Raw genomic sequence first — 241,544 nt, 5'->3', positions numbered from 1 at the left:
GCCTAGGTTCGGTCCTGGCTCTGCTCTCCATTCCAGCTTCTGATTACTGTACACCCGGGGAGGCAGCAGCTGGTGGCTCAAGTAGCTGCATCGTTGATGCCCAGATCAAGCCCGCAGCTCCTGGACGATTGTGGGCATTTGGAGAGTGAACCAGTAGATGGAAGATCTCCATGGTCTGACTCTTTCTGTGTCTTTCAAATAAGTAAGTGAATAAACAAATTTCTTAAAAAAAAAGAATCTTGAATTTATCAATGGCACTTTATCAGTGTGAATTTATCAATGATATATCCTTAGAAACACGAGACACCTATAAAAGAGTGAGGAAAAAGATAATTATGCATGATCTACAAGGACCTATAAAATACATTAAGTATAGAATGACTACATAGTGTTCCTTTTATGTAAAATATGTGATAGTATAGCAAACAAGAATGTATATGTATATATATATATATAATGTGCATATATATATATATTTATTTGAAAGGCAGAGGATGAGACAGAGTAAGAGATCTTCCATCTACTGGTTCATTCCCCAGTAGAAGTGCCTGCAAACAGCCAAGGCTGGGCCAGGGTCTCCCATTTGGCTGGCAGGAACCCAGGTATTTGAGCCATCATCCACTGCCTTCCCACGTGCATTAGCAGGAAGCTGCATTGGAAGCAGAGCAGCCAAGAATCACACTGTCACTCTGATAGGGATTCTCCGTGGCTTAACTTCCTGCACCACAATGCTGACTCAAGAACATATATTTATCTTTGCTTGAAGTTGCTTAAGAAAACTCTGGAGAAGTGCAAAGGCAATAATGTTCCTCTTGATGGCGAATAGGGTGTAAGACTTCATTCTATACCATTTTATGCTTTTTTTGAAAAAAAGATTTATTTGTTTATTTGAAAGTCAGAGTTACACAGAGAGAAGGAGAGGCAGAGAGAGAGAGAGAGAGAGAGAGAGAGAGAGAGATGTCTTCCATCTGCTGGTTCACTTCCCAGATGGCCACAATGGCTGGAGCTGTGCCAGTCCAAAGCCAGGAGCCAGGATCTTCTGGGTCTCCCACATGGGTGCAGGTGTCCAAGGACTTGGGCCATCTTCTACTGCTTTCCCAGGCCATAGCAGAGAGTTGGATTGGGAGTTGAGTAGCTGGAAGATGAACCGGCACCCGTATGGAATGCCAGCACTGCAGGAGGGGGCTTTACCCTCTATGCCACAGCGCTGGCTCCATGCTACTTCTTCAACTGCATAAACATATATGTCTTACCTCTGAGATTGTTGATTGCATCTGACCCAACCCCACCCCATAGCCATTTTTCTTTTCTTCCTTTTATAAGTAGGACCCTCCTGCAAATTTTAGAAGGGCAGATTGGTGCCATGTGAGATTACAAATGCCTAGCCTCACTTGTAGCTAAGTGCATTCCTGTGACTGAGTTTTGCCAATGAAATGTGAACATAGGTATATGCTATGCCCACATCACTTCCTTCAAATAAATTTCTTTCCTGCTGGCACTGTGGTGTAAGAGGCTAATCCTCTGCCTACAGTACCTGCATCCCACACGGGTGCCATTTCAAGTCCCGGCTGCTCCACTTCCAATCCGGCTCCCTGATAATTCACCTGGAAAGCAGCAGAAGACGGCCCAAGTGCTTGAGCCCCTGCACCCATGTGGGAGACCCAGAAGAACCTGCCTCTCAAATCAATCAATCAACCTTAAAAAACAAAAAACAAAAATCAAAAAAAAAAAAAACCTGCTTTCCTTTCACTTCTTCCTTTGTACTGTCCTGCAGACTGGAACATGGATGCAGTGTTGGTAACCCGGTGTTGGTTGGAGTAGATGAGGCTACAATTAGAAGTTGTTAATGGAACAGGAAGGAGTATGGACTCCTGAATGGCCTGCAGGCCCACAGTAGCCAGGCCTCTCTGGGCCACTTACCAACCTCTGACTACTCATGAAAGACAAATTCATACCTATTTTGGAGAGGGGGGTCAATGAGTTTTAAGTTATCTCTCTTATTGCAACTTATTCTATACCCAAAAAAATGCACCAACTACAAACTTTGCCTAACGTGATGTTTGCAGTGTGGGAACGTGAACCTACGTGCCTGACTCCCAAGCCCAGGCTGCTGACTGCTGAGGAACCAAGAGGCAGCATTGCAATGGCTGATTCTGTGATGGTCCTAAGGGGGCGTAATGATGCACACAGCACAACTCGTGGAAACTCATCCCACCAACCAAGAGCTTCCACTTCTGCTGGTCCAGGTGGGATGAACTAAAACAAAAGAAACACAAAACACAGAGCTGCTGACTTTTGAGATCCAGGGTTGGGAAGGGAGAATTGGGCGCAAAGCAAATCGAGCCTTGAAAAATTAACAAAATATCAACACAATGTGATAGATATTGGGTGATGAGATAGCAAGGAACTTATGATTATAGTAAGTAAAGGAAGTTTCACCCTGGAAGGAACAAGTCTGTAAGACGAGGGAGGAGAGGAATCTCACGTATCCAAGTTATTCCTCTGGTGGGATGTGATGATAGCAGATGAGAGACTGGAGAATAGGCTAAGACAAAAGGTGAAGAGGAAGAAGTGACATTGCTGTCATAACAGAGGTGTGGATGATGGTCTTCTAATTCACTGGCCATATCTAGTATTCAAAGGGGCTTCAACTACTCAGTTTTCTAGCTTCACAAAAAGGAGTAACAGTGGGCACCACAATGACTGGCCACAGAGAAAGGAATGATCTGAGTGACGCCAGGGCTGCGGGAACTGACCCATCTCCAGGCTGGCTGCCAAGGAGTGTCCAGTAGGCCAAGTCGTCCCCCCCAGGGAGCGTGTCCCTACCCAAGATGTTCCCCACTGGGACTGGATTTCAGGAGGGCCAGCACAGACAGTAGCACAAACCTGCAAGAATTTGTATTTCCCTCTAAGCTTAGATTTTTTTTTTTTTGCCTTTAAAAAGAATACCAAGACATTTCTTTATTTATTTATTTGAGGGGTAGAGTTACAGAGAGAAAGATCTTCCATTTTCTGGTTTACTCCCCAAATGGCTGCAATGGCTAGAGCTAAGCTATCTTAAGTCAGGAGCCAGGAGCTTCTTCCAGGTCCCCACATGGGTGCAGGGGCCCAAGCACTTGGGCCATCTTCTGCTTTCCCAGGCCATAGCAGAGATACAAATTGGAAGAGGAGCAGCTGGGACTCGACTGGCACCCATATGGGATGCCAGTGCCTCCAGTGCCACAGGTGGAGGCTTAACGTACTACAACACAGTGCTAGCCCCTACCAAGAAATTTTTAAACTTTGGTTTTTGTTTCCAAGTAAGAGCTGCTACAAGAAAGGATGAAAGCCACATGCTGATATGATGCTATCGGACATGACAATGAAAAGGTAAAACTCAACTTTCTCTCAAAGAGAATGCTTTCATGAAAAAAGGTGGAATAAGCATGATCAAAAGCCTACTGAAAGCCAGTGTTATAAGCAAGCAGCCACTTGTAAAGGATTAAACTTCTCAGGCTTGAATGGAGAATTATAAAACTACAGTACTCAGGCAGTGAAGATCAATGAAACAGAAACGTTCAGAAAGGGACAAGCCCATCCATGATAAATTGATCTAAAAAATATTTACTTATTTCACAAAGTTACGGGGGAAGAAAGAGAGAAATCTTCTATCTGCTGATTCACTCTCCAGATGTCCACTATGGCCATGGCTGGGCCAGGCTGGAGCCAGGAGCCAGGGTCTCTGGAATGGGTGGCAGGGGCCCAAGCACTTGGGTGATCTGCTGCTGCTTTTCCCAGGCAGTTAGCAGGGTGCTGGATCAAAAATGGAGCAGCTGGGACACAAACTGGTGATTATATGGGATGCTGGCATCACAGGTGGTGGCTTTACCTACTACATCACAGTGCCAGCCCCAGTTGATTTTTTTTAAAGATTTATTTATTGGGGCCAGCACTGTGGTGTAGCGGGTAAAGCCTCCTCCTCCAGTACTGGCATCCCATATGGGCACCAGTTCAAGCCCTGGCTGCTCCACTTCTGATCCAGCTCCCTGCTATGGCCTGGGAAAGCAGTAGAAGATGGCTCAAGTCCTTGGGCCCCTGCACCCACATGGGAAACCCAGAGGAAGCTCCTGGATTTAGATCAGCACAGCTCCAGCTATTGTGGCCAACTGGGGAATGAACTAGAGGATAGAAGACCTCTCCCTCCCTCTCTCTGCCTCTCCTCTCTCTGTGTAACTCTGCCTTTCAAATAAATAAAATAAATCTTTTAAAAATAATTTATGTATTCATTCATTCATTCTTCTGGGTCTTCCACATTGGTTCAGGGGCCCAAGCATTTGGGTCATCCTCTACTGTTCTCCTAGGCCATAGCAGAGAGCTGGATCAGAAGAGGAGCAGCCAGGACACTATACCAGTGCCATAGGCAGAGGTCCAGCCTACTGTGCCACAGTACTGGCCCTGATCAATTGATTTTTGACAAAGGTACCAAGGCAATTCAGTAGAGAAAGAATTTCCACATATGATGCTAGAAGAATTTTACATGCCAAAAAACAAACAAAAAAACCTCCAACCATTACTTCACACTATATACAAAAATTAATTTGTAGATTAAATTTGAAAATTAAAATATACAAGGCCAGTGCTGTGGCACAGCAGGTTAAGCCTCTGTTTGCGGCACCAGGATACTATATGGGTGCCAGTTTGAGTTCTGGCTGCTCCACTTCCAATCCAGCTCCCTGCTAATGCACCTGGGACAGCAGCAGAAGATGGGCCAAGTGCTTGGCCCCCTGCATCTGCAGGGCACACATGGAAGAACTTCCTGACTCCTGGTTTTGGATCTGCTCAGCTCCGGTCATTGGGGCCATTTGGGGAGTGAACCAGTGAATGTCAGATCTCTTAGTCTTGTCTCTCCCTCTCTCTGTAACTCTGCCTTTTGAAGAAAATAAATAAATCTTTTAAAAAAAAATTTATTTGACAGGTAGAGTTATAGGCAGTGAGAGAGAGACAGAGAGAAAGGTCTTCCTTCCATTGGTTCACCCCCCAAATGGCCACTACAGCTGGTGCTCCACCGATCCAAAGCCAGGAACCAGGTGCTTCCTCCTGCTCTCCCATGTGGGTGCAGGGACCCAACTACTTGGATCATCCTCCACTGTCCTCCCAGGCCACAGTGGAAAGCTGGACTGGAAGAGGAGCAACCAGGACTAGAACCCAGCGCTCATATGGGATGCCAGTGCCACAAGCAGAGGATTAACCAAGTGAGCCACGGCGCTGCCCCCCCCAAAATAAATAAATCTTTTAAAAATATAATTAAAACTACTAAATCTCTAGAACATAAATAGCTTTGCAGAAAACGAGTAATGAGAGAGAGTGAGAGTGAGAGCGAGAGCTTCTCACCTGCTGGTTCACTCCTTAAATGCCTGGGATACCAAATGCAATCCAGGTCTCCCATTTGGGCAGCAGCCCAATCACTGGAGCCATTAATGTTGCATATCGGGACCCGCATTAGTGGGAAGCTGGGTATTGAACCCAGACACTCTGGCACAGAGTGTGGGCATCTTAAACACCAGGCCAAACACCCGCCCCTAGCATAAACTTCTTAGATGTGACACCAAAAGCACAATTCATTTTGAAAAATCAATAACTTATACTGCATCATATAAATAGTTGTTCTTTTTAAGTAAATGAGATGACAAGACTTTAAGAAAATACTCGTAAAGGACATATCTGTTAGAGAACTTGCATCCACCATCCACAAATTCCCAAAATTAATAAGAAAATCAATTAAAAAAATGGCAAAAGATCTACCACCACAGATGGCAAATAACAAATGACAAGATGCTGAATATCATTAAAGCAATGCAAAGGGAAGCCGAAACAAGGTGCCACTGTTCACCTACTGGACTAAAACTTCAAAAACTGAATATGCCTATTGTTGGTGGAGAGCCACAGAATATTAATACACTTAAGGATGTGTCTCAGCACCTCTGAAAGAAACCTACCTCTCAGTTCTTGCCTGCTTCCTCCTCAGCCCTGGGCAACTGCCAGACTGCTTGTCCCTGTAGTTCTGCCTACTCCAGGTGGAAGATGGATGTAGCCGTGCCATCTGCCAGTACTCACCTCATTCTTATGGGCAAATAACATGCATATACCACATCTTACCTGTTCATCAGTTGATGGGCACCGGGGTTGTTTCTACCTTTCCTCTATTGTGATTGTTATGAACATTCCTGTACAAGTTTACGGGTAAACGTTTTCCTTTCTCTTGCCTCCTGTGTCATATTGTAACGAGGTTTACCTATTCCAGACAGTGACAAACTGTTTTCCAAAGTAACTGCAACATTTTACATTCTCAGCAGCAGTACGTAGGGGTTCTGGTCTTCACATCTCACCAACATTTGTTCGTCTGCTTTAGCTATTATACTTATATATATAATAATTCCCCCATTTAATAGGTTTCATTTCACTTTCTTCTGAGTGTTCTTTGAAGCAGTTTTAAATTTTGATGCAAATCAATCCGTCAATTTTTTTCTTTTGCTGTGCATGCTTTTGGTGTCATATTAAAAATCCTGGGACTGGTGTTGTGGCGTAGAAGGTTAAGCCTCTGTGATGCCAGCATCCCATGCAGGTGCCCTTTCAGGACCTGGTTGCTCTACTTCCGGTCCAGCTCCCTGCTGATATGCCTCAAAAAGCAGAGGAAGATGGTCCAAGTGCTTGGGCCCCTGCCCCTACGAGGGAGACCTGGAGGAAACCTTGGGCTCTTGGCTTCAGTCTGGCCCAGCCCAGGCCATTGGGACCAAACCAGTGGATAGAAGACCTGTATCTGTTGCTCCCCCATTTGCGGAGGAACAACACAGGACCCTGCGCTGTTCTTTTGTCTGCTCGGCCCTTCCCGGGTTTGCTGCTGATCCCTCACTCGTGGAGGAACGACGCCGTCCCGGGTTAGCTGCCGACCCCTCCACCTCTGTGGAAGGGCGGTTCCCCCTGCCACTTTCCCCGCTTCCACAGGGGAGCGGCACACTGCCGGCCGGCTCTCTGGGGGCTGCTCAGGTGTTCCTTCAGATGTTCCCGGTGCATGCCGTCTCTCTCCTCCTTTATAGTCCTCTTCCACCAATCCCAACTCTGCTGCCCACATGCCGAGCACGCTGCTCTCCTCCAATCAGGAGCAGGATCAGCTCCTGCAGCTTATCAAATTGGTGAGAAGCAGCTGCGTAAAAGTTTACTCCTCCCCAGCGCAATATTGTGGGAGAGCAGATGCATAGAATAAGTCTTAATTCCAGTAACTTAGTCTAGTCTCAGTTGCTCCCCACATCTATCTCTCCCTCTCTCTGTAGCTCTTTCAAATAATATACATATATTTAAAAAATAATATATATTTATATATATAAATATATTATTTTATATAAAATATATTTATATATAATATACATATTAAAATAATACATATTTAAAAATAGAATCCACTGCCAAATCCAAGGTCATGATTTACCTGTTTTCTTTTCTAAAAATTCATTTATTTATTTGAAAGAATTACAGAGAGAGAGGAGAGAAAGAAAGAGACAGAGAGGGACCTCCCATCCATGGGTTCACTTCCCAAATGCCTGCAACTGCCCCTGGATGGAGCCAGAGGAGAGCCCCAGTGTGGGTGGCAGTGACCCAACCCTCTGGGCCACCACCTGCCCCCTTTCAGGATGTACATTAGCAGAAAGCTAGAATTGGGAGCAGAGCCGAGACTTGAACCTATGCTCTCTGATATAGGCTATGGGCGTCCCCAGCAGTATCTTCACTGCTAATGCCAAACAGCTGCCTTTGAATTCACCATCTCAGTGATGGCCTTGACACTGCTGTAAAATCCGTTGACCACGAATGCTTAGACTTTTTTCTAGAACCTTTTCTTCTATTCCATATCTACATATCTGTGTCAGTACCGCACTGTTTTATCACTTTTGCTTCATACTTAAAGTTGAAATCCGGAAGCGTGAGTCTTCACTTTTGGCTAATCTGGGTTCCTGAATTTCCATATGAATTTTGGAATCAGATCAGCAATTTCTCCCAAGCAGCCAGTTGGGATTCTGACAGGGGTTGTGTTGAATATCTTATCAGCTTGGAGAATGCGGCCATCTTCACAATACTGAGTTTTCTAATTCATGGACGGGAGATATTTTCCACTGATTTGGATTTTTAAAAACTTTCAGCAGTGTCTTTAGAGTTTTGTACTTCTTTTGTAAATTTATTCCTAAACATTTTCTTTCTCTTAATGTGTTAAAAAATGAAATTGTTAGAAGTATCATTATATTCTTAGAACTGTATCTATGAACTACATGAAATCTGTTCTCTTTATATTAAAAAATGAAATTGTTGGGTCCATCACTGTGGCACAGCAGGTTAGGCTCCTGGCCCAGCACTGGCTGTTGTAGCTATTTGGTGAGTGGACCAGAGGATGGAAGATTTGTCTCTCCTTCATTCTCTATATCCGTCTTTCAAGTTCTTTTTAAAAAATGAAATGGTTGGGATCAGCATTGTGGCACAGCAGGTTAAGCCACAGCCTGGGATGCCAGCATCTCATATGGACTCTGGTTCAAGTCCTGGCTGCTCCACTTCTAATCCAGCTCCCTGCTAATGGGCCTGGGTAAGCAGTGGAAGATGGCTTAAGTACTTGGGCCCCTACACCCATGTGCTTTAAAATCTCATTATTCAAACATGAATCTATAGGGTTTAGCTTACTGATTAGAGATGTTTTAGCATCTGTCTCTCAGCAAACTGAACTGGTCAACAGTCAGACCAGCACCCCTGCCTTTACATTCCTAGTCCCCAGCAGAGCTCAGCATATGCTTAAGAAGGTAATCAAATCCTTTGTGACCATATCAGGGGAAAAAACTCCTTTTTTAAAAAAAATTATTTATTTGGAAGGCTGAGTGGCACAGTGACAAAGAGGGAGAGGGAGACAGAGAGGTATCTTCTCTCCCCTAGTTCACTCCCCAAATGGCTGCAAGAGCCAGGGCTGGGCAGGCAGAAGTCAGGAACTCTATCCAGATACCCCACTTGGGTGGTAGGGACCTAAGTACTTTGGCCATCTTCCGCTGCCATCTCTGAACAGCAGCAGGGAGCCGGATCCAAGGTAGAGCAGCTGAGACTGCAACAGGCACTCTGATAAGGGACGCCAGCATAGGTGGCAGTTTAACATGCTGCATCACAACACCAGCCCCAAGAAAGTCATTTAAAAACATTTATTTTTATTTGAAAGACAGAGTTACAGGGGAAGGGGGATAAATAGAGATTTTCCACCTGCTGGTTCACTCTCCAAATGGCCAGATGTTTGGGGCCGGGCCAGACTGAAGCCAGGAGCCAGAAGCTTCCTCTGCACATGGGTGCAGGGACCCAAGGACTTGAACCATTTTCTGCTGCTTTCCCATGTGCATTAGCAGGGAGCTGGATTGCAAGTGGAGCAGCCAGGGCTGGAACTGGTGGCCATATGGGATGCCTGTATTGCAGGTGGTGGCTGAATCCGTTATGCCACAATGCTCGCCCCAAGAAGGTAATTTTTAAAACAGATTTTAAAAATCATAAAATTGAAGGATGAAAGGTTAAGTAACTTGTCCAAGGTCACACAGCGATGAAGTAATAAAGCTAGGATTTTGAACCTAGGTGGTCTCTGGCTGTAGAATGATATTTTATTAAATAAGTATATTATGTCTACCTCCCCCTTCAAAAGGAGGGTAGGGTGGGAATTTGAGGCTTTGCTCCTCGTCTAAAAAGATTGAGCAGAGGCCTCTTAGACTGTTAGTTACTTCCTCCTAACAGCGTTCCCTTAAATAAGTGAGGTGCTGGAATAAGTGATCAGTTTTTGCGCTTAGAATGAATTCATCTGCCCACCAGAGTAGGGAGTTCTGTCTCATAATCAGCTGAGTTTACAGCAACAGCAAGCACCAACGAATTGTGCAAGTACAAAGAAGCAAGTCGTGCAGACAGGGCACCTTAACAGGATGCCAGAACCCTGCCATTTCCACCGCGCGCAGCTCTTGGGCTTACCTGGGCCCTCCTGTCTGTGGCCAGGCTGCTGTGCTGGCCAAAACCGGATGTCTACAACCCAGGGCTGCAGATCAAAGTATTCCTGCCTTCAACACTTAGGAAGCGCCTACTGTATGCTTGGCATAACATGGTAACCGCTATCCTCCAAGGACTTGAAACTGATCAAAACCGAAGCGGTGTGCGCTCAGCAAGTCTGAGTCCGCTCCACACACAGCAGGTTCCAAGTCAGTGCCCCCGGCCTTTCTCTCATTCGCTCCGCTTTCAGGGTGGCCTCCAGCCCCCAACATACCTGAGCAGCTCCAGAATCAAGGCCCCCAGAAACATGGGCGTCTCAAGTCTCAGGTCAGACTCTGAGGCGCCCCAGGGCAGACAGGCCGTTTGTCTGCGCTTTAATTCAATAAGCCTCGTTCTGCCAAAGGGCGCAATCCCGCGGTCTTATCACGGCCGGTGCAGTAGCGTCGCCGTCCTCAGTCGCCCGGTCATCGCAGGCCTCTCTCGCCGCCATCCGACACACCTGGCCGCCCAGCCGGGGCCCGGCGCCACGCCTACCCGCACGCACCGGGACCCCGCCATTCCGCCTGGCCCCCACACCCGCCAGAAACATGCTTCCCCACGGCATTGTTCCCAGTCCCTGGCGCCCCAGGTCGCACCCTCTCCAGTCGCCCGCCCGGCGCACACGCCTCGGGGTCACCGGGTCCATCTCCAGCGGCCGAACAGAGTCCACTGAGCCCCCGCGTGCGACCCCGGCCCCTGCTCTGTAGAGCAGCCGGGGCGTTTTCCATTTGCCCAAGCACACGGTGGCTGGGGCGTCCCAGCAGCAGGCTAGCGCAGCCTCTTCCTCTCCGCCGTGGTCCCCTACCCGGCCGCACGCTCCAGCGACAGCCTCCAGCTGCCACCTTTCGGGCTCGCTGCGGAAGGCACGACCGGTGCAGGCGCACTCCTTCCTCGTGGCGGCCGGCCCAGGCCCACCTTGGCCGCCCACCGCCCTCCCGGGTGGCGCGCAGCCTCTGCCACGCTGGGGCCTCGGCTCGTCCGCGGCCAACTTTACTCCAGCTATGGTCCCTGCGCCCCTCTTCCCCGGCCCGCGGCCGCGGTAGCCGCCCGCCTCGAAAAGGCGCGTGGCGAGACCGGGCGCTGGAACCTCCGCGCCCAGGCCCTTGCTCGGACTCCAGCACATGGTGGAACCGGACGGGGAGCAGACAGCGCGCACGTTGGGGCATAACCTTGGTGGCACCGGAGAGGGCCGCTTGGCAGTGGGCCACCAATGCCGAGGAGGGCGAGCCTCGCGCCGGGGGCGCTCTGACGGCGGCGGGGAGCCCGCTCAACACTTGCCTTCTCGCGGCATGCACGCTCACACCCCTTCCTGCGGAAGCAAATGGTCCCTTCCAGGCGGGTGGCCATGTTGCTCCAATAAAGCGGGAGGGGCGGTGGCGTGGGGGGAGCAGATGCCGCGGGCTGCGAGCGGGAGCCGGGCGCCAGCAGAGCGCAGCCGCGAGCGAGGCGCGGGGGAGGCGAGCCGGAGCCCTAGCTCTGGCAGCCGCCAGTGTCGGCGGAGAGCACCCGGGCGCAGCCGGAGCCGGAGCGCTAGCAGCAGCCAGCGTCGGTGGAGCGCACCCGGGCGCAGCCGCAGCCGCAGCCGCGATGGCCGTGGCCGTGGGGAGACCGTCTGTGAGTGCTGGGCCCTCGCTTCCCTCGCTCGCCGCCGGGGTGGTCTGGGCTTTGGGGCGGGTGCCGGGGAGGCCAGCGGGGCGCCGGGCGGGGGCTTGTGGGTGTGTGCGTGGATTTGGGCGCGCGTCTGGGGCTGAGCGGAGAGCGAGGACCCCAGACGCTCAGTCGCCGCGTGATGCAACAGTGCATCGTCTCGTCGCGCCCCTATTCCCGGGACGCGGGAGAAAAGGAACCCCTCGCCTATGCGCCCTCTTCGAAGAGGGCGCCTTAGCCTTGGCGTTTCCCAGCGACCCCCCTCTCCCCGCGCACGCCGTGGCCCTCGTGACGGTCGGGAAAGGCGCCGGGTGCGGGGGCTTCCTCCCGGCTCCCCCGCGCCCCGGGGCGATCGGGGCGTGGGGATGGCGCGCCGGGGCGCAGCGTGTCACACGGCTGTGGCAGCGGGTCAAGGGGTGGGGTTTCCGTGGTGGTTTCCCTCGTGCATTGTGAGATCCCGGACACCCTCAGGCACCCAGCCGGGCGACCGGGCCCTGCCCAGGCTGCGGACAAAGCCGTCGCCAGACGCACAAAGTTTTCCAGAGGCTGCCTTGGGGTGGTGGTGGTTGGGAGGGAGGGAGGGAAGTATTGGAAGGCCGGAGAGGAAGAGGAAGGGAGGGCGGGTGCGTGGAGAAGCGGTGCCCCCCGCAGGCGCGGGGAGCGGGGTGGGTGTCCCTGCCCAGGGCGTGGAGGCCGGGGCGCCGGTGGAGGGCGCGCCTCTGGGGCGCAGGCTTCCGCACGCGCGGCGGGAGAGGAGCGGGACTCGGAGGCTGCGGCTTCGCGCCGGCTCCACATCCCGGGCGAAGCGCGGAGGAAGGGGCGGCGGCGGCCTTTCCTTTATATTGGAAGGAGCTGAGCGGGATGGGAAAGGCGGAGTCCTCCATCTCTTTCCCCTTCTCTTTGTCGTAGCTCAAAGTCCGCTTCTGCCCCGCCGGCTCCGGGGGCGAGGTCCCTCCAGCCCTGCTGCCGCCTCTTTGCTCATCTGGGTCCCGCCGCTCTGTGGCTGCAGGTGGCGGCTTCGGAGATCTTGTAGCCCACGGACGAGAAAGTCTCACCGAGACCTGGGGGGCTCGGAAACCGCAGAGAAGCTAGGTGGTGCGCCCAAGCCCCTCCGCAGACGCTCGCACCTCGGGCGCCCCGGCCTGCGGCCGGGCGGGAAGTTGGCGGAGCACCCCCCGCGCGTGTTGTGGCTCGGCGTGGCGGTTCGGCGGCCGCGGTGCTTTCTACGACGGTTTTCCCCGCTGAGGGCGTGTGCAGGGGTCATATCGAAGTGTGGCTCAGTCTTTGAGGCCCTCTAAAGTCCACTATTTATTGAAAGACTTTTAAGAATCCTAGTTTCCTTTTGCACACAAATTGTGCTCCTGATAATTAGCGGTCGTACGTCGTCACCACGGGAGTTGGCGTGGTCTCCGGGCTAATTCTTTCATTTTTCTGGTGAGGAAATTGAGGTCCTTGGAGGTTAAGTTTGCCTGGTTAAATGACTCCTCCCCCTCCCCCCAGTACACATCGCCAGGGTTCGATTCAGAGAACTAAAACAACATTTGCTTTAGATAAACTGGCGAGGGGGTAGGAAAGCATTGTTGTGTGGGGGTGGTTTTTTCGGGAACGCCTATTGCTGGTGCATTCTTGAGGGGTGGGGGCGGTGGAGGAAATAATTTGCTGCACATATTCTATAAATTAGTTAGTTCGTATGTGCCGGCTCAATGGAAACGGTATGTGGATTGCAGATTTCCTTGTGTGGCCAGAATCGGATTCAACACTCGGTCTGCTAACCATATGTGAGCTTAATCCCACAGAATTCTTGTGTGGGACCTCTTTCTTTCAAATAATAGGGGAGATTTTTAAAAGTATGTGTGTACAGAGGAGGTAACTTTCTGCATATTTCCTGTTGTCACTGGAATTAAGATTAAATTACTTGGCAATTTAAAACCAGAAGTGCCCTCCCCCCACTACCCTATATGCGTGGTCAAGATTTGACTACAATGTCAAAGTCTGCTAATACACTTTAGAAACCTTGTGATCACATTTTCAGGGAACTGCTGAACTGTTACACTTCATTCATTGGGTTACTGTTTGAAACATTTTTTCTTTAGATTTTATTTGCAAGACAGAGAGGGAGATGAGGAGAGGGCCCAGTAGCTGGTTCCCTCCCCAAATGCTTGCAACAGCAGTGATTGGGCTGTGCTGAAGCCAGGAGCAGGAGCCCACCATCATCTAGGTCTCCCCTCTGGGTGGCAGGATCCCAGCTACTCCAGCCTTCGTTGCTGTCTCCCTGGGTCTGAATTAGCAGGAAGGTGGAGTCAGGAGTCTGAGTTGGGAGTCAGACCCCGGCCCTCTCATTTGGGGTGTGGGCATCTTAACTGCCAGGCCAGATGCCCTCCTGGCTTACTATGTGCTCTGTGCCTCAAAACAACCCCGGCCAACGCAGAGGCTGATTTCTCCAGACCCAGCAAGTTTAGTGTGGCAATTCTCTGCCCCTCCAGTTCCCTGTTCACAGAAGAAAGGAAGAGAGCGGGAGGGAAAGGAATCCCCTAAAGTCAATTTATGTGTTAATGGAATTGTCTTAGTTCCTCCACGAGAATTAATTAGATCTTTTAAAAAGTTGCCTGAGAAAACCTGAGCATGTCTCCTGTCCCTATGAATGGCTTCTGCCATCCAGACCGAAGAAAATTCAATCTGGCTGCTTTGGCCTCCATTGTAGACATTCTTGAATTGGAACATGAGTGTGGTGTCCCGGGTAAATATGACACTTTAGTTGGCAAACATGCTTATATGCAGATGATGAAATTTCGATCTTATGACGCGGGTATATTCAGTTGCGATCATTTGAATCTGAAGGCTAAATTTAGGTGTTTGTCAGGGCGTCTGTTGCTGCTTGTGAGCAGAAAGCCTCAGCTTGGAGTGGTGGTGTGTGTTTCAGCTCGAATCTCCAGCGCTCGCATCTGCAGTTCCCGTGGGCGTTGGGCGTGGCCCTGTGATGCCCCTGAAGCACACCTGCTGTTCCCAGAGTGTAACTCTTGGCTAGTAAGGGGCAGCTCTTTATTTTAAATAGAATGTGGTAATTTACCTGGCTCTTTATGTAGCTGATCTGCCCTCTTAAGATGTGCTGCTATCAGGTTATAGATTCTAGGAGTTCAGAAGAACTTCCCAGGGCATTTGGTTCAACTTCCTCCTGAGTGCAGACATTTCTTACTTTATCCCTAACAGAAGTCACGTGTGTACACTTTTCCAGTGGTGACGATTTCCCTATGATATCCTTTAGGCAGGCTGTCTGATTGCTCTGTTATCTGTTGAACCTAAAGAAATGGAAACCCATGCTTGCCATTTGCTCATTTAACTCCATTTGTTGAGCACTTGTGTCAGGTGCTGCTCCAGGTGTCAGGGGTTCAGCAGAAGACGAGCGAGGAATTCTTTCCTTACCTGGAGCTTTTATTTCTGAAAGGTTTAGTGCCCATGTGTGTAGTACAGTGACAAGCCTCAGTGGCCTCTAAGCTCTTCAGCGGGAAGGGAATTAGGTGCCTATTGCTAAGTCAACAGTTATGACTCAGGTAAAGGGTCTGTCTGGGGCTCATTGTGCACAGCTCAACCCTTGGGGGGGAAAGGGACAAGGAAATAGTATTTTCCCTTGTTATGGAACTGCCATTCCTATGATTTCAGGATGTGGTCCCAGATGGAGGGCTCTGGCTGGTGTTCTTGGAGAAAAATTAATGAAGCTGGGGTGTGTGGGGGGGGGGGAGCGGTCCTTGGAGAACCATCTAAATGACAAAGACACTGCCAAGCCAGGGCGTGGCTTTTAAAAATAGGAACACTTTTGTCCGCGCTGTCCCTTGTACACATATGGGGTCTACTACTTAACAAATACTAAGGGATGCAAGAAGTGTTCAAGATGCATTACTTTATTTCTTAAATTGTCTTCTTTAAAAAGTATCTGTTACAATGAAAAAGCAGACCCGAGGAACCGATTAAAAGAATGACACTACCTGTGTCCCGCTGCTCTGATGTAACAGGGTTTAGCTTCCTAGTGCATTTTCCTCACCTTTTTGAGGTTTACTACAGCAGGCGTCATCCACATTGTGTACACTGCAATGTAGGAGCCAATGTGTGTGCCTGGAGGGGGGCCCTGTCTCAGCACTGGAACACTCTTACAATGGGGGAAACAGACGCTTAATCTCCGGGCATGGGCTGCGCTGTGTCTGGGTCCCCACAAAGGAACGAGGGATTGAGTGGCTGCTGTCCTGTCATTTGGATGGCCTGCTTTGATTGATTTTCTAAAGACCGAGCATTTCTACCCACTGACAATGCCACACTGATGATGGGCCTTGGGTTTAGACTTGGAGCAGGCTCCATGTAGTTTTCTGAGCCTGTTTTTCCTCTTTAGAGAGGACCTTGCAATTGGTGGCAGGGAGAGGCTGCTTTTGGATTTTATCTGTCTTTCAGAGCCTCAGTGGGGATCAGCAAAACTGAACCATTATTTAAACAAAGACCCAGCAGTTCTAAATCCCCTACCCTTTTTCCCAAGGAGACCTACTTTGCACTATAATTGATGCCGCCTTCCTTTTTAAAAATCAGTCCAGATTAACCGAAAACTCCCAACTGAACAGTACCCACAGCCCAGCAGTGCAGCTGCTGCTGAACATATAAACAGTACACAGCCTCCGTACTAGAGGAGATAGGCTTCCACAGAACATTCACTGGGCGATTGGAAATAAAATTTGCATCATTGCAGGCCTGGCTTGAGGGGGAAGGCAGCAGTCTGTTCCCGTGCAGGACTAAAGCCAAAGCTCTCCAGCACTTTTTTAAGAATAAAAGGATTGGTGGCCGTAGGTGTAGCACATTGGCAAGTGACACAGGAAGTTCAGTTGTGTGGACACATGCTGTCTACCTGCTGAACTATGACCCTGGGGATGGAGTGGGATGCCTTGAGAAAAGGAACAGGCTAAGGAGGAGAGGTGGGAGGGAGACATGCCCAGAAAAGAATGCCTGTAGTACCTGATATGGGGATTTTGTTCCTGCTTTTTAAGAATTTATTTTCGGTTGGCGCCGCAGCTTACTAGGCTAATCCTCCACCTGCAGTGCCAGCACCCCCGGTTCTAGTCCCAGCCAGATTCTGTCCCGGTTGCTCCTCTTCCAGTCCAGCTCTCTGCTGTGGCCCAGGAGTGCAGTGGAGGATGGCCCAAGTGCTTGGGCCCTGCACCCACATGGAGACAGGAGAAGCACCTGGCTTCGGATTGGCGCAGTACGCCGGCCATAGCAGCCATTTGGTGGGTGAACCAACAGAAGAAAGACCTTTCTCTCTCTCTCTCTCTCTCTCACTCTCACTGTCTACTCTGTCAAAAAAAAAAAATATTTTCAGGGCCAGCATTGTGGCACAGCAGGTTTGGCTGCCATGCACGACACCTGCATCTGATATGAGCACCACTTCAGGCTGCCCCATTTCCAATCCACCTGGGAAAGCAGTGGAAGATGGCCCATGTCCTGGGCTCCTGCCATCCAGACAGAGTTCCTGGAAGATCTGTCTTTCCCTCTCTTTCTCTGTAACTGTCTTTCAAATAAATAAAAGGAACTCATTTTCACACACACACACACACACACACCCCTTCAATCTGGTGGTTTACTCGTCAAATGCCCACAACAGCCAGGTTAGGGCCAGGCCAGAAGGGAGCCCAGACAGAGCTCTGTCTCCCACATGGGTGAGAGGAGCCCAAGTCCTTAAGCCATCATCCACTGGCCCCCAGGATGCAATCAGCAGGAAGCTGGCTCTGAAGTAGAGTAGCTGGGACTTGAGCCAGGTACTCCAATATGGGATTGTGTGTCCCAAGGGGCATCTTAACCACTGCTCCAAACACCTGCCCCCTTTTCTTCACTTTTGCTTTTTGCCAAAAAAATTAAAATGCCCATAACATAAAATTTGTATTATTTTTTTAAGAGCTGTGTGTGTTTTTTTAAGATTTTATTTATTTATTTGAGAGGTAGAGTTACAGGCAGAGGGAGAGACAGAGAGAAAGGTCTTGCTTCTGCTGATTCACTACCCAAATGGCCGCAATGGACAGAACTACGTCAGTCCGAAGCCAGGAGCCAGGTGCTTCCTCCTGGTCTCCCATGCGGTTGCAGGGGTCAAAGCACTTGGGCCATCCTCCACTGAGCTCTCATGCCACAGCAGAGAGCTGGACTGGAAGAGGAGCAACCAGGACAGAACCGGCGCCCATATAGGATGCCAGTGAGCAGGTAGAGGATTAACCTACTGCGTCATGGTGCCGACCCCCTATTCTTATTTTTTTTTATAACTAAGTAGCATTCCTTTGAGAAAAGTTTTTTTTTTTCCTTTTCCAGTTTCCCTCTTATAAAAGTAGAATCACAGTAATATAGCTAGGTTGGAAATTGAAAAACAAAATAGCCCTCAGCATACTTAGGCATCTGTAATCTTTGTTAGCGCTGTCAGACCTCAGTGGCATCGCATTCCCGTGAGCCTTCTACGCAGCTGCTGAGGTTATGATGGTGAGCAATTGAGGCAGGCCCCAGTGCCCCCAGGAATTTTCGCTGAAGAATAAGTAAGCAGTGGGCCTGAGGCAGGGACTTGGCGGTGGCAGAGTGCCCCAAGTCACAGGTGTGGAGCTTCCGCAGTGAGAGTGAGCCCTGGAAGGAAACCCAATGCAGCTGGGACAGGGGCATTCAGAGGTGGGTGTATGGGGAGGATGGAGTGGGGGTGGGAGCCCCTGAAACAGGCAATGCATTCTTTAAAGATGGTGTTTAGCACGCAGCCCTTTAGACACTTCCTATCCTGTCCACCCTTGGGCCCCAGCTTTGGGTAGCTGGGATTCTTGGCGTTGGTGCCTGTAGGGTGCTAATCCCTGAGGTTCCTTGTAGCAGAGGTGAGATGAGCATGAATCAGGGCCCTGGTTCCTTCAGGGCAGAAGAAATGAAGACTGAGGGAGGGGACATGGAGGAAGCAGGGTCCAGTGACCGCCTGTGACAGCCACAGCTCTTCTTCTGTCAGTCTTACTCATTGAGTCCTAACTCGGGATACAGAACTGAAACTTATTGCTTTCTTAGACACTCAGCAGCTGAGTCCTAAAGGGGGCAGGTGGGAGTGGGTGGGAGGATCCATCCCACCTGGGACTTCAAATAGCAGTCAGAGTTTCCAAAAAGGAAATTAAAAAAACACCAACCCCATGAATCCTCTGTGAATAGGAGCAAAGTCCGTTAAAAGCCATGGTTCCTCTTTATTTATTTATTTTAAAATATAGAGATTTATTTTATTTATTTGGAAAGCAGAGAGACAGATCTTCATCCACTAGTTTACTCCCCAAATGGCTGCAATGGCCAGGGCTGGGCCAGACCGAAGTCAGGAGCCAGGAGCTCCATCCAGGTCTCCCATGTGGTTGGCCCAAGCACTCGTGTCATCTCCCCCTGCTTTCCCAGGCGTATTAGCAGGGAGCTGGGTCAGAAGCGGAGCAGCTGGAACTCCACCTGCTGCTCTGAGGGTGGGTTGCTGATGTCATCTAATACAGGCTTGACCTGCTACAGCACAACACCGGCCCCAGAGGCAGGTGGCTTTTGAGATTTCATGCCATTGTCATTCTTTTCTTTTTGTGTGTACTGTTTTCATCCCAGTACCAAGTTTGAGAAGCTCATTAAGGGTGCCCATTAAACTTGTTCAGGCCTAACTGTTGGGGGAGAGAACAGGCTTGCCCCCAGGCTTCAGTCTAGATTCCCACAGAGGTGGGGAACACGCAGCCCGTGGGCCACAGAAGGCCCACAGGATCACTTGGTCTGGCCTGCCAAGGCAACCACAGGCAGGAAATACACCTGTAGCCAGCTGATTTTTAAGTTGACAATTTTCTGTGACCTGTGAATGATGCTATAAATATCCAAATGGCCCTTGGCAGATGAAAGGGCTCCCCACCCCTGGAGGAAGCCACACTTCTTTGGCATCTTGATTTCAAAACACACTCCATTCAATATCACTGAGAAAATGATCTCGCTGTATCCTCACAAGATACCTGGGAAGCAATATAGGCAGGAAACTGAGGCCCAGGTAAACTTCACCAACCTAACCTATGGCAGCTGTTAGTGGGGTGACTGTGGACCCACAGGCACACCCAGTGGTGTGGGGGTGACAGATTGGCGCCAAGTGCGGGTCACTTGGGGTTCATATTTTTGAAGGGGGATTCTTGTCTCTTCCATCCTCTGGGGTATTTTCTGGGCCCCTGGCAGAGGGACATTGCCTGTCTGGTGGCAGAGGACAGAGAGCTGTGCAGGACCTGGAGCTAACTCCTCAATCTCTTTGATGGGTTACTTTTTTTTTTTTTTTTTTTTTTGGACAGGCAGAGTGGACAGTGAGAGAGACAGAGAGAAAGGTCTTCCTTTGCCATTGGTTCACCCTCCAATGGCCGCCGCGGCCGGCTCACCGTGCTGATCCGATGGCAGGAGCCAGGTACTTATCCTGGTCTCCCATGGGGTGCAGGGCCCAAGCACTTGGGCCATCCTCCACTGCACTCCCTGGCCACAGCAGAGAGCTGGCCTGGAAGAGGGGCAACCGGGACAGAATCCAGCGCCCCGACCGGGACTAGAACCTGGTGTGCTGGCGCTGCAAGGTGGAGGATTAGCCTAGTGAGCCGCGGCGCCGGCCGATGGGTTACTTTGACACAGCTTTGTTGACTCAAGCACATGGACTGAATTCAGCAGAATAGGGGTGGGTGGGCCCTCTGTGTGTCACTCAACCTAGCCTGAGACCCATGGGGCCAGGTTGTGAGTCCTGACAGGACCCACAGCATCCCAGGTGGGAATCCACTGTGAAGCCTTTATTGTTTTTAAACAATTGGCTTTGCCTATAATGGCCTGCCTGCCTTTCTTTCTCTCTAAGATTTATTTATTTATTTGAAAGTCACAGTTACACAGAGAGAGGAGAAGCAGAAAGAGAGAGAGAGAGGTCTTTCATCCATATGGTTCACTTCCCAATTGGTCACAAAGGCTGGAGCTGTGCTGATCCAAAGCCAGGGAGCCAGGAGCTTCTTCCGGGTCTCCCACTTGGGTGCAGGGTACCAAGCACTTGGGCCATCTTCCACTACTTTCCCAGGCCATAGCAGAAAGCTGGATGGGAAGAGGAGCAGCCAAGTCCCAAACCGGCGCTCATATGGGATGCCGGCGCTTCAGGTCAGAGCGTTAACCCGTTGTGCCACAGCGCCGGCCCCTATAATGATTTTTCTCACCATTTGTCCTACTTTGATTCCAGCAGTATATGCTAAATGGTGTGTGTGTGTGTGTGTGTGTGTGTGAGAGAGAGAGAGAGAGAGAGAGAGAGAGAAGCAGCCAGAATGAAGGCATGTGATCGCTTCCACTGTCCACTCCTGATGAGTTTCCGGTGGCCTCATCGCCAAGGGAGGAGTGGCGGTGACCTTCTGAGCTGCTCCGTGCTGGCCCCAGCTGTGGGACTGCGCTCTCTGGGAAATGGTTCTGAGGCTCTTCTCCAGCCAGCTGCCTGACAGCACTGTCCCCCTTGGGACGCCTCCAGATCCGACCTTTCCCAGCCGCTCCGTTCCTACATGCAGACGTCTCAGATTGCACATGTCTCCCCTCGCTGTGTGCTCTCTACTGAGAGGCAATTCTGGGTCGCATTTTGGTCAAGTATGTAGGCTCCGGAGCCAGCCTGCCTGGGTCCCCGGGGCATCAGCTGTGCCGTCTACCAAGCTTTGTGACCCTAGGCAAGGCAGGCACTTACTTCATCTGTGCAGTGATAAGTGACCCTCCCTGGAAGATCCTTAGATAAATCCAGAACTAACATTTGCACACCCCACGTGTAGGACACTGGCCCTCAGTGAGAGTGAGTGATCCCGGGAAAGTGAGCACTTTACACCAGTCCTCCCCTCCCCCCAGTAGGATCCGGCATGTGGGCATGTGCCGGTCGGAGCTTGTCTGTGAGGCGGGGGTCCAGTGCCTCCTCCGTGATGCCACCACGTGCCGATTCATGCACTGGTGACTGTCTCTAAATTCCTGCAGCATTGACTGCCTTCTGTATTTCTGTGTGTCGCAGGGCTTGGGGCCCCTGTCCCTGTTCTTTTAAGTTGTCTTTATTAAATACAGAAGAATTATCTAATATAGTTGTGATCATATAAAAAGTCAGATCTCATTGCCGTAAGCAGTATGTTCTGCTGTCCACGGCGCCACCCTTGCATTCTTGGTCTGTTTTGCGGGAGTCATGGGAGGGGCTGTGTTCTGTCCCCTACTGTCTAGCATTGACTGGATGAGTGGACGTTTATCCTTCGGCTCAGTTGGCTAAGGCTTGGATTAGATAAGACTGGCGCCAGCCCCACAACCTCTCCGTCCACCTTTCTATTCCAGCCACTGCTGGCCAAACCACAGGCTGGTGTAGAGCTCAAAGCTTTCCTTTGTGCCCCAAACTTCTCTGCTGCAAGCGCTTAGGTTCTGCTGAGCTCTTCTGACCTGAGTCAGCATCCCATGGGACGACCTTAGCTTGATGGGCTATGGAAGCTGGTGGGCAGGTGCTTCTTCCTTGTCATTATGCTGGATGATTCTGAGGACTGGTCTCTGGTTTCTCAGAGGGTCCCTGGAGACCCCAGTCTCAGCCTGCCAGGTGATTAGCTCTGTCATCTTCCCCTGTTTCACTCTTCCCAATCTCCCTGTCCTGGTCCCCTGCATCACGTTTGTAAACAACTGCCTGCCTGCAGACTCTTAGCAAATCATTGCATTTTGGGGAAACTTAAATGAAAGCACTTTGTTTTCTGGTTCAAGGCTCTACTTTTGCCTTATACAAATAAGGGAGTAGGAGTGTTAACTTTTGTAACATGCCACCTTACTCTTCGATGTTTTTAAAAAGTGCTGAGAACCAACTGTACTTTTACTAGGTTTTCACTGCTGTTTTTTGGAGGGCAGACTTTAAACTTTGTTTAAAAAAAAAAAGCTACACTTAATCTCACCTAAACTTTCTACCATTTTCATTTCTGCTTCCTTGGAATGGAACTCTTACTCAGGATGGAAATGCTTGCTTTTAAGTATGTAGTGTCAAATCTGTTTTGTCATTTGTTTAGTTTACCATTTCAAGCCAGTTGCATTTTTATATTCTAGAAACAGGATACGGGGGCTGGTACTCTGGCACAGTAGGTTAAGCCTCTGCCTGGGGTGCTGGCTCCCCAAAAGGGCACTGATTTGAGTCTAGGCTGCTCTAGTTCTGATCCAGCTCTCTGTTAATGGCCTGGGAAAGCAGTGGAAGATGGCCCAAGTGTGTGGGTCTCTGCACCCATGTGGGAGACTGGAAGAAGCCACCCATGTGGGAGACCTGAAAGAAGCTCCTGGTTCCTGGCTTCAGATCAGCCCATCTCTGGCCATTGCTTTTATTCAGGGGGTGAACCAGTAGATGAAGGACCTCCCTCTCTGCCTGTAACTCTGCCTCTCAAATAAAAAAAAAAATTTATATATATTTTAAAAAATATTAAAGAATGAATGTGGCTTAGCAGGTAAAGCCACCACCTGCAGTGCCGGCATCCCATATGGGCTCTGGTTTGAGTCCCAGCTGCTCCACTTGCTATCCAGCTCTCTGCTGTGGTCTGGGAAAGCAGCAGAAGATGGCCAAGTGCTTGGGCCCCTGCACCCATGTGGGAGACCCAGAGGAAGCTCTTGGCTCCTGGCTTCTGATTGGCCCAGCTCTGGCCATTGCGGCCATCTGGGGAGTGAACCAGCAGATGGAAGACCTTTCTCTCTCTCTGCCTCCACCTCTCTGTAACTCTGTCTTTCAAATAAATTAATGAATCTTAAAAAAAAAAAAATGAATGAATGGAGAGAAATCCAGTTTTGATACATCAACTATGAGCTTGAACCAAAAGTTAGCACTGTTTGGAAAAAAAAAGTCAAATTTTTGGGCTTAGACCGCCTATGTAAGTTGGAAAAATGAGTTAATAATTCCTGAAGCAGCCTTAACTAATACTGAGTGATTCTGAGGATCTGGATAAATGTAAGTGTGCACCTGTGGCATAGTTGTTCAGCTCATCACTGCACTTCCTGTGGTCCCGGCCCAGAAGTGGTTTCTGAGAACGTAACAGAGACCTTTGGAGATTCCATAAATGAAGTTCATTCGTTCTCAGGTTGTGCTCTCAATCTTTGGGGTGTTAGGTCTGATTCCTTTGTGTGAGTGGGCAGTGTAAGATCCGTACCTTGGCCTACTATTGATCTATTACTTGCCTCTTTTCAAAGCCTCTTACAACCCTTGGTCAACCTCCAGTCCCTCCCCACCTAGGGAATGTTGGGTGCTCTGGAGTGGGAGCACCGTTTTATCTCTTGTAGCCTCTAGAGAGGTCTGTTAGATGTTGGCAACCAAAGTTGCCCAATTCAGAAGCTAATATTTCAAAGCATTTTAAGAATTTAAGACAAGATATAAGAGAAGGTCTCAGCCATTGTAATGACTAGTAGTTAATTTGCTGCCACTGCTGGCTTTTAGGCTGTGTGGAAGAGAACCTGGGCCTATTGGATTTTGTAACCCAGTCAAAGCCGGGGTGAGGAGGACTCTCATGGAATGGAGTTTGAAACGGCATGTGGGAAGTTGGGGGTGCTGCTAAAGATTCTTAAATCTCTTGAAGAAACTTCTCTTTCTTGAAGAACTTGTGCCTTCATTTCTCAGTGACTTTTCCTATTTCCTGTTTATTCAGTTAACAAACATTGGCCCCCGCTGATACTGTGAACAAGTGAAAGTATCCCAGCCGTATTCCGGTTCTCTCTCCCCTGAACCTAAGTCTGTCTTTGGCAAACAGCTTTCCCCATTACCCAGGGGGATCGTAGGATAAGGTGTGAATTCAGAGGTGAGACTTGCTTGTCATTCCTAACCTTTGTCTCAACGCTCATTCATGCTCTTGCATCGTCAGCCAAGCTCATGTCCCAGGAACTTCGGGCTTTCCCACTCTGTGCTCCTGTTGTTGGAAGTTCTGCAGCCCAGCTTCGGGGCGGGGGAGGGGCTGAGGCGTCTATGATGGGAGGGTCTTGGCAGGCTCCTCTCCCCACTATTTCGCCCTCCTTTTTCTTTTTACATAACAAATGCAGAGAACAGGCCTTAGCAGTCAGAAAGGGTGGGTCATCTTGTCTACCTTCTCTTCCCTTTTTAATGTGAGAGCCTTCTTGAAAGGTTACCTCCAGCTTGCTTGCTTTCCTCCGAGGCTCCATTAGAAATTCATGCTTTTGGTTTAAGGCATGGATGAAAAGGGCACATCAAAGGGAACCAGGAAGTTTTATCACAGCTGGAGGGGCTGTTGTCAGTCTCTGCCAGATCATTATGTCCTTTCCCACTACAAACCTTCTGGCTTCCTACATATGCCATGTGCTTTTTTTTTAAGTATTTATTTTGAAAGTCAGAATTCCAGAGAGGGAGGGACAGACAGATCTTCCATCTGCTGGTTCACTCCATAGATGGCTGCAACAGCCAGCTCTCAGCCAAGCCACAGCTGGGAGCCAGGAGCCTCATCTGGGACTCCCATGGTGTAACAGGGACCCCTCAAGCACTCCATCCTCTGCTGCTTTTTCCAGGCCACCCGCAGGGAGCAGGATCAGAGGTGGAGCAGCCCAGACACCAGCTGAAACCTACACCGGATGCCTGCATTGCAGGCAGCAGCCCCTCGCTGTGTGCTTTTGACTAGGACCCAGTGTTCTGTGGGGCACACGCATGTCTTTGCGCCCACCAATGGTGTTGTATGCTTACGGATCAGTTGTTTTCAAACCTGCTTATGCCAGTTGTAAAAATGATAATTGCATGATTTGTTTCCATGTTCTGTAAATCAATGAAATAGAAGTGTGAAAGTCGAGTTGCTTCTAAATTAGATGCATTGGAAAGATTGGTAAAGGTGCGACTGTTGCTAAAATAAAACTGTGAATTCTGTTTGGTTAAGATAATTGTAAAAAGTTATAAAAAAGTGTAAGGCCCTAAAAAGAGTCTGCACTCAGATTGTGTTGGTGGAAGCCCTTTTAATCTCGGGCTTCCCTTTAAGGTACACACTGGAGGTCATGCTAGATGTCGATGGGTTTCTGCTGAAAGATAGCCTTACTGTGATTACTGTGAGCCATTAGGAGGACGGAGCCTTGGCCTTTGTCTAAAGATTGATGGCTGAATGTATGGCCAGATGTTTTAAAGTGAAATCGAATGTTTAGACTGTATCTGTTATTTATAGATGTATGTATTTTTATTTGAAAGGCAGAATGATGTTAGGAGAGACAGATCTTCCATCCTCTAGTGAACTTCCGTTCCCTCCCCAAATGCTTTCTTTTTTCTTTTTTCTTTTTTTTTTAAATATTTATTTTTACTTGAAAGGCAGAATTACAGAGAGAGAAACAGAGGGAGAGACAGACAGATCTTTCATGCTCTGGTTCACTCCCCAGTTGGCTGTAATCCCATATGGGATGCTGGCTTTACCTGCTATGGCACAATGCTGTGTCCTCTCCCCTCCCCCAAATGCTTTCAGTAACTAGGGCTGGGCCAGACCAAAGCCAACAGCCTGCAGCTCCATCCTGGTCTCCCATGTACTGGAGCCATCACCTGCTGCCCTCCAGGATTGACGTTAGCAGGAAGCTGGATTGGAAGCAGAGTAGCCAGTCTTCAAGAACCACATACTCTGATACTGGAAGTGGGCATCCTAGGCAGAGTCTTAAAAGGGCTGGGGAACATTACCTGTTCCTATATATCTAATTTTTTAAAAAATCCCCGTAATTAAATGATGTTTAAGGTAAGTTGCCTGGGGCCTGGCATTGTGGCACAACAGGTTAAGTTGCCACTTAGGATGCTGGTACCCCATGTCAGAGTGCCGGTTCAAGTCTACTTCCTCAGCTCTCTGCTAAGGTGCTCGGGCAAGCAACTTAAGATGGCCTAAGTATTTGGGACCTGCCACCCACGTGGGAAACCAGGATGGAGTTTCTGACTCCTGGCTTTGATAGACCCAGTCCCAGTCATTGCAGCTGTTTGGGGCTTGAACGAAAAGTGGTTAAACAAGTGGATAGACAATTTCTTGATTTCTTTCTCTTTCTTTCCTTCTCTCTGTGTAATTCTGCCTTTCAAATAAATAAATAAATAAATAATTTTTGTCCAATCCTTGATCTTTATAGCTTTAGATAATGGGATCTGAAATGAACAAAACTGCCATCCCTCCCAATTTCTGCATCCACAAACCTGTATGCTAGCACGCACGCCCTCTGGCTGTAGGTTGCTCTGCATGTGGAGCTATCCCTTTGTGAGTAAATGTGGAAAAAAGGGTTCAGAGTTACCAGTTTGTCCTGGGTTGAGATGTAGTTGTCTCATTTAATTTCTTCTATATCCCTGGTGTAGATGGTTGCCTGGTGTTTTGTTTGTATCTCATTAATATAACATTAGGAACATGATTTTATTTGTTTCTGCTATCAGATTTAGAAAAAGGACACCAGAAAATTATCTGTTGAGTTATTGTTCAGTTAGTCTAGAAAGAAGGGAGCTATGATTCTGGAAACAAAACAACCTCATTTTGGAAAGGCAAAGCTGTTTAGTGATCCTTTACATTCTTTGAGATACGTGCAGGAGATAATGAATAACAGATTCAAGATGCATGCAATCTGGGAAGGAGAAACTGTATCTCATTCTATGTAGATGAGGACTGGGACTCGAGTCTTAATAGTAGTCAGCCTTGCAATCATTCGAGTAACTCTGCTGTTTGACCCAAATAGTACATTTCTGCTGTCAGTGGCCAATCTCAGCATCAGCAATTTTTAAAATTCTTAATCCCAACCATGAGAAAGCTGTTAAGAAAGCAAATGGAAAGTTGTTTTTCTCTTCCAAAATAAAGGGAGTGGGAGGAAAAATTTTAGCAAATTGGAAGTTGAAATGTGTGACTTCTCCCTTTCTCAAACTAAAACTGGATTTGTTTTCAGGGTGGGGTTTTTTTTGAGGGGTTAAACATACCTCTGGAATGTCACTGCTAATTTGTATGCTGGCTTTGCCACAAAACTCATTGCACACAACGTAGTAGCTTCCTGATTGAAGTTGTGCAGTTTGACATATTTTTCCCGTGATTAGATGTTGGTGGGCAAAAGTGGATCTTCAGGGAACTTCTGTGAAGTTGTTCGTTAGATATTATGCTTGTCACAACACCTTCTGACCCTTGTTGGTGGCTCAGGACTCAGACTTGCCCAAGGTGAGCTGTGATGACCTCTGGGCCGAGTCTTGTCACTGGTTACCACCTCTGTGCTGGAGATGGTACTCTTCAGCGCAGAGCAGCGCTGGCTGCCCGGTAGAACTTTGCATGAGGGCGGGACATGGTCCACTATTGGCATTGTGATAGCCACTGATTATCTACGACTGGTCCAGTTGTGGACCTGCAATTTTTATTTTTTTAGTTAATTTACATCTAAACAGCCACATGTGGCCTACTGGCTACCATATTGTCTGGCATAGCTTTGAGAGTGCAGTCAAAAAACATTTGTACTCCATTTTTTCTCTTTTGTTTTTTGAAACACTTTTTTTATTAGTGAAAATCCCAAACATGTACAAGAGTCAACAGAATGGTATAAGGAACTCTTCCATTCCATCACCCAGCCAGTTAGCATTTCATGGTCAATCTTATGTTACCTATTTCCCGTCTTCTCTGACTTCTTCCTCACATTTTGAAGTAAGTTTCAGGCACAGTGGGGTCTCATTTTTTTTTTTTTTTTTTAAAGAGCTCTGCTGGTGGCCTGGAGAGAGGAGGGGAATGAATGGCATCAAAGAGAGGTACTGTGGCCTGTGTTGTGGCACAGTGGGTTAAGCCACCATTTGTGATGCTGGCATCGTGAGTCCCAGCTGCTCCACTTCTGATCCAGCTCCCCGCTAATGCACCTGGGAGGGAGCTGATGATGGCCAAAGAACTTGGGTCCCTGCCACCCACAGGGAAGACCCAGATGGAGTTCCTGGCTCCTGGCTTCTGCCTGCCCAGCCCAGGCTGTTGTAGGCATTTGGGGGGTGAACCAGCAGATGGAAGTGCTCAAACTCTATCCCATTCTCTTTCTCTCTGTCTCCATTCGCCCTCCCTTTTTTTTTTTTTTTTTTAAATTTTTAATTTATTTGAGAGGTAGAGTTACAGACAGAGACAGAGAGACTGAGAAAGATCTTCCATCTGCTAGTTCACTCCCTAAATGGCCACAGTGGCCGGAGCTGGGCCAATCTGAAGCCAGGGACCACAGACTTTTTCCGGGTCTTCCACGTAGACGCAGGGGCCCAAGTGCTTGGGCCATCTCCCACTGCTTTCCCAGGCCATCAGTAGGGAGCTGAATCAGAAGTGGAGCAGCCTGGACAAGAGAACCGGTACCTGTATGGGATGCTGGCTCACTATGCCACAGTGCTGACACCCCTCCCCTTCATTTAAAGTAAATAAATAAATACATTTTTTTTTTTAAAGAAAAGATAATCAGTAACCTTCAAATGTATCTGTGTTTAGAAAAGGGAAAAGATGAATTATGGATAGTAAAAATTACTATTTGACCAAGATAGGTCATGAGTATATGGATGTGTGATGGTCCCTGTGCTCGAACTCTTTTATCGTCATCATCGTAAAAAGCCAAGTTTGAACTCAGATGGAACAGTCCCTGTGCCAGGCATTGCTTGCTTACCTGTGCTTATACCGAACTCTGGCTTCATGCATAATTTAGAACACTTAAACATTGTCCATATGCAACATTTATCGCTGAGGGCCAGCAGTGCTGTAGCATCCTGGGAGCTTTAAGAGGTGGAGAAGCTGCTTAGGATCATTTTTAGCCCAACTCCCTCAGGAAGCTGAGCTCCAGAAAGAAGCAGCTTGATTTGAACTTGCAGCCGGGGGTCCCAGTGCCAATGTCAGTAGCACCCTAGCGAGACCCACTGACTCAGTGAGTTAGAACTTGCAGGGCTAAGTCACTCCTCCGTGGCATTTAAAGCAGCGACTTCTCTTGACCTCCTTGACAGCAGGTGTTATGCCTACGTCTCCTTGCGATATGTTTGGTGCTCTCGCTGGAGAGAAATGTTTTTGTCATTAGCAATATAAAGGAGTCGTTTAGGAAATTTTGTTTGTGGGGCTGAGAATGTATACCCAGTACTGGTGGAGGTTATTATAGGAAATGCCTGTTTGTTTTCTTTATTTCTGTTTGTAAAAGGAACGCTTGTAACAAGCACATCGTAATCACATGGACACATTGAAGGAAAGCATGCGTGCATCACTGATACTTAAATGTGCATTTTTTCCCCTCACAGCATAAAGCAAGATTTGTTGCTGTGCTTTTATGGTGGAATTTTGGAGCTAATAATGATTTTCTTCCTTAACGATAGAGTGCAGATTTTGTATATTCTAAATTTGGAGCCCTATACTTAGGACCTCGGGATTTAAGGGGAATGCGTTTCTGATGATAAAAGGATCTTATGTCATCAGAAATGCACCCAGGCCTTGGCTCAGCTGTCCTGTTGATGGATCAAAGAGAACCTGCTTTGGAAGAGGAGCTCTATTGAAATTTTCAGGGACATTCTGCACAAATGCAAGCCCTCGGCTGCAGAAGGGTGCTTTCTTTCCTGTGGCTGCACCTCCAGTGCAGACTGCCCTTCATGTGCCTTTCACCCTTGTTAACTGCACGCCTGGGCCCCAGGGAAGGTTGGTGTGTAACCTCATCTGTGCTGCAGTGTAGCCTAGTCTGCTTTATCCCTTGGTTAGTGGAGACCGTGAAGAGACGAGTGACCCGCTATAAATGATGGCACTTCAGGAGAGCTCACGGAGGGATGGGTGTCTGGTTTGGTGGTCAAGACCCTAGTTGGGAGGCCTGAGTCCCACTTCATCGTATCTGGGTTTGAGTCCCACCACTGGCTCCTGCCTTCAGCTTCCTGCTAATGCAGACAGAGGCGATAGCTGAAGCAGCTGAGTTCTTGCCACCCAGGAGGGGAGACCTGGCTTGAATTCCCAGGTTCCAGCTGCTACCCTGGCCTAATCCCCGCCCCAACATCAACCCCAGTCCTGAGGGCATTTGGGGAGTTAACTAGCAGATGGGAACTCTGTCTCTGTCTCTTTCTTCTATCTCACTGCCTCTCAAATAAATAAATTAGAAAGAAATTTTAGGTATGTGGTAAATAGAATTAAAAGTTGTTTATTCTGGTGCAAGAAAAATTTGAAATCTGCATATGAGGAGACCTCAAAGTTGATGAAAATTGCATATTATGATACAACTATGCATGGATTTCAAATTTGTTTGCATTAAGATAAACTTAACTTTTAATTCTGTTTTCCATGAACTTTTTAAAGTCCTGTGTATATTAATGTTACCACATTAACGCCATAAAGTTCTATGCATTTTTACACCAAACACAACCATGAAATGAGCCTTCTTATCTCTAGTTGATGAAAGTTTACTACATGAGGGGCTAAGAACAGAATTTGGGGAGATGTTTTGTCACATCACTTGTGCTGTCTTTTTCATTCAGGGCAGAGGCAAGAAACAAGTAAGACTTCTAAAATGACCATGACCTGGTTAGGCAAATATAATAGCTATTTTCAGCAAAGAGAGCACAATTTAGTAGGAATAGCAGGTTTTTTAAAATGTAGTAAGTTTTAGATTTTGTTCTCTTTTTTAAAATTTGTTTGTAAAGCATAGTTGCAGACAGGAGAGTCAGAGAGAGATTGATCTTCCATCTGCTGGGTCATGCCTCAAATTGCTGTATCAGTCATTGTGGCCCTGGAGCCAGGGACTTAGGAACTTCACCCAGGTCCATGTAGGCAAAGGCACCCAAGCACCTCCCATGGCTTTCCCAGGCTCATTAGCAGGGAGCAGGATTGGAAGTGGGAGAGCCTGGACTTGAACTGGCACGCATAAGGGATGTTGGCGCTGAAGATGGCGGCTTAACTTGCTATGCCACAATGCTGGCCCCCAAGTTTTAGATTTTGAAATGCTTTCATAATAAACCAAATTTCAGCATCTTTTTAAAGCAGATCTGTTTATTTGAAAGATAGAATTACAGATAGAGGAAGAGAGAGAGAGAAATCTTCCATCTGCTGGTTCACTCTCCAAATGGCCCGCGATAGCGAGGGCTGGGCCAGACTGGAGTCAGGAGCTTCATCCAGGTCTCCCACATGGGTGGGAGACACCCAAGCACTTGGCCCCATCCTCCACTGCTTTCCCTGGCACATTAGCAGGGAGAGTCAGCAAAGAGAAGTCGTGGGGTTCTGTTCTCGGGCAAGAAAGCACTCAGGCATGAGACAGAGAGCAGGTAACATGGGGACAGGACATCTGTCAGAACAGAAGGGACAAGAGGGCCCAGTCACTTGGACTAGGGGAAAGCAAGGTCACATGGCTAAATGGAACGAATACACCTGGCGGGCCAGGCAGGTGGCTCAGCGGGAGAGAGAGAGCTGAGTGCATAGTCTTGTTTCAACTGGTTTTTAAGGGAGTCTTTCCACTGTCTCTTTACTCCCTCCCCCTTCTCCAGGACTAAGGGTTTGCTGAGTGTAAACTGGGAGATTCCTTCCCAAGCTTGTTATCAACAGGGGGAGTCTTGCTGGTGCCTGGACAAGGGGCTTCTCTAGGGTGCCTGCCTTGGAGGAAGGATGCAATGGTTTTGCAAGGGTTTATTGCTCAGTATTACCTGGCCAGGTAACCCATTTGGGGCTGAGGAGAGAGCTTCCCATGGGGGAAGGGCTGTGCCCACCTGGAAGGTTATCAGGGTCTGGGCGGGGCTTTGAAGTGTAGCTGCTGGGCTGCTTCCAAAGTGGGCTTCTGCAGATGCCCATTCCCTCAGACCCCTCTCACACACAGCCTAACTTCTAACTCCTACCTTACAGGAGCTGGATTGGAAGTGGAGCAGCCGGGATGGATGCTGGCATCGCAGGTGGTGGGGTAACCTATTGTGCCACAGTGCCGGCCCCCCAATTTCAATCTCACAAAAAACACATCTTGAAAAAGAAAATTAAAAGCTCATATGCTCTAGATCTCAGCTCCTGCTTGTACTTTATTATAGTTAGAAACAGGCTTACCTTGATGCAGCCTTCGTGTCAACAAGAAGCAGAAATTTGCCTTATGGATTTTCTTTAAAATAGGCAGTGATCAATGCTTCTTCAGTTTTGATAGCCTTCAGTTGGATTCTGCATTGCATCATTGATGGGCATGGTAAGAGAAAGAATAAGAAACATGTATTGCCTTTGACTGAGGTATGCATTAGTATTTAGCTTACTGTCTTGAGGGAGAGAAAGTACCCAAAAGGACAGCTCTCAGATTTAGTGACACTGCCACAGCTGGGTGAAAGCACCTACCACCTCTTGGCACTGGCTGGAGAAATGGGGCCTGCTAGTGCCAGTTTTCCAGAGAAGATGGACATTAGAATATGAGATGTGGGGTTGGTGCTGTGGTGTAGTGGGTTAAGCCTCTGTTTGTGGCACCAGCATCCCATTAGGGCGCCGGTTCTAGTCCTGGCTGCTCCACTTCTGATTCAGCCCTCCGCTATGGCCCAGGAAGGCAGTGGAGGATGGCCCACATGCTTGGGCCCCTGCACCTGCATGGGAGACCCAGAAGAAGCTCCTCATTCCTGGATCCTTGCTTTGGATAGACTGAGCTCCAGCTGTTGCGGCCATTTGGGGAGTGAATCCACAGATGGAAGACCTTTCTCTCTGTCTCCCTCTCTCTGTCTATAACTCTGCTCTCAAATAAATAAATAAAATGTTCGGGGAAAAAAAAATGAGGTGTGATTTCCCCATTGGAAAATTTAAACAACATCAAATCAGACATTTAAAAAAATATGTGGGTCACATCAACATGTTTATGGGCTGAATCTGCCAGTTTGTAGTTGATTTCCAATAGAAACAATTCATTTGTTTTAGTTGTATTTGAAGAGAGAAGTCATCAAAAAAATTTCATGTGTCTTTTAGAGTGTTTCAACACTTGAACAAATAAAGCTTTTTTTTTTTTTTTGCATGTGAAAGATATGTTTGCTTTTAAATTGGAAGTGACGCAAGCGCTGGAACTGTGGTGTGTAGGGCTTGCTAGAGAACAGCATCAGAACTTTTTGATTGTTTACTTAAAAGGATCCCTGCAAACAGGCGTGGGGCATTGGAGACGAACTTGGGAGTTGTGGAACCACAGCTGGTGTCGTGTGTGCAGCATGAGGCAGACCTGGAGCAGAGAGAGCAGGAGGGATTTCTTGAATGTATGGTGGGCGTGCCAAGGTGTCTCTGGAGAAACATGGGCTATGTGGCTGGGGCTGGAGTGTATACTTTTGGATGGGGTCCATGACAGTTAATGGGGATTTAATGGATGTTCCCACAGGCTGTGAAGTTCCCCATCAGTTTAGCAGCAGATTGATAGGAAAAGCAAGTGAATTTACGTGGAATAAGTTCTGTTACCAAATTTTTTTTAAAAGATTTTATTTATGAGGTAGAGATACAGAAAGTGAGAGGGAGAGGGAGAGACAGAGAAAAAGGTCTTCCATTCGTTGGTTCACTCCCCAAATGGCCGCAATGACCAGAGCTGTGCCAATCTGAAGCCAGGAGCCAGGTGCTTCTTCCGGGTCACCCATACGGGTGCAGGGGCCCAAGGACTTGGGCCATCTACTATTGCTTTCCTAGGCCACAGCAGAGAGCTGGATTGGAAGTAGAGAAGCTGGGACTAGAACCGGCGCTCATATGGGATGCCTGCACCGCAGGCGGGGAATTAACCTGCGTCACAGCACTGGCCCCCTGTTACCAAATTTTTAATACATTCTTGGTGCTAGAGCCAGGTGGGAGTTTAGAGGTCATTTAATCCAGGAATTTTAGGGGAACCTGAGATGCGGGAATTAAGCTGAGGCATAAAAATCTTTTTGTTAACCTTTAATCTGGTACTCTTTTCCTGCCTACAAAACATTGTATCTTCCAGGAACTACTCAGGACGATTAGAGAGCTTGGAGAAATAAACAAAAAAAGGCAGTAAACATTATTTTATAAACCTCTTCCTAGGAGGTTGATTTAGTCTGTCTCCTAGAACATTCTCACTGAGATGGTTTCTGTTGGCTTTGTGTGGGTTTTGATGCCCGTCTTTCCATAGCCTACTCTTTCATGATGTTTTAAGAAGCAGAAAACCGGTCGACAATAGAAGAAAAGCGGCAAAGTTGTCCTTACTTCTGCAGAATTTTCTAGTTGAATCACCTGGAAGAGTTGATATGTAGCCATTTTTGAACTATCAAAATGGTAGTTTCTTGTAATTCCAGGAAGTAACTTGAGCTAAAGAGCAGGAAGGAGTAACTTTGCAAAACTTTATTTTTATTTTATTTGAAAGGCAGACAGAGACGGAGAACTCTCATCTGTTGATTCACTCCCCAAATGGCTTGTAACAGCCAAAGCTGGGCGAGGCCAAAGCCAGGAGCCCAGAACTCCACCGTGGTCTCCCATAAGGGTGGCAGGGGCCCAAGGACTTGAACCATTACCACCTGCTGCCTCCCAGGGTGCACATTAGCAGGAAGCTGAGTGGGAAGTGGAGTGGCCAGGACTTGAGGCAGGCACTCCAAAATGGAATGCCGGTGTCCCTAGCGGCAACGTATCTAACTTAACCCTGCCCCAAATCCCCACCCTGGAGCCCTGCTCTGAAAGACACCTTGGGTGCGGAGGAAGCTCCCTGGTAGCTCAGCCTGCTCAGCTTATCCTACTCAAATGCTGCTATCCTGGAGCGTATTTATGGAGCAATGTAGACTTGGAAGCCACGGTTCCGTGTGCACATGTGGAGCCATCGTCCCTCCGCGTGCTGTGTTTGGCTTAGGAAGCCTCCCTGGCCTTGAAGAACAGCCTCCCTGGCCAGAGGCCGATGCTGGATTGTTCCTCGTGTGCCAGGGCCAACAGAAGCAAGCAAGCTGGAAATGGAAGCACTTTTCATGCGCAGCGTGGGCCAAGAGCACCGTAGCTTGTATGCAGTTACTGATATTACAGCTTGAGGATCCGGGACTCCTGGATTCTTTGCCTTGTTTTCGTAATCGGATCCTTCTAATTCTGATGGGACAAAACCCACAGAAAACAGTGTCACAAACTCTAGATGTTCTGCCAGTTTCCTAAATCAAATCCTCTGAATTCTGTACTTGGACAAACTGGCTTTTGTAAAAGAAGTGGCATTTAGCATTTTGGAGACCACAAAAAAAAGAAAAAAAATCAGTGTAAGAGAAGAGACATTTGAGCTTAACTTTGGAAGTTCCAGAAGAATTTGACAAGATGCTGTGACCTCAATCATACATACCTCAGGCTTCTAACCAAGTAAAATTAATCTTCAAATTCAGGCTTCCAGGGAACTTGGTAAATATATGTGCAAGCACATTTTTCTCTTAAGAAGTTAGAAAAAGGGAAACCCACCCCAAATCCAATCAATAGTAGAAATCCAAGCTGTGCCTGCGTCACAGCTCATACAGACGAGAGTGTGACACAGCGGAATACACACGACCACAGTCCCATTGCAGACATCGACTGGGAAGTGGGACTTCACTGTGATAAACTTGAGGGCTGCTAGGAACTCCTGCCTGGCATCTCCAGGCCCTTTCTGGCCACCCTTTCAAAATTCACATGCTTTTCTCCACTTGCTTAAAAAGCATTTTCTAGTCCTTTCATGCAAGTGGTCGAGCTAAAGAGCCCTTTTATTGGAATGAAAGTTTTCCCAAAGGAAAAGGGTATTGGAGAGACTGAATCTATTTTTCCCTTCTCCATTTATCTCTGTAGAAATGTCCTTGCCAGGGCCCGCACTGGTACCGTGGCATTGTGGGTAAAGCCACCACATGCAGTGCCAGCATCCTGTATGGGTGCTGGTTTGAGTCCCAGCTGCTCCACTTCCGATCCAGCTCTCTGCTATGGCCTGGGAGAGCAGTGGAAGATGGCTGAAGTCTTTGAGCCCTTGCACCCACGTGGGAGACCTGGAAGAAAGCTCTAGGCTCCTGGCTTCCGATCCACATGGTTCCGGCTGTTGCAGCCATTTGGGGGAGTGAACCAGCAGATGGAAGACTCATCTGCCTCTCTATGTAACTCTGCCTTTCCAGTAAATCTTAACAAAAAAAGAAATGCCATTCCTTCCTCTGTTCCCTTTGGGATAAAGGCTCAGGTCTCCAGGGAAGTGCGCTCGCCTTGCTGGGACTGACGGCTTCTTCCCCATAAGCCCTGCTAGGCCTTTGCAGGGCGCTGTGTGTGTCCCCTTCTCTCCCAGCCCCCTGCCTCCGCACATCACCTGGTGCCTTTCCTTTGGCTTCTCCACACCTTCCACAGCTGTCATCCTTCCAGTCTCTCCAGGCTTCCCTGTTCCCCTTCCCCAGGCAGAATTAGGGCTAGTGTTCTGAATTCCTGGTTATTTTAAGGTCCTGTGATCGGGACTGACTCCGTGGCACAGTAGGTTAATCCTCTGCTTGTGGCACCGGCTGCCCCTCTTCCAGTCCAGCTCTGCTGTGGCCTGGGAAGGCAGTGGAGGATGGCCCAAGTGCTTGGGTCCCTGCACCTGCATGAGAGACCAGGAGGAGGCACCTGGCTCCTGGCTTCGGATCGGCACAGCTCTGGTTATTTGGGGAGTGAACCAGTGGAAAGAAGAGCTTTCTGTCTGTCTCTCCCTCTCACTGTCTGTAACTCTACTTCTCAAATAAATAAAACCTTAAAGAGCTCCTGTGATGAGCAGATACCTGATTGTACCCTAGTAGTCTTCCCGCTTTACTTGTCTAGGAGTTTTCCGGAAACACTTCAGGTGTAATAGTGCAGGGGCAGAGAAGAACTTGAAGAGTAAGAGCGACTGTGCTGTAGCATCCTAGCAGGAGGAGGCTACAGAACAAAGGGGCCAGCAGTCTGCAGCGTTTCTCCAGGAGTTCTCCGGCACCAGCATGTAGTGGTGGTGCACTTGGCAGCAGGGAGCTTTGGAGGGCTGACCCGTGAATGCCTGCGTTGGATCTGAGTTCAGTGGAAACAATTCACCTGTTTTAGTCTCCGCTCAAGTTTTCTCAACCCCGGGGTGGCTCAGACCATACCAATCGGGGATGACAGAGTAAATATAATTTATTCCTATTAGAAAATATTGCAATACTGGGTAAGGCAGTCTTGGTAAATGGTGATCTCTGTCTTATTTTAATTAATTATTTTTTGCAACCACTCCTGTCTGCTGATTTACTCCCCAAATGTAACTGCATCACCTGATGTTGGGCTATGCTGAGGCTGGGGGCTGGGAACTCCACCCAGGTCTCACTCCTAGGTGCCAGGGATCCAAGCACCTGACACTTCGCTTGCTGCCTCTTAAGGTGCACATGGGCAGGAAACTGGAGTCAGTGTGGAGCTGAGACTCGAACTCATATATTCCGGAATGGGGTGTGACGTCCCCACTGATGTCTTAACTGCAAGGCCAAACGGGGCACCCTAGGTTGTTGTCTTTGATGCTGTCTTCAGGGCCTTCCCTTGTTTCCCCCAAATAATTAAAGTTACATGGATAGCAATGACCCCTGAAACTATTTTGTGTTTTCACTTTCATTACTTATTACCATCCACAGAACTGCCCACCACGTGCTTGGTACAAATTCCAGAAATAAAGTGACAGGTGGCCCTTGATGGATGTCTTTGTGCTCTGCAAAGTGGGGCTGCGGGGTTCATGGGAAGAATTGGTATTTGCATTTTAAAAGTTGATGTTATCTACCTACCTAAAGCATACAGAAGTCCATGTAAGTCAGTATAGTACAGCTACACGTACGGAAGTACATTGAAGTAACCATACTTAAATGTCTAACAGACTTGACAATTGAATTCATAGACAGGAACATTTTAAATATTGTCGACTATGGAATTGTTTAGTGTGGGTAAAACTGCTTTCAGTTGAAAGTAAAACAAATCCGTGTTAGAGATAATCATCCCCATTTTACGATTAAAAATCAAGAGGCTTAGAAGAAATTTGCCAGACAAAAAGTAGCAGAGCTGGAATTTTTGCTTCTGACTGGATCCCAGCCAACGCTTATCACATTGTTCCATGCTGCTTTATTTTTTATATTAATTACAGCCTATCAAGCCTATCACTGAAGATACTGATATGTAAATACTAAATTTAAGACTAGCACATGGACTTCATGCAGATCAGCCTGAGATGTACATTGGTGCAAGCAAGCATTATTCTTTGCACATTGTTCTGGAACACAGTATTGAGGTGGTTGTTTTAGCTAAGTACTTACGTATATTCAGAGAGCAGAGAGACAGAGATAGAGCAAGAGGGATCTTCCATCTTTTGGTTCATCCCCCAGATAACCCACAACAGCCCAGGCTGGGGTAGGCTGCAGCCAGGAGCCTGGAACTCGATTTGGGTCTCCCATATGAATGACAGGCACCCAGCTACTTGACCATCTGCTACTTCCCAGGATGGGCATTAGCAGGTAGGTGGAATTGAAGCAGAACTGGGGCTTGAACCCAGCACTCCAGTATGGGATGGGAGCATCCTCAGTGGGCATCTTAACGGCTGTGCCAGTGCTTGCTCTGATCTTTGAATCTTATTGAGGTATAGCACACCTGTATGAATATGCTAAGATGCTTATAAGCCTTTTGCAAGGGTAGCAGTCCCTTGGGAAAGTGGAAAACTGTAAGAAGTGGACACAACTTAGCTCATTCTAAAGGCAGCTCGGTATGGGCCAGTGGAGATCTAGGTAGGAAATTTCCAGAAGCTCCTTGGCCTACAGTGTGGTTACTTCCTCATAAGCTTGCGGTGAATGGACACTGACATAACCTGAACATGCTTTTATGACCCCTAACCCACTGTCCATCCTCGCTCAGCCGGACAGCACACTGTGGAGTGTCAGTTGCTGTGGTGCTGACCGAGAGCTGTGCTTGCTCCGCTGCCCAGCATGGAAAGACAGATCCCTACTGCCCTACTGCTGGCCTGGGCCAAGCTCAGAATTCAAAGCCTGGTTGCCTTTGAATGTGAGTTATAAAGTCCAAAAACTGTAAGTCAGGGCATTTTTAAGTTGCTGACCTGTAGTTTTCAGAATGCTTCTGTCCCATCCAGCTCCTTGTGGTCTTTTAAGAAACCAACTTTTAAAAATATGGGAATGGAAATTACTTTTCTAGAATCATTATGAAGTAATGATACAATAAGCTCTAGGTGGTTTGGATCCCTAACTACTATGATTTGGTTATCGGCCATTTATATTGATTTCTCTGTGGGTAACCTGTGCACATCCTGGACTTTCTGGTCGGGCTATTTCTCTTGTTGTCATTTGTCCTTATTTATATGTGTAGATTTCACCTCCCTGTCACCATGTAGTTCTTGGTCTCTTGTTGCATGGAAGGCTCAGTGGTTCCAATCTTTCCTCTCTTGCTTGTACTTTTGATGTTTTGTTTCAAAAATCTAGTTCACTCTTTATTGAAGCTCATTTAATTAGATTTAAGTATTGCTGTCTTTTGCTCAGTGGCTGCGAGGGGACAAGAATGTGGGCACTGTTAAGGAACAGAGTTCATTCATCTCGTGGGAGATGTCCTGAGCCAGTAAATTAGAAGCCACTCAAAGAGGAGGCAGAAAGGGAAGAACGTGGAACGCAGGGCCTGAAAAGGAGAGAGCTCAAAGAGGCAGCCTTACAAACCCGGGGCAGGCACTTCATGCTCTGATTTCAGAAACCCTTACGAGATAATTAACAAGGAACTTGTAATTAGCAGTTGAGTACAAGCTGGGCTAGATGGGAGACAAGCAGGGGAGCCCTGGAGTTAGCCATGGGGTCTTTTACTGAGAGTGCTGGCATTTGCTCTTTGGAGGGAGAGATCCCATCTTCACACTCCTCAGTTGGGCTGTCTCTTGGTTTATAGATGGAGATAAAGTTCTCTTACTAATCAGTCATAGTGAGCACTCACTCTCTGGTGGCTGCATGCCTAAGCACTTCATAGGCAGAATCTCATTTAGCACAGTTCTAGTGCCATTACTGTGCTCAAAAAGGCTAAGAACTTGCCCAAAGTCTCAGATAGCTGGTCAGTAAATGGTACTGGATTTGAGCTTCCCAAATGTGATTGTTACTCATTTTTAAAAAGAAAAGGTGTATGCTGGGGGTGGAGGGAGCAGGCGTTGGGGCTGGAAGTTAAGGCACCTGTTAAGACACTCCTTGGGCCGGCACTGTGGCATAGCGGGTAAAGCCGCCGCCTGCAGTACCGGCATCCCATATGGGTGCCAGTTCAAGTCCCAGCCGCTCCACTTCCGATCCAGCTCTTTGCTATGGCCTGGGAAAGCAGAAGATGGCCCAAATCCTTGGGCCCCTGCACCCATGTAGGAGACCCAGAAGAAGCTCCTGCTTCGGATCAGTGCAGCTCTGGCTGTTGTGGCCGATTAGGGAGTGAACCAGCGGATGGAAGACATCCCTCTCTCTGCCTCTTCTCTCTCTGTGTAACTGACTCTCAAAATCAATCAATCAATCAATCTTTTTTTATTTTATTTTTTTTAACTTTTATTTAATGAATATAAATTTCCAAAGTACGGCTTATGGATTACAATGGCTTTCCCCCCATAACATCTCTCCCACCCGCATCCCTCCCCTTTCCCACTCCCTCTCCCCTTCCATTCACATGAGGATTCATTTTTGATTCTCTTTATATACAGAAGATCAGTTTAGCATACATTAAGTAAAGATTTCAACAGTTAGCTCCCACACAAACATAAAGTGAAAAATAATAGATGATTTTTTAAATGATGATGAAATCAGATCAGACCTATTGTCATGTTTAATCCCAGTGAGAGTCAAGTTGGGTATTAATAATTTCTTCTTTTTTTTTTTTTTTACAGAAGATCAATTTAGTATACATTAAGTAAAGATTTCAACAGTTTGCACCCCCATAGAAACACAAAGCGAAATATACTGTTTGAGTACTCATTATAGCATTAAGTCTCAATGTACAGCACATTAAGGACAGAGATCCTACATGAGGAGTAAGTGCACAGTGACTCCTGTTGTTGACTTTACAAATTGACACTCCTGTTTATGGCATCAGTAATCTCCCTATGCACCAGTCATGAGTTTCCAAGGCTATGGAAGCCTTTTGAGTTCACCGACTCTTATCTTGTTTAGACAAGGTCATAGTCAAAGTGGAGGTTCTCTCCTCCCTTCAGAGAAAGGTACCTCCTTCTTTGAAGACCTGTTCTTTCCACTGGGATCTCACTCACAGAGATCTTTTGCCAGAGTGTCTTGGCTTTCCATGCCTGAAATACTCTCATGGGCTTTTCAGCCAGATCGGAATGCCTTTAGGGCTGATTCTGAGGCCAGAGTGCTGTTTAGGACATCCGCCATTCTATGAGTCTGCTGAGTGTCTCACTTCCCATGTTGGATCACTCTCCCCTTTATTTATTCTATCGGTTAGTGTTAGCAGGTACTAGACTTGTTTATGTGCTCCCTTTGACTCTTAGTCCTTTCATTATGATCAATTGTGAACTGAAATTGATCACTTGGACTGGTGAGATGGCATTGGTACATGCCACCTTGATGGGATTAAATTGGAGTCCCCTGGTATGTTTTTTTTAAAAAAAAGATACTCCTATCCAATATCACAGCGACTGGGTTCAAGTCCTGGCAGTGCGCTCTGCTCCTGATTCCAGCTTCCTGCTAATGAGCATTCTGGAAGGCAGCAGGTGAAAGGTCAAGTCCTTGGGTCCCAGATGGAGTTCTGAGCCCTGACTTTGGCCTGGCATGGTCCTGGCCACTGAGCATTTGGGGAGTGAATCAGTGGATGGGGACTACTTTGTATCTCTCTTTCTGCCTCTCAAATTTGAATTAAAATTTTTTAAAGTGAATGTGCAGGTTCTGAGTACTGACTGAGACAATGTGTGAAGGCACCAAGTGATTGAAGGCCGTGATTGAAGTCATGTTTGAAATCTGCCCTTAAAATATCCGCTGGCATGCCCTTGAACCACTTCATTGCCCACTGTGGAAGTGAGATGTCTTTGCAAGACTTTGCCAGGTGAATACCTGGAAGAAAAAAAAAGCCCAGTGCCCTCTATGGCCCCTGCTGTTGTACATGGGCTTTGGTCCCTCCTGCCTGAGTGACAGGTGGGTTCAGGTCTCCTCCCACACTCCAGCGCAGCTCTCTAGCACCCTGCCCCAGTCAGGTCTTGGGTAAACCTAAGTGTGAGTATTGCAAGGGAATGGATGTGGCTTGTCTGTCTGTCTCTCTCTCTCTCTCTCACACACACACACACACTGAGCAGCCCCACAAGGCATGCATGGTAGCAGCAGCTCTGTTCTGATGCTCAGAGGAGGGGTGTCTGCCCAGTGTTCTCCCATCAGTGGTTCCATTCTGCACACAACTTGGCATGGACTTAGAACATCTGTAAATGGAACCATCTGCTTTGGTGAAAACTCTTCCATGGGGTCTTGTGTGGCATGCACCAAGCCAAGAGACAGAAATGAACATTTGTTTGCATGGAAGAATTGCGAGGTGAATCACTGGCATAATTACATGGTGTTAAAGCGGGTTACAGTCTGGGCTGTGCATACTTGCTCTGAGACCTTGGATACATTCTTTGGATCTCTGGGACTTAACTGTCCACACGGGTGCTGTGAAGGTGATAATATCTATCTTCCAGGCTTGGGACGATGTCAGTTTCAGTGCATATAAGGCACTTGTCCAATTCCTGGCTTATAACTAGTACCTTAGGAACCTTAGCTAGTTTTACAGATTTTAAAGCAGTTAAGTCTGGTGGTCTTGGTACTATTTCAATATACTTCATAGGCATCTTTATGTGCTTAGCTCTGTTTTTGGAGTGTGTATGTTTTAAGATTTATTTATTTATTTGAAAGGCTAAGTGACAGGGAGGGAGGGTAAGAGGGAAGAAGAGAGAAAGAGAGAATGCTTCAATCTGCTGCTTTACTCCCTGAATGGCTGCAATAGCTGGTTCTGGAGCAGGCTGAAGCCAGGAGCTTCCCATGTGGGTAGCAGGGTCCCAAGTACTTGAGCCATCCTCTGCCGCCTTCCCAGGCGCATCAGCAGGAAGCTGGATTAGAAGCAGAGCCGCAGGGACTTGAACTGACACTCCGATATGGGATGCCAGCATTGCAAACGGTGGCTTACCTCACCGTGCCACAGCCCCAGTTTCGGTGTTTTGATACTGCTTTCACCTCCCTGTGTACATCAAAGCATTTTGTCTCTAGAGAAGCTGAGCCCAGAATACTGCTTCTGGCTTTGAGTTTGTCCTTTGTAACCAACTGTTTCATCACTCAGCTGTTGACCCTTCCTTTAAGCCTGAGGACTTGGGTCTTCTCCCCTCCGCTATTCCTGTTTCTAAGTTTTGCCCCTGGCAGCAGATACTTGGATTGAATCCTCTGGGGATGACCTATGTTGATTTCCCCTTCCCCTCGGGCCCTCTCTGTTCTGGGGGTGGTGCTGGGCTCTGACGCTGTGACTGCGCAGAGGTCAGTAAGTACCCCCGAGCCTTGATTCTGCCAACGCCTGTAGCAGAGGCTGTTGAGGCAGGGTGGATGGCAGTCAGGGTTTTGTTGCTTGGGGTTTCATAGAGTGTCGAAGCAGGGAGGAGTTGCAAAGAGATGATCTCATCCAGCTCTGTTATTTCACAGAGAAAGAAGTCACAGCCCTGGAGGGTAAGTGACCTGCTCAGGGCCCGTGGACTCAAACTGCAGCCAAATCCCCTGGCTTCTGCATACACTGCAAGCCCAAGGACAGCAGAGCTCAGAGGTTCTAGTTAGAGTTGTTTGTGGTGCTTTCCCATTGTCCGGTGGAGAAAACCAAAACCCTCCTTCCATTCACTGAGTCTGTGATTTGGACCCTGAACAGTGGTTGATTTACGATGAAAACAATCTCAGAGTTTTGGAGCCGGGCCGCAGATGGAAGGAATCAAGTTTCGCTTCGATCCTTGACGCAGTTTGATATTTATGGTGAGCCACATTTTGTTTAAAAAAAAAAAAAAAAAAATCCTTGTAGAAGGCTTATGTGACCCAGCTCTGGTTACCGTGAGTACCGCTTGTGTGCACCCCCAGCCTGTGGACTAGCAAACAACTAATGGCTTACAGACAGCACAGGACACTGCTGGAGAACCCTCTGCCATCCTCGGGGGTTTACTCTGTCGACATTTTTGGTTACTCTTATACCTTATTCTAAAACAAGGTACTTCCCTAGGCATTCACGTGACTTTCTGTTTAACTTCAGTCCTCTTCTGTGAAGTTTTTTTTTTTTTTTTAAGATGTTTAAAAATTTATTTGAAAGAGTTACAGAGAGAGGTAGAGACAGAGAGGTCTTCCATCTGCTGGTTCACTCGCCAGATGGCCGCAATAGCCGGAGTTAGGCCAATCCGAAGCCAGGAGCTTGCTCTGGGTCTCCCACATGCATGCAGGAGCTTGAGGACTTGGACTATCTTCTACTGCTTTCCCAAGCCATAGCAGAGAGCTGGATCAGAAGTGGAGCAGCCGGGACTCGAACCGGCGCCCATATGGGATGCTGGTGCTTCAGGCCAGGGTGTTAATCCACTGTGCCACAGTGCCAGCCCCTATTGTGAAGTTTTAAAGATACTTACTTATTAGTTTCTTTAAACAATAACAAACTTATTGCATGTTAACATAAATAATATTTTATGCAAAATATATTTTTCAGATAAAAAACTTATGAGATGCATTGTTTTAGACTTTTGCAAACTGCTTTACCATCTGACTGGAAGACAGCTGGGTCGTCAGACCTACTGTTCATTCACTCAGATGGGATCCAGTGTTTTGGTTGAAGTGCAGGGAGAAGATGCAGCCTCATGTGGATTTGTGGTTGGCAAAGGGGGATCCCGGATAGCCTGGGAAGCTTTGGGGAGCCAGGGGATCTTTGGAGAGCATTTTGAGAACCAGTTCTTTAACCCTGCTAGCTTTGTGTCCCCACTGGGTCTGTTCTCAGAAGGAGCCCCAGGTTGCCAGATAGGTGACCTGGAGGAGGAAGCCATTATTCAAAGTGAGGAGTTTAGGGGACTGTGTCCTGACAGTGGTGTCCACCGTAACACTGTGGAGGAAAACAGCGAAATGATCTGATGCTGGCGTGAAGAGAGAAGGATGCCACCACGTATGATAGCCTGTGGCTTTGGGCTTTGGGTAAACCCTTGGGCTAAGTGCCTGTTCCATGTTAGGGATATGTTATAGGGGTTATACAGGTTACGTGAGTGCCTACTCACATTTAAGGAGAGGTGTTTGTTTGTTTGTTTGTTTGTTTCTTAAAGATTTGTTTATTTTTTGAGAGTCAGAGTTACAGAGAGAGAGAGAGAGAGAGAACTTCATGCACTGGTTCATTGTCCAGATGGCCGCAGTAGCCAGGCCGAAGCCGGGAGCCTCATCCAGGTCTCAACTGTGGATTCACGGCCCCAGACATGCCCGTGTGAGCCAACGCTGGTGTCGCAGATGGCAGCTTTACTTGGTACACCACAGCACTGGCCCTGAGAGCTCTTTTTTAATACTTGGGGAAACAATGAATACATTTTTTTTCCTCCTTTACTATTATGAATTTGTTTTTGTTGGCTTGGATCTTTTGGATTTAAAAGCAAAATGGCCATTTGATAATGGATTACCCATTACAGCTACGTTGTACTTCCTGTGCTTGTGTTAACACAGGGTCTAAGGCTTGTGATCCTACATCATAGAATGCATAAAACAACCTTAGAGACTCAAGTGCAAACATGGGGCCGTGTGACCTCACTTGGTGTGGGGTGTGGGGTGTCTGGTGACAGGGCTTTCCCATGGTCTGCTCCTGTGTCACACTGATCCTGTGTGGTTGTTTTGCCGTCAGATAGAAGGCTGGCTTTGTGGTCTCAAGTTGTGCTTCTTAGAAAGGGTAACTCACTATTTGATTTGCATTTGGGTTATCCTGCCTGTCCCATCTGTCCGTCCATCTTCTCCTATGGCTTCAGTAGTTTGTACTTTAGTTTTGATGACCAAATACTTCTGGTAAGGTTTTATTTTTTGGGTTTTTGCAAGGCCTAATTCCCATTCTAATATAGTAGACCCCAGCAACCTTTTGTCTTCTACCCCATAAGGAATGATAGAATCCCATAATTTAAGAACCAGAGATTGTTTATGTAACCTTCCTCCATGACCCTTTGCCTCCCATCTGTCTTACAGATGATGAAAGGAAAGGCCAGAGAACTGGGAGTCTGTGTCATATAAAGCAGACCCTCGCTAAAGTAGGACTGCCAGGCCTGAAGGATTTTTAGTTATGGAATGTAACGATTAATGTAGGGGTGTGTGTCTGTGTGTGTGTGTGTGTGCGCACGCTCTTATTTGCTTTAAGGTCGATAAGGCCAGCTACACAACAGAATATGGAATGAGCAGAGAGAGAAGAGAGTAACATTCTCCAGAGTGTATTTGTGTGAGAGATACTTAGACTGAAGGAAGAGACTCCTTTCATCCTATGGCAACTCTGAATTTCTGTTAGAGGGGGATTTGGTGTGGATTCTGAGTGGAGTGGGAGTATGTGACTTTCAGTTTATTGAAGTTGGATTTGAGAACGCTTTGCCATTTGTTGCACCTCTAGGCAAGGGACCACCTCAGTAGATGCCACTGGACTACGGTTTACAAGGGCCTGAGTAAACTGTAATTAGCTCGTGGGTTGTTAGGAAATCGGCAAAGCAGGTGTTTCTATGGGCGCCCCAGTGGCTGGTGGTTTGAAAATTTGTTCCAAATTGCCAGCTGTAGAGAGGTACTTGTAAAGGACTGGGAGAGTTTTGAAATGCCTTCCCACCCGGGAGTGCACGAAACTCTTTCATGGCACGAGTGAGATTGCTCTGAGTTGACTTACGAATCATGTATGTTAGTTTTTCCAGGAGCAAAAATATTACTAATTTTTTTAAAGCTTTATGTTTTAATATGAGGGGGCCTTCCAAAAGTTCCAAGAAAATGTGTATTAGGAAAAAGCTTCGTAGGCATCAAAAGTTTTTGCAGCAAAACAAATTGGCTTTCAATTCCATTTTTCTCCCAGCTTTCTGAAGTCCATGCTCAGGGGCCCAGAAGTGAATCGCGGTGTCCCATCAGCGAGCCAATAGAAGTTTACTTATTTTTCTCCAGTTCAAACTGAGAAACCTGAGTAATGAGCTTTTTTTCCCCCTCCTCTCTAGGTAGGATGAGGGGAGGAATCTGGGGATGTCCTCTCATCCCCAAAGGTGCATGCATCAATTGGGGGCGTAATTAAGTTAAGGAAATGACCCAGCAGCCCCTGGCACCCAGGAGGTGGGTAGAGGCGCGGACAGGACGCCCCCTTCTGCAGCCCTCCTGCTGAAAGCTGGGTTTGCTGACACCACCGCGTGCACTTTGGCTTCTCAGTGGCCGGGGAGGAGCCAAGGAGGACGCAGGAGTGGAATTTCTGGTGCACGCGCCATGTGGTTTTAATCAGTTGGGACTGCTAACTGCATCCTGTCTTTCTTCTGTTTTCTTAGCATCCTCCATGCAACGGTTGGTTGACCTCCCCACCCCCCCCACCCCCCCCACCCCCGCCACCCCCAGCCACCAGTTCTTACAGCTTTGCTACAGAAGAAGAAGAAAGGAGGCTTGATCATCTTTGCTCACGGATGAGACAGAGAAAGGGAGATTTGCCGTAGGTCGTCCAGCCTTCATCTGTGATCTTCAGGTTTTACAAGATCTTCCCCTAGAATGTAAGAAATACAAGAAGTCCGTTCTCCCAGTTTGGCCTGGAGGTCTCGGAGTCTTCCCTCATCTTCCTTCTTGCTCCCTGCTGCCCTTAGCTTCCATATTACTTTCCTTATGAACTCTGACTTGGTGGCAAAGGGCCCATGTTGGGTGACAGAGCTGCCTCTCCCAGCTCTGACTTCTGTATGGAAGTCACCTGGGTGGGGATCACATAAGTCACCCCCTGGTTTATGTCAAGTTGACCCCAAGTCAACTTTGTAGGTGCCAGGCCTTTCTAACGCAAGGGCAAGGACTTTGGAGGCAGACTGCTTGGCATTGGATTCTGGTCCTGCCATACGCTGGCTGTCTGACCCCAAGCTCCTGGCTCTCTTACACAACTGTAAAACAGGGTAGCAATGGTGCAGACCTCAGAGCAGTGAGGCCCCTGTCCAGTGCCCCCAGACAGGGCCTAGCAAGTGCATATGAAATCAGAACTTCATAAATGTTAACTTTGACTTCAGTGAGGCGGTCATTTCCTGACCACAAGCACCCCTGCAGTGTGTGTCTCCTAACTACCACATCTCCCCACCACAGGGGCAGGGGGCCGGTCACATGTTGGGAAGGGTTCTGTACTGAAGCCTGTGGTTGGAACATTGACGTCGCTCTGTTCCCCATTGTCTTAGGGTCCTCTTCACCCTCGCTTCCCCCATCAAACCAAGCAGTGGTCTCCCCCTCTGCACCCTGGCTTCCTGGTGTTTCTCTCTGGTCAGTCTTTTATGTTTTAATATAAATGTACAGCACTGGCTATGGGTGACTCCTGCGTAAGCCAAGTTCAAAGTTGTACAGGTGGGAAAGATAGGATTCCTGTCCTTAAGAAACTGTCATTCTGGGTGCCTGACACATGAGAAAACCAGGTACATCCCCAGGTGGAGATGTAATGAATGACCCAATACCGTTCACGTTTGTAGAAGGAGCTAAGGGACCAGGGGAAGCTTACCGAGGAAGCTTGCACTGTGTCTGCAGTCCTGAGGGTGGGATTGAGGATGGAAGTGCTCTCTGCAGAGATGGATGCACTTTTGAAAATAACCAATTGTCCGGTTTAAGCTGTGAGTAGAAGCTGGTAAAACTGGCTTGAAGGACAGCTCAGCCATTTGAGCTTTGGTTTCCACCTGTAAAATGGGTCCAACAATACCCACTTCCCATGGTTATGAAGACTAAACAGGAAGAGTTCTTAGACAGCCAGAGTGTGGAGCTTGGCAAATGAGCACCCCGTGCACTATTATTTTCCTGCTAATTGTGCTGGAAGGTGGAACGTCTTGAAGCGTTTAGAGGTGGATCAATCCTGGAGGCCTTGGGCTCTCTTGTTCCTGTTTGACAAGCCATTCTCAAGTACTGTGGTCTTGACACAAATGTTCAGAAATGTTTTTCAGCCAGTTGACCAAGGGAAATGTTCAACATCATCTTTTTGTTCCTTTGGCCCAGGAAGCCATGGAGCTCGTTTTTTGTTTCTCTTCTGTATTTTAACCTCATTTCTATGTGTACTTTAGGCAATTTGGAACTGATACTTCTGAAAGACACAGATCTACTTTGCACCCCAGCCCCAGAATTTGAGGTGAAATTAGCACTTTTTTTTTAAAGGGATTTATTTATTTATTTGAAAGGCAGAGTTTACAGAGAGAGGGAGAGACAGAGATCTTCCATCTGCTGGTTCACTCCCCAAATGGCCACAACAGCCAGAGCTGGGCCAGACCAAAGCCAGGAGCTTCTTCTGGGTCTCGCATGTGGAGGCAGGGGCCCAAGCACTTGGGCCATCTTCTGCTCTTTCCCAGGTACATAAGCAGGGAGTTGGATCAGAAGTGGAGCAATCAGCTCTCTAACTGGCGCGCGTGTGGGATGCCAGCGTCGCAGGTGGCCACTTTACCTGCTATGCCACAACGCCCGCCCTGGCTCTACATTAATTAGGGCTCTGCTCTTCCTGCACTGATGAAGCTTCACTAATCTCTCATCCAACAAAGCTTGCCTCCGGGGTGTGTGTGTGTGTGTGTGTGTGTGCGTGCGCACGTATGTGACCTCTGGCTGTCACACTGTTTTCTGAATCATTAATATCTGACTACAGAGTAGGGAGCTGGACTGAGAACTCCAGGGGTAGCTGCCAAGCCTTATTTCCTTGCATTGGTGGTTGTGGCTGCCATTGAGTTAAACCCACTCCTGGTAACAACTAACCCGAGTGTGGACATTTGGTGCAATTGTGGCCATGGGGGTTTAACTCTGTGTAGCCATGATTACAGTAGGATGTATGGTTTGATCCTGTCCATGTCGGGGGAGAGATTTGAGGCTTGGCTGCTTCTCACATTCAGATGGTCAATGTAGTTCTTGCATTTGCCAGTGTGATTATCACTTATTTCCCTATGCCTGCCTTTCATTTTCACCACTTGAATAATCATTATTCTAATGAACCATTAGGCTTTGGGAGAGTTTCCTGGCAGCTCCTTGGATTACTGCCCAAAACTTTTGCTAATTCTGGTCTTTCTTTGACCCTGGTCTCATTTAACTGTCTCAGTTTCTCCTTCCTACAGAACGTCTAAACTACAGCAAGGATCTCCTGCCAAGCTCTAATCATTCAAGGTTTGATTTCAGCTTAGTGCTTCCCTGTAATCATGCTATCAAAGACTGTCAGAAACATATTCCCATTCACATATCCCATAACTCTTAATCCATTAATGTAGGAGTATTGGGGTGGAACTGGACCCATCTCAGTGAGAAGTGTGGTCTGCTGACCCAATGCCTCTTGTGCAGTGTGGTAACAACAAAAAATACCCCCCAATCTTTGCTTTTGTACTTATTTTATGCACATACCCTTGAGAGCTGATGGGACCTCATAGCAGATTGTTATAAACAACAGAACGTTCCCAGTGTGCTGGGGTCTTACTAGATTATTCGGGCATATCACCATGATAATGATAATGAAAATGCCTCTTTAAGAGACTTTTTGAGGACAATGGAGGGGGGTGGAGGGACTGTGGGAACATTCTTGGGAGCCCGCAGCATGTGAAAAGGAGGTTTGTTTTGCATTAGCTGATCAAGACAAGAATGCCAGCATCTAAAACCATCCATCAATAGGAAAACTCTGAGAGGGAAGAAAACTGTAATCTAACCTCCTGGGTCTGCTTTCCTAAGCATACCAAGGGTGTGTGAGAAAGCTCCTCAACCAACTTTCTCTTACAGCTGGATAGATGCTTCCACGACGTGACGCACGCGCAAGGCAGAATGTTGCCTGCAATGGGAGTATTTATTTTTTAGGTGCTAATTTTTTTTTTTTTTTTGAGGAGAATAGTGTAAGGAAGAAATAAGAAAGCATTTGAGCATTTGCTTATTTAGAATTACAGCAATTGTAGCTATAACTAATGGAATCAGTCTATTAGGTTTTTTGCAAGATTGGCACCTTTTTTTTTTTTCCTTCAGTGCTCTGAAGGAAGTTTCCATCAGAGAGCTTACCGTTTGTTTGGTTGCTCAGGCTGGTTGTCTGGGTTAAAACCTTGCAAGAAGGCAGTTCTATACTTAAGACCCTTTGGTGTTCTGGTCTGCGAGGAAGGTGTGCTCCTAAGTGCCGTCCCCAGCTGGTAGGAAGCAGAAAAGTCTTACAGAGCGTGGCTGCGTAGTGGTCATTTCTAGATCTCTCCCCTCATGCAACACTGAAAACCCAGTGGCAGATCCCTAGGGACATCAGTGTTGGTTCAGGCACTGCTTGTATGTGTATATGTGTCTTCATAATATTGTATTTTAAGGTGTGTTTCCAGGACACTGAAATATGAACTTGTTTTTAAAGACTTGTATCCTCTACTCTTAATTCTTCAGACTTTCCAGTTCATTTATTTCCTTTCCTGCTGCTTTCTTTGCCAGATTCCACTTTGTCTTGCATCTCTGTTCCTTTTCTGCATCTGTTTAAATCCTTTTCCTTCCTCACATGACCCAGATCGCACCTGACCTTCTCCTTGCTCTGGTCTGTGTGAATTCCTATTGTCTAACCAATGCCGTAAGCCTTGTTTGATTCATCATCAAACGTTTCCAAGTCATCATCTGTTTTATCTCAGTGACTTAATGCTTTGCCTTTGTAGCATTCTTGTTATATGCTTGGCACCTAGATATTTGCAAAATTTACTTTTTTTTTTTTGACAAGCAGAGTTAGACAGCGTGAGAGAGAGACAGAGAGAAAGGTCTTTCTTTTCCGTTGGTTCACCCCCCAATTGACCGCTGCGGCCAGCTCACTGTGGCCAATGCATCGCGCTGATCTGAAACCTGGAGCCAGGTGCTTCTCCTGGTCTCCCATGCGGGTGCAGGGCCCAAGCACTTGGGCCATCCTCCACTGCCCTCCCAGGCCACAGCAGAGAGCTGGCCTGGAAGAGGAGCAACTGGGACAGAATCTGGCACCCCGACCGGGACTAGAACCCAGGGTGCCGGTGCCACAGGCGGAGGATTAGCCAAGTGAGCCGTGGTGCCGGCCAAAGTTTACTTTTGTTTTTAGAGTCTCTCCAAAGGCAAAGCTAGTGGCTGACTGCTCTTACCCAATCCAGCATAAAAGGGGGTAGAAATGCCTTAGTAACCCGAGAGAGACCTGGTTTACTATGCTTTTAGTGACTGGTCATTTTTCTCCTGGAGACTGAGTTGTGTTTTGTTCTGAGATGGGATATGTTCTTCCACCCTGAAGTGACACGGGGAATAGGGATGTTATAACGATGCCTACTCAGGTAAGACCCATAGCGTGTGCACTCTGTGGGAGCCTACGACATGAGGTGGTTACTAGCACGACAGGTCCTGTTATGGCCCACTGGACTTTGAGAAAGGGAGAATCAGGTGGTTCCTTAAAGGGACTGGACTCTTTTGAAGAAAGTTCGAAGTGTGAGAGAAAACAGATTTCCTGCTGGTGACTCTGAAGAGGGAGGTGGCAGAGAGGCTAGGAGCTGTCATGGATCCCCCGGAGCTGAGCACAGCCTCTGACAGCCAGCAAGGAGAGGGGGCCCTCCGTCCCTCAGCGAGCGGCAAGGAGCCGAATGTGCCAACAGTTTGAGTGAGCTTGGATGTGGATTCCCCTGGACAGCACCCTGACTCCAGCCTTCATGCTGCACTCAGACTTGTGACCTGTGAGACTGAGTGCTAACGAATGGGTGTTGTTTCAGGCCACTAAGCTGTGATAATTTACTCCATGGTAACAGGGACTGACAGGCCCCATATTTATGTGAACCACCCCTGTTCCATCCCAGTGGATTCATCTAGGCCTGTGATTAAGACCCAGTGGAACTCTTAGAAAGGCTGGTGAATTTTGGCCATAGTTGTTCAGAGTAAGGTCATATGTTAACCTATTTTTTTTTCTTTCTTTCATTCTTCCAGAGAGAGAATCTTTCATTACTCCCCAAGAGGCTGCAATGGCTGGGGGCAGGCCAGGCCAAAGCCCAAAGGAAAGAACTCCATTTGGTCTCCCACATGGATGGCAAGGGTCCACATACTTGGGCCATTTCCTGCTGCTTTCCCAGGTGTATAACAGGGGCTGGATTGGAAGTGGTGCAGCCAGGACTCCAAACTGACCTCACTCTGAAATGTGATGTCAGCCGCTGCGCCACCCACAACTTCTGCCTCGTTTATTTTCTGCGTGTTTTATCATGGCTGTGGACATTTTTGGTATTATTCCCTTCACGTCCAGGTTCTGGGAATGTATGGCTGCCCCCAGACAAGTTCTACGTCAGCCTGGCTTAGCAGCTGCCACCGAGGGATGCGGCCCTGTGCTTTTTGTTTGTGGCTGCCTTGAATTTCAGTTCTGTCTTGGTGTCTTGGACCATTCCATGGCCAGTACTGTGCCCAAAATCCCCTTCCTTTTCACACAGGGCTGAAACAAATGATGTCTTTCAAAAGGGAAGTGGCTGATGCCTATCTGGTGTTAGAAATGGTAGCCTGGGGAGGAAGTGGCCCATCCATATTTCGTTATTTGCTGATGGAGGCATTCAGTAGAAGTATAGGAGGCAGGCCCCAGCCCTTTTTGAGCAGGAAGCTCTGAGGAACGGTGTGTGAATATGAAGGGAAGAATGGCTCCTAAAGTGCAGAGAAAAGACGCCCTAGAGGCCGATGTGGTTCTCCTGTTCTTGTCTCAGACGTGGCGGCCGCGACACAGGACCGGACACAGGACCCGGATGAACCCCCATGAGAGAGTTGTGGCTTTTCCCTCTGCACGAGAGGTGCTTTGTCTTCAGAGGACTCGGGCGGGTTGCACCCCCTGGAAAGCCAGAGGGTCTGAAGCGATTTGTGGCTTCGCCCCGTGCGCCCCCATGTCTTTGCTCCGTTGGCGGCCTCAGTGGCTGCCAGGCGAGGCCGCCCCCTCCTGGGGCATGGCGGGCGCCAGCGGTGCCGGTGCTGGGACAGCTGCGGCATCTGTTTCTCATCGGCGGGGCGGGGCGGGGCCTTCCTAAATACTTCGCGCCTAGTTGTCGCATGGCTTCCCTCCCGGCCCCCCCCCCCCCCCCCCCCCCCCCCCCCCGGCTTCCTCCGGCATCCCTGGAATGCACACGTGGACCTTGTCATTCCCAAACAGGAGACTTTGTGCGGGTCAGCACTTTGTCGCTTCGCGGGGCTGCTGCAGGCATTCGTCACTTGGACCCAACACGGCGGTCTGTGGAACCTTGGGAAAATGTCTTTTGTTGGCGTTCATTTTTGGCATTCAGGGAGATTTAACCTCTGAAGAGCTTATGCCGACTAAATGAACTGTCTGAAAGGGCTCCTGCTTTGCACGGGTTCTGGGGTGTCACAGCTGGCGGGCACTTGCTGATGGGCTCTTGGAGGAATGACCCACTCTGGCCAAGCGGGGCTGGCAGCAGAATCCGGGCTCCGCGGACCTCATGACCTCGCTTCTGGGACCGGCTTTTCAGCGGCAGTCTTCCTCACTGGGAAATGGGGAATGGAGCCGGATGGGATGAAGGAGAAAGTGGCTCCAGACAGGCAGCGAGGTCTGCAGGAGATGTGGCCCTTGCTGTCGCCAGGAAGGGAGGACATAGGGTGTACAGGCACGCAGGGGGCACGAGGCTGGGGGGCCTGGTCTTCTTGGGCCTCTTAGGTTGAGTCTCATCAGCAAACCCATTTTGAACTTTTAATCCATGACAGTTTGCCTTTTTTTTTTTTTCTTTAAATGATTTTGTTTGAAAGGCAGAGAGATGGAGAGAAACAGAGGTCTTCCATCTGCTGGTTCACTCCCTGAATTCCCATGTCAGCTGCAGCTGGGCCAGGAGCCAGGAGCCCAGCCCAGTTCTCCCATGTGTGTGGCAGGGGTGCAAGCATTCAAGCCATCACCTGCTGTGTCTCACCAACCTGCGCACCAGAAGGATGTTGGACTTGGGAGCGGAACTAGGACTTGAACCCAGGCACTGAGATACGGGCTGTGGGTGGCCCATGTGGCATCTTGGCCTCTACACCAAATACCCATCCGCTGATTTGAATTCATGTCTGCGCAGTGTCCTGTGTGTACTGAAAGAAGGCTGGGCCGCTGCCCCACAATGTCCCTCCCCCCCCAACCCCATGGAGGAGTGGGTTCTCTCCGCCTTGTTGCCGTCAACCTGGCCCTGTGCATTAGGAAAACCAGACAGGTAGCCACAGTACCTGTGCTCTTCTCTGCGGATGAGAAGTTTGGGGAATGTGACTGTGAAACACGACACTGGATACAAATTGGGGTGATGTCCAGTGAGGGTGTGGGGTGAGGAAGCAGGAACGCCCATGTCACCCATTTCCTGGATGCGGATGCCAGTCGGTAGACTGGCTGTAGTTATGCCAAGAGGACGGGGTGGGAGAGACTCAGTCCAAAAGGCTGAGGTCAGTAGTGATTAAATGTGAGAGGTATCGCATCTGGGCACAGGGGAGAGAAGCTTTCCTGGTTCCTTCAAGGAGTCGTCACTGTCCAATTCGGAGGCTAGGGAAGCAGCCGAGATGATTCCTCCCCGGCCTCTTCTCTCTCGCAAGAAGGTGGAGATGTAGCTTGTGCAGATCTCATCAGACGTGTGCAGCAGGTGGAATTCTGGCAAATGCTGTTGCTGTTTGGATTGAGAAAATTGCAGGAAGGGTTTGGATTGCGAATGGGGGGGGGCGGGGGGCGGGTAGGATGAGTTCCACTGCGGAGCTGTTGGCTTAGAGGTGCCTGAACCCCAGACAGGCATGTAAGGAGCCCAGGAACAGGGTGTGGGCTGTGGGTCATGACTGGGCAGCTGTGAGCCTGTGGTTGGTCGGTCATTAAGGTCATGGGCAAGGAAGAACTGACCCCTGTAACGTGTGTAAAATTATCTGGGGATACAGACTTCTGTGAATTGATTCTTGCAGCTGTTCTGTGATGTTGACAGGACTGAGGCTGAGCTGTTAGGTGACTTAGCCAAGGTCACACAGTGGAACAACGGCAGCAGTGCCCGTGGGCTGGCTTCAAGTGTCCCTCATCTTGAACGTCTCTGCTCACTCCTCACCTGCAGTGTGGCTTGGCTCTGCTGTTAGAACAGTCAGTCGCTCACATTTTTGTTTATCATCCACATGTTAGGCACAGTGAAAACTGCAGGCTTCCCTCCTGACAAAAGGTTGGGGCCAGTGATGTGGCACAGCAGGTTAAGCCACCACCTGCAATGCGGGCATCCATTTGAGAGTACCTGTTTCAGTCCCGACTGTTCCACTTTCAATCCAGCTCCTTGCTTCTGCACCCGGGAAGAACAGTGGAAGACTGGGTCTCTGCCACCCACATGGGAGACTCAGATAGAGCTCCAGTCTCCTGGCTTCAGCCTGGCCCAGCCCTGGCTGTTACAGGCATTTGGGGGAGTGAACCAATAGATAGAAGATCTCTCTCTGTCTCTGTGTGTCCCTCTGTGTCACTCTGCCTTTCAAAAAAAATTTAATATTTTATTATTTATCATTGTTTTAACCTTCCCTCATTTTCTATTACAAAAGTGCAGGAGGGAGGAGGGTGGTGCTCGGCCTGGAGGTGATGACACCACTTGGGTACCTGCATCCTCTATCAGACTGCTCGTGCTCACCTCCCAGCTTTGCTCGATTGTGGCTGCCTGCTCACGTGCACCTGGGAGGGCAGCAGGTGATGGCTCCGTGGTTGAGTCTTTGCCATCCACATGGGAGGTCTGCACTGAGTTCCCAGCTCAAGGCTTTGGTCCGGCTCAGCCTTGGCTGTTGCAGGCATTTGTGGGTGTGAGCCGGAGGGTAGAAGGATCTCTCTCTTTCTGTGTGTCTGTGTGTCTGTCTCCTTCACTATCTACCTTTCAAACAAATTAGATAAATAACATTTAAAATACAAGGATTTTTTTCCTTTGTAAAATTTAGATGTTACAGAAATGCAGCAATTAGAAAGTACATTTTTTCCTGTAATTCCACCGTCCCCTACACAGAATGATTTTCTGCAAGGATCTGGCAGAAGTTTTCTCCACTGGGGTCTCTTGGAGGGAGTTACTTACAGAGGGCGTTGGCATCAGAGCAGCCACTCAGTGGGGATCAGGTGCCTTTGTGGTGACTTGGTGGGGTTTTCCAGGGTGGTTCCCAGGGTTTGGCATTCAGAGCTGATTTTGCCCCGCTTTGTGACCTGGGGACTTGCCCCTGGGTGCTTTTTTTTTTTTTTTAAATTTATTTTATTTTATTTGAAAGACAGTTACAGAGAGAGGTAGAGACAAAGAGGTCTTCCATCTGCTGGTTCACTCCCCAGATGGCTGCAATGGCCAGAGCTGCGCCGATCCAAAGCCAGGAGTCAGGAGCTTCCTCCTGGTCTCCCACATGGGTGCAGGGGCCCAAGGGCTTGGACCATCTTCCACTGTTATCCCAGGCCATAGCAGAGAGCTGGATCGGAAGAGGAACAGCCGGGACTAGAACTGGCACCCATATGGGATGCTGGTGCTTCAGGCCAGGGCTTTAACCCACTGCGCCACAGCACTGCCCCCCCTTCCTGCCCCTGGGTGCTGCTTCTCAGCCCCAGATTTTAGCTGGCTGCATTGGGAAGCTGTTCTTCCTTCACTCATGCTAGCATGTGGTCTTCCTCCCATTTCTCTCTTCTCCCTGGCTCTCTCTGTCCTGGAGCTTGTGTGAGACAGCTTCCCCGGGGCTTTTCTTGGCACTGGCCTTGGGAGTTCATGGTATGGATGACAGTGTAGCCAGTGCTGCTGAATCACCCTTAAGGAATGCAGTCCCTCTTGGTAGTGAGATGCTTCAGATGCTGTGCGTGATGAAAGCTGGCCCAGCAATTCCTGGCCTCGAAAGCATCCGCTGCAGCCCCACAGCTGTGGCTGGGTAGATAACTTTCCCTCTCCAGGGTTTGTCCCCTTCGACATGGGAACTGAAGGCATTTCCCACCTTCCCACCGACCTTCTTTCCCTTAAGAGAGTCTGAAACCAGGTTAGTACTCTAGACTGGATTTAGGTAAGATGCGTTCATAGAAAGGATCCATCAGACTCTCGGGTAAAATTTGTTGGACAGCTTGAGGCCAGTGTTTCTCCCGATGCCAGGATGTGGCTGTGGTTGGTCAAGGATTTCATATGAGGGGTGGCACGTTCTCCTTGCCTCTCTTCAGCTGGATGGCACCTGCGCTCCCCAGACAGGACCTCAAAGCCAGACTCTACCCAGGGTGAGGAAGGGATCGGGACCTCTTTTGTCCAAGGGGGCATCTTCTTACTGATAAGAGAGCAGAGGGAATTTACAATTCTCCGGACTTCTGCTGTCCATGTTTCCATTGCAACTCTGTTTAAAAAAATTTTTTTTTTAATTTACTTTATTTGAAAGGCAGAGTTAGAGTAGGAGAGAGAGAGAGAGTGAGAGAGAGAGAGAGAGAGAGAGAGAGAGAGAGAGAGATCTTCCATCTATCCGCTGGTTGGTTTGCTCCTCAGATGGCTGCTACAGCCAGCGCTGGGCCAGCCAAAGCCAGGAGCCAGGAGCTTCCTCAAGGTTCTCTCACATAGGTGCAAGGGCCCAACCATTTGGGCCATCTTCCACTGTTTTCCCAGGCTGCTCGCCTGGGGAGTGGATCAGAGGTGGAGAGCTGAAACCTGAACCTGCCACCCATACAGGATGCTGGCATTACAGGTGGTGGCCACTACGCCACAGCGCTGGGCTCAAAACTTCAGGCTCTATCATGGAATCAGGCATTGATGATCAGAAAAACTCTGAATGGGAGCCATCTGCTAAATTAGAGCCTAACAATGCTGTAGACTAACACATGTTATTCTGTGCTGTGGGCTGGCCGATTCACTGGAAGTCTGAGCAGTCAGCTGCATGAGTTACACGGTTGCCCAGCATCCTGTACATTGGCTAGCTCAGGACTGACACCTGTGTGCCCCCCCACACCACCTGCTCTGTTAGTTAGGGATGCCTTCTCCATAGTCATATCCGTAGCATTTGGACCACAGTCGAGCACCTGGTGTACTCAGCAAACATTGCTGAATGAATGAAAGCATAGCTAAAGATGGACTTTTCTTCCTGAAGACGGATGACTTATGCAGAAGAAATTCCTAGGTTTTGCTTTGAGGATACAGATCTACTTTTCAAAAATCTTGTGATGGACTGTGGATAAAGTTGAAGGGTGAAAAATTGCTTTGAAGCAAGGCAGTTGTAAAGGGTGGGTACATGACTTAACTAAATCATAATAATTATCATTGTTAAACCAGCAAGGACGAAAGGTTCAGGTGGGAAATGCATCCCGATTTCCACTGAGTGATGACAGATAGAAATTCCCTTTCTTGGATCGTTAAAAATTGAGCCTGTCTGCTGAGAGAATTGATGCTGCTCAAATGTTTCGCTCGGTGTGTGGCTGTCCTTGGGCAAAATGACAGAATTGGATTTATGTCCCCAGATTTCCAAACTCCACCAACCTTAGAATTAGCCTTAAAAACCAGAGAGTTTGCTTAGAGGTCATTTGGCTCAGTCTCCTTTTACAGATGAGGAGACCTAAACTCAGGGATTAAGTGACTTGGATCAATATAGTTTATTCTCCATTAACTGAGGACTTGAGGAAAAAAGTCATCAGCATTTCTTGTAAACAAACACCTCCGACTCCCTAGCTGAATGCTTCAAGTAACTTCTCTCTCTAAAAAATTAAATTTTAAAGGGAGCGCTCGTCTAAGCTTAAATTGTAATATCTGGTTTTAAAGGCAAAATGCAGTCTTAACCTTCAAACGGAAACATACCTAGTTTGTTTTAATTAAACAACACATCACCTTGGTTACTGCTCTCTGGCTTCTGCCTGCTGATAAGGATCAGAGGCTGGAGGCTACCTAACCACATCTGCCCGCACTCTGCTTTGGGTGTGCTGAATGGACTCCATTGGGGCACATCCAGCTTTGAAACGTCAAGGGGACTCAGCCCTGGACTAAAACAGAAGCCAAAGTGAGTCTGGGGAATGGAGTGGCTTCCAGCTGTTCACCGCAGATGCTGTAAAAGGGGATGCAATTCTGTGGCTTTCCCTCCAGCCTTTTTTTTTTTTTTTTTTTTTTTTGAAAGCAAGAGGAGGGGGGAGAGGAAGAGGAAGAGACAGAAATTTCCCGTCTGCTTGTTCACACTCTGAGTGCCTGTAAAATCCCAGAACTCCATCCTGAGCTTGAGCCGTCACCGCTGCCTCCCAGGGTGCGTATTAGCAGGAAGCTGGAATCAGAAGTGGACTGAAGCCAGGCGCTCTGATGGGCTGTGGGTGTCCCAAGCAGTGTCTTACCGCTGCACCAAATGCCTTCCCTTTCTCCAGCTGTGTGAACAAGGATCCTACCTAGGAGTGGATGGTCTTTAGGCTTTCTGTCTTGCACTTTCTATTGACCCCGTTCTTCCCTTGTGACTTTATTTTGTCGTTCAGTCCTGAGCTTTGTTGGTCAGCAGCTTCTCCTGGGATACCAGGCAGCAACCCCAGAACTCTCAATTCATTTCAGCTTTTAAAATTATAATGGTCTCCTCCTCCCACCTAATTTAATGGCAAGGAAACCCAGATTTCCTGTGGACCTGTTGCATGCTCGGCCCCCTCATATAGGCAGTTTCTTTGCTTCCTCCTGGCTTCTGTGCCAAGGGCTCCATTTTTACTGAGGACGGAACAGAGACCAAAGCCAGAAGGAAGCAGAGCTGGGCTTGAAGCCCACATCTGCCTGCCTCCATGCCGATCACCGTCCTTCTCTGCTTAAGCAGGATGTGGAACCCTGGCGCATATCTTACGGCAGCACTCAGTTATCTTAATAGTGAAGTCAGCTGAGCACCTTTGAGAATCCTCGTCAGTTAGGAGCTTCGGTGGATGCACACACAGTAGAGCAACCCTTTGGCCAAAGCATGCAAAAGGCTTCTGGAAGCTGGCTTGTGTTCCACTGGTAGCCTTTGGTGAGCTTCAGTCTTCCTCAAAGTTGCACTTGAATTTCTGTAGCCAAAAGCACTTTCTGGCCCTATGTCTTTCTGTAGTTACAGCCATGATGTTCACCAATTTATCCTTAAATAATTAGATCCAAGAGGAGGTGCTCTAAGTAGAGAAGGAGATGGCTACGCTCAAGGCTGGGTTTTCATTTGATACTGCAGCGTTTAGTTCAGCTGTAACCCCTTCAGGTGGCAGTGGGCGGGGCAGCAAGCCCGCACCAGATGGATTCGCAAATGCAGAGCCTCCTCAGTGAAGGTATTACAGTCACTCCCGTAGTGGCTTCAGGCTGGCACTTTCAGGAACGGTTAGAACTAAGCCGTATATTATGGGCTTCATGTGTCACAGCTGCAAAAACCAAAGCCTGGCCTTGGCTTTGCCAGGACCGCTGAAGATATCCTCAGAGCTACTCTGCCAAGTCTTAGGATTGCCAAAGAATTATGGTTTTAGAGAATATTTTTGTTCTATTTTAATGTATTGGGTTAATAGGTAGGAAAAGAGTGCGATATTGGAGATAAAATTCAGAGAGTCAGTTCCAGATGTGATACTGGTAACGATTTGAGAATACATACAGTTCCTTGGGACAGGACCTGTGAGTACAAGAGGAAAAGCCCTGCAGTGTCTGGGCTGCCCTGGCACTCCTTAGATGGCTGTGAGATAGCAGTGACTAAGTGCGACAAGTCCGGCCTCTGACTTCCTGTGTTTGAATTTGAGCTCCTCAACCCCACCAGCTGTGTGACCTTACACATTACTAAACTCTGCCCCCCCACCCCCGTTTCCTCATCTGTAAGTTGAGGTTGGGTAACAGTAGCAACACCCTCATAGAATTGTTAAGAGAACTCGGTTCATTCCCGTTGTCGGCCTCTTTGAGACATGGTGAAGAGTCAACAAACATTAGCTGTTATAGTCGGGATTTGGGGGTGCCACATAGCTTAAGCCGCCCTTGTTCAAGCAAGATTTTCTGTCCTTGGTGAGAGTAGTGTTTGCCGAAGTTACGCCTGAGATTTCATACTAAGGATGATGATGGAGTTGAAATTTCAGTGAGATCCGGAAGGTTGGGATGTGGAGGTGTAGGTATGAACGAGGCCCTCCAGGTGGAGGAAGCACGGTGTGTACAACACTGATGGAGGGAAACCCGACTTTGTCCCAGAAATAGCAATTCTGTGTGAGGGGGCCCCCTGGGGGAGAGGTGGGAGATTGAGGGGGAATGGACACCAGAGTCAGCCCAAGGGAGGCCCAGAGATGGCAAGTGAAGGGGTGGGGCTGGGAGCCTTTGAGGGTGAGATCAAGTCATTGGGCACCAGTGGGAGGCTGTTGAACCAGTAGGAATAGAGATGGAAAGGATGTGGCATTGGGAACACCTGGGACTCGATGGATGGCCAGAGAGGGACACAGCATTGACAGAAATCGGGAATCGTGGGGAAGGGTGAGTCTGGGGTAGAGGCGTGCGGTTTCAGTTTCAGAACCACCAGGTTGAAATACAGATAGGAAAACCTCTGTGATAGAAGTCAGAATGGAATCCAGGGCAGGAGTTTTGTATTGGCGGTAAAACGAGGCTGTGACACTGCTCGGGACTTGAGGATTGGCAGTTCCGAAAGACGAGACCTCTAGGTGCAAAAGAGAAGCCCAGACTCCTTAGCTAAGGCAAGAAGCACTGTCCAGTGCTGGGGTGTGGGGATTCGGGTCCGCTGCGGCGGGAGTCCCAGGTACGGTGCTCAGAGCTGCCGGGTGTGTGTCCTCCAGTGCTGTCCAGTTTCACAGGCTGTTCACGAACCAAAGCAGGAAATTCCTCCTCTCCCTCCCCCATCCCACACGGGTGGCCAGTGGCTCTCAGGATTCCTTTGATCCTGGGCTGAGAATTAGGCTCAAATGATGAAGTTTAAAAGCTGTGTTATGGAATTTATATGTATTATATATTACAAGTTAGAGACAGGGACTCTAAAGCCAGAGCTTTAAATTAAAAAAAAAAAATTTCAGCCGAAACAGTTTTATAACCCTTCATTTTGTATGTGGTTTTCAATGGGTATAAAAATACTTGGTGGGTATGTGGGTGGTTTCTGATGTTTTGGAAAACGGTGAGAATATGAGAGGCTGAGCTTTGGGTTCTGGGATGAGAGCTATAATTGCTAACCGAGTCTTTCCCAGGGTTGGCTCAGGTTGGATATCTGATATCTAGAAACCCAATAAGCCAGAGACTACAGTCATCCCCACTTCCCCCGCAAAGTCTGGGGGCAGAGCAGAGGGAGTGCGGGAGGATGGCCCTTCCCAGCCTCATCTCCTTCCATGCGGTCACTCCCTGTATCAGTCGACGATGCAGTAGCAGGAAGCCTGGGCTGGTGGCTTCTCCTAGTCTCTCCGAAGCAGCCACCGCACAGCTGCATGGGAAGAATCTAAATATAACCCAGGACTCGCCGAGATCCTCTACCCCCAGCCTTGGCGGATGTGGTAAGCACCCTAAAAATACCTGCTGTCTGAACCTTTGGGGTACCTAAAGGGGAAGGGGCAGGTTCTCGCTTGTGGCGGGGAGGCTTGTCCAGCTCCCAGGACGGCCGCCCATCCACTCTTGGGCAGGTGGTTGACTATGTTGTCCTGCTCTCCAGCCTCATGTTCACTGTTGGCAGGTTTCAAGGGAGCTATTCATAGATGCGACATCTGTTCTCTGTCCCATTGACCTCAGACCTGCAGCTGCCACCACCGTGTTCGGGCAGGGTTGACGGTTTTGAGTTGCACTTCACAGAATCAGAATTTGAGAGCTGGTGTGGCCGTTAGACATTCTATTGTTTGCAAAGCCATTAAAGTCACTTTATTTATGGAATTGCATTTCTGCGCCTATGTTGTAACCATAGAAATTTAAAAATGGGATCTCAGTCCTTGATTATTTTAAATAAAAATTGTAATGATATAATATAAAAATAGGACGATAATGAAAACCAGTCTTTTTAAAACACTGAGTGCAAAGGCTTTTCTTTTTTGCTTAAAAACAAAAAACAAAAACAACAGAGCTTTGCGGCTCCTTTCGTCACTTGGGCCCCAGTACTGGGACCGTGAAGTTCATCGGCAACCCAGCCAGGACACCAGGGGTCTCATCCCCAGGGAGGCGCAGTATCTAGTGTCTGGGGTTGCAGACCACCAGCATGGGGTCTCAGCTGAAGGACCCTGGATGAGCTCATGTTTCCTGGGAAAGAAGGATTTCACAGAGCGCCTCCAGCCCCTGTGGGGACAGTTAGCACTGCCTGTGTGACAGCATCAGTCGTCCCGCTTTTGAAATGCACGATAACCCCCTTACGCTGGTCTCCATCAGGGCACCCTGACAGGCTCTGGTGAGCGAAAAACCTGTGCCAGGAGCTGAGAATGGAAAACAGGAAAGTCAGGGAACCAGCTGCTGTGTTGAGGAGTTGCTTTGTGGTGGTCACCATGTTGCCACTATTGTAACAAGTGTGTATCCTCCACTGTGAGCTTCTCAAAACCTCTTTGTGTATCTGGAAGAAATGATGTATGTGTGGATGGATGGATGGATGGACGGATGGATGGATATTGCCTGGGTTAAAGGCAAACTGGAAGTTTTTGTTGAATGATGGGAGCAATCAAAATAGTTGGCGTTTTTTCTTCGATGTCAGTGAGTGTGTATGTGAAATAGCATATGTGAAATACCTAGAAGCTCAAACCTCCCTGGACCAGGACACTGGTAACAAGGAATGAAATCCCCTGGGAGGTGGTCTGCACTGGGGGACTCTGATTTTGTGGTGGGGGTGTGGCTTTGGAGTCATTCTATGCCCTCAGTTGAGTAGCAACCGAGGAGGGTGTGGGTCCCAGGAGAATGTCACGGGGGGGGGGGGGGGGGGGGAGGCGTTCCTAGTCGGGGACAGCAGGGGCCGGGATTCATGGCCTCTCAGTTGTTCCTCCTCTTCAATTCCAGAATGAAGAACTTCGGAACTTGTCCCTTTCTGGCCATGTTGGATTCGACAGTCTCCCTGATCAGCTGGTCAACAAGTCTACGTCGCAAGGCTTCTGTTTCAACATCCTGTGTGTCGGTGAGTGACCGTGCCCTGTGGCCAGCGGCACCCTGGCCATGGCACCCTGCGGGCAGGTGGCAGGGCTCTGAGGAGGGAATCATACTTGCAGCCTCTCTCTCCACCAGGAGGGCCAGGTGATACTACGTGCACGATCACAGGGAGTAAGAGCTGTGTTTCATTGGGGCGAATGCTTTGTAAGTTCTGTAGTTTTACTGAAATATTTTTAGTTCTGTCCCATAGATGAGCAACTGGCCAGTTTATTACTGATATTCAAACACTGTAATTTGGGGTGGAGAGAGGGACATAGACCCTAACCTGGCGACAGGAAGTTGAAAGCAAGAAGTTGAGTGTCTGTCGAAAGAACATTCAGAGCTCTTCGGCGGGAATGCTCCCAGGGCCTCTGAAGGGTTCTATTTTTTAAATGCTTATTTTTATTTATTTTCATCTACTTGAAAGGTGGGGCGGGAGGGTGAGATGGAGAGAGCTTCCATTCGCAGTTTCACTCCCCCAAATGCCTGCACCAGCTAGGGTTGGGCCAGGCTGAAGCCGGGAGCCAGGAGCTCCACCTGGATTTCCCGAGCACGGGAGCCATCCTCTGCCGCGTCCTAGGATGCATTGGCATCCTAGGGTGCATTGGCATGAAGCAGGACCAGAAGCAGAGTAGCTGGGACTGGAACCTGCGTTCTGATACGGGATGTGGCTGTTCCAGGTGGCGGGTTAACTTGCTGCTCCACTGAAGGTTTTTATAGATACACTCCCTACAACAAGTAAAATCTAAAACTATTCTAAGTACTTTAATAAACTCATAGTGTTTAAAGCATGTACTCTTTAGGGGGCAAAAGACCATCTAAAATTCTGTTTTGTATTTGAAATAAATTTATTATCTCAATTATTAAACTAAGGCAGAATCTACAGTTAACTTTAGCTTATTCGTGGTAGACACATGGAAAAAGCCAGAGATGGGATGCCTTGCTTCCCTGTGTATCGTACTCCTATCCCTTAAATGTTAGGCTTTGGCCTTGGTATGTTTTCTTTCAGTCTGTGGTAGACATAGTGTTTAAGACGAGGAAGATAAAAGAGAGGGAAAAACACAAGCGAAATGAACCTCCTGGTCATTTGGAGGGAAAAGGTGCTGGTGCAGATCCTGGCCCTGCCCTTGCCCTCGCCCTCGCTTGGCACCTAAATGTGGCAGGGAGGGGGTGCAGGCCGCCTTCTCCACAGAGAGTTGCAGAAATGTGTTTCCAGCACACTTAAGACTGTCTCCCACCCCCAGCCCACGCTCAAATGTAGCAGGAACTGTGTGTGTAATTAGGATCTGCTGGCTCCAGGGGTTCAAGGACAATGACCCTTCTAATTTTTTTTTTTTTTTAAAGAAAAAGATTTGTTTATTTATTTGAACGCAGAGTTACAGACAGGCAGAGGCAGAGAGAGAGAGAGAGAGGTCTCCAATCCACTGATTCATTCCCCAGTGGCTGCAGGGGCCAGAGCTGGACCAGACCAAAGCCAGGAGCCAAGAGCTTCTTTCTGGTTTCCCATGTGGGTGCAGGGGCCATTGCATTTGGGGCATCTTCTACTGCTTTCCCAGGCACGGTAGCAGGGAGCTAGATTAGAAGTGGAGCAGCCAGGACTTGTACCAGTACCCATATGGGGTGTCGGTAGAGCAGGCAGTGGCTTAACCTGCCGTGCCACATTGCCGGTGCCAACAGTGGCCCTTCTGAGACATGGCTTTGAGACAGACCAAAGAGGCCCCCGTAGGTAGCCACGGTGGTCAGCATTTCCTGTAAGCTTCACAGAATGTCTCAGATGAACTTCCTTGAGAACTTAGAAAAGATAGATATGTGTTCATTTTGAAAATCAGCACTTGCTTCTTGGTTCATTGTGGAGAAAGGGGTTCTTTTTTCCTATAAAGAGAATTTGTCCAGGAATATGTGGCACATCCCTCCCACGTGGGGTGTCCATTAGCAGAGGCGGCTGGCACACTCTGCCCACTTGCTGGCTGGCGAGAGTCACAAGCATTGGACAAGAGAGGGCTGGGAGAGAAGCAAGCCCAGAGTGGCCACCCCCCTGCTGTCCCCGTGTCCCCACGGGAAGCCTTGTAAGCTTCAGCAGGGGGCCTTCTGCACCGCAGAGCGGCATGGATGACTTGTCTTTTCTCTTGCTGTACACGCTCCTTGCAGAGCAAGGCTGCATAGCAACTTGTTGGCAGTTTGTTGGTTTTCTTGTTGAGAAATGTGCTCCGTTGTAATCTTCTGCTGATTGCTATTCTGGCTTCTCCATGCCTCCCAAGCCCTGAGTCCAAAATTGGTTTCCAGAATTTATCCGAGTGGCAGGTGTTTGGCATGGCCATTGGGATGCTGCTTGGGGCACCTGTATCCCTGGGTTCAAGTCCAGGTTCTTCCCCCAATTCCAGCTTCCTGCTAGTGCACACCCTGGAGGGCTCCGAGTGATGATTCAAATACTTGGGCCCTTTCTGCTCATGTTGGAGACCTTGATTGAGTTTCTGGCTCACAACTTCTGCCTGGCCCAACCCCAGCTGTTGCTGGCATTTGAGGAGTGAGCTAGCAGATGGAAGAACTCTATCGCTGTCTTTGTCTCTCTACACTTAGAGAGATGCCTGCGTACTTCCCGAGTCCTGAGTCCTGTGTCCTGGCTCCCACACAGTGGGAGAGAGCCTTCCAGTGGGAGTTACACTTGCAGGAAGGGCTCAGCCAGGTCCGTGGTGCGCAGCAGAGTGTGTTGGCCCCGTGACTGATCTTGTGCTGTCTGCAGTTCCTCCATGAGCCACGTTGATGCTGCCCTGTGAGGTCTGCAAAGCAGTCACTATTCTCTCTGTCCTGGCTGGGTGGTGGCCCCTGTGGTTCTTAGATGTTTATTCTGGCTGCATTCTCAAACATGCTTACAATTAGTTCTCCAAATAGCTAACATAACATGTGGTGTTAAAATTATAAAATCCCCTCCTTTCACCTCCCCTCAGAGGTGTACACTGTATGGATCCAAACCCTCCCTCAGTATTTCAGAATGAGGAACTTATTTGGGTGGGGAGCTACAAGTGGAAGCCTGCGGGCGGGGGACAAAGGGCTGCAAGCCCTTTGGAAATCTCCAGGGGAGAGGCCTTTCCTCTCTCGAGGCTGCCTGCACCCCTCGGCTTCTTCCATCTTGAAGGCTGGCCACATTGCATCTTTTTTTTTTTTTTAAGACTTATTTATTTTTTTGAAAGTCAGAGTTGCAGAGACAGAGAAGGAGAGGCAGAGTGGGGGGGAGGTTTTCCATCCGCTAGTTCACTCCCCATTTGGCTGCAGCAGCTGGAGCTGCACTGATCAGGAGCTTCTTCCAGGTCTCCCACATGGGTGCAGGGGCCCAAGCACTTGGGCTATCTTCCACCGCTTTCCCAGGCCACAGCAGAGAGCTGGATTGGAAGTGGAGCAGCCAGGACTTGAACCAGAGCCCATGTGGGGATGCCGGCACTGCAGGTAGCAGCTTTACCTGCTGCTCCACAGTGCCGGCCCCCACATTGCATCTTTCAGATTGTCCTTGCATTGGGGAATTTTCCATAGACATTTGCAGAAATTCAGTTCATTTGCAAATAAAACTGTCTCCCACCTCCTTGAATACGTCTTACAAAGCTAACCCAAGTGTGTGATTAAGAGTAGCTGGCTCTGGGGGTTCACAGACTGCTGGTCAGGGCTCTGTCCCTGGTTCTGGATCCTGCTTGCTTCTGCTTGGTGTCCGTTTGGGATTTCTCCTCTTAGCAGCAGTCAGGCCTCCAGAGGTATGGCCAGCAGAAAGAACAGGAAGACAAGTCTCGCTGAACAGTCATGGGGATTCTCTGGTTAACCAGGACTGGGGCACGTGCCCAGATTAGGTACGGGAGAGATAGATGCTGGACAGATAAAAACAGGTCTCTTTATTACAGAGATGGTATGTTTTTGTTTCATTTTTATGTAAATGAGATTATGCCATTCATTTTATTTTTTTTAATTCCACAATAAGTCCCTGATGTCCTTTTGCTATGGTTTGGGTATTTGTCCCTGCAAACTCGAAATGTAGTTTCCAAAGTCTTGTGTTAGTGGCACTCAGAAGGTGGAAACGTAATCCAATTATGTTGTGGGTGAGGGAGAGTGGTTTTGGGAAGTGATTGAATTGATTAGCGTGCTGGGATAGGGCTGGTGATTGAGTCCTGTGGCTTTATCAGAGGCCACAGCCACAGACAAACTTGGTCTCTTGCCTTGTGATACTTTGTGCCACCTTGGTCTCTGCCAGCCAGAAGGGCACCACCAAACGTGACACTTGGGCCTCACACCTCTAGGGCCGTGAGCCAGAATAACCTTTGCTTTATAAAGTTCTCGCCTCGGCTGTTTCATTATAGTAACAGAAAGTGAGCACCTTCCTTGCTCGTGTACCTCACTACCCAGCTTCTTTTCACTAATGCTTTGGATTGCTTTGGTTAGACCCAACACTAGATCTTTGGGAGATAAGTGTCAGCATTAAATATTAAGTTATTGTTGGAGGGCAGAACACATCACATCATATCCCTTTACCCACGTGTATTTTACAGTGAACTATCTGAACAAGAAAACAGTTCTCACGGTCACTCAGTGGTCCATCTGGATTCATAGTAAGAGCCTATGACAGGTGTTCCAGCTGATCAAAAAATTTAGACAGCCAGGAAGCAGCAGGCCTCATATTTACCTAAGAGTGTCCTGGTTATTTCTTTCCTACTTGCCATTCTATTATTCAAAAACATTTTTTACATAGAATGCACAGATGTGATACTTATCAATTTATTTTCATGCGAAAAAATGGAAAGGAAACTGAGGATTTAAAAATAAAGTTCTGATTCCAGGGAGGAAACTTTGTTTTAATCAGATCTTAGAACTGCCCTTTTGTTTTATGCCAGGAGCCTGCAGATTAAGCAGAGGACATAAATCAGTAGAAACTGGTCAGGTGTGAGCTGCCTCCTGTTTCAGAGATACTGAATGACATGCTGTTGGGGAAGCCCCCTGAGTCCTGGGAGTGACTGGAATCCAGGGAGTGAGTGTGTTCATACCTAACCCGGATGAGAACTCTGACGAGATCAAGGACAGCACGCCCAGGAGCTCACAGTCCCCACTGTCCATCTTGGTCACAACACCTACAATCACTCCCCAGACTACATTATTTTAAAAGCTAAGCTAGAGCAACAGAGAGGGAGAAGGAGAGGTGGGTGGGAGAGATCTTCCATCTACTGGTTCATTCCCAGTTGGAGCTGGACCAGGCCAAAACCCAGAGCCTGGAACTCCATCTGGGCAAGGACCCAAATACTTGAGCCGTCCTCTGCTGCCTCCCAGGGTGTGTTAGCAGGAAGCTGGATGGGAAGCAGAAACAGTGGGACTCAAGCCAGGCACTAGGATATGGGATGTGGGTGTTCCAGGCAGCAGCTTAACTTACTGAGCCACGCAGCACCTACCTCTGTAGACTGCACTTCAATGTACAGAAATCCTGTTAGGTTTTACCAGCGCTGCATTTTCCCAGGGAATCTAAATTAGATCTAAATCAGTATTCAGCCTTTTTTTTTTTCCCCACAAATTTGAATTCATTTGAATTCTTGCTCATTTTCCAACCGATAGTAATGGATGAGAAGCCAGCAGCAGTGACCCAGCTGTGTGTGTGTCAATTCTCGGTGAGCGCACAGAGACACGTGACGTGCTGTAGCCTCCCTGCTTTCTGAAGAGCCACCAGTTTGATAGAGGCAAAGTCAGTTAATATGTCATGAAAATAGAAGCTCTTTTAAAAGGGCAGTTCAATTTTTTTTTTTTTTTTTTTTTGACAAGCAGAGTTAGAGAGACAGAGAGAAAGGTCTTCCTTCAGTTGGTTCACCCCCCAAATGGCCACTACGGCTGGCACAGCACACTGATCTGAAGCCAGGAGCCAGGTGCTTCTCCTGGTCTCCCATGGGGTGCAGGGCCCAAGGACTTGGGCCATCCTCCACTGCACTCCCGGGCCACAGCAGAGAGCTGGACTGCAAGAGGAGCATCCGGGACAGAATCCGGTGCCCCGACCGGGACTAGAACCTGGGGTGCCTGCGCCGCAGGTGGAGGATTAGCCTAGTGAGCCACAGCGCCGGCCTGGACAGTTCAATCTTAATTGTTTTGAGAGGAGAGAGGAGTAGAAATCAGACAAGTTGCACGTGTCAAGGTATGGCCAAGGCTATCATGTCAACATGAATTGTGAAATTTTATAATCCCATCCCATCCTGTTTTTCCAGTAAGAGATACATGAAGCAGCTTCTCTAGTAAAATGATGGAAGATAAAATTGGCCCCAGAATATAAAGGCTGGAACTCCAAGCCTGAGCACAGGCCTAGTTTCTGAGGCAGGCTTGGTGATCAGAGCATGGAGGGGATTTACCGACCTGTGTATCATTCATGAACAGATACTTAAGGAGCATGTATGAGTAGTGGGTGTGAAAAAGTGAAAAATTTAGCACGATAGGTTGGTAGAATCTAAGAGTAAAGACACAGGGGTTGCTGTAAATGAAGCACCGTTGTACCTGGGGTTTTACTTTCTCCCGTGGGTTTTCAGAACACACACAGTGGATGTGGGAATGGTCTCAGTTCTGGGTGTCCAGTAGTGCAGTTGATTCCTACAGTGCTGTTCCGCCATGCCCCTCCTGCAGGCATGGCATTAGGTCGAAACATGGCTCAGCAGAGGTGACCTTAGGAGTAGTAGCAAGAACGCGGCATAGGTACGGAGCGCTCTGACGATCTGGCTCCATCCAGCAATGACGTCTCGGGTACTCGGAGGAGGCAGGCAGATCCTGATACACAGTTACTTCCCCAAGTCTGTGGTCATGACCGTTAATAAAGGAGCTTGAGTTACTGACCAGCTGTGATTCATCCACGGTTACCTTTGAATAATAGCGTCCTTTGGCCTTTCCCCCGTCGTGTTCTCTTTAGAGCTTGGATGAGCGGAACCTGAGAACAGAATGGACGAGGTAGAATTACTTTCCCCTGTGTGGTGGGTGTCGCGTTTGCCAGCTTTGCCAGGAGCAGCAGCCTTAGCTAGTGTATCAAGAATGAATCTCTAATTACTCCAACAACTGAATGTTCAGGCAGATGAATTTACAATCAAATCAGCAACAAACACTGAAAAATCCACCCAAGTGGCCAATCCCAGTCTGATTGTCACCAAGATCATCCTTCTTTTCTGTTAGCTTTTAATAACTGTCTCCTCTGTGCCGGGTACTCCGCCAGGCAGCTTTGAGATGCTTTAATGTCAGTCATTGATTTTTCTGAAAATATTGTCTCGGTGGTTTGGTTTGAATTGGACCCCGTGTCTGGTAGGCTTTCAGTTACTCAGTGAGAGAGACACACCTGTTTACTCTCCTGGGCCTTCAAAAGCCTCGCCAGGCCCCGTTTTTAGGGGTTAGAGAGAAGCCTCACAAGCTAATGTGCTGGAAGACACCGCTGGTCCTGTAATTCTTTTGATTCCAGAAGCTGTCATTTTTCGCTGAACTGCTTTTGGTGAATCACCCTGCTGCTAGCATTACTGTGTCTAATTACGGCTCTTAAAAGCACTGAGCATAGCCATGGAAAGCAAAGCACTTTGAAATCCAGAGAAACAGTGGTTCTTTTCAACCCATTGATTGACCCCGTGCTCTAAGTAGGGGCTGGAATGCTAATTGTGCATAATTTCCACCTTAATGTAAATGATAATTAAAATTACCAGGCCTTTAAAAAAAAGGATGGTATTCCTGATTCACATGTGCTTAAGCCGTTTGGAACGTTGTAAAAGGAGATGGTAATTTCAGTGCAGTCCCCGTAACCTAGAATCCTTGCCTCGTAAACTGGACTTGATTGCTGTTCTTAGGGAAAAAGAGGAAAGGTAAGTAGGGCACTTTCTACTTGATAGGGCCTTTGACGTGCTGGAGAGACTTGCAGGAGGTAGTTCCAGCGTTGCTCCTTTGTGCATGTCCTAAAAACAGGTAAATCCTGAGAAGTTGGCTGCCTTGGAGAAGCGACTCAAGAATTGACTTGCCCATCTAAGTATCTGAAGGGTCAGAATCCTGTTAGATCCTGGTATCCGTGACCTGGCTGTGCTGTGCTCAGTTAATTTGTTAAGCCATGACTCTGAGTGTGAGCTTGTTAAGTTCTCCTGCGTTAGGGAACAAGGACTGGTTTATGTTCCTTTTACTGATGTGTTTTCAGGAAAGTAAGGGAGTGTTCAGCAAGTAAGCACAGTCTGAACTTGTACAAAGCCAGACTCAGAGAGATCTGGAACGACGTGAGATTTTGCAGAAGTTCAGACAGTGTCACTTGTCTGTTCTCATTCATCATTTCATCCCACACTTGAGCTTTTGTCACACAGTAAGTCCTCAAGTCCTACTTTAATGAATGAATGATACTTCACTCTGTTGGGTCTATCTGCTCTCTTTTCCTATATTCCTGATGTTTTATCGACAACATGACTTCGGTTTACTACAGCCGTTGTTTTGTGGTACCTGCTAATCTGCCCCTCTCTGTGTATCTGTTCTATTTTATGCCATCATGTATTGTGAGTGTGTATTTCTCATTCAAACCCTCCAGTAGAGAAGCTCTGATTGGAGAGGTGGTTCCATATGAGCACTATCTCCTGGTTAAATGATCAGGTCTCCCTGGTTAATTTTGGGTCAGGGCAGCCATCCCACTCCTTGGAATTTACCCAAAGGAATTTAAATTGGCAAACAAAAACGAGGTCTGCACCCTAATGTTTATTGCAGCTCAATTCACAATAGCTAAGACCTGGAACCAACCTAAATGCCCATCAACGATAGACTGGATAAAGAAATTATGGGATATGTACTCTTTAGAATACTATACCGCAGTAAGAAACAACGAAATCCAGTCATTTGCAACAAAATGGAGGAATCTGGAACACATCATGCTGAGTGAAATAAGCCAGTCCCAAAGGGACAAATACCATATGTTCTCCCTGATCAGTGACGACTGACTGAACACCAAGAGGGAAACCTGTTGGAGTGAGGTGGACACTATGGGAAACGGTGGCTTGATCAGCATAGCCCTGACTGTTAATGAACAACTTAATACATTATCCCTCTTAGTAGTTTTTTTATCTGTTCTACTTAATATGACTGGTTTAGTTCTGTAATTGATGCACAGTTATTCTTAAGTGTTGAAAATTAACTGAAATGTGATCCCTGTTGAACATGGGAGTGGGAATGGGAGAGGGAAGAGATGTATAATTTGGGACATGCTCAGGCTGACTTGCCCCAAGTGGTGGAGTTGGAAGCATACCAGGGGATTCCAATTCAATCCCATCGAGGTGGCATGTACCAATGCCATCTCACTGTTCCAGGTGATCAATTTCAGTTCACAGTTGGTCATGGTGGAGGGACTGGGAGTCAAAGGGAGCACATAGACAAGTCTAGTACCTGCTAACGCTAACTGATGGAGTAAATAAAGGGGAGAGTGATCCAACATGGGAAGTGAGATACCCAGCAGACTCATAGAATGGCAGATGTCCTAAATAGCACTCTGGCCTCAGAATCAGCCCTAAAGGCATTCGGATCTGGCTGAAAAGCCCAAGGGAGTATTTCAGGCATGGAAAGCCAAGACACTCTGGCAAAAGATCTCTGCAAGTGAGATCCCAGTGGAAAGAACAGGTCATCAAAGAAGGAGGTACCTTTCTCTGAAGGGAGGAGAGAACCTCCACTTTGACTATGACCTTGTCTAAACAAGATAAGAGTCGGAGAACTCAGAGGGCTTCCATAGCCTTGGAAACTCATGACTGGAGCATAGGGAGATTACTGATGCCATAGACAGGAGTGTCAATTTGTAAAGTCAACAACAGGAGTCACTGTGCACTTGCTCCTCATGTAGGATCTCTATCCTTAATGTGCTGTACATTGAGATTTAATGCTATAACGAGTACTCAAACAATATATTTCACTTTGTGTTTCTATGGGGGTGCAAACTGTTGAAATCCTTACTTAATGCATACTAAACTGATCCTCTGTAAAAAAAAAAAAAAAAAAAAAAAGAAATTATCAATTCCCAACTTGACTCTCACTGGGATTAAACATGACAATAGGTCTGCTCTGATTTCATCATCATTTTAAAAAAAATCATCTATTATTTTTCACTTTATGTTTCTGTGTGGGAGCAAACTGTTGAAATCCATACTTAATGTATACTAAGCTGATCTTCTGTATATTAAGATAATCGAAAATGAATCTTGATGTGAATGGAAGGGGAGAGGGAGTGGGAAAGGGGAGGGTTGTGGGTGGGAAGGACGGTATGGGGGGAAGCCATTGTAATCCATAAGTCGTACTTTGGAAATTTATATTCATTAAATAAAAGTTAAAAACAACAACAACAAAAATTTTGGGTCAGGGGCCTAGCCCTGGCCTGCTTATCTGTGGTCAGGTAGCAAGGACCCAGTGCAGCAAGTGGGATCTTGCTCAGACGAGGCCTGTGGTTACGGCAGGCACTTAGTCGATACATAAGTAATAGTAAGTCAGAGTCTGGTTAGTATTCCACCGTCTTCCCCACCAGATTCTGAGCTATGGGGGATGCCATGTCAGGCTGGTTCATTGTTGTATTCCCAGAACTTGGCAAAGAGCTTGGTACCTAGTGGGCAAGTGAATGAAGACTGATGAAGGAGGAAATTCTATGATGTTAGATGTATCAGGGACACAGTGGGAAAAGTGAGAGTGAGGTCAATGCACTCGAACAACTTTTAACCTAATGTGGTTCACGATAGTTAGTAGCAAGCCACATCGGTTGCTATCCAGAGAAAGCTCAAATCCAGAAAAATTCCATGCTGCTTCACTGTTGCATTGTGTGGGAAAGCAGTGAGTCCAGTGGCACACAGCATCCAACAAGGGAAGACTTGCCCAAGGCTACAAATCCCAGAGCAGAGTGTCTCATGGAATGTCACCATTCCAGACATCATAGCAGCCCTCCAGAAGAGGCAATGTTCTAAGCAGAAATCAGAATTGGGATTTGTTGAAATGGCTGCTGTAGAGGGGGATTTCAAAAAGTTCACGGAAAATGGTACTAAATAGGGGCTGGTGCTGTGCAGTGAATTAAACCTCCACTTGTGGCGCCGGCATCCCATATGAGCGCCGGTTCAAGTCCTGACTGCCCGTCTCATCCCGCTGCCTTCTCATGTGCAGAAGATGGCCAAGTGCTCGGGCCCCTGCTACCCATGGGGGAGACCCGGGTGGCGCTCTGGGCTTCAGCTGTTGCACCATCTGGAGAGTGAAGCAGTAGTTAGATGATCTCTCTCTATGGCTCACCCTTTCTCTCTGTAACTCTGCCTTTCAATGAAAAAATTAGAATAAAAAGAAATGTATGACTACTCCTTACTATAAGGAAAAAGAAAGTAGGATTAAATAGTAAGCTTATTTTGATGCAGAAACTTTTAAAATCCATTCATAATATTCTGATGGTATGCATTTTCCGTGAATCTTTGAATATCTATTGCATATCGGCAGCTTAAATATTTATTTATTTACATTTTATGAGACAGGGAGCCCCCATCTACTGGGCCCTCCTCAAATGCCCACAATGAGGGGGCCGTGGGGGACAAGAGCCTGGGACCTGGGAACTCAGTGCAGGGCTCTCATGTGGGTGGCAGAGACCCAGCTGCTAAGCCACTCCCTGTCGCCTCCCAGGGTCTGCTTTAGCAGGAAGCTAGAATTGGAGGCCAGAGCAAGGAATTGAACTCAGGGACCATGATGTGGACCACAAGCATCTTAGCCACTAGGCCAACCAAATGCCTGCCCTCTGTCACAAATCAGGCTAGAAACCTAATCGAGAATTTTCCTTATGAAAAAACAGATGTTCCTGTGGCTGATGGTTCTTGATTCCTGCTTCCCCTTCTTCATCATGGACTCAGGCACCACCACCAGTGATAAGATTGGGTTCTTTCACATTGCCAGCTGTCTTTGACTCACTATGAGAATTAGAGATAAGGGACAGGAATTTAGCCTATGGATTAAGACCCCCCGCATCCCACTTTGGAGTACCTGGGTTCAAATCCCATCCCTGGCCTGGCTCCAGCTTCAGGAATCTACCCACTTGGGAGACCTGTGTCTAGTTCCTGGTTCCTGGCTTTGCCCCTAAACCAGTCCTAGTTGTTGCTGGCATTTGGGGAGTGAGCCAACAGATGGGAGCTCTCTATTGTTCTCCTCCTGTCTCTCTGCCTTTCAGTAAGTAAATAAATAGAGTTTCAAAGTAGGAGAATTATAACTAAGAGCAGGGCCAGCGTTGTGGCAGAGTGGGTAAAGCTGCCGCTGGGACACTGGCATCCCATGCAGGCATCAGTTCAAGATCTTACTCCTTGCTAATGGCCTGGGAAAGCAAACAAAGATAGCCCAAGTCCTTGGAGCCCTGTGCTCATGTGGGAGAACTGGAAGAAGCTCCTGGCTCCTGGCTTTGGTCGGGCTCAGCCCTAGCCATTGTGGCCGTTTGGAGAGTGAGCCAGTGGAAGGAAAATCTCGCTCTCTCTCTCTGTCTCTCCCTCTCTCTCTAAACTCTGCCTTTCAAGTAAATAAAATAGTCTTTAACAAAAATAAAAGGATGGGAATTGGCACTGTGGTGTTGCGGGTAAAGATGCTGCCTATAGTGCCTGCCTCTCATATGGGCACTGGTTCAAGTCCTGGCTGCTGCACTTCTACTCCAGCTCTCTGTTATGGTCTGGGAAAGCAGTGGAAGATGGCCCAAGTCCTTGGGCCCCTGCACCCGCTTGGGAGACCTGGAAGAAGCTCCTGGATCCTAGCTTCAGATAGGCCCAACTCTGGTCGTTGCCATCATTTGGTGGAGTGAAGCAGCGCAAGGAAGACCTTTCTCTCTCACTCGGCCTCTCTGTAACTCTGCCTTTCAAACAAACAAATAAATAAATCTTAAAAAAAAAAAAAAAGAAAAGAATTCTGCTTGGTCTTATTTTGAAGGCTGAGCTGGCATTCGTCACATCTCTTTTGTTTAGGTCTCCTCATCATTTGATGGGTGTGGTGATTCGAGGTGCCAGGCCCTCTGCTGGGCACATCCAAGGATCTCCATAAATACTGATTGACTTGAATTATTGGTGTAAACTAGTAAGGTCACAGCATCAGTGAGTTTCTGTGTCACAGACATTACTTTCAGACTGGGAAAACTGTCCAACAAATGTTTGCCATCTTGACTCCAGCTAAACAGGAACAGAAAAATAAAGACAATGCAAAGGGATGCCACACAGATGCATAACTACAACTGGAAAATTGCAGAGCAAACAAACTGCCCGTTATAGTGAAGTCCTGTTTCTGCATTGGGTGAAAGTGAGTGTTAGAATAATACAAACTTGGATTAGGACGCTGGCTCTTCACTTTGTAGTGTTGTCTGCTTATAAGTCATCTCCAAGCCTTACAGTCCCATCTGTAAAATGGAGGAAATAAAAGTACTTATTTTGTGGAGGTAGTAGTCTTCAGATGAGATTATTATACATAGGGCCTGGCACAAAGTCAGTACTCCATAACATTGGTTGTAACAGTTGTGTTGGTCGGCTTTTCATCACTACACTAACAAGTACCTGAGAGAAGCTGCTTATAAAGGGAGATTCACTTCAGCTCATGGTTTTGGAGGTTCACAGTCTGAGATCGGCAACCCCATTGATCTGGACCCCATTAATGAGGGCTGGGGGTGGGGAAGGAGTGCAGAGAAAAGGATCACGGGAAGCCGGGAGACAGGGAGACACAGGCTGTGTGCTGGTCCTCCACCACCATGTGGTCCCTCCTTGTAAAGCCGTGATGATTTGAACACAGCTGCTCCACCCTGACAACGTAAGTCAATCCAATTGCTGTTCGAGGCCCCACCTTCAGGTCTTGTCATTGGATTAAGTTCCATCCTTGGTCCATTAATGTAAGACTCTTGGAATCAAGCCCTCAACACATGGGATTTGGGGGCACACCCAAACTGTTATCCAAACCATCCATAACAGTTGGCGTGAATGTACCAGGTCACTTAATATAAGTGAGATTGGTTTTTTTTTTCTTAAGTAACAGAAATTCCACAGTGTAGTTTTTTTGTTTTGTTTTTTAACCTTAAGAAACAGTTTTACATGTTGACATCTAGGAGAGAGAGTTATAGTTTCTCCCTGTAATATTCAAACTGATCACAGGCAAGCCTACAGGTACTGTTTTCTATTCAGAGGTGGGAAAAGCATCCTGATCTGTAAGTTCAAGATCTGTCCTGCCCAGTAGTCTGGAATTCCTCAGGCAGGTGTGCCATGGCCCCACTGAGGTCTTATTACCTCTTTGCGAGGGAGATTTCTCATGCTAGGGCTTCTTTCGTAAACTTGTTTTGTAAGTTTGTTTGTGAATTGAATTCATGTCCTAGAGATATTAATGCATCTTCTCGTTTATGCAGGGGAGACGGGCATTGGCAAATCCACGTTAATGGACACCTTGTTCAACACCAAATTTGAGAGTGACCCAGCTACTCACAATGAACCGGGTGTCCGGTTGAAAGCCAGAAGTTATGAGCTTCAGGAAAGCAATGTCCGGCTGAAGTTAACCATTGTTGACACCGTGGGATTTGGAGATCAGATAAATAAAGATGACAGGTGTGTTGTTGGGTTTTGTGGGAATACGCATGCTAAGTGGATGAGGAGATGGCAGGCTCTGTCCCAAGTACATTCATAGGCTGAATGTTTTTGGTGTTCTAATTATGTGGATGTTACATAAAAGATGAAATTCATGTCCTCTGAGGATGCTCTTTATTGAGGTCAGAATCAGATGACAAAACTGAATTTTTTATTTATTATTTATTTATTTGAAAGGCAGAATTACAGAGAAAGAGGATGGGGGCAGAGGAGGTAGAGATCTTTCATCTACTGATTCACTCCCCAAATGGCTGCAATAGCTGGGGCTGCTCCAGGTCGAAGCCAGGAGCCTGGAATTTCATGCGGGTCTCGCATGTGGGTGGTAGGGTACCAAGCATTAGGGCCATTGTCTGCTGCTTTCCCAGGCGTATTTGTGGGGAACTGGATAGGAAGTGGAGCCATTGCTCTTATGGGATGTCGGTGTTGCAGGCTGTGGCTTAACCTGCTGCGCCGTGACACCAGCCCCCATAATTGAATTCTTTATAAGCAGAAAATGAAGGGAATGAACTAGAATAAGTCAGCTTATGACATTTTTTCCAGGAAGGTCATGGAACCAGGTTTGGGAATTTTCCCACCAGGAAAAGCAAGCCAAAGAAATATCCAGCCATTCCAGAGAACCGCTTTAGCAGAAATTCCCACCACTCACCACCTTGTATTGCTTGGCACCCATGACATTGGGGATGGGGATCTAAAACCAGTATCAGATAAGTCCCCTTGCCCTGCATGTGGCCTGTGCCTGGGGGCTCACTCCCTGCCTCCAGGCCTTGTTTGGCTGTTCCTGCTCCTGCTCGGCACAATTTAAACAGCATGCAGAATGCTAGCTGCAAGAGAGTCAGGGAGACGAGGTTTGGGGTCATTTCACCTCTGCCTAAAGGAGTTGAGAATGGGCACCTGCCACACTCCCAGTCCCCCAGGCCAGTTGGACTGTTAGACTCAATCCCCACATTTATACAGATTTGATTGAGAACTGGGAGTTGATGTGATTTTGTACAAGAAGCCACAGCCTTGGAATTAGGAGACACACATTGCAGTTTGACTTCTGCCACGGACTGACTGGAATCTTGGCAATGTGTTCCCGGGAATTATCTCAGGTTGTCTTCCAGTGTGGTGCTCTATATAGTCCTCCTCTTATGTGGAGGCCTATAACAAAGAGCATTGTGGAAGTTTAAGACTTGAGAGGGATGTGGTAATAACAGAGCTTATTCTGTAGTTTGATGGCTTTTGGCAAAAGTGTTATCAGCCCCTAAAACCTCCAAGAAAGTATTTTTATAAGCAACCTTGTAAAAATCTTAGATAACATAGGATTTTTTTTTTAACTTGTTCATTTGAAAGGGAAGAGAGAGGTCTTCCACCTATTGGTTCACTCCCCAAGTGCTTACAGCAACTGGGAGTGGACCAGACCAAAGCCAGGAGCTGGGAACTCAATCCAGTCTCCCACATGGGTGGCAGGGACCCATGTGCACCTCCTAGGGTGCACATTAGTGGACAGCTGGAATCAGTAGCAGAGGCTGGACTCGAACCAGCCATTCTGATACTGGCTTCCCGCATGGTGTCTTAACCACTAGACCAAATGGCCATTGCACACAGGATTTTAGTATTTGTGGCAGTCGGACAGCCTGAGGCCCGTGGGAGTCCCTTGTCACGTGCTGGAAACCCCCTGTAGCTGCTCAGAGCTGGGCAGTACTTGGGGAACAGAGTCACTGGTTGCCTCTGAACATAGGTTGGGGTTTCAGTCCATCCTGATGAGAAGTTCAGCTGAGTTGCATGGCTTAAACTTTCTAAGCGGAAAGGACTTGTTAAGCTAATTAGGTAATATATACAACAAAATCTGTGTATACATGGGGAAAGGATGTGTTTAGCCTACTTAGGAATGAGTTATTTTCTAAAAATGTTGGTCCAGTGGTTTGTGTATAGATAGAGCTGCCGACTATCAGTGAGTCCTTGTGTATTCTTCCATTTGCACTGGTTCGCATAAGCTGTAAGGTATAATTACATAGTGAGTGTTTGTTTTCACAAAGCACACACACGTCCCATTTTGGGATCTTTGCTGTGAGCTGTTGTTCACCCTTTATCTACAGGAAGCTGTAAATCCTTAAAATGGCCTGATGGACAGTCCCTGTGTTAGCTTCAGTCCCACAGTTTTTTTCTCATGCTTTCTCAAGACTACTCATCTTACTAATTCTCGACCTTGACTACAAATGTTTTGTGACTCTTAAATATTACATTCATTCTCAAAAGAAGTTTGCAAAAGTTAAAAGTTGTCCCAAGGCCAAAGATGATTCTAGAAGGAAGTTTCTGGAGACATTTTTGAGCAGTGACGAGACATTGTGGGAATAAACCCCCTAGGGTGACTGAAACATAGACATAAACAGCAAATCTGTAAGCTATGGCATGTTTGCTTGAGGCTCAGAAACTTCATTAGTATTGGGATTTTCCCCCAAAATTGTATATCATAGCCATGTGTTCTGTAAAGAGGGATTCAAAGTATTTTTTATCTGGAAATGTGTATAATAAATGAGTACGCGTGTATAGATAAATTCTCACAATCCCCTCTGCAAATGTGAAACACCATAGTAATCACAGAGACATATCTCATTCCTCGTGTGGCTGCGGGCTGAGCTCTGGTCTGTAGAGCACTTTAATTGCTCGTCAATCGACATTGTCCCCTGGTAACAGGAGCAATTGTGAGATACAGTGAGAAAGACTTATTTTGCATCTGGCCCACATGGACTGTCTATACATTGTGTTGGGGCAGGGGACAGCGAAGCCCAGCCCTGCAGCTGAATAGTTGCTCTTAATTTATGCCCTCAATGCCAAGGAATGGTAGAGCGGTTACAGGCTTCAGGCTGTTCCCAATGCCAAGTGAAATAAATGAGGAGAAAAACGCTGGCGACAAGAGAAAGGGCACAGGTGCGCTGGGAGAGCTCGGAGAGCCAGGGGCTTCCGGGCACTGCACGGTCGCAGAGCACGCTCAGAACGAGGCTGGTCTCCATCTCTGAGAGCCGCCCGTTGCTCCCTGCAGTGGGAGAATGTCAGGCGTGTGCATTCCCCGATCGGAAGACGGCAACTGGCCTTTTTCAGATCCCTTCCCCCAGGAATGAGAGCCATCCTCTGCCCAGAGCCCTGCTGCCGGGTGCCAAGTGTACTTCCAGCCCAGAGCCATTGCTTTGGTGCTGCCGTTAAATAATTTTGCCACTTCCTCCAACTAGGACATCCCTTGAGGCCGGGTGGGTTTTCGCTCCCCAGCCCTGAGCAGCAGTAGTTGGTACGATGTTGAGCCTTTTATTTGTAGCTGGAGTCCTCTTTAAGAAATTATCTGAGTCATTTGGGTCAAATAATAGTTTCCAAGGAGATTTAAAAGAGAGGAAGTGTGATATTAACCTAACCTAGATACCATTTTTTTTTTTTTTTTGCTCTAAAATTTCTTGACAGCTGTTGCATAACCTCTTTGACTGACATTTAAAGCTCCGCTACCCTGTGCCTCCAAAGGCATAGTTGACACTGTTGATTGTAAACCCAAATGACTGGTTTAAAAATAGTTCCCTGGACAGGCTGGGCCTCCATGGAGAAATTGGAAGTGGGCTGTGCATTTTTGCGTGGGTATGTAAGTCCATGGGAAGGGATGTGTTGCTTCTCTAAAGCCATGGTTATTTTTACCTACTTTGGGGATTAGGCAAGCTTTTCTGCCATAGATGCAAGCCTTCAAGAATGTCCCAGTTTGTTTATCCAGGCGTGGGCCATGTCAGCATTCCCGCATAGGGTCCGCCTCAGAGCAGGCTGGCTAGAAGTGGGCAGGAAGGAGAGAGCTGGTGGCGCTTCCTGTTATGCTTCATGGCCTGTTTAACTCTTTGTGGTTTCAGGGTTTCCTTGTTTGGGCTGCGTAGAGTCCTCTAGGGAAGGGCATCTTCTCTCCAGCTGAAGAGAGAATAACCCGTCTGCCCTACGTGGGGAGATGGGAGGCGGGCCGTACAGGGCGCGTCACTGGTGGTCAGGATAGTCGGCCCAGACAGAGCAGAGATGTCGTGATCCACTGAGAACACTCTCAGACTCGCCGAATTTTCATCAGAGCCTCGGAGCAGCACTGAAAGGGACGGTCAGGCCTTCACATCCTACGGCTTGGTCACACTAGCTGGCGGAAGTGGTCGAGGAGGAAGGAAAATTGCGTTTGGCAAGCAGAGATAAGATAGGAGGAAAACAGATGGAAGTGTTTGCTCGACCTAGAAGTGAAGTCGGCCCCAGAGTGACAGCAATGGCCATTTTGCAAGAACCATCAGGGGAACTGGGATGGGTAGAAAATGTTGTATAAAATAGCTTTTTCTGGGGGCCAGCATTGTGGCATAGCAGATGAAATTGCCTCCTGCAATGTGGGCATCCCATATGGGTGCCGGTTCTTGTCCCAGCTGCTCCACTTCCCATCCAGCTCCCTGCCAATGTGCCTGGAAAAGCAGTGGAGGGTGGCCCAAGTGTTTGGGCTCCTGCCACCCACGTGGGCAACCTGGATGAAGCTCCTGGCTTCAGCCTAGCTCAGCCCTGCCCATTGTGGCCATCTGGGGAGTGAACCAGTGGATGGAAGATCTCTCTCTCCCTCTCTCTGTAACTCTTACTTTCAAATACATGAATAAATCTTTAAAAACATATCTTTTTCTATCCGTTTTAGGATCAGTCTCACTTATTGCCTTTTTGTGGTAGGAGGTATGTGAAGGGGTGAACGGTGCAGAACGAGGACGCTAGCATGCTTTATAAATAAGTTCTGTGCGGGGCTGGCACTGTGGCACAGCTGGTCATGCTGCTATCTGCAGTGCTGGCATCCCTTGTGGGTGCTGATTTGAGTCCTGACTACTCCACTTCCAATCTAGCTCTCTACTAATGTGCCTAGGAAAGCAGTGGAAGAGGGACCAGCTCCGTGGGTCCCTGCACCCATGTGGGAGGCCTGGAAGAGGCTTCTGGCTCCTGGCTTCAGTCTGGCCCAGCCCCTGCTTTTGCAGCCATTTGGGGAATGAACCAGCAGATGGAAGATCACTCTTTCTCTGTTTCTCCTCTTTACATCTGAAACTCTGTCTTTCAATAAATTTTTAAAAAGAAAGAATTCTGTGCAAGTGTCAGGATCAGGCTCCTCCCTTTTGTCTGTTGGATGCAGCTGAAGTCCAGGGTGAGAACTGGCCACACAGAATGTGAACGGGTCTCCTTTAGGAACGAAAATGACCAAAAGGCAAAACTGGGATGCAGCTTCCTTGTCTTTCTGACCCTGAATGTAGATAAAAAGAAATCGATAAGAGTGCAAGGAAAGAGCAGAGCGTTTATTTCAAGGTGATGGAGAGGAGTACTGACCTGGTAGCGGGCTTGTTTCTCCCCAAAAGAACCTTCTGCTGGCATAGTTATGTCTTGGACATGCGGAATGGTGGTTTGGGTAAATAGTCCTCCAGGAATCCATTTCTTTTATATATTGACAGTGGTATAGACAGTAAAAGGGGCGGGACTTCACAGTTCACCGTGTGTGCAAGTAGGGGAGCGGGAGGTCCCCACATTGAATCCCAGGTTTTTAACTTGGCTGTGGCTGTGGATGGTGGCACCGTTTGCTGTGCTAAGGAATTTAGGGCAAGCATGGGCTTGGGGGCAGGGCAAAGAGTTGGCTTTGGGATGTGCTCAGTTAGAAGAGCAATTGGAAATGGCTGAGACGCAGTGGGTGGGTGTGTCTGAAGCCTGTGACTCGTCATCCATCGATGGTGGGTGAAGTCAGGAACACACGTGGCTTTCCAGGGAGACCCTGTAGTGTGCAAAGAAGGGAGCTACCAAGGCTGGCCCCAGGCTGCCCAATGGGGGCGGGCAGAAGGAGGGCTGAAGTCAGCAAGAGGAGAACCCAGCCTAAAGAGCATTCCTCGTTGGAAAAGGGGAGATGTTGAGTCTTCCCCGGTCTTGGGAGGATCAGAATGAAAACCAGAGGAAGAGGGAAATGAATGGAAAGCAAAAGCACACGTGGACACTGGGGAGGGGAGGCGGCGCTCAGAGCTCAAGATCAGACGCTGTGGAGGCAGGCGGGAGCCGTTGGCTGTGAGCTGCTTTCTCTGCCCTGGGCCCAGGGGGCTAGGGAAGGGCCCTTGTCCGCAGACCTCGGTGTCCGGAGCTTGGAGGACCCGTCCCACGCTGACATGGGTGGACCTGGTCCCCGTGGCCTGGCCACTTCCCCATAGGGCACAGTGAGTCATGAGCAGAACGCTTACCACGGAGCTGGGCAAGCAGCAAGTTGCCTTTTTGGTATCTTTCTAAAAACTCAGATTAACCTTGTTTATAGAATCTTACTTATTATAATTATGAAATAGGTGTCTTTTTCTGAGCCAGCCCTTTCCATAAAGACGTATTTCTAAGAGTTTGTAGAAAATGGCATTAAAAGCTGAGTTTGTGGGTACAAAGGTATTTTTGGAATGGGTGCACGTGAGGGGTCTTGGAGAAGTTCATGGAAGATGTGAATTCTTGAAAACTGCATGGCCTGGGCGGCGCCACGGCTCACTAGGCTAATCCTCTGCCTTGCGGCGCCGGCACACCGGGTTCTAGTCCCGGTCGGGGCACCGGATTCTGTCCCAGTTGCCTCTCTTCCAGGCCAGCTCTCAGCTGTGGCCAGGGAGTACAGTGGAGGATGGCCGAAGTGCTTGGGCCCTGCACCCCATGGGAGACCAGGAGAAGTACCTGGCTTCTGCCATCAGATCAGCGCGGTACGCCAGCCGCAGCGCGTTGGCCACGGCGGCCATTGGAGGGTGAACCAACGGCAAAGGAAGACCTTTCTCTGTCTCTTTCTCTCTCTCACTGTCCACTCTGCCTGTCCAAAAAAAAAAAAAAAAAAAACCCTGCATGGCTTTTGCTTTTCTTTTGGCATCACTGTAAACTTTTAACTTTGCTTTTTCATGAAGTTTTTAAGTAGCCCTGTGTATTCCTTAGCTCATTTGTTTCTAATGGAGCTGTTTTGTCCCTGATTTACATACAAGGACATTGAGACCCACAGAGAGTTTGTGACTTGCTCAGAGCTTGTATGTATGTAGGAAGTTGGACAGCTGGGTTCTGACCTTTTTTTTTTTTTCTTAAAGATACATTTTACTTATTTGGAAAGCAGAGTTACAGAGAGAGATGGGGCGAGTCAGAGAAATCTTCCATCTACTGGGCCAGGCTGAAGCCAGGAGCTTCTTATGGGTCTCCCATGTGGCTGGCAGGGGCCCAAGCACTTGGGCCACCTTCTACTATTTCCCCAGGCACATTAGGGAGCTGGATCGGAAGTGGAGCGGCTGAGGCTCGAACCAGCACCCATATGAGATGCCAGCGCTGCTTAATTTGCTATGCCACAGCTCCGGCTTCTGGGTTTTGGACTTAAATCTGAATCTGTGTTGCTAATCCACATTTTATGGAACTATTCCAAAGTAATAGTTGTTGTCATTGTTGAGTAATATTATTTTATTTGAAAGGCAGAGTGACAGAGGGAGAGGGAGAAGCAGACTCAGAAAGAGAGGAAAAGGGATCCTCCCATCAGCTGGTTCACTCTCAAAGCAGCCGCACCAAAGCCAGCAGCCAGGAGCCACATCTGGGCTTTCCACTAGTGTGGCTGAGCGCTCAGCACTTGGGGCCATCTTCCACTGCCTTCCCAGCCTGTTAGCAGGGAGCTGGATTAGAAGCAAGCAACCTGGACTGGAACTGGTGCTCATGGGATGCTGATGTCACAGGCTGTAGCTTAAAACCCAGCTTCACAACGCTGGCACCAACATGCCTGCATTTTAAAATTGAAAAACAGAGCAGTCTTCTCAGGGTTGGCATCATGGCACAGCAGGTTAAGCTGGCATCCCTTATAGGCAACATTTCAAGTCCCTGCTATTACACTTCCCATCCAGCTCGCTGCTGATGGGCTGGGAAAGTAGTTGAGGATGCCCGAGGTTCTTGGGCCTCTGCTTATCCTTTTCACTAGAATTTTACCTGCCATGATCCTAGACTTCATTATTCCTGAAGCACAGTCTAACTTTAAAAAAAAAAAAATCAAAATAAAACAAAATACCTCCAGGGAGCCAGTGCTGTGGCTTAGCAGGTAAACCTACTTCCTGCAATGATGGTATCCCATTTGGGCACCCACTCAAGTCCAGGCTGCTTCACTTCCGATCCAGCTCTCTGCTGTGGCCTGGGAAAGCAGTAGAAAATGGCCCAAGTACATGGGCCCCTGCACCCATGTGGGAGACCCGGAAGAAGCTCCTGGCTTCAGTCTGGCCTAGCCCTGGCAGTTGCAGCAATTTGGGGAGTGAACCAAAGAATGGAACATTCTCTCTCTCTCCCTGTAACTCTGCCTTTCAAATAAGTAAAATAAATGTTTCTTTAAATTGAACTAGTGGATTATGATAAGATTTACCAAAAAAAAATGTTTAAGATTTATTTATTCGAAAGGCAGAGTGACAGAGAGAAAGAGGCAGAGAGGGAGAAAGAGAAATCTTCCATCTACTGGTTCTCTCGCTGAATATCCACAACAGCCAGGGCTGAGCCAGACCCAAGTCAGGGGCAAGGAACTTCCTCCTGGTCTCCCTCATGGGTGCAGGCACCCAAGCACCTCGGGCTGTCTTCCTCCGCCTTCCCAGGAGGTTGCAGGGAACTGGATCAAACAGAGCAGCTAAGACCCTAACCAGTGCTCTGACACGGGATGCTGACGTCACAAGTGGTGGAAGCCCACCAAACGCTGGCTGCGACCTTTTAGTTTTGGGCATGGATTGTGTTCATTGTTTACCTTTGAGGTTTTTGTTTGTTTTTCTTTGGATATCTACTTTCACTCTTGTCATAAAACAGTCATAGTTCACTTTGGAAGATTTCAGTGTGATTTATGAGTCTTGGATTTGTGTGTCGAAAAAAAGGTTTCCTTAAAGTTTAAATCATTCCTCAGAAAGGGAGTGGCTTTGTGGAGAATAATAACCTTGGCCTTCCTCATGGACTGGCAGTCCTCTGTGCTGCTAAAACGAACTTCCCAAGTAGTTCCCTCAACCTGGAGGAGTTCCTGGGTTCCTCGCAGTGATCTGACAGGTGGATTGTTCACTGGAGAACGTGTGGTTTGTTTCATATGTATCCCCAGGAGGCTGCTAGTGCTTGTGTGGCCACTGAATGGCTTCATACATAATTATCCAAAGCAGATTTGAATTATGGATTGGGTGATGGGCAGAGAGTTACTAAGTTTATCTTTATTTTTAAAATTTTTTAAAAGAGTTATTTATTGATTTGAAAGTCAGAATTACATAGAGGAGAGGCAGAGAGAGAAGGAGAGAGAGAGAGGTCTTCCATCCGCTGGTTCATTCCCCAATTGGCCGCAACAGCCGGAGCTGCGCCAATCTGAAGCCAGGAGCAAGGAGCTTCTTCTGGGTCTCCCACATGGGTGCAGGAGCCCAAGGACTTGGGCCATCTTCTGCTGTTCTCCCAGGCCATAGCAAAGGGCTGGATCGGAAGTGGAGCAGCCAGGACACGAACCCAGGCACTTGGACCACCTTCAGCTGCTTTCCCAAGCTTATCAGCAGGGAGCTAGATTGGAAGTGGAGCAGCCAGGCCTCGAACCAGGGCCCATATGGGATGCCGGCACTGCAGGCAGTGGCTTTACCCACTATGCCACAGCGCTGGCCCCTCAGTTTACCTTTAAATCATAAAATTTTGGGGGCCAGTTCTGTGGTACAGCAGTTGAAGCTGCCGCCTGTAGCACCTGTATCCCATCTGGGCTCTGGTTCGAGTCCTGGCTGCTCCACTTCCAATCCAGCTCCCTGTTGATGAGCTTGGGAAAGCAGCAGAGATGATCCAAGTGCCTGGGCCACAGCCACTCACATAGGAGACCCAGATGAAGTTCCAGGGTCCTGGCTTCAGCTTGGCTCAGCCCTGGCCATTGCAATCATTTAGGGAGTGAACTGGTGGATGGAAGATTGGTCTCCCTGCCTCTCCCTCTCTCTGTAACTCTGCCTTTCAAATACATAAATAAATGATTTTTCTTCTTGTTGTTGTTTTGTTCTGTTTTTAAATCTTAAGATTTTTGCGTTGGAAGGAATTTGAAAATCTGAGTGCTGGCCTTTGGGTTTCCAGATGGAATCATAGATTTGCACAGGCCTAGGGGAGCACGGAGCCGTTTGGTTTTGTGTGCCCATGCCAGTCGGCAGGGGAGGCTGGGTTTTGAGGCTCAGTTTTGGCCCAGTTGGAAGCAATGCCTCGCTCCTTAGCAGTGTGTGCCACAGGTGGGCCCTGGGGACGTGGCACTGCGCTGCAGCTCCTGTCATCTCCACTGTGCAGTGTTAGCCTGAGAGCCCCTGGGGAGCAGGCTGCTCCAGCCAGGCAAGCAGAGCTTGGGGCTTGGGGGCCCCTCCTGTGGTTGTGTTCTGTTGGGACAGGGAGGGAGTGGGAGAGACGAATGGGGAGCGAGCCTGGTGAGTCAGTGCGGGGTCGGGAGGCTTCCGGTGCTCAGGTAAGGAACTTAGCCTCCAGCTCTTCTGGGAGAGGGGTACAGTGATGGCAGTTGCTGCAGGACTGTCCACACCGAACCACGGGGAGGGTTAAGGCCGCCAACGCCTGGTCTGAAAACATGTTTTCCAAACGCTCTTCCACGCTCCAGCTATAAGCCGATCGTGGAGTACATCGATGCCCAGTTCGAGGCCTACCTGCAGGAGGAGTTGAAGATTAAGCGTTCTCTCTTCAACTACCACGACACCCGGATCCACGCCTGCCTCTACTTCATCGCCCCCACTGGACACTCACTGAAGTCCCTGGACCTGGTGACCATGAAAAAGCTGGACAGTAAGGTACTTGCTGTACTCCCTTTGAGCTCACCTTTGTCCCAAGGCCCCAATTCTTCTCTTTCCCTGTCATTTGTATTTTCTGGATTGCAAATCCATAGGGCTTGGCGGTGTGAGAAAGATGCTTCCAAACCTCTCCTGGCTGTGAGGCCAAAATAAAAGTACCAGACAAGTGAAAGCACATGGCGTGCTACAAAATATTTTTAGTTCTTAAATGGGAAGTTGGAATATAATTTCAAGATTTATGTTTGTTTTCTTTAAAAAAAAAAAAAAACTTTGCTTAAATCTCTCTTTAAAGAGTTTTTAAATAGGGTTTGGCTTTAATTAAAAGGTTTGGATGAAACAAAAGTGTTTTTTTTTTTAATATATTTATTTATTTGAAAAGCAGAGTGATAGATTCTTCCAGCTGCTGATTCACTCCGCAAATGCCTACAGCAGCCTGGGCTGGAGCCCGGAATTCCATCTGGGTCTCCCACACGGATAGCAGGGGCCCAAGCACATTTGCTGCCTTCCCAGGAGTATTAGCAGGGAGCTGGGTCAGAAGTGGAGCAGCCAGGACACAAACCAGCAGTCTGAAATGGGATGCTGGTGTTGTGTGCAGCCGCTTAGCCCAAGAGTGCTTTTTGTTTTGGCTTTTGCTTTGTTTTGCTTTTTGGCCTATTGTGATATGGGTGGTCCACATCAGATTTTAAAACGGAACCACACATGGGTGTCCAGAAGCAGTAAAGCCTGCGTTTCACTCTGACTCCTCGGCTCGACACATTCGTAACTTCTTTTCCCCCAACATTTGAAGGAAGGGATTGACAAGTTTGAAGTCTGATGGCCTGCGTTATGGTTAATTTGATTTTCCATTTTGAAACAGACATGACAACACATGGTAACAAGAACGCCCCCTAGCGGTGGTGTTTTCTCCTAGATCCTAACCCCTTTTTGTCTTAAATGGAAAGTGTCAGGTGGGTAATGAAACCCTTTTATGTTTTAAAGATTTTGTTTATTTATTTGAAAGGCAGTTACAGAGAGGAGAGACAGAGAGATTTTCCACTTGCTGGTTCAATCCCCAGATGACCACAATGGCTGGAGCTCAGCTCATCCAAAGCCAGAAGCCAGGAGCTTCTTCGGGTCTCCCATGGGGGAGCAGGGCCCCAGGACTTGGGCCATTTTCTGCTGCTTCCCCAGGCCATAGCAAGATTGGAAGAGGAGCAGCCAGGACACGAACCAGCAGCGGTATGGGATTTTGGCGCTGCAGGTGGAGGCTTGGCCCACTTCGCCACAGCGCCGTGAAGCCTGGTGGGCACCCTTGTTGGGTGTTAGATTTCTGTCTAATCAACACCATTCAGGGGCACAGAACCATGAGAGAAGGCTCAGAAGATCTGCCTGTCCCCAGAGCCGCTGTCTGAGCCAGGCTGCAGCCGAGCCTGGTGGCTGGGGCTTCCAGCATGCACAGACACAGCGACCTACAGAAAAATGTCCTGATGGCCTCAGAGGGTCGCTGCTGCCACAGCCCCCACGCAGGATCTGCAGAAACCCTTCTTCGGCCCACTTGCTGCCACTGCACTCTGGCCCCTGGGAACTGGGCTGGGTCCTGGGCCATGAGGGCAGCTTCCCCCGCAATCATGTCCTGCAGTGCAGGGACCTGTCCCCGTGCCTGGAGCCTGCGTGCTCCACACATGTTCTCAAGGAATTTGAGGGAGGGGGGCTTCCTAGCTCAGGGCCCCGGATGTAGACCAAGCCAGGCTTCAGCCCAGCCAGAGGGTTCTGTGTCGTGGAGTTGACTGGACAGAACACGCACAAGGAATGAAAGCCCACACACAAGCTGGGTTGATCTTGCAAAGCACTGATGTGCCACTGCCCAGGAGAGCCAGGAAGCGTGTGGAGATGCCTCATCCAAGTTGTATTCAGGGCTGGGGAACCTTTTCTTCTGCCAAGGGCTACTTGTATATTTATAACACCAATCGCGGACCATAACAGAATTACCGGTTTAGAAATCAGCCTGCTAGAGATGTGTTGAGCTTCGAGTCTCTCCTGTGGTCGCCTTGGCAAGGTCACAGCAAATGACCTCACGGGGCCACATGTCCCCCACTCCCGAGTTATAAGTGGAGGGGAGATCATTTAACGAACAGCTGGCAAGCTGCTGCCAATGAGGAATATGGTTTTGCAATCCAGATCGCGTGGATTCTCTGTCATCTTGTCTCTATTGGTGCCGATTGAATACTGCATGTGTACACAGAAAGCCAGTGAGAGCCACAGGGGAGGGTTTTGTCCCCCAGGTCCTGACCCCAGTGCTCCCTTCCAGGCAGATGTTCGTCCTGGTCTGCCCGCTGCTGGAGGAAGCCCAGGCACCTGGAGGTGTTGGGTTGGGAGCTGGGTGGGAGTGAACAGCATCTTCTACCAGCACCCATCTTGTTCCGCTTGCTCAGGGCTCTCTGGTTTGGCCCTTGGGATCAGGGGAGAAGTGAAGGAATGCAGAGTTGACCCCGAAACCTCCCTGACCTCCATTCCCCGGCTGGGACGGCTCTCACCTGAGCTGGGTGGCGATCGCTGTCCTAGGTATCAGATCTGCAGCACCTAGAGAAACCTGGTCAGAATGTAGGGCTGGGGGTGGTGGGACGGGAGAACGTCCCACCGTGGGGCTTGGTGCTTGTGCTATGTAGGGTGTCTGTCCTTGGCTCATTCTGGCCATTCTGCCGTCCGTGCACGCCCCGAGCTCTGCCCCGTTCTGTGTAACCGCGGCTCGGGAAGTGAGCCTTGCCTTTGGCACCAGGCCTTGTTCTGGCACAAAGGTGCAGTTTGATAGAAGGCGCTTTTCAAAGGAAGCAGTGGGTGGGATTTTGAAAAACTTCAAAAGCAGGTGAGCGCACTTGTGCTCGGCTGATACTTCTGTTCTCTCTCCCAGCAATGTTCAAGTCCTCAGAGGAGGGAGAGGGCTGACAGGCCCCAGTGCCCCCGCCGACACATGCTTTGTCACTGCACTGTCACAGCGAGCAGAAGTCAGGCACCCAGAGTCGCGGGGAGGGGTCTGGCAGGAGTGGTTGGTTGTTCAAAGAATGGGCTCCTTTGTTAGTGCCGTGTGTCATAGAATAATAACACTTCCTTTCCTGTGTGCACAAGCATGAGGTGGCACCGGAGAGATTACAAGTGTGCTTTCAGTTCTGTGAGGATGGGAGGAAGGGAGAGCGCTCGGAGATGGGACAGTCCTGTCTGTGTGTTGCATTTTACTCACTGTCTAGTGGATGTCTTTTTCTTTTACTGTTGGAACTGTGTCAGGATGGACATGTTTGTTTTTCAGGTTAACATCATTCCGATCATTGCGAAAGCTGACACCATTGCCAAGAACGAGTTGCACAAATTCAAGAGCAAGATCATGAGTGAACTAGTGAGCAACGGGGTCCAGATATACCAGTTCCCCACGGATGAGGAGACGGTGGCGGAGATCAACGCGACCATGAGCGTAAGGCCCGAGCCAGGCAGGCCCGAGGTTTCCCTGAAAGCTTTCCCTAGCGGCGCCATCAGAGTGGCGTGAGCCCTGGGCCAGACTTCAGTCCTCATCCGTCTCTGCCAGTGTTGAAAGCCACCTAGCCAGCCCATGCCTCAGTTTCCCTGTCTGTCAAATGGGAGACTTGGACAAGACGATCTAAAATTTCCTTCCCAGGGCAGGCCCAGTGGTCTAGATACTCCTCAGTGTCTGGGTTCAACTCCCGCTCTGAACTCCAGCCTCCTGCTTGTGCAGCCCCGGGGAGGCAGTGGTGGTGGCTCCAGGTGCCAGCTTCAGCCCGGCCCTGCCCCATCTGCTGGGCAGTTGAGGACTGAACCAGCGAATGGAAGAGCTCTCTCACTTTTTTTTTTTTTTTTTTTTTTTTAAGATTTATTTATTTGAGAGGCACAGAGAGAGAGAGAAAGAGAGAGAGAGAGGTCTTCCATGTGCTGGTTCACTCCCCAGATGGCCACAACAGCTGGAGCTGGGCTGATCTGAAGCCAGGAGCTTCCGCCAGGTCTCCCACACAGGTGCAGGGGCCCAAGGACTTGGGCCATCTTCCACTGCTTTCCCAGGCCATAGCAGAGAGCTGGATCGGAAGAGAAGCAGCCAGGACTCAAACTGGTGTCCATATGGGATGCCGGCACTGCAGGCGGCGGCCTTACCAGCTCTGCCACACCGCCGGCCCCCGTCTCACTCTTGATCTCTCTGCTTATATATATACCGAAAAGCCTGTCCCCTGCACTCTGGCAGTGATGGTGTCTATGACTGTCCCCGTGGGGCCAACCCAGCACCGTTTCTTTCCCACAAAGCAGCTCGGGGGAAGCAGACCTCAGTGGCTTCTCCCGCCCACCCGCCTCACTTCCACGCACGCTGCTGATTGGTCCTGGCTTTCCCTGCGCCCTGTCTTCCCACCCTTTTCTGACTCACTGGGTAAACTCGCAGTTGAGGGTTCGGGGTTCGATTCCCACATCACAGACAGGAGCTAGGCAGGTGGCAAATGAGTATAAAGCTGCCGTGAGGCTGAGATGTCCTGGTGATGCCATCCCTGCCAGTGACACTGGGTGGCTCCCAGCGCTCCTTTGTGTGAGTCCTGGCCACGGCTCCCCCGACCCCAGTGAGCTCCCTACACTTCCCCCTGTCATGGCGGCGTTCTCTGCACATAGCAGATGCCCTGGGACGCCTGTTGGAACCGGGATGGGAAAGGGTCCTCAGGCAGCCGGAGAGCAGGCTCTTCCCGGGAGACGGGTATGGGAGGCACGGGAGGAAGGTTGCCCTAAGGAGGCTGGCTGGCCTGATTCAGAAGAACGCAAACTAGTGGGCAGAAGGGCGGTGTGTGCGACGTCTACACTGATCTCCCGGATCCTTGTGGTGGAGCCACAGCTCACGGAGGTCATTGGGACTGCAGGTTCTGAGATGCTGTGGAGGCTGGACGATCTGTCAGACCTTGTCCACCTCTGGACTTCTCGTGGGATCTGTCAGATCCTGTCCACCTCTGGACTTCCCGTGGGATCTGTCAGACCTTGTCCGCCTCTGGGTTTCTCATGGGGATCTGTCAGATCCTGTCCACCTCTGGACTTCTCGTGGGATCTGTCAGATCCTGTCCACCTCTGGACTTCTCATGGGATCTGTCAGACCTTGTCCACCTCTGGGCTTCTCATGGGGATCTGTCAGATCCTGTCCACCTCTGGACTTCTCATGGGATCTGTCAGATCCTGTCCACCTCTGGGCTTCTCGTGGGATCTGTCAGACCTTGTCCACCTCTGGGCTTCTCATGGGGATCTGTCAGATCCTGTCCACCTCTGGGCTTCTCATGGGGATCTGTCAGATCCTGTCCACCTCTGGACTTCTCGTGGGATCTGTCAGACCTTGTCCACCTCTGGACTTCTCATGGGATCTGTCAGACCTTGTCCACCTCTGGACTCCTCATGGGATCTGTCAGGTCCTGTCCACCTCTGGACTTCTCGTGGGGATCTGCCAGATCCTGTCCACCTCTGGACTTCTTATGGGATCTGTCAGACCTTGTCCACCTCTGGACTTCTCATGGGATCTGTCAGACCTTGTCCACCTCTGGACTCCTCATGGGATCTGTCAGGTCCTGTCCACCTCTGGACTTCTCGTGGGGATCTGTCAGATCCTGTCCACCTCTGGACTTCTCGTGGGGATCTACCAGATCCTGTCCACCTCTGGACTTCTTATGGGATCTGTCAGACCTTGTCCACCTCTGGACTTCCCATGGGATCTGTCAGATCCTGTCCACCTCTGGACTTCTCGTGGGATCTGTCAGACCTTGTCCACCTCTGGACTTCTCACGGGGATCTGTCAGATCCTGTCCACCTCTGGACTTCTCGTGGGATCTGTCAGACCTTGTCCACCTCTGGACTTCTCATGGGATCTGTCAGACCTTGTCCACCTCTGGACTCCTCATGGGATCTGTCAGGTCCTGTCCACCTCTGGACTTCTTGTGGGATCTGCCAGATCCTGTCTACCTCTGGACTCCTCACGGGGATCGGGATCTTCATAACGACATGGGCACCTGGGAATCCTAACGGTGATGGGGCTTGTAGCGCTGCTCAAGGCTTTTTTTTTTTTTTTTTTTTTTTTTTTTTTATCTTTTATTTAATGAATATAAATTTCCAAAGTACGTCTCATGGGTTACAATGGCTTTCCCCCCCATACCGTCCCTCCCACCCACCACCCTCCCCTTTCCCACTCCCTCCCCCCTTCCATTCACATCAAGATTCATTTTCGATTATCTTAGTATACAGAAGATCAGCTTAGTATACCTTAAGTAAGGATTTCAACAGTTTGTTCCCACACAGAAACATAAAGTGAAAAATAATAGATGATTTTTTTTTAAATGATGATGAAATCAGATCAGACCTATTGTCATGTTTAATCCCAGTGGGAGTCAAGTTGGGAATTGATAGTTTCTTTTTTTTTTTTTTTTTTTTTTTAACAGAAGATCAGTTTAGTGTACATTAAGTAAAGATTTCAATCGTTTGCACCCCCATAGAAACACAAAGTGAAATATACTGTTTGAGTACTCGTTATAGCATTAAGCCTCAGTGTACAGCACATTAAGGACAGAGATCCTACATGAGGAGTAAGTGCACAGTGACTCCTGTTGTTGACTTTACAAATTGACACTCCTGTCTATGGCATCAGTAATCTCCCTATGCTGCTCAAGGCTTTGTGTACAATCCTCACAACAGTCCCATGACTAGATACTGCTGTTATTTATTTATTTATTTATTTGAAAGGCAGAGAGAGAAATCCTCCGGTGGTCCATTCCTCAAATGGCCGCAATGCTTAGGGCTGGGCCCAGCCAAAGCCAGGAGCCCACAACTCTGTCCAGATGTCCCGCACGGATAGCAGGGGTCCAGGCTACTTTCCTAGGCACATCAGAAGGGAGCTGGACCAGAAGTGGAGTGGTCGGGACTCGAACTGCTGCTCTGATAGGGGATGCTGGCATCACTCAAAGGTGGCAGCCTAACCTGTTGTACCACACCCCTATCCCCGGCACAAGGAAACTGCAGCTCACCACCTACAGTTGCACACCGGTGGGCGTGGAGGGAAGGTCTGAACCCAGACAGTCTGGCTCTGGAGCTGACGCAGTCACCCCGGCGGCAGCCGCAGGCTGAGCAGAGCAGCGTGCTGTTCCGTAGTGTGGGCAGAGGCCCAAGCCCACGTGCACTGCTGTGTGCCGCTGCAGGCGAGCAGTGTGGGATGTGCAGGAAGCTTCCTGAGTGGATGCCACCTCATCTCTTTTTATGCCCCCCCCCCCAAATCCATCCAAATAATTTCTCATGGCCATGAAAACAAAATTTGTGTTAAACTTCTGGAAAGTACATTCCCAGGAACCTTTGTCTTTCTGTCTTCATCAAATTAACAGACCCAAGTTCAAGCTTGGTTTTGTTTGTTTTTTGATTATTTGACAGCCAGAGGGCTCCCTTCTGCTGGTTCACACCTCAAATGCCCACAACAGCCAGGGCTGGGGGCCAGGCTGACACCAGGAGCCAGGAACTCCTTCTAGGTCTCCCACGTGGGTGTCGGGGACCCAACCACTTGAGCCATCACCTGCTGCCTCCCAGGGTGCACATTAGCAGGAAGCTGGAATCAGGAGTGGAGCCGAGTCTTGAACTCAGGCCCTCTGATGTGGGATGCAGGCATCCCAAGCAGTGTCTTAACCACAATGCCAAGTGCCTGCCCCAGAACTGAAGATCCGAGACGTTTCCAATTGATCCCGTTCCTTAGCAAGACGTTGCCTTATAGGCTCTTCACTGCCACCCAGTCTTGCTGATGAAATCCCTACGCTGTGGGGCTGAGTGAGGTAATGATTCCTCGCTCCTCACCTTCAGGGTTGGAGCCCCAGTCTTTCCTTCCTGTAACTGAACTGGGAAATTTAAATACCTTGAGCATCCGGCAGAATACCACTTGGGCAGCCTGGACCAAGGGTAAACCAAGCTCTCTGTGGGAAAGGAGTTAGCTGGGAAGCAATTTATCTGTAGTAGAAGAACGCTAGATGAAGGAGCCCCAGATGGTAATTCTCAGGCAGCTATTTCAAATCTTATTTTTGTATGCTAGTGGAAAAAAGACAGAACTTACACCCTCTCCTCCCCCAGAATGTAGCCCTAAGTACCAGATAGACCAGAGGGAAAGAGTCCGTTGTCTCCAATACCATCTCTGCTTGAGATAACTCTGGTTCAAATCTTGAGCCAGTATTTTGGGCTGAAGTGCGTATCTGACTTAAAATTTGTGCAGTGGCCAACCGACTACAGCAGTGCTGTTTGACAGAAATATAACATGAGCCACACCAGTATTTTAAAGTTTTCTAGCACCCACATTACAAAAAGTAAGGGGCTGGCACTGTGGCGTGGAGGATAAAGCCACTGCCTGCAGTGCTGGCATCCCATATGGGTGCCAGTTCAAGACCTGGCTGCTCCACTTCTGATCCAGCTCTCTGCTATGGCCTGAGAAAGCAGTAGAGATGACCCAAGTCCTTGGGCCCCTGTACCTGCATGGGAGACCCAGAAGAAGCTCCTGGCTCCTGGCTTCGGATCAGCATAGCTCAGGCTGCTGCAGCTCTCTGGGGAGTGAACCAGCAGATGGAAGACACCTCTCTCTCTCTCTCTCTCTCATTCTCTCTCTCTCTCTCTCACTCATTCTCTCTCTCTCTCTCCCTCTCTCTCTCTCTCTGCCTCTTCTTCTCTCTGTGTGTAGCTGTGACTTTCAAGTAAAATAAATAAATCTTTAAAAAAAAGTAAAAGGAAACATGAAATTCGAGAATGTAACTAGCTCAGTAAATCCCAAATGTTATCACTTGAACATATAATCAATATAAAAATTATTGAGACCTTTTCATAACAGGTCTTTGAAATACAGTGTATAGGTTACACTGAAGATAGTTTCAGTTCAGTCTCCACATATTCATCCAAAATGTGATGTTTTTATACTTCATGAAATATAATCCAGCCCACCGTCTTCACCACTAGGCTGGATGCCTGCCCTGGAGGCTGTTTTATAAAAATACTTGCCATGTACCCGCGTTTTCACTGTCACGTGGAGGCAGGTGCGAAGTTTTCCGCTTGTGACAGTGCCCAGGAAGTTTCAGATTCTCGGGATTTCAGGTTAGCGGCACATACTCATCTACGGCCTCTCCGTGAATCCAGCTCACGTCGGACGTCCAGTGTCTGCGTGTGGCGGAGGCTGGACACAGGGAAGGCACCCACGGCGGCCTGGCGTCTCCTGCTTTCTCTCTCCCCGCGGAGTCGGGGCTGCGGGAGGAGGGAGCGGGGGGGGGGGTGGGGGGGGCGGGGGGGAGCCAGGCCCTGGGGCACAGGCAGTCACCACTCTGCTTCTGGGCTCCGCAGGTCCATCTGCCGTTTGCTGTGGTCGGCAGCACCGAGGAGGTGAAGATCGGCAACAAGATGGCCAAGGCCCGGCAGTACCCCTGGGGTGTGGTGCAGGGTACGTGCACGGCTCGGGCGGGCTTCCGGCTTGCCCTGGGGCGCCGTGGGGTTTGCCCTTGGCAGTTGAGAAGGTGGGGGTGGAAGAGACAGCAGCCAGGCCAGGAGACACGGAGGCAGCGTGGCTGCGGGGTGGCCCCAAGGATGCCGGGCAGTGGGGGGATTCAGTGTCTACTCCTTTCCCTAGGAGCTGCAGCCCATGGCGCTGGCAGAGCCAGAACGCCGGGGGAAAAAAAAAAAAAAACGAATTCCACAAACAGTTCCTCCCTCATCTCTGGCCGGCCTGCCTCCCTTCAATGTTTTTTCAGTAAATGTCTGCGCATTATGAGGAGGTGGAACTGCTGTTGAGTGCTGTGGATGGGACCTTAGTCTTTAGCCTGTGGACAGGTCCGGGCTGTCCCTGTGACGCCAAGGACACGCTCTCTCCCACCTCCCCTGTGTGTTTGAAAGGCACACCCCATGCTGCAGAGTAGGTAGCAAGCTTCCAGAAAGTTCCCATGTTGACTTAAGAGGTACCCATGCCTCTTCCGGTTTTTGCAAATAAAGGCGATAAATGCATGAGAGGAAGCGAGTTAAAAACAGTTCCTCTGAGATCCCAAGGAACAGTTTTTTTTTTTTTTTTTTTTTTTAAATCTTAAATTTTTCGACTACAAAACAATGCCTTGCTTCACAAGGGTGTTGATAAGATGAATTGGGATGGGATGTAAAAGCTGCCTTGGACAGCTGTGGGCAGCTTGGGTGGCGGATGTGGCCCGGGTTTGGAGCCGGGAGTGGCAATGTTGCGGTATAGACTGGTTCTGTCCACACGGGAGGGCCCAAGCTTCCACAAGCCTGGCCTCTGTCCAGCCAGCGCGAGTTGTGCCGCCTACGAAGGTGACACTGGGCCCTGTGGTCATCTGGGTCAAGGTTGCCTCCGGACACGCAGGTGGCTGTGAGGCCTCTGATCGCGAGACTGCCCGTAAATGTGGCTTCGGATCCTCCGTGCCATCGCGGCTGAGAGCCGCCCTCCGTGACGCCCCCTCCCCGTGTCTTGCAGTGGAGAACGAAAACCACTGCGACTTTGTGAAGCTGCGGGAGATGCTGATCCGCGTGAACATGGAGGACCTGCGCGAGCAGACCCACACCCGCCACTACGAGCTGTACCGGCGCTGTAAGCTCGAGGAGATGGGGTTCAAGGACACGGACCCCGACAGCAAGCCCTTCAGGTAGGCGGGAGATGGGGAGTGCGTGTGTGCGGGCGCGGCGGGACCGCCTCGCTGGCGTTAACCCCGAGTATGTACGCATTCATATGCACATTTCACAGATGTGGAAACTGAGGCCTCCCAGGTGCAGGGAGTCTGAGTGGTAAGTGATGGCGAGGTCGGGGTGGAATCCTGACGCCGACCCTTCGCAGTTACCTCTGTGGAGGTCTATAGCCTGCACCGTGCCTCTCCTAAGGGGATGGCTGCTGCTGACTTCGCCACTGCCTTTGGAACCCAGCAGCGTTCACTTCCCAGGGCGCCGACTGTTCCCAGCGTCCTGTCTGCCTGTGGTGGTCCTGTACAAGTTCAGGAACAACCAGGGCCTCGCCTCTAGCAAGTGCACGAGCCCCCACATCACCGGGGGGGAGATGCGAATGTCCAGTTAGTACCCCGTCTCTTCAGAGCCCAGAGGTGGGTGCAGGGGCTTGGGCGTGGGGTGCTGTGGCCCACAGCAGGTGTGGGCAGTGCTGCCCGGCTAGGTCATGCTTGTGTGCCCAGGAGAGGATCCTCCTGACTGGGTGCAAGCAACTACTCAGTGGGGAGGTGATGTGGGATGTGCGGGGCTCAGAGCAGCTATTAAGCTGCTGCTTTGTGGCTCCCCAGCACTTCTGTGCACCTGAGAGCACCCGGAGTTGGCAGCGAGGTGGCCCTGCAGGAAGGCTGGCCGCAAAGGGACAGCAGGAGCCACCGCTGACGTCACTGATGCCCGGTTTCATGTTCAAAGTCACCATTGCTGGGTGCTCCATGAAGCTTTTTTGGAGGACTATAAACAGAGGGCAGAAGGTGTTTTGTTTTTTAAAAGATTTATCTATTTATTTGAATGGTGGAGTTAGAGCGAGAGAGAGAGAGAGAGAGAGCGCCTCCATCTGCTGCTTCACTCCTCAAAAGGCTGCAACAGCCAGGGCTGGGCCAGACCAGAGCCAGGAGCTTCATGCATATCTCCCACCTGATGTGGGGGCAGAAGCGCTTGTGCCATCTTCCGCTGCTTTCCCAGGCGCAGTAGCAGAGAGCTGGATCTGAAATGGAGCACCTGGGATTCGAACCGCACCCGTTTGGGATGCCGGCCCTGCAGGCAGTGACTTTACCCACTGCACCACAGCACTGGCCCTGTGAAAGTTTTTATATTCTCAAGTAGCAGATTCCTGCATGGAAAGTTAATTCTTCCCTTCGGCACCCTGTGTCTGCCCCTGCCCTCCAGGCCCTGTTTGAATAGCAGAGAGTTTGTAGCAGCAGCTGGCACCTGGGTGTAGTCCCCAGTGGGAGCGAGACGGAGGAGCAGGTGTGCAACAGTGCAGGCTGCATGTAAGCCCTGGAAGCCGATCCTAGCACTAAAGCCCTGGAGCCTGGCTCTGGTGTTGGCCTTAAACTGGCCTGAATTCAGAGTCTTCTGGCGGAACCCCTGCAGGTCCAGGTGGCCACCAGCTCCTTCCCGTGCCCATCATTCCGTCCCCACATGCTCATGCTCACCTGCTGCCCTGCAGCCTTGGAACCCTCTGCCACCCCCAGAGCACCCAAGCCTTCCCTGGACCGAGTTCCCCCCTTCCCTCGGGCCCCAGCCCCTTCCTGGCTGGTGTTTTTTGGGGACAGAAGTGGAGAGGGGACATCGGACGTGAATGGGCACTGATCCCGTCACCCTTGAGCCGCTGCCTGCCGCTTTCCTCCTGGGACCCCACTGCCCTAATCACAGGAGGCCTGCCCTACCAGCTCCCCCCTCATTGCAGAGGCGCCACCTTCCTCATCACAGGATGAGCTCGGCACCGTTGTCTCAGATGACACAGCCCCGGCCCGCGAGACACATTGGGTTTTGTGGGGAGCAACTCGGACTAGACTGTTACTGGAATTAAGACTTATTCTATGCATCTGCTCTCCCACAATATGGCGCTGGGAGAGGAGGAAACAGCTTCTACACAGCTGCCTCTAGTTCGACCAGTAACCTGCAGGAGCTGATCCTGTTCCTGATTGGAGGAGAGCAGCGTACTCGGCGTGTGGGTAGCAGAGTTGGGATTGGTGGAAGAGGACTATAAAGGAGGAGAGAGACAACATGCACCAGGAACATCTAAAGGGAACATCCGAATAACATCTGAGCAGCCCCCAAGAGAGCTGGCCGGCAGTGTGCCGCTCCCCCGCGGAAGTGGGGAAAGTGGCAGGGGGCACCGCCCTTCTACGGAGGTGGAAGGGTCGGTAGCCAACCCCGGAAGAACCAGCAGCAAACCCCGGGAGGGCTGAGCAGACAAAAGAACAGCGCAGGGTCCTGTGTCGTTCCTCCACGAAGAAGGGGAGCGACATAATGGTGCCGTGACTCGGATAGGAAACCTAGGCAGGGTCTAGTGTCGTTCCTCCGTGAAGAGGGGGAGCGACAGGGTTTCTGCAGGGTAGGCCCTGGGTCTCCAGCCGGGCAGTGCCGGGGCCAAGGCTCCTGTCTGAACAAGGCAGCTGCCTGGGTCCAGTCCTGGCCCTGTCGCTTGTTTGTGTTGTAACCTGGACAGATGACTGAATGCCCCGTGTTTGTTTCTCCATCGGTAAAATGAAAGGTAGTAGATGCCTGCCTTTTGGGTTGTTGCAAGGATTAAACAAATTCACGTGTGTAAGGTGCTCCAGAGACCCTGGGGGTGATCACTGTGCGCTGCCTGCGCTCCATCCACGACGTGGTTCCAGGAGATTGCATCTGGGCGGGAACCATGCTGGTGTGTTTCCAGGAAGAAGAGTGAATTAAGTGTGTATGTGGATCCCCCTCTGCCTTCCACTAGCAAAACATGCCTCCACTGGGGGCTGCTAGGAGAAAAGCAGAAGATAAAACCCGCAGTTTCTAATCAGCCCCAACCAGTGGGACACCTGCCAAGGTGTTAATAATTGCAATTAAAAATTAAGTTTGAAGGCTCAAAATGCAAAAGCTGTCGCCACTGCAGGTGTCTGTGTGTGATAACCTAGAGCCGGTTCCTTCTGAACAGCGGTCCAGTGGTTGGAAACAGCACGGGGGTGTGCAAATGTCTGCTTGGGACTCCGATTCCCCGTGTGCTGAGTGTGTTCTCAGTCATGTGCAAGCAGAGCTGTGCCTCAGTGTCCTTGGGGGATTGGTTCCAGGACCCCCATGGGTACGAAAGCCCATACATGCTCATGCCCTTTCCATACACTGAACCTACTCGTATCCTGTACGCTCGAAATTCTCTCGAGATAACTTAGAATACCTCGTGCAGTGAACAGTTACGGTACTGTATGTAAGGGAATGATGACAAGGAAGAAAAAGCCTGTGTCTGTTTCAGTACAGATCCAGTTTCCCCCCCCAATACTTTGGATCCATGGTTGGTTAAGTCCAAGGTTGCACTTGTCTTTCCCCTCACAGCATAAGTAAAAACAAACCAGTGTCCTTTGGTTTGTCCCTTACTATGCTAAGTAGCAGCCTTGCCTACTTTTGGGAAGTAGACAGCTAAACGTTCTGTGAGCCAAAACTGCTTATCATGCCATTTCTGGAGCGTGTGCTTGGTTTGTGGATTTTTCAGTCTCCAGGAGACATACGAAGCGAAGAGGAATGAATTCCTGGGCGAACTGCAGAAGAAGGAAGAAGAAATGAGACAGATGTTCGTGATGAGAGTGAAGGAGAAAGAAGCAGAGCTTAAAGAGGCGGAGAAGGAGGTAGGTCGTGGGCCTCTCAAGGGCTGGGCCCCAGAGAGGCGTTTTATTCGTATTTCACTTGTATGGGACGCCTGGTGGTCCAAGTACTTGCTCCTTGCTCCATACGCTTTATCATGAGTAGCAGAGTAGGTTGAAAGGCTTGGCCCCATCTTGCAGGTGGCACAGTCAGGCGTGTTAAGTGAAAACCGAGACTGAAACTAGATCTTCCATCTCCAGACCTGAGCACGTGGTCTTTGTAGCTCCGCATTTCCTCAGTTTACCAGTCTCGAAAGGTGAGAGGTAGCATTTGAGGCTATCATCTTCATCTATCAACCGAACAAGTGAGCCCAACAGTGGAGGGGCCCCACCATGACGGCCTCTGGGGGACGATGGTCTGATGTGCCTGTGGCCCTGCTTCCGGATTTGCTGGGCAGGCACCCCCTTTCCAGGAACCCTCTGTCCCCACCTTGGTTCCCAGCCCCAGGCCAAACTTCCTTACAACGTACGCAGATTTATATAGTGTAGCACCCATCACACTGTCATTGAGAGAGAGAGAGAATGAGAGAGAGAGAGAGGATAACATGACTCCTGGGAAATGATGCATGTCTCAAGTGCTTGGCCTGTACTCAATAGCTTGTTTTAATTTATCTCTAAGACGACTGAAACTTACAGGTTATTTCAATAACTCAGTAGACAAAATGTGTTTAGCTGCCAAGAAAGGAAAATTGATCCTTATTTGCTTTTTTTTTTTTTTTTTTTTTTTTTTAAGATTTATTTATTTATTTGAAAGCAGAGTTATAGAGAGGCAGAGGCAGAGAAAGGGAGGTCTTCCATTCGCTGGTTCACTCCCCAGATGTTAGCATTGGCCGGAGCTGCACCAATCCGAAGCCAGGAACCAGGAGCTTCTTCTGGGTTTCCTGTGTGGGTGCACGGGCCCAAGGACTTGGACTATATTCCACTGCCTTCCCAGGATATAGCAGAGAGCTGGATCGGAAGAGGAGCAGCCAGAACTCAAACCAGCGCCCCTATGGGATGCCGGCACTACAGGTGACGGCTTTACCCACTATGCCGCAGCGCCGGTCCCTTGCTGTTGGTTTTAAGAGCCAAGTGGTTGTTGTATACAAATCTAGCATTATCTAATAAGAATCCCTCCCCCTGTCCTGCCTTCCTTCCTGTGTTCCCACCGTGAGTCACACAGATGGCGCTGCGTCCCTCGTGTGATCGAATCGCAGATCCAGATAGCCTGGCCCGGCCAGCTGCTCCCTGCCGTCGCCAACCGTGCCCTGGTCTCTTTCTCCCCAGCTGCACGAGAAGTTCGACCTGCTAAAGCGGACACACCAAGAAGAGAAGAAGAAGGTGGAAGACAAGAAGAAGGAGCTGGAGGAGGAGGTGAGCGCCTTCCAGAAGAAGAAGGCGGCCGCTCAGCTCCTGCAGTCCCAGGCCCAGCAATCGGGGGCCCAGCAGACCAAGAAGGACAAGGATAAGAAAAAGTAAGCGGGGCCGTCGCCGTGTGCTGGGCACCTCTAACCGTTCATTCCCCTTGCATGCCGCCTCTTTGCCCGTTTATGGACTGGGAACTGGGTCTGTTACCAGAAACACAGAGCACATATTTTCTCTACCGTGCAGGGCAGATGCTAAAAGGTTTTTAAAGTATTTTTAAAGGGTACACAGAGATTAATTTACCCAACCTGGGCACGCTGAGCAAGCAATCAGGACTGGAGTGACCTGCCGTCTCCCGTAGCAGCTTCTGCACCAAACACTAGGATTCCTGGAGAAGACAGGTTTCTTTCTCTGCAGAACCCACGGGAGACGATTCTCGTGACTTTTGATAAGGCACATCCTAGAATAACGATTGTAAAGTTCTCTTCCTACTCTGTGTCGTAAGCCTTGGTGAGCCAGTCATTGCCAGTCTGTTCCCAAAAGGACCTGCTTGGAAGCGCTGCCAGTGGCCACTAGGTTTCCTCTAAATTCAACAGCATGATGAATTGTTTTATCGTGCAGTGGAGTGGAACTATGCATCCAGCGAAGACACCCCTGGCAGCCCTCCAGTCCTAACTAGAATCGCCCACAGAACATTTTCCATTGTGACCTTGACTTAACGTGCCAAAGGGTCCCAGGCTGCTGCCGAGTCAGTCCCATCCTCAGACATTCCAGTAGCAGCTGCCTGCATCCAGCCGGAGAGTCGGGCCTCCTTAAAATTCTCCTGTGGGTCGGAGCTCTCCTCTGGATCCGTTTGAAGAAGGGAGTGCAGCTATCTCTGACAGTTGCTATTGGTGAGGGCATTTTAGGGGGTGTCCCACTGTGGTGGCCCAGTGACAAATCCAGGGACACCTCCCTCCCTGGTCTATTTAACGTGTGCTGCTCTCTGGGTGGCCAGAGCGACCCACAGCTTGTCCCGATTCTCACTCTTCATCCTTAGATGGCCCGGTTCCGGGGGGAAGCCAGCAACTAAGGACACAAAGCAGTACTGGCACCTGAGCAGGCAGGGCACTGCTGTGTTCAGGCACAGAGTGCATGGGAGTGGGATCTGCACAGTGACAGAGGCGTCCCTGAGCTTGGCGCTGCTGCCCAGTAGTCCTGGCTGACAACGCACAAGGCTCCCTTCCAAGGAGCCCCGTGACGGTGCCTGCGGTCAGGAGAGAAATGCACAGTGCAGGGCCTGGCCTCGCGCGGACCGTGCAGGCTCTGGGGGTGCAGAGAGCACAGCAGCAGTTGGGCTAGATGAGGCTGGCGCAGACACAGGGAGTCCAAGGGCCCAGAACTGAGTGACTGTGGACTAATTCAGAGAGGCACAGTTGCCTGGATTCTGATCCAGTTCAAGAAAACCCTTTGTAGCTGTGTGTGGTGGGAGAGTGTCTGGCTAAGGAGACACTCAGGAGATGGTCGGAGTGCCAGGGAGTCTTCCAGCCGTCTGCCACCATACCCTCGGGGATCCGGGCTGTGCCAAGATAAAAATCGGGGTGTGAGCACGAGTGTGCGTACACACAGGTGTCCGCAGACGTGAACGAAACAGGCAAAGCTGCGGACTCACAGCTTAGGGAACCCAAAGTCAAGTTTTTTTAACCCGAAGCACTGAAGTGCACCAAGGTACCAGGTTTTTGTTCATGAGAGACCAGCAATGTCGAGAGACGCGCGCGCGTCCTGGATGTGCCTTTAAGCAGTACGGCTTCCAAGGGGGACTTTGCCTGTTCGGTCACCAGCTCCCCAGCGGCGGGCGGGTTTTCGGCCTTGCCCTTCTGAACACGTCAGGTATTCTGTCCTCACGCTGGGGCCTTGCCAGTGCATCGTGCTCTGGAAGTGAATGTGACGTCCGTGCGAGTTCTAGTTTAGCCTTATTTGTGCGTCCTCACTCATGAACGGCGTTCGTCTGACTCCGGCTCACCAGCGGCATCTGCATCTGCTCCGGATGACGACAGCTGTCTTAGCGTGTCACTCCCTCTAGGCGTTGACCCTTCCCCCCAACCCCAGCGTTGGCCCACGTGTACAGTGAAAGCAACTGCCAGTTTGAGGCCTGAAATGGAGGGGAAAACATTATTTTTTAAACCCCACACCTCTTCCTGCCCATGGCATTGGAGGGTGACGGTCAGAGAGGACCACAAGGAGTCACCTGGGCAGCCCGGGCAGCCCTGTGTGGGCACAGGAGTTGGCACACGTGCCGCTCAGGAGCTGGCTTTGTCCTAGGTAGAACATTTACACAGTGATGCTTCTTTATTAACCCGCTCTGTGTCTACTTCAGAGCTCGACTTCTTTCTCCTAATAGCTTGAAATCCTGTTTTTCCCTATTCTATTGACATGCTCCTTTTTGTTTAAAATGTAGGTAAGGCTCGATCCTTCTCCCTGGCCTGTAGTGGCATGAGCCTGTCTAACATCTCCTAGGATTGCAGACACTCTAGAACTAACCCTGCCCTTGCCATTAGCTGGGCCCCACCTGCGGCCGTCCCTGGCCACCAAGTCACTTTCTTGTTTGCGGCTCCACCGCAGTGGCGGGACGGCCTGGGGGTAAGTTGCTGGGTGGACGTTGTTCATCTTCAGGAAACCATTCGCACGATGGCCTGCAGGCGTTTGCTGGTCAACATGCATCTCTCCCAAGAGAAAACGGTCAAATCCATCGCAATATCTAATAACCACAGTTTGAAACCACCCGTTCATCTTTCTGATTTTTAAGTTCTTGCTGGGGAATATAAAGTTGCACGTGTTGAACTTGCCTTAGCCACATGGCTCTTGGGTTTGGCGCTGCAAGCTCCTGGCATCACTGTAGCTGTGACCGTGTACACTTGGCCTGGATTAATAGCATGTCTTCCACCCGCTGTATCCCGGTCCCCCCGCGCTCCTTCAGACCTTTCTGTCATTCGTTCCAAGGCGTTCATTGGATGTTTGTTCTCTGACTCCTTCAGCAGCTCCAGAGTGCAAGATGAAACTCACATGGTGCCCAAACCTGAGGGGTCATAGTTCTGTGTTACTTGAGTAAACAAAAAAGCCAAACAGTCCATCTTCCCACTAGAACACGCAGCGGTGTCAAGAAGTCACTCGTGACGCCTGAGTTCCGTGCAGGTGGAGACTAACCGTGTGCTCTCCGACTCCGTGTCACAGGCTGCTTCTGCTTGTCTCGTAGAGTAGCCTACTCGAATGTTTGGTTTCAGTTTCTGTCGGCCCCGTAATCATTGCATGAGCGTTCGCCGCCGCCGGGTGCTGGTGCTGGTGCTGGCGCTCCTAATTTTCCTTTCTTTTTTTATTTATTATCATTTCTAACTTTTTTGTTTTGTTTTTTAACTTGCAGTGCAAGCTTCACATAAAGCCTGGCAAGCCAAGGACGTTCCGCATTCACCTGCTTTGGCAGTAATAGTGTATCTCTGCCGTCTGTGTCCTTTGGTTTTTTTATTTTATTTTATTTTTTGTTTTTGTTTTACCCTTCCCCAAACACCAGTAACTCTTAACTCATTTTGCTGACTGTTTTGTCGGGTGTTGGGAATGACAGAACAAGGGAATGACAGCGAGAGCCCTGTGCATCTGGACAGTACGCGATTGGTTTTTTGTGCGCCTTCCGAATGGCAGCAGGAAGCATGCCTGTTCCTTGTGTGTCGCTTTGGATCAAGGACCGCGGGGTCAGAGGCTGCCTGCACGACTGACATGGAGACTTCTCACCGCCTCAGCCGCTGAGCTAAAGCCCTGGGTAGCCATGAGAACTTGCATATCCTCCCTTCCCCACCTCCGCGACCGCACAGACCCAGCACTCACGGTCTCTCCTCCGCACCCCGTCCCCCTCCGCCCAAGCCGAGGCAGACGAGTAGGTAGGCAGAGCGGGGCGCCCGCTTCCCCTAGGACTTGTCGCTGGTGTGAGTTCACCTTCAGCTCTAACGTTCTGCGTCCTGAACTTGGGGGCATGTGTTCAGACAGAGCGGTTCGAGACTGCGTCTGCACACCCTCCTCCCAGAGCCCAGCCCGGCTGGAGTGGACTGAAGCCAGCACCAGGTAGCGATGTTCACCAGGTGTGCCGGTGGCCTCGCTTAGCACAGGAGCCTTCTGCCACGGTCATGGGTTTTCCACCGCCTCCTTACCACTTCCTGACATTGAGGACTCTTTCCCGAATACACCTGTGCGCTCTCTGCAGGCTGCAGGGGAGGACTTGGTGCACGGCTCCGGAAGAGGGGTCATTCTGGCGCACCTTGTCCCTAATCGTGGCTAGAGAACGCCCGCAGGTTGTGCCGATGGCACACTTGCTGTGCAGGGCGCAGCGCACGTGTGCGCTTGGAAGCAGGAGGTGGGGAGGAACGCAGCCCAGCGTGCGAGCCCAGCCAGCGGCCCCCAGCCTCACATCCAACTCGCTTAGGTTCCTTTCCACATGTGGTGGTAAAGGCAGACGGAACAGAGCAGCTGAGCTTTCCAGTCCAGTTGTCCCGAACGTGTTTGCCTCACCTGGGCCCTGCGCACACCTGGTTGCACCTGCTCCTTGTGGCCTCATTGAGGGTCAGGACAGAAGCCATATGCCAGGTCGGGGACTGTATCCCTGGTCTGTATGGGAAAGCACACGGTTCATCTGGTTTCTGCTAGTCCTCCCTGATGGTTAGCCTTTCATTGGCTTCAAACCCCCCTCCCCCGACCCCTACTCACAAGATGCCCCAGCTTTCTCTCACTCTCGCTCTCCTGTTTCTCACATGGGAGGTACCATTTCTCATGAACCCAATACTTGAGCTCTCCGTTTTCCTGTCGGCCTTCCTTAGCCGCTCAGTAAATAGAGGATGCTGCACCTCCCCTGCCTTGCACATGTTTTAAAAACTTTGTCTCTATTGAATTCCAACAAGGAGAGGTTCCCCTTTCTTTCATCCTGAGCTGCAGGTAAAGGATTGAAGGAACAGTCTCCCATGAAGGGATGTAGGCTTAATTAGGCAAAGTAAGGAAATCCGTTTCATCGCAGCCCGAGCTAAGCTGGGAACCTGCGAACTCGAAGCAGCAGCTGTTTTTACGGGTTCGGCAGCAACTGGACCAGTGGATTTGTTTGCGCTTCTTCTGTTTTTGCTTTGTTTTACTAGCCGTGGACTGGAGCTAGCGTGGAGCAGCCAAGCACTAGACAGCATGCTGACTCTAACCATGGCTGCATCTGCTCATGTGCCGCGCCTCAAACAAAAGCCTGAATGTCTGTGGTTTGCTTGTTCCAACCCCTGCTTGTTTGAGCATTTTTTGTGCCTTGTGACAGAACATCCACCTTGAAAAATCCCGCGTCTTGCATCACTAAAATGAACCTAACAATGAAAGGCACGCAGTTGACTTTTTGATTCCAAGATTATTGATTGGATTGGATGGGTTTTTTTATTTTTTATTTCTTATTTTTTGGCATTAAATTTTTCACAGGAAAATATCACATGGAGAGGCAGGGAATAGGAAGGCAACAGAAACCTAGAAGCCATCTTTTTTTTTTTTTTTTTTTTAATGTGTTGCTTCTCAACTTTTTCTACCACTGCTCCCAGGCCTGTTTAGTTTGTTACTGCTGCTCTTTTTTCTTTCTGTGTCTATGCCTTTTTTCACAGTAGTCCTTGGCTCTGCACGGAATAAATGATACCCTCAAATCTAATTGGATGTGCTTTCGCCTTTGCATGTAAGTACAGTAGAAAGAAACTTTTGAGATCTTTTTAAAATTAGGGACAACAGATGGGGTGGGTGGATTCTTTTTCTTTCTTTTGGCGGGGGTGGGTAATGATGTCAACAGCTTTTGTTTAATAAAAAAACTAATATATTTAAAATGGCCAAATTTATACATATGTATGTATTTTTTTTCCACAACAACTTCTGGGTTTCAATGTGGAAGTTAGAAATTGCTAACCCCAGCCTGTGTTCAGCACAGCATCATGGACGTCCTTGGGTATATGGAGTCCTTGATTCTGTCAATGAAAATAAAGCTTGAGTGAGAAAATGCCACCTTCCACGCTGGAAAATCAACAGGGAGGGACAGCTTTCAGCCAGGCTACCTTTCTGACCACCGACTTTATTTTTTTTAATTCAGGGTGTCTCCCTCATGCTAACTGCCCCAGTGCTTGTATTTTTTACGTTTTGATCTGACTTCCCCACCCCCAGCTCTCCCCATCTTTTTGCTTCTTCTGGATGTTAGCTGCACCTAACGGTTGTGCAGGCTGTAGGATATGGTGGGGGAATTTTTGGCAATTCAGACACTGTTTTCCCAGCTTAGGCTCTATTTTAATTGGTCAAGGTTTTGTCCAAAATGGATTCTCAGCCAGGGAAAGGAGCCACTGGGCACAGGCTCCTCGTTTTCTTCCTCTGTTTCGTAACTCACCAGCGGTCACACGTGGTCTCCATATCCCGTGCCCCTCAAGTGCAAAGCCATGGTTCCCTCACTTGGCTGACCTCTCCCGCAAGTGTTTCATAAACCAGCTGACTGTCAACGTGGGGTTTTTGGTTGCTCCCGAGTCACGTCCCCATCTCCGTGTGGTCCCTACCCAGAGTCCGTTCCCATCCCTTTGCTTTGCCATTGTGAGTGTCTGGAATTCTATCAGCTTCCAGAAGTCCTGGTTCTGGTGACAGGACATGGATTTGAGGACTCTCTAGTGGGAATTATGACCTCCAAGGTCTTGTTTGTTGGTCGGTATGAAGGGAATTTTCAAAAATAAATTGAAAATTAAGCTGTGAACAGCATTAGAACTTTGTCTCTTTCTCTTAAAAATATGCTGATATGCCTTAAACTGTAGTTTGTAGATTCTTGTCATTTTTCTGTTTGAAAAATAACCAGTGTGTTTTCTAAAACTGTTGTGTAACCTACTTTCAGTGTTAATACAGAATTGTCATGTATGTAAGCCGCATGGTAGACACTTGTCTTTTTTTAAGAAACTAAAATACTTGTATCGATGTGAAGCATATCGTTTTTCAAGTATGAACGTGATCACTTAGCGACGTGTTCAGTAATCTGGTGTCTGTTATGGTAGGAGAGTGTGGACTGGCAATCTATGCATTTATCACTCGTGCCAAGACATAAAGCAGGGGAAAATATATTTTTACCCAAACATCGTTCTGTGTGCCCTTTTGTGAGTTCTTCTCAGTCACTGCTCGGTCATGCGTGTGTGCACGTGCTTGTTATGTTGGGCGTAAAGGAAATGGGAGTGATAGAAACGCACGCTTTCGCTCCTTGGGTGCTGGGCTTCACATGCTGCCATCGAGTGGCACCAACTCCTCCAAGATACACTGGCTGCCTGGTGTCCGTACTCACATACCGTGCCTGCCACCTCCCCGCCACTCCTGTCCCCGGCCGCCCTGCCGATTTGCAAGCCTTGGGGGCCACAGAGGCGGCGTCCCGCGTCCCACCCGCGGTCACAGTGCTGCCGTGCGTCTCCCCCCTCCGGCCGCGCGCGCTAGGTGGAGTCACTCCCTGCACAGCGCTGTCCCTTTCGCAGCTTGTTGTAGAGACGCTCCTTTTGTTTCTTTGGAAGCCTTTAAGGGCCACCTTTTGAATCAACCTTTCTGTTTTCTCTTCTGTAGCTTCTTCTTTATGTAATCATCCCGTTGACAAGCCCCACTCTCTCCTAATGGACATAGAGCCTTAGAAGAGCAGGAGCTGTCTGTTGACACGTGTTGGGGAAGAGTTACCTCATTGCCACCATCGCCTCCTATTCTTTTAAAGTCTGGGTCAAACATCGCACCGCTGTTTGTGTCTGTCAATGTCTGTTTACAAACCACTGCCCATAGTGGACCCTGAAGTGACTTGTCACTCCCCGAGACAGTAATACGTAACCATATTCAGAGGAAACTGAATGAAGCAGAGAACTTGGGCCAAGCCCCAAGGTCTTGCGCTAGGATCCTCTCGCTTAGCTGTCATGTCCTTGAAGCTGCTGATCCAAGAACGTGTGGACTGAAGACAGCAGGTCTGAGGCGAGGGGCCGCCAGCTCTGGGGCCCACGACCTTGATCTCGTAACTCCTGACCTCTCTGTCCCGTGAACAACAATCCGAACAGCCCCACCAGGATCCTCAGCCTTCAGCAGGTCAAAAGATCGGGGCCACTTCTTCCTTCCTTTGGTCACTTTTGTGGGTTGTTCTGGTGTTTGGGATTTTAGTTACTGCATGAACAGAGAGCTAGTGGATTTTTCTTTGGCGTGTCCTATTGATATAATGTTTTTATTTTTCAGCTGACCAGCTGCCTCTTGACAGAGAACTGGGCATCCCTCCTTTCAATTCAGGAACCATTGTTATTTTATTTGACTTTTTTCTGTTATCTGCATCCCTTATATAAGTTGTTTTGGGTTTGGGATTCTGTTTGAGGGGGGTGGGGGGACAATGTCCAGTTTAGTCAGTTCTTTTTTTGTATTGGTTGTTCAAACTGACTTCTGGTATCAAAATTACGCCAGTTTGAAGTTCATTTCAAGGGGAAATTTAAATGAAGTTGAAGTCACAAAATTTTGTTCAATATGTGTTCCTCGTCTTGGACCCAACTTAAAAAAGAAAACCTTTGTTGCTAGGGTTTTAACCTACAAGTCTTCATCATGTTAAAACGTACTAGTGCTGGGTGGATGACGTTTCTGCCTCCTGGTGCAGTTTATATTTAAAGATTCCTGAAAATAACTTTCTGGCCCAGCCCTGCCTTTGTATTTGTTGTGAAGCTCTGCTTTCCATTGTGTCCGCAGTTCTTGACCGGGACCCACAAGTCCTGAGCCACGGGAAATGAAGCGCAAGCAAGTACATATCCTCTCCCAGAGAACAGCACTATTTGCTGCACAATGGTCTGATTCACACGGTCTTCCCAGTCACCCAGGTGGCTTCGCCCACAACATCTGCAAAAAATACTTGCTGTGAATCAAACCGCCGAATCCCTTAAAACCACTCACGTCCCAACACGTGTGCGCTGTGCGCCTGGCACGGCTCACGCTACTGGCACAGCTGACTACTAGATTAGTCTTCACCTCTCAGGAAGTTTCTATACTCAAGGGACAGTTTTCAAATTGCTAACTACTGTGCAGCATGGACATGCATTTTGAGTTACCTTCCATTGTTTGTCTATGGCTTTGCATATTCCCATCTTCATTCTTCAGCCCCATGGAAGGCAGATCATGAAAATACTATGTATTGCATTTGGTCTCGATCCCCAGGAGGGTCCCCCTCTGGAGAAGAAAGGCACCACATGCCCCTGTCGGGCAGTGAGATGATGAAGCCACAGCCCCTGCCTCTTGAATCATCTGATTCCTAGAAAGAGGCTACTTGGAGCAATTGGATGACATGCTGGCCAACAGCTTTCTTAGACAGAAACTGTTACTAAATACAAGTAAAGTGGGATTCACCTGTGCTATTAGTGATCAAAACATGAGTCGAGAACCATCCCCTGCAGCCTACCCAATCCGTAAGGACAGGAATCTGCTAGTGATGTGACCGGTGGGTGGGTGGGTAGGGGAGGGGGAGCATGGCATATTGTCAGTTTGTAGGTTAAATATGTATTTCCTATTGTGAGACCACTGTAATCGTTAAGTACAATTGATGTTACTCTTAAGCTCTTAATATTTTAATACCAGCTTTATCCTCTCATTTTAAAAACATTCTACATCAGGTTGTAAAGGTATGTTTTTAAGCAATGTATAAAAATCAAATTAGCATCTTTTTGAACATACAGAAATGTGTAGTCTTTGTACATGTTCCCATTTTGGCCCCCTGGTTAGAAGTATAAGCATCCTCATCTTGACAGGGGAGGGTGAGGAACAGAGTGGTCCTAAGAGGTTGTAAGGTAGGTTGGCCTCTGTCCGGTTACCTAGGAAAAGCTGGGCCTGTCCCACGAGGCTGAGCGCCTCGCCCGGCTCGCCTGAGATGACTGCCATCGAGCTGGCATTGTCCCTCGGGCGGTGTCCTTTCTCCAGTGCTGATAACGGACGGCTTCTCAAGTTCTCCTGGCTGACCTACCAAAGGATGTGAAGCCATCCAAGGATAATTATCAGCAATGATAAAAATGACTGGCTTATCTTGAACTAGAACGTGGAAAAGCAACGCAGGGAGAAAAGGGCCACTGGTACCTATTTCCACCTGCAGCAGGCCTTTAGGCCTTTAGGCCTTTTTATCTTTAAAAGATACTGCGTGATTTCAGATGCACTGCCTGCTTACCCAAGTGTAGTCTAGATGGGCTGTAGATACACAGCCGGCCTTTAAGGGAGAGCTGCCCCTCTGACTCAGGATGTGCTGGGCTAGGGCAGATAAAACAATTCCTCATCCCAGTAAGTCTGACCAACTCCCCAGCCCACCCTGGGCAGTACTGACCAAGTGAAACTTTGCTTCTTCCTTATTTTAATTTTGTCCCAGATCATGGGCGAACAGTTCTGGAGATCTGAAAAGCTAAGTGCATAATTTTCACCATGTAGGTATTTAGATCACCTATTTTGCAAATGTCTTACCATCTTTCCACCCTGGAGAGGCACAGCAATGGCAGTGTGGCTCACTTTAAAGATCCCTGTGCTTGAATTCTTAAGACTATGCTACATAGTCCTTGTGACTCATTCCATCTGGCTTTCAGATCAATCTCTAGCCAGCAACTGGCATGCCCAGGGCTGACAAAAGGATCAAATGTGTTCATGTGTAAGTCTAGCTATCCCTTCACTGCCCTTGCCAAACCTGCTATTCCAATAGCTCTGTACAAAGATGTTGTCCGTGGAACATTATGTGAGGTTCAAAAGATTTAGTATCTAGCTCACATCACTTACTTTCAGTCCACTGTGGAACCACTTTCAAAATTATGGGACCTAGATTAGGGGAGGTAGAAGCTATGTGGTGGCCCATGAACCACAAAGAACGAGTGAGTGTGTATGGGGAAAGCAGAATATCCATGGAGCTGGGCTTACCCCATTCATTCTCGGTACGGTTTCAGAGTTGCAGTTCAAGCTTCTTTTTTAAACATTCACGTTATGTACATACACTTCCCTCCTCCTCTCCAAGCATTTCACTGTGTACTACACCAGGCCTACCATGCACTGTGAATTGCACTTTGTCTTAAAAGCATAGCAAATTTCTGGAGTAAAGGAAAAGGTAAGCACTTTCTACATTAACTTCTTGAAAAGACATCCTATCCTGCAAGCTAACTGTCCCATTCACCAGCAGTCACATTTCAGTGGTTGCTAGCCTAAGGTTGCCCTGAACATGTTTTCAAGGAATGAGAAACCAGCTCCCTGGGTCTAGGACTACTCCAAATTCTACTACTGCCTGTGTGCACACAGTAAGGTCAGCCGTCGGGCATGGGATTTGCTATGATGTTATATATTAAGCCAAGGGGAAGAAAGAGGTTCTCTTCATCCTGAACTTAGGTGCTCCTGGGAACTTAGAGTCATGAGCTCTTCTCAAATTTCTGATAAGACACTCTTGATGACTTATGCCTTTTCAAGTAAAGAGTAATTCTTATCAAGCACTTCTGTTCTAATGAATGGTCAACTCCAACTAAAAGCAAGGGCTAAGGACTTGGGTATTTCTAGGTTGGGTCCGTACACAACTCTAGGACAAAAAAGTGGAAAACTGGTTCTGTTTTGAGCTGAAACTTAATGTCCAACCATCATTTGCTTTTTTTTTTTTTTTTTTTTAAAGATTTAATTTATTGGGTCCGGCACCATGGTGTGCTAGGTTAATCCTCTGCCTGTGGTGCCAGCATCCCATATGGGCACCAGGTTCTACTCCCAGTTGCTCCTCTTCCAGTCCAGCTCTCTGCTGTGGCCTGGGATAGCAGTGGAGGATGGCCCAAGTGCTTGGGTTCCTGCACCCACATGGGAGACCAGGAAGAAGCACCTGGCTCTTGCCTTTGGATTGGCACAGCTCCGGCTGTCGCGGCCATTTGGAGAGTGAGCCATCGGAAGGAAGACTTTTCTGTCTGTCTCACTGCCTGTAACTCTGTCAAATAAAATCTTTTTAAAAAGAAGATTTAATTTATTTGAAAGGGTGAGAAAGAGGTCTTCCATCCCTGGTTCACTCCCCAATTGGCTGCAATGGCCAGAGCTGCACCGATCCAGAGCTAGGAGCCAGGAGCTTCTTCTGGGTCTCCCATGAGGGTGCAGGGTCCTTGGGCTATCTTCTAGTTTTCCCAGCCATAGCAGAGCGCTGAATCGGAAGTGGAGCAGCCAGGACGTGAACTGGTGCCCACATGGGATGCTGGCACTGCATTACCTGCTATGCCACAGTGCCAGCCTCATCATTTGCTTCTTATTCTAGTGTAAGTCTCTTGTACCTTAAGTGATGGCCACTTAAACTGCAAATGTTCATGTACTGGCTCAGGAAGGCCTGTTACCATATACTAACCACAAGGGATTCAGTGTCTCCCAGAAATTTAAAGATCCTCTTTTCTTTTTCTAGAAGCACCACCTAGTGGCCAAAGCTCCTGCCTTAATAACATAACCTAAAGGCTAATCTCAAAGAATTTGAGGCTTTAGAAATTGCACATTAGACAAAACTTCCATGATGTGAAATATAAAGGCTAAGTTTGAGAGGACTTAGAAGTTGAACTTTGGTTAAGAATTCTTAGCTACAATGAATTACGCAATTAACACAGGCTAATATAAACTTGAGGATGCTTATTTGGCACAGGGCCTTCCTTTTCAGGTTGAAAATGTACACACTAAGGGAAAACCAGCTCCCCTTCGTGTTGGCTGAGTATCTAGCAAGACTGCTTTGGGCAGTAATGCTCAAGCACCACTTGCCTTCTTGCTTCAGGAACTCCAGAATGATTATGTTGGGCAACCTGGAAAATCCAGGTATGTGATGTGTACACAGGATGCATACATAGAGGTGGTTGGTTCTACCATAGAAGATGCATACATAGAGGTGGTTGGTTCTACCATAGAAGATGCATACATAGAGGTGGTTGGTTCTACCATAGAAGAGAAACGGACTTGAGAGGACAGACAACAATGTCTTAATTTTCTCAACAGTGTGAATGTAGGCTCTGATTCTCATCAGCTTGGCAGAATAAAGAGCTACCCTCCAGCTTCCTTCAGACTCAAAGGCGCTCTTAGGAACAAGTTTTTTAATTTTTTTTTTATTTTTTGACAGTTAGGTCTTTTTCCGTTGGTTCACCCCCCAAGTGGCTGCTGGGCTGGCGTGCTGCGCCAATCTGAAGCCAGGAGCCAGGTGCTTCCTCCTGGTCTCCCATGTGGGTGCAGGGCCCAAGCACTTGGGCCATCCTCCACTGCTTTCCTGGGCTACAGCAGAGCTGGACTGGAAGAGGAGCAGCCGGGACAGGACCGGCGACCCAACCGGGACTAGAGAACCCAGGGTGCTGACGCCACAGGCGGAGGATTAGCCAAGTGAGCCGCGGCACTTGGAAGCACTGCTCGTTCCCAGCTCTGCCTTCTCCCTCTAATATAATGACTAATAATACTACACTGATATAAGACAGTCCTCTGCCTGCAGAGGAAACATCAATCTTTTGGAGAATGGGGTATTTAGCATCTCCTAATCTAATCTCTGGGACCAGGGCACATTCTTTGACTTTTTCTGTTGGAAGATTTGAGGATAACTTTACCTTTCCAGAGGCTTCCCGGAGTAATAGGATTTTTTAACCAGAAAATTGTGATTCATAAAGCTTCAGTTTTCCAGATCTTGGAAGAGTTTGTGATGCAATGCTAAGTAACATGGGACAGGCTAAGAATAGTTTCAGGTACAAGAACAAATTTAACAGTAGCAGCGCTGTTAATGGATGTTCCACACTACTCAAGAGTACTGTGCTGCTTCTCTCTCAAGCCAAAGTTCTCCAAAGAGCCTACAGTAAGTAGATTGTAAAGAAGGGAAGGTGTAGTTGAACAGATGCTCTGGGCTCTCCAAGTACAATCACTGAACTGGGGCTGGGGTTAAATCAGCTGTGAGGCAAGAGAGCCAGCAGCCATTTATTCCACCTGACTCAATGTCCCCTATACATAGTGCTGTGTTCCAAATCAATTGCCAGCAGTTCTTAATCCTAGAAAACCTGAACATCAAGCAAGAAAAAGTCCTACTGTCCTCTAAAATCTGTTCAGCTTGCAGGTATTGGACTACAAATGAAATATTCTGACCCTGGACTCAATTTTATCCCTAGCTCTCTAACATATCGAAATAGCTACCATTTGTTTCATTTTGGGTCTGTGAGGCCAACCCCGGGCTATACTCACACACATGGAGTTTCCCTTATTTTTGTTTTCCTTAGCTGAATAGCAGTGCCTGAGCAAGCAGAAAAAAGTCACAGATAACCAAGGTTAAGGACAACTTTTATTGCTACCAGAGGCTTTTAACATCAGGACATGGTTCTGACTGTAGTGCCGCCTTCAGACTGCAAAGGGAGCTCAGGATCCAGAAGTCATTAAGAGGAACAAAGGTAGGTTGGGGAGATGGGAAGTAACTTTCATCAAGAAAATCCCAATACAGAATTAAAACTAGGGTACTGAATTTAGTTAGTACATGTAACACTCAAATCATAGAGCTGCCCAACATCTAGACATTCTCCTACTGATTATAAATGAGTGGAAACCCATCAGTTACAAAAACCTAATTTTAGTTGTTACATATTTCTTTGGTGAGCACCTTGATATATTAACTTTATCACAAATTCTTTTATATACAAATGTCAAAAATGCTTTCAGCAAATCTATGGGTGACCTAATATGTGCCACTTTAAAAAGCATCTCTTAAAGACAGTGATTTTTGCTTTCAAACAATAGAAACTGAAATAAGCAAAGTGGTATTGTGAGCAATTTTCCTATTACCACTTCTTACTTCACACAGGACAATTCCATAGTACCTTTCTCAAACTAGGTAGAATTTGAATCAGGATTAAACATGGCCATTAAGCTGAAATAATTGTTTTAAAAATTGGGGGGGGCCCTTTTCGGTGGATATTGGGGTATAGATCAACATGCATAAAATTCATTATTCAATGGAGAAGCAGGCAAAAGCAACAGGAAAATTTGGATGCTGGGGATAGGATTTGCAAGCTATGAATTCTAAAATTTAAAGAAAAATTTTGACACAGGGCAAGCTACATTTTAACAGAAGAGCAGAACTGACTACAAGGGGATTTTTTACTTTTTTAAAAAAATTTTGGATATTTCTGAAGTAGATAGATATATGTATCTATCTCAATATAGCTGTCTTTATGTGAAGTACTGAATTACAATTAGCCACATAACTAAATGGGGGGATTTGTTTCTGGCTCACTTCAGATCAGCCTGATAAGGTATATATCTTTCTATAGCCTTTCCTGATTTTTCCGTGTTCTCATTTCTAGAGTGGTCTACCTTAGTTTGTACTTGAAGGTAATACCCATTCAAACTACATGACAGAAACAGGCTGCAAAGGTGGACAAGGGGAATCATGTCCCTCTTGTCTTGATAAATCAGTGCCACACACAGAACCCACGTTTTCTGAAGCATTATCTTCATTATAGAGCCGTTTGATTCCATCGTAGAAGTCATCCACTTCCATTTCCTCTACTTTGCGTTTAGCAGAGGTATGCTTGCACCCAAGGGCAGCTGGGAAATGATGGTAGAAAGCTGCTGTACCTCTGACTGGCACTTCTGGCTTGCTGTTGTCCGTGGAGGAATCTGGGCCCGGGACAGAGGAGGGATGTAATCTGAACACTCCTTTGTCACAGGTCACCAGGGTGTGCTTGAGGGGACGGTAGACATAAACGGAATTTAGAGGCAGGGAAGACTCCAGAGTAGAAAGGTGGTGTGCCACAAGCTCCCGACAGTGGATCAGCTGGGAGCTCTCCATCTGGTTCAAGAAGAAAGTCACAAAGTTGATGATCAGTTAGCATGGGCTACCCTGTCATCTTTGTGGGACACCTTTTCTTCCTGTGGCCTCTGCCTCTTCCCCTCCAGCCTTCTCTCTTCTCACATGTTCTACCCCAAACTCATCTATTTCTCCAGCCTACTCATCATCTTGGGGATTATATCCATAGCTATTCCCAATGTAAGTATCTTTGGAACTTGAGTTCTGTATTTGTAGTTATATGCCAGATATTTACAAGAGAACAGAAACTTTTATTGTTAACTGCTAAGTATCCAAAATGTGCCCCTTTTAAGACATTAACTGGTATTCAATTTTTTTCTCTCTTAAAAAGATTACATAATACTTGAGAGTCCTCCAACTATCAAGCAAGATCAAGTAGCATTGAATTAGGCATGCAAGTAGATTACTGATGGCAAGGGGGAACATAATCAACATGATATCAGTTACAAGTCTAGGTGGCCCTAGCTTTGCTGGATAGCATGAAGCACTGAGAAATACCTGCTGGGCAGTTATTTCAACAATCAGATCTTGTCCTTTTTTTTTTTTAAGATTTATTTATTCGAAAGTCAGAGTTACACAGCGGAGAGGCAGAGAGAGGTCTTCCATCCGATGGTTCACTCCCCAGATGGCCACAACGGCCAGGGCTGCGCCAATCAGAAGCCAGGAGCTTCTTCAGGGTCTCTCACGTGGGTGCAGGGGCCCAAAGACTTGGGCCATCCTCCACTGCTTTCCCAGGCCATAGCAGAGAGCTGGATTGGAACTGGAGTGACTGGGTCTCAAACTGGTACCCATGTGGGATGCCAGTGCTTCAGGTCAGGGCATTAACCTGCGGTGCCACAGCGCCGGCCCCTTGTCCTGCTTTGTTTCAAATCAATACCATACTTTCTAACTAGAATAATCTGATTACTTGAGTCATCATCAGTGCCTCCAGAACTGCATCAGCAGGAAGCTGATGTCAGGTATCAAACCCAGGTACTCTGATGTGGGATGCAGGCATCTTTTCCAGTGGGCTAGATACCTGCCTCTAGGCCATCTACTTTATGGTTAGGGACTAGGAGTACACCACATTAATCCGGGTAAAGTTAACACACTAAGATAATCAGGATGTGCCACTTCAGTCACAAAAAGGAGCCTATGAGTGCAGAAACAGCAGAGAAGATCACTTCCAAGAGAAAAAGGTTTAGCCACCCCAGAGTGGGGTGGGGAGCCTGGGGGGTGGGGGGCGAGGCTAGGAGGGAGTGTTGCATGGTCTGAAAGGCCAGCTTCCTTTTAAACCAGGGAATACACCCTCAGCTTGTCAAGTTCACGAAGGGACAGGGCAAGCTAGTGATAGTGGCCTCCTCATAGCACAAAATGTCTGCAACAGACCCTCCTCAAACCAAAACACTAGGATTCATGTCAGAAGTAAAACTAGCATGATCAAACCAATCTGATGCAAGGATTTCCTGCATTAGAACCAGAAATCCAGAGGGAACATCTGATATTACTATGGCTTTACCACAAGGCTACTTAAAAAGATGTTAGACATGGTGTTCCTACCTGAATACAGGCAAACTTAACACAGACAGAACTGAGTCCTACAAAACCAGGAGCCATCATGTTTGAGCATAAGATGGTTTCAGATCAGATCTGCTGGATCAAATCCAAAGTGTCTACCAAGTTTTGTAACCTTACTTTTTTCACTTCCTTGCCCTTTGCAACTTGAATACTAGATCAGACAGAGAACTTAAGCATTGTGTTTAGATAACAGATTCCTAAATAAATGTTTGCAATATAACTATATATATATATATATATATATACATACACACAAAAGAAAATGGAACAGAGGTTTCCAAACTATGTCCAAACAGCTTATCAAGAACTCTGCACCCCAACAGGCCTCTGCCCTGAGCACATATTAGGAAGTTGGGCTCTATTTTTCTACTTTGTATTCTGGGCTCATGTGTATTATCAGGTTTTGGTTGGGGAAAGTATGGAAAAGGCCTCCATTTCTAAAGAAAAGGACTACATCTGTAAGGTCTGTATGACCTAGAAAAAGCACTGATTATTCTAAGTTTTTCACTTCTAGGTAGTTCTATGTGATGCTCAGAAAGTCCCAATTTCCCTAGGTTGGGGTTATAAAATAAAGGACTGCATAAATGATTTCTCAGAAGATTCTATCAAGTCATGCTTATAAATACTGTTTAAGGAAAAAATCTCAGTGAGCCCTTCTACCACCAGAAAACATAAATCAGCAGATTCTCCAGTAGACAAAGTTATTTGTTCCAATAAAGTACTACAGATGGTTTTCTGTTAATAGTTATTTCCCTACTTAACATGTGAATGATTAATATTTAACTTTCCAACACTTTACAGAGGCAAAGTGTATCTCCTGTGACATACCATTCATTTATGATAGTTTATGACAGTTTCTAAAATTTCACTGAACAGCAATTACATTTTAATGACTGCATTTATTTCAATGGAAACAAACACTTCTCTAAGCTAACTCAATGTAAGATACACTAATAAAAGATTATTATCCTTTTTTATGAAAAGTCTCTCAGCCAGGCTGGCACCACAGCTCACTTGGCTAATCCTCCGCCTGCGGCGCCGGCACCCCAGGTTCTAATCCCGGTTGGGGCGCTGGATTCTGTCCCTGTTGCTCTTCTTCCAGTCCAGCTCTCTGCTGTGGCCCGGGAAGGCAGTGGAGGATGGCCCAAGTGCTTGGCCCCTGCACCCGCATGGGAGACCAGGAGGAAGCACCTGGTTCCTTGCTTCGGATCGGCGCAGCTCACTGGCCGTAGCGGCCATCTGGGGGGTGAACCAACAGAATGAAGACCTTTTCTGTCTAACTCTGCCTGTCCAAAAAAAAAAAAAGGCTCACCCTTTTTCTAGGACCTGAAATTCTTAGAACCTGATCGTTCAGAGATCCTTTAAAAAATTTATTCATTTGAAAGAGAGAAATCTTCTACTGGCTCAGTCTTCCTGGAAGCTTCTCTCCCACATTGGGCTCTGTGGGGAGCAACTGAGATTAGACTAAGTTACTGGAATTAAGACTTATTCTATGCATCTGCTCTCCCACAATATGGCGCTGGGGAGGAGCAAACTTCTACGCAGCTGCCTCTCGCCAATTTGACTGATGAGCTGCAGGAGCTGATCCTGCTCCTGATTGGAGGAGAGCAGCGTGCTCGGCATGTGGGTAGCAGAGTTGGGATTGGTGGAAGAGGACTATAAAGGAGGAGAGAGTCAACATGCACCAGGAACATCTGAAGGAACACCTGAGCAGCCCCCGAGAGAGCCGGCCAGTGGTGTGCCGCTCCTCTGCGGAAGCGGGGAAAGTGGCAGGGGGAGCCGCCCCTCCACGGAGGTGGAGGGGTCGGCAGCCAACCCGGGAAGGACCAGCAGCAAACCCGGGAAGGGCCGAGCAGACAAAAGAACAGCGCAGGGTTTAGTGTCGTTCCTCCGTGAATGGGGGAGCGACAGGGCCCAAGCACTTAGGTCATCTGCTGCTGCTTTCTCAGGCACATTAGCAGGGAGATGTTTCAAAGATGGAGTAGCCAGGACAAAAACCGGTGCCCACATGGGATACTGGCATTGCAGGTATCCACTATACCACCTCCCTGAGATATTTCTTAAACTTCTGCTAGGTTTCCCAGCTCACGTCTATTAACTTTGTTATAAAACAGCAAACTGAAGCATTATTTTGTTTTTCTAAAACTTTAAAAGAACTAATTGGAGCAAAGAACTGTTATTCTAAATTCTGAGTTTAAAAATATTTTGCAGTATAAGTCTTCTAAGTAAAATCCCATGAAACCCATCGAATCTACTGATGACTGAAAATACAGAGAGACGTTTCAAGGGAAAAAAGGTAGGGTCATGCTTTGCAACAGACGTGAACTTGGTCAGTTTTATCTGGTTACATGATTTTCAAAGTAATTGCTAATATACAGGCCTATCACCACCTCTCCATTTAGATGAGAGTTTTCTCCACTAAACCTTCATTATTTTACATAGGTGGTTGATAATTTATCAAGCTGTAATGTTGTATACCAGTTAGAGGATGAAAGTTATGAACTAGGGCTGGCGCTGTGATACAGCAGGTTGATGCTCTGGCCTGAAGCGCCAGCATCCCATATGGGTGCTGGTTCTAGAGCCGGCTGCTCCTCTTCCAATCCAGCTCTCTACTGTGGCCTGGGAAAGCAGCAGAAGATAGCCCAACTTTCTGGGCCCCTGCACCCACGTGGGAGACCCAGAAGAATATCCTAGCTCTTGGCTTCGGATTGGCGCAGCTCCAGCTGTTGCGGCCATCTGGGGAGTGAACCAGTAGATGGAAGACCTCTCTCTCTACTTCTCTCTGTAACTCTTTCAAATAAATAAAATCTTAAAAAAAAAAAAAAGTTATGAACTAATCTAAGGCACAGAAAATACCAGACAAATCTCTTTCAAATAACTTCTACCTGCCAAGGTCTGTTAGAAATATTTCACTTGCTAGCCAACAAACTATTAGCTTGTCTAAAAAGCAACTTATCTTTGTTTTTGATATATTTTATAAAATGAGTGAAATAGAGAATACATGAAACATAAATAGCCTGAGGTTTCTTTATACAAACCTGAAAGAGCATACATAATTAACTTTTCAAAACTCATATAATCAGTTCAGGAAAAAAGAATCAAGAAAATAATCTATATTTTACAAGAGGTAAAAAAAAAAATCCCACAAATGTAAATTCTTGTTACCTACTAAGAAAGATATGCTATTTTAAGATTATGATTATAAGGCTAAGACATTTCTAATCACCTGATAATCCTGTGTATTCTAGTGAAAAAAAACTGGGGCTAGTGTTGTGGTGTAGCAGAGCTTGGGTCTCCACCTGTGATGCAGACTGCTCCACTTCCAATCCAGCTTCCTGCTAATGTGCCTGGGAAAGCAGTGGAAAATGGCCCAAGTGCTTGGGCCCCTATACCCATGTGGGAGACCCAGAGGAAGCTCCAGGCTCCTGGCTTTAGCCTGGCCCAGCCCTGGCTGTTGTGGCCATTTGGGGAGTGAGCCAGTGGATGGAAGATCTCTACCCACTGCCTCTGTGTATCTCTGCCTTTCAAATAAGTAATTCTTTAAAAAAGAAAAACTTCTAAAATGAACTCTAATTAGAATGATGCATACCTGTGCTTTCTGAAGCAGTTCAAGTGTAAGAGGAAGCCAATCAGGAATGAGTTTCTCCATTTCCAAACTAATTATGGCCAGAGCAAGCATGGATCCTTTGAACTGCAGAAGGTGGCTGCAGGCCATACAGTGAAGCAGTTGCTTGGTGAGGACTGCCAGATGTTGAGATGGGCTCAATTTGGGCAAACTGAACAGTAACTGTGGCCTAGTTGACACTGCAATGGCATGAAACTGGAAACAAATCACAAGAAAATCATTTGAATTTTACTTAGAATGTCTAAGAAAAATCACAGAGAAACTGATGTGACTCCCTTATGTATCACCCAATTTCTAAGTCTGCAATTTTAGTTTCAGTAAGCTGACAAATATCCTAATTTTTATTTTTTTCTTGGCTAATTTTAGTGGTTTTCCTTTACCTAAAAATCAGTACAAAATAGGTGTGTGCACAGTCTATTTGTCAGGTTACTGAAACAGACAACAGATTCAAATAAGAAACTACAAGACTTTAAGCATATTTACAATGTGAAGAAAATCCAATGGTGTGGCTGTGTGAAGATCCCAATTCAACTTATCCAGAATAATTCTCTCCATTCTCAGAATTTCAGATGAGGAACATCCACAGAAACTATCTCTTGCCAATACCTTCAGTACTGGAATTCTCTATCCAAAACAAAAGAGAGTAAGAGCAGAAGGACAGAAAAACTTAACTCATTTTTGTTTTTGGCAAACAAAGATAGTAAACAAATTTTCAAAGCAGAAACACAGGTAGTCTTGAAAGGATTTATTACCTCATCTTCCTCAACAGTCTTAGCAGCTAGGAAAAAACAACTGATGGCAATACAACTCAAATATTTCGGGTGGGCCTAAAATTTGAAGAGGGGGAAAAAACTTTAGTGACCTTTCAGAGAGTTTATAAAATTGTTTTAAAAAGAAGTAAGAATGCACACCGTTCTACAGAACTGATTTGGTTTCTACCCATTCCTTTCTAGATCAGAGCTAACTTTTAATATCACAATCCTAGCCATATGGTACTCTATGGAAACAATGAAAATCATTTCACTGCTGGAATTCAACCAAAGCCTGTTAGCCAAAGCTAATTTCTATCCAGGAGAGAAGAGCTTGCTTTTAGAAGATACACTTTTATTTAATAAACTATTCCCAAAAAATTTTTAAAAATTGTATATAGATGAGTAGAAATTCTCCAATAATTAAGTACGCTACCCCAAACCCATACATAATTCAAGTTACATGATAAAAATGAAAAGGTTCCAAATCCATAAAGATCATTTAGTAGAAAGCATTTAACTTTCTTGGGCCTAACACACATAAGAGGGCTTCATCTTGCCTATTTATTTAGAAATAAAGCAGGCCCACTTTCAGCATGTCTGCCAATGAAGCAATTAGAACAATTTAGTTCAATTACATTGAGCAACACAAGAGGTAAACTGGATAATACAAAAAAACAGTAAAACCTGCTTCAACATTTGTTACACGTAAATAATGACTGCTGTCTCATTCTAAGTGGAATCTTCCAATCCTCTGTCTATGTGAGACATACAAGATGGTTCTATACTATCAATATTTTAGAAATGATAATTACTGATCACAGTACTATGGTTTAGAAAGCACCTCCACATACAGTATTAAATTTGTTGTATCTTTATCTTACAGGTGAGACAAGTCTCAGAGTCTAAGGGACATCATACACGTGATCTAGGAAGGGAAGTCAGCTCTTGCTGCTGAGATATTGTCCTGGCTCCCTTAATTCCAATTTGGCAATATATAATGCCACACCCTGAAGTAACTGGAGTTCATTAAAAGAAAAGAACTGTCAGCAATGAGTAGGCAATAGAATCCTTAATTCGAGGGTACTCATAATAAATTTAGTAATAAAAAGAAATCAACAACAAATGTGACTTTTTAAACAAGCAGTTTTCAGTTCTCATTATGTATGAGAACCATCTGTGCAGTTTGTTTTTGTGTTGTGTAATACAGACAACCAGATTCTACCTACTAGAGATTGCGATTCAGTATCTGGAACAAGACTCAGGTTCTATGCTTTTAAAGAGCTCCATTCATGATTAAACATCTCTTTTATGATAGAGGTTACAATAAGTAGTTAATTAATTTTGAAAAACATAACCAAAAACTTTTTTTGGAATTATCAGCTGTAGTAGAGGGAAATGGAGGAAGGTGGAGGAGTTGCTGCCGAGATAAAAAGTCTTTCAGATAACCCAGATTTGAGGCAATTAGCATCATTACAATTAAGGGTTCTCTAAGTCTTTTAAGAGTATAAGTCTGAAATAAAAGATACATACCTGAGTGGCTATCCAATTTTTTAACATTCCATAGTTCTTTGGCCTCTGTTTTTATGCCTAATAATAAGGCATGTAATTTGCAGTTCCCCCAAGTTTATATATTGCTATACATAAAAGTGGCTATGGTTGAACTGTTTTTCCACTTTTATGCTTAGCAATTAGAGAAATGCTGACTTTCTGTTTTAAATTAGTTGAGGGCTTAATATGACCAATTTAACATAACACTCAACATATTATAGCAGAATTATATAAAACTTATTAATGTGTATGTTGCCTGTCAACAAAAATATACTAAAGTTGTTTTGTGACATCTTGTTATATACCCCAAAGTATACCCCTAGAAAACATATTGTTCAGAAAAACACAATATGAATATTCAATAGGAACAGAAAAAAAGGTGCAATAAATTTATACTTTCTAGTCTGACTCACTGTCGACCTCTTGTGTACCAATTCTCATATGTCCTAAAATGACTAAACATTCTACAAATGCTATATGATTTTTACTATCAAAAACATTACAGGTCAAGTACAAGTTAAAAATACTTGCAGCAAAAAGGAGATTAAAGAGTTAGAAATGCTTCCAAAAATGTACAACATAACAAAACACAAAATACCATGTCTTCTAAGTATATAGATCTTCAGGAAAGTTTTCTACTGCTTTCTATTTATACAATATTTACTAACAGCCTCTGGTTTAGCATAAAACTCTCAATAGGTTATGTGTAAGTGATATCTTAAAATATTTACCTTTACAGTAGCTAAAAACCTGTCCAAAAGACTGCTAGCCAGAGCAAACGTTTCTGGGTAAAGATTGAACTGGTACTTGAGTTTGGCCAGCCACTGAATTACTTCATCTCTCTGGGATGGAGAAACATTCTGTAAGGGAACAATTACATATAAATAAAATTAAAAGTTAACATCAAAAGTTATGTTTAGAATTCTCTCATAAAAGGTTAGTAAGTACTAATAGTTAGGCTCTTCAGACTTGCAAATGAAATCAAGGTGGATAGAAAAGATTGCTAGAAACAGATACCCTAAGAAGCAAATAATTTCATAAATCAAAAAGGCAACAGGAATTTAAAGCAGTTTATCGGACTAAAGCTGTACATTCGATGGGATTTGGGTGCACAGAGTTAGAATTTACATCCTACAGATCACTGTCCAGTAAGACAGAAGGAACTAGAGCAGGGCTATTAAAACCCAGGATTACAGTGGCAGGTGTTTGGTGCAGTGCTAAATTGCTGCTTAGGATGCCCATATTCCCTATCAGAGTGTTGGGTTAAAAGTCCCAACTCCGCTTCCAATCCAGCCTGTTGTACATTCTGTGGGCAGCAGGTAATAGCTTAAGTAGCTGGATCCCTGTCACCCACATGGGAGACCCAGATTTAGCTCCAGGCCTCTGGCTTTGGCCTGGCTCAGCAGTGCCAGTGGTTGTTACAGATATCTGGGGAGTAAACCAATGGATGGAAGCTCTCTGTCTCTGATTTCAAACAAACAAAAAAATACTAACAAAGTCCAGAACTAAGATCTTTCTCTCTTATAAAAAGTCTGGAAAAAGTTGCAAAACACCTTTGTCTGGAACTAGGGTTTCTCTAGGAAGTGAGAGGAAGCAGTACAGCCTAACTGCTAGGACCTGCGTCAAACAACGGTTAGCAAAATCACTGGTTCTACAGTATCTCTTACTCATACAAATTCTTGAAGGGCTACTTTCAAATCTACCCTGGAACTAGGGGCTTCTAAGGATCCTTGGGCACCAAATTAATGAAGGCAGCCATAAACCTTCTAGATAGGGAGAATTAAAAAAAGAAATTAAATTCCTACCAATGCTTTCATCTAAAATGCCAAACAAATAAATGTATTGTTAACTATGCCACCCAAAAAAAATCAGCAAGGAAATAAGCTCACAGAAGTAGAGATACATGGTGATATAATCTGATGAAACTGGGGAGGCTTTTAGGGAGGTGAAAAGTACAAGAGCAATAAGAAACGAGAGTATCACTAACTACCATCTGCGGACCTTAGACACACAATGCGGGAGTATGGCAGAAAAAAATTATCCCTGAATGACAGTTTATTGTTATTTGATGTGTGACATTAAACAACCCAAACATAAAATTTTAGTAAGTATCACAAAAGACATAAAAGAGAACATGGTTTAAGGAGACTACAATATAGTTAGAGTAACTACATGATGTAACTTATGTAAAGCACACATAACAGAATGCAAAAGGCACTCAAATATTAGTTTTCTTCCTTCCCACCTCTAAACTGATTCCCACTAAATGATGTCAGAAAAAACAAATTTATGAAAAGTTACATGAATGACTCTTTTAACCATAAAATTCGTCATGAAAGAGATCATAACACTATCTTTGAACTTTAATACATTATTTTTAAAGATTTTATTTTTATTTATTTGAAAAGTCAGTTATACAGAAAGGAGAGGCAGAGAAAGTTCTTCCATCCGATGGTTCACTCCCCAGATGGCTGCAACGGCTGGAGCTGCACTGATCTGAAGCCAGGAGCTTCTTCCAGGTCTCCCATGTGGGTGCAGGGGCCCAAGGACTTGGGCCATCTTCTACTGCTTTCCCAGGCCACAGCAGAGAGCTTGACTGGAAGAGGAACAGCCAAGACTCGAACCGGCGCCCAAATGGGATGCCGGTGCTTCAGGCCAGGGCGTTAACCCGCTGCACCACAGCGTCAGTTCCATGAACTTTAATACATCTTACATTAAGATTTAAAAATAGGGACCGGCACCGCGGCTCACTAGGCTAATCCTCTGCCTTGCGGCGCCAGCACACCGGTTCTAGTCCCAGTCGGGGCGCTGGATTCTGTCCCGGTTGCCCCTCTTCCAGGCCAGCTCTCTGCTGTGGCCCGGGAGTGCAGTGGAGGATGGCCCAAGTCCTTGGGCCCTGCACCCCATGGGAGACCAGGATAAGTACCTGGCTCCTGCCATCGGATCAGCGCGGTGCACCGGCCGTGGCGGCCATTGGAGGGTGAACCAACAGCAAAGGAAGACCTTTCTCTCTGTCTCTCTCTCTCACTGTCCCCTCTGCTTGTCAACAAACAAAACAAAAACAAAACAAAACAAAAAGATTTAAAAATAGGGACAGGAAAGCATCCCTGCATGGCTGGTGTTACCATCACTACCCAGAACTAGCAATTACAAAAAAAGAAAAAAAAAAAAATTGAGAAAATCTACTCTTTAAAGTCATACTAATTCTAAGATCAGTTCTTCAAACCAGTTCAAACATGTACCAAACAATATCAGGACAGTAAGTGCCTAACTAGTTACCCTCATTCACTCAAAGTAAAGAATAGAAGAAAGCAAAGTCCCAAACAGCATTTCCTAATTTCATGAAGGAAACCGTTTGTTTTTTTCTCATATGAATTACTCAAACAAGGTTAAGCGGATTTGGTTAACTGGTTGAACAACTAAGCTGAAAGAGAATTTATAATGAATTGATGCCACATGACAAAACATAGGCTGGCTGCTATAATACATGCTAACTTCAACAAATTCTCCCCCCACCTTTAATCTCTGAAAGGTTTAGCATTACCTAAAACATTTAGTACAACCCCCAGCCCCCAGGCTTGTAATATAAATCCCTTTGTGACCTATTTCTCCTGCTTCATCCATCTTCCAGCACTTTCTGCTTTTCACTTCATACTTAGGTATACTACTTCTATTTATGATTCCTCCTGGCACCTGCCATGCTACTTTACATCACTGTTTATTTGCTCATTTTTCCTTCTGGTTGAACATACTTCATTCTAAATTCCACTTGCTTTTTTATATATCCTTCAAGAACTACTTCAATAGTCACTGCCCACACCACACACTTTTCCTTGTAACTCAGGTTGAATCTTCCTGTGCTCCTATTGCATCTCTTCTCGTATTTATTTTACTCAACTTAAAAACAGAACAAAACAAAACCTTCTGCTTTTGGACAGGATGACATCAGTATCAGCAAACCTACACACCCTGGCTGAGAACAAGTAGAAAAGCTATAGCAACAACCTGTTCTTAATGGTACCAGAACTGCTAGGACTACCAAGCCCTGAGAATTCAGGATTTTTGAAAAGGAGGTAACGAGAGATAAGCTCAACATTCTGCCGTAGCTTTTCTTCCAGAGTACTTGCTTATCAAGTGGGAAGGACAAGAAGCTAAGAATAAACCACTGGAGCTTTTAGGAGTCTTACAGAGCTAGAGACAAAATTTGGAGACATGAGGAGCCAAGAGCTTACCAGGAAGAGAGATTAATCAGAATTTAACACTCAACTGAATTTCTGAATGAAATTCTGAAGGTGTATAGAACAAGGATCTAAGAAGTTACACAGAAAACTTCTAAAAAGCGAGAATGAGTTCAAGAGAGTTCAGCATCCTTTGGGAATTAAGGGGTCCTGGTACATACTCCAAACTCTAAGTTGGAATCCTACACTCTACTAATCAGGGCAAAACAAGATGACACCAAAGCCAACTGCTATCCAGCCTTCAGTCAGCTCCCACCAGAGAGGAGGGACACTAAACCCTTTATGGAAGAGGGTATTGTACTCAAGAATCACTACAATTTTTTCCAATGTTCAGTATCAAATAAAAAATCATCAGGGATGATAAGAGAAAAAAACCAAGAAAACAAAACCCAGGAGAAGAAAAACGAAAAGTAGCGGAAAGATCGAGATCTTCTGGGAAAAGGACTTAATGTACAAGAAAATAGAAGGAAAAGAAAATGGAAGAAAAGAAAGAATTTTACTAGAGAAATGAAGCCTACCCCATCCCCAAATTTGGAGGAAAATTACTAGAACTGAAAAGCTGGAAGAACTCAATGTGTGGGGGCTGGCACTGTGGTGCAGTGGGTTAAAGCCCTGGCATGCAGGGCCAGCATCCCATATGCGTGCCAGTTAAGAGTCCTGGCTGCTCCACTTCCGATCCAGCTCTCTGCTGTGGCCTGGGAAAGCAGTAGAAGATGGCCCAAGGCCTTGGGCCCCTGCACCCATGTGGGAGACCCAGAAGAAGCTCCTGGCTCCAGATCGGCTCAGCTCCAGGCGTTGCGGCCATCTGGGGAGTGAACCAGTGGATGGAAGACCTTTCTCTGTCTCTTCCTTTCTCTGTAACTGCCTCTCAAATAAATAAATAAAATCTTAAAAAAAAAAAAAAAAAAAGAACTCTATGTGTGGATATAACAAGTTACACATGGATGGTCAGCTATGCCTTGAGGAAAACTTACAGATTTAAATTGCCACTATTCTTTATCTCAAATGATATGTAAGGTACCAGGGATAAAAGATACATGAGACATCTTATACAATAAACTTTTGGAGAGTTTATGATATAATCATATTACAGAAGTCTAAAAATTTCTAAAAGAAAAGGCATATAGCCAACAGTAATTGAGAGGTCATCCAACTATCTTCCAGGAAGCTTCCAACACTGGCAATACCTTAGGGTTCACTCAACCCCCTTACAAATACTGATGATTATAAGAGTGCTTTTCATCAACTAATTAGAATCATATAAAAGTATTCAGCCTCCATGGCTAACTATAAGAGGGCACTTCAAAAAAATTGTGGAAAATAAGATAATGCTATTTCCACAAATGTTTGGAAGACACTTTGTACATCTAGAAATGAAAGCTTATGAGAGGCTTCAAAAAGACCATAGAAAATTTCCAGTATCTTTTAATTCCATTTTTCCACAAACTTTTGAAGTCCCCTAGTATTAAGATTATAAAGTAAGAGAATGAACATAACTATCTTCCTAAAGCTATATATAATTCAGATAACAAGAAAACAACCAACAAACAACAGCATCCCACACCAGAGTTCAATTCCCAGCTCTAGCTCCAGTCTACAACTTCCTGCCAATGTGCACCCTTGAAGGCAACACGCTATGGCTCAATAATTGGGTTCCTGCCACTACATGGGAGGCCTGGATTAAGTTCCAGCCTCCTGGCTTTAGCCATGGTCCTTGTGGGCATGTGGATGGAAACTTGTAGTATCTATGTTTTCCTCTCTCTGTAACTCAAAATACTTTTTTTAAAAAAGGGTTAACTCTTGTTTCAGAAAGAGAGAGATATTTCTCCAAGAACAGGGCATTAATGGTACATACTCCACCAATTAAGTGTCAAGATACTATTATGCATGGCACCAGTACACTTATTTCTAACAGAACTCATCTATCTGGAGTAAAGTGAGAAATCATTACCTGATCTGTAGGGAATTTCGGCACAGTCACCTTCCACATCTGGGCTTCCCTAGAGATTGCCTTTTCCAATAGGAAAGACAATCTCTGGTTTTCCAAGGGTCCTGGAAACTTCATGATATCCTTTGGAGCTGCCTGCCACCCAGCTTGATGTAGCTACCTGTAAAATCAAACATAAATAATATTTTTAATTTAATTACAGAATATAGCAATATATGCATATAAACATGTTAGTACTTATTAAAACAATTCATAAAACAAAAATAGGAATGTTATGAGGTAGTGAAAGATTTTATAGCTCTTTAAAATGTCATTATGGCCGGTGCCACGGCTCAATAGGCTAATCCTCCACCTAGCGGCGCCGGCACACCGGGTTCTAGTCCCGGTCGGGGCGCCGGATTCTGTCCTAGTTGCCCCTCTTCCAGGCCAGCTCTCTGCTGTGGCCCGGGAGTGCAGTGGAGGATGGCCCAAGTCCTTGGGCCCTGCACCCATATGGGAGACCAGGAGAAGCACCTGGCTCCTGCCTTCGGATCAGCGCGGTGTGCCGGCCGCAGCATGCCAGCCGTGGCGGCCATTGGAGGGTGAACCAACAGCAAAAAGGAAGACCTTTCTCTCTGTCTCTCTCTCACTATCCACTCTGCCTGTCAAAAAAAAAAAAAAGTCATTATATTAAAATGTTATAATTATCAGTCATCTGAAAAATTCTAGCTTTAAATCTGAAATTCAGTTATACAGTTGTCCAAATTTTCTTCTTAAAAAGCTAATCTGAATCAGGGACAGTTTTTTCTTCATTAAAAAAAAATATCAGTGTTGGCATTGGCTGCTCTGCTTCCAATCCAGCTCGCTGCTAATGGCCTAGGAAAAGCAGAAGATGGCTGAAGTACTTGAGCCCCAGCCAACCATGTGGGAGACCAGGATGAAGCTCCTGGCTTTGGCCTGGCCCAGCACTGGCTGTGGCGGTCATCTGGGGAGTAAACTGGAAGACGGGAGGTCTCCCTCTTTCTCTGTGACTCTTTCAAAATAAATAAACCTTCAAAATAAAATCAATTACATCCTACTCATTCCCACTTCTTCAGTATGAAACCATGTCCTTAAGTATGACACCATGTATTCTTCCAATTCAGTGTCCACTAGCCACACTTGGCTATTTAAAGTTTAAGTAGACAAAAGTTAAATATTCAACTCCTGAGTCACACTAACCCATTTTAATATTCTTATGTGGCTAATGGATATTTGGACAGTACACAAAAGGAACATTTCTATCAATGCAGGAAGTTCTACTCGTCAATGTTGATCCTAGGAAGCTTAATAGACAGTGCCTGCTCTCTAAAATAAACAGCAATTTCATGAGCAGCAGTCAGCATCAGTGCAGGATAACAGAGTGTCCAAAAAGATGTTTTTTTTTTTTTTTTAAAAAAAAGGAAACAATACCCTTGAGAGGTTTGATTGTGGGTAACAAAGTGTATTAAAAAGCTGTAGAAGGGACCAGTGTTGTGGTGTAGCAGGTAAAGCCACTTCCTGCATTTCCAGCATCCCTTATGGGCGCGAGTTTGTGTCTCAGCTGCTCCACTTTCAATCCAGCTCCCTGCTAATGGCCTGGGAAAAGCTGTGCAGAAGATGGCCCAAGTCCTTAGGCCCCTTTATGGGAGACCTAGATGAAGCTCCACGCTTCAGCCTGGCTCAGCCCTGGCTATTGTGGCCATCTGAAGAGTGAACAAGCAGATGGAAGATATCCATTTCCTCTGTAATTCTTTCAAATAATTAAATATTTAAAAAAGAAAAAAGAAAAAAAGCTGCCTGCTGAAGAGGCTAGAGTTGTGGTACAGATTAAGCTACTGCCTGTGACACCAGCATCCTACACGAGCACAGGAGCACAGTTCCAGTCCCAGCTGCTCAGCTTCTGATCCAGCTCCCTGCTAATGTTCCTAGGAAAGCAGCAGAAGGTGGCCCAAAGTAGGTGGGCTTGGGCCCTGACCCATGTGGAAAACCAGATGGAAGGGCCGCTGTGGTATACAAGGTTGAGTTGTGGACTGCGGTGCCAGCATTCCATATGGGCACTGATTTAAGTCCCAGCTGCTCCACTTTCAACCCAGCTCTCTGCTAATGCATCCAGGAAAGCAGCGGAAGATGGTCCAAGTACTTGGGCCTCTGTACCACGTGGAAGACCTGGAGGAAGCTCCTGGCTCCCAGTCCCGCCCCAGCCATTGTGGCCATTTGGAGAGTGAATCAGTGGGTGAAAGCTCACTCTCTGCTTCTCTCCCTGTATCTCTGCCTTTCCAAAAAATAAATAAATCTTAAAAAAAAAAAAAAAGCAGAATGTGAGAATAAATATAATACAATATTTGCATAGCATAATAATAAATATGATCAAGGATTTCAACAACTGTTTCCATAAAAGTATGTTGGGACATAAGTATGAGTGTTGGGAGAGTAGAATGAGACCACATCTTCACATTTCACTGTAGAAAATCTATAAATACTTAAAATTGAAACATCAAAAATCAACAACAGGGCAAGCTATTTGAAAATATGGTCTTTAATAACAAAAGAAACAAGTTACAAATGAGAAATGGTTAGCTTCTGAGGAATAAGAAAAGCTACTGCAGCAGGGGAATACTATTTTCATTATAAACCTCAGAAGTAAAACTATTTTACTTTTTCAAATATTTACTGGTATTTCAGATTTATGGAATCTATTATTTTTTTAGATGTGAGAAATTGAAATAAAAAGTGCCAAATCTAATTTTAATCTGTACTTAGGAATTTTTGTTAAAAACCTCAAAATTAAAGAATTCTTTATGCCATTGGCTACAATCAACCAGGCGGTTCACCAGGATCCACCAGCCTTTTCAACAAAGCACCACAAGTAACTGCCATTTGTGACTGCTTTTCCCTTACAAGGCTTCTTCTGAAGGTTACTTTTCAGTGACATAGATAGGGAGAGAGAGGGACATATAGAACAGAATCATGCAAAGAGGAGTAAGATCAATCTACAATTAAGGAGTGATCCCTGTTCTCCAATCTCCTAAAACTAAGGCCTGTAGAATAAGTCTTTCAAGAATTTAGATGCTGTAACAACTTTTTTTTAAAAACAAAAACAAAAACAACAAGGGAACTGGCCAAAGATACCACAAGGGAAATTATGTAAAAACTTCTGAGATGCAGTGAAGTCAGTGCATACAAGGAAATTAATACCTAAAAATGTCTGTATTAAGAAAGAAAATTTCAAATAATCTTCCACTTTAAGACAATGGATAAAGAATAAGCTACCTCTAAAGTAAGCCAGAAGCAAGGAGATAATAAATGTTAGAGTGGAAATTAATAGAGAACACAGAGGAACAAAAATCAATGAAACCAAAAATCATTTGAAAGTGAAAAACCTTCAGCTAGACCAGGAAAAACAGAGAAGACAGATTACTAAAATTAGGAATCTAAGTAGATATTACAATCTACTTAGGAATAAAAAGAATTATAAAAGAATCTAATGAATAACTGTGTGCAAATTAGTCCATTTAGATGAAATGGACAAATTCCTAGAAATATGAACTACCGAAATTGACTTAAATAGAAAAGATGAAGAGCTGTGTAAGAAATAAACAGATTTAATTAGTAATTTAAAATAAAATTGTCAGGGGCTGAGTTGTAGCACAGCAGGTTAATCCACTGCTTAAGATGCAAGCATCCCATCATGAGCATGCACCAGTTTGAGTTCCAGCTATTGGCTTTTGCTTCAGCTCCCTGTTAATGTGTCTGGAAAAGCAGTGTTAAAACAGCCCAACTACTTGAACCCTGCCATCCACATGGGAGACCTGGATGGAATTATGGGCTCCTGGCTTTGATCTGGCCCAGCCCTGTCTGTTGAGGGTATCTGGGAAGCAAACCAGCAGATGGAGGATCTCTCTCCATCTTTCACTTCTTGTCACTCTTTCAAATAAATAAAATCCATGCTCAGATGGCTTTACTGGCTTAGTCGATCAAACATCCACAGAAAAATATCAATTTCTCATACACTCCTCCAAAAAAAGCAGATTCTTCCCGACTCATTCTATACCTTTTTTTTAAGAGTTTGTTTTTTTTTGTTTTTTGTTTTTTTTTTTTGTTTGTTTGTTTGTTTTTGTTTTTGACAGGCAGAGTTAGACAGTGAGAGAGAAAGACAGAGAGGAAGGTCTTCCTTTTCCGTTGGTTCACCCCCCAAATGGCCACTAGCCAGGAGCCAGGTGCTTCCTCCTGGTCTCCCATATGGGTGCAGGGCCCAAGCACTTGGGCCATCCTCCACTGCTTTTCCGGGCCACAGCAGAGAGCTCGACTGGAAGAGGAGCAACCGGGACAGAATCCGGCGCCCCAACCAGGACTAGAACCCAGGGTGCTGGCGCCGCAGTCAGAGAATTAGCCTAGTGAGCCATGGCGCTGGCTTTCCCGACTCATTCTATAAGCCAAGTTACTACTATGTCGCTACCAAATAAAATACTCATTATTAGAAAACTGCGTATTATTAATCTCTTCTGAATAAAGATGCAAGATTCCTCAACAAAATACCAGTAAACTAAACCCAGCAACATAAAAGGATTACACATCATAACCAAGTGAGATTTGTACCAGGAATGCAAGGCTGGTTTAATATTCAGAAATAAAGGTAAGTAACACCATATCAATAGACAAAAATCATTCTTTGCTCATACTAGGGAATCTAACAAAGGAAAAGAAAAAAACAGCTCAAATCTCCTTCAAAATATAGGATATAAGTAATGCAAGTAAAAGATATTAAGAATGGGTGGCATTTAAGAATGTATTAGATTAAATGGGGCTATAAGAAAATCAAAATGCAATACCTAATCCAGCCAAGGTTCCTGTAAAGGAGGGAGATAAATGCTGTGAAAGTAATTCCTGGGTCAAAAGTCAAATATATCAATGCTAAACTTACTAAAATTGAAGACTGCTGTGATCCTGTAAAACAATATCCCTATTCTTAGGAGCTACACATTGAAAAATGGAGAGGGCTCTTAAGATATGCAACTTAGAAAAAATGAAATATGATAAAACATTAATACGTGAATACAGGTAAAGGATTTAAGTTTGAGATCGTTTGCAAATGATTAATATAAAAAAGAAAAAAACCACATAATTTATGGAAGCACTTACATCAATGTATTTTTAACATTTTTACAGGACTAATGGAACAGATACTATGACATAATGGAGAAAGCATAGCATGAGTTTTATCTCTTTTGCTGACTGCACATGCCTGGGTTTTTTGGTTTTTTTGGGTTTTTTTTGACAGGCAGAGTGGCCAGTGAGAGACAGACAGAGAGAAAGGTCTTCCTTTGCCGTTGGTTCACCCTCCAATGGCCGCCATGGCCGGCACACCGTGCTGATCCAAAGGCAGGAGCCAGGTACTTATCCTGGTCTCCCATGGGGTGCAGGGCCCAAGGACTTGGGCCATCCTCCACTGCACTTTTTTTTTTTTTTTTTTTACAGGCAGAGTGGACAGTGAGAGAAAGGTCTCCCTTTACCATTGGTTCTGGCCGCTGCAGCTGGCGCACCGCGCTGATCCGAAGCCAGGAGCCAGGTGCTTCTCCTGGTCTCCCATGCGGGGCAGGGCCCAACTGCACTCCTGGGCCACAGCAGAGAGCTGGACTGAAAGAGGGGCAACTGGGACAGAATCCGGCATGCCGGTGCCGCAAGGCGGAGGATTAGCCTATTGGGCCACGGCGCCGGCCATGCCTGTTTTCTAATGTGTGAAAGACTGAGTTGAATCATGAATTTTTAAGGAATAAAATACAAACACTTAAAATATAACACTACTCTGTTTTAAGTAACAGAATTTTATAGTTGTATCTTGTTACTGTATGCCCACTGCTGGTCACATCCAGAAAAAGAACTCTTTTTTTAGGAACTAAAAAAGACAATTTTGATTTGCATAGTCCACACATATCTAATAAGAGTTTCACATTTCTCCTTCCATTCTTGTCATTGCTTCTTTCACTCCTTTCTCCATGCTTATCAAATAACTTAACATTTGAGTTAATCGTTTATAAAATGTTAATCATACCCACATTCAAGGCCTCCTAAGGAAATGTACTGCAGAGAGATGGGTATACAATATAAACAATTTCATTACTATATTATGTAATTATCACAATGTCATTTCTTGCTAATAATCCTGTACTGGTGCTAACTTCTGGATCTTCCTTCCTTTCCAAAGGAACAAGGATTTACTTACGTGACCATATGAGAACCTCATGTTCTGCTCCTTCCGTGACTTTATGTACTCTTCGTCTGAATGCCTTTTTGATCACTGTTCTTTGAACCTGAAATGTCTAGCTCACACATTCTTCAAGTGTCTCAATCTGTGAATAGTACACTCTAAATGGTACAACTGGGACCTGCCTTGCTACATCTGTAATTGGACATAATTCAAGTTGTGCATTTAATTACTTCACAACGATCATTGGAGACCTACTTCTATGAACTGTGAGTTTCTGAATGGCAAAGACTAACCTCCAAAATTTAACACTATGCCTTAGCAATAATAGCCTACACCTGTTAAGCACCTACAAGTAAAAGTATTCAATCTTTACTAGTTGGCCAGCTATTGTTCAAAGTGCTGTGCCAAATTAATTCATGTAATCCTCATTTTAAAGATGAAGAAAAATCGACAGAATGGTTAACATTCCTCACTTAGAAAGTATTTTACAATCAGGGTAAAATATGAACACACTCCCAGCATCCAATCGTGACTAAGACACAGTCTAACCTCCTGGGATGCCACACTGTCACGCGACCTCATTACCTGTAACTCCACATCACCCGCAGCACCGCTCCAACAAGCTCATGCTCTACTGGTCTGCCCTGGATCAGCATTAAGAAACTTCCCCTGCAGGAGCACACGCTCTCTCACTCCTCTGGTCCCAGGTTAGCTCCTCTAAACTCTGTCCTTTCTTGAGCTATCTGCCCGCTCCTTTATATTCCATCTGCCACAAATGACCCAGGAAAAGTTAGAGCAGCAACCACTGTTACCCTCCTCAACAAATCCACTCGCAGGACAGAGACCGCACAGCCTTAGAGTCACTCAACTCTGGTCGCCAGATTCTAGGCGAGTTACCTAAAGGGCAGGTTAACTGCAAGGGTAAAACGAGACTGCCGCGGCGTGCCTGGCCGAGTGCGAGAGCGGGCCTGGCGTGATGCGCCCATCCGGCGTGGCTGCTCGGAACGCTGAGCGGCTCCCCGAGGGCAGAGTAAACTCCATACACATTTTAGGCCGGGCATTCACAGCCTGAACCCTCCTTGCTTCCCGACAGGTAACTTTCCCGATGCTGCTACCCAATTCTCAACTTCCACCGAGAGGCTCGGCTCCGCGGGGGTCCTTGGGCTCGCCCTGGCAACCTTCCGAGATCTTCACCGGCCCCTCGGGGTGCAACTCCCTTCTCCGCGGCCGCGCACGGGGCGGGCCCCCGCGGCACTGGCGCGGGTCGCCCCATCCCTTCGGCGTCCACCCCGTCTCCCAAGGGAAGGCATCCCGAGGGGTGCGCCCAAGTCTGCAGGCGGGGGCGTGTCCCGCTTTGTGCGTGAACCCGGGTTCGCGGAGCCCAGATCCCGCTCCGGGGCAGCGAGCTGCCGTCCCTACAAAGTTTCTCGCCGACGGAATCACAGGTCAGCCCGACCAGGCTGCCGGCAGGTGCCGGCCGCTCGCGGGCGGGGACGAGCAGCGCGCGACACCCGGCGCTCCCACTCGGGCGGCGCGCGCGCGCGCGGGCGACGGTTGGCGGAGCCGCGCCGAGCCCCCCGCCCCCGCCCCCTCACCTTCTCCTCTTCCTCCTCCTCCTCCTCCTCCTCCACCCCGGCAGAGCTGTAGGCCTCACAGGGGTGACGCGGGGTCATCCGGGGGCCCCGTCACCGCCTCATTCTCCTCAGCGCGCGACGTCGGGGCGCGCGGGACACGGAGCCGGCCGATGAGGAGGGAGAAGAGGGGGAGCGGGGCACGGAGGGCGCAGGCACTCGGGCGGGACACACGCCTGCGGCCGGCCAGGCGCTCAGCGAGTTAGTTCCATGGTGACCCTGGACGTGAGGCCGCCGCCGCCGGTCCCGCTCCTCCAACCGCCGCCGCTGGTGCCCGGGTGAGGAGGGGGCTCCCTCTCGCCATAGGGCGGCGGGGGCCGGGGAGAGGCGGGGGGTGAGGCCGGCTCTGCCCCTGCCCGGGGGAAGCGCCTCCGAGGGGAAATGGTGAAAGGGGGGAAGGGGAGAAAAAGGGAGAAAAAAAAAAGGAAGGGGAAAGGGGGGAAAAAAATAAGAAAAAGCGAGACAGAGGCGCTGCCGCGTCTGCTCGAGGGGAAGGCTGGGGAGGGAGGGGAGGGGAGGAAGAAGTGCCGGCTCCCTAGGCTCCGCCCTCGCGGACCGATCCCTAGGCGCGCTCACTCCTTGTAAACAACAGTGACGTGAGCCCGCCTCCTCCCTCTCTGCCGCCTTCTCGTTCCAAGAGACATAGAGCGAAGTCCAGTAAAAAGTCGGGCTTGTTGGAGAAGGGCAGGGGAAGGGGTTGGCGTTAGCGCGGGAGGAGGGAGGGATTCTTCCGTGGGCTCAGACGAGCCCAAGATGCGCGGACTCGTTTTCCTTGAGGAGCGGAAGAGTTCCTCGGCGGCCGCAACATGACGTCAGCGGCCCCAGCTCGCTGGTGGAGGCGTGTGGCGGCCGGAGAGTGCGCTGCGCATGCGCGCCTGGCAAGAAAGCGGCGGCCGAGCCGGGCCCCGGGGCTGGGTTTCTGTGGCTCTGCGCCTCCGCCGGACTTGGAGCTGCCTGGTTTCATCCGACGTCACTTGGCACCTGGCGTGTGGCGAGAGTTTAATTGGGAACGGGCTGGTGATCTGCTGTGCAGAGAGGTCTGGCAGTCTTTGTTGACCTCGTAAAATAACAGTCAGGTGGTGTTTTGTTACCGATGACGTGTTAAGTGGAGTTGGGGATATTTTTTTCTGCTGCCACATCGTGTGTAGGTGGAGGGAGAGCCTCAAGCGCTTTAGAAAACGGAAAACGGGGGTGGGCGCCGTGGCACACCGTGGGGACAACGTTTCGAGTCCCAGCTGCTCCACTTCCGATCCAGCTCCCTGCTAGGCGTCCTGGAAAGCAGCTGAGGATGGCCCAGGTCCCTCTCCCCCTGCACCCATGTGGGAGACCCGAGGAAGCTCCTGGCTTTGGCCTCGCCCAGCCCTGGCTGTTGAGGCCAGCTGGTACGTGAACCAGCAGACGGAATCTCTCTCTCTCTGTCTCTGCCTCTCTCTAACTCTGCCTTTCAAATAAATAAAAAAAAAAAAAAAAAAAAAAAAAAGAAACCGGTAGAGCTCATGTCATGGGTGCTGAAGGCCGTATTTAAATATGGTACACGACACCGCGGACGGCTGGGATCCTGCCCTGTAACCTGTCAGGAGAATTATGTCTGCTTAACCAACGGCTGGGTATTTCAGAGGTTTTACGACCAAGTCCTGGATGAGTGAGTGAGGTGACGTAAATGTTTTATTTAAGGTTCTTGCACTCCAAATGGTAATATTTGTTCATCTTTTGTTTGATTATAAAAAGGATATGTAGTAAAAGAAAGCTTTGAAGGAGAAAACGAGGGGGTGTGACCTTAAACTCAGCCATTTATTAAAATAGCCTCATTTCTGTTTTCCATTTCTGTCTTATACGTGCCCGTTTTAACTGTAAGTGAGAGAATATTGAGCTATTCAGTGGGCAGACGCTTGCACACCCTAAGTAAACGAGGACAGAAAAAGCTCCTGCCTTCCTGGAGTTTGCAGTCCTAACACCCAACAGAGCCGTTTAGCTAATTAGCCCCATCGAAAATCACCCAGGGCCTCGGTTCTCTTGCTTGGGCGAACTTCCCTTCCCTCGAAGGTAAGCTCACAGATGGCTGGGATCTGCCCCGGCCGATAGCAGGCTCTCCGTGTCCGATGGCTGACGGAATACACAATGAGCAGTGTGAGCAGTATCGAGCTGCAAGCTGCCTCCGCTGGGATATCGGAAAAGGTTTCTCAGAAGTGACATTTGCAAGGAGACTTGAAACCACTGGGCAGAAAAAGCGGACAAGAAAGCAACAGGGCAAAGGCTGTGGCGCTGATAGTCTCAAAATCTAAAGCAGGGTGACTGGCCCTGGAGAGAATTCAGTCTGGCAAGCGCTGAGGCCAGGGATGGCAAGGGACAGATCTAAAGGACAGAACAGGGAGCCCGAAGCCCCTTGGGAAGCCCTGGAAGGATTTCAAGTAGGCTGTGTTTGTGTCCTGCTGTTTCACTTCGTGCAACCTTTTTCTGTACTAGTGCGTGGTCCTCATCCTTCGTGAGCCACATTTGTTTGGAGAATACATAGCATTTCAGCATAGTACTGTGAGGATAGCATAATTCTAATATATGACGACCATAAATCGGCTTCTGATTTTCACTCTTTCAAAGGCGGAGTCTCCGCCTCAGGCATGGAAAGCCAAGGCATTGTGGCAAACAAAATGTTCTACATGAAGGATCTCTGTGAGAGATACTCCAGTGGAAAGAAGCGGCCAAAGAAGGATGTACTTTTCTCTAAAAGGGAGAGAGTTTCCTCTTTGCTCATGGCCTTGTCCAAATACTGGACTCAAAAGGCTTCCATACCTAGGCAGCTCGTGTTGAGACCTTCGGGTGACCACAATCAATCATAAGAGTGTTAATTGTTAAATTAGGACCTCTGTCCTCAATGAGTTGTATTTATGAGTTAACTGTATACATAGTTCTCAGTTTGTGTGTGTGTGTGCGTGTGTGCAAATTGCTGAAATCTTTACTTAGTATAGAGTTGGTCTTCTGTGTACAAAGTTAATTGAAAATGAATCTTAATGGAGCATGGGACTGGGAATTGGAGAGGGAGGAGGTGGAGGGTTGGGAGAGTGAGTGGGAGGGTGGGTATGGTGGGAAGAATAACTATATTCCTAAAGTGTACTTATGAAATTTGTATTCCTTAAAAAGTAAATTCAAAGAATAATAAAAATAAGTAAATAAAATTGCCTGTGGCAAGTCAAAAAAAAAAAAGATTCTCCTAGGTATGTTCCCCAACAGAAATGAAAATTAAAACCTGCGGTATAGCAGGTAAAGCCGCCACCTGCAGTGCTGGCATCCTGTATGGGCGCTGGTTCTAGTTCTAGCTGCTCCACTTCTGATCCAGCTCTCTGCTATGGCCTGGGAAAGCAGTACAAGATGGCCCAAGCCCTTGATCCCCTGCACCTGCGTGGGAGACCTGGAGGAAGCTCCTGGCTTCTAATTGGCGCAGCTCCGGTCGTTGTGGCCAATTGGGGAGTGAACCAGCGGATGGAAGACCTCTCTCTCTGCCTCTCCTTCTCTTTGTAACTCTGACTTTGAAGTAAATAAATAAATCTTTTAAAAAAGCTTGCACATTAATGTTTATAGCAGCATTACTCAGGGTGGCCAAAAGATGGGACAACCCAAATGTCCATTGCTATGGTTTGTCCCCACCAAAACTCACATCCCCAGTGTCACAGTGTTGAACTCATGTTGAGAATGTGGATCCTTTAAGAGGGATTAAAGTCCTTCTGCAGAGATTGGGTTAGTTCTCCAGCCAGTGGTTTGTTAGAAAGTAAATTCAATTTCCTGAGCTTGCTCTTCCTCTCTCATGAGTTCCTGTCCAACTCCTCCTACCTCATTTGCTTTTAAGGGTTTGCATTACCAGGAAACTGGCACTGGAAGCAGAGCCAGACCTTGACACTGCAATATGGGATGCAGGCATCTTAACAGTTGCACCAAACACCTGTTCCTTTGCTCCCCCTTTTGCCATGTAGCCCTTACCAGAAGCCACGCAGATGTCAGCACCGTGGTCCTGGACTTACAGAACTGTGAGCCACAACAAACCTCTCTTTAAATTACTTGGTCCCAAATATTTTATTATAGAACAGAAAACTCACCAAGACATCGATTAGCTGATGAATGCACAAAATCAAAGGCGGTGTACAATGGAATATTACTTGGTCATAAAAAGCAAGTGCTGGGCCAGGTCATTTGCCTTAGCAGTCAACTGCATCTGATGCTGTAGTGCCTGGGTTCAAGTCCCACCTCTGCTCCCTACACCAATGTCCTGGGAATGAGCACTGTAGGAGGCAGCAGGTGATGACTCAAGTACTTGGATCCCTGCCACCCATATGGGCAACCTGAATTGGATTCTTGGCTTCAGTCTGGCCCAGCCCTAGCCACGGTGGGCATTTGTGGAGTGAACCAGTAGCTGGGAGCTTTCTATCTATATCTCAAATAAGTTCTAAAATTTGTTTTAAAAAGGAAGTACTTGTATGTGCTGTAAGATATATGACCTCCAAAAACATTATGCGTGAATGAAGCCAATCACAAAAGACCACGTATTATACAATCCCATTTATATGAATGTCCAGAATAGGCAAATCTATGGAGACAGAAATAATAGCTGACGTTTAGGACTGAGGGCAGCCTTTGGATTGGTGGCGGGGTAGGGAGTGACAGCTAAAGGGTGTTAGGTTTCTTTTTGAGGTGATGAAAATGTCCTCAGATTGATTGAGGTGATGGTTGCGCAGCTCTGAAGTTACTGGAGACCACTGAATTGTACATTTTGGATGGATTTTATGGTGTGTGAATTATGTATCAATAAAGCTGTTACATGAAAAAACGAGTTCAGTGAACATGTTCATGTACAAGTGTAATCTAGGTCATTTCAGAGTCCTTCAGTATTTACATTTTTATGGCTTTTCATGAATACTGATTTGCCAAATTTCTTGGCAGGGGGATTGAGCCAATTAAAATGTAACCAGGAGTATGTAAGTGTTCCCATTTAATTATATACTTATTGTTTTTGAAGTTTAGGTCCATGAAAACTGTTTTACTGTCTGTGAAGGTGCCAGTGGTGATTCAATCTACAATACTATAAATATAATTACGATTAATTAATCAACAGTTGGGTAAGGAACTAGTTCCAATTGTCTGAACAGAAGTAAAAAGACATTCTTTTTCGTCACTGTTTGTTTGTCAGACCTTAACACTTTTTTTCTAATAACTGAACCTTGTTTTTGTAAATAAAAGGAAATTTTATGAAATTTGAGAAGATACGCAAGTTATATAAAGAAAACATTAATATCCCTGTATACTTTTTAAATATATTTTTGAATGTTTCTCTTTCATCCTAAAGAGTACAATTTGACTAGTATTCCACATGGCACATGGTGACTGTGTCCCAGGCATTGTACCAAGCACTTTATAAAAAGATTTATTTGAATGGCAGAGTGACAGAGAGAGACAGGAGAAAGTGAGCTTCCATCCGCTTGTTCACTCAAGGCTGGTGCCAGGCTGAAACCAGGAGCCCAGAAATCAATCCAAGCCTCCCACGTGGATTATAGGGACCCCAGTACTTTGGCCATCATCTGCTGCATTTCCAGGTACATCAGCAGGAGACTGGATCGTAAGTAGAGTAGCCAGGACTTGAACTTGGCACTTCAACATGGAATATAGGCCTTGCAAATGGCAGCTTAACCCACTGCACTGTAACGCCTCCCTGGACCAAATACTGTTATTCATTCTCTCATGTTTGTCCCTACAGCATTCCCATTCTACAGAAGATTAAGAGATAAAGTAAATCCCCAGTATTGGCCGTGTGGCCTGGAGAGGAACAGCTAGGATTCAAATTCAGCTGGACTTGATTCCAAAGCATGGCAGCACTGTCAGCCATTACCCTTAACTGCCTCCTCCATGCATATTTAGGGCTTGCAATAAATTTTCAAACAAAAATACTCACTCTGTGGTTATCTTTGGCGTGTTTAATGTTAGAACAAATATTAAAAAATTTGGTGAGCAATTGTGATTTGTGTTTCTGTGGAGTTGATTTTTGCTGGAGAAAGGGTTATTAAAATTTGCTTAGGTTTATTTCATGTTTGGAATACTGCATCTTGAAATAAAAACATACCTTGTTTGATGCCAAGTGATAGAGTTAAGGAAGCACCTGGGGAACTGTGCTATCATAACGAAGGCTCTGCTCTGAAATGCAAAGTAACGCAAAGCAAGACCAAGTCCCAAGTCTAAGACAACTGAAGGAAATCAAATTGATGAACGCAAAGTGGTTTGCATGTTAATCCTTTGAGAGATACAACTGAGAAATACAATGGCTACATTATTATGAGTAAAGGAGGCAAAGCTATTTAATCTTTAATGACAGAAATTTCTAGTCATCTCGGTCCAAAGTGAAATTTTTTGGTAATATTTCCAGCACATAATTTATGTGAGTACCATGTGAGAAACATTAAAGCTTACAGCAACAAAAAGGAAATGATTTACTGTCATAATCATGTACCTTTTTAATTTTTTAATTTTTTTTGAAAGGCAGAGACCAACAACAGAGCTCCCATCCACTGCCTCACTATTCAGTAGCCAGGACTAGGCCAGGTAGAAGCCAGAAACTCGGTCTAGCTCTGCCCCATGGGTAGCAGAGACTCAAATAATGGAGTCGTCATCTGCTGCCTCCCAGTGTGCATGCTAGCAGAGAGCTAGAATCAGGAGCATACCGGGGACTTGAACAAGCCAGAAATTCTGAAATAGGAAGCCTCAGATTGCTTTCCAGATTCTGTCCGACCTGCAGTAAACTGGCTTTAGTTTTCTCATCATTAGCTTTAAAAAGACCTCACAGGGGATCACTAGTTTCCTGCCCTATTAAATGGAGCCTTGGAAATTGAATAGCAATCACCTATTTGAAATCTGCATATCAGAAGGACTTCTTAAATAAAACATTTTTTATTTATTTATTTTGGTTGGAATAAAAATATATCATTGAAACGTTTTGCTTTTTCAAGCCCTGGTTGCTGGCATTGCAGGGAGTAAATCAGCAGATGCGGGATATGCATCTCTCTTCTTCCCTCCCTCCATTTAGTTCCCCTTGATGATAGTATATCTCAGAGCTTTTATGAGCATTAAATGGGATAAAATTTGCAAAAGGTAGGACAGATAGGAAGCCTAATTAGTAGCTTAACTATTAAGAGCTTTTATGTGCCAAACTTGGGTTTGATTTTTTTTTTTTCACTTAATGTGGATAGATAAAAATGGCCTACTCTCAAGCAGTTCACAAGGAAGACAAACACGGGAGCATTGATAATGGCAGTATTACAGTAATTATCTGCAAAAATGCCATGGAGAAACAGAGAAAGGAGAAATCCCATGTGCTGGCCAGGGAAGGGGTTTACAGATTTGAGTGTGGTATTAGTTATTTATTATGTAACAAATCCTCAGTGCTTGGCTGCTAACATTTACTAAAACACATTAGTCTCACAAATATCTTCCCAAAGCGTAGTTACAAGTGTGTTGTCTCACAGTTTCATGCATGAGCCAGCGAGTACTTTAACTACTATAGCAGGGTGGTTCTGGCTCAGCAGCTCTCATGATGTTCCAGGGACACGGCTGGGGCTGAAACCCCAAAGGCACTGGAGAATCTGCATCCACCTGAGTGGCTGTTGGCGGCAGGCCTGGGTGCCTTGCCCCTGGCTACCTCCATAGCAGTGCTCAAGATCCTGAAGCGTCTGGCTTCCCCCAGAAACAAACAAGGGCGCCGAGGCAGGAGGAGAGCCTGAGACACGCAGGAAAGGTGCAGTTGTGTCTGGCCTCATCTGTGAGGTTCTGTATAGTCACTTCTACCATGTTCTGTCCACCCTGTGCTGCAGGGGAAGGAATTAAACCTGATGGGAGGAGAAGCAAAGAATTGGTGGACATCTTTTTAAATGCACCATAGGTGTGAAAGGAAAGGTAATGCTTTTCTAAGTAAAAAATTTATTTGAAAGTCAGAGAGAGAGAGAATCTTCTATCTGCTGCTGTACCTGTATTTCTGTTGATAGAATCTATGAGCTTGTCAGTACCTGTATTGGGATTCTGCAGAGAGAACCCACAAGGTGTGTATGTGTGTGGGGGGAGATTTTTTTTTTAATCTTAAGGAATTGGCTCATGTGGCTGTGGAGGCTTGGTAAGTCCAAGATGCGCAAGGGAAGCCGGCAGGCCGGAGGCCCAGGGAGAAGTCGCTGTTTTGGTGTACAGGCTGTCCACTGGAAGAATTTCCTCCTATTTAAGAGTAGGCTTTGTTACGGTCTTCAACTGATTTCATGAGCCCCCGCCCCTACAGAGAGAGAGGATGTATTGGTCCATTTTTCTCATTACTGTAATGTAATAGTCAAGGCAGGCTAAGTGTAAAGAAAAGAGGTTTATTAGCTCACTGTTCTGGAGACTCAACACCATGGTGCCAGCACCAGCTTGAATCTGGTGAGGATTTCATGACTGATGACAGGAGTGCATGTGATAGCAAGAGAGAATATTGCCAGATAGGAAGCAAGTGGATGATTCAGGGGTTGGGGTTGAGTTCTGTCTTGGGAAAACTTAGGGATCTCCTGAGAGCTACCTGAATCCCCTCCTAGGACAGTTCCCCTTATGACCTAAGGGCTTCTCGCTAGGCCTCACTCTTAAAGGTATACATCACTTCCCACATCCTCACACTGGGACAAGTGTCCCCTTGGGGGACAAACAACATCCAAACCATAGCAGAGGCTAATCTGCTCTACTTAAAGTATATCAACTTAAATGTTAATCTCATCCAGAAATCATGAATTCAACCTTCGGAAAAAGATCCAGAATAATGTTTGGACAAATATCAGCATCAGGACCCGGCCAGCTTCACACAAAATTAACAATTACATTATCCTATAAATAGTAACAGTTTGGAGTTCAGATTGCAGAGTGCTTTGAATAGCATAGGAAACAGTTTGTCCAACGTAAAAGCATTAACAGTGACTCAGAGACATGACCTTGAACATCTGGTATTGGCCAGTCGAGAAGGAAGTTCCCATAGAATATTCTAATTCTTGTGCAAAGTGCATCTTGATTATTGTCTGTTATGCTTGGTCTTCAATCCAGTTTTGGCAAATGAAAAATCTAGTTTTTATTTAATATGTTTTCTTTGAATGATTTTTTTTCAGTGTACATGTTTTTTACATGCCCATTACATATAATTTATATATTTTGGAATGTTGAATTTTATTTCAATAATCTGATTCTCTACTTTCTCTCACCTCTTTGGACCTTTTTCTTCTCTTAATATTGTCTTTGTCTTTGATGTCTGATTTCAAGGTTTCTTTCTAGCTATGCTTCCCTCCTAGATTGAAATAGGATATTGGGATGACACAAGGGTAGGTGAGAAGTAAAGAACCCAGTTTGTAGACTAGCTGAACCAGTGGATTCCAAAAGTGCAAATATTTTCAAGCTTCATTTCTCTGAAGAGAATGCTTAGAAGATAAGCAATTTCAGCCTTGCCTCTGGAGGTGTTGTAGCTAACAGGAAGCATTTAATGTTTCTCTTGGCCTCTCAGAATTTAAAGTGACTGTGGTCTCTGACCTCTAGATCTCCGTTGGGGATGAGACAGGTAATTGTGGTTAGGCTGCCGAGGCCACCCACTAATGATCTGCGACCTGTATCTGGACACACCCTACTAGGAAGAGAGTAGAAAGCACAATCTAAAACAGTAGAGTGGAAGGCAACACAAGCCAGGCAGGAAAGAAGATCTGGGCTTGCAAAATAAACTGGGGAGCTGCGATCGCATGGCAAAACACACAACAGGTAAGAAGGTAGGGGCACTGGTTCCATGGACATCATAACCCATCCTTGGCTTCCCTTTTTAAGAACAGAAATGATGTAATCTGTGAGTTTCGAATGACTAAATGGCTTGTTGAGTCTCATTAGATGAGCAGATTTTGTGGGTGAGTGGAGAAAATGTTAGAACCAGATGCCAGTTTCCTAAAAATGGGAAATTGCATCCACCAGTGCTGCTCTGTGTCCCCTCACCCCCTCCTGTCACCACACTGACAGTTGCGCACGCTTCACCAACTGTGAGTTCCATCTTTAGTGCAGTTGGCAAAGGACTTCAGAAATAACACAAAGGAGCACATCAAAGTTCTACCCAAACCAGCTTGTTTTATTTTCTGACGTAACAACACAGATACTAAGCCATTGATAAGGAGATTGTGTTTTTCTTTAATAAGGTAAACCAAAACCATATTGGGAAAATAGTTTTTTCCTATTTTTACCCTCAAAGATTGTCTGGGGGGAGTGTTATTCTATAAATTCTATGAGTAATGCATTCCGAAGGAATGTTCTCCTTGTAGTTGTGTTCAGAAAGCTATTCTTAACATGTTACTCATTTGAATTGTATGATAGCTGAAACTAAGACTCAAAGACCTAACCACACAAAATAACTCTTTGGATCAACTCATGTAGAAAATACTGAACTAATTTCAACTTAAATTTTATACTAATAATCACTTGCATCTTGAAGAACACAAGTATGCCTATTCTCAAAGCCACTCAGTGTAATATAATTTCCATTCCAGAATCTGAAATATCTTCTGAGCACTTGAGGATAAGTTGCATAAGGAGGTAAAAATAATGCTGGAGAAGTGTGACAGGAATCCATCCCTACAGAGCAGAAACTACAACAGTCAATGACATCCCCCCTCTTCCCCAAACATCAGATGTTGTCATCATTCATCATGCCTCTTGGAGAGGGCCACTGGTCAGTTTTGATAGAGCCACTGAAACTCGGCCTCCCAAATTCACAGCTCCTCCAGGGATTTACAATGTGCATATACATAGATAATGAACACTAAAAGATTGATTCTAATGCTATGTCAGTGTGTTTTTCACCCAGAGAATCATTCAACAGAACTCAGAGCAGACTTCTTTTGACAGCTACTCCCACGTACATTATAATATATGTATCATATTCCTTACTGTAGAAAGTTATAGCTAAGGTCACAGAAACAGGGTCTTACTTTTATGAAAAGAAGACTTTTATAATTATGCACAGTATATTTCTCTTTGTCTCTGCTTATAAATACATTAGTGCTTTGGTTGCTAAAATTGTTCAAAAGCAGGTATGCTGTCCATTAAGATTTCAACAGTCACTGAATCAACATTGAACTGCTAAAAATGGTGTCAAATAATACCTGCTGACTTTTATACAATTTTTTTATCCCAAAGAAACATTTAAGGAATACAAATTTCATAAATACAACTTTAGGAATATAGTGATTCTTTGCACCATTCCTGCCCTCCCACCCTCACTCACACCCTTCCTCCTCCTCAATCTCCCATTCCCAGTGCCATTCTCCAATAAGATTCATTTTTCAATTAACTTTACACACAGAAGAACAACTCTATACTAAATAAAGATTTCAAACCCCCCTCCACACACACACACACACACACACACACACACACACAAACTGTTTGAGAACAAGTTTTATGGTTAACTCTCATAATACAACTCATTGAAAACAGAGGTCCTGCATGGGAAGTCAGTGCACAGTGACTCCTGTTGTTAATTTAACAATTAACATTCTTATGTATGAAGTCAATGACCACCTGAGGCTCTTGACATGAGATGCCCAGACTATGGAAGCCTTTTGAATCAACAAACTCTGTCAGTATTAAGACAAGGCCATAAGCAACTTGAAAGTTCCCTCCTCTCTTTAGAGAAAAGTACATACTTCTTTGATGGCCACTTCTTTACACTGGGGTCTCAGAGATCCTTCATGTAGAACGTTTTTTGCCACAGTGTCTTAGCTTTCCATGCCTGAAATGCTCTCACGGGCTTTTCAGCCACACCAGGATATCTTACAGGCTGATTCTGAGGTCAGAGTGCTACTTAAAATGATTGTCATTCTATGAGTCTGCTGTGTGGACTGCTTCCTATGTTGGAACATTCTCTCCTTTTTAATTCTGTTATTATTATCAGACACTTGATCCTATTTATGTGATCACTTCAACACTTAATCCTATCTATATGTTCACTTTAACATTTACTTTGATCACTTTAACACCTAAGATGGCATTTTTACCACCTAGCTTAATGGGATTTGGGGTCCCATGGAAAATTTTTAAACTGTACCCTTAGAAGTCCGTAGGAATGTATGTAGAACTATACAGCTTTACAGTTACAAACTTCCTCCTCCTTCTCTTATTTGAACTCTTATTTTTTACTGAGATCTATTTTCAATTGATTTTATATACATATAGTTAACTCAATGTTAAGTAAAGAGTTCAACAGATAGTATGAAGAGGGGGGAAAAAACTGTTCCTTGACAGTCAAGACAAGGGCTGTTCAAGTCCTCGCTTCTCATAGTGTCCATTTCACTTCTACAGATTTCCTTTTAGGTGTTCTGTTAGTTATCACAAATCAGGGAGAACATATGGTATTTGTTCCTTTGGGACTGGCTTATTTAAGTATGATGCTTTCCAGATTCATCCATTTTGTTTCAAATGACCAGATTTCATTTTTTTAACCACTTTGTAATATTCAGTATTATACATATCTCATACTTTATTTATCCAACCTTCAGTTGATGGGCATTTAGGTTGATTCCATGTCATATTTATTGTGAATTGAGCTGCAATAAACATGGGGTGTAGGTAACTCTTTTATTTACTGATTTCATTTTCCTTGGGTAAATTCCCAGGAGTAGGATGACTGGGTCATATGGTAGGTCTATATTCAGATATCTGAGGTATCTCTATTATGTCTTCTATAGTGGCTTTACCAGTTTACATTCCCACCAACAGTGGTTTAGGGCACCTTTTCCCCCACATCCTTTTGTTTGTTGATTTCTGTGAGAAAGCCATTCTAACTGGGGTGGGGTGAAACCTCATTGTGGTTTTGATTTGCATTTCCCTGGTGGCTAGTGACCCTGAGCATTTTTTCGTGTCTGTTGGCCATTTGGATTTCCTCTTTTGAAAAATGTCTTTTTAAGTCCTTTGCCCATCTATTAACTGGGTGGTTTGTTTTGTTGTTGTGGAATTTTTTAATCTCTTTATATATTCTGGTTATTAATCTTTTATCAGTTGCAAAGTTTGCAAATAATTTCTCACATTCTGTCAGTTGCCTTTTCACTTTCCTGAGTGTTTTACAGTTCAGAAGCTTCTCAATTTGGTGTAATCCCATGTGTTAATTTTGGTTTGCCTGTGCCTCTGGGGTCTTTTCCAAGAACTCTTTTCCTGTGCCAATGTCTTGCAGGTTTTCCCAAATGTTCTCTAATAATTTGATGATGTCAGATAGTAGATTTAGGTCTTTCATGCATTTTGAGTGTATTTTTGTGTAAGGTGTAAGGTAGGGAGCTTGCTTCATACTTCTGAATGTGGAAATCGAGTTTTCTTTTTTTTCTTTTTTTTTCTTTTCTTTTTTTTTTTTTTGACAGGCAGAGTGGACAGTGAGAGAGAGAGAGACAGAGAGAAAGGTCTTCCTTTGCCGTTGGTTCACCCTCCAATGGCAGCCGCGGCCAGCGCGCTGCGGCCGGCGTACCGTGCTGATCCGATGGCAGGAGCCAGGTGCTTCTCCTGGTCTCCCATGGGGTGCAGGGCCCAAGCACTTGGGCCATCCTCCACTGCACTCCCTGGCCACAGCAGAGAGCTGGCCTGGAAGAGAGGCAACCGGGACAGAATCCGGTGCCCCGACCGGAACTAGAACCCGGAGTGCCGGTGCCGCAAGGCGAAGGATTAGCCTAGTGAGCCACAGCGCCGGCCGGAAATCGAGTTTTCCCATCACCACTTGTTGAAGAGACTGTCCCTTCTCCAGGAATTGGTTTTAGCTCCTTGGTAAAATATAAGTTGATTGTAGATGCTTGGATTGATTTCTGGCATTTCTAGTTTGTTCCATTGGTCTATCCATCTGTTTTTGTACCTGTACCAGGCTGTTTTGATTATAACTGCCCTGTAGTATGTCTTGAAATCTGGTATTGTGATGCCTCTGGCTTTGTTTTTGTTGTATAAGATTGCTTATTTGAGGTCTATTTGAGGTCTCCTGTGCCTCCATATGAATTTCAGCATCATTTTTTTCTAGATCTGAGAAGAATGTCTGTGGTGTTTTGATGTGTATTGCATTGATTTTAGTGTATTGATTTTATATCCTGCAACTTTACCAAGCTCTTCTATGAGTTCCAATAGTCTCTTGGTGGAGTCTTTTGCATCCTCTACATACAGAATCATGTGATCTGTAAATAGGAATAGTTTGACTTCTTCTTTCCCAATTTGTATCCTTTTGATTTCTTTTTCTTGCCTAATGGCTCTGGCTAAAACTTCCAGGAATATATTGAAGAGCAGTGGGAAGAGTGGGCATCCCTGTCTGGTACCAGATCCCATTGAGAATGCTTCCAACTTTTCTCCATTCAATTGCCTTGATTGCATTGAGGAATGTTCCTTCTATACCCAATTTGCTTAGAATTTTCATCATGAAAGGGTGTTGGATTTTATCACATGCTTACTCTGTATCTATTGAGATAAGCATATGGTTTTGTTCTGTAGTTTGTTAATATGATGTATCACATTGATTGGTTTGTGAATGCTGAAACATCCCTGCATACCAGGGATAAATCCCACTTGGTCTGGGTGGATGATCTTTCTGATGTGTTGTTGCATTCTATTGGCTAGAATTTTGTTGAGGACTTTTGATGTATGTTCATCAGGGAAATTGGTCAGTAGTTCTCTTTCTCAGTTGCATCTTTTTCAGATTTAGGAATTAAGGTGATGCTGGCTTCATAGAAAGAATTTGGGAGGATTCCCTCCCTTACCCTTGCTCTGAATAACTTGAGAATTAGAGTTAGTTCTTTAAATGTCTGGCAGAATTCAGCAGTGAAGCCATCCAATCCTGGGCTTTTCTTTGTTGGCAGGGTCTTCCTTACTGATTCAATTTCTGTCTTGGTTATAGGTCTGTTTAGGTTTTCTATGTCTTCATGGCTCAATTTAGGTATGTTGTATGTGTCCGGGAATCTATCCATTTCTTCTAGGTTTCCCAGTTTGTTGGCATGCAGCTCTTTGTAGTAATTTATGATGATTCTTTTTATTTCTGTGGTATCTATTGTTACATTTCCTTTTTCATCTCTGATTTTGATTTAGGTGTTCTCTCTCCTTTTTTTGGTTAGTTGAGCCAACGGTGTGTCAATTTCATTTATTTTTTCAAAAAAACAGCTCTTCGTTTTGCTGATCTTTGGTATTTTTATTCAATTTTATTGATTTCTTCTCTAATTTTAATTATTTCCTTTCTCCTACTGGTTTTGGTCCTAAGAACCACACAAAGGTTCTGTGCAGTCCTCAGTGTAAGCTCAGATTCCCCAGCAATGTCCCTCGTCAGGTAACCAGGGAGTCCTGAGCGTGTGGAGCCTCCTACAGTGACTGCCCAAAGTCCCAGCTACACTGTGAGCCCTCCCACACAGCCTCAGTGTTTTCACAGTCCTGGCACACAAGCCTCCCACAGTCATGAGCGCCCAGCCCCTGTCAGTTCTCCCCACCAGACTCAAGAGTGTCCACTCGGCTGGTTGCTGGGCTCTGACACGACCTGGCACAGCTGTCACGTATGTCCAAACTGGTGCCCGCTCCCTATCTGCTTGTTACAGGACGCTGTTGCAGGGTGACTGGGGAGAGAGAAACATCCTCCTTTTGTTTTTTTCTCCTCTAATTTGGCAAGTACACTCTCTCCCATGGGGCTCCAAGCCAGATTCCCTCTAGAATCTTCCAGCAGCAGGCTGGTCTCACCTCACTCTCCTCTCAGCTGCTGGGGTCCTGAATTGTGGGACCTCTAATTTGTGTAGGGTTTCCTCTGCGGAGTAGGAAGGCAGCTTACTGCTCTAGTCTAGGAGAAGACAGTTTCAAAAAAGTGGAAGAGACTCACAGACATAGGGTCTGCTGGTGCCTGGAACTCAGACTTCAACCTGCTCAGTCACACAGAAAGAGACTTTTTTTAAAGAATTATTTTATTTATTTGATACAGAGTTACAGAGAGAGGTATAGCCAGAGAGAGAGAGAGAGAGGAGAGAGAGAGAGGTCTTCCGTTCTACTGGTTGACTCCCCAAGTCACCACAATGGCTGGAGCTGTGCTGATCTGAAGCCAGGAGCCAGGAGCTTCTTCTGGGTTTTTCACATGGGTGCAGGGGCCCAAGGAGTTTAGCTATCTTCTACTGCTTTCCCAGGACATAGCAGAGAGCTGGATTGAAAGAGGAGCAGCCAGGCTGGCACCACGGCTCACTTGGCTAATCCTCTGCCTGCGGCGCTGGCACCCCGGGTTCTATTCCCAGTTGGGGCGCCGGATTCTGTCCTGGTTGCTCCTCTTCCAGTCCAGCTCTCTGCTGTGGCCTGGGAGGGCAGTGGAGGATGGCCCAAAGTGCTTGGGCCCTGCACCCACATGGGAGACCAGGAGGAAGAACCTGGTTCCTGGCTTCAGATCGGCATAGCTCTGGCCGTAGCGGCCATCTTGGGGGTGAGCCAACAGAGGGAAGACCTTTCTTTCTGTCTCTCTTTCACTGTCTAACTCTGCCTGTCAATAAATAAATAAATAAAAGAAAGAGGAGCAGCTGGGACTCAAACCAGCGCCCATATGGGATGCCAGTACAGCAGGTGATGGCTTTAACCTGCTGTGCCACAGTGCAGGTCCTGAGACAAATATTTAAGCTAACCATTCTGTGGTAATTTTGTTACAGCAGTTGGAACTGACCAAGACAAATAGTATCTTAGCAGGTAGGTTTCACTAGGTTTTGTTTTTGGAAAACCCCGAATGATTGCTTCCCCAGGGGAGAAGCCCAAACACCACGCTCGCCATTTATCTTCCTTCCTTTCATTTTTGGAACCTACCGACAGTTGTGCCTCTCCTCACAGCAAGTTCTCGTTTTCCAAAGTATTTTTAAGCACTGTCCTTTATTCTAAGACCTTACTAAGGTCTAGCAGCTCTGTCCCGACCTCGATGTGCTATGCAATGGGATATCATCTCTCAGAACACGTTCTGTGCTCCTCAGATTCGTGGCAGGCTCGAACCCCTGTGCAGAACTACCTGGAAGGTCTGTGTGGGGCTGGTCTGAGGGCATGAGGTAATAAACAGGGCACTGGCTGGGTGGTTGAATCAGGGGGCTCAGAACCAGCGATCTCAGGGCAAGGCAGGGAATCCAGCTCCCTCCAGCTGGTTGCTTTCCCATCCTTAGGGAGTTGGCTTTATTTTGGGGCCTGAAACTGGCTCTCCCACCTCGTCCTCACTCCAGCCCACTTAAGGAGAAAAACACCCCAGGCCACCACTTCTGTTACCAATCCATTGACTGTGCAGCATTTAGCTGGGTTTGGACTCAGCTGCATTAGTATTAAAAGACATAAAAAAAAAAAAAAAAGATACCGAGGGGCCAATGAACTCTACCACATACTAATACGATCCAGATCTCTTTAAAAATGACTTTTTAGAAAGTGTAATTGTCAGTTGCTGCTTTGACTGGTGGAGCACTTCCCCTGAGTCTTAGAATTGGAGGAGGAAGGTGGTTAAAAAAGAGGGACTTTTCGACCTCATCTGAATCCTACGGTGCAGTGGTTTCGCTATGCTATTGCTGCAAAAAGTATCCTTCTGCACTAACTATTGCAAGCAGTGAGGGTTTTTTTTTTTAATTTTTGCTCACCACATCTTAACTATAATATTTTAATCGTATGAAATATTAAAGACATTAACTGATACTAGTAGGCCTGGAAGGTGAAGGCACCCCTCTCCTGGGTACCTAAAATCTCAATACTTTCGTATGCTCTTCTCCCTTGTTCTTTCTTCCTAGGGAGTCCTCTGTGCAGGGGCCTCATCACCCTGGCCGCTGCCCTGTCAGCCCCCAGCCCTCTGCTTCTTGCCTGCCGCCAGCCTGAGCTTCAGGGCTCTGCTCATGTGCCACAGGAAGCCCTGTGGTCTCGAGCATCTTCGAGAGGATGCCGCATGCTTCCTTCCCAACTGCTCTGTAACCTGGGACTGATAAGCATGCCATTGTCCCAACTGGGGTCTCTGCTGTTGGGAAGCCAGGCTTCCTCAACTCAAGCCCTACGGGTGTAGGCGGGAGTGGGAGGGAGTGATATTTATTAAAGACATTCAGGGGCCATATCAGGGAAACTCATTTCAGAATATAGAGTCCTGTTTCACAGGAGGGAGTTATCTGACTAATTTCAGAGATCAGATGCTTTCTCGTTTCTGCTTCCCTGGGTATGTTCGTTTGTTCTGTTCTTCTCCTTTTTCATTTTTTATTTGAAAGACAGGCCTTCCATCTACTGGTTCATTCACTCCCACAAATACTGCAACAGCCAGAGCCGGGCCAGGTCACGGCCAGGAGTCTACAGCTCAGTCCAGGTCTCTTCTTAGGGTGGCAGGGACCCAAGTACTTGAACCGATGATACCTGCTGTCTCCTGGGGTGTGCATTATCAGGAAGCTGGATCAGAAGTGGGGTAGCCAGGACTCCAATCAGGCACTCCATTACAGGTTGCTGGAGTTCCAAGCGGCAGCGTAACTGCTGCACCGAATGCCTGCCTGCTGTCTCCACCTTTCCCATCTTTCCAAGGCTTCTGAGATTCTTCCCCATAACCCTCACTCTCCTGAGGCCTTGATTAGCCATCGCATCATGTTTGTCTCAATGCACTCACATCGTGGAGATTGCACAAAACAGCCTTGCTCTCTAAATACTTGGCTCAAACTCTCAAAAGAGGACATCCGCTTGGCTCACCCTGAATCAGCTGTCTACCCCTGGTTCCATCAGTTTGGCCGGGAAGATGGGTGTGAGCCAACCACGACCACTGTGGCCATGCACAGAAGGCAGTTTCTCTTGGAATCTGGGTGTGGGAATGGAGAATGGTGGGGAAGAAGATGGCTGATATCTAGTGCATACATTCTCCTTTCCATATTTTTAACCTCAGTCCAACTTTGGGATGAGGAGAGTCAGGCCTGGAGTAGGAAGAGAATTAAATATCTGGTCAGTTCGAAACTTCCTTCACTGGTTTCAGGGGCGGCGCTTCAGTGCAGGCCAGCTGCTCCCATGAACAGATTGTTTGCTGCCACTGCTGTCCACCAGCGCTCAAGAACTGGCAGCTGTAGACGCTTCTGTCCTGACGTCAGCTTCTGGAAATGGGGTACACCCAGACCCCTGGGTTTCAACGTTGCTTCTTCACCTCTCCCTTAGAAATCTTCCATGTTTTCTATCATGTTCCATTGAGTTACATGATGTGTGGGCATCACATGAAAGTACAGAAATACAGATTACTCGTCACCTCCAGCAGAAGGTTTAGGTGCGTGGGGGGCTTGAAGCTTACATAGTTTGAGAGTTTTTAAAAGAAAACAAATATAAGACCAAGTTAGTTTTGAGACTGACTCATGTGAAACAGGACAGGTATCTTCCAAGCGAGTGGATCTTAAACGTCATTGGACACTGGGAGCTGGTGTCGTGGCATACTGGGTGAAACGCTGTATGCGGTGCTGGCATCCCATATAGACACCTGTTCAAGTCCCAGCTGCTCCACCTCCTACCTGGCTCCCTGCTAACCGGGGGGGGGGGGGGGGGACCTGGATGAAGCTCCTAGCTCTCTTGCTCTCTCTCTCTCTCCCTCCCTCTCTCTAACTCTTGACATTCAAAATAAATACATGCTCTTTAAAAATTTCACTGGATGTGAAAATAATATGAAGATGTTACTAAAATGCAGATTCCTGGGCCCACCGCAGAGCTGCTGACATCATTTTAAAGGAGAAGTCCTGGGTTTTGCATTGTAGCACAAAGCATCAGGTAGCCTGAGTACCAGATTTTGAGATAAACTAAGTTATCATTCTAGTGAATTAGGAGTTTAATATTCTCTCTCTCGGCACATTTAATAGGAATTCCAGTTATCACTGTATGAAAGAAAAATACAAATTATATATATATGAAGCTTAAGTGGAATTTGCCATGAAGTTATATATTTTTAGCTGTTTTACAACCACAAAGAATAAGCCATAAAGAGAAAGAAAACCAAAAGTCTCAGAAGGTAGTAGTGAATATAATAATCTTTCACAGTATAGTATAGTTTAATTATTTGTGACAGAAAATGCCCCATGGATGTCACTTTTCAATATCATAAAATAAGAAGTAAACTCACTAAACGCTTGAGAAAAAAGTTAATGAGATAGATTTTTAAAAATCTTGCTTAATGGGGCCAGTGCTGTGGTGCAGTGGGTTAAAGCACTGGCCTGATGTACTGGCATACCATACGGGCGCTGGTTCTAATCCCAGTTGTTCCTCTTCCAATCCAGCTCTCTGCTATGCCCTGGGAAAGTAGTTGAAGATGGCCCAAGGCCTTGGGCCCCTGCACCCACATGGGAGACCCAGAAGAAGCTCCTGGCTCCTGGCTCCAGATCGGCACAGCTCCAGCCATTGCGGCCGTCTTGAGAGTGAACCAGCGGATGGAAGATCTCTCTCTGTCTTGACCTCTCTCTGTAACTCTTTTAAATAAATAAAATGAACCTTAAAACAAATCTCTCTTAAATACTAGAATGATTTTTTTTTTTTTTTACAGGCAGAGTGGACAGTGAGAGAGAGAGACAGAGAGAAAGGTCTGGTTCACCCTCCAGTGGCTGCCACGGCCGGCGCCCTGCGGCCGGAGCACCGCGCTGATCCGATGGCAGGAGCCAGGTGCTTCTCCTGGTCTCCCATGGGGTGCAGGGCCCAAGTACTTGGGCCATCCTCCACTGCACTTCCCTGGCCACAGCAGAGAGCTGGCCTGGAAGAGAGGCAACCGGGACAGAATCCGGTGCTCCGACCTGGACTAGAACCTGGTGTGCCGGCGCTGCAAGGCGGAGGATTAGCCTAGTGAGCCGCAGCATCGGCGGATTGATTGTATCTTATAACATTGTATACTTGTTTCAGAAAGTACTTACAAGGATTATGTAAAGCATATATATGTCCTAAAAAGCAAAATCTCAACAAATGAACTCTTGTGCCCGAGTTGGTTCTTGTTAGTTCCCTTAAATGGGGCAGCATCCCCTCTGAAAACAGAGAGGTGCTCTGAGGCACTGAGCACAGGAAGTGGCTTTTAGGGGTAGAAAAAGGCTGAAGAAAGCAAAAACAAGGGACAGAAGACAGATCAGTCATTAGAATGCTACTTCCCTTGCGTTGTTCAAAGAAAAGGGACTCTCCTACGCCCTGGCTGCTGCTGACTGGTTGCGGTGACTGTCCTGGTTTTTGGAACACCAACCCATTTGAAAGTTCATGGTGACTGGGCAGCACCCAGTATGAGTGACTTCATTCCGATTTGGTCTGGTTTGGTCACTTGGGGCCTAGTGTAGGAGCTCAGTCTAAAACAAGAGCCTCCCATGAATTTTATTCAACAACATATGTGAATATTAAGTGTACACACAGAGAGAGAGAGAGAGACTGAATGACAGTATAATTCAACTGTGGTTAATCTTTTGAGTTAAGAATGCTTTTTTGGGGCCCACATTGTAGCATAGCAAGTTAGCCATCAGAATCCTATATGGATGATGATTCAAGTTCTAGTCCAGCTCCCTGTTAGTGTGCTTGGAAGAGCAGGGGAGGGTGGTCCAAGTGCCTGGGCCCCTGCCACCCACATGAGACCTCAGTGGAGATCAAGGCCCCTAGTTATGGCCTGACCCTGCCCTGGCCATTGCCCCCATTTGGGGAGTGAACCAGTGTGTAACTGCTTTTCAAATAAATAAATCTTTTTAAAAAACGCATATACACGCACATCCAAAAGACTGGCTGATAGCATAATTAAATTTGGTTAATCTTATGAGTTAAGAATGCTTTCTTGAGTGAATTGAAGGTCTTGTCACATTAACTGATTGCTAATATGCATAGAGCTTAAAGCACACAGATCTGAAGATATGACCTACGTATTCATTTGAAATAAAAAGAAGCATTTAATGGAGTTTATTGAATTGAATTAAATGTGGCAGCCTAAACTGTAATACTCGGGCAAAATCTCTGTGGAACTCATATTTTTCCTGAGTTAAGGGAAAAAATATAGCTTGATTTTATAGCTTCAGGGAAATGCTGTTAAGTAAATTTAGGGGACTTCCAGAGGTAGCAAAATGAGGGGAAAACCATAGAATTATCACACTTTTCTGATAATTGGACCTCGAGCAAACTCTAGGCACATGAGGTATATGAGACTGATTTGTGCCAAGGCCCTGGATCTGCCGAACCTTGAACATGAAGGGCAGAGTTTCCACCTCGGGGGTTGTGGGTCGTAAATCAGTCTGTGGGGTGGGGGAGGAGGAGAGAGTTGGCCAAGGATACAAAATTCGCTAGAACTGAGCTCACTTGGGACATAAATCATCTTTATTTTAGACATAAAACTTTCTTGCTCCAAATGGGAGGGGAAAAAAGTCTCTCTTTAGAAAGAATGTCCCCGAGTGCCAGGACGTTAGGAAGTGTACCGAGTGGTCCAGGCCTGCAGGCCACAAGGCTCGCTTGCAAAGCGCCCCTTGTTCACCTGCTCAAAATGCCTGCCCGGCCCAGTGCCAAGCCCAGGTTCTCAGTTCTGCCTGGGTTTCAGGACAAAAGCACAACCAGGGTGTGGGTTGCATTCTCCGGTGAGCTTGTCGACCTGCTCCAGGTAAGTCAGTCCGTCCCCAGAGAATCCTGGGAACACAGAAAGGGCATTGTGCTCAGTGAATGCCGCAGTGTTGCAGGCCTGCCTCGGGACCTCGCATTCGACAATGCCATAGCCCTCTGCTTCCTGGAAGGGTTCCCGCGTGGGTTTTTAAAGCTGTAACCTGATTTACAACCTTACTAATTTCAGTCACAAACTTGAGCACATACAGATGGCCTATTGAAGCCATTAACAAGCCGAGGCTACAGGGCGGAGCTCTGTGCATTTCTGCTGTTGCATTTCCCCCTCCTCCTGTAAAATTAAATTCTAGGCTCCCAAACCAGTTAGCAAATGGGGCAGCAATTCCCGCAGAGCCTCCTTGGGATCGTGCCGACGGTTGCCTCTGTCACTTTTAAAGTGGGTTTCCATTAGAGCTTGAGGCTGTGGATGCAGAACAACCTGTCCCGTCTCCTGTCGAGGCAGAGACTGAACCACACAGAAGCCTTCCGAGGCAGCATGGTTTCACAGCCTCGGCATTATTACCATCTGAGGCTGAATAATTCTTTGTTGGGAGGTCTGTTTTGTGTGTTGAAAGATGATGAGCAGCACCTCTGCTTTCCCTGTAGCCCAGCAGCTGTTTTGTCTCTTCCGTGAAGCCGTGAACTTGACCTCTGGCCGCCTCCCTTGAATGGAACGCCCAGAGCCCATTTCTCCTTTGGGACTCGGATCACCGATCACCATTTCCAACCTCTGATCCTGGAGCTCTCAGCAGGCCAGGAGCTTGAACCTGCCCACTTCTTAACATTTCTGCTTTTCATTCTATTCTGAGAGCCACCCTGTATCCGTCCAATAAATTCATTTTGCGTTTTCTCCCAGGGGGGCTCCTCCAGTTTAGTAAATGCCAACCCTAGTTCTAGTTTGCTCAGACTGGGAGCCTTGAACTCATCGGTGACTTCTCTTTGTTCTCACATCCTGCACCACTCTGGGTCCTGGCAAGAGTACAAAAGCACACAAAGGGGTTATCCGAGGGAGAAAAATCAAGATTATTCACAAATATGCGGACAGGTTAAGGGACACTCATATGAAATGGTGCAGCACTCAGCCGGTGTGGTGGTGGTGGTGGTGGTGGGAAGCCATTACTGCCCCCAGGCTAGAAGGAGCAGGGGTGAGGAGGGTTTTCCAGAACCCACAAGAGCTGTTACTGTGTAGCTGCCTGCCAGATCTTGCCTGGAGAAGCTGTCATTGCTAAACCACATCCCGGCAGGGAAGGGGCAGTAGAAAAACCCTTAAAAAATCGTTCAAGATCTCCTGCTCTGCTCTCTCCTTCTGGTTCATTTCATTGTTGGAGTCCAAACATGGGAGTTGGGAGAATCAAGTCTGTGGCGATCAGACTAGCAGGCCATGGGGAGGAGTGGCGAGAGTAAACCTGAAGGGACTATCCTAGAACTCCTTCACCAGGTACACCTGTTAGCTCTACCTTGAAATGTACCCAGACTCTGTCGCTCACTGCCTGCCTGGTCCAAGCCACTATTTCAACTGGACAACCACAGTGTCCTCTCGCCTCTATCCATGTACACGGCCTTCATTTTTATAGTTCTATGACACATGAAAATATCACATATTATTTATATGCTGCTTTTCTGTTCTGCTAGAATGTGCGTTCCATGAAATCATAAAGTTTATCTGCTTTTCATATTGCTATGAAATTCCTTATGTATTATAGGCACTCAATAAATATTGAACTAATTAATTACTACTCAATCTGATTTAGTTGAAAGTTGCTTGTTTCCAAAAGAACCTTCGATGTTTCAGGTATGTACAATGAAATCTCATTTTATCTATAAAAGGTTTCTTTGTGTGTATAAAAAGGCCTGGAAATATATTTGAACAGATCAGAAATGATGATCAGTGGGAAATGGATAATTGGTGATTTAAATTTTCTTCTTTGTTTATAAAATTGCGATTTCCTACAACTGTAACTAATTCTTGCGATCACACACACGCACACACACACAAATAAATGCCTTTACTTTAAAGCACTGGTTAGTGTCCCCAGCCAGACATTTGTCATCTTTTGCCTCCACACCCCTTCTACTGTGGCATTGCCAGACCTTCTCCAGTGGTCTTGAGCACTTCGGCTGGAGGCCTACCCCACCCCATCTGCTTTGCTCTGTGCCCTAGGAATCTGCTGCAGAGGACTGGCTCGCTTGACCCCTCACTGCCCCACAGGTTCAGCTGATGGCTGGAGCTGAAATGTTTATTCCCGCAGCTCCCTCCCTCCCAGCTCTCTGCGAACTGGCTTTGTCTCTTTAGTGAAAGACCCCAGCTCTGGTTTCCTCCGGTCAGCTTTCTCTGTCTGGAAGTGACTGCTGCCTTCCTTTGAGCCTGGGCATGGCAGTAGTTACTATTACCAGCCTCAGAGTGACGCACCTTCCCTTGCCCACAATTCCACATAAACTTCGCAGAAATTCACCTGTTCTTTGTCTTTTCTGCCAGCATCCCAGCTAAGACAGCATCCAACATCTTCATCTTCCATCACACTCAGCAAACGCCCTTCCCCGAATCCTTTATTTTTTTTTTTTAACCAAAAAGATTAAAGCCTTCTTGGATTGGCTTTCTAGGCTTTTCTTAAATGACTGTGCAAAGCCACTTTGCTAAAAGCAGTCTATGCCGTGCCCAGCTCTCCTCCCTCTGCTGGTCTCAGAGCTCACGCCGCCGCAGCTTGCTCGTGGCAGGGCACAACCCCCACTTCCTCTGAGGCCCGAGAACTTCCCTTCCCTGGCTTTTCTCCCTGCTTTGATTGTTTAACTCTGGATGTCCCCAAAGTCTCTAACCATGATTTTACCCTTCTGACATTTTTTTTTAAAAGAAGGCTTATCAGTTTTTACTATGTTATTTTATTCAGATAATTTTCCTCTTTTTTAAAGAAAAGATTTGTTTGATTTGAAAGGCAGAATTACAGGGAAAAGGGGGTGTGAAGAGAGGTCTTCCATCTGATGGTTCCCTCCCCAAGTGGCTATCGTGGCTGGAGATGCCGGCATTGTAGGCAGCTTAACCCGATGTGCCACAACACCGGCTCCATTCAGATAACTTTTCAATTACCTACTTGTTGTCCTAATAGTTTACCTAAACTCTGACCCTTTCTTTCTCCAACCAGATGTTAATATCTTGCATGGCTTTCAAGTACGTCCTCAAAGCCAGCATCGTGCCATCCGTCCCCTTGTCTTCCCTCCGGTTAGATTCTTTCCCATCATCGGTGCTATTTCCAATGTCACTTATCCTGGTCTCACAAGCTTACAACACTGAAGTTATTTATTTTCTTTTTAAAGGTTTATTTATTCACTTCAAAGTCAGAGTTACAGAGAGAGAGAGGGAGAGAGAGATCTTCCATCTGCTGGTTCGTTCCTCAAAAGGCTACAACAGCTGGGGCTGGGCCAGGCTGAAACCAGGAGCTTGGAACTCCACCAGGTCTTCCATGTGGGTGCAGGGGCCCAAGTACTTAGACCATCCTCTGCTGCTTTCCCAGGCACATTAGCAGAGAGCCCATCCGAAGTGGAGCAGCTGAGACAGGAGCAGGCACTCATCATTCCAATTATTTACTGAATTCTACAATTTTTGTCTTAAGCTCATTTACCAGAGTTCTTTATTTCTAGTCTCAATGTTCTAATCAATGTCTTTTTAAACTAGAGACCAAGATTACTTCAACAGGCACTTAACAAGTCTTCATATTCTGAGTCAATACAGTGATTAGAATATTTGCTAATATCATGCAAATTTAGCAGATGGCTTCAGTGGTTAATAATTACAATATTAACAAGTAATATGCAATGAGTACTCAAGCTTCCTTCGCGTGTGCTGGCTGCTGTACTGAGTTCTTTCCACATGGATTACTTATTTTAACTGGAAGACTCTTATCAATTTGACGCTTTACAGTTGGAAACACTTTAGAACATACAGGAAACTTCCAGTATCACCCAGCTACCGGGGTGCTGGGTGCAAACTTCAGATGAAACCAGAAGTCACGCTCCTGATCTCTTTTCTGTGCTATCCAAATCCCTCAACATGACTTCCGAAGTGCTCCGCAAGCTGCTCCCCCACTTCTGATCCCATATCAGCTTCCATTTCTCTCTGCATAAAGCCGAGACCAGGGGTTGAGTTTCTTAATGCACCATAAACTCACCGTGTCCATTCCAGTATTTTTTTCCCTTCCCTTTTGCATTTATAACTTTTTTTTCCTCCCATTGTTGGATGAAATTCTCTGCTTGAATGAAGATCTGACTCCAGACCACAATAAAACTGTCACAAAATGTTATAGTATGCGTGGATCTTTTTTTCCTGAGCCTGTAAGACCACTTACTGTCTATTCTGTGCACTTTAACATTCAATCATGAAGTACTTTGAATTTTTATTTAACTACTATGTATACAGTTGCCATGCATTCATCCCAGAAAAAAAATACTGAGCACTTTTTGTCAGTTGCTGTGTAAGTGCTGAGAATACAGAGATGGGTAAGATTTCGTCTGTGAACTTGGAGTAGAATTCAAGAGGGCAACAGCTATGTGAATTAACATATAATATATTGTGGTGAGGATAATATTAGAAGGTTGCATAGCAACCTCAATTAAACACATGAGGTGTTGAGATGCCCAGGTGAGTTTTGTGCATTTCCCAGCTCTGCTCTTCAATAGCTGAGTGAGAATTACAAACCACACTAAGTCTGTTTCCTTATTTGTAAAATGGAGCCTGCTTATTAAGGTTCTTAACAGAATGAATATGAAGTAGTTTGAACAGTGCCTGGCATTCCATAAATATGTAGCCCTCTCCTCAATAAAAGATAATTTAAATTATTCTGTACATATTCTTGAGCAGAAATGCAGAAAAGAGAGGGAATAAATATTTATGAGAACCTATTTTGTGCCAGATAATGAATGCACAGTCTTAACCTCAAGAGGCTCCGAGAGCAAGGTGGACACATGAATAATTAGGAGTGTGTTCTGTACTGACCAAGAGTGGCCTGGGATGCTGCGAGTTGAGGAAGAGGGGGGAATACTCCAGGGGGGAACATTTTTAATAGAATCTTAAGGGAGACATAAAAGCTACTTAGGTGAATGAAGGGGTTATATTAGTCAGCTTTTCAACACGATAACAAAGTGCCGGAGAGAAGTTACTTATGAAGGAAAAAGACTGATTGTGGCTCATGGTTTTGGAGGGTCACAGTGCAAGATTGGGCAGGCCCCAAAGGCTTGGCCATTTGGCCATCTGGTAAGGTCAGAGGACGGCAATGGTGGAGGAACAATCCCACGGTGAGCCAGGAAGCAGAGAGAGTGGGCTCAGCTCAACGTGGTTTTCGCGACCAATCCTCTGACGAGAGCCACGTTCTTAGGGCATGTTCCCAGTGACCTATAGCCTTCCTGTAAGGCCCACCTCCTAAGCGACATCTTTGCATTGCCATCAGTTTATGGCTTTGGGGTTTAAACATCCACATGAGCTGCAAGCCAAATCTTGTTAATCTGTGACAGCAATGAAGACCAGGGAACCATGTGTGAAAGGTATGAGACTATGGAAGTAATTGAGTTGTTGGGGTTCATGACTGTTGAAGTTAGAGAAGTGTAGGAATAAGATACTGGAAATCCTTCCAGGTTATTTGATACTTAGATAGTTTCTTTTATCATTTTTTAAAAAAACATATAGTCATTTACAATTTTTTTTTCATTTTATTTGGAAAGCAGAGAGACAGATGGAGAAAGATTTTCTAATTCATTCCCCAAATAGCCACAACAGCCAGCACTAGGCCAGGCCAACCAGGAACCTGGAATTCAATCCAGGTTTTTCACATGGAAGCCCACATCTGCTGCCTCCAAGGTGTGCATAAGCAGGAAGCTGGAATTGGAAGTGGAGCCAGGACTCTAGGCATTCCAATTTGAGCAGCCCAAGTGGCATCACAACAGCTTTGCCAAATGCCTCTAATATTTAGTTTGTTTCTATTTTTAAAAAGCTTATGTGAAAACCTCAAATTTTAGAAGAAAATGAAAGAATAAAGAACTTCTCCTTGAGTTATTTGAGAATAAATTGGCAGCCTGATGCCTGATCATCCCCTCCCCCAGGCACTGCATGTGTATCCCCCCCACACAGGGACACACTCCCTGTACAAAACATGGCATTGAGGCCAGAGTTAGGAGAGTGGTGCTGATCCATTACCACCACCCAGCCCCAGAGCCTCTCCAAGCTTCACTACTTGTTTCTATGATTTTTTTACAGCAAGATCTTTGCAGAACAATGTGTTGTGCTGAGCTGCTGTGGCTCCGTAGTTCTGTGCTGTCTAGAATAGTTAGTTCCTCATCCTTTTCTTGACTTGCATTTCCTTGATCCTTTTGAAAAGTACAAATCAGCTGTTTCACCAGATGCCTTCAGGATGGGCTTGTCTGATGTTTCCTCATGACTAAACTTGAGGTATGCTTCTGGAATATTCCAGAAGTGACGCTGTGCCTTTGTCATCGTAGCCTATCAGGTGATGCATGATTTCACTCACAAGTGTTAGTTGTTTTTTAATCACTTTGTTAGGGTGGGGTCTGCCAAATTTGTCCAATGCACAGTCACTATTTTTTCCTCCTTATAAATAAGTCTTGTTTTGTAGGTAGGTACTTGGAGACTGTCAAATTGCCAGTGAATTTACATTGCATGGATGACCAGGGACTCATGTCCTTATGTTTCCTTTATTCTAAGTCTGTTCTTATTCTCTTGCATCAGCCGCATTGCACATTTGCTGGCCCAGCCCTGGAATCAGCCATTTCTCCAGAGAGCCCTGGTTCCTTAAGGTGGAGAAGCATTGTGGAGTAGTACCCAGAAACCAATGTCTGGGCATTGGTGGGCACCTGCTGTGGGAGTGACACTGTTGCCAGACCCTCAAAAGGGATAATATATAAATACACATATATTTATATCTTTGTTTATTTTTATCTTCTGTGTCTGCCTCTATATATTAAAAGTCATGAGTTCACATCAATATTCCCAATCCTAAAGCAATCTCAATTTTTGCTTTCTCCCCTTTTTATAATACCTGACTCCCTTATCCTCAATGGATTTAATTATTTGATTAATTCTCATATATGTAACCAATTCCCTTAACTCATGCCACTTTTTCATACTTTGAGTGCTCTCCACGCTCTTCTTGAGCTATGACTGCCTGCCCTGGGCTACCATTTCCCCCTCCCCACACTCATGTGTGCTCTCCCCCAACTGCTGGGACTCCTACATCTGGGTGGAAACACTATCCTGCAGCCCCCACCCACTTTAAAATTGTTCATTTATTGAAAGAATGAGAGACAGAGACAGACCTACAGAAAGACAAATGTAGAGATTGTCCATCAGCTGGTTCATTCCCCGCAACAGCTGGGGCTGGCCCAGACTGAAGCCAGGAGCCTGGAACTCAATTCACGTCTCCCATGTGGGTCACAGGGACCCAAGTATACATCAGCTATCACCTGCTGCCTCCTACGGTGTGCTTCAGCAGGATTGGAAGTGGAGCTAGACTTGATCCCAGGAACTCCAGTATGGGATACAGGGTGGTATAGGATGCCACGTCTTAACCACTGTGCCAGACACCCACTAAGAGGACCCCCTTTGTATCCCAGAGGACTTGGCTGTACCTGTGGGCTGCAATGCTCACTACTACCTCATTCCATAGGAACATCCGTGTTGCTGGGCCCTGACCAAATTGGTTTTGGATTGAATTCCCCGGGAGGTGAACAACCGATGGAAGGGAGCTAGGAAGGAAAAGGGAAGAGAAGAGCATTTCTCATTTCTAAACAACACGTTATCAATTGCATTCCATTTTTTACTTGGATAATTATCTCAAATTCAGATGTCTTCTGTAATAGATTCCCAGAAATGAGATTAGTTGATCATTTTCTTTAAGTTAGGTTTTATTTGAAATTCAGAGTTACAGAGAGAGGGAGGGATCTTCAATCTACTGGGTCACTTTCTAGATGGCCGCAATGGCCAGGGCTGGACCAGGCCAAAGCCGTGAGCTTCTTCTGGGTCTCTCACATGGGTAGCAGGGTCCCAAGCACTTGGGCCATCCTCTGCTGCTTTCTCCAGGCCATTAGCAGAAAGCTGGATTGAAAATGGAGCAGCTGGGACTTGAACCAGCACCCATAGAGGATGCCAACATTGCAGGTGGCAGCTTTACCTGCTGTGCCACAATGCTGGCCATGGGTCAAATATTATAAACCAAATAACTTATCTTAAATGTTTACTTTCACCATGCAATATAACACAGTGTCTATTTTATCCTAGACAGCTTTGAGCATTAAATCTAATTTAAGGGGCTGGCACTGTGGTGAGTGGGTAAATGCCCTGGCCTAAAGTGCCAGCATCCCATATGGGCGCCGGTTCTAGTCCCTGCTGCTTCACTTCTGATCCAGCTCTGCTATGGCCTGGGAAAGCAGAAGATGGCCCAAGTCCCTGGGCCCCTGCACCCACATGGGAGACCTGGAAGAAGCTCCTGGCTACTGGCTTTAGATCGGCGCAGCTCCAGCCATTGCGGCCAATTGGGGAGTGAACCATCGGATGGAAGATCTCTCTCTCTCTCTCCTCTCTCTGCAACTCTGACTTTAAAATAAATATTTTATTTATTTATTTGACAGAGTTAGTTTATTTATTTGACAGATAAGAGTTAGACAGTGAGAGAGAGACAGAGAGAAAGGTCTTCCTTTTGTTGGTTCACCCCCCAAATGGCTGCAGCTACACAGATCCGAAGCCAGGAGCCAGGTGCTTCCTCCTGGTCTCCCATGCGGGTGCAGTGGCCCAAGCACTTGGGCCATCCTCCACTCCACTCCCAGGCCACAGCAGAGAGCTGGAGTGGAAGAGAAGCAACTGGACTAGAACCTGGCGCCCATATGGGATGCCAGCGCTGCAGGCGGAGGATTAACCAAGTGAGCCACGGCACTGGCCCCTCAAATATTTTTAAAAAAATCTAATTTAAAAATAATTTTTGTTAACTTGTACATGAAAGTAGTATATTGTTTTCTATTTCCTTGATGCTAATGAAGTTAAATACTTTACTATTTATTTATTAAGTCATTTTAAGCTTCTGTTTTATAAATTGTCTATTTCTTTGTCAGTTTATTTGCAATTTTAGTATTTTTCTTATGTTGAAATGTTAATGATATTAACAGTTATGTGTTGCAGGAAAGACTAATTTTTTTAAACCATAATGAGCTTCCTTTGGCCTCCTATGTTTCTAACTGCCTTTGTCTGCTGTCAGTTAATTTCTTCCCAGGCAAATGCAAACCACAGATAATATTACTCTAAGAAAACATAAAATTAGGAAAATAAGTGGCCTGCAATAAAGTCATTCAAATCTATGAGTACAGGGCACTTTAAAGAAACAAATTAGCTGTTTATACATCATTATCTTTTTATTCTCCACTAGTTTGATAGATTTATCCGGTACTCTCAATTTTTTCACCTTATTGAATTTGAGGCTAAGGTAGTAACATTGTATTGCTAGCGAAGTGAATTTTCATCATTACAGAATCTTTTATCACTCTGGTGTTTTAAATCTAACATGGAGATGTCCGTTTTCTTCTGGCTGGTGTTTGCATGATGTCAGATTCTGAGGCCGTTCACTCTGGATGGTCCGGGGGCCCTTATGAGTTGGGCATGTCTCCTGCTGTAACAGTCAGGATCCCAGGAAGCAGGCAGTGCACTCAGACTGTTAACGCCAGCAAGTTGAGTGGAGGAATTCTTTAGCAAGGTGTGGACAGCATTAAAGCAACCAATAGAAGCTGCTAGAACTCCCAGGCACTAGGAACTGGGAAAGGTCTTGGTAGACCTCAGCCTGAAGGGTCAGAGGAGAGCCATGTTGCTGGACACAGCACACATTGCCAATGGAAGAGGGGGGACCTCACAGGAGCTGTGCTCTTCGCTAGAGATACCAGCACTGAAAAACTGGCCCAGCTGCAAGGGAAACCAGGTGTATGAGTAGTATGAATACCCCTACTTTTCTCCCACCGCCTCGTCTCCTGCCATCACCTGCTATTGGCCAAAGCCAACCAGAAGGTAAAAGGCAAAGGAACTCAGGTGATGAAGAGCCTGGCACTGGGCATGGAGCCCCAAAAAGGAGGGTGGAGAGGTGCCGGCTCACAAGGCAACAGCTCATGTCCTGAGTTTGTTCTTCATCTCCAGCTGACCATTTTTAAACTTTCGAAGGTGTGCTCAGCCTGTCTACTTACCTGTGTTGAATTATTAGTCTCTGTGTTACTGTCTGATTTTGTGTCCCATATTATCTATTTTTTCTCTGTTGATCCTGCTTTGGGCTTGTTTGAGCAGTTTTTCACATCTCCTTTCTTCTGCCTGTACTCCATTTCTGTTATTTCAGTGGTTGCTTTAGAAATGTATCTTGTACTCTCTCAAACTTCCCCCAGATAATAGATCTCAGGCACACTTTCACCCTCCCCCAAACATATACAAAAGTTATTGTTGGATATTTTTCAAAAAGATGCATTTATTTATTTGAAAGGCAGAATGACAGAAAGGGAGAGACACAGAGAGAGAATCTTCCATCCACTAGTTCTACTCCCCAAATGCCTGCAACAGCCAGGACTGGACCACACTGAAGCCAGGAGCCTGGGACTCCACTGGGTCTCCATGTAGGCGGCAGGAACATAAGCACCTGCACCATCATCCACTGCTTTCCCAGGCACATCAGGCAGGAAGCTGAATCAGAGGCAGAGCAGCTGGGACTCAAACCAGCACTCCCATAACGTTGTCAGCATTACAAGTGGCGGCTTAACCCACTGTGCCACAATGCCAGCCTCTGTCATTGGGTCTTTTTAACCTGATAAGATATTTATTTTACACCATCAATATTTAGATTTAAAAGCTTTCTTTGCTCATTCTTCATCTCAAAACATTTTCCTTCTTTCAGTTTTCTGGAATGTCTTCTATTGAGATCTATTGATAATAAAATTTTTCCTGTATTTTCTGTATTTTTGTTTCTGAAAATATCTTTCTTTCATTTTCATTATTGAAAGACATTTTTGCCAGGTATATACTTCTGGCTTGATATCTTTGCACACATTATTCTGTGGCCTTAGGGCTTTCGTATATTTCGTGAGAAGTCTGCTGTCAGGCTTATTGTCTCTCCTTGGGAGGAGATTAAAAATATTTCCTTTGTTTTTGGAGTGCTACAAGATATGTGTTGGTTGGGATTTGTGGGTAATTCTAAAACTGTTAACTGGTGCCTTTCACTGGTTCATCAATGTTACCAGGTCTGCCTCTCCTCTCCTTTGTGGGACTCTAACATGTATATTTGGGATCGTCCCCTTTGCCCTTCATATTTTTAACCATTCATATCATCTACCATGTTGGCTCTCTGACTGTATTTTACATGATTTCCTGAGATCTATCATCCAGTGCATGATTTTGTTCTTTATAAGTAGCTAATCTGCTTACCTTGTCCATGGAGCTTTAAATTTAAATTTTTATATTTAAGAATTCTACTTGGTTCTTTTCCAAAACCTTTTAGTCATTTTTCTACTCTTTGTCTCCATTCTTAAACCTTTTTATTCTGTCTTGTTATGGACTGAATATTTTGTGTCTCCACAAAATTCATAGTTTGACATGCAAACATTCAGTGCCACAATAATAGGAGGTGGGGTCTTTGGGAGGTGATTGCTTAAGAGGGGGGCCTGATGGACCCCAGAGCGCTCTCATTCCCTTGTAGCACAGGAGGCTGCACCAAGTAGTCGGCAGTCCACCGCCCAGAAGAGGGCCCTCATAAGCAGCTGAGCATGCAATGCAGTCACATTAAGTGTGCTTGTGCTCTGTGTTCAGTAATTCCGATAGCCAAAGGTTTACAAGTCTGATTCTTCTGTTGGTTGTGTCTCCTGGCTTTTGCATAAATGTTTTCTTTTTGCATTTTAAGTATTTTGTGATTCTTATGCTGCTATCCTTTTGAAATTTATCTGGAGAAAAGCTTTAAGGCCTGAGTGCTAGTCTGTAAGTCTTCTCAGAAGGGCATGGACACCATGGATGAGAGATGAGTGGTTCCTGTTGTACATTTCCCAAACTCTGGACCTACAGAATCCATGAGTGTAATAGTGTGGCCCTTGTTTTTGCAGTGCTGAGTTTGGGGGCACATGTGGTTATTGATCAGTCTGTACAGGGAACACTTCTGTCAGGTACCTGGGGCAACAGGAAACTAACACTGCTTTGAGGGTTTTGAGGGAACAAATGTAGTAAAAATTCAGGCTATCGACCTGTTTGAGGCCATTGTAACTGAATACTCTGAAGAATTTTTGTCTAACTAGGGTCATGTTTCTTGAATAGCAATTTCTCTTATAGTCCTATATTCAGTGGTGTAAATGGAAGATAAGTTTATTTCTAATTCTCCTTTAAGAGTTTCTAATCCTTTGGTTTGGGGGAGATTCTGTTAGACTCCCTGCTTTGGGTAAGTCTTGGGTCTTATCTCCTGTTCCCTGATCCCTGTAAATGAAAAACAATGCCGCAGATAAAAAACCCGATGATTAAGTTAACTGAAGCTTGACGATTACCCTCAAAGTGAAACTGATTTCGTTGCTTCCTTCTTTCTAAAATCTAAGTTCCCACTTTAACTTAGTTTTTGACCTGTACATTTTTTCTCAGCTCTTTGATGCGTTTAAAAGATGCTTTGCATATCATGAATGGAATGTTGATTGGTCTTTAGCAGGTGGCTGGGCAGGGTTTTTTTTTTTCTTAAAGAATTATGTATTTATTTATTTGAAAAGTAATGTGACACAAAGAGGGAGAGACAGAGCGAGAGAGTGAGGGAGAGCAAGAGAATCCTCCATCCACAGGTTCATTCCCCAGATGCTTGCAATAACTGGGGATAGGCCAGGAAGAAGCTAGGAGCCAAGAATTCCATTTGGATCTTCCATGTGGGTGGCAGGAGCTCAACTTAAGCCATCATCCATTGCTTCTCAGGTGTATTAGCAGGAAGCTGGATCAGAAGCATGGAGTAACCAGGACTTGAGCCATACTGAACTCCAATATGGGTCGCAGGCATCCCAACTGGTGGCTTAATGCACTGTACCACGATACCCTAGTCCATGAGCGAAGTTTCTAATCCACCATCCTGCTGGAAACAAAGATGGCCCTGGGATGGGCTGAATTTACGTGTTGAAGTCCTAATTCCCAGTGCCTTAGAATGTGATTGTACTGGCAGAGGGGGTCTTTAATAGGTAATTATGGTAAAACAGGGTCATTAAGGAAGGCCCTCATCCAGTATGATTGAAATATGGTAAATTAGGAGGAGATCACTTGGAAATGTGGAGCAGACGGCCAACAGCAAGCCAGGGGAAGAGGTCTCAGAAGTGGCCAGCCCAGCGCTGTGGTGTAGCTGGTAAAGGCACTGCCTGCAGTGCCAGCATCCCATATGGGCACTGGTTTGAGTCCCAGCTGCTCCACTTCTGATCCAGCTCTCTGCAACTGGGAAAGCAGTAGAAGATGGCCCAAGGACGGGCCCCTGCACCCACAGAGGAGACCTGGAAGAAGCTCCTGGCTCCTGGCTTCGGATCAGCGCTTTGGCCATTGTGGCCAACTGGGGAGTGAACCAGCAGATGGAAGACCTGTCTTTCTCTCTCTCTCTGCCTCTCCTCCTCTCCTCTCTCTGTGTAACTCTGACTTTCAAATAAATAAATCTTAAAAAAAAAAAAAGTGGCTAGTCCTGCCAACACTTGAGCTCAGACTTCCAGCCTTCAGGATGATCGGAGGTAAAATTCTGTTTCAGCCATCCAGTCTCTGGTACGTTGTTATGGCAGCTCTACACACCACCCCAGTCCTTCATTTGTTTGGTTAATTAGTAGTTGGCGGCGCCATTAATAACAGCTTAATAAGAAGATGACCATCCGATTTGCATTTTTTCAACTTCTATGTTTCTTCTGACTTCTCTCCTGCTGTCTTACCCTTTTGACCATTTCATTGTTCTTCAGCTCTCACACACAACACAGGGAAGGAAACAGAGGCTATAAAACCCCAGCTCTGGGGGACTGCTGCTTGGCCTACCTGTTAAGACTTCTGCGTCCTGTTTAGGAGTGTCTGGGTTTGACGCCCGCTCTGGTGCTGACTCCAGCTTCCAGATTTTTAAGGCCCACCCTGGGAGGCAGCAGCGATGGCTCCGGGAGCTGGCTTTCTCCAGAAACCCCAGTTCTTAGGTCGTGCATCCTACTTAACATCTCAGGTTCCTAGTGTCATGTTGGAGGAGGCGACCTTAGACTCATGAAGTTGTTTTCTAACTCCATACAAATGCCTCTTGAATTGGTTAAAGGTGAAACTAAATAGGTCAAGTATAGTTTACAATATATTATAAATTTCCCAAGATTCATGAAAGTTTTAAGATACTTAGACAACACAGAAACTTGAAGTTGCAGCAGAGAAACCATCTAGGTCATTAGATTGGGTAGCTACATTATTCAGCTATGCTGAAGTTTTAAAGACTACTCATTAGTTTACTTACTTTTTGGAATTTTATTCTAAAAGTTCATACTTATAAGATTTGAAAGAATCAAGGTTAGTTACACAAATTAGTTCAAAATGCACAATCCAGGCAATGCATCAGTATTTCTCAATGGAAATCTTATGAATTCCCTTCTAAAAAACCCAATTACTTTCAGAGATAATGAGATGCAACACAGAAACAGATGGAGAATCAAAAACATATACTGGCTTTATCAAAGTAAGTCGCAGTTGTTTAAGTGTTGAGTGAGTCACAGTTTCTGTTCTTTCAAACTAATTTAACTTCAGTATAATTACTCAGGCTTAATGAAAGAGTCCTCAAGACATGTGAAAAAGGTGTGATTACACCTACATACATTTGGTTGGGGAATTTGGGGATTCTGAGGATCTTTACTAATGAATGGATCCTAAAATGAGAATTGAAAAAAAAAAAACACACATCTCATGTTCTTATATTTTCAGTAACTTAGGGCACTTTCTTATTTAATGGGAGCATTCCAGGTACTCAGAAAAAGACACAGGGTTGTGTGTTGGAAACTTACTGCCCAAATGCATCTGCCGATGGGATTGAAGGTGGGATTTGAGGAGGTGATTAGGGTTGGATGAGGCCATGAGCATGGGGCCCCCATGAGGGTGTCAACGGCTTTTGGAGAAGGAAGAGCGCGCTGAGCTCACACTGCTGTCACTCACAGGATGCCTGCACTGTGTTGCAACGCAGCACAGAGGCCCTCACCAGAGGCTGACCTGGGTGCTGCACTTCCCAGCCTCTAGAAACCCCAGAGAAATACATTTATTTTCCTTATAATTTATCTGCTCTCAGGCATTCTGTTGTAGCAACACAAAACAGACTGAGGGTGATATAAGAATGTATTTGTATAATGAAAATACAAACAAGTTTCCTAGAAAAACACGCATCTCGGTTCTTGAGTGCATAGAAATGGGAAACGTTCAAATTTGGATATAGGGAGCGGAGTCCAAACTCTTACTCAGATAATTCTTTAACCTCCTGGGCCAGGAGGTAGCAGACAGAGTGTTCTAGAGAGTTCTATGCAAGGGCAAGGCAGTGTTCCAGGCCTGGGGAAATCTTGGCCACCTGAGAGCCTTTCTGGAAGTTTCCAGCTTTTACATCTGGACTTCCTGGACTGTTTGAAGAAGAGAGACCATCACAGCTGTGATTTTTGACCTTCCTCCCTGGAAGTATGAAACAGTCTTGATGAATCAATATCAACCGGTCAGCTTCCTTTCCTGGGCCTACTTTCTAATAATCGTTATGTGATATCATAGGCCCTCCATCTCCCCCAAAGTTCTCAGTGTAAAATCCCTTTAATGGAAGCCGGCGCCATGGCTCAATAGGCTAATCCTCCACCTTGCGGCGCCGGCACACCGGGTTCTAGTCCCGGTTGGGGCGCCGGATTCTGTCCCGGTTGCCCCTCTTCCAGGCCAGCTCTCTGCTGTGGCCAGGGAGTGCAGTGGAGGATGGCCCAGGTGCTTGGGCCCTGCACCCCATGGGAGACCAGGAAAAGCACCTGGCTCCTGGCTCCTGCCATCGGATCAGCGCGGTGCGCCAGCTGCAGCGGCGGCCTTTGGAGGGTGAACCAACGGCAAAGGAAGACCTTTCTCTCTGTCTCTCTCTCTCACTGTCCACTCTGCCTGTCAAAAATTAAAAAAAAAAAAAAATCCCTTTAATGGATCAAACAGCTTATGACATCACAAGTAGAGATAAAAAGCTTTTGGGAGAAACTTTTGACTGCCGCAATTCACAGTGTGAGCAGTCAATCAAACGACAGAGAATGCATTACTGATAAGAGAGGCTTCTGCCTTTTGAGGTAGGCATCGGGAAGGGTTAAAGACTGGGGAGAATTGGGGCCGATGCTGTGGCGCACTAGGTTAGTCCTCCGCCTGAGGCACTAGCATCCTATATAGGTGCCAGTTCTAGTCCCGTGTTGCTCCTCTTCTAATCCAGCTCTCTGCTCTGGCCTGGGAAAGGAGTAGAAGATGGTCCACGTCCTTGGGCTCCTGCACCCATGTGGGAAACCAGGAGAAGCACCTGGCTCCTGGCTTCGGATCAGCGCAGCTCCGGTCATTGTGGCCATTTGGGGAGTGAACCAATGGAAGGATGACCTTTCTGTCTCTCCCTTTCACTATCTGTAATTCTACCTCTCAAATAAATAAATCTTTAAAAATAATGAAGAGTGGGGAGAACTAAAGAGACAGAAGGTCAAGGTTCTTGTGTCTAACTGGGCCTCTTTAACTTCAATGCTTGGTGACACATACACGCTTCTGTGGCAGTATTTTGATGCACAAGACTTCATTACAGCGTTGCTGCTAAGCTTCATGGTGCTAGGAAGGTTGCAAAGCTAAATTTATGGAGCCCATTTTGTTATTGCCTCAGCGCGTTGCTACTGCCACCCACAGCATTAATGAAGAGGGCTTTTCCATGGAGTTCAGTGAATTAAGTCTCACAGAATGCATGCAGACTAATGTCTCTAATTTCCTGTGTTTTATTTATGAGTGGTCACCCCCCCTAATTTTTAAAAGTCAGCAGCACTTACTTATGAGACATCATCTTGTTTTACTTTTAACCTACACCCCTCCACAAAGCCCTTCAGGCTGCCTTCGGGATACACAGTGTATCATCCGACAGTGTCCTGCAAAAAGCTGAGATTGGCCAACTGGACTGAGCTGGTGCTCTGCCCCCTCCGCTGGCCAAATGCAGCAGGCTGAGCTGGTGTCTTTGGCAGCAACAGCCAGCCTCTGGGTGAACAAATCATACCAGTCCAGGAATTCATGGTGTTCACCCTGCTTCACTATGTCATTTCAGTCATTTTTTTTTTCAAGACACTTGGTAATCTAAAATGAATCTCTGAATTAAGGAAATGCTTGGAGGAAACTTCAGATTTGTCATTACAAAACCTTTTTTCCAAAGTTGCCCAAAGACTTTCTAACTTTAAAATTTTAAAAATTATAGAGGAAGACACAAACAAAGCCAGAGGCATCACAATACCAGATTTCAGGACATACTACAGGGCAGTTGTTATCAAAACAGCATGGTACTGGCACAGAAACAGATGAATAGACCAATGGAACAGAAATAGAAACACCAGAAATCAATCCAAACATCTACAGCCAACTTATATTTGACCAAGGATCCAAAACCAATCCCTGGAGTAAGGACAGTCTATTCAATAAATGGTGCTGGGAAAATTGGATTTCCACGTGCAGAATCATGAAGCAAGACCCCTACATTTCACTTACACAAAAATTCACTCAACATGGATTTAAGACTTAAATCTATGATCTGACACCATCAAATTATTAGAGAGCATTGGAGAAACCCTGCAAGATATAGGTAATGGCAAAGACTTCTTGGAAAAGACCCCAGAAGCACAGTGAGTCAAAGCCAAAATTAACATTTGGGATTGCATCAAATTGAGAAGTTTCTGTACTTCAAAAGATACAGTCAGGAAAGTGAAGAGGCAACTGACAGAATGGGAAAAAATATTTGCAAACTATGCAACAGATAAAGGGTTGATAACCAGAATCTACAAAGAAATCAAGAAACTCCACAACATCAAAACAAACAAACCACTTAAGAGATGGGCCAAGGACCTCAATAGACATTTTTCAAAAGAAGAAATCCATAGGGCCAACAGACACATGAAAAAATGTTTAAGATCACTAGCAATCAGGGAAATGCAAATCAAAACCACAATGAGGTTTCACCTCATTCTGGTTAGAATGGCCCACATTCAGAAATCTACCAACAATAGATGCTGGAGAGGTTGTGGGGAAAAAGGCACACTAACCCACTGTTGGTGGGAAAGCAAACTGGCTAAGCCACTATGGAAGTCAGTCTGGAGATTCCTCAGAATCCTGAATATAATCCTACCATACAACCCAGCCATCCCACTCCTTGGAATTTACCCAAAGGAAATTAAATTTGCAAATAAAAGAGTTATCTGCACATTAATGTTTATTGCAGCTCAATTCACAATAGCTAAGACCTGGAACCAACCCAAATGCCCATCAACGGTAGACTGGATAAAGAAATTATGGGACATGTACTCTATAGAATACTATACAGCAGTCAAAAACAATGAAACCCGGTCATTTGCAACAAGATGGAGGAATCTGGAACACATCATGCTGAGTGAAATAAGCCAGTCCCAAAGGGATAAATATCATATGTTCTCCCTGATCGGCAACAACTAGCTGAGCACCAAAAAAGGAAAACTGTTAAAGTGAAAGGGACACTATGAGAAACAGTGACTTGATCAGCTCTTGTCCTGGCTGTTGATCTACAATGTAATACTTTATCCATTTTAGTATTTTTTTTTTGTTCTAGTACTATTGATTGAACTCTGTAATTAACACACAATTATTCTTAGGTGTTTAAATTTTAACTGAAAAGTGATCCCTGTTAAATATAAGAGTGGGGATAAGAGAGGGAGGAGATGTACAATTTGGGACGTGCTCAATCAGACTTGCCCCTGACGGTAGAGTTAGAAACGTGCCAGGGGTTCCAATACAATCCCATCAAGGTGGCATTGTACCAATGCCATCTCACTAGTCCAAGTGATCAACTTCAGTTCACAATTGATCAGACTGATAGGTCTAAGAGTCAAAGGGATCACACAAACAAGACTAGTGTCTGCTAATACTAACTGATAGAATCAAAAAGGGAGAGAACGATCCAACATGGGAAGTGGGATACACAGCAGACTCATAGAATGGCAGATGTCCTAAACAGCATTCTGGGCTCAGAATCAGCCCTTAAGGCATTCAGATCTGGCTGAAGAGCCCATGAGAGTATTTTAGGCATGGAAAGCCAAGACACTCTGGGAAAAAAAAAAAAAAAAAAAAAAAAAAGAAGACCTAAATGAAAGATCTCTGCGAGTGAGATCCCAGTAGAAAGAACGGGGCCATCAAAGGAGTAGGTACCTTTCTCTGAAGGGAGGAGAGAACGTCCACTTTGACTATGACCCTGTCGGAATAAGATCAGAAAGCTTCCATAGCCTTGGCAACTCATGACTAGAGCCTAGGGAGATTACTGACGCCATAAATAAGAGTGTCAAATTGTTAAGTCAACAACAGGAGTCACTGTGTACTTACTCCTTATGTGGGATCTGTCCTTAATGTGTTGTCCAATGTAAAGTAATGCTGTAACTAGTACTGAAACAGTATTTTTACACTTTGTGTTTCTGTGTGGGTGCAAACTGATGAAATCTTTACTTAATATATACTGAATTGATCTTCTGTATATAAAGATAATTGAAAATGAATCTTGATGTGAATGGAATGGGAGAGTGAGAGGAAGCAGGAGATGGGATGGGTGCGAGTGGGAGGGAAATTATGGGGGGGGGGGAGGCAATGTAATCCATAAACTGTACTTTGAAAATTTATATTTACTAAATAAAAGAAAAAAAATTATAGAGGAAGTACATTCATGTTGCAAAAGACAGTACCATGGCAGATATTAAAGTCTACCTTCATGGAAGATTTTTTTGACCTCCTTTTACAGAGTTCTCTTTCTTTGTGGTTCTGAAAACTGTTATGAGGTTAGGCCAGCTCTATACATAGCCTCTCATCTGCTTCCTTTTTTTTTTTTAAGATTATTTGAAAGGCGAGTTACAGAGAGGCAGAGACAGTAAGAGGGAGAGAGGGCAGAGAGGGAGAAGGAGAGGGAGATCTCCCATCTGCTGGTTCACTCCCCAGATGTCCCTAGTGGCCAGGGCTGGGCCAAAATGAAGCCAGAAGACAGGAGGTTCTTCCAGGTTTCACATGGGTGCAGGGGCCCAAGCACTTGGGCCATCTTTTGCTGCTTTCCCAGCTGCATTAGCAGGGAGCTATATTGGAAGTGGAGCAGCCAGGACTTGAACGGTTACCCAGGTGGGATGCCAGCTTTACAGGCTGTGGCTTTACTTGCTACACTACAATGCCAGCCCCACATCTGCTTCCTTCTTGTATTAGGTAGGAGAGTCTCTATGTTGTAGCAATGACCAAACCTTAAAAGCTCACTCACCTCACCCTTGCAAAGTATGCTGGAGGTGCAGCAGTGTTGGGCAGTGACTGTCCATGGGGGGACTTATTGCTTCCATCCCAACATCTACTCTATGTGGAACACAAGGCTTCCATGGAGTACTAAAGCAGGAGATGAGAGTGAGAACTCGCACCTTGGCTGCCATAGACAAGAGGTGACACCCATCACAGCATTTCCACACCCAGTTCACTGGCTAGAGCTCGCCACATGGCCCCAGCTCAACTTCAAGGAAGACCCAAGGGAGTCTTCCTGTGTGCACAGGGAGAAGGGGAAAACGTACTATGATGAATGCTAGTAGGTTACCAGCACATTCCCTCTTGTTCCCAGAATGCGCATTAGGTGAAAATTCGCTCAGAACCAGAAGAGCCAGGACTCAAACCAAGGCAGTGTGGCAGTGTGATAGTCTCCAATATGGGATACAGATTTCCCAGCTGTGGCTTAACCGCTGGGCCACAAAGCCTGCCCCCCAATCTTCTGTTTTATGAACCTCATTTTCAAAAGAGAGGAATTATCTGTCGAGTCATAGAAAGAAAAGACAACAATGTAGGGAATTTTTTGACATATGTAAGCTTTATCCTTAGAGGTCTTTGAACGCTATTCTTAGTTCTGAAGTATCCTATGCCTCTTCATCCCATCCCCCATCCCAGCATCCTTTGCCACTTTACATATGTAGTTACTTACATTCAGAGTGCAAACACACACACACACAGTCAACATCAGAAGGCCTCTCTCTAAATCAGTTTCCAAAGCCTCTCCACTTTCCACCCCAAGCCCAACATTTCTCAGCTCTGGTGGAGCCAGAGGAATACTCATGAGGTGAAAATCTGGCATAATTTGTGGCCATGAAGTCACTTATTAATTCATAATTTAATCTAGATATAATTTCTGTGCAAGGTTTTAATTAGGCTATTAATTTCATTAGAGTGTTTGGATTTATACATACTGGGCAGAAAGATCTTTACACATTCCTCATTGGTCTCTGTTCTGCAATTTTCTATAATTTAACACCTTACTCACAGTTTTAGTAGCTGAATGTTTAGGGTAATCAATCTCCAGCCCTGCAGAAAATAGGGCTTCTTGGACATAGCCCAGCCCCTTGCTCAATGGACATGCATGGTTTAATGATTGTAGACTGAGAGGAAGTAGTTAGACAGTTTCTCTAGGTCTAGCAGAAGGTTTGACAGACCTAAGGAGTGTTAAAGGGGCACGCAGAGGGGCTCCTGCCCTGTGTCCCTTTGGTAGCATCTTAGCAACGTCCACCTGTCCTGCCTGTGCTCTAGGTATGACCACTAAGAATGAGACCAATTGGTCCATGCGCATTAAGGTGGATAAGCAAAAATGAGCTCATCTTAGCTCCTCCTCTCTCTTCACTGCAGAGTGTGCCAAGCCCTGCATGCAGAGATTCTAAGATTCCAGAAATGTGTTCCCTTTCAGACTCCCATCTCTAGCAGAAAGGTGCTTCAGGTAGATCTCATACACAATGTTGAACATAAAAAGGTTTAACTTAAAAAGAAAGGCATGAACAATGTGTTGATCGGAAGTAAAACTGACTACTTAAGGATTTATCTTTCTCCTTTTTCCATGCTGCAGGCTCTAAAGGGTGTGGTGCCTTCTCTTGGGCACCTAAGAAGGGAGAGGCAAGGCTAGACCTCTGGGTTCTCAAGCTGTTCTTTGGAGTGAGATCGCACTTCCTTCCTCTCCTGTAATTGATATGCAGAGAAGGATGGGAAATGCAAGCAGTGGGAGTGAGGACACAGGGTATGCAGGAAGACATCACCATATTACTTAGTGAGAGCACAAAATAAAATCTGAATTTAGACTTTTTTCTTAAGAACTCACTTTGTAAATCTGATAGGCAGCTGTCAATTTGTAGTTTAAATGGATGAAAACAATTCTTTTTAATAACCTACCATATGCTAAACACTGATAGTACCAGAGATACAAAGAATGCATGTCGCTCCCCCTCTTCATGGAGGAGCAACACAGGACCCTGCGCTGTTCTTTCGTCTGCTCGGCCCTCCCCGGGTTTGCTGCTGGTTCTTCCCGGGTTGGCTACTATCCCTTCCACCTCCGTGGAAGGGCAGTTCCCCCTGGCCACATTCCCCACTTCCGCAGGGGAGCGGCACACCGCCGGCCGGCTTTCTCGGGGGCTGCACGGGTTCCCTTAGATGTTCCCCATAGATGTTCCTGGTGCATGCCGTCTCTCTCCTCCTTTATAGTCCTCCTCCGCCAATCCCAACTCGGCTGCCCACACGCCGAGTACGCTGCTCTCCAATCAGGAGCAAGTCCTACAGTTAATTGGTTGAACTGGAGGCAGCTGTGCGGAAGCTGTTTACTTCTCTCCCAGCGCCATATTGTGGGAGAGCAGATGCATAGAATAAGTCTTAATTCCAGTAACTCAGTCTAGTCCGGGTTGCTCCCCACAAATGCACAATATAAAGTGCCTACTGTCATGTGTTAAAAAGCCATCATTGAGGAGTGGGCATTTAGCCTAATGGTTAAGACACTTGTGTCCCACATTGGAGTGTCTGGGTTCAGTTCCTGGCTCTGGCTCCTGACTCCAGCTTCCTGCTAAGGCAGACCCCAGCAGGCAGTGCTGATGGCTCAAGTGATTGGGTTCCTGCCACCTGCAGGCGGGGCATGAATTAAATTCCCAGTGCCTCCCGCTCCAGCCCTGCTCTAGCTATTGGGGACATTTGGGGTGTGAACCAAGAAATGGGAGCTTTCCCTCTTGGGCTCCTCCTCTGTCTCTCTTGCTCTCAAAGAGAACGTGGATGGCCGGCGCCGCGCTGTGGCTCACTAGGCTAATCCTCTGCCTGTGGCGCCAGCACCCTGGGTTCTAGTCCCAGTTGGGGCACCGGATTCTGTCCTGGTTGCTCCTCTTCCAGTCCAGCTCTCTGCTGTGGCCTGGGAAGGTGGTGGAGGATGGCCCGAGTGCTTGGGCTCCTGCACCCAGGTGGGAGACCAGGAGGAAGCACCTGGCTCCTGGCTTCGGATTGGTGCAGCGTGCCAGCTGTAGCGGCCATTTGGGGGTGAACCAATGGAAAAAAGGCCTTTCTCTCTGTCTCTCTCTCTCTCACTAACTCTGCCTGTCCAAATAAAATAAAAAGAGAACGTGGATAGAGAGCAGCGTGGTAGACGTTGCTGTTCCACAGCCCAGACCTCCTTGATAGGCCGGAGGTGCACCTCCTGTAGCTGCTCCAATGTCTTGGCTGCAACTGTGTGTTTCTCTAGGGACTCTGAGAAAGTGGGGTCACCTCACAGAGACTCCTGAGACCTTACCCCCTGCCCTCGCCAAGGGTGACCAAGCACTGACCCCTTCCCTCTCCTGCACTGCCTTCCTCCCACCCCAGGGCTAACCTGGAACCACATCCTCGCTCAGTTTTTCCTTTTCCTGCTGCTTCCCTTCTGTGTGGATGTTCCTGAAAGAGCATTCACTCAATGAAGTGCCCACACTGGAACCCCTCCCTCCTGTGAGCCCCAACCTAAGATGACAAGGGCTGCTGTGGGTTATGCAGCAGTCTCCTAGACACCTTGGCCAGGGAAAGATTTGTAATATTCTACAGGGCTGGCCAAGTTTTCATAGACTCAACATTTCCTGCTTTCTGTAGGACATTTAAGATTCAGCCAGAAATCTTCTCCCCATGTTCCTTATAGAATAACAACGATATGGGAAGCAAGAATTGGCAGCCTTATATCAGAGGCAATCACACTGCGTAAAACTCTAACAAGACACAGAGAGATCCAGTTATTGTGTTCTTTATTCATACAGTTCAACAGATGACTGTGTGATGGCCTAAGAAAGAACAATATTGACGCCAACCTTCTTACTGGTGGAGGGAAGCCTGCTCCCTGTTAAATAGGTGGAAATGGCAGAGCCATCTCCTGAATGTGCCTGTCCTCCCAGTCTATGGGAAGGGGTGGTGATCAAGGATCGGTGGAGGGTACAGAGGTGGCACAATGATCCCTAGCGCTCCGTACGATTAGCTGTTGCTCTGAGAGTTCTGCAGTAGTGTGCAATGTTCGCGGTAACCACATCAGTAGATACGTCTCCCATTTTACAGGTGTTGAAATTGAGGCACAGAGAGCTGAAGCAACTTTCCCAAAGCCTCCCAACTGTTAACTCAAGGCTCTAAGCTGGGCGGTCTGGGGAGAGTTCAGAGGCCAACCACGAAGACACACTGCCTTTTTCTGCAGGAAATAAGGCAACTCACAACTCAAGATCTGCCGGGTCTAGATTTTACAGCTGATGGAGTGGCCTGGAGGGTCAGACAGAATAATTTATCATCTCATCTTGGCTTCTGTAAGATACTTACAGACAGAATTTTAAAAGTAGGTCAGATTCTAGGATGATTTGCAGCCCCTTACATGAAGAAGTTGAACGTTTGAGTAAAACTTATTAAAATGCCTGTAAACACCAATGTTTCCTTAAGAAAAAAAGACAGTTCTCACTGGATATTTGCATATTTGCATCTAAAGAGGCCAGAAATTGGAGAATTTTTAGAAGACTTTGATCTTTGAAAATTCCCTTAGAGCTCATTAAAAATTGAATTTGTTGCTTCCTTACAGTGCTGGAAGACGTTGCACAAATGCAGGCTCCTCAGGACTTTACATGTCTTGCCTTGGTTTGCAGCATTACTTATGATGCACAAGATACAGTGTGAGGGCTGTGATGTGAAAACAGTCGTTACAAACCAGGCCTGGAAAACACGAGGTGGCCAGCTTGGGTTGGAGACAGAAGCAAAGGCCCAGTGCTGTCTGTTGGGAGCAATGGCTTGCGTTGTCAGTAGTACACATTCCCATGGAAAGTCTGGCTTAGCGTATCTTGTTTTCTTTTTCAACTGGGTCAAGGTTGCTGCTGCCATCATTATCCACCCTTCTAAAATAAGGAATTATACCCGGCAAATATTTATCTTATTTAGAAGAGTCAACAGCATCAGACCATTAAAGCTCTAGTGCGAGTTCCTTTTCCTGCTGTTACTCAGGGAAAGACGATGATACAGGAATACGTAGATTTTGCTTAAGTGACAAGAAAGGAAAGGAACAGGTGTGGGTTATGCGGTATTGCATCAGAGGCAGTAGGCCCAGGTGAGTGACAGTGTGGCTCAGAGAAGCATGGCACACATGGTAGGGATTTGTTGCAACACATTTTGACATTGCTGCCAAGGTCAGCAAGATTTTTCATGAGGAATTGGATCTGGAATTTTTTTAAAAAGATTTTTATTTATTTGTTTAAGAGGTAGAGTTACAGACAGAGAGAGGGAGAGACAGAGAGAGAGAGGTCTTCTATCTTCTGGTTCACTCTCCAAATGGCTGGAGCTGCTGGGCTGATCCCTTCTGGGTCTCCCACGTGGGTACGGGGGCCCAAACACTTGGACCATCTTCCACTGCTTTCCCAGGCCATTAGCAGAGAGCTAGATGGGAAGAGGAGCAGCTGGGACTTGAACCAACGCCCATTTGTGATGCCAGCGCTACAGGAAGAAGCTTAGCTTACTATGCTGCAGAACTCCTAGTGCAGTGGAGACAAATGGTCCATCCTTTGCAGAGCACGTCTTTGGCAATTAGTCAACTGATGATGACCTCTCCCCCAACCCGTTCACGCCTGGTGATGCAGGTGACACGGAAGCCACTGCTGAGCCCACACTGCTCCACCATCATTGACTTTTTTTTATTATTATTTGTCAGATAGAGTTAGACAGCGAGCGAGCGAGCGAGAGAGAGAGAGAGAGAGAGAAAGGTCTTCCTTCCGCTGGTTCACTGGCCACCATGGCTGGAACTACACTGATCTGAAACCAGGAGCCAGGTGCTTCCTCCTGGTCTCCCACACGGGTGCAGGTGCCCAAGCACATGGGCCATCCTCCACTGCCCTCCTGGGCCACAGCAGAGAGCAGGCCTGGAAGAGGAGCAACCGGGACTAGAACCCGGAGCACATATGGGATGCGGAGGACTAACCAAGTGAGCCACGGCGCCGGCCCCAGTCACTGACGTTTCAAACAGGGCAGTCCCCTGACTCTGCCTCGGAGCTGCATACAGGTCATCCTACCAAGAGTGATCCATGAGCCAAGCCCAGCACTTCCCCTCTGAGTTCAGCGGGGTTTGATGGATGCATGAGGAGGAGAGGGAGGGATCAAGGATGAGAACGGAGACTGATTCAGTTTCCTTTAGTAAACTGACGATGTGCACAGGAGCTGGGGCCCTTATTCTGCCAGGCAGGCGTGGAAACAGAACTCCCAGAGTGGAGGTTGGGATCAAGCAGAGAATGGGGCAGTTACACACAGAGGCAGATGGCACACCCACAGGAAATCAGGGAAGCTTTTTCCGAGGCCCAAGCATCCCTTTATGCTTCCGGAGACACTCCCAGACGTCATAAACTCTCACTGTTTGCTTAACTTAATTCAATGGGATTTGTGTTTTGTAACTGAAGGGCTCCCAGCTGGATATACTCTTTTATCACGCTAATGCTAGGTAGTCCGGTTGTTGTTTTTCTCTTTAAACCATTACACAGTTGCCTAGGGCTTGGGGCCGTGTACAGCTTACAGAATGTACAACTCACGTCCACCTCGCCTCCCACTGCACCTGATGTTTGCAAGCATCAGTACCCAGGCTCACATGGGGGAAGCAACAGTTGGAAATTGAGATGATGTGTAAGCACCTAGCAGGATGCCCTCTCCCAATAAATATAAGTTAATTAGGCTTCTCTGGGTACAAGGAACAGTCTCACTCAAGTTATTTCAAAGAAGAAAAAAACAAGCAAACAAAAACCCATGTTCTTAGAAAAGATACACAGACACAGAGAAAGTCAGCCGGAGGCAGGCCTGGCACAGCCTCTCTGAGACCTGGCCCTGCCGGCTTGCATTTCTGGAACAGAACGTCGCCGCCCTCCACATTAGGAAGGCTAAGCTCCTCCCTGTCTTGGCTTTTATCCCTTCTGCTGCGGCGCTGCCTCTCCCAGCCTCTTTTCTCTACCCAGGGTCTCCCCTTACTCACTGGGTCCCCTTCTCCTAGCTTCAGCTTGCAGCTTTCATAGGCACCTGACCCATCACAGCCCCAGCTACTTGCATCTCTTCTCTGAATATTTCTCCCCCACCCGCCTCCTTTGCCACCTACACTTGACCAGTTCTTTTGTGTATTTCCCTTTTAAATTTTGGAGAGAAGGGATTTGATTTCTTATTAATTTTTATTTTTACGAGGGATCTTGCATTAATGTTTTCATATTATCCTGGTTTCTATGAGCCTTTATACTGGATGTCCTCAGTTGGAAGTCACCACGGGGTGGCAATGGGACATCAGCTGTTATGGTCTCATGGTAGATCTCGAAGCCTGGAGCTGCCTCCCAAGGAGCGACTGTGGTCACAATGGACTTGCTTAACAGAGCCCTTAAGGAAGCCTTCATTCCTTCCTTTTTACTCCTTTTGTATCCAGCAGAGTGGCCTGGGGAAGCGTTTTTCTAGAGGACAGAACTGGCCAACCTCTCACATGTGTGTGGTCCTTGTATTCATCCAAACATCCCAGAAGAACACTGTAGCTACATTTTTTTTTTTTCAGTTTTGCAACAGTTCTAAAGGATAGTCTATGAGACTCTGGGAAGAGTCTTCCTGAACCTGTGAGATCGAAACTATTGTTACTATAATTCTAAAATGGTATAATCCTATAATTGTCCTGTTTGACTGTGTTGACATATGCATTAATGATGTAAAGCAAGGGTGGTTAAGGGGTGGGTGTTTGGCCCAGTGGGTTAAGATGCCACTGGGAATCTGTTACAAGCCCATATTGGAGGGCCTGCGTTTAAGTCTTGGCTCCACTCCCAATTCCAGCTTCCTGCTAATGTGCACCCTTGGAGACAGCAGGTGATATCACAAGTGGTTGGATTCCTACCTTCCACCTGAAAGAACTGAGTTGAGTTTGAGGCCCCCAGCCTTGGCCTGGCCATGCACCAGCTGTTGCAGGCATTTGGGGAATGAACCAGCAGATGACAGATCTTTCTATGTGTCTCTGGCTCTCTCTTATCTCTTCCTTTCAGACAAAAATAATTTTTTTAAAAAAGAAATGGTGATTAAAATTATATTTCCATATATTCTTGTATTGTACTTGGAGTCATGGCATTTTCTCATTAGTACATTCATAATAAAAACCAAAACAGAGAGAAAAAAGGCAGTATCCTTTAACCATGGTGGAGTAGCCAAATTGATTTTTAGAAGTCTCACCTTGGTTATATAGCTTAAGATATTCTACTTAAAAAATGGCCAGTCTGTATTTATCGTATCTGCTGTATACAGAGTTGTCTCAAGGGCAAGTGCTGGAACGATCATTTGAGATGCAAGCTGAACTAGTCTTTTTCATGGAATACCATTTTTGCTTGAGAGAATGGCTGACTGACAAATTGTGGCTATTGAAACTTGGTAAAAGACATTGTCTCAAAAATACATGAAGTGAATTTGTCACATCAAGGAAAACGACTGACAGTATGTATTGCCTGTCTTGAAATCTGAGTGGAAAACTTGTATCTGTCACTATGAGCTTGATAGTGTCTTAATACTTTAAGATTTCACTGATGTCAGGGCTGGTGTGCTGTGGCATAGCACTTTAAGCAGCTACCTGTGATGCTGGCATCCCCTAATGGTACCCATTCGAGTCCTGGCTACTCTACTTCTGTCCCAGCTCCCTGCTAATGCACCTGGGAAATCAGCAGAGGATGGCCCAAGTGCTTGGGCTCCTGCACCCATGTGGGAGACCCAGAAGAGGCTCCAGGCTCCTGGCTTCAGTCTGGCCCAGATCCAGCTGTTGCAGCCATTTGGCGGTTGAACCAGCAGATGGAAGACCTTTGTCTCCTCCTGACCCTTGTACTCTGCCTTTCAAACAAATATTTTAAATAAAATATTTTTCTGCATAACTCAGTAAACCAATATTTTCTAAATGACCATCCTCTTATGTTATAAAATCATGCATGGCTAAAAGACCCACTCAAAACCCAAGATACATCAGTAGGTCTTTTATAATCAGGTTCTCAAAGTTCTTTCCATGGTTTCAGATTCCATGTAATATCTGACCTTTACGAAACTTTCTGAATTTTGTGCAGTGTCAAAGAAAAATATCCACAATTATCTGAAAAGTCAATTTAAAATACACATTCACTCCCTGCCCTTTTCCTTTTTCAGCCTTTTTCAAAAATGTATTCAATAGACAGAAAGACAGAGGGAGACACAGCTCCCATCCAATGCTTCACTTCCCAAAAGCCCACAATGTCTAGGACTGGGCCGGTCTGAAGCCAGGAACCAGAAACCCACACTAGTCTCTCTCCCCTGTGGGTGGCAGGGATGCCACCTATGGAGCTGTCACCTGCTGTCTCCTGGGGACTACACTAGCAGGAAGCTGGAATCGAAGGCCAGAGCCTGGAAGCTGACCAAGTGCTCTGCAGTGGGATGCCAGCGTTTTAACTGATAACTGCCCCCTGGTCCCTTTTCTAACACATCTGTGTGGGACAGATTCTCTTCCTAGATTTTAATCAAAAGCATATTGCAACCAAGTGAATGCAGAAGCAGATATGAGAATCCAATTATATTCCATTTATCCAGACAGAGATTTGCCAAAATGTAAAACAATATTTGTCTTCTGTTGTGTTTTAGACACAAAGAGTTATGTTTTACAAAAAATGCTATTTATGTTCACAAGCAGTGGTGTTATTATTTTACTAAAAATTTCAAGAATTTCTCAATTCTAATTTTGACTGCTGTGAATATTTAGAGATACAATCCACAGAAACTTCACTTATTTGAAGTCCTCAATAACATTTAGGGGTGTAAGGCAGTTATATGCTGGAGCTGCTGGCACTGGCTTAGGAGAGTCAACCATGCACCTTTCTTGCCAGCTCTGCATTCAGTGACCTGTTAGTGCCCTGAAACTGGCCACAGAGAAAGTACTTGCAAAAGAGAAATCAGCAAATGCTACAAATCAGAGCTTTTTAAACAAGTTGCTTACTGGGTCAGGTGTTGTGGTGTAGCAGGTAAAGCCAGTGCCTGTTTGAGTCTCTGCTGCACCAGTTCCAACCCAGCTCCCTGCTAATGCACTTGAGAAAGTAGCAGAGGGTGGCCCTAGTACCTGGGACCCTGCACGCATGTGGGAGACCCAGGAGAAGCTCCTGGCTCCTGACCAGCAGCTATTTGGGGAGTGAACTAGCAGATGGAAGATTCCCTCCCTCTCCCTCCCTCTCGCTCCCTTCCCTGTCCTTCTTTAATTCTGTCAAATCTTTAAAAATTTTTTTAAAAGTTTCTTACTAAACAGGTCAGTATATCATTCTTTAAAGGAAGCCAGAGATCAAAATTTTGACAAAACACTGTTCAAATGGCCATCTTCGTCTCTGTCCTTGGTTACCTTCCAATAAGGAACCTTCTGGAATGATTTTATTGTTTATTCAATAACTATTCGTTGAACACTACTTTCTAGGTATTATGCTTGGGAATGGAGGTGACCTGCTTAATTTAGAAGTACACCTGTCACCACAGAGTTCTCCATTTGGTAGGGATGTGTGAGAATTGTCACACTGGGGGATTGTCAGTTGTGGGGCAAAGGGAAAGAAATTTCCAGCCTAGGCCAGATCATGGAAGCAAGTGAGGGGATCCCGGGAAGGTATCCATCAGTCTGCATCCAGGCAGGAGGTAGAAGCCACACAAAGACAGTTTAACACAAGGATTTGTTAACCAGCTGCAATATCATTAACTAGGCAACCAAAACTACCAAAAAAGAAAACCTGAAATTATTACATAAGAATCAATCGTAGGAAGCAGCTACTACTTTGAAACTGGTGGAAAAAGAGCAGGGACTGGAATTACTAGAACTTGGTTGTGTGGAACACTGTGGGGCTGAAATTCTGATCTCAGCTCAGCCGGTGCTGTTTTCTGGAGGTGTGGCAAAATGAGACAGGTTCTGAAAGGATAGCAAGAAGAGTGGGAGAAGAAAATGGTACAGCTAAGGAAAAAAAAAAAAATAGATGCTGGATTACGATTTACCCCCTTGCAGTTGCAGACTGTGGCTGAATGCTCGGGGACTAAGGGACACCTGAGGAAGAGGAATGTGGATCACTCCCAGTGCACACAGGCTGGGAGGACATTTGCATGCCCTGTGAATACCCTCCATTGAGCATCCAGTACCAAGGAGGCTCTCAACAATCAAGTAGGGAAAATGGACACATTCTGTCAGTCGGCTTCCTTCATCAGCCACCATAAGGTGTGTTTATTGGCTCACGTACAAAGCGGTCACAGTGGCAAGGATGGTTATTGCTGGACTTAACAGCATGGACTGACCTAGATACTGTTACTGATGAGTGCCTAATGAGCCTGCAGCAAAGACTAACATGGAGCTTCCAATAGCACACCATACCCCAGGATCAGACTGATGACAGTGGGGCCCTATAGTAAAGAGGTGGCTGAAGTTTGTCCTAACTGAAATAGAAATGTATTGTGGGTATGGCTTTGCTTTCCCTGTTTGTGATGTTTTTGTAAGAATCAACATGTGTGGACTTTCAGGATGCTTTACCTACCATCATGGTATCCCAGACATTGTTCTTGATCAAAGAATTTGTTTCATAGCCAGAGAAGAGCAGCAGTGTGCTCATTCGCACTGGTTTTACTACACATCTCATCACTCAGAAATAGTTGGCTCAATCGAATGCTGGAATAATCTCCTGAATTCATTTACAATGGTAGTTGAGGGATGGGGTTTGATCATGTAAGATAAAACCTTCTTTCAAATAGCCATCAATAGATGGTACTTGTCTCTTCCATTAACCAAAACACATGGATCCAGGAATCCAGTGGGGAAGTGGGAATACATGACCTCAATGTTATACCTAATGAAGAGTTAAAGTTTTGCCTCCCACGTTTGCAATTTTTAGCTCTGTTGATTCAGAGTTCTTGGTTCCCAGGAGTAGCATATTTTTGCCAGGAGACACCACAATGGCTCCACTGAATTGGAAGCCGAGACTGACACCTGACCCTTTTTGGCTCTCCATACTACTGGCTGGAATGATTGCTCCGAATTACCGAGGAAAATTGAGTTGCTGCTACACAATAGGGGCAGGGAGAGCTATGGTCTGGAACCAGGGCAGCCTCTTATTTCTTCCATGCATAATCATGCAATTTAATGGAAAATTGCATGAATTAAAGAAAAGTTAAGACAACTGAATATTCAGATACCTCAGCATTGAAAATACATCACACTACCAGGTTGCCCTTCTCTGTCCCAAAATCAGCTGGGGTCCATCCTGAGGAGAAACTAACAAAGAAAGAGACAAGTTATAAACCAATTATGGTCTTATGACTAGCTACAGAAACAGAGACCACAGCAGCTTTGCATGTCTCTTCCTGGCTTACCACTTATTTGCATACAAAGTATATATAGACAGACACTATTTTCTTCTCTCTCATCTTCCTCTTATTATTTTACATGCGTTTTGCTAAAGGTTAATTTCACAACTGTCTTCAGCAGAATATTCAGGTGAGGCCATGAATGAACTCAAGGAGGAACTGACACAGCCCAGAGATGGGTTATGTGACTTTGTATCTCCTCGTTTTTGAAAAAGGTGAAAAATATCTTCATTCACACAAAGGATAGTTGAGTCACGTTTGGTGGAATATAGTTCTTTGTGTTCATAGTTATAAAATCCAGTAAGTATGGTCGGTAAGTATAGATTCCGAGTACCCAAGAGGTAGATTGTGTCAGTTAGTAAGTTATTGTGTCAGTTAGTAAGCTATTTACTCCAAATCCACCCTTCTGCACTCTACATAACGATGCGGGTTCAAGAACTCTCCAAACCACATTTCTAAGGGCAGGCATTGTGGTGTAGCAGGTTAAATTGCTGCCTGCGACTCCACTGGTTGGAGTCCCAGATGCTCTACTTCTGATCCAGTTCCCTACTAATTCACCTGGGAATGCCGCAGAAGATGGCCCAAGTGTTTGGGCCCCTGCTACCCACTTGGGAGACCTGGATGGAATTCTAGGCTCCTGGCTTTAGCCTGGCCCAGCCTCAGCCATTTGGTCAGTAAATCAGCAGGTGAAAGAGCTCTCTAGCTCCGCCTTTCAAATAAAAAAATTCACATTTCTGCTTGGCCAACTGACTTCCAGTTAAGCACTGTTAATATGGTTTGTGGGAAAATGGAATTAAAAGATAAATTTATTTTGGTGCAAAAAATTTTGAAATCCATGCATACAATGGATCTTTTAAAAGCTTGTGAGAGCTGGTGCCGCGACTCAACAGGCTAATCCTCTGCCTAGCGGTGCTGGCACCCAAGGTTCTAGTCCTGGTCGGGGCGCCGGATTCTGTCCCGGTTGCCCCTCTTCCAGGCCAGCTCTCTGCTATGGCCCGGGAGTGCAGTGGAGGATGGCCCAAGTGCTTGGTCCCTGCACCCCATGGGAGACCAGGAGAAGCACCTGGCTCCTGCCATCGGATCAGCGCGGTGTGCTGGCTGCAGCGCACCGGCTGCGGCGGCCATTGGAGGGTGAACCAATGGCAAAGGAAGACCTTTCTCTGTCTCTCTCTCTCTCTCACTGTCCACTCTGCCTGTGAAAAACAAAACAAAACAAAACAAAACAAAACAAAAAAAACCACAACCAACCTTGTGATATACACATATTACAAAAAATAACTAGGGATTTCAATATTTTGCACTAAAATAAATTTGTCTTAAATCTTATTTTCTATGAACTTTCAGAAGCCCCTTATGTTTTCCTTCACTACCGTTGAGACATTCGGTAGCAAAACCATGACGTTGCCACTGTCTACTGTCCTAGCAGAATGTTTTACCCTCTGTAAACCAGGCCTGAGCTTCTTCCTCCTTGTTTGACTGGATAGCAGGAACTGTTTAATGAGGCCATGGGCAGGGACTGCATGAGGGGAATCAGAGCTGATGTTGAAGGAGCATAAATCTGCTTAGCTGACTTGGCTGTGCCCCTGGACCTGCGTGGGGTCAATTTTGACTTGATAATGTGAATCTGCAGAAAAGACAAAGATTAGCTTCAAAGCACTGAGTTCTACACTGATTCTCCAGTTGTTGCTTGCCAGAGACTTCTTGAAGCATCCTGTTTGCCACAGACACCAATGCACCGTTGGGTCTTGCTGTGTTACAAGGAAGAGTACCTTTAGTTAAAAGAAAAAACATTTATTTGAAAGAGTTACAGAGAACGAAGGCAAGATAGAGATATCTTCCATCTGCTGGTTCATTCCCCAAATAGCCACAACGGCCAAGGCTGGGCCAGGCCAAAGCCAGGGGCTTCATCCGAGTCACCCATGTGGGCACGGGAGCCCAAGTACTTGAATCATTCTCTGCTGCTTTCCCAGATGCTGGGTCGGAAGGTGAGAAGCCAGGACTCGAACTGGTGACCATATGTGTTGCCAGCATTGCAGGTGGTGGCTTAGCCCACTGTGCCACAATGGGGCCCAGGAAGAACATCTTGTATTTCAGTCTACACTTGCTTCTGTGATGGCTTGTAAGTGGGATCCAGGTAAAATACTCCAAAGTGGTACATATTACCTCTAAGATCCGCAGGTTCACCAAGGGGCTATTTCTTCAGTGGTAGACTGTGACAGGTGCGGCTCCTTACCTTTCACTTTGGAAGAGATATCTTGAGATTTTCAGACCATGTGAGTCCTGACAACTTCAACTGGTTAATGGGCCTCTGAATTTTTGTGGGGTTTACTTCCTGTTTTCTGGTTCCCATGTCTTCCTACATTATCTAAAATACTTGCTAATTCCTGTTCAAGTTCTGATTGGGTGTGATCAATCTAATGTCAGGGCAGTGGGCCAGTGTGATTCTATGTGGACTGCCAGGATTATCACTACAGAATATTACGGCAGAGAACAGTGGAGCTGACATAGACCTGATCTACATCGGGTTAGAGCGCACTGCTACTGGTGGTCTTTGTAAATTGGTATGGAAAAAAAAGCAGCATTTGCAGATCAATAGCTGCATGCTAGCAACCAGGGACTCTTGATTGTTTTCTAGAAATAAGGCTACATTTAAGCATTGCCCGCAGTTAAAGTCACGGGTTATGTTTACAGTAATACAGTCTCCAAGTTCTGCCAATTTTATAGTGGTTACACAGGCAAATGGAAAGTAGATGTGACAGGCATCACTACCCTCACTTTTTTCATATATTTAAAGTTAGCCCTTTATTTATTTATTTACTTTTTTTTTTTTAAAGTAGAGGTAGAAAGACCGATGAGCAAGACCTTCCATCTGCTGGTTCACTCCTCAAGTGCCTCCAACAGCCAAGGCTGGGCCAGGCTGGAGCCAGGAACCCAGAACTCAGTCCAGATCTCCCTCATGGGAAGAAGTATTTGAGCCATCATCACTGTCCCAGGGTGTACATTGGCAGGAAGCTGGAATTGGAAAGCAGAGCCCAGACTTGAACCCCAGGCATTGATGTGGGGTGCAGGCATCCCAATGGGCCTCTTAACCACTGTGCCAAATGTCTGCCCCCTTTGATGGTAGCACTAGTCGCTGAAGCGCCACAGAGATAAGATACTGCTTTTGGTTTACAGAATTCCTGGTCAGGACAGGAACTCCCAGAAATTTCCACTTGCCTCACTTTCACCATCATGCTCGTCAATGGGACCATTACAGAACATATCACACAGTCACACAGAGTTACCGACCTGAGTGAGGAGAGCGCTGGGCTGGGTATCCACCTAGTGCACTCCTGGGTGAGGGCTGTTTTCACATCCAGGCAGAACAGAGAAAGTGAATGGCCTCCTATTGTACCCGCTGCACTTATTTTTGATGGGACCATTTCTGAGTTTTGTCTTTGAAAGCATTGACAAGTTAGTGATACTTAAAAGGCTGTTGGATTATTGAGTCTGAAATTCAAGAAGGTTCTAGCTCCTCCTCCATGAGTAGTCTGTTATGGCATCTACTATGCTTTATTTGAATGATCATTTATGTGCTTGCATTTTGACTATAAAGAGCTGTGTTTTTGGTTGTTGTTTTGTTTTGCTTTGGTGACAGTCATGGTACTTTGCACAAAGTATTTCCTCAGTAAGTGTTGGGCTGAAGTGCATGCTCCTGTCCTTGTCAATGTTCTTGTGCAGTGTTAGCAAACTCTGGCACAAGTGGCACAGCAACAGCGGAGATATAACCAGGAGAGTATCAGCTGCATTTGAAACACTGGCCCCTTCCCTAACAAACCCCAGTCAAGCCATCTTCGGGAAGTGGGGAATATTGGAGTGGCTAAATTCTATAATTAATTTATAGTATGCATGCTAATATTATATCTCCTATATTAAGACAAGATATGATGAAAATGCATCTAATTGATTGTCTTGGACTCAAAGGATTGCCAAGTCATTTACTAACACTTCATATAAAACTCACGCATTGGGGCCAGCACTGTGGTGCGGAGGGTTAAAGCCCTAGCAGGCAGTGCCGGTATCCCATGTGGGTGCTGGTTCTAGTCCCGGTTGCTCCTCTTCTGATCCAGCTCTCAGCCACGTCCTGGGAAAGCAGTGGAAGATGGCCCAAGTACTTGGGTCCTTGTACCTGCATGGGAGATCCAGAAGAAGTTCCTGGCTACTGGCTTTGGATCAGCTCAGCTCTGGCTGTTGTGGTGATTCAGGGAGTGAACCAGTAGAATCGAAGATCTTTCTCCCTCTGGCTCTACCTCTCTCTGTAACTTTCAAATAAAATAATTTTTAAAAAACTCAAGCATTGAACAATAATATTCAGACTTTACATTACTTCAAGAAGAAAAGCAATGAATTATAAATAGTAAAAGAATTAATGTTTTTTTCCCCAAAGATGAAGGTGAGCATTACAACAAACCCACATGTGAAAGAAAATACCATTTAGTCAGAAAGAGAATGTGTGTCATTGAAACCCAACAACTGAGTTCCTTGGCTATGATAACAGGTGTTTGATTCCCAGTACCTGTGCAACTGGTTGGGATAAGATCAGGAGTTACCATGGTTCAGTGGCTTCTGAGAATACGAAGTGTTGTATACGCATGGAGATATAACTGCTTGGTTTGCGGTACTGTTGTTTGGCATGCCACACATTACAATACACCCAAACTTGTACCTTTTTCAGTTGAGTGTCATCCTATTTTTCCATTTTTTTTAATGCACTCACATAAAGGGTTAACATCTTTTGGAGGCAGAATTGTGCCATCCAGCTGTCTTGTTTCCCAGGCATGTGGCAGATCAGAATTTGGGTCATAAACAGCTTGGGAATGTCTGACCTCAAGGGCTGTGGGGGAAAGTGCATGAGCCTGTGAGAAGTAGCACAAGGCTTTCCCCATGGTGACCTACTTTACCCATCTCTCAGAACAACATGGAACAAACACAGCTAGGTAGTGGCAGCCAAAGCCATCTGATAGTAGAAATAAGTGATAAAGTACAGAATACACATTTGCAAAGACAGGAAACAAAAGCAAAGAGAAAGAAACAGGTCCTTTAAGAAACAGACAATAATTCCTATCCAGACATTTTGAGTATATTATACTGGTTGGACTTCGCAACAATATTCTTGGCTTGTGAATTTTGTTTTGATAGTTTGTATCCAGGCTGGCTCACCTAGTTACTTAATAAGGCCAAGGTTCAGTTTTCACATTGGCCAGTTAACTCCATCCATAGAAAGATGTTCCTTTATTGTAGCACATATGCTATGCAATTGGGGTCTCTTCCAAGCACAGGTCACTGCTTTTGTGAATAGTTTGGTAGAATCAATTATAGTTATTGCAAGAACAAGTCATAGCAATTTCTCTTGATATGAGTGGTAAGTGACAATAAGAAAAGCTAGCTACTCTTACCAAGCCCTAGTACCTCCAGACTACACTTATACGCCCAGTGGGTGTTATCTCACTTATTCCTCATAGAACTACCATTTTTAGTTAAAGATTAGGCTTTTAGAAGTTAAGTAACTTGCCATGTAAGTCATATACATGTTAATCAGCAAAGCTGAAATTTGGACCCAAGATAATAGTTTACATTTGTTTAGCACATTATGATTTAGCACTTGGATTTCCACTCATTCTTTTTTACCTTCCCAGACAGTCTTGTGAGGCAGTCAGAAGTTATCGTACATTTTGTAACATGTGAGAATGGAGGCTTCAAGAGGTGGCTCGGCTAGCAGGTGTCAGGGCCAGCCCTGAAAGCCACATGTGCCAATGCAAGGCTTCAAGATCTTTCCATTCTAGGCAGCCAAGGTCAAGCACGTGTGCATCTATTGTGAAGTCAAAGCGTGTAGAATACAGACTGAAATGTGCATTTCATAATTATCCAGATTATTTGCCTGTAAAGGCCTCGCCACTGCATTTTTGCTGAGGTAAGACCTTGGGTGATATGTTATTAAGGAAACCATATGAGTACAATATTTTAAATACTGGATTCACACATGGTCTTTCGGGGTGGTACTAGAAGGAGTAAACCTCTGCCACATCTTCCATTATGCCTTTTTTTTTTTTTTTTAAGATTTTGTTTATCTATTTGGGAGGCAGAGCCACAGACAGTGGGAGGGAGAAACAGAGAGAAAGGTCCTCCATCCATTGGTTCACTCCTGAATGGCCACAACAGCCACAGCTGCACCCATCCGGAGCCAGGAACCTCCTCCAGGCCTCCCACGCAGGTGCAGGGGCCCAAGCACTTGGGCCATCTTCCACTGCTTTTCCAGGCCATGGCAGAGAGCTGGACCGGAGGAGGAGCAACCGAGACCAGAATCAGCACCCACATGGGATGCTGGCACCCCAGGCAGTGGATTAATCCACTGCATCACAGCACCAGCCCCCCATTATGCTTTCTAACAGGTGGAACAAAACTCTGCATTTGAAGTATCTGAAAGCATTGTTTCCCCTCAGGATTAGACAGCAAACTCACCTGTCACATTCTTTTAGTTTCAGGTGTTTATTAACCATTGCAATTTAATTAGTCTAATTTTTAAAATTTATTTATTCACTTGAAAGGCAGTTGCAGAGAGAGGAGGAGGAGGAAGAGAGAATCTTTCATCTGCTGGTTCACTTTCCAAAGGGCTACAATGGCCAGGGCTGGGTCAGGCCAATACCAGGAGCCAGGAGCTTCTTCTGGGTCTCCCATGTGGGTGCAGGGGCCCAAGGCCTTGGGCCATCTTCTGCTGCTTTCCCAGGCACATTAGCAGGGAGCTGGAACAGAAGTGGAGCAGCTGGGTCTCAACTGGAGCCCTTAAGGAACTCCAGGTCACAAGTGGAGTCTTAACCTGCTATGCCACAGTGCCAGCCCCTACCATTTTATTTTTAGGTAAAAAGTATTTAACTAGTGAGAAATACTATTATTTTTAGAACTATGCTTTTTTCTTATTGTTGAAATTACACCATTTTTAGCTTTAAAAACCTCAAAGTTTGTCTTGAACTTGCCTTGACAGATGAATAAAAAGTTTGTATTTTAAACAAAGCTGGTTTTAAATAGGTGGGAATGGTAGGAGGATGACAAGCTGTTATGTAGAAAGAAAAGAGAAATTTAGAATTTTAATTCATGGATGCCCTATCCTTGCTTGGGTGGGTGCATATTTAAGCTCACTTTAAATGATATATTTTAAAATTTATTTCTATACAAACTGATAATTCGGAATCTCTAATAAGTGCTTCCAAATGTTTAGCTTGTCAAGTGGGTTACTACAGTCAAATAACATTTTAAAGCCCCTTTAATTTACAGATGCAAGTATCTAAGGACACAGCATGGTCATTCACACATGGACATGCACAGGTGCACACACACACACACACACACAGATTTTAAAATGCAGTGGAGGCTGCATTTGTAAGACATAAGGCTATGGAGACCTGAATATTCTACAAAACTCATCTTCATGCAGAGTGAGTCAGTAAGTTTTTATCATATTTAAATATAAGATCATGAGATAATATTATTGTATCCATCACTAACTTAGAAATATTATACAACACAATAAGCCTAATAAATGAGTAACTTCTGACTTCCACATATACTATCTGTGCGACCCCTCATCATCGCCACTCTCCTACTTCCCAGCACTGCCCATGAGGCTCCAAATTGCTATTTTTGGCTGTGAATTATCAGAAGCCCTTGACTCCCACTTAGAAGGACAGTATGCAGGTTCTGAGAACGTGATAGCAGAAGCAGCCAGGGTAGAACAGTCAGAACATTTGCCTTTGAGAATCTTCTGTGATAAAGACTTTAAAAATGAAAAGGGATCACACAAACAAGACTAGTGTCTGCTAATACTAACTGACAGAATCAAAAAGGGAGAGAATGATCCTGTGGGGAGCAATTCGGACTGGACTGAGTTACTAGAATTAAGACTTATTCTATGCATCTGCTCTCCCACAATATGGCGCTGGGAGAGGAGAAAACAGCTTCTACGCAGCTGCCTCCAGTTCAACCAATAAACTGTAGGACCTACTCCTGATTGGAGGAGAGCAGCGACTCGGCGTGTGGGCAGCCGAGTTAGGATTGGCAGAAGAGGACTATAAGGGAGGAGAGAGACGGCATGCACCAGGAACATCTAAGGGGAACATCTAGCTGAAGGAACACCCGTGCAGCCCCCGAGAAAGCCGGCCGGCGGTGTGCCGCTCCCCTGCGGAAGTGGGGAATGTGGCCAGGGGGAACTGCCCTTCCACGGAGGTGGAAGGGATAGTAGCCAACCCGGGAAGAACCAGCAGCAAACCCGGGGAGGGCCGAGCAGACGAAAGAACAGCGCAGGGTCCTGTGTTGCTCCTCCACGAAGAGGGGGAGCGACATAATGGTGCCGTGACTCGGATATGAAGCCTAGGCAGGGTCTTGTGTCGTTCCCCCACGAAGACGGGGAGCGACATAATGGTGCCGTGACTCGGATAGGAAACCTAGCTCGGATAGGAAACCTAGGACGGATATGAAACTTAGGAGGGAAGAAACGGGAAGAAGCAGGAAAATACCGGAGAGAGAGACTAGCGAAGAGCCTAGGGAAAAGCCGGACGAGAAAGGTGCCGGAAGAAGCTATTGAAAGCCTAGGCATAGACTTGGATATGGACTGTGGGAAAGAAGTTAGGATTGAAAGCGAAAGTGAAAGCTTTCATAGACTCGGATGCGGACTATGGCGGGGAAGCTAGGAGATTGAAAGCGAAAGTGAAACCTGGAGGAGGCTTGGACTCGGATACGGACTGTGGGAAAGAAGTTAGGATTTAAAGTGAAAGCAAGAAGAAACTTAGACTCAGATACGGACTGCAGGTTGAAAGTGAAAGTGAAACCTATAAGAAACTTAGACTTGGAAACGGACTGTGGGGAGAGGCCAGGAGAAATGAGGGAGGAATATTGTTGGAAGAAAACTTAGGGAAACACACCGGGTAGAGAAAAATGTTAGGGAGGATGAAGCCGCGAGTGCAGGCCGAGGCGGAGATATAAGCCACCTTGGAATTCTTCAAGTCACCCCGGGGAGCAAGAGGCGAAGATCTGGAACCAGAGGCAGAGACGTGGGCCGCCAGGTTGAAATTCGCCAGGTTAGTCCGGGGAACTTGGACTGAATGCCGGTGGTGGCGGAAACATTCGCGGAAGCCGCCGCGTGCAGAGAGAGCACGGGGCGTTGGCGCGAGGCCATGGTGCGGGCGCGAAGTGCGTGGAGACCGCGGAGCGTGCGCGCAGAGCCGGGAACCCGCCGGCGGGGCGAGGCGCCGGGAAGCCGCGCAGAGCCGTGAAGCCGCCGCGGGCGGGCGCCGGCGGGGCGAGGCGCCGGGAAGCCGTGCAAAGCTGTGAAGCTGCCGCGGGGCGAGGTGCCGAGAAGCAGCCTCGGGGCGGGCGCCGCCGGGAAGCCGCAGGGATAAGAGAAACAGAAGTTTAGAAGTAAAATGAGAGAAATGGGAATGCTGGAAGATGGAAGTAGAATGGGAGAAATAGGAATGCCCGGACATAGAGAAATAGAGAAATAGAAAGGCCTCCCCACAACATGGCAATTAGAAAGCTTGGATTCAGTCTGCCCGATAAGTGAGGCGATGAGCACCTGCGGCGGCTAGCAGCTTATGTGCCGCAGGTCACCGAAGACAGGCACGAATTAACATCAGTAAGGCCTCCCCACAATACAATTAGGAGGCTTGGATTCGGTCTGCCTGATTTAAGGCGGTAAGCACCAGCAAGCAGCTCGACCAAAGCATGAGCTGCAGGTCACCGAAGATAGGCACAAACCAACACTAATAAGTCTCCCCCACAATACGGCAATGAGAAGGCTTGGATTCGGTTTGCCTGATTGCTAGGTTTTGTAAGCCCCTGCGGGCAGAGCAGAGCATGTGCTGCAGGGCACCGAACACAGGCACGCATCAGCGCCTAAAAACCTCCTCACAATGGTGAAGAGAGGACCCGGATTCGGTTTGCCTGATTGATAGGACTTGTAAGAACCTGTGGCAACTCTAGCAAGCAGAGCAGAGTGTGTGCCGCGGGACACCGAAGACAGGCGCGTATCAACGCCAAAAAATAAAAAGAAAGGGGGATCTGTGGGGAGCAATTCGGACTGGACTGAGTTACTAGAATTAAGACTTATTCTATGCATCTGCTCTCCCACAGTATGGCGCTGGGAGAGGAGAAAACAGCTTCTACGCAGCTGCCTCCAGTTCAACCAATAAACTGTAGGACCTACTCCTGATTGGAGGAGAGCAGCGTACTCGGCGTGTGGGCAGCCGAGTTAGGATTGGCAGAAGAGGACTATAAGGGAGGAGAGAGACGGCATGCACCAGGAACATCTAAGGGGAACATCTAGCTGAAGGAACACCCGTGCAGCCCCCGAGAAAGCCGGCCGGCGGTGTGCCGCTCCCCTGCGGAAGTGGGGAATGTGGCCAGGGGGAACTGCCCTTCCACGGAGGTGGAAGGGATAGTAGCCAACCCGGGAAGAACCAGCAGCAAACCCGGGGAGGGCCGAGCAGACGAAAGAACAGCGCAGGGTCCTGTGTTGCTCCTCCACGAAGAGGGGGAGCGACAGATCCAACATGGGAAGTGGGATACACAGCAGACTCATAGAATGACAGATGTCCTAATAGCACTCTGGCCTCAGAATCAGCCCTTAAGGCATTCAGATCTGGCTGAAGAGCCCATGAGAGTATTTTAGGCATGGAAAGCCAAGACACTCCGGAAAAAAAAAAACCTAAATGAAAGATCTCTGCGAGTGAGATCCCAGTAGAAAGAACAGGGCCATCAAAGGAGTAGGTACCTTTCTCTGAAGGGAGGAGAGAAAGTCCACTTTGACTATGACCCTGTCAGAATAAGATAGAAGTCGGTGAACTCAAAAGGCTTCCATAGCCTTGGCAACTCATGACTAGAGCCTAGGTTGATTACTGACGCCATAAACAAGAGTGTCAAATTGTTAACTCCACAACAGGAGTCACTGTGTACTTACTCCTCATGTGGGATCTGTCCTTAATGTGTTGTCCAATGTGAAGTAATGCTATAACTAGTACTGAAACAGTATTTTTACACTTTGTGTTTCTGTGTGGGTGCAAACTGATGAAATCTTTACTTAATATATACTGAATTTATACTGAATTTACTTAATATATACTGAGTTGATCTGAATTATAAAGATAATTGAAAATGAATCTTGATGTGAATGGAATGGGAGAGGGAGCGGGAGATGGGATGGGTGTGAGTGGAAGGGAAATTATGGGGGGGGGGGGAAGCCAATGTAATCCATAAACTGTACTTTGGAAATTTATATTTACTAAATAAAAAAATGTATATGGTATGGTAAAAGCAAAAAAAAAAAAAAAAAAAGACTTTAAAAATGCTTCCTTGTCATAAGGTGGCACAGGGCCCAAATGTCTGTAAAAGAATCCTTATCAGGACCAATAGGATCTGGTAGTGATTCCTCCCTGACGCCTACAGATTTGCAAACAACTGATAGGACAACCTCATAAGATGTCTCAATTCTTTAGAATTGAATTCTTTCTTGGGTAGAAAACAGCCTCTTTTTACTTCTACTGGCTTTTCTGGGATTTGAGTGGTGGGATTGTGATGAACCAATTGGCCAACACTTTTAGCAACAGGTTACTCTAAAACCTAATAAAGGTTTAACCTATATAACCTGTATTAACCCATCTAAAACCTAATAAAATTAACCTAATAGGTTAATTTCAGACCAGTTGATCCTGGCAGTCTCGTGGGTATTTTTTTTTTCTGATTAGTTTGTTAGGAATGAATCCAAGAGTTCTTCAAAGATATTTACGTTTTACGGGTTAAAAAAAAACCTCTAAGTGTAATTTATTGATTAAATTTTCTCATAAAATATCCAATCCAAATTGCCTTGGTTTAGGCTACCTGAAACTTCTGATGCACCCATTTTGTGTGAATTTAATAGGAAATACAGCCATACAGGGGTAGGCATTTAATACCAGGGTTAAATCCCTGCTTTGGATGCCAGCATCCTGTATTGGAGGGCCTGGGTTCCAGTCCTGGCTCCACTTTGGCCCCAGCTTGCTGATAACGTGCACCATGGGAGGTCACAGATGATGGTTCAAGTCCTTGGGCTGTGCCATCCATGTGGGAAACCCATATTGAGTTCCAGGCTCCTGGCTTTGGCTTGGCCCATCCTCAGCTGTTGTGGGCATTAGGAAAGTGAACCAACAGAGGGACACTCTTTCAAATAAGTCAATTAAATATTTAAAAAGAAATATATAAAGTATATCCCAATGGATCAACTTAATTTATTTAAAATCAGAGTTTTACACAGCAGACTCATAGAATGGCAAATGCCCAAAACAGCACTCCTGCCTTAGAATCAACCCTTGGGACATTTGGATCTGACTAAAAGGTCCATGAGAGTCTCACAGGCATGGAAAGCCATGACACGGTGGCAAAAAACAATCTAAATGAAGGATCCTGGTGAACAACACCCCAGCAGAAGGATCAGGCCATCAAGGAGAGAGGCGCCTTTCTCTGAAGGGAGGAAGGAACCTCCACTGTGATATGGCCTTGACTAAACAAATTCAGAGTTGCTGAACTCAAGGGGCTTCCATAGCCTAGACAGCTCATAGCAAGAGTCTCGGGTGATTGCTGACATCATAAATAAGAGTGCCAATTGTTAAATCAACAAAGGGAGTCACTGGGTTCATGCTCCCCACACAGGATCTCTGTCCTTAATATGTTTAACCATGAAACTCAAAAACAACACTACTAGTCGAACAATACCCTATACCTAGTTCGGTTGTGTGAGTGCAACCTGTTGAATTCTCTGCTTAGTATATACTAAGTTGATCTTCAATATATGAAGGTAATTGAAAATGAAACGTGATGAAGGGCGGGATGGGAGAGGGAGTGGGTGAGGGGAGGGCCATGGGAGGGAGGGAGGTCGGGGCGGGGGGGGGGGGAAAGCCACAACAATACAAAAGATGCATTTTATATTCTACTTAAAACTATTGGTTGAACTCTGTAATTAATACACAATTACTCTTAGGTGTTTAATTAATGCTATAACTAGTACTCAAATAGTATTTTACACTTTGTGATTCTGTGTGGGAGCAAAATGTGGAAATCTTTACTTAACATACGCTAAATTGATCTTCTGTATATAAAGATAATTGAAAATTAATTGTGATGTGAAGGGGAAGGGGAGAGGGAGCGGGAGAGGGGAGCGTTGTGGGTGGGAGGGAAGATACAGGGCGGGAGGAGGCTATTGTGGTCCTTAAGCTGTACTTTGGAAATTTATGCTCATTAATAAAAATAAAAATAAAATAAAAATAAAATAAACCATGAACTTCAGTGACCGCAAAAAAAAAAAAAATTAAAATCAGAGTTTTAATCTTTCTGAATGCCAGAAACACTTTGTAAAACTATAGGAGTGATGCTAGGGTCAAATTGCCTGAGTTTAAATACCGATTCTACCACTGGACAGCTGTGAGGTCAGGTTACTTAAAGTCTTTACTCCCCTCTTTCTGCATGTGAGAGTGCTCACCACTTTGTGTGTGTGGTGGACATTAAAGTTATGTCAATACATATAAATTGCTTAATGCAGTGCTTGACACTTAATTATTGATTACCCCATGTGGATTTATTGTGAAGCTAATGAAGTGGAGCATCAGGGGCCCCACTTTTACAAGCTCTCTCCAAGTAGCTGATTGTTCACGGGATGGTTAATTTTCATGTGCTGACATGACTGGGCTGAGGGATGGCCAGATGGCTAATAAAGAATTATTTCTGGGTGTGGCTGGGAGGGTGCTTCCCAAAGAGGTTAGCGTTTGGATCAGTAGACTGACCCGCCCTCCCCAGTGTGGGCAGGTGGCCTGCAGTTCACTGGCAGCTGGAGCAGAACACAAAGGCAAGAGCAGGGCAGACTTGCCCCCTCTCTCCATTTCCTTCTCATCTATCTACTGCCTCAGGCCCTGCTGCTCCTGGTTCAGGAGTCTCCAGGCTTGGACGGGAGCCAGTCCCAGGCTCCGTGGGCCTCCAGCTTGCAGACAGCAGCCGTGGGACCTCTGGGCGTGAGGATCCATCCACCAGCATTGTTGGAATCTGCCTCAGGTGGGGTTGCATTGAGGATATACCCCTTTTAGTTGAAATTTGGAGACATGTACATTGGGATGTTTCAACAAAACAAAATGAGAAACGGACTCCTCATTTCGATATACATAAAAGTGCCCTCTTTTGTCATCTCTGTAAGAGCTTTTTATTGAAGAACTAAGGGAAAATTCAGATAAAAAATTAATGGTACCACAACTAAAAATGACCAAAATGCATGATGATGTCAACAGAATGTGTTCAGATAAAGAAGGAAACTGAAGATGGTCTTCTAGCCCATTGCAAACAAAAGCAGAACTTATGTAAAAGGAAGAGACATTTTTAGTAGAAGTAATGGATATGTTCTTAGATTGTTTGATATCCTAATTACAAAGAAGGAAAGTCATAAGGTTATATTGGAGAAAGAAATGTTGTGCTGGTTTGACACACAAAACTGATGAAGATGACAAACTCAAAATATGTTTCTATAATAAGAAAATAAATGACAAGTTAAGTAACGAGTGTGGCCAGTTTTCACTGATGCCCTGAATTTGTACAGCACACAAACAGAATCTTGATACAGGTTTTCCTAAAGAACCCATTCTAAAATGTAGTATGATATTAACAATGAATTATAAATCTGAAAGAAATATTTTAAGATCGTAACAAGTTAAAAATTCAAAATTTGATCAGTGATGATAGAGAAAAGGCATTTTAGAATTAGGTCTCTATAGGGGCTGGCATTGCGGTGTAGCAGGTTAAGCCACAGCTTATAACACTGGTATCCCATATAGGCACTGGCTTGAATCCCAGCTGCTCCACTTCTGATCCAGCTCCCTGCTAATGCACCTGGAAAAGCAGAAGATGGCTCAAGTCTTTGGACCCCCATACCCACGTGGGATACCTGGAAGAATTTCCTGACTTTGGCTATTTGGGGAGTGAACCAGTAGATGGAAGATCTGTCTCTTTCTCTCTTTCTAACTCTGCCTTTCAAATAAACAAAATCTTTAAAAAATTGTTCTCTATAGAAAATATTACAATATAATTCCCATATAAAGAGGTGATCAGGAATATGAAGCCCAAAATACTGGCAATCAGTGTTCTAACCACGTGTCAGGCAATTTGTTCATCAATTATGGCATGTCCCAGATCTTTGATGTTGTGAGTGGAAGATTTTATTTTCCAGTGATGCTCACCCCACGACCTCCCATCCCACAAGTTCATGCTCCAAGATGGTTGCCCGTCTCTCACTGAGAGGTAGAGTCAGTGTTTCCTCCCGTGGAAACTGAGCAGACTTGTACCCATAGCGGAAGAGAGGCTGCAGTAGCAGGTAGAAGAAAGTCCCTCCCCAAAGATCCATAACTTGATCCCCGCCACCGTGAACATGCTGGGTGACTTGAGGAGAAAATAACTTCGCCAATTAGATGACAGCGAGATAAAGAGGTTATCCTGGGTCTTCTGTGTGCACCCAGCATAACACGAGGGTCCTTATGAGAGGAAGAGAGGCAGAAGATCTAGAGCTGAGAAAGATTAAGATGCTGCAATGCTGGCTTTGAAAAGGGAAGACGGAGCCACAAGCCAAGGACTGCAGGCACATCTAGATGCTGGGCAAAGCAAGGCAATGTTTTCTCCCTAGAGTCTTCAAAGAACGCAGCCCTGCCAGCACCTTGATTTTAGTCCCGGGAGACCTATTTGAACTTCTGATCTTTAGAACTATGAAAGAAAGTATGTGTTGTCTTAGCTGGTTGTAGTAGAATGCAAAACTAATACAGAAGCTATGAAGGTACTTAAATATTTGTGGAAACTGCACATGAAAAACTCATGTTTTGGGATTCAAAATAAATCTTAATCCCATTTTATGTGAACTTTTAAAAAATTTTAAAAGATTATTCAATTGAGAGATGGAGAGAGGGATATAGCGACAGAGAGGGAGGTCCTGTCCTCCGGGACGGCCCTCACATGCTCACAATGGCCAGGGTAGGCTGGGCAGAAGCCAGGAACCCCGATCCAGATCTGCCACCTGTGGCAGGGACCCTGTTACCTGAGCCATCATCTGCTGCTTCCCAGGGCCCACATTGGCAGGAAGCTGGAATTGGGAACAGAGCTGGGACTTGAACCCAGGCACCCTGATAGGGTTTGTGAGCATCTTAGGCAGAGGCTCATTAGTCGCTCTCCCCTTCCACAAACGTTTTGAAGTAGTTCCAACACGATGGTCAAGGCTAGTTCACAAAGACAGTGTTTCTTTGCTTTTCTTCATGCTCTGTCACCATGCCAGCAGGAAGTAGAAAGGCCACATATGTAAAGTGCGCTGGCCACCAGCCTCCGCTGAAGTCCCTTCCCAGTCACTGTCGACGGCAGATACTGCAGCGAGTGAGCCTCAAGACCCCGAGCACCTGAGCAAGAGCTGGTGGCTGAGCCCGGCCAATCCCCAGGACTCTGCGCTGCACTGATGCAATCACTGTGGTTGTAAGCCATTAAGTTTTGGTGTGATTTACTCGGTAGCTGGAAAGATAAGTATGAGCCAATTTTTAAAAATTGTTTGTCTCACTTTCAATAAACATTCACTTTCACATCTAATTTTGTGCTTGTAAAGTCTACTCTTTTTCCTAGAGAGAATGCTAGCACACACAAAGGGTCTGTGTGCCTGGGATGGCACCAAATAATCAGCCCCAAAAGAAGAGTTGCTCAGAGAAAAGCTGTATTTTCTCTAGACAAGTAAACCCCACAACGGGAACCTAGGTTTCCCTAAAGCAGCTGCCTCTCCAAGAAGCTCTTTGTCAAGTGTTGTCTGTTATGTTTCTTGAGAGAGAGAGAGGGAGGGAGAGAGAGTGAGCTCTCCTAAAATGCATGCAAAAGGCCAGAGGTCGACCTGGCAGACGCTAGGAGCTAGGACTCTGTTATGGGATGCAGACATCACAGCTGGCATCTTCGCCAGCAGGCCAGACGCCTGGCCCTTGCCGGGGTTTTTATAGCAAAGGGGAGGACAGTTTCCAGGATACGGGGGAGGAGGCAAGGGACAGGGCTCTTCCTGCGCACAATATGCATGCAGGATGAGGAAGAGGAGGAGGGGGAGCCCCTTCCTGCCCAACCACCACACACCTTTAGCTTCCTAGCTTCCAGAATCTGACTGGTTCCTCGCAGCTTCCCTGGTATGCGGCTGGGAGCTCCCCTTTGAGCACAATGTGGCCAGATAAGCCTCCCTGCCTGGAAGAGCCACTGAAAAACATGTGCCAGCCAGCAAACTGTTTCAGATGCCTGCTCCTGTGGCCCCTCCTCACCTAAACCCAGCACTCTTGGTTCCAAGGCACCCTCAGGCTGGCCAGCTCCAACTCTCCTCCCTCCACCCCTCCCCCACACCTGGGTTTACTCCTGTTCTGGACGTGGTTGAAACCATAACATCTGTCATCGAACAGACCTGAGTATTTTTTGATATAAAGCAATCTTTCTTTTTAGTAGTCTTAAAAAAAACCACACACACGTTCCATTTTGAAAACTTTAAAATGTTAGGAAAAGCAAATTTAAGCGAATACTACTTATTCATATCACTTTGAATGTCGGCTGCCTTTTCACTTGAGATCAAAATAAGCGATGATTACTTTCCCAGACAGTGCTAGGTCTTTGGGGAATACAGTGATATACTCAACAGATGTCTCCTAAGTGATTCTTTGTGACAGCGTCAACTTCACATAGCATAGGATGTCAAGACAGACAGGAAATATCTGACTTAGGTTATGGTTCTTGGAACAGATTATAAAAGATAAAAGTGTGAGGCTGGGAGTCAGGGGGCCCCTCAGACATAGGTAGAATGCTCTTCACAAGCAGGCTGTCAGCTGGGGCTGGAAAGCCTGTCTCCAGACCAACTGGCATCTCCCCCACCAATAGCTTCTTGTGCTGCATGTGAGACCTCGTGGCTTTAAAACACACCTTTGGGTGGGCGCAATCTTTCACTCAGAGCTGGCGGGGAAGGGGCTGAGCCCCTGGGGAGTCAGACTGGTTCCGGGAGATGCGGGCCATCTTCTGTGACCTTACGGCTTTAAATCACACCTCCAGCGTGGCTGCAATCTTCCACCCAGAGCTAGCAGAGGAGCGGGGGTCTGAGCCCCTAATGAGATGGGCAGTCTCCAGGAGACCCGCTATCTCCATGATCCGCAAGCCAATCAACGTACAGTATGTGAAACGCCCTGTCCAATGGGCACCCCCAATAGGATGACCCAATGAACACATAGTAATGCCTTAGAAACCCAGGACGCTTCCTCAAAGCCAGTGTCCCACTTGGACACTCCACCTGGTCTCCTCTCGGACTCGACGCTTTCTCCATCACTTGCCAATCAAGTTAAAGTTTCTTTTCTAATAGAAATTTCTGCCTCTTTGCAAATTGCTTCTCGGCTTTTTATTTCTACACTAAGCTGAGGAAGAGAACCCAACTGCCCTTCCTTATGCAACTGGTAACAATGTGCTATGTAAATAAGAGTGTGCAGTGCCCCAGAACGTTTGCTGGACCACTTAATACACTGGCTTTGGGACAGACCCAGCACTTTGAGACTATGAGCTCGGCTTTCAGAAATTGCCGTGTTCTCCCCAGGTCAAAGGGGCTCCATGTATTTCTGTTGCTTTCAGAACAGAAAGGGCTCTGGATAATCCTGGGTTGGCCAGGGGTGTCCAATGAGCATCGAGCTCTCAGGTTTCAGAGACAGTTTACACAAGGCTAACTCACTCGCAGGCTGGTGCACCTGTGAGCATCTCAGACTGGTGCTCTCGTGGCCTTCCTTCAGATGGTCTCTACTGTGTGGGTCATCCCCACAGTTCTGAAGCTGGGCATACCATTATCTAAGAGCTGACTGTGCTGGGTGTATCCCGAGCCCCTGTGTAGATAAATACTCCCCCCCAGAACGCTGACACATCCTGCATCTATCATTCACATCAACAGCAACAAAATCTAAACAAGAATGGTAAGTAGACTGTATGATGTTGGGCTGGCTGATTGCACATTTAAGATCTTGTTCCCGAGAAAGCCAGAAAGGGGAATACTCTGTCACATGCCTCATTGAAGTAGCCTGCTGATTGCTTGAGGAAAGGAGTTCACCATCTGCTATAAGTCGTCTTATTCTTCCAGCTTAAAATACAAGTTCTTGGTTGAGAAATCCGAGTGGTTGCCCAGCGGCACCCAGGTTAGTCATCTAGGCTGCTCCTTCCCTGTCCTTTCCCTGGACGGGCATCTGTGGGTTCTGCCAGCAAGGTTCATCTGAGCAGGATGTTGGGGCTGCAGACCACCCCTGAGGACAGAAAGAGGAGCCAGGGAGCCAGTAGTTAGTGGAGGGGCGTGGGGGAGGGAGCGTCGTGTCCTGTCAGTCTAGCAGATCTTGGCTCCAGTACCAAGCCTCCCCGTGAGCGGGTATTCATGAAACGTCTATGGAATAGACGGCTAGGACTTGCTGGCACAAGACAGCGATTGTGAGGAGTCTGGGCAGTTGTGGTTGTGTCGCCGACAGTGCAGGAAGTCTGGACTGCTGTCTTGGAGGCAAAGGCTGCAGCTGCCCTGTGGAATGTGCCCCCCTTTCCTTCTCCAGGACACGCCTCCTGAGTCAGCAGTCCCCGGGAGTGGGCACTGTTGGGATCCAGTGCTCCCCGGCCTCCTCCCCCTCCTGTCCCCACTTTCTAGTCCTCAGATGTCACTGAGGACAGCAGGCTCTGTGTCACACTGGTTATTGGGAGCAGAGTATCAGCTGCCCAGTGCAAGTGCTATCAGGCTGTAGCAGACCAAGCACCTGACACAAACTAACATTTCTCCAGATGTGTGTGTGTGGGGGGGGACTCCATGTTTCTGCAGTCCTTAGGTTATGAACGTGTATGCTGCAGGCAAGCCCGAAAGGTGCCTACCGGGCAAGTCAGAGGACTGTCTTTTTAAGATTGACACCTACTGCTCTGGCAAAGTAGGCCAGGGTGATAAGGGATAAGACATTCTGGAGAAAGGCCAGCCTTTGAAAAACACACCCGGGGCTGGAGCTGCGGCACAGCAGGTTAAAGCCGTCACCTGCAGTGCTGGCATCCCATATGCATGCCGGTTTGAGTCCCGGCTGCTCCACTTCCCATCCAGCTCTCTATGGCCTGGGAAAGCAGTGGAGGATGGCTCGAGTGTTTGGGCCCCAGCACCCATGTGGGAGACCAGGAGGAAGCTCCTGGCTGCAGATCAACTCAGCTCTGGCCGTTGCAGTCATTTGGGGAGTGAACCAGCAGATGGAAGACCTCTCTCTCTGGTTCTACCTCTCTGTAACTTTGGCTTTCAAATAAATAAAATAAATCTTAAAGTAAAATGCACAGAAAGATACATTGGCAAGCAAAAGGAAGTGAGCAGAGTAAACAGGAAAATTGTAACTTCTACTCTTCCCCCCACCCCCTCCCAGTATCATCATTGTTAAAAGAAGGTTTTCTGTGGGTGGTCACGGACATCATACATGAGTGTTAATTCTTAAATTAACAAAAGGAGTCACTGTGTACTAACTCCCCATGCAGGGCCTCTGTCCTCAATGAGTTGTATTATGAGAGTTAACTGTGATACTTGTTCTCAGTTTTGTGTGTGTGTGTCTGTGTGCAAATTGTCGAAGTCTTTACTTAATATCGAGTTGGTCTTCAGTGTACAAAGTTAATTGAAAATGCATCTTAATGGAGAATGGGACTGGGAAGGGGAGAGGGAGGAGGAACAAGGGTGGAAGGGCAGGTATGGAAGAATAAGTACATTCCTAAAGTTGTACATATGAAATTTGTATTTCTAAAAACAAATTAAAAATAGAAAAATAAAACCATGATGAACTATCCAAAAAAAAAAAAAAAAAAGGGTACTGTAATTCCTGGCCCAGTATTAGTAAGGGTGGCTTTCCTTTAATCTTAACAAGATAAGTGACCTAACGTGGATTCAGGGTTCCACTTGGTCTGTCCTTCGCAAGCCCTCATAGGCACAGTGTGAAGGGCAGAAAATCCAACTTGTTTCACAAAGCTTTCTGGTCTTTCTTTTGGCGACCTGCTGGTGTTACTCCAGATGTGCCTGTTAAGACACATAAATACAGTGCCCAAATCGCGTGCAGTATACACTTCCTATCGCTTTCTAACAGCTCTTGTCCTCTAGAGGACAATTTCTGCAGCGCTTCCTTTTTGTATGAAGAATCTTGCTCCTTTTTGAAAACCTCCCACCAGTTTTCCGTTTCCTCTTGCACATCTCTATTTATACCTTGTGCCCCTCTTCTGCTTGTACCCTCTTCCTTGAATAAAGTTCCCAATGTCCTCCCGGCTTTGGTCCCTCGCCCTCCTGTCCCTCAGAGTGTGTTTCCGCCCTGCTGCTTTCTCTAGGGATTCTGCTCTCTGACGCCCCTGGTGGGCTCCGCGATAGGCTCTCATCTATGCAACTGTAACCTTAGCTTTATTCCACAAGTCAGAGGCATGCCCCCTTTCTGTAGGAGCACAGCTTTCCAGCAAGGAGGCTATAAAAATATTTTAATGTTAAAAAGTTCAAGCAACATTGAAAAGTTCAAACAAGCATTGGGTAAAATTAAGTAATTTAATTATCACTGAAAAGCTCTATTCTAACTTTTATACCAAACCTCAGCTAGGCCACCCCTCTCTGGAACAAGTCTTCCTCTGGGGGCTCCGCTGCCCCAGGGGCTGCGCACAGATGCCTGGGGCTGCTGCCAGCAAGCCTGCAGGGGACCCACTTGATCCGTCGCTTCTTCCTTAGCAGCTCTGGGAAGAGTGGCGATTAAAGCTGTGAAATGTACCGCCAGTAACAAAATAACTCACAGAAAACATACAGGGGAGCAGAAAAATCCCTCTCCAGGGGCCGATTACTTAGATTAAAGCTCACGAACGTGCCATTTACCGATCTGCTGGGGAGACGGGAGGAGGGAGGACATCGGGAAAATTCCAGGGAAGAGTCCTAAACCTTCCAAGGCTAGTTCCCCGGGCAAAAGGAACCTGGTTGGCTCGCTGTCTGCACAGCCTCTGGGGAGGTGTTTGTCTCGAATAAAACTGCTAATTCTAGCGCACGATCAGCGAGCACCCGTGGCCGACCCAGGCCCGCAGCTCTGGGTGTGCAGCGGGGCGCTCGTTTCAAAGTCCCTGCCTCGGGCTTCTCCCTGCGGAGACCGTGCCAGGCTCAGAGAGGCAGGAAGCAGAGCCCAGCGAAACCCCGCGCAAGCATCGCCAGCTCTGCCCCTCTCCTCTCGCCTCGCCCTTCCGCTTTTTCCCTCCTGGGCTGCAGCGGTTTAAAGTAAATACCAAACCGCGACTGCATCTGACCGCTTGTCAGCGACAAGGTTAGAGCAACTTGGTTTCTGCAAAGCGGCCCTGCAGGACAAAAGACACACAGCAACTCCGCCGTGGCGGAAGAGGTTCTGAAGGTATTTTTGTTTGCTGTTTGGCCTCTCTGAGGGAAGAGACTGAAGCACAGCGTTCCCCCGAGGATTGGCGGACGCAGCGGGGCGGCAAAAGACAGCCCCGCGGGGCAGGTAACCCAGTGCCTGCTGAGCCGCCCACCACGCATGCGCAATCCGGGCTCCTGAGTTGCTAAGGCCCCTAGGAAGACAGAGGCTCCGATTACGGCGACAGCCAATCAGAGGGCCCAAAGCCTAATCAGGCAGCCAATCGAGATTGGAGAGTGAATCAGGTCCTCGACACTCCGCTCGCCCCGCCCGCATCCAATCAGAGAGCCTGCTACTTTGGGCGGACTTTTCAAAACAGCGAAAGCAAAACAAATCAGGGACCTTTAAAGGGTGCAGTGCGTCCGGGATGGATCTCCTTCCGCCACCTCGCCTTCTCGCCGCCCTTCCGTGCCTCTCGGCTTCAATCGCGGAACAAAGGCCGCCGCCCAGGGTCCACCCTCCGCCGGGAACCGGCAGGGAGGACTGGCTCTGAAAGGCCGAGGAGTGCCCAGCAGAGGCCGGGGACAGGGCCTTAGGAGCGGGACTCTTTTTCGAAGTCGGTTGAGGAAGTGGAGGATCCCTCCGCGGGGAGTCACGTGCCCCGCCCCCTTGGGGGCGTCGGAAAACTCAAAACAAAAACAAGGGGTTTGCTAGGGCCCGGCCGAGGCGGCGGCGGCGGCAGCGGTGCCCGTGCAGGCGCGGGGCTCGAGGGCCGGTGCGGCGCCCCCGCGGAGGCCGGGCGCGCAGGCAGCGGGATGGAGCCGGGGCTGTGAGGCCGAGGCGGCCGCGGCGGGCGGAAAGGGTCGGATGCGGGCCTCAGGGCATCGCTGAGGCGGAGGGTCGCCGACCCGACCCGAGACAGGACCGGACGCCCCCCGCCGCGCCCAGGGCCCTCCGGACGGCGGCGGGCCGGTGCGGGCGCTCCTCCGGCGCGGTGAGTGAGCGGGCGCAGCTGCGTTTCTTTGTTCGTGGTGGGGGAGGGCGGGTGCAGGCCCCGCACCCCGGGAGCTGCCGGGCAGTCTTGCCGCCATGCCCGCCGCGGTGAGCCTGTGGAGCGGCGACATGGGCCGTGCTCTCCGCCCCGAGGTCCCCTCGCTGTGCTTCGGGCTGTCGCCGGCTTGGGGTGGTGCTTGACGCACTGACAGCCCCAGCGCTCCGCACGGCTGTCAGTGCCGAGACCCGGAGCTGTCCCGGCCCCCGCCGGTCCCTGCCGGGTGGACACAGGGGTGCCTGCCCCTCGGCTGTGCGCGGACGGGGAGCCCTCGGGGGCTGGACGCCGGGGAGGGGGCTCGGGCAGCTGGGCCCTGCGGGAGGGCAGGCGGGGCGGGGCCAAGGCCGAGGCCCCTCCCTCCGCTTCTTTGTTCAGTGCGGAGACCTCCCTCCCCCCTCCCTATTGTGCTGCGCCCCACCCCCAGACCCGCGGTGGTCGCGGTCCCCGGTGCAGACCCCGGGTTAGAAGCCCCTCCCTGCGCGGCCTCAGCTGGGGCGGAGCCTGGGGACAGCGCCAGCCGCCGCGGACAGTTTGCTGGTTCAGACCCGTCCAGAGGCCGGAGCTGGCCGGTCCGACCCAGAGCTGGCCGGTGGACGTGACCGCACCTCCCTGGCCGTGGGAGAGCCTTGCCCCGGGGTTCTGCAGACGCGGCTGGTCCCCTCTCCGGCTCGTCGCCCCTCGCCGGAGGTGTCGGCCCCCGCTCTCCCCCAGGTTACACTCTCTCTGTGGTTCTCTCTGCCCGCAGATGAAGGATCTGGGGGTAGAGTACTTGGCAGATCGGAAAGGAGTTCAGCTCCTTGGATTGTTGAACCTGTACCTGGATCAAGAACAAAGATTCCAGCCTCGAGAGAAAGGGCTGAGCTTGATCGAGGCCACGCCGGAGGTAAGTGTGCAGGCGGGGGTCGCCTCCTCCCCCTAGTTGAAGGGAGACTGCAGCTTGCAGCTGCTAAGACCCAGCTTGGTGTTCCTGGAGTATTAAGATCAGGAAACGGGGTTGTGCTTCCTAGCGAGAACGATGGTACCAAGTGCAGACAAGGGGCCCTTCGAACGTGCGCCCCGCTCGCAGCGGGGGGGGGGGGGGGCTCCGGAGGCTCTGCGCTTCTTTTGTGCGGATACCCCCGCCTGTGAAACACTTGCTTTAGTAGGATCTTAAACGATCCTAGGGAAACAGAAGTAAAGAATCCTTGTCTCCATTCTAAACAGTTGTACTGTATCTGCCATAGCCGTCTGGAATGTGGCAACAGTGCACTTCCTGTTGAATTGGTGGAGTTGTGTGCTGTGTATTTAGAAACAGCGATTTACCTGCATCTGCTCGACTGTGCAGCTTTGGTGTAGTGATGTTACCCTTCCCCCACCATATAGAGTTTTAAGGAGAGAAAATTACCTTGCTCTTTGACTCTGTGTGTACTGTGTGCTTCCTTCATAAACGTTGGCTCTTGTTTTTTGTTGCAGAATGATAACACTTTGTGTCCAAGATTGAGAAATGCCAAAGTAGAAGACTTAAGGAGTTTGACTAACTTTTTTGGATCTTGCACTGAAACCTTTGTGCTGGCTGTCAATATTTTGGACAGATTCTTGGCTCTTATGAAGGTATCGAATCATTTGAATAAATACTTCATTTTTGTATGCCTAGCACCTAGCAGAATGCCTAGTGCATGAGGGTTCAGTAAATACCAAATGGATGTGGTAATGCCCAGTGTACACAGCCACTGGTAATAGTTAGAATTGTGACCAGTAGTGCCAGACTGAGAGACTACAAAATGAAGTGTATTGTTGTGTCTTAAGTTTCTGCTGTACCTCTTAAATACTTTGTTTTTGAAGATGTGACAAAGACTTTTTAGCTACTTGCTATGCATGTCCTCAAAATAAAGTGTTCCTGGTTCCATCTCGCAGTCACGTTTCTGTGGGAGCCTAGATGTTTTTAATGCTGAGACAGGACCAAGGCAGTGTAGCCGTTTATTAGAGGTGACCCGCTGCCTTTCCTGCGACCTTTTCTAAGCAGGGAGTCACAGTCTTATGAACCATCAGTAGCAACTGTTAGGAAGATGCGATTTTCTGCCAGTAGGATTGCTGTCAGCTGCTGGGGCAGCCTTCAGGGCACTGGGAAGAAGAGGGCGGCCATCTGTCTCTGGCAGCGTTTACATGTGCCCCACTCTGCACAGCTGATGTGGGTTTTCTCTCGGGTAAAATTGCATTGAAGTACAGAATGATCGGTAGATATTTTTGCATAAAAAATTTTTACTTTCTCAGAAGTACCATTTGTTTTGATGTTGAGAGGCTTAATGTATTTGGGGAGAGATCATGCTATGCTAAATTTCAGAAGTCTCAAATGCAAAAGGTAGCTCACTGCTAGAAATCTAGCTTCTGAGCCTGCGTTTTTATTACCTAGATTTAAATTTAAGTTCCATAGTTTTAATGATTAAAATGCTTTTTTTTAAAAAAAGGATTAAGAGTCCTGAAAATGCAAAAATGAGTACAATGTGGCTGAAGGAGGAAAGGCGTAAGGGAAGCAGCCTGACTGTTCTTAGTTGTAGAGGCGTTGTTACAACATACTTTGAATGGTCTACTTTGCTAAATCAAAGTGACAGCTCTTAAAGCCTTTTTTTGTTTTGTTTTTCAGGTGAAACCTAAACATTTGTCTTGCATTGGAGTGTGTTGTTTTTTGCTGGCTGCTAGAATCGTTGAAGAAGAATGCAACGTTCCATCCACTCATGATGTAATCCGGATTAGTCAGTGTAAATGCACTGCCTCTGACATAAAGCGGATGGAAAAGATCATTTCAGAGAAATTGCACTATGAATTGGAAGCTACTACTGCCTTAAACTTTTTGCACTTATACCATACCATTCTACTTTGTCACACTTCAGAGAGGTCAGTGAGATTAGAAACAGTTTTGTGCTGTAAGCATTGCTCTAGCTAACATAACATAAAGAATTAGCATGCCAATGAAATTTTACACTGTTATAAATGGGATTTTTAGTGGCAAGTCCTAAAACTCATTTAAGCCTTTGGATGTTTAAGAACTCGGTGTCGTTTCTTTGTGTCATGTAGGAAAGAAAGCCTGAACCTCGATAAGCTAGAAGCCCAGCTGAAAGCTTGCAGCTGCCGACTCGTCTTTTCAAAAGCTAAAGTAGGTTGACTTCTTGTTCACCTCTCACCATTTCTGTCTTGAACTTGGGAAAAATAGTTACTTTGCCTTTTTTTTTCTTGTAGCCATCAGTATTAGCTTTGTGCCTTCTCAATTTGGAAGTAGAAACTTTGAAATCTGTTGACTTACTGGAAATTCTCCTGCTTGTTAAAAAACATTCCAAGGTAAATATCTGCAGTCTGTATGTCTTAAACCAAATTTCCTTCCTAATTTTTTTCTTTCCTGTAGCAACTTAAATGTTAATTACTTTACGGGACTCTGAACTGTTATATTCATTTTTCTTGTATCTCAAGGGTCAACGTTTTTCTGTACTGGTCTGGGATAACAAAAGCCTACATCTGCCCTACATCTTAGATAGCAAAATCCCAAAGCAGGATAATTCACTATTTTCTGCCATGGAGACAAAACAGATGAGAGAACAAACCACTGCATGTTTCTGTTTCCCCCAACCAGGCTAGCTTGAAGAGGACTCTGAACTGTTATATTCATTTTTCTTGTATCTCAAGGGTCGAAGTTTTTCAAAATGCAGCTTTAATCTAAATAGTATTAAACTGGAAAACCTGCTGGTGTTCCATACCAGATAATACAGCTGTGTATGTTGCCATAAGCACAGTGTTCTAAAATTGTTCTAGGAAGGAGACTTAGCAACACACTAATGGAAAAGGTAGCATCCCGTCATATCTGTGGAGGGAATCTTCATCCACTGGTGGGATTACCAAAGCAGCGTCAGCCACAGCATCAGTAGGCCAAGCCAGTCCGTTTTTGCAGTCACAAAGAAGGGTACAAGGAAAGCACAGTCCTCCTCAAGCTAGCCTAGTTGGGGGAAACAGAAACTAACATGCAGTGGTTTGTTCTCTCAACTGTTTTCTGTCTCCATGGCAGATAATAGTGAATTATCCTGCTTTGGGATTTTGCTATCTAAGATGTAGGGCAGATATAGGCTTTTGTTATCCCAGACCAGTACAGACATGATGGCCTGTAACAGCTTTGGTGGTTCAAAAGATGAGTACAGCAAATGTTTGTGGCCAAGACATTGTGGACTGGAGGGGTTTGGGCAGTCGCTTTAGGGTGGGCGTATAGATGGACTAAGTGATAGTGGCAGGAATTAGGGTCTCCAGCTTGACAGCAGTATCCGTTGCCAGGCATGGAGATGAGGGGAGGAATCACGAATGACCAAGATTTGTACCCAGCGGGAGAGAGTATTGTCATCACTGGCAGGAAGTTTGGGAAAAGTCAATGATGGAAGAAGTACGATTTTATGTGCTTGTATACCCAGGCAGGTGGATGTTGTAGTGGGCATTTGGCAGTCTGGGATCACAGATTGGAGGATGAGTCCTGGTTGGAGATGTAGGTAGTTGAAACAGAAAACCTGTAGAGTCCTTTGTGGGTGGGGCCACACTGGCGCTTGTCCTGCTCGGAGCCCAGTGAAGAGTGGTACATGCAGACAAGAAAGCACCGACAGCAACAGGTTTAGAAAGGAGGTGGTCGAGAGAGCTGGATTTGATAAGAGGTCCTTGTCATGAACATTGGAAGAGGGTCATGGAATACCTGCTTGTGTGTGGCGAGGTGGGAGTGGGAAAAGCCAGATTACCAAGGGATTAGATAGAGCTCGATTAGAAGGATGTGTAGAAACCTCCTCTTTGGGGTGAAAGTACGTGGGACATGACGCATTTTCTTTGTAACATAGATGGCTTCCAGCTTTTGTTTGAATCATGATTTATTTGGGTTTTCATCTGAATTTTTCATTGAGAGCGCTATCCAGAAGTGCCTTCAGTGCAGATTGATTCTGTGAGGTGAAGAGGGGCGCTCCCAGTGCTGGGGAACTGTGTCCTTTTGGGAAATTCCTCTTCTCTTCCTGTTGCCAACATCTCCTTTAGTTTGTATCTGGTGTGGTAACATAAATTATATTATTAGCAATCCAGATGAGGCTTTGCTACTGAAAACAACTTAGCTTTTTGTAGCTGAATGGTTCTGCAACTAGAGGAATGTGAAATTCTTTTGAATTGGGACTATTAAAGAGTTGAGTTGGTGGTGGATTTATTAATAGACCTCATGTTTATGGGTCTATTGTGCTTTCTTAGAATAGGCAGAGCTCTGTGTCCTGAATCCCATGTAATTTCTACTTATAGTACGCGTCCTCAAAGCAGGTGGTGCATATTGTAATCACCTGGGGAACTTAGAAATCTTGATGCCCAGGCTGCACACCTTACCAATGAAATCAGAATATCTGGAAATGAGAGCCAAGCATCAAGATTTTTTTAAATAGATTGTCCCGCAGTGCTAAGGAGCACCAGGGTTTGAGAACTGCTGTAACCTCTTCATTATAATAATTTTTTTCCAGATAAATGACACGGAGTTCTTTTACTGGAGGGAGTTAGTCTCTAAATGCCTAGCTGAGTATTCCTCTCCTGAATGCTGCAAACCCGATCTCAAGAAGTTGGTTTGGATCGTGTCCAGGCGCACAGCCCAGAACCTGCACAACAGCTACTACAGTGTGCCCGAGCTGCCCACCATCCCGGAGGGCGGCTGTTTCGACGAGAGTGAGAGGTGAGCAGCTTCCTCAGCTAAGCTCACTGCTGCAGGCCGTTTCTGACGTGGTGCTCAGGATATAGCCTGAGCGCATTACAGAGGTCGGCAGAGAGGGCTCCGACTGTCAGCACTGTGTCTGCAGGTGACAGTTAAGCAGAAAGGCGATAAGTAAAACAGGGCCTCTCTCCTTTAGTCTTTTTTAATCTCCCCCATTTCCCTTCCCCTTTGAAATGTAGTTTAGTTTATAAAGTGAAACGAAACTGAAGGGTTCCGGGTTTTTTCGTGGTATTAGTGTTTCTACTACCATGCTTGAGGAAGAGACCGAGGGGCATGGCTGGAAGACAGAACCCTCCTGCTAATGGGCCAGTCTTCTGTGGATGCTCTCAGGGTCTTGTCAGAGGTCATTGTTTTAGTCCAAGCCAAGTTGTTTGCAAAGTGAATTTTATATTTTTATGCTATAGAGACAAAGGCCCAGAAGTTCTATTGTTTTACTTGTTAGTTTCTTGGTTTGGTATTTGAGCGTAAGAGTAATGCAATTATTGATTCCAGAACTACATCTCTATAAATAGACCACGCAATAAATGTGTCATCTTTGGTTTGCATTTATTGGGTTTAAAATACTTATAATATTGTTAGTTACGGCTATAGTTACCAATTGACACACGAATAGTTTGGCAAATAGTCATTTGTTTAAACCTCTTAGAATCTGTATTTCCTGGTCAGATTACAGTAGACCACGAAGTCCCTGTAAGTTAAATTGTCTCTACAGCTTAAATTCTGCTTACAGAACTTCAAGGACTAGAGAGAGGTCCTCCCGTAGACCATGGCAGGTTCAGGTTTGTTTCGCTGTGAAGCATTCGTGTGCTGTAAGTCATGGTGTCCTCTTGGTCTCTCTCCCCGCTCAGTGAGGACTCTGGTGAAGACATGAGTAGCGGAGAAGAGAGCCTCAGCAGTTCTCCCAGCGATCAAGAGTGCACCTTCTTTTTCAACCTCACAGTGGCGCAGACGCTGTGCTTCCCGTCCTAGAAGTCTCTTCACTCTGGGTCAGAATTTAAAGGGTGTGTCACAGGCTTCAGCGCTATTCAGGGGGAGTAGGTAGTGCTCAGTCCAGCACCCCCCCTCTTCCACCCAGGAGTTACATGGACTGGAGTACCTGACTGCTATTTATTATTCAGATCAGATGTGACCTATTTTCATATTTAATCCTAAGCCATCAAATGGGTTAGTGCCTCTTAAACAGTTAACAATACTTTGGACATTGGCACTTTATTTTTCTCGTTGATCTTTAGCTACTTAGGGGAGGAAGGGAGGTGCTGATACCTTTGTTACTTCAACATTTTTAAAGACAAATAGTATAACTTATCCTCACCTTTTTACAAAGCCTTCAGGTATCTGTTGACACAGACTGGAAGTGTGCACGTGCTTCCTGAACAGGGACAGTGGGTCCAGCTCTAGTGGACCCAGACGCTCCCTTCCCCTGTTCTCACAATGGAATACACAGTACTCTTACATGTCCAACAGCTGTTTTGTCGTCGTTTTGCTTTTTAAATGATCAGTGTACTGATGCAGATCTTAAAAAGTTAGGAATTACAATATTGACATTTCTGTGAATTTTAGTATGTAATGTTTACTTGAGGTTTCTGCTAAAGCAGAAAAAAAATCAACAGGCTAGGGCTCTTAGGTCTTTGCATTCTTAATGCATAAGTATTGTCAGACTGTAGTGTTACTTTAATGTTATTTTAAATAAAAATCCATAAACTGCTAGTTTTGCATGTACCTGTATGAAAGCAATACAGGAAGTTGGGCCAGAACTAGGTAACTATGGAATTGATAAATGTTGATCTATAGCACATTTTCTCATTTTCTTATATGAAAAGATATCTGCATGGTTATGTTTTATTTCCTTTGAAATTCACATTTCGAAAACGTGTTAGTGTATGGGTGCCAAGAATGAACATGAAGTAAACATGCGAAATGTTGGTAGTATTATAGTTTAAGCAAATCTGTGTGGTGATACAGCCATAGAATGAGAATATATCAACTCTGTACACAGAAGATTTTGTGCAGAGGATTTTTAACTTTATAAAGTGTACATGAAAATGTAAATCTTTAAAAATGTACATAAAATGCTGTATTTTTATACCTTGTGTGTGCGCGATAGTGTAGTCATTGCATGTAAATATAATTTATTGTGTATTCTGTATTATAAATCATACATTGATGACTTGCTTTTTTATTGGTAAGTCAACATCCTTTGGATGTTTTCTGAAATGGATCTTTCTGAAGTGATAATAGATTATAATTCAAAATAAAATGATTCCTCTTCCTTGTATGTAATCACATCTTTCAGTCTTTTGGTAAAAGCAATGCTTGTGTTTCTGTGAGAAAGGTTGAAGTGAGGCTGGCGTGTCTGTAGGGTCAGACTCCTAACTGGCCACGGGCTGTAGTCTAGGGAACAGTTCCCCACCACCATGTGGTCAACCCTGAAGATGCCTCAAGTCTGTGTCCTGAACGTTGGCCTCTGGGGAGTGCACTGTAGTCAGCAAGCTCTCAGAGGCTCGTGCGTGGTTCACCTACAGTGAGAGGCAACAGGGCTCAAGTAGGCCAGAATGCCCTGGCTGGCAGATCAGTACCATCTCCTTGGAGACAAACCAAGGTCTCATCAGAAAGCTGCCTGGGGCATAAGCGTGGGTGTTCGTTGTGACGAAGCCCTCTGGCTTGTGTCTCAGGTGGTTTTGCTAGTGGTGGGCTTTTGTTACTTTTTGCATAGATTGCTCATGTAGTTTTATTTTGTAGACCTTTATTGTCTCAGGTTGGTTAGAAGTCCCTTTGTCCCCTGATATGGGCAGTTTACTACCTGCCCAGGAAACGTCTGCTTGAAGATGCTCCTCTTACTAAATCCTTGTAGTAAGTCGAGGACAAGGTACTCTGCCTCAGAATGGGAGTTTGAGAGGTGAGGTTATTTGTGACTTCCAGATCTGAAGCCGGCTTTCGTTCCTTCTGAATGGTGTTAATTTCCTCACCTGATGTCCTTCTGGGTGACAACCATGGCTGCCTCTACTCCCCCTTCTGGGATTCAGCATTCTCAGACCTCTTTACCACGCCCTCCACCTGTTTATTCCCCTGGGGGAGGTGGTGAGTACTCCTAAACCCGCTCTCCTTGTATATCTTAGAGAATAACAATTCCCTCTGCTCAAGTTGGAGCCTTATTGATCCCTTTCTCTTTTACCCGTTTACTGGCGGTTACCAGCCTCTCGTGAGATTTCATTTCTCTCCTTTGTACCTCTTTTTCTGCTGCTGGCTTGATTCAGACCTGCGCTCTGTGAGCAGGGTTATTGTAATAATCAGTGATCCCCAGGCCTCCTTACTCTGCCTTGCTGCCTGCATATCTTTAAAACATGGCAGGTTGACCACGTCTCCTTTGAAAAGGGATTCAATTGGGCCTTCTCATTCAGGGGGAAACCAGGTCCTGGCTCACAAGTCCCTCCTTACCGATCTGAACGCTGTACCTGTTTCTGGCCTTTTTCTTGCCATTTCCTGGGGCTGAGATATGCTAAGCAAGGTGGCCCTGGCATTGTGGGGAAGATGAAGTGGAGCAGCTAGAGAGGACAGCATGGAGGCTTGTCAGGAATTCTGCAGAAATGCAAGAAAGGTGATGGAAGACAGGACCAAGGCAATGCTGTGGTGGGGATTAGGAAGAGGGCTGGAAATGCAATCATTATCCCTCCTCTTAAGGCATTGTTAGGAACTCACAGGTCCAGGAGCCATTCAGTATTTCCCATGGCTGATGAGTAAACAGAATCAAGCTCCTCTCTGCTTCGGAGCAGAGGGTAAGGGGAAAGCCTCCATTTCTGGCCTCAGGCTTGGTTCCCTTTGACTAGGCAGCATCGTTGTCACTTCCTGGGATATGCTGCGTGCACTTGGCTGCCTCTGCCCTGTGCGTGCTGGAGGATGACCCACTTCTCCCTCCCCCTGGGGAGTGAGGTTGGACACGTTTAATTACCTGTCACACTCACTCAGTTGTCCCAGTAACTATAGAAGCGTTGGTTGCGGAAGACTTCTTGAGACAATTCCAGCCATTGTTTTTGTCTAGTATCTGCCTTTTTCCTTCAATTCCTTGCATCTTAGCACTAGGTTCCAATATGGTGTCCCTCTATTTCCCACCTCCCCCATTTTCCATGCCATTTGTCAAGAATCTAAGTGGACTACGTAGATAAGCTAAGTGGACAAAGTGACTGCATCTGTCACTTTTAAAGTCAGTTTTCCCAATTACTTATAGTACCAGAAATGGTTAACAACTAATCAGTTTTGTGTTTAGCAGGTAAGATCATGTGATAGATGGTTTTTCAGTAGAGCAGCCAATGAGGGAGTCTTCCGTCACCAAGTGGGGTCTTCTTCCTTTGAAGTTCAGCTGGCCTGTGATCAGCCTTGCCTGCAGAAAGGCGGTGGAAATCACTCAGTGTGTGGCCACGTCCAGGCTGCAGAGGCCTGGCAGCTTCCTTTTATCCTTCTCCACCTCCGTGTTGCAGGGATGCTCAGGCTAGTTTACTGCATGAGAGGCCATGGGAGAGGGGCTCGGGGGGATGAGGGAGTTTCATCCCCAGCCTGAGAAGCCCGGCTGAATGTGGCTGTACCCTTAGCCGTGCCCCAGAGAGCAGAGGGACCACCTGGGTGATCCCAATCAACCCACAGCCTCATGAGAAATCAGAAATCAGTGTTGGAAGCCATCAGATTTTGGGGTGGTCTATTACTGAGCAATAGTTAATCGAGACGGACTGCTTGTTACTTAGGGTCAAGAGGTGGCTGTCTGCGTGGTCAAGTTATAGGTGACTTAAAATTATGGTAGGTTTTTTCCCCTAAAATGGATTTGAGTTATTAGCATGTGCACAGACTAAAGAATGAAGTTTAAAACATACACACTGATTATAGACTTCCTTCGGTTAAAATCCTTGATGGTTTTTCACTGCTCCCAAGCATCAAGTTCAAACTCCTTACCGTGGCTTAGGGGACCTGCTGGGGTCCCGGCTTCCTCCTCAGCCCTGTCTCCTGGCATCCACTCACACATGCTTTCCAGCCCCTTACACTTCTCCCGCTCACCAGCGCTTTGCTCACAGCAGTGTCTTTGCCACACTGTTACCCAGTGCTGGCGCACCCTGGCGCCCTCCAGGATCACCTTAGGAGTGCCTCCATTCACTCATTCATTTGTTCAGTCTCCCAGCAGATCTTTAAATGTGAATGCCTCTTGAAAGTTAGAAAGAGAGAGGGGCCTGCGCTGTGGTGCAGCGGGTTAACGCCCTTGCCTGAAGCGTCAGCATCCCATAGCCGGTTCCAGGAGGAGAGAGAGAGGTCTTCCATCTGCTGTTTCACTCCGCAGTTGGCCACAACGGCCAGTGCTGTGTTGATCTGAAGCCAGGAGCTTCCTCTGGGTCTTCTAAAGAGGTGCAGCGGCCCAAGCACTTGGGCCATCCTCTACTGCTTTCCCAGGCCATAGCAGAGAGCTGGATTGGAAGTAGAACAGCTGGGACTTGAACCAGCGGCCATATGGGATGCCAGCACTGCAGGCAGCAGCTTTACCCGCTAGGCCACAGCGCTGGCCCCAGGCACCACTCTTAAGAGCTTGCTAAATGATACCGAACAGCACAAATATCCCTGCCTTCAACGAAACTTGTGGTCTAGTGGCAAAACCCAACAATTCCCAGCAAACAGGAGAAATTCTAAAGGTTGTGAGGATGTCCCTGTCCTCTAAAATCTTCCCAGAATTCCTTTTTTTTTTTTTTCCAGTGCAATACATTCCTATATTTTTCTTTCTCTATCAGTTGATGTTTTATCTCCCCTCTTGTCTGCTTACCTCACCTACCTGCTCTGAGAAGGCAGGGTTTGTATGTCTCCTTTGTTAAATGCCCAATACCAAGCACAACATTTGGACCACACCCGGCCTGCCACTGCTATTACTGGTAACAAGTAATTTTACTGGCCACTTAATAACAATATGAGTATGGCCAGGCATTTTACATGAATTATTTAATCCTTACCTAAAGCTGTTAGACCAGCACTGCTGTTAGTCCCACTTAACAAAGGAAGACACTGAGCATTGGAGAAGTACCTTAACGCGGGTCCAGTGAGCGACATGCTGTAATTCAAACCACGTTTGTCTGCTCAACACTGCTTGTCAGCGTAACGCTGCGGGACTCCCCAAACAGCGGAACGCTGATGGTGCTCAACAAATAGCCCTTGAATGAATGAAATGACGAAGTTCTTATAAAGAAAATCTTACCCGTGATACCAGTAAAATAAATCGTGCTCTTCTGTTTTTCGATTATAAAGTAGCTTCACTCAGGAGCTAGATTAAAACAATAATGTGGGCCGGCGCCGCAGCTCACTAGGCTAATCCTCTGCCTGTGGCGCCGGCACCCTGGGTTCTAGTCCCGGTTGGGGCGCTGGTTCTGTCCCGGTTGCCCCTCTTCCAGGCCAGCTCTCTGCTGTGGTCCGGGAGTGCAGTGGAGGATGTCCCAGGTGCTTGGGCCCTGCACCCCATGGGAGACCAGGAGAAGCACCTGGCTCCTGGCTTCAGATCAGCACAGTGCACCGGCCGTAGTGGCCATTTGGGGATTTGGGGGGTGAACCAACGGAAAAAGACCTTTCTCTCTCTCTCTCTCTCACTGTATAACTCTGCCTGAAAAAAAATAATGTGAACATCCAAGGTAGTCTAGTGGCCAAGAAAGGACTTGTCCAAAGCTGGGGATTTGAATTTGCCCCTGAGACCTCTGCACCAGGCCTGTGGCTCTTTCTCCACTGCTCTATGTCTAGTTCTTTTTACACTTAGGTTATAGTTTGTCATTATTCTGGGTTCCAAGGCCCACAGGCATTTGCTGTTACGGGTGGAACTTTGTAGCGATGGAGAACTCTTCTTACTGACTTGCTTCCCTTTTGCCTCTTTTGCAGTTACTCAACCTAGCATCATCTCTCATGTTCTCATTCATTTGGTAGAATGTCTCCGATGATTATTCCGTGTGTGCGTGTGGTTTACCTCTTGCCTAGATGCTCAGCTTCTCACAAGAGACCATGCATTCTGCTTCCTTTCTATCCCTTGATGTGCCAAGTGTGATGCTGGCCCAAAGCACGTGTCAGCATTTCTCCGTGGGCATCACACCTGACGTTATCTTTTCCACTTCTGTCGCAGTGATTCGTAGTTAGTAAATGTGGACTTTCCCATGCGCAAGGACAGAGCCCCCCTTTGTGAAGTCAGGGGCGTGCAGGAGGCCACAGTCCTCAGCCACGTGATGAGCACCTTGGTCGTTAGGAAGACAGAGTTGAAGAGCAGAGACACTGTGCGGGACTGCCAGGGTTTGCGTCTGGCTTTGGCCTCTGAGACCTGGCAGAATCTTCATTTGTGCTCAGCGTCTCCATCTGCGTGGAGGGTCTGATAACAGTGGTTGCCTGTGAGGGACACACAGATGCCCGGTTGTGGGGAATGCTTTTGGCAAGCTGCCTTCTGCTTAGGGATGGGCTCGCCGAGTGTCATACTCTGCCCACGAGGGCTCGCATCTAATGCCTGCTTCAGATGGAAGGTTCTGGTCCAACACAAGTCATCTCACACGGATCATTTTGGCCCCAGAGCTGTTGGGGGCCTGCATTGTAGCTCAGTTCTGTGTCCAACCTTGCATCCTTCCACTGCCTCTGCCAGTGCAGATCAGAAGAGTGCCCCTTCATAACCACGGTGCACACCATCTGCAGCACGGCCTTGTGGAGTCACCATGTGTTAAATGAGATGGCACACAGTAAAGAGTTTGGCCTAACACATATTCAGTAGATACTGGCTGTCATTATAATTATTACCTCACATTCTGCCCCCCCCCCCCCAACTACTTCCTGTTAAGATAGGACTTGCTTGGTCAACTCTTCATGCTCTACCATGATGTAGAAAGTCTTGTCCTGGGCCGAGAATGGAACGGGAAGTCAAGTTGAATAGTCGAGTTCTCACTCTTGAGAAGCTCACCATCTAATTGGAGAGTCGGGATCAATTGCCGTCCACGCTGCCTGTTAGTGTTCACCTTGCTTCTGCATCTGTCTCTGATCTTCTAAATGGAACAAAGAGGTCATGGGGGCAAGTTTAGTCAGTTGAGGGAGGCCCTGGTGGCTCAGCCTCTCCCCCGGGGCCTCTTGTATTCCTATTTCCCTCTGGCTCATGCTGTCATTCTCACATTTAAGATGCCTTTCCATTAGATACGCACTTTAGGTCTGCTTAAGATGCAAATATATCCAATACGGTTTCCTCTTTAGTGGGATGGAGCAACAGATTTGAGGCAGGGATTGAGCAAGCACCTGTAAGCCCCGAGTGTAGATTGCGGGGAGCCACATGTATTAATTCAGGTGCCTCATGAAACGGACACTGAGAGGAAGCCAGTAGCACAAAAGTGTTGTTGGGGTGAAGCCTGTGACTGAGAAAGGGGGAGCAGGAATAACATGGCATTAATAGCCAGGATGTTAGTTTAGGGTTGCTGAAGTCACAAGCCCCCATGTGCAATTCTATCCTCCTACTTGTCCATCAAAATGCCCCTTTCCCCAGGATGCATCTGCTTCATCCAGGACCTAAGATGCCATGAAAACATGGACATTGAGCTCTCTGTTGAACTTGCGGTGGTGTCTTACAATTCCCAGGTGGCTTCACACCTGGAGAGGCACCACCCCGAGCTCATAAAAGAGACCTACAATGAGGGGGTGGGGGGAGGCGGGCCTCTCTTCCATCGCTGACCATGGCTGGAGGTGCTAACAAGAGTCCTGTCTCCCTCTCCTACCTCTTCCTTTGGGAGAAATCTTGTCCCACACCCACTCCTAATGGGCATTTCTCTGTGTGGGGCAACCCACGTACATGGTGTGTATGTACGTGTTCACTTCTTCACTTTTTGAATAAAATTTACCGTATATACATGTCGGCACTTGGAATTCTGGTCTTTGTACATGACCATGACCAGGAGTAAACAAATTAATACCCCCTCACCCACAGCAGTAGGCGTGGGCGTGGAAAACCCTGGACTGTGACACAGGTCTGACACATACTCTGCTGGCTTGGGACTAGAAGTTGCCCGTTCAGAGAACCCAGGTTAGCGCTGCATCATTGGCTGAAGGTTCCCCAGGAAGAGCTTGGCCCGGGCACAAATGCAGAGGTGGGTTCTGCTGGTGCTGTCGCTGGGGTCTGTGGGCTACGGCCCTCTTTGTGGCAGAATGCTAGGCTGTTGACCTGGAACAGAGCTCCATGTGGCACTCCAAGATGCCGCACCACTTAATTTCTGAGAATTGGTTTTCCTTTTTTTAAAAAAATTTATCTAGTTTACTCAATTCATGGGGATAGAAGTGTGGGTTTGAGATGAATAAGGATTTCCTTGGATGTGTATCTTTGGCCCCAGAGAGTTCAGTGTCAGTCTCTGGCAAATGTGATAACCAGGGCCTTGTTCTTGGTGCTGAGAGAGACAGGGGTGGCCACCCCTTGTCTTTTTCTTCCCTCGAAGATTTATTTGAAAGGTAGAGTTAGAGGTCTTCCATCTGATGGCTCTCTCCTCAGATGGCTGCAATGGTTGGAGCTGCACCAATCTGAAGCCAGGAGCCAGGAGGTTCTTCCAGGTTTCCCATTTAGATGCAGGGGTCCAAGTCCTTGGGCCATCTTCCACTGCTTTCCCAGGCCATAGCAGAGAGCTGGACTGGAAGTGGAGCAGCTGGGATTTGAATCAGAGCCCATATAGGATGCCGGCACTGCAGGCTATGGCTCTACCAGCTAATGCACAGCACTGCCTGCCACCCCACTCCCCCATCTTACTGGCAAGCCTGAGTGATGCTGAGGCTTGTGGTACCCACTGCTGTGGCTCTGAGACTGTTATGGATGGATCCTTCCTCAAGTCCTTCTAGTCCAGCTGGTGCAGGGGCTTATAATACCAACAACCCTAGTCCTAGTCCCAGGATTACAATGGTATATGGGAGATTTTACTCTGGAGGTTATGAGTCTAGAGAGGTGGCATGTGGGTAGGTTTTTCCCTATGTCTACTGGTGGGATTCTAGTGGCATTGTGAAATTTAGAACGAATTTTCTGGTCATGGTGTTGCAGGGTATAGTGGGGTCATTACCCAATCTCCCCGGGTGGGAGCGGATTCTTTTATGGGCTGCTTCTGGTGTTAGCCCCCCACGAGCTATGGCAAATCCCCCTGGGTCACAAAGTGTGAGTATAGCTCTGAGGCCAAAGCCCAGAAATTTCCATGGTTGCTGAATGTAGGGGATCTGTCCTTTTGCCCCATACATTGCCCCAACTCTGACCGTGGTGCTGCTAGGAGCAGACTAGAGGCACGCTGCGTGGCTTTTCACTGCTGAGTAAGGGCTTTGTGAGGGCTGGGCAGCAGCGGGGAAAGGAAAGCAGTGTACCTTCCCTGCTCCGAGCTTGCAGTCAGCTCTCCAGGCTGAAGTGAAGGTCAGTGGGTGACTGGAATTCCCTCTCAGCCGAAACTGCGAGCAGCGTGGTGCGTGGTGATCTCCTCCGACCTTGATCTGGTAGGTTGGCAGCACACAGCCAGCAGCTGGATGTGCTGGGCGGCTGACAGCAGCAGTATCTCCGTCTTCACTCCTTTCCTCCCATAGAATTTTTCTCAGTTTTGTGCCAAAATTGTCAATCAGTCCGACCCCTGGAAATATAGTCCTACCTTTGTCCTTCCCATATCCCACAGCAGCTTAAGTTAGTGTGGCTATGTTGTGGGCTAGGTTGGACCTAAATTTCTATTCTAGACTCTTGCCTTTTACTTAGGGGGGAAATCTAAGCACAGGCACAAACATGAATGCAGTGTGATAAGCTTTATTTTCATAGTGAAGAATGCCCAGGCACATGAGGGTTTTATTCAGGCAGAGTGGGCCATGGAAGGTACTTTTCATACCCTTGCTGACTCTGGGTCCATGGAGAGAGAGTGCTTCTGTCCTACCCAGATTTTTATGAGCTTAGAAAAAAATGGAAGTGTTTCCATAATACTGCCCCCAGGTCCTGGGTAAGGGGAAGTACTTCCTGGGGAAGGGGTCATCTGATTGACAGGTAGGTGGATATGGTACTATAGGGTGGGGGAGGCATGTCATCCAGCTTGTGAACTTGAACTGTCAACCTGCTTATCCCACATCAGCTATACCCTATTCAGCCACCTTGGATCCTCCAAGATTTTGTTTTTCATCTGAAAATAGGAATACTGAGAACAGCAAAAGGTTCCCCAACCTCTGCGTGAAGAGACCTGACCAGACTCTAGCATGCCTCCTGGCAGCCCTAGGTTACTGCTCTGGGTCAGTCCTGTGTCTCCTTGGAGTTCTCACGTGGAGACACAGGGCCATGAGAATTCACTGTTCCAGGCAACACCTGACCACAGAGCCCTGACCTCCCTTTCCTGGAGTGTTCACTAAAAAGGACTCAGTTGTGCGTTCCTTGTCCCTTTGAGTGCATATGGAACAGCTGTCCCTCAGGAGTCACTTTCTCAAGACCTTAAAATGTAAGCACTAGGAAGGTCAGGGCCTCTGTCTTTCCCCCAGCCTCCAGGGGAGGCCAAGTCTTAACTTCTGGAGCCTGTGTTCGGCACTGCAGTCAAGATGCCACTTGGGATAGCTGCATCCCATATCCAAGTACCTGGGTTCGGGTCCTGGCTCCACATCCAACTTTAGCTTCCTGCTGATGAGCACCATGGCAGGCAGCCTGTGATGGCTCAAGTAGCTGGGTGGAAGATCTGGATGGGGCTCCTGGCTTCAGTCTGGCTCCGCCTCACTTATAGTGGGCATTTGGGGAATGAATCAGAAAATTGGTCTATCCATTTCCATCTCTGTCTGTCTCACAAATATGTAAAAGTGAACCAATAGAAAATCTTTAAAAAATCTGAACTTCTGAGAATTGCTGGCTAAGAGATCAGCTGGACTCAGCTGGCCTGATCATGTTTGCATACTGACCAACCCTTTGCAGTTTCTCACGTGCATCCTTGCTCACTTCCCCTTCATTTTGCCCTTTCAAAGGTCCAGTCACCTCTGCACAAATCGGCATGGAACTGTGCTTCCTCCAACTGTCAGTGGTGACTGAATAAGATCTGTTTGCAGCACTTTAGCAAATGTGCCTCCTCATCTGACACGCGAACAGCTTCCTCTCCCATCTCACAGGGCTGTGAAGATGGAACAAGCAAAGGGAGAAAACAAAGCTGTGAAGCTCTGTGCAGACACAATTTGTTGGCAATGTGAAGGCACTGCATAGATTTCCTCAAAAGTGTCAAAATATACATAAACATTTTGTTTCTGTTAGTGTGCCTTCTTTGTGAAAGTGTGAACAAGGGTGGCTTTTACCATTGTGGTCAAGACACTGGTCAACAAGACTCCTACAGGGCTGGCGCTGTGGTGTAGCGGGTGAAGCCTCTGCTGCCTGTAGTGTCCGCATCCCAGTTCGAGTCCTGGTTGCTTCACTCCCAATCCAGCTCTCTGCTATGGCCTGGGAAAGCAATGGAAGATGGCCCAAGTGCTTGGGCCCCTGCACCTGTGTGGGAGACCCAGAAGCAGCTCCTGGCTCCAGATCAACTGAGCTCCAGCCATTGCAGCCATTTAGGGAATGAATCAGCTTCCCAAAGAGGTTCCAATGAACCTTTTCCAGAGGATATGAGACCTTTCTCTCCACCTCTGCCTTTCTGTACCTCTGCCTTTCAAATAAGTCTTAAAAAAAAACCTCCTACAATACACACTGGAATACCCAGCTCTCAATTCCAGCCTCTTTCTGACTCATACCCTCAGAGATTTGGTGGTGGCTCAACTAATTGTGCTTCTGCCACCCCTGTGGATGACCCGATTGGGTTCCTGGCTTACCAGCTTTGGTCTGGCCCAGCCCCTGCCATTGCAGGCATATGAAAAGTGAATCAGCAGATGGGAGCTTTCTTTCTGTATCTACCTGTCTT

The 241,544-nt window shown here is 46.9% G+C and overlaps 3 protein-coding genes and 1 long non-coding RNA gene across 24 annotated transcripts; 3 read left to right on the top strand and 1 right to left on the bottom strand.

The window, feature by feature from the left end:
* The first annotated feature begins 11,440 nt into the window (after positions 1-11,440).
* Positions 11,441-164,481, top strand: SEPTIN11 (septin 11). Of its 15 annotated transcripts, none has more exons than XM_089303202.1 (11): positions 11,441-11,670; positions 65,509-65,623; positions 79,988-80,183; positions 90,814-91,000; positions 94,281-94,442; positions 100,340-100,436; positions 101,472-101,640; positions 105,174-105,306; positions 106,588-106,775; positions 112,311-112,375; positions 164,260-164,481. In XM_089303202.1, the coding sequence occupies exons 1-10, from the start codon at positions 11,644-11,646 to the stop codon at positions 112,330-112,332; spliced, it is 1,296 nt and encodes a 431-aa protein (XP_089159328.1). In that variant the 5' UTR covers positions 11,441-11,643; the 3' UTR covers positions 112,333-112,375; positions 164,260-164,481. The 15 variants fall into 15 exon arrangements, with proteins under 15 accessions (XP_089159328.1, XP_089159325.1, XP_089159327.1 ...); XM_089303199.1 differs by having other exon boundaries at positions 112,308-112,375; XM_089303201.1 differs by lacking the exon at positions 164,260-164,481 and adding an exon at positions 114,910-115,342.
* Positions 102,463-144,496, bottom strand: CCNI (cyclin I). Of its 7 annotated transcripts, none has more exons than XM_089303207.1 (7): positions 143,963-144,496; positions 136,166-136,322; positions 130,708-130,836; positions 128,429-128,503; positions 128,160-128,300; positions 127,641-127,871; positions 102,463-102,692 (listed from the first exon to the last, which is right to left on the bottom strand). In XM_089303207.1, exons 2-7 carry the CDS (start codon positions 136,277-136,279, stop codon positions 102,606-102,608), a joined length of 777 nt encoding a protein of 258 aa, XP_089159333.1. In that variant the 5' UTR covers positions 136,280-136,322; positions 143,963-144,496; the 3' UTR covers positions 102,463-102,605. The 7 variants fall into 7 exon arrangements, with proteins under 7 accessions (XP_089159333.1, XP_051676164.1, XP_089159334.1 ...); XM_051820204.3 differs by lacking the exon at positions 102,463-102,692 and adding an exon at positions 112,461-116,661; XM_089303208.1 differs by lacking the exon at positions 102,463-102,692 and adding an exon at positions 112,461-112,658.
* On the top strand, positions 144,650-145,482 carry LOC149125127 (uncharacterized). The gene is made up of 2 exons (XR_016212483.1): positions 144,650-145,035; positions 145,147-145,482. It is a non-coding gene; the product is annotated as an uncharacterized LOC149125127 (long non-coding RNA).
* Positions 164,482-222,544: 58,063 nt separating the features above from the next.
* On the top strand, positions 222,545-230,946 carry CCNG2 (cyclin G2). Its single transcript, XM_002717097.6, has 8 exons — positions 222,545-222,875; positions 223,678-223,815; positions 224,385-224,522; positions 225,553-225,803; positions 225,984-226,062; positions 226,146-226,244; positions 228,422-228,627; positions 229,515-230,946. Exons 2-8 carry the CDS (start codon positions 223,678-223,680, stop codon positions 229,633-229,635), a joined length of 1,032 nt encoding a protein of 343 aa, XP_002717143.1. The 5' UTR covers positions 222,545-222,875; the 3' UTR covers positions 229,636-230,946.
* The last annotated feature ends 10,598 nt before the right edge of the window (positions 230,947-241,544 follow it).

This window comes from Oryctolagus cuniculus, chromosome 8 (assembly GCF_051225735.1).
Source record: "Oryctolagus cuniculus isolate XC-2025 breed Fujian yellow rabbit chromosome 8, ASM5122573v1, whole genome shotgun sequence".
Taxonomy (NCBI): Eukaryota; Metazoa; Chordata; class Mammalia; order Lagomorpha; family Leporidae; genus Oryctolagus; species Oryctolagus cuniculus.
This window is presented reverse-complemented; position numbering and strand designations above follow the sequence as displayed.

Bases quoted from the DNA above. Each gene is read 5' to 3' on its own strand.
- SEPTIN11 (XM_089303197.1), top strand. From the start codon at position 11,644: ATGGCCGTGGCCGTGGGGAGACCGTCT. The intron at 94,443-100,339 runs GTAAGGCCCGAG...TGGGCTCCGCAG, and splicing joins AGATCAACGCGACCATGAGC to GTCCATCTGCCGTTTGCTGT. The intron at 105,307-106,587 runs GTAGGTCGTGGG...CTTTCTCCCCAG, and splicing joins TTAAAGAGGCGGAGAAGGAG to CTGCACGAGAAGTTCGACCT.
- CCNI (XM_089303205.1), bottom strand. From the start codon at position 136,279: ATGAAGTTTCCAGGACCCTTGGAAAACCAGAGATTGTCTTTCCTATTG. The intron at 128,504-130,707 runs GTAAATATTTTA...TTCAAATTTTAG, and splicing joins GGTTTTTAGCTACTGTAAAG to GCCCACCCGAAATATTTGAG. The intron at 127,872-128,159 runs GTAAATATGCTT...ATTTGTTTCCAG, and splicing joins CATTGGATTTTCTTCACATT to TTTCATGCCATTGCAGTGTC.
- CCNG2 (XM_002717097.6), top strand. From the start codon at position 223,678: ATGAAGGATCTGGGGGTAGAGTACTTGGCAGATCGGAAAGGAGTTCAG. The intron at 223,816-224,384 runs GTAAGTGTGCAG...TTTTTGTTGCAG, and splicing joins TGATCGAGGCCACGCCGGAG to AATGATAACACTTTGTGTCC. The intron at 226,245-228,421 runs GTAAATATCTGC...ATTTTTTTCCAG, and splicing joins TTGTTAAAAAACATTCCAAG to ATAAATGACACGGAGTTCTT.